Raw genomic sequence first — 288,358 nt, 5'->3', positions numbered from 1 at the left:
TGCTGGAACAATTGTTTCAAGAAAATGAAGTGTTGCAGTTTGCTCTAGATTACTACTCAGGACAAATTTCGATAGCGTGGCCCGCTCACAAATTGTTCGAACAAGATGTTCAATTTACCTTAAAATTGAGAAGTGCTCTAAGTAGGAGACCTTTAAAAAAGGCTCTGACTGTCTTTACAGATGCGTCCGGGAGGTCCCACAAGTCCGTTATGACTTGGAAGGATCCTCAAACCCAGCAGTGGGAGACGGACATTGCTGAGGTGGAAGGTTCACCTCAGGTTGCTGAATTGGCTGCGGTTGTTAGGGCTTTTGAAAGGTTCTCAGAACCATTCAATCTGATTACAGACTCTGCATACGTGGCAGGAGTAGTATCCAGATCAGATCAAGCAATACTGCAAGAAGTGTCTAACATCGCACTTTTCGAATTGCTCTCAAAACTGGTAAGGTTAGCCACTCACCGAGAGCAACCATTTTATGTGATGCATGTCAGGTCACACACTGACTTGCCAGGGCTTATCGTTGAAGGCAACAGAAGGGCAGATGCTCTTGCTGCACCTGCAGTGATGGCCACTCTCCCAAATGTTTTTGAGCAGGCAAAAATCAGCCACCAGCTTTTCCACCAAAATGCACCTGGCCTGGTTCGTCAGTTTAACATCACTCGAGAACAGGCCAAAGCGATTGTGGCCAGGTGCCCAAATTGCCAACAACATGCACTCCCTGCAGTGAGTACGGGAGCAAACCCAAGGGGACTAAACAGTTGTGAACTGTGGCAAACAGATGTAACACACATACAGTCTTTTGGTCGGCAGAAATATGTTCACCTTAGTGTAGATACCTTTTCTGGAGCGGTCTATGCTTCTGCCCACACAGGAGATTCATCTATTGATGCTATTAAGCACCTCTTACAGGCTTTTTCTTTCATGGGCATCCCCAAGGAGCTGAAAACTGATAATGGGCCTGCTTATAAATCCAAGGAATTCGGGAGCTTCCTGCAGCAATGGGGAGTAGAGCACAAAACTGGCATCCCCTACTCCCCTACAGGTCAAGCCATTGTAGAAAGAACTCACCATGATATTAAAGGGGTCCTGGACCAGCAACAACGGGTTCTTAAGGTGGAACCTCCCCACATCCGGTTATCCAGGGCGCTATTCACAATGAATTTTCTGAATTGTCCTTTTGACCGCCTGAACCCACCCATCCTACGCCACTTTGGGGGGAGCAGTCATAGGTTGATGAAAGAAAAACCTCCAGTTTTAGTAAAGGACCCTGAGACTTGGAAAATGGTGGGACCTTACAAATTGGTTACTTGGGGACGTGGATATGCCTGTGTGTCCACTCCCTCTGGTTTAAGGTGGGTTCCTTCCAAATGGGTAAAGCCCTATGTTCCCAAGGTCTCAGAGAAATCCACAGAAGCATCCCAGGTTGCTCATGCTGCCTGGAGAAGGAAACGCCACACGCGTTCTCTGGAGGAAATTCCATTTAAGCCTCCTATCTGGAATTGTTTGTAATATATGTTTGTTTCAAGTTCTTGTACCAGTTTAGATCCCACTGTTCGTGTGTAGCCTCGAGACGCCATGAGACCGAGCCTGCTTCTCGTCCTACTCGTGATCATCCCACCTGCGATCTCCTGCATAGTCCCGCAGCCCAAACCACATATGGACTACCTTGACAAAGGTTCTCGGACATCAACAGAGAAACTGACAACTGGCTGAATGGACTTTTCAAAGGCTGGGGACTCTCGGGCTGGTTGGGATCTATTCTGAAAACTGTTTTTTTTAGTGCTGTTTATTTTAGTTTTAGTTATTGTAGTTTTTAGCATTGTTTTTGGACTAATCAAATGCATGGTTCTCAAGTTAATTTCAAGCTCATCTCCCCCTCCTGAGGTCTACCATTTGGAAGCCCTCAGTGCTCCAATGGATGACCTGGAAGCCTCAGTGGAAAACACTGACCCTCCTGTAGAGGAAGAACTGATTTACCAACTACCAACTATGGTTTGGCAAGCATTCTGCACCACAAACACAGTCCTCTTCTTTTTAAACAAAACTAGGGGGAGATGTTGCAGTGTGTTGTAGACTGTTTTAAACTTCCGGGTCCTTCCCCAGGTGTGCCTATACCTCTCTCCCTTCCCCCTCGCCCCTTGCTGAGTGAGTCCTGTCAATCAGGTTTAACATTCCAGCAAGGCTTCGTGTGGTTGGTCAAGTTCAAAAGATGCCCCTATGCCCAGAGGTCATTGGCCTGTCTAGGTGTCATCCTCCCCTGAGACCCTGCCCCTCTCACCTGGTTGGTGGCTCACCTGTCCCCTCCCCCTGCCCGGGGAGCTTAAAAGGTAACGAGACCATGCGGTCGCTATTCTGTTGGAGCAGTTGCCTACATTCAGATCTCTGTAACCATGGAATAAACCTCTGGATATAAACCCTCCAGCAGAATCCATCTCCTTTTCCTCTTCACCATCGCCTGAAGCTTTCCTCCTGAGGTAAACGGAGTTCCTAACAACCCTGGACTTGTTCAGTGCCCAGCTGCAATCTCCAGCAAGCTAAAGGTATCTCTGGGGTGATACACCGCGGTTGCTGCCTTTGGCCCAGCAGCGAGGGTCAGACTGGCCCAGGCACAATCTAACTGGTAATATTGGGATTCATATTCCAATAGCTGAAGAAAGGGGACTGTGTGGAAAATTCAATGAATCGGAATGTTGTATTGAAATTGATGATTATGGGGAAACCATAAGAGGATTGGCAGCCTAAATTAAGAAAGTGGCCCATGTCTCAGTTCAAAAATGGAATTCGATCTTACAATCATCATGGTGGGAAAGATTATTTGATGGGGCCTGGTAGAACAAAATAATAATCTTTGTGCTGTGTTCAGTAGCAGGAATCCTACTTCTCCCATGTCTAATTCCTTGTTTTATTAGACTGATACACTCTGTGGTACAGGGTATGCAGATAGCTGTAGTGCCCGCGGACCTGGAGTTGGCTTCCAGAAACAGCGTGTCCAAGAACATGAGCCTGGGAGAAGGAAAGTGTGCAAGCAATGCTGCCGAAGTCTTGGCAAAATTTGAAAAACTGGTCAAAATGAATGAGAACAATTATGATGGTTATCAGGGAATCCCACAAGGAGAATATGGAATAAGGATTTAAAAATGCTTTCTCTTTGTAGGAGACCCTTAAAGGTGGAGGGTAGAAGTAGGAAATAAATAGATATTAATGATTTGGGGATATAGAGGGAGCATGAATTAATGTGGTGATATTAAAGGGGAGGGATTGTAATATATGTTAGAAATAATTCAGACTATTAAAGAATGTATTTAATAAAGATTGTGAAATCCAAATGAGTCTCTGACCACAAGCAGCCTGAGAGGCGGATGTCTATTCAAACTCCAAAATTCTTGAAGTCAGTCGACACTTTAGCCCAAGAATAGACGCTCCCAACTCAATGATCACCATTATCCCGAGTCATCAGAAACCGCCTAAGAGCGATCATCGTCCTGCGGATAATATCAATCAAGATAGCCAAAGTCCCCAGAAAGATCCATGTGAATACGCAACTTCCCGGGATTCAATCAACGCTGGCTATCAACCAGGAGACGGCTTTTGTCCAGCTCTGCACAGTGAAAGAACGAACTATGAATGTGAAGAGTTACAAAAGAAATTGGGACTCCTTTGCCTCGGGCACAATAATCTGTATAAAACCTCGTCGCTAGAAGCGACTGTTGTGAACGGGGGGCGGGGGGGGGGGGAGGAATCCGATGTGATAGAGGTCGGATCCAGGTTCATCCAGCGCCGATCCTGGGCTTGACGCTGTCTCTTTGGCTGTGGTGGTTTTGAGGACCGTATTTTGGTTGCGGAAAAAAAAAATAAATCTTTTCGCATTTTTGATAATTTGGCTTTCAATTGATCATTTATAACACAACCTCCAATGAGAAGCCCCCGACCAAACGCGAATCAGCCCATGAAAAACGCTGTGTCCCAGAAAAACACCGAGTTTCAAAGTGTTCACTCGTGCAGCACTGGCCACGATCAAGCGAGCTGGGACACTTCTGCTGCGGGACGAGCTGATTGCAGAGTCTGACGCAGATGCAGACGTGGAGGATGGGGTCCTTGAAGGCAGCAGAACCACTGAGGAGCCAGTGGGGGCAACGGGGGTGGCAGGATCAGCTTTGGGGGCGGTTCTGCGGGCTCGCTGCCGTCCTCAGTGTCACCCTGACCAGGAATCGGGTCGGCCGGAGGTAGTGGGGCCGCCGGGGCGGGCACCGCCGCAGCTGGAGTGGCGAGTGTCTGTTTCAGCCTCAGGAGGGGTGAAGGAGGTGGCGGAATTGGCACAGGGTTGGCCTCCGCCGGCGCTGCCTGCACCGTTGTCGTGTATTCAATTGCTGGCTGCGGTGCAGAGGGACCGGGCGTGCTGTCCAGCGCGGGGCTGCTGACCGCTTCTCGTGGTGGGGACGGGAGATGGTCCGTGCCCTCCCAGAGAGGGGAGACCGGAGAATTCCATGACAAAGCCGGCTGGGAATCTCCTTCCGCAGACGCTGGGCATCCTCAGGCGGACAGAGAGCGGCGGGGGCACGGCCTGTCTCTGACACAAGCTGCCGTCACTCACCGCAGCTGCCGTCGATCGCACTGCCTTGCAACCCAGGCAAAGCAGCAAGAGATGATGCTGCCGTGATCGGAACGCTGACAAACTCTGCTGGAGGTGGTGGGGTTGTGGGCGGGGCTGGCCCGGGAAACGCCTGCGGGGCTGGCCGGGGCGTCGGAATTGACGGGCCCACCCCAGGAGGCTGCAGGGCTGGTCACACTCCCCCCGAGGGGAAGGAGCGGGGGGAGAAAAGCGGCTGCTCTTGTGCATGCTCCAAAGAGGCAGGAAAAAACTTCTCCTCAGCCAAAGGCAAAAACTTCTCCTCAGCCTCTTCCCCCTGCACCTGATGATGAAAATTGAAGATATATATCCCAAACTCAGTAAGGAGTATCCTGAGCCAAAAGGCTGAGAAATGGCTCACTGATTCCAAAGTGCTAAAGTATGAAGCCATCTTAATAGATAATGGTTTAGAGCTAATCATAAGTAACCAACTCAACCCTGCCCAGATTTTGTATGGAGAACCAGAGGAGGAACTAATACATAATTGCCTAGAGGTTATAGACTATCAAACTAAAGTAAGAGAGGACCGAACAGATCAACCACTCCAAGGTGGAAAGCAATTGTACATTGATGGATCTTCACAGGTAATAAAGGGGCACAGGCTATCGGGGTACGCCATAGTGCATGAAGGGTTGGTAGCCATAGAAAAGGGAAAGTTACCTTCCAACTGGTCAACCCAAGCATGTGAGTTAAATGCCCTAAAGTGAGCTCTGGAAATATTAGCACAGAAAAGGGGAACAATAGATACAGACTGAAATTACGCTTTTGGAGTAGTGCATAGATTTGGAAAAAATTGGGAAGAGAGAGGGCTATTCAATTCAAAGGGAAAGGGACTGATTCACATAAAACTTTTTTAGGGGTGTTAGAAACCTTACAATTGCCAGAAGTAGCAGTGGTATATGTTGAAGGACATCAAAAATGGGTGGCTCAAGAAGCATGAGGGAACAATGTAGCAGATATAGATGCTAAGAATGCAGTCAAATCAGAGACAGAAAAACTAAAATTAGTATTAAGCCCCATGAGAGAAATGCAAGAAGTCCCTTTATTCAGTGGGACAGAAGAGGAAGAACTCCTTAAAATAGGAGCCAAAAAAGATAACGAAGTGGAGATTAGCAGATGGGAGGCAAATGTTGAATAAACCCCTTGCCAAGAAAATGCTAGAAGGCATACATGGAACAACACATTGGGGTACACAAGAACTAAGTGGTCAATTTCTAAGGGATTGGGGATGCATAGGAACTTTTGGGATAGCTAAGCAGGTGACTGTATGGTGTGTGATATGTCAACAAGTGAATAAGAAAATCATGAGGAAAACACCCAGAGGAGGGTGAGAACTAGCTTTACGGCCCTTCCAAAACATCCAAGTAGACTTTACTGAGCTTCCCCAGGTACAACGGTGGAAGGTTTTGCCAGTGATAGTAGATCACGTGACTCATTGCGTAGAGGTGGTAACCGCTGTGAAAGCCAATGCCAGTGTTGTGAGTAAAACACTTCTAGAATCAATCATTCCTCGATATGGGATGGCAAACAGGATTGATTCAGACCAGGGAACTCATTTCACATCGAAGATTTTGCAGAAAGTTGTTCAGATCCTGGGACCAAAATGGGAATTACACACTCCATGGCATCCACAGAGTTCCAGTCGGGTTGAGAGGATGAATCAAACTCCTAAAAGAGCTCTAGTTATGCTAATGATTGAAACCCAAATGTCATGGATAAAATTTCTCCCTTTGGCCTTATTAAGAATTAGAACCCAACCCCGGTCAGATCTGGGGGTCTCACCCTATGAAATGATGTTTGGGTGACTGTCATGGTTTGATGCTGGCGCAATGCCAGTGCCCCCATGAAAGTACATTCTCCCTGGTTTCTGCTGTGAGATGTGACCAGGAATAAGCAAAGCAGGCCTCCACTTAAAAATAAAGAAAAGAAATCTTTATTAACTAACCTACAACAATATGTAAAAAGAAACACACAGGGAAAATCAAAACTTTCCAAAAACATTTCCTTCTCCCCCCACCAAATTTCCAGTACATCCATCCCCCAAATCACCAACTCTCAGTCCATCACCACCCTTTGGATAATCAGTTCTCAGTTCATCAAGAGGAGAGGAGTCCTTCTTGTGCCATCGGCTTCCCCTGGAAACACCGTTGAAACCTCGTGTGTTTCCATGTCACTCGTGGCCCCGCCTGGAGAACATCTGCCATCGTGACCTCTTCCTTCCATTTCCAGTGCTCTCACCACTGCACATGGACCAGAGCTGCTTCTAGGGTCGTCCTTTTAAGGATGCTTTGTCCTGTTCCAAAAAGAGCACAGTCTCACCTTTGGGACACCTGTGCCCCCCAAATTTCACCCCCGGGGGCTGAGGGGTCTCAACGCTGAACCCCCTTGGCTCTGGGCCATTGCCTCCCCCTGGATGCAGTCTCTGTGTCACAAGGAACATGGTTCTGTCCATGGCTATAACAAGAAGAGTCCAGCTAAGGCCACTCCATCATCTCTTCCCACCTAAGATTCTTCTCTGGTCTCCCGACATCTTTCACTTGCCCAGACCTTCACACTTGCACATTTCCTACTTCCATTTCACCTCTATCTCTCTTCTAGGAAAGGTTAATGTTCTGCAAAGTTTTCATTGTCCAAAAAAGGGTTAAAAGCTCGGGCTCTGCCTTCCCAAAAAACTCCCACAAGCGGCCGGACACCTTCTCGCTGCACTCCCCTCCCCCCCCCCCCCTTCTCTGCCGGCTGGGCTGTGCTGCCAGCACATGATATCAAATTTCAAGGTGGCACAGGCTCTCTCTCTCTCTGTCTCCTGGGGGAGGGGGGGCGGTGGAGAGGGGGGGGGCTGCCCGATGCCTCTGATGCCTCTCGGTGCTCTTCCACTGTTCCACCCTTCCATCCTTGGGGCCAGGCCTACCTCACCTGGCCGCATGGCTTCCCCTCCCCCGCCCAGCCGGCAGCAGCTGGACAGGGGAGAGATCCGAACTCTTTCCTCACCGGAACCCAAGAGAAGGTTTCCTGGGAATGCTGTGCTTTTAACCCCTGTGTTCTTAGAGGCATATCCATGTCTCCCAGTGGCCACACCAGGTGCCAATATTCAAATCTGAGCACCCATCGGTGTGACCACAGCATATCCCAAAAAACTTACTTCGTCTCAAACCATGACAGTTACCCTTCCTGATCTCACCCCAGAAGGTTACCACCTATGAGGAAAGGGAAACCAATGCCAAGAAATAAGTTATGTCTATAGCATAAACCTTAGAAGGGCTAAGACATAAAGAGGCAATTCCTCAAACTACCACCCTGGATTTCAGAATCCATAATATTAATCCCGGGAATTGGGTGATGATTAAGTCATGGAGAGATCAGCCTCTAACTCCTCAGTAGGAAGGTCCCTTTCAGGTACTGCTCACCACCGAATCAGCCATGCCAACTGCAGAGCGGGGATGTGTAATGAGAGTCCTATGTATTGGATAAGTGGGTCCTAGTTGCTCTAAATGAGCTACAGCTGTGAGGTCCTTAGTTGGGCAGCAGCTGTAGCTCATAAAGGCAACTGGGATAAAAGGGGTGGGTCGAGAGCCCTGGTTGAGCCCCTGTGGAAACCATGAGGAACTGTGCTACAGAGTACAGAGAAAAGTGGCATGGTAGAAAACCAGCTAGAAGGTATGGACTCTTTAAGAATATAATAACAACAGTATGGGACTCTAGAAATATGAAATACAACAAGATAACAACAGGGATGGACTCATGGCAACGGAGCCAAAGGCCTAGTAGAAGAACCCAAAGTATGGACTATAACACTCAGCCCAGGTGAAATGAGATTGACTTTCTAGCAGAGACTGAGAGAAAACTGGAAAAACACCAAGACGCCCAAAAAGTAGAGTCAAGCTTCCACCAACCAGCTTAAGAACTGTCGTCCTGTTTTAATGGCTGAGAATTACCAGCATCTGTTGAGGAGAAGTACTCAAGGGACAGTAGAAGGCAATGGGACAGCTTCTTCAAGAAAATAAGACAAAGGAAGGAAGGCAAGACCGGGTTGGCCCCTTTGTTTGCTACCAGGAAGGCTCCATAGCCCTGCTGTGGGTAGCAACCTTGTAGGCATGGTAAGGTAGGGACAAAAGGCCATACCAGACTTCTATAATTCCTCAGTTGTCTTTTAATTCAACAGGGACTGGAGGGCAAGACCGAGTTGGCCTCTGAACTCATCCCTAAGATACACTGACTATGGTTAGCACCCACATAGGCATGGTAGATGGGAGTCAAAGCCACACTGAACCTCTGTGATGCCCTTTTGTCCATTCCAAATAAGTATGTCTAAGGAAAACCTGAGATTTTTTTCTGCTGCTCCCACTGTCCTTACCCACATCAACAGATGCTGGTATGACTCATTCAAGAGAGAGGGAAAATTTTTTACTTAATTGTTTGAGCAAAATGACTTCTAGAAAAAGAAAAGGGGCGTTTGTTAGACATGAGTAATCCTACTGTTGACTCTAACAGTAAAGGGGTGAATATTAAATATATGTTAAGAGAAGTTTTGTAGGTGTATAGTTATCCTTCCCCTCCTATAGGAGTGATGGGGGGTCAGCACGGTTGGGACGGACGGAGATGAGAGATCTCTGAAGCCAGGTCGTGGAACTTGCGGTTTATTACAAAGGGCGTGAGTGCAGGGCCCTGCTGGGAGCTGCCAGCTGCAGCTCGGAGCAGGCCTGAGAGAAGAGAGGGGTAGAGAGGATGAGGGGATAAGAGCGTAAAAGCATAACAGAGTAAAAGGGGCAAGAGGCTAGAGTAATGTTATAAACAAAAATTCAGTTGATTTTTTTCTGTGAGAAAAAGGTTACCACTACTGCTGGGCTGCTGCCTGTGTTATGGTAATTATGGGTCGTGGTTGTTAATGGTTGTTTTTTGTATTAGTAAAAGCCCTGGCTGGGGCGAGGTAATGGCCCTTCTCCGAGACAGTAACGGGTGGAGACCTTCCCGAACAGTGAGGAGAAGAGACCTGGAGGGGGGGGTAATGCAAAGTGACTCCAGGACCAGCATGCTGTGGGGGACTACGGCTCCAAACGCACGGAGAAAACCCCAAAAACAACGAGCCAAATAAGAGTTGAGAGACTGGAGTGATGTCTGGACGTGAGGAGCCGAGTGCTGAGCCTGCAGAGATGCTGAACACCTTCGGAGCCCCTCTCGCCCTGAGCATGGGAGTCATCCCGAAACCGGGAGCGGGCAGGAAGGAACAGAGGAAACTAACATCGGATGGGATCACCACGCCCTAAAGGCTCCCACGAGGACGTGATTCCCCAGCTCTGCCCCTAGTGGACAGAGCTGTGCTTATCCTCCTCCTCTGAGTCGCCCTGGGAGAGACGACGGGAGACTGCAGCCCCGCCGAGCTGCCCAATCCTGAGCTGATCACTTTTAATAAAGGCATTAAAAAGGAGAAGAAGTCTCCTGGCCCTGTTTATTTCAAGTAAGAGCATGGAAAGTAAGGAACGAGAAGAAGAAGTGAGTGAAGTTCCCATTAAAATACAATAAATCATCTTCTGTGTTGAATATTCTGATTCTCACTAACCAGTCTAGTACAACATACAAATCCTATAGCATTTCCATACAACCTACTGTGCTACAATTTAAACCCTAAAAACTACGATTTGGACCCCTTCTGCCAAGCTGGCAGGGTCTGCTGGACCCTTGGACCTGCCTGCTTGCAGAGGGTCTTGTTTCATCAAAAGGGGATTACCTTCAGCCAGCCACACCATTGTTTTCCCGTTGTTCAGTAACTAAGGGATCTCAAAGCTTGCTTTCATTTCAATCTCGCATATAGTTTCCATATTCTTAAAATCTTTTGCCAGGCAATCATATTTATAAGGCTTTCCTGTTTCATCTTCCCCAACACCCTCCCCCTTGCGTTGTTATCACAGGATGGCCTCAGTAGTCGGGGCATTTGGGAGGGTTGGCTTGTTACTATGGCAGCACCTGACCTCCAATCAAGATGTAAGAAAGTGATCTCCACCACTGGAGAGCGAAGAAGGAGTCGATTGGCAAGACTTTGGGAGGGGCTAGAGGTATAAAAGACAGAGCAACCATTTTGCAGGTGAACACACGGTTACTGAATCCTTTGCTCCCGGCGCTGTATCCTTTTCTTTATTCAGTCATCTGTTGTATTTTGATAAGGCCTTAATAAACCATTTAAATGTTTGAAAGTAAAAATAATTTCTCACATGGGGTGGGGACTGTGAGGCAAGGTTGTCCACACTGGGTCAGCTCCAAGGTACAACTTCTCTGACCTGGCCAGACCTCCTTAGGAGTGGCCCTACATCAACATAAATCACAGAATGCTGCAATTTCCTCTTCTCTAAAGAGAAAAGTAATAAAATACATTCTTTAAAATAGGATTACATATTTCTTAGAAGCTCATTGAAATATTTCTCCATAACAGTAAAAGGAAATTTTCCTGATGACCTGAACTAGAGCAGAGGGAAAACAAGGCAGAGCCATGGTTTGTCAGGACTTGCTTGATCCTAATGAGCCCTATGATGCATTTGGAGCTGAGCCCCTGAACCTCAGGACCTGAAAGGAGATTGCACAAACCTTTCCAGGAGTCAAAGGCCAGGATGGCACAAAAACCTCTCTGAGACTCAGTGTGGGAAGGAAAATCCAAAGTACCTTAAAAACCTTGAGTATCTCAAAGCATTATGAGCCCCATTGAGTGTCAGTACAAAGCTCTCAAGGGACTCGTTGAAGCAGATAATTGGGGCCATCCTTGCACAAGCCTCTCATAGACTCCAAGGCAAAAGCCAAACCCAAAGTCCTTTGAAAAAGCTGGCAGTCCCTGGGAGCATTAAGGAGCCCCCAGGGCCATTGCTGAGCAAGGCTCCCCAGGGACTCCTTCCAGCAGATCCTTGAGGCCACTGGGATGTGGGCTAGGGGGGGATGCTGAGGGCAGGACAAGGGGGTGACAGTGCCCAGCCTGGCTGGGGCTGTGCCAGGAGGCCCCAGTGCTTCAGGACAAGGTGTCTCCTCACAGCCCTTGGTGGCACAGATGTTGCTGTGCCCCAGGGCACCAAGACTTGGCTTCTCTTTGTCCCTAGCTGTCATCAGTGCCTCCAGTTCTCTGCTCTGGCTGGAGCCTGGGGACACTTTCTCAGAGACATTCCTCACTGGGACCCATTAAAAGTGAAAGAAACTTTGGAGTTGGATTCTGACTTGGAGTTCTTGAGAGGTTTCTTCAGCTCCCTCTAAGGGATTGATGTTCAGGGCCTGAGCACAAAGCCCCAGAGGGTTATTAAAGTCCTTGTGCTGTGTCTGTGCTGCTGAGCTGGGCCGGGCTCATGGCACAGAGGCTGCTCCTGGTAACCAAGAAGAGCTTCAAAAGCACATTTCTCTTGATGAGCAGCTCTTCTAGCCCAGCAGGACTGTGGCACTGCCTGTAGCCACCCTGGGCACAGCACAGAGGCAGAGAGAGCTTCAATCAGTCAGGGCTGGGAAGGTGCTGAGAAGTGCCTGGGGCAGAATCCCTGCCAGTCCTTAGCACAGGAACTTCTGGCTGCAGGACCATGCAGCTACCGCTCCTGGAGTGATCTCCTAAAGCTGGAACATCCCAATGCCTACACACTCTGTGAGTACAACTCTGGCTATTTGTGGTGCAGGGGAGGTGAAATGCTCTTGAAGCTCTGAAATGCTGAGGGGTTCCGATCAGTCATAGAATATTTCCAAGAAAGGTTTTTTGAAAAAAATGTGGAAATGTCCTAAGACTATTCAGTTTCCTACTATTGTAGAATGGCAGAAAGGGAGGGTTAAATATTAAAGATAGTATGAATTATTAGTTATGAATTTTGTCAAGTTCTGGAGATATTTAAACTGTTAGTTTTAGTAGTCAATAGGTTCACAGATGTTCCCTAATGTGCTTTCAGCCACTCTGCCCATGGACAGCACAAGCATCACCTTTGCTGGCGCCATCAAGCTCAGTCTGACCTGTCCTGTCTCCAAGCTGCAAACAGAACCTGCCCCCAGCCAGTGCTCTGCAAACAGGCAGGGTTCTGTCAGGCCAAGGCGAGTGCCCAGAGATTTGGGGTCTGTGAGTGCTGGCAGGGAGAGATCAGGCACAGGGAAACACCTGCAGGAGGTAAATCTCCAGGAAGTAGAGAGAAGATCAGGCAATTAGAGAAAACAAAACCCAGAAATGCTGTGGCAGGGAGAGTTTAGAGATGTCCACAGCTTCCCCTCCAGTGCAGCCCCTCCCTCTGAACAAGCCTCTTCCCTCCTGTCCCCCAGCCAAGCCTCTGCCCTCAGGGCTGGGGCTCCAAGGTGTGCAGCCCCTCCTGTGCAGGCAGAGCTGCAGCAGTGCCATGGGGCAGCTCTGCAGCCCCGGGCCCAGTTCCCTCTGCAGAGCACAGGGCTGGGAGCAGCTGCTCGGCACTGGGGGCTCTGGCAGGGGGCACAGCTGGCTCAGGGTGATGCTGTCCCCAGTGCCCGGCTCTGGGCAATTCTGTCAGTGCAGCAAGGAAAGGAGCTGCATCCCCCTTCATCCAAAGCCAGCATAAGGACACTTGGAAGTCTCCCTGAAATTTCAGTCCAAGCTGGGAGCTTCAGTCCAGGATGCAAACCTGTCCGAGAGCATCTCTGAGTTGTAAGATTGATGGGGAAAGGCAGAGGTGTTGTGAAACTGAAAACACTGTTGGGTTGGTGAAATGAGCAACGTGAGTCCTTGGCTACAAATGTGGAGCTGGGCTGTGGTGGATCCATCTGCTCTCAGCAGCACCTGGGGGTTTTTAAGGGAAACATGGGAGTGCGAACATCCTCTGTCAGAGAAAACTGAAAGCCCATAGAACCTCCAAACACAATGAAGTGACATACCATCTCCCCTCAGTCGCCACTCATCATCTTGCCTCGGAGAACTCACTCTGTTCTACCTGAGGGCAGCAAAAATTTGAGGGTTTATGATATCAAACAGCAACAGTAGAGATATGGGGGAGAATTTAAAGAAAAACCTCAAAACTCAAAAAAGCTGAAGACCACGTCTGTGTGTGATACAGAGGAGAGTGTATGGGAAATGGCTTTGATTTTGGTTACAGGTCTAACTCTTTACTGTCTTTTCTCCATGAACAGATCCCCACATTCAGAGGCAGCAAATGTCCAACAGCAGCTCCATCAGCAACTTCCTCCTGCTGGCATTGGCAGACACGCGGCAGCTGCAGCTCCTGCATTTCTGCCTCTTGCTGGGCATCTCCCTGGCTGCCCTCCTGGGCAACGGCCTCATCATCAGCGCCGTAGCCTGCGGCCACCACCTGCACACGCCCATGTTCTTCTTCTAGCTCAACCTGGCCCTCAGTGACCTGGGCTCTAACTGCACCACTGCCCCCAAAGCCATGCACAATTCCCTCTGGGACACCAGGACCATCTCCTACACAGGATGTGCTGCACAGGTATTTTTCTTTCTGGTCTTCATCTCAGCAGAGCTTGCCCTCCTGACCATCATGTGCTATGACCGCTACGTGTCCATCTGCAAACCCCTGCACTACGGGACCCTCCTGGGCAGCAGAGCTTGTGCCCACATGGCAGCAGCTGCCTGGGCCAGTGCCTTTCTCTATTCACTGCTGAACACGGCCAATACATTTTCCCTGCCTGTGACTGCATTCACAGGGGTCTGAGGATGAGAGAAGAGACAAGGATCTGACTCCATGTTTCAGAAGGCTTGATTTATTATTTTATGATATATATTATATTAAAACTGTACTAAAAGAATAGAAGAAAAGATTTCATCAGAAGGCTAGCTAAGAATAGAAAAAGAAAGAATGATAACAAAGGCTTGTGGCTCAGACAGAGAGTCCAAGCCAACTGATTGTGATATGCCATTAATTAGAAACAACTCTATGAGACCAATCACAGATCCACCTGTTGCATTCCACAGCAGCAGATAACCATTGTTTACATTTTGTTCCTGAGGCCTCTCAGCTTCTCATGAGGAAAAATCCTAAGGAAAGGATTTTTCATAAAATATGTCTGTGATACCTGCCCCTGTGCCAGGGCAATGTCCTGGGCCAGTTCTTCTGTGAAATCCCTCAGATCCTCAAGCTCTCCTGTTCAAATTCCTACCCCAGGGAACTTGGACTCATAGTGTTTTCCATCTGTTTAGCACTTGGTTGTTTTGTGTTCATTGTTTTCTCCTATGTGCAGATCTTCAGGGCTGTGCTGAGGATCCCCTCTGAGCAGGGACGGCACAAAGCCTTTTCCACCTGCCTCCCTCATCTGGCCGTGGTCTCTCTGTTCCTCAGCACTGCAGTGTTTGCTCACCTGAAGCCCCCCTCCATGTCCTCCCCATCCCTGGATCTGGCCCTGTCAGTTCTGTACTCAGTGGTGCCTCCAGCCCCGAACCCCCTCATCTACAGCCTGAGGAACCAGGATCTCAAGGCTGCAGTGTGGGGACTGATGACTGGATGGTTTCAGGAACATTAAACTGCTGGCCAATTTCAGCAAATCACTTGTAATAAAAGTCACTTTGATATTTCTTGTTGGTTTCATTTTGGAGGTCCCTTGTCTTTGTTTTACTTTTTAAATCTTGTCCTCAAAGAAATGGCATTGTTTGTGCAATTTCCCATTTTGCTTCTCTCCACCTTCCCTGTGGCCACAGACTGTGACAATGAGGGGCTGCACTCTCAGGGGCTTGAAAGAAGCTTAAGGATCTCCCATCAAAGTTTTATGCAGAGATGCCCTTTTGTTGCTTTCCGTGGAGCTGCAGCAGCAATGTCTGTGTGCAGAGCTGGGGGCAGATCAGTGCTGGCACAGCAGCTGTGCCCAGCAGCAGCAGCACTTGGTGCTGGCAGGGCTACTCCCATGGCTCTGCCCCGCTGCCCTGGTGGCCCTGGTGTTGCTGTAGGGCCTGAGTGCTCTTGGGGCCAAGCACAGTCCTGGGGGTGGCAGTGCCAGGGTTGCAGCAGGGACAGGCCATGGGCACTGCTGGGGCAGCGCTGATAACTCAGGCCAGGGCCTGGAAGCTCCAGGCTCCTTGCCCAGGCTCTCTCAAGAACACAGCCAGGCCAATGCTCAGCACAGAAAACCCCTGTGAGCAGCCCCAGGGTGGCCGTGGGCAGGCCGGGAGCAAACAGTATGGCTGGTGCTCTGCAAGGGTCCTGGGGGAGACGGGAAGGAGCAGCAGAGCAGGGGCTGATCCATCCCCAGTGCACTGGACAACCCAGGGCAGCATCCCAGAGTGTCCTCATGGAGCTGCCAACAACATCCCCCCTCTGCAGCCCTGGCCTCTCCCCCAGATCACACAGGTGCCCCATCCTTGCAGGCACAGACACGGCAGCACTGGCTCAGGAGCCCCTGTTTGCATTGCACACAGCAGGCAGGAGCACCCTGTTGGAGAGTTTTGTTCAGACATTGCTTATAGAAAAAGGCCATGATCATATACAGCTGGTTAAGAAGTAAAAGGCAGCTGTAAGAAGCAAGTTCTCAGGCTTTTTCCTTAAAAACAATAAACACTGTGTCCTTGGCCAAGTCATGAGAAAAACATGGTGGAAAACATGGAGTCCTTGAATGTAGTCAGCAGCAGGATAAAAAACAAGTATTAGTCTCAACAAGAAAGCCACAGGTATTAGCAACAAAGGAGGGGTTGACATGTAATCTGTAACCAATGATGAGCTCAGCTTTTGCAATATGTATGAGCTTAATTAACACTACTATAAACGTATGTAAGCTGGATCAATAAATTGGAGATCGATGATCATCGCTAGGATGTGCAAGTCTCCCTTCACTTTCCTCAAATGGTGAACCTCGATCATGATACGGCAACGCACCACGGAGGAGTGAAGAATTGGGTCAGGTCCTGAAGCAGCCGGGACGGCAGAAAAGCGTGGAGAAAAAAAAAAAGGAGAAAAAAGAAGCTGAGACGCGCCGTGCCCTGGGTTTCGTATAGACGAGCCCGGCCGAAAAGTGCTGCCAGACCTTGAAGATCTGCAACAGCACTGACGATTTAGGTATGGAAAGGCAAGCAGCATATGATTTATTTACTGCCTTTTTACAAAAATGGCAGGTTAAGGGAATAGATTTGCAAAAGGATTTACCAGAGCTTTTGACTTATGGCTATGCTAGGGGAGTTTTTATTAACCCCCATACGGTTCACGAGTTAACGAAGTGGCGTAAATTTGGTGATTTATTGTGGGAGGCTACTTTAGAGGATGATAAAACTGCCAAGAAGTTAGGTAAATTATGGAGGGTGGTTCACAATGAATTATTGCAGCACCAGGCCGAGAGAAAGGCTGCCGAGCAGGCAACAGCTGCACATGGGCGTAATAAAGATTACGATCAGGAGATAGGTACACCACTTGCTCCTGCAGTGAGGACGGTTTTCTTGCCTGCTTCACCGTCCTCCTCTGCTTCAGCAAGCCAGGGTATAGAGCGCGCTTCTGAGGCTTCCGCACCCCCTGAACAACAGGAGCCGTGGCCAAGACCACCCAATAAGCTCCCGCAAATCAATGAGCCGATCCCTGGGGCAGAAAACGACCTAGCGGAGGCTATTGCAAGGGAGCAGAGAGTCGCGTGGGCTGCGCTTGCAAGAGAAGCTATGGAAAAGGGGGATGAGGAAGTTATTAGCGCTGCTACCCAGCTGGCTTGTCCTGTTGTATTCAATCCGCAGGAGGGAGTGGGCATGCAGGCTACCATTACAGCCCTTGATTGGAAATTGCTGTCTCAGCTGAGGTCTACTGTTAGTCAATTTGGAGTGAAAAGTGAGCCAGCCAAACAGATGTTAGACTATATTTTTGATACCAGTCTTGTCTTGGCAAATGATTGTCGTGGAATAGCTAAATTGATATTTACCCCACATCAGCAATTGTTGTTCAATGCTCATTGGCAAGAGCTTGTAAATGAATGTGTAGCGGTACAGAGGCAGCAGGGAGATCCTCTCCATGGTATAACTGTTAACGAGCTTATGGGCTTGGGACCTTTTCTTCGCACAGAAGCACAAGCTTTGCTGGGGCAAGATAAGTGCCGGGAAGCTATGAGGTTGGTCCGGCTTGCTATAGAGAGGGTAAAAGAGCCAGGAGGGATACCCGTGTATATGGGAATTAAGCAAGGGCCAGAAGAGTCATTCGGGTCATTTATTGATAAGGCTGCCGCCACAATCGAAAGGGCTGGAGTACCAGAATATCTTAGGGGGGCATTACTCAAGGAGTGTACTCTCCAAAATTGTAATTCCACTACCAGGAGCGTGCTTAATACTCTGGGTGCCAATTGGACTATAGAGGAGGCATTATAGAGGATGGCATTGATGCCAACAGGAGCACAAGCCTTTGTAGTAGATGCAATCAAACAATTAGGGCTAGGCTTACAAGAACAGGCAAAGTCCTCTCAAAATCAGGTGTTAGCTGCTCTTGCACCTCTTCAAACGTCAGCAGCACTGCCTCCAACGCCTAGTTGGTGCCAGAACCGCAGTGACCACGCACTGACACAAGTCGTTGCTGCCGCAACAGCACCCTCTCCTGTCTCCAACCCGCCAGCACAGGGAGCCTCGGCTTGGATCTGGCAGCCGCCGTACAAGGTATGCTGATGACCCCGCACCCATGAAAAATCCCGACAGGGATTCATGGACCTATTGTTATACAGGATCAAGCTGGGTGCTTTGCTGTCGGATTTTCGGCTGTTTAGATGGTCTGGGAAGGCCCGAGGTGGCCTTGGGCAGCCCGCGCTCCAAAGGACGAGAAGGGACTTCAGATCTTTTCTCGGTCTCGGTGTTTATTAAATGCTTATCTAAAAGATTTTCTCTTGGCCTGACAGAGTTCTGCTCAGCAGTCAGCCATGGGCACACACTGAGAGCCCCTGGGGCGGCCACCTATCTTTATACTCGGAGTTACGTATACAATATTTATCATTTTTCTCCAATACCCTCTACCCTTATTAACCAGTGCACTTTTAGTAAGGTCCAATCTCAAAGTGCCAACATCACCACAGAAGACGGAGGCCAAGAGGAAGAAGAAGAAGGAGAAGGGCACGCCCCAATTCCTCCATCTTACTTCTCTAGACCCCCCTGTACAGAAATCTTAAACCCTGTATCTCACACTCCAATTAACTTATCCCTGCACCATTCACCCCAGTGAAATCCTCCTATCCTCATACTGATGTCGTCTCTCGTGTGGGATCAAAGTCTAGCCACCAGACATTTCTGGCAGCATTCCAGGACTCCCGAGCCCCCCAGGGGTGGTCTTGGTCACCCTGCACCCCAGTCCTGAGAGGCTGAGACCCCACATCTCCCCCTTCTGTTTGCACCAAGAAGATCTCTTTCGCTTTTATGTGAAAACCCCCAAAGTCCTTAGTTTCTTTTTATTTCTCTTCCGGGTCGTTTTTCGCAGTCTGAGTCTCGACTTCTGTCTGAGTACTCGTCTCTTTGTTTCTTGGATCAGCGTTCTTGTGTTCTCGCATTCGGAATGGCTTCACGTGCCGCGCCGACACCCACTTCAGACCTCGATCTGTGGAAATACAAGCGAAACCCTTGCCCCAAGTGATTAGTTTGAAAGGACCCTCTATTTGTCCTGTCTCTGTGTTTCTGATCAAAACTAAAGGATTTTCCTTTAGCTTTGCCTGTGTGTTGTTTAGAAAATGTCTTACGATCGGTGGATTAGGTTCTGAGGATGAGCTATTTAGGAAATTCAGCACGTACAGTGCCTTATTTAATTTCATGTGAGGTGTTGCCTCTGGCTCACCCCTTCTCTATCTGTCCAGAAGGGATTTCAGGGTATGATGTGTTCTCTCAATGATCACCTGACCTGTGGGAGAATGTGGAATACCAAACGTTTGTCTGACACCCCATCTTTTCAGGAATCTGTCAAGCACCCTGCCTGTGTATGTTGGACCATTGTCTGTTTTTATCTCCTGAGGCACACCTAATGCTGCAAATGCCTGCAGAAAATGTCGGCAAGCATGGTCTGCTGTTTCCCCAGCATGTGCTGAAGCAAAGACTGCACCTGAGAATGTATCTACAGAAACATGAACATTTTTGAGCCTCCCAAAAGATGGATATTTCGTGACATCAGCTTGCCACAACTGAAGACTTTGCAGCCCCCGCGGATTGATGGCCCCGGTAGAAGAAGGTGGCTGCACAAGCTGACAGTCTGGACAAGCACTAATGATCTCCCTCGCCTGACTCTTTGTGAGACGAAAGGACTCCATTAGCGCTTGCGTATTCTGATGAAAGAACGCATGACTTAATCTTGCCTGCTCAAAAATGTCCGGCAGTGTTTGCAAAATGGGCATTGTCAACCTGTCCGCCCGAGCATTCCCTTCCGCTAAAAATCCCGGAAGTGTCGTGTGCGCTCTAAGGTGTGTGATAAAATACTCTCTTTCCCTGCTCTCTAGCAGTGTTTTCAAGCTTGTCAAATATGAGTATAAAACCTCATTACTGACTTCTTTCAAGAGCGAACCCTCCAATCTCTTGACCACACCCGCAACATATGCGGAATCTGTCACCAGATTGAGAGGCTGTTTGAACAACTGAAATGCCCGGACAACGGCTGCCAACTCCACAATTTGTGGAGAGCCCTGAACCATCCTCACGTCTGATTCCCAATCCCCTGTCGTTGAGTCTCTCCACGTGATCACTGACTTGTGTGTCTTCCCTGAGCCATCCGTGAACACTGTGATCCCGTCCAAAGGTTCTTCACTTATTCGTGGTTTTGCTCTATAGCATATTTGCGATTGCAGTATTCTATGCTGTGGAAAGTGGACTGTGCAAGTTCCTGGGAACGCTAACAACGTGATTAACAGGTCTTTCGATTGTTGCATTGCCCAATCGAAATAGTCTCGTTTCAGAGGTAATCTGATGACTGAGAATTCTCTTCCTGCCATTGTCAGCAGCCTTGTTCTCGCCTTTATGATGATTTGTGCTGCCATCTCCAAATCTGTGAGAATCGTTTTCGCGGGCCTGTGTGGTAGGAAAATCCACCCTATGATTATCAAAGTGTCCTTTTGTGATTCATCCCATTGGAAGATCAAACCATGGAACTGTGTTTTCTTCCCCAGCACTGCCAACTGAAAAGGCTACGTTGGAACAAATCGATGTGCCTGCCTTTTCTGTATTGCGTTCGTGATTTTCTCCAACTCTTTTCTTGCTTCTGGCGTGAGTGTCCTGGGAGAACGAATGTCTGTGTCTCCTCTCAAGAGATCAAGCAGCGCTGGAATGTCGCTGTTTGTGATTCCCAAAACTGGTCTCATCCAGTTGATTTCTCCCAAAAGCTGTTGCAAATCATGCAAATTGTTGACCTTAGTGCTGATCTCCACTTTTTGAGGCTTTATTGTTTTCTCTGAGATTTTCCACCCTAGATATTTCCAAGGTGCAACCTCTTGAATCTTTGAAATGCTGATTTCCAGACCTGCCTTTAGCACCTCTGCGATCACACAGTCGCGAGCTTCTTGCAGCTCCTGTCGTGTTGATGCTGCAATGAGCAAATCATCCATGTAATGAATGATCTTCGCCTTCGGAAATTTCTTCCGTGCTGGTGCCAAAGCTCGTGCCACGTACCATTGACAGATCGTCGGAGAATTTTTTAGGCCTTGTGGAAGACAGACCCAATGGTACCGCTGCAGAGGCGTTTCCCTGTTGATACTCGGAACTGAAAAGGCAAATCTCGGAGCATCATCTGGATGGAGTGGGATACTGAAAAAACAATCCTTGAGGTCAATGACCACAAGCTGCCAATCTCTGGGAATCATCGAGACAGATGGAAGTCCCAACTGAAGTGGCCCCATGTCTTCTATGACTTCGTTGATCTTCCTGAGATCGTGTAACAACCTCCATTTGCCCGATAGCTTTTTCTTGATGACAAACACCGGAGAATTCCAAGGGCTGTCTGTTGGCTTGATGTGTCCCTTCTGCAATTGTTCTTGGACCAGGTCTTTCAAAGCACTCAATTTTTTCCGCTCAAGGGGCCACTGATCCACCCAAACTGGATCATCTGTTTTCCATGTCAGCTTCAGTGTGGCGAGTGCTGCAGTGACCCCTATTAAAAATCCACTTCGATCTTCGCGCCCCATTGTGCCAAAAGGTCCCGACCCCAGACTGTGATCGGCTTTTGGACGACAAAAGGACGAATGATCGCCGTCTTGTCTCCTGGTCCCGTGACAACGACGGAATTCTCACTTTGCAGACACAGAGATGCTCCCCCGATGCCTGAGAGAGAGCCCAATGGCGCGACCAAGCTCCAATTGTGTGGCCAAAAGATGTACGATATTACCGTTACATCCGCCCCTGTGTCGAGCATACCTCTGATCGATGTCGTCCTGTCCCCACATGTCAATTGGCACGTGAGCGTGGGTCGGTCTCGACCTATGTGCTTCACCCATGTTGTATGTACTTCAACATGCTCTTTCATAGGGAGACCTTCTTCGTCGAAGATTGACATGACCTCTCCAACTGCGTGTGGCGGCAATGCGAAGGCTCTCGCAACCACAGTATTTTCCGGTACAGTCAATGGTGGACGAAGCGCTCTTGCCAAAACTGTTAACTCTGTATTTTTGTCTGCTGAGACAACTGTTGGATAAACAATGAGTCCAAGAATACTGCACTTGTCTTGTCCAATTATCAAGAAATCTTGTTTCTTGTATGAGTCCCCGCGGATACCTGTTGGTATCTCCGCATGACTTTCATCTAGAAAGCATACTAGTTTTGAAGCTGCCAATGCACACTGTGCCCCTGGTGGGAGGAGGTCTGGGTCGCTGTGGAATCGACTGAGGGTTTTGCTGAGGGTATCTGCTTGTCGCTCACTGATGACTGCCCTGTCTGTTCTTGTGACACCGCCAGTACTTGTGTCTGAGCGCGCTGGCGATTTCCCGCGCTGATTCTTCCATTTCCCGGATGCGGTAACGGATTTCCTTCCACATCTGTCCGGGAATAACATTCTTTCACAGAGTGTCTTCCTCTTCCGCACCGTGCGCAAATTGGCCTTTCTGCTTTCTGGGCTGGCGTTGGTATATGTGTTCGTGGGCAATTCCTTTTCATGTGCCCAGACTCCCCGCATCTGTAGCACTGTCCTCCTTGGGGTTTGTTCTTTTCCTGCATTGTCGCAAGAACTTTGTTGATGTTTTCGTCCTGTTGATGGAGTAATTTCTCGAACATCTTCTCCAATGTCTTGTCCTCTGATTGCCCTTCTGAGCGTCCCTTTAGCTGTTCTTCCCATTCCTCTCCTAATTCATTCTTCACGATCGATGCGGCATGCTGAGGTGTCCCCACCTTGCTGCATGCCTCCACCATCTCTGCCAAGGATGGCCGTCGTGGCATGGCACTAATCACCCGTTGACAATCCGGGTTGGCATTGCCGAAAGCTAAACTCTCCAAGAGAGGCCTCTTCACTTCTTCTGTCATCACCTGTCGATCCACGGCTTGCGTGAGTCGGTCGATGAATGACATGAATGGCTCTGTGGGACCTTGCCTGATGCAAGAGAACGGAACATCCGGAGCTCCTGTCGGTGTAATTTGTATGATTGCCAATCGCGCTGCTTCTTTGATGTCGTTTAACACTCTTCGTGGAAGCCGCGCTGCTTGTTCCCCTGGATTGTCATCTGGAGGATCCCCTGCTAATTGCCCTTCTGTGAGGTTCGCATTTGGCCCACCTTGATATCTGTTCCGCAACTCAGCAAGATATTTTCTCCACCTTTTTTCCCAGATAAGATTCTGTGTGTCAGTGAGGATCATTGCCACAATACTTCGAATATCATATGGTGTGAGATCATACATAGTGAATGTCCCTCTTAGTAGCTGTTTGAAGTATTGTGAGTTCAGCCCAAAAGTTTGAGCCGCCTTCCCTAAGTCTTTGAGTGTCTCATTACCCATCCTTTCCCACCTTGGATTCTGTCCCTGGGCATCATATGTCACTGGCATTGTCAAATCTCCTGATCCCGGGAATAAATGCTTTTCCTTTGCCAACGCTTTTCTGATTCGCTTCCAATCCATCGTCTTCACCGGCTCTTGAAATTCCTCTTCTTCAGACTCCATTGGGATTTGCATGAATAATGGTGTTGTGGACGCCATCGGTGATTCATCGTGTCTCATTTTTCGCCTTGAGGTTTTTGGCCTTGCTCCTAAATCTGAAAAGGAAACTCGAGGATCCTGTTGATATTTCTTTTTTACTGTATCGAATGAATGCAAGAAGCTTTTTGCTGCTTCTGCTGCTGATAGCATCCATGTTGGGACACCTTCCGATGCTGTGATCCTTATGACATCTTCCCCTTGTAGCTGTTCTTCATCTGAGCTTTCATCATCTTCATGAAATTCCGAAGTGGATGGATAATCCCTTTGTTGTGTTAACATTGTCTTCTTTGAAGTGCTTTTCTTTTTATATATTGTTGGAAAAAATTGCTGTATTGTTGCAGTCTCGCCACGAGATGGCGCTGTGGCTCCGCCGAACCGATCCGGCATGTCGTGCACTTCTGTCCTCCTGCCACTAGGTGGCGTTGTCACCGGCCTCCCTGGCTCGGATGACGAGTGAGCTCGACTGCCCCATTTCCTCTTCCGGTCCGGCGTGCCGGCGATCTCATTTGAGACCGTGTTTGCTTGGCTTTTAATTCAGGTAAAAATGGGGCTTGAACACCAAAGCGTCTCCCGTGAAGGGAAGGGACTGGGACTCCGAGGGTTTCAACCAGAGGCACCGAGTCTGGAGAGGGTGCGGGGCCCCTAACACGGCCCCTCCTCGCCTGACACGTCACAGGGGATCGGGCCCGCCTCCGCCCGCGCTCAACTTTCTGCGCATGTGTGCTCTCCGAGCCGCTCCCTGTGTCTCCTGAGCTGACGTCATCCTCTCCCGCTCGTTCCACCCCCGAGGTTTCTTCCCCTCGGTCTGTCCCTGACTCTGTCTCCTCCTCCTCTGACACTGTGTTCACTCCTCCCTCCGGTGTCTCCAGCCCGCCTCCCGCCGGCATTCCGGCCCGCCCCGCGATTCTGGCCGACCTCCGCACCGGGTCTGACGTCACAACCGCGCGCCTCCTGCGTCTCGCCACGGTGGCCCTCTGGGGCTGCACAGTTTCCCCCAGTTCGCCGCCCGCGTTCGCCGCCCCCGCGCTGGTATGTGACTCCCCACCCCGGTTTTTGCGAGTCCTGCCCTCCGCGTGCATCTCTTCTACCCTGCCGGCCGGGGCGGCCGCCGCCCCCGGCGTTGCGCTAACCAAAGCCGCACCGGAACCCGTGTCTCCCATTATCTCTTCACCCGCGCTCCCCGCCTGCACCGCCGCAGCCTGGCCGCCTTGCCCGCCGCGAGTAAGCGCCCCCCCTGATCCCTTGTCTTCCTCCTGCTCCCCCCCTTCCGCTCCTGACTCCTCTACACTCTCTGGGGTTTCAGGACGCTTTTGGGGTTTCTTGCATTTTTTGACCGGGAGGTTTAATATTATTTTCTGCTCTCTTTCCTCGAGAGCCCTTTCCCCCTGGCTACTTAAAGCCAGAGTTGATTTTTTTCCGGAGCTTTGCTCCCCCCCTTCTAAGGGTGCTGCAGTTTTTCCCTGCTTTTCCAGTCTTTTAGACTGCACTGAGATACCTTGTAACATAATTCTTGCTGGTGAGAGTAGCTTTAACGCTGTCTCATCTTTTTTCATTGCTAAGAAATATAAATGCCTATTGATTTCTTGCCAAAACCCCACTTCGAATAACAGGCATGTCTCTGCCAGTGGGTAGTTGAGCCTTGCCCACAATAATAACTGTTTTAATTCTTTCTTTGGGATCCCTTCTGTATATAATTCAGCCACTCCTTGTAAGGCGGACAAGATTTCCCGTTGTTCCTGGGAGAGTGTGGCCCCCATATTCTTATTTTTGGCCTTCTTACCGAATCTGTCGTCAGAGTGGTCTGAAGGCTCCCGATCTCCGTCCAGCAGGTCACGAGAGATGGATCCAGAGGCGCCTTTCTGGTCCCAGTCCAGGCCGCTCTGCTACGAACTGTCTTCGGCAGAAGCTGAGAGATGGAATTCTCAGTGACTGCTGATTTTTGCAGATTCTCCTGGCCGTATTTTTTTTTCTTCTTTCTTTCTTCAGGCTTCTCTCCTCAGGAGTTATCAGTGCTGTCCTCTTGGCTCTTCAGCTCTTCAGCTCTTCAGGGCTTTTTCCCCCCCCGAAAGGTTTGGTGGGAGATAGCCCACGCAGCGGACGCCACTTGTCGGATTTTCGGCTGTTTAGATGGTCTGGGAAGGCCCGAGGTGGCCTTGGGCAGCCCGCGCTCCAAAGGATGAGAAGGGACTTCAGATCTTTTCTCGGTCTCGGTGTTTATTAAATGCTTATCTAAAAGATTTTCTCTTGGCCTGACAGAGTTCTGCTCAGCAGTCAGCCATGGGCACACACTGAGAGCCCCTGGGGCGGCCACCTATCTTTATACTCGGAGTTACGTATACAATATTTATCATTTTTCTCCAATACCCTCTACCCTTATTAACCAGTGCACTTTTAGTAAGGTCCAATCTCAAAGTGCCAACATCACCACAGAAGACGGAGGCCAAGAGGAAGAAGAAGAAGGAGAAGGGCACGCCCCAATTCCTCCATCTTACTTCTCTAGACCCCCCTGTACAGAAATCTTAAACCCTTTATCTCACACTCCAGTTAACTTATCCCTTCACCATTCACCCCAGTGAAATCCTCCTATCCTCATACTGATGTCGTCTCTCGTGTGGGATCAAAGTCTAGCCACCAGACATTTCTGGCAGCATTCCAGGACTCCCGAGCCCCCCAGGGGTGGTCTTGGTCACCCTGCACCCCAGTCCTGAGAGGCTGAGATCCCACACTTTGCTGTTCGGAAGATCATCTGCATCTATGTTGAGATTATTTGTTTTGCCTGGCGTCATTGATGTGGAGTATATGGTTGTGGTGTATACCCCTTTCCCACCACTCCAAATTTACAAAGAACTGAGAATTGCTCAGCTGGTGCCACTTGAGCCAAATGACTAAGGGATTACAGGCTATAAAAGGACAAGAGAGGGGATGAAATGGTTTTGAATCCACCGGAGGACTTACCTTACTGACTTTGAACCTTTCTGAGAGACCCAAGAAAAGGGTGGAAGTGGAATTTCAAGGACAGAAAGGATCATTTTCAGGCTTGCTCGATACTGGAGCAGATTCCAGCATTAGTAGCCCTAGCCGTTTGCCTCCTCTCCGGGTTCGCATGAATGAAAAACAGCTAACAGCTTTCTTTTTCAGTAGTCCAATTACCACCTACCATGCAATGCCTTATAGGGCAGGACATTATGGCTCAGTTGGGGGTGGTTTTAACCCTTTGGGGTAAAAGCTATTGCTTGGACCGTGGCTGAGGAACCTTGTGACATATGCTATAGGGATACTAGGTGTGCTTTTAATGCTTTTGCTTATTTTACCTTGTATTTTTTATTGTATTCAAAATATGGTCAGTAGAATGATAGAAAAAACCTGGCAGACTAACCTCCTTGAGCAAAAATAGAAAAACGGGGAATATATTGGAGAGTTTTGTTCAGACATGGTTTATAGAAAAAGGCCATGATCATATACAGCTGGTTAAGAAGTAAAAGGCAGCTGTAAGAAGCAAGTTCTCAGGCTTTTTCCTTAAAAACAATAAACACTGTGTCCTTGGCTAAGTCATGAGAAAAACATGGTGGAAAACATGGAGTCCTTGAATGTAGTCAGCAGCAGGATAAAAAACAAGTATTAGTCTCAACAAGAAAGCCACAGGTATCAGCAACAAAGGAGGGGTTGACATGTAATCTGTAACCAATGATGAGCTCAGCTTTTGCAATATGTATGAGCTTAATTAACACTACTATAAGCGTATGTAAGCTGGATCAATAAATTGGAGATCGATGATCATCGCTAGGATGTGCAAGTCTCCCTTCACTTTCCTCAGCACCCACATGCTGTTGCTGTGGGGACATGAACCTGAGGGAGCACAAATGCCATCAGCCCCTGGGGCCAGGAAGAACTGGGGGACACCAGGGAAACCACTCAACTTTATTCTGGCCTCTGCAGTCAGCCAGAAAGTTTGTTCCCATGGGCTGGGAGTTTCCTGTCCTACTGCAGAAGCTATTGCTCAGAGACAGGGCTGCCTGGCAGCCACCCCCAAACTGCCCTGAGCATTTTCTTGGCTTCACCTTTGCTTTCTTTACTCTTCCCTGGTACAAATTTCTTCCTATTGCCCACCCCTGTTCCCTCCCCTGCAAACAGCCCATCCCTGTTTGCCCTTTCCTGTCTGGCCTCACTCCGCATTGCAGTTCCTGGCTTGGCACCATGGGAACGTCCCTTGGGGAGCAGGATCATCCTACAAGTGCTGCAGGAATTGTCTGCAGGCTCCTGCAGTGCCTCATGCTGCTCCCTTGCCAGAGGCACCCCAGGCCAGGGGGGCACATCTGGGCTGCTGTGTCTGGCTCTGGGGCTCCCTGTTCTGGGCAGTCAGGAGGAGCTGCAGGGGCTCTGCAGGACTGACAGGATGGGCTTTGGGGCTGTGAGGAAAAGCTGAGGGACCTGGGCTGCTGGAGCTTCTGAAGAGGAGGCCCGGGGCTCATCATGCAACTGCTCCAAGGGTGGTTTCAGAGAATCCCAAAATCAGCACGTTGGAAAAGACCTTGAAGATCATCAAGTCCAACCTGTGCCCTGACACCACCTTGTCTTCCCTGAGCCTCCTCCAGGATAAACAACCCCAGTTCCCTCAGCCACTCCTCACAGGACCTTTGCTCCAGACCCCTCACCAGCATTGTTGCCCTTCTCTGGACACGCTCCAGCCCCTCCATGTCATTCCTAGATTGGCGGGCCCAGAACTGGACACAGCACTCGAGGTGCTGCCCAACCTGGGCCGAGCATAAGGGAAGAATCACTGTCCTGGTCCTGCTGGCCACACCATTCCTGATCCAGGCCAGGAGCCATTTGCCTTCTTGGCCACCTGGGCACACTGCTGGCTCATGTCCAGCCTGCCGTCCACCAGTCCCTGCAGGTCCCTTTCTGCCTGGCTGCTGTCCAGCCACTCTGTCCCCAGCCTGTAGTGCTGCAGGGGTTGTTGTGGTCCAAGTGCAGGACCCAGCACTTGGACTTCTTAAACCTCACCTTGTTAGATTTGGGCCCTGGATCCAGCTTGTCCAGGGCCCTGTGAAGAGCCCTCCTACCCTCCAGCAGATCAACACTCACACCCAGCTTGGTGTCATCTGGAAATTTGCTGATGCTGGACTCAGTCCCCTCATCCAGACCATCAATGCAGACATTGAAATCCACGTTGGCTGGCTCTGATCCCTTGGCCATCCTGTGGGTGCCTTGTGATGGCACTCAAGGTGATCTGTTCCATAACTTTGCTGAGCACTGAGGTCAGGCTGACAGGCCTGGAATTCCCCAGATCCTCCTTCCAGGCCTTCTTGGGGATGGGGTCACACTGGCACTTCCAGTCCTCTGGGAGCTCCCCACTGAGCCAGGACTGATGGTAAATGATGGAGAGCAGCTTGGGGAGCTCATCCACCAGCTCCCTCATTCTCCTGGGATGGATCCCATCCAATCCCATACACCTGTGAGCATCTGGGTGGCTCAGCAGGTCACCAACTGCTTCCTCCTGGATTCCAGGGGGCTGTTCTGCTCCCTGTGCCCATCTACCAGCTCAGGAGAACACTTTTCCTGATGACAGCCTGTGCTAATATTGAAAATTGAGACAAACAAAATGTTAAGCAGTTCAGCCTTTTCTTTATCTTTAGTTACTGTATTCTCCACTACATCCAATAAAGAGTAGGGGTTGTCTTTATCCGGTGTTTTGCTATTATTAATTTCTTTATAAAAACATTTCTTAATATTTTTCACAGAAGTGGCTAGGTAAAGCTCTAATTGAGCTTTCACCTCTTTCCTTTTCTTTCTGCATAACCTAACAACATCCTGAAACACGTTCTGAGTTGCCTGTTTCTCTTTCCAAAAGTGATGGATTCTCTTTTTCCCCCTGAGCTCCCCCAAAAGCTCCATGGGCATCCATGACAGTAATTTTCCTCACCAGCCCATCTTTTGCCACACTGGTACAGGCTGCTTCTTCCCCCTTAAGATTACATTCTTGAAGCGTGTCCATCCTTCCTGGACCCCCTTTTTTTCAAGTACTGTTTCCGTTAAAAAAATCAGTACCTGATTTAATACTCCCCAAATCAGCATCCTAAATAGGCCAAAGTCTGCCCTTCCTAATTCCAGTGCAGAAGTTTTGTTGCTGCCCCTCCTTCTTTCAGAGGACATGGAAAACTTGAGTATTTCATGGTCACTGTGCCCCAGGCAGCCTCTGACCCCCACATCTGCCACCAGCCCTTCTCTGTTTGTGAACAGCAGGAGACAGAGTTTTCCTTGGGAGTGGGAGTGTTAACAAAAATTTGGTAAAACAGAAAACTCCTTAACACCAGTGTAGCATTAAGAAGCAGCATTCTTTATTCAGCTGGATGCACAGGGGATAGCTCCTCCCAAAACCCTGCATGCTGAGTTCTGTTTATTTTCTGTATTTTGCACACATATTCATTGATTGTCCCTGACTAAACACACATATGATAATAATTTCCCCAAAGTCATTTACATATTTCCCCTCCCCTTTTGCATGTGTTCTTCTGTCCTGGGGGACTCTCTGGTGGTCCCTGGTGGTCGTGGACCCCAATGTTCCAGTGGGCCTTGCTGAGCTGGCAGGACACTGAGGCTGGTGAACTTCCAGTTCCCCTTCTCACACAATGGACATTGTGTGGTTTCCATAGGCCTCGGGTTTTGGAGAGCAAGCTCCAGGTGTCAGCTCACCTGGTGTAGACAATTTATCATCTGGTAGCATGAGGTCACAGAGTGAGCTATGACATCACAGATTGGGTATGTGAGGTCATTGAGAGCTATGACATCATAGAACTGCCTCTGTGACATCACAGACAGAGCTGTGACATCACAGGTGTTTTGCGGAGATATAGCCAAAAACTCCACAACTTTGTGAAAGTTGTAAAGCCGGTATGTTTATTATTACAGCGCCGGACGCATGCGGAGATTCCTCTCCTTAAAAGGCATGCGTACCTCTGGGAACTTCAGATCCCTTTTTATCTCCCTCTCAGATACATATGCATACAATTTCAAAATAGGTTCATACATATTCATTTTTACAAATTTCACGTGACATTTGCCGCTAGTTCTTCTTTATCAGAAAGAATTCCTAGGTCAGGCTGACTTGCTCTCACAGCAGTCTCTGTCTCTCTCTATCACCTTCTGTCTCCCCCTCCTTTTCTCTGTCCTTCACTGAATCTCTGAGCTTAGGCCTTGCAGTCAGGCTACATAGCTATGTTTCAAACTACAAAGATGTACATTTCACCTAAATCAAAATGGATTTCTACCCTGGACAATTTTCCATTTTGCTTCACAGGAAAGAGGTCTGACATCACAGAGTAGACTATGACATCACAGAGTCGGCTGTGACATAAGAGACCATCTGTGTAAAATTAGAGAATGGGCTGTGACCTCACAGAGCAGGCTGTGACATCACAGAGGGGCTGTGTGACATCCCAGGAGGGCTGTGTGAGGTCACTGGGTTGGTCACTCCACCCCAGCTCCCCCTCACAGTTTCTCCCAACAAGTCCAATGCTGTTCATGCCCAGTGGGGTCCCTGTCCCCCTGGGATCCCCCCAGCCCACCCGGAGCCACAGCCTCCAGCAAAGGATGTTCCACAGGATACACCCCAGAGACTGACATGGGGACAAGGGGCCAGCGCTGTGTGACCAGGACATCAAGGACATGGATTATCCAGGTCACTGTGGCCTGGGTTGGGTTCCCCAGGGCAGGAAAGATGTCTGGCAGCTGGAGCAGGGTTAAGGAAGAGCCTCCAAGGTGGGGCTGGAGCCCTTGGGATGTGAGCAGAGGCTGAGGGAGCTGGGCTTGTTCAGCCCAGAGCAGGGAAGGCTGAGGGGCTCCTCATCCTACCCTGGCAGTGCCAGAGAGGAGGTGATGGAGAACACAGAGACAGGCTCTTCACTGGGGGGCCTGGTGGGAGACAAAAGCCAATGGGTGGAAGGGGAAAGAGGGGAGATAAGCCAGGGCATGAGGAGATGAAATGAGTCAGGCTGGTTTCAGCATTTCCTCAACACCAAAAGCAGCCTGACCTCCCTTCTCCATCCACCAGTGACAGATTTGCAAATCAGGAATTGTTTCAGTTGTTCTGCCCCCACTCGAGGATGCGCATCCTGATACAATAACTTAATTGTGTTTATATCTATCACAGATTCACATTTGTCTGTAATTAATTCTAGTATGGAAATCACTTGTGGATGTTGGACTCATCAGACACTGCTGGGACATTGCACATAGCTCAGGGAAGAGCATGATTGTTATTAAATTGTGTCCTGTTCAACTGTGGTCTGTTGGTCATGAAGAGAAACTTTCTGTGCCTCTGAGTCTCACCAGTTCCTGGCCCCCAAAGGAGACAAACCCGATGAGTTGTGGTTCCCACTCCAGTTGTGGCACTTGCACCTCCCTCCATAGCCAGAGCAGAGCTCCCTTGTCCCAGAAAGTCCCTGGCAATGCAGGGATGAAGGAAACAGGACAGGCTGTGGGGATCAGGGGCAGGGCACAGCCAGGGATTTGGGGTGGTTGTGAGCCCAGGGCAGGACCCGGCCCTTGGCCTTGGTGAACCTCATCCAATTGTCCTGGGCCCATGGCTCCAGCCTGTCCAGATCCCTCTGCAGAGCTTCCTGCCCTCCAGCACAGCCACACTCTCACCCAGCTTGGGCTCACCTGGGAACTGACTGAGGGTGCCCTCACTGCCCTTGTCCAGATCAGCAATAAAGAGATTGAACTGACCTGGCCCAAATCCTGAGCCCTGGGGACACCCCTGGATGTGACTCCATTCCTCAGCTGCTCTGAGCGCCAGGAGTTGGATGAGGGAAATGGTGGGGAAGGGGTAGGGACAAAGTCTGATTGATTTTCAGCCATGTAGGGTCTTGATTTTTAATATCTAACCAGACTGAATTAGAAAGTGCGAGGGGTCAATATCAACTGGACATTGCTGATGTCCATCTATAAACAGGAAAAGAAAACAGGAAGAAACAGTTGTGTCTGCATTGCTTTCAATACAGAATATTCACTTTGAGTACACTTCTGAAATTTGACTAATTACCCACAGAACAATTTAAAACTTCAATTAATCCCATTATCTTTTCTGATCTGGGTGTTTTAAACTCATGTTTAATAGCCTTTTAGACTGAATTCCTGAAGTGAAGAGCTCAAGAAAAAAGAGGCCTCTGGAGTAGAAAAACTCATCAGCAACCTCCAAGTGGCTGAGGATCCATCCCCATCAGAGTAGCAATGAACAGAAATGGGCACAGCTTTGAGGCTGCCCCAGCTTTGGGATGGGCCCTGGGCCTGGAGCAGGTGTCAGGATACGTCCTAGTGAACAGGTAACCTGATGGTTCATAGGAGTGATTTCAGAGTGCAAAAACCAACACGGTACAAGGGGGTTTGCAGTGATAATCAAAACAAATGCAGTTTTATTGAAATAACCACAGCAAAAATGCGATAGAGGGGTTAAGGGAGAGGAAAAATATAGAGAAAGAGAGAGGGGAGAGAGAGAGGGAGGGAGAGGGGATATAGCTACCAACGCAGATACGAAGTCCTTTGGTCCAGTCCAGTCGAGGGTCTGCCTGTTACGCTGGGGAGATCTCAAAGGCACAGTTCATTTGCACCCCAATTATACTCTTTTTGTTGGGGGAAGGGAAAATAAATTTCGCAACTGAAACAAAGGCCTTCGGGGGGGAGGAATAGAAAGGGGTGTACACAGAGTCCAAGCTAGGCAGCAGGCAAGAACTATTGTGTTCATGGTCCAGTGGTCACAACCTGCAGGCAAACATCTCGCTTTGGTCAGCTTGCCTCCCCCAACACATCTCCCCCGGGCTGGGAGTTTCAGTCCCAGTCCTTGGAAGGAGCAGAGGGGCCTTTAGGAGTTTCATGTCTCAGTCCTTAATGGAAAAGCTTCTTACATCTCAGTCTGTCTGTCACAGAGGTTGTAAAACAGGTGAAGGTCTTCTGTGGGAGACCACCTGAAACTCAGGAGAAGTCCAGCCAGGCCGAGAGGTGGGACAGCTCCCAGAGCTGCTATTGTTGCAAACGGGGCCCGGTGCCCCCTTCCTAGCATACAGCAAACACACCTGTAAAAACAATAACTCAACACTGAGCTTTCAGGTCTCAGGGCCTTGTTGGCATGTGACTTTCTGCTTCAGAGCCAGAGATTCTAGACAGGGGGGGTCTTCTCTTCAGTGGTCCCCCAATGACAATTGTGAGGCAGATGAGGGAAAATTCAGAGAGACTCTCACAGCAGGAGCAGCTCTTGAGGGCCCCAAGGCTGGGGCTCTTGTGCTGCCCTGGGCAGATGGGATGGCAGGAAGGGCAGCAGAGCTCCCAGCACCTGGGGCAGGGGGGAGCAGGGCAGCCAGGGAGCCTCCTTTGGCCTTGGCCAAGCACCTTCCCCCATGGCTGGGGCTGAGTCCTGTGGGAGCTGTAGCTGCTGCTGTGCCCTTGCCAGGGGCTGAGGCCATGGGGCCAGTGCTCAGAGCAGCCTGTCCTGAGCAGAGCTGTGGGGCCAGAGCCAGCTGGGCTAGGCTGGGGAGAGGCCCTTGGTGCTGCCTAGATCTCAGGGCAGCTGGAAGAGCTTGCAGGGAGCTGGGCTGGGCTCATAGTGTCCATCTCAGCCTGGCTGAGCGTGCAGGCCTTGTGGGGCAGAGCCGGCGCCTGTGCAAGGCATTGAAAACAGCAAGTGCCCCAGAGAGGAGGCTGCTCTGTGCCCTTGGTGGCATGGACAGAGCAGGAAGGGGGCCCAGGACACTTGTCAGCGCCAGCCTCTGTCCCTGCAGCATGATGTGTTCCTGACACACTGTGACAGGCAGATCCTGTCCCTCCCTCATTGCTCAGGGCTCTTCACTGGGATGTGGGGATGTTCCTTTCTCCTCATGTCCAGTCTGGGCCTCCCCAGCTGCCTTTGGCATTAATTCTTCCTTTTTCTGGCTGTTCTCTACTATGTCAAAAGGATCCCCCATCTCTGAAACTACCCTTCAATCCCTCCCAGGCCTCTCCTCTGCTGTCCTCAGTCTCCACCCCACTGAGCAGAGAGCTGTTCTTTCCCTATTCAGTGGTCAAGTGCTTGAGGCCAAGAGCGCCTGGACAAGAGGGACAGTTCTTTTCTAGAGGAAGGAAACCACAGAATCCCAGGGTTTTGAAAGCAGATGAGAAGCAGTCACCAGAGGCCAAGGCAAGACAGACTTGTCTGTCCTTGCAGCTTTTGTCTGAAAGCAGCCTTTGGATAGATGGGGAATTTTGGGGGTGGAATTCCATTTCAGTCATGGGTTCTTGGACTGGAATGACAGTTCTCCATAGGAAGGAAAGAGTGGAGTCCCACCCAATGTTTCAAAGGCTGATTAGAGGCAGCCCCAAGGAAGTCAAGGCCAGCCAGACCTGTTGTCAGGGGAGAATCCTTGGAGAGACACGATTTGGGAGGCAAAACCTCACTTTTGTCTATGGGCATCTGGACAAGAGGAACGGTTCTTTTCCATAGGAAAGAAAGTACAGAGCCCCAGTGTTTCAAAGGCAGATGACAGCTGGTCCTAAGGAAACCAAAGGAACCTGGGCAGTCCCAGCAGCTTTTGTCTGGGAGCTATCCTTGTATATAAGGAATTCTGGAGGTGGATTCTCAGTTTTGGCCATGGATGCCTGGACTTGAAAGGTGTTTTTTTGCATGGGAAGAAAAGCACAGGCCCCCAGTGTTTTAAAGGCAGATGAGAGGTGGCTAGCAAGAGGTCAAGGCCAGCACAGAGTGGGTTGTGTGAGGTCACAGATTGGGCTATGACATCACAGAGTTTGTTGTGTGAGGTCATTGAGCAACTACACCATCATAGAGGGGACTGTGTGACATAACAGAGTAGGCTGTGACATCATGACATGGCTGTATAACATCATAGAGTGGGATGTGAGGTCAAAGTGTGTGCTGTGACATTACAGAGTGGCAGGTGTGAGGCCATATAGAAGACTGCCATTATAGAGGGTGGCTCTGTGACATCAGTGAGTGGATTGTGACATAATTCGGTGTGTAACATCATAGAGCAGGCTGTGACATCAATGAACAGACAGTGACATCACTGTGTGACTTTGTGACATCACAGAGTAATCTGTGACATCACAGCACAGTTTTATGACATCACAAAGTGACACCCCAGATGTGGTACTGTGACATCACAAGGGTGCTATGTGACATCATAGGAGGCTGTGTGACATCAGTGGGGCAGTGTGACATCACAGAAGCTGTGTGAGGTCACTGGGGAGGTCACTCTGCCCCGGCCCCCCTCGCAGCTCCCCCCAGAGCAGTCCAACCCTGCTCGTGCACAGTGGGGTCCCCTGTCCCTCCAGGTCCCCCTGCCCCCGGTGCCGCAGCCTCCCCCAGAGGATGTTCCACAAGATTGACCCCAGAGCCTGACATGGGGATGGGGGGCCGGGGCTCTGGGGCGTGGGACAGGGACCCCCCGGCAGTGTCCCTGTGTTTCCCAGGGCCAGAGCCTGGGCCAGGGCTCCTTCACCCTGTTACGAATGAGGGCTTGAGAGCGTCGAAAAAATCCCCAGCAAGGGATCACCAAAACCAGATTTAATATTAAGCCACAGCACCACAAAGTTCCTTGTCAAGGGTCACTCTGCTCCTGACTGGACACTTGAGGCACACCAAGGAAACAAAGCAACAACAAAACCAAACCAAATACAGGCAGTCAAACCAGAAATGAACTGAGAACTCTCCCTCTGTGTGTGTGCGCGTGTGTGACAAAAGGGCAGTGAGGGCAAGGATAAAAGGAATACGGCCTAAAAGCTTAACAGAGCTCAAACTTAACGGGACCTAAATTATACCTTAACCCTAACTGATACCTTAAAAGAACAGCACTTAACAGTATTTGACCTAACTTATAACCCATGACTTACTAATTTGGCAGAGGAATAACACCTAACAGTATTTAATTTCCCTAATAACTTCTATTAAAAGTAACAACTTCTCAAAAGAACAACTCTTAGAAACATTTAACTTAGCTTAGACCTTGTGACTTGACCTTACTTTCAGGCCTGACTGACTCAGCTATCCAAGGCACTCAAATCCCTCAGAGAGCAGCATTTCTGCCACATTTCCCCAGCACAGGCACTCCTGTGTGCAAACAGACACAAAGAGTCAATGCAAGGCATCTGTGAGAAATTCCCCTGAGGGCAGGAAATGATCACTGTGAAGGCTTTGGCATCTCCCCAGCAGGCGAAGGGTTGAGCCTGGAGGAGTGGGGGGATTGGCCCAGGCTCTGTCGTTGTTCAGGTTCCCCGAGTGCAGCAAATGGGAGAGTTCCCGGCTTGGAGAGGCCCCACTCAGAGGGAGTCGCTGGCCCAGGAGAGCTCCAAGAGGCTCCTTTTGGAGCGCTGTTTGTAGGGCCCCAAGAGAGGGGCTTCAGTCACAGCAATGGTTCATCCTGGCCGCACTTGGCATCAACAGCTTTCTTTGACAGTGTGAGAACAGGGATGTTGTGCCACTGAGGGAACAAAAACAGTTCCCAGGGCTGCTCCTAAAGGAACCAGGAGCTGGTTGGGCAGCAGCAGTGCCTGGAGAAGACAGTGTTTGTGATGAGCTGCAGAGGAGCTGAGCCCAGGGGCTGTTGGCAAAGGCTGAGGCCTAAGGAGCATTTCTCAGCTGGCAGGGCGGCCTGAGAAGGGTAGGGGGGAACGCACCAGCACAGGGCCCATGGAACCAAGGGACCACTGTGACTCTGAGGGTACTCATGCATTCATGGTGACCACTGTGACATTGCTGGCCCTCATGGAACCAAGGGGACAGTACTGATACTGTGTGACTCCATGGAATGTAGGGATCATTGTGTCACTGTGAGGCCCCATCAAACCAAGGGTCCATTTGTGACACCATGGGGCCTCATGGAACTGTGGAGACCATTATGACACTTTGGGGTGTCATGGAAACAAGGGACAATTGTGACACTGTGAGACCCCATGGAGCCAAAGGTCCATTGTGACATTGCAAGGCCTCATGGAACCCTGCAAAAACAATTAAGACACTTTACAGCCTCATGGAACCAAGGGGCCACTGTGACACTGTAGGGCACCATGGAACCAAGGAGACCATTGTGACCCTGAGGGGACTCATGGAATCATGGAGACCATTGTGACACTATGAGGCCCCATGGAATAAGCAAAGCATTGTGACACTGTGAGACCTCATGGAACCAGTGAGACCTTTGTGACCGTAGGGGTCCCCACAGAACCAAGAAAACCATTGTGATACTGTGGGGTCTCGTGAAAGCAAGAGGCCTTTGTGACATTGCAGGACTGCATGGAACCAAAGGTCCATTGTGACTAAGCAGGGCCTGATGTCATCAGTGGCCCATTGTGACACTGGGGAACAAAAGGAGACCATTGTGACACTGCAGGGCTGCATGGAACCAAAGCTCCAGGGTGACACAGAGGGGCCTCCTGTCTTCAATGGTCCATTGTGACACTGTGGAGCCAAAGGAGACCATTGTGGCACTGCAAACCCCCAAGGTCCAAAGGTCCATTCTGACATTACAGGGCTCATGAAACAGGCGTCACGTGATATTGTGGCACCTGGAGAACCATGGAGACCATTGTGACACTGCAGGGTCTCATGGAATTGTTGGGACCATTGTGACATTTGGGGCCTTCTGGAACCTAGAGGCCATTGTGACAGTGTGGGACCCCATCAAACCAAGGGTCCATTGTGACACTGCAGGTGTTCTTGTAATCAACGAGCCATTGTGACACTGTGGGGCAGCATAAAACCAAGGGAACACAGAACAGCTCTGGCTGGTTTGGCCTCCCATGGACTGCGTGACTGGTCCAACTGACCTTGGCATGTTGAGGGTCTCTTCTCATCTGTTACTGAAACACTGGGGCTCCCTGCTTTCCTTCCCAATGGAAAAGAACTGTCCTTCTCCTCAGGGCACCCATGGACAGAATTGAGATTTCACCTCCAAATCTCCTTATATCCAGGGATTGTTCCCATAGGAATATTGTCAGGACAAGTCTGGCTGGCAATGGTTTCAAGAGGGTCACCTCCCATCTATCCCCAAAACACTGGGGAAGGCTCCATGTTTTCCTTCCTATGGGAAAGAGCTGTCTTGCTTCTCCAGGTGCCCATGGCCAGAATTGGAATTTCACCTCCAACATTCCCTCCTGTGAGAGACTGGAGGAGATTGTAGGCTCAAAACATTTTGTGTGGGGGGGAGGAAGGGGCAGGTCAAGCCTTGCATTGCCCTGGAACCCAAGCCCTGCATTGCCCTGGAACCCCAATCCACCCAGAGCCTCTATCCCAGCCCAGCAGTGTCTGCCAGTCCCTGGCACACCACAGGCAATGCTCCACAGCCACCTCTGAAGCCCCCAGCCCAGCTCCTGAGGGACCAAATGACCCCAAGTCCTACCTGGGAGATGGGCCCAGGAAGACCAAGGGGTATTTAAGGCTGACCACAAGGCAAGCACACATCTTGACCCTATGTCCTGGTTTAGGACAAATTAGGGGAAATCTCCAAAAGGGAGTCCCCCCAAAAAAACAAACCTCCAATCACCCCTCCCCCCAATACCGGGTTCGGGAAGGAATTTCTCGGAGGAGCAAAGTGGAAAACAAAACCTATTTATTGACAAATAACAAAAGAACACTCCCCAACACAAGAAAAGAAAAGAAACCAGTCAGTGTTTTGGAGGGCGCCGAGCTTCTCTCGCACACTCCGGGGATCCCGGACGTCCCAGGTCAGGTCCGGAGCCGGTCCAGTATCTTCAGGGGAGGGTAAGAAAGAGAGGACGAAAGAAAAGGAAAAAAACAGCGCAGAAAGCAGAAAGCAGCAAAGGGGAAAAAGGCAGCTATCAGCTAGGGCTAAGGCAGTAGCAAGCAAGCAAAGCGGCAAGCAAAGCAAGCAGGCCAGCCAGCCAGCAAGCAAGCGGCCAAGCAAAGCCAAACAGCCGAAAACGAAAGTGCCCCAGTCCCCCTCACTCCTCCCTCCCCGCCCCACCGCGGCAAGATGGCCGGGGGGGGGGGGGGGGGGGAAGAGAGAGAGAGAGAGAAAAAGAGAGAAAAAACACAGCTGCCAGACACAACACACGATACTGGGATAAAGGCTGTCACCCCACGACACCCTACCTCCTCTTCGAATTTCCATCTGAACATAACTGGAATCCAGGAGTTGGTACCTGTGTGTGTGCTTCTCTGTATCTTTTTGGTCTTTCTCTCTTTCTGTGTCTTCTTCTAATTCCCTCCTCTTGCAAATTTTGATTCACATTAAATTAAACAGGCTTAGAGTTTGTGAAGTTGAATGGGCCAAGTTAATGCAAAATGTGGTTTTGACTGATTGAATACTGTATTAAACCATTTGCCAAGTTTCTCTAATTTTCTAAAATTGCCAGTAAAGGCTGTTTTTGGTGTTTTCAGCTCCTGAGAATCTCTGGTTGGTATTTCTCCAGTACATCTAACTCAGGGTACACAAACAAATATAATTCCTTTTAAATGTCTCATTGAGAGAGTTGTTTGGGAGATGGGGGTTAGGGCTTGTCTGTCCTGCTTGGCCCAGCCCAGGCAGGGTTTTCCCAGCCACATTCTACACTCCATTTCCCAGCTGGAACTGCTGGTGCCTCTGAGTTGTGCTGCTCCAGCCCCAGGGACGGTCTCCTTGTCTGCCCATTCCCCCACGGTCTGTGGACAGGGATGGCCTCAGTGAGGGCTGCTGACATCCTCAGGAACTTGGAAGCTGCTGCCGAATTTTACTGCTCCAGAGGCTTGTTCAGCCTTTAGCTCTTCAGTGCAGGAATTCAGTGTCCCAGGGCTCATAAACATTCAGAACACCTTAACAAGCCAAGTCTCTGGGAATAATCTGATTTAAGTTTCCAAATCTTGTGTGGTTGATTAGACAGATTTCGGAAGCCTATTCAATGTGAATATACTATATTTTAAAAGGCAGCAAGAAAAGAATATTTTAGGCCCTGTATTTTTTTTTTTTTTACTGGTAATTTTTTGATATGTGCAATCTCCAATTGACACTGAATCCAAGTACCTCCTCATGCATTTTGAATAGATATGAAAATCAAGACCCTTTATGGCTGACAATCAATCAGACTCTGTCCCTACCCCCACCCCACAATTTTCCCCATCCAAGGCCTGGCACTCAGAGCAGCCTTGTGCACATCTGAGCTCCCTCCAGCCCAGGCTGTACCTGTAGGTTTCAGCTCCTTGGCTCCAACTCCCACTTGCTTTCCTTGGAGAAGGAACTGCCCGAGACACAGAGGGATGTTCATTTATTGTCAGCCAACAAAGCCAAGGGAACTCCATCAAATGCAGAAGTCATTCCTCTGCTGGATATTAAATCCACTTTCCACAGTAGACAGTCTCAGAGCAATGGAAAACATCATCTGTGCCCAGCACAGATCCCAAGGTCCCCCCAAACCCTCCCTGCTCCAATTCTGCCCAGATTTGCTCTTTGCACACATGAGTCACAGGCTGAAGTCAAGAGCTCCTTCCATGCACAGAAGGAGGAAAAGAGGGAAAGGGGATGAAGAGCTCTCGTGTGTAGAGCCAAGGTCCAAGTGCCCCTGCAGTGGGAATCACAACTCATCAGGTTTGTGTCCTTTGGGCTCAGGGCCTGGTGACACTCAGAGGCACAGCAAGGTTTCTTGCCAACAAACACAAGTTTAACCTTTGAACAGTCTAAGAACCCTCACAGCTCTTCCCTCAGCTGTCTGGGATTTCCCAGCAGCATTTGACATGTCCCCCATCCCCCAGGGATTTCCGTACAGGACCAGTTTTAGATAAGGACATAAGAAAAAGTAATTCTGTGATAGATATAAACAAAATTAGGATGTTGACTAAGATGATATTTATTTGAACTTCTGAAAGATTAGTCTGAATCCTTGAAGCTCAAGTGTGAAACCAGTCAGCTGAGAGGCACTTGAATGACTACAGAGCATCTGGAGGAAAAAAACTGGGAGCAGCAGAAAGGACATAGATCCATCTGGTCAAGTGAAGAGATGTGCTTAGACAAAGCCATTTAAACAGGAGAGCTGGAAACACCTGAAGGAAGAGGGAGAGGAAAGAATAAACAGAATATTGGAGACTCAAGCAAAGGGGAAGATCAGTATTTCTTCTCCTGCCATCAATACACTTCCAGGAAATTCCTGTTCCAGGTGGGAAAACTTTTCCATTTCTTAAAAGTACTCGAGTGACTCAGATAATGAAAATGTGCTTGCATATTATGAAATTTACAAGTATTAAAACCTTTGCCCCTTTCCAGGCCAACATCTGTTGTGTGCCCATGAACAGGCAATGCCACTTGTGCCCTGAAGGGCCGAGCTGGGATTGGATCTCTCAGAGAGCACCTGAAGGAGAGCAGAGCACCTTGCAAGCTGCAGGTTCCTGACAGCCCCGCAGGGCTCCTGTCCCATCAACATCTGCTCTGCTCCAGTCTGAAACAGGGCCCAGCATGGTGCCGGGATCATCAGAGAACTGAGATGTGTGCTGGAATTCAATGCCCTCCCCATCCCACAGCAGCCCTGCATTTCCCTCCTGCATCCTTGGTCTCCAGCACAGCCATGGAGGCTCCTTGGGCTCTTGACTGTTCCTGCAGGCCCCAAGGGCAGCTGAACTCTGCCTTTGGCACAGTCAGCCCTGGCCAGCACAGGCCATGCTCAGCAATTGCTTGTATGTGCCTGGCCTTGCTGTCAGCCCCGGCAGAAGCTGCATGGCCCGTTTGTGCCCCAGCCCCTGTGCAGGCCCAGCCCAGGCCAGGAGCATTGCGGCTGGGAATGGCCCCTGTGTCCTGGTGGTCACAGCAGCGTTGGGGCTCTGTGCCTCTTGGCCTCCCTGCTGGGCAGCCTCTGCCAGCTCCTGCAGAGCCCATGGCACCTGTGGGCCTGCACAGACAGCCCTACCCCGGGCTCTGCTGGCCTATGGGCCAGCAGAGAGGCCGGGCAGGGCTGGCCATGGCCGGTAACAGACTCTGAGCCCCACAGGAGGATGGAGCTGGGCCACAGCAAAACTCAGCCCAGGGCAAAGCTGGGCTCAGCAGCCAGGGCTGCCAAGGGCTGGGGACAGAGGCTGGCGCTGACAAATGTCCTGGGCCCCCTTCCTGCTCTGTTCATGCCACCAAGGGCACAGAGCAGCCTCCTCTCTGGGGCAATTGCTGTTTTCAATGCCTTGCACAGTCGCTGGCCCTGCCCCACAAGGCCTGGCCTGAGTCCCGCCCCTGCACGCTCAGCCAGGCTGAGACGGACACTGATGGTTTCTGTGCCAGGCTCCCTGAGCCCGGCTCACCTCCCTGCAAGCTCTTCCAGCTGCCCTGAGATCTAGGCAGCACCAAGGGCCTCTCCCCAGCCTAGCCCAGCTGGCTCTGGCCCCACAGCTCTGCTCAGGACAGGCTGCTCTGAGCACTGGCCCCACGGCCTCAGCCCCTGGCAAGGGCACAGCAGCAGCTACAGCTCCCACAGGACTCAGCCCCAGCCATGGGGGAAGGTGCTTGGCCAAGGCCAAAGGAGGCTCCCTGGCTGCCCTGCTCCCCCCTGCCCCAGGTGCTGAGAGCTCTGCAGTCCCTGCTGCCATCCCATCTGCCCAGGGCAGCACAAGAGCCCCAGCCTTGGGGCCCTCAAGAGCTGCTGCTGCTCCAGGACCAGGGCCCATCCCAAAGCTGGGGCAGCCTCAAAGCTGTGCCCATTTCTGTTCATTGCTACTCTGATGGGGATGGATCCTCAGCCATTTGGAGGTTGCTGATGAATTTTCCTACTCCAGAGGCCTCTTTTTTCTTGAGCTCTTCAGTTAAAAATTCACTGAAAGAGACTCACAAATACCTTATGCAAAACTCCCGCACAAGACAAGCCCCTGGGAAACATCTAAATGTTCAATTCTTATGTGATTAATTAGACAAATTTCAGAAGTGTATTCAAAGTGATTCTGCTATATTGAAAAAAAAAGCAGAGAACTGTTTTGTCCTGTTTTCTTTTCCTGATTGAAGATTGGTATCAGCAATGTCCAATTGATATTGACCCGCAGCACCTTCTGATGCCATCTGAATAAATATGAAGATCAAGACCCTTCATGGCTGACAATCAATAACACTTTGTCCCCTCCCCCTCCCCACCATTTCCCTCATCCAAGCCCTGGCACTCCTATGGATCAGGAATGGTGTGGCCAGCAGGAGCAGGACAGTGATTCTTCCCCTGTGCTCAGCACTGGTTGGGCAGCACCTCAAGTGCTGTGTCCAGTTCTGGGTCCTCCCTAATTTAGGAAGGACATGGAGGGGCTGGAGCGTGTCCTGAGAAGGGCAACAAGGCTGCTGAGGGGTCTGGAGTGCAAGTCCTGTGAGGAGCAGCCAAGGGAGCTGGGGTTGTTTATCCTGGAGAAGAGGAGGCTCAGAGGAGACAAGGCGATGCCAAGGCACAGGTTGGACTTGGTGATCTTCAAGGTCTTTTCCAAGGGAAAAGAAGGAGAGGGAACTGAAGAAACCTCTCAAGAACTCCAAGTCAGAATCCAACTCCAAAGGCTCTTTCACTTTTAATGGGTCCCAGTGAGGAATGCGACTGAGAAAGTGTCCCCAGGGCCCAGCCAGAGCAGAGAACTGGAGGCACTGATGACAGGTGGGGACAAAGAGAAGCCAAGTCTCAGCAGCATCTGTGCCACCAAGGGCTGTGAGGAGACACCTTGTCCTGAGGCACTGGGGCCTCCTGGCACAGCCCCAGCCAGGCTGGGCACTGTCACCCCCTTGTCCTGCCCTCAGCATCCCCCCCTAGCCCACATCCCAGTGGCCTCAAGGATCTGCTGGAAGGAGTCCCTGGGGAGCCTTGCTCAGCAATGGCCCTGGGGGCTCCTTAATGCTCCCAGGGACTGCAGGCTTTTTCAAAGGACTTTGGGTTTGGCTTTTGCCTTGGAGTCTATGAGAGGTTTGTGCAATGATGGCCCCAATTATCTGCTTCAACGAGTCCCTTGAGAGCTTTGTACTGACACTCAATGGGGCTCATTAATGCTTTGAGATACTCAAGGTTTTTAAGGTACTTTGGATTTTCCTTCCCACACTGAGTCTCGGAGAGGTTTTTGTGCCATCCTGGCCTCCAATTCTGTCCTCCAAGGACTCCATGAGAGGTCTGTGTTGGGGATGGACCTCAGTGGGACCCATTCATTCCTTGAGACACTTTGGGTGTTTCCTCTGACTTTGACTCCTGGAAAGGTTTGAGCAGTCTCTTCTCAGGTCCCGGGTTCAAGGTCTCAGCTCCAAATTCACCACGAGGCCCATTAGAATCCAGCAAGTCCTGACAAACCATGGCTCTGACCTAATTTCCCTCTGCTCTAGTGTAGCTCATCAGAAATGTTTCTGTAGTGGTTTTGGTTCACCAATTTGAGATTTCTTGGCCAATGCATCAATTAGTCTGGTGGTTTCAGTGTTGGCTAATTACCAGTGCACTCACTAGAATATACATACTCATTTCCTGCTGTGAGATACAATTAGGAGAAAGGCAAAGTAGGCTCAGAACTTTAAAAGGGTATAAAGAAAAGTTTATTAATATTAAATACGGAAAGAGTAATAAGAATCAGAAAAAAAGTTTCAGAACATTTCCCCTTTTCCTACAACCTCTTCTTTCTTACTGTCAATGAAAAGAGACAAAACCTAAAAATTTCCATCAGTTTACCACCTCTACTATAGTCTTTCTTTAGTTCACTTAGGGACAGGAGTCACTCTTTCATGCTATGGAGACTTCTCCATAAGAAAACAGTTCTCTCGTGGCTCTCAATTCCCACAAATAGCAGCTGCCTAGAAAATCTGCAATCATGAAGTCCCTCCCATTTTTTCACAGCTTTTCCCATAGCTGTGTTTATGGGCCATATCAACTTCTGGGGTATTAGTTTAAAGATGAACTGTTCAAGAGCAAAGATTCTCTTCATCTGTTTCTGAAATCATTTTCATCTCTGAAAAGAGAGGTCTTCTTCTTCTCTCCCTGAGGGCACAGGGTCTCATCACTCTGCTCTCTTTCTCTGTTCAAACTTTTCATGGGATCACAGCTACTTCAACATTTGCTTACTTTAGCATAGAGGCCTTTGCTGAACAAGTCATCTCCCCATACTTTTCAATGTGTTATAGGGAAAAAGAGAGTCTGAAGTATCAATTAAGAGAGTCTGAAGTATCAATTACATCCTTCTCCATAGCCTTACAAGAGGATATCAGCCCTCAGATCAAGGCATCTCCTCATCCCTCCCATCTGGGACTCAACTTGCTCTTCACTGACCTCAGTGTCTTCATGTTGCTCCTCTATGTGCCTGCATTTTGTCCTTTTCTCTCACTCGAGGGAGGATGGAAGCACTGAAAGAGTTAATATCTCGCCCGGGGCCTGCAGATGGTTCCCTGACCCTGGCCAGGCTCAGTACTTGCGGCCGGAGCTGTTTTACGATGGAGGTTTCTGCAGCGGCTGCGCTGGGGCTGTGTCAGGATGGGCCGCGCTGGGGGGAGGGCCAGGATCTCAGCAGCCAGGCCAGAACACAGCAGCAGCACGGCCGGGGGCCGATGGCTTCTCCTCCCCCTGCCTGGGGCTTGCGGGTGAACCCCAACGGTGGCAGAGTCTTGGCCGAGCCGGCCCGGACCGGGGCGACTCCTGGGGCCCGGCGGATCCTGACTCGGCCCGGGCTGGCGGCGGGGCAGGGCTCAGTAGTGCCCAGATGTTCACAACTGCAGCCATGGCCTGGCCAAGCCTCGGCCCTGCGGCCTCCCCTCCCCTGCCCAGCAGCCGATGGGGCCTGGCGGGGTCCCTGGGAAGGGGCCCGGCCCCACGGCAGGAGCCGCCCGGCCCGCCCTGGCTGAGATGGGGGCTGGGTCAGCCTTGTTACCTCTTTGCCAGCCAGAAGGGAAAGAGACCCTCCCAGGCTTTCTCGTCTTTAACATGGGTCTTCACAGAGGTGTGTACAGTTTCCTTAGTGGTTGTACAGATTGTCAATTCTCACAGGTAATTACTGATTGCTTTTTTGTCAGACACAGAGGAAACTACTAGCAGCTTCTCTTAGAATATCACTTCCGTGATGCAAAATTACCACAACAGCACAGAGCTCCTTTGTCCAAATGTAGTGGTCAGGTGCCCAAGGCCTCAAAACCCCTCCTTGGGAGATCTCTGGACCCTCTCCAAGGTGTTTTCAAATGAAAACATTCAGCTCAGAGTCTAAGAAAATCACCAGAGGACAGGGCCAGCCTGATCTGTCTGTCCTGTCCACTTTTGTCTGGGAGCTATCCTTGGATATACAGAATTTGGGAGGCCAAATTCTAATTTTGGCCATGGGCCCTGGACATGAAAGCCAGTTCTGTTCTATAGGAATGAAGGAACAGAGCCCCAGTGTTTCAGGGGCAGAGGAGCAGTGACCACCAGAGGCCAAGGCCAGCCAGAGCTGGCAGGTTTTTTTCTGGGAGATACCCTTGCATAGAGGAAATTTTTTTAGGGAGAGTACCAATTTTGGCAATGGGCATCTGAAAAGACAGACGGTTCTTTTCCATAGCAAGGAAAGCATGGAGCCGCAGTGCTCCAGGAGCTGATGGTAGAAGCCCTCAACTTCCCAAGATCAGCCAGATCTGTCAGGTGGCCCTTGGGAGGCCAAGCCAGCCAGACCTGTTCCATGTTCCCTGGATTCCATGGGGCTCAACAGTGTCCCAATGTTCCCTTGCTTCCATGAGGCCCTGAGGTGTCATAATGCCCCCTTGGTGACACGAGGCCCTGAAGGGTCACAATGGTCTCCATGGTTCCATCAGGCCCCAAAGAGTCATAATGGTCTCTGGGGTCCATGAAGCCCTGCTGTGTCACCATGGCCCCTTGGTTCCATGGGCTCCAGTGGTGCCACAATGATCTCCTTGGTTCCATGAGGTCCCCACAGTGTCCCAGTGATCTCCATGGGAAGGAAAGAACTGAGCCCCAGTGATGCAGGGACAGTCAGCAGAGGCCAAGGCCAGGCAGACTTGATGGTACTGGCAGATTTTACCTGGGAGCAACCCTTGGATATACAGAATTTTAGAGGTGGAATCCCAGTTTCAGACATGGACACATGGAGGAGAAGGATGATTCTTTTCCGTAGGAAGGAAAGCATGGAACACCGGTGCTTGAGGGGCAGATAAAAGGGGCCATCAAAGGTCTAGGCCAGCCAGACCTCTCTTTGTCACAGACATCTTTTCATTAAAATCCTTTCTTAGGATTTTTTCCTGCTGAAGCTGAGAAGTTTCAGCAACAAATGTAAACAATGGTTATCTGCTGCTGTGGAATGCAACAGGTGGATCCGTGATTGGTCTCCTGTGGATGTTTGGATTTACTGACCACTCATGGCAGAGCTGCTCTCGCTCTCTGCCGGGACACAGATCTTTGTTATTCATTCTTTTCTATTCTTAGCTTAGCTAGCCTTCTGAGAACTTTTCCTTCTATTTCTTTTAGTATAGTTATAATGCAATATATATATATAATAAAATAATAAATCAAGCCTTCTGATTATGGAATCAACATTCTCGTCTCTCTCTTTTCACCTCAAAACCCTTGTGACCACTGTCACATCTCTGTCCTGGTAGCTTTTGTCTGAAAGCAACCCTATACAGAATTTGGGAGGTGGAGCCCCATTTTTGGCCATTTCTGCATAGATAAGAAGAATGTTTCTTTTCCATAGGAAGGAAAGCACAGAGCCCCAGTGTTTGGAAGGCAGAAGAGTAGAGAGGTGGCTCCTGGGAGTCCAGACCTGTTTGTCCTGGCAGCTTTTGTCATGAAGGAATCCTGTTCCATATTCCCTTGGTTTCATGGGACCCTACAGTGTCACAATGGTTTCCTAGGGTGACGTTATGATGCTTGTATCCCCAGTCGTCTATTCTGTTTATGCTGGATATTATGTTCTGTACCTTCAAGCCTGGCTCTGAAGAGCGAATGTTTTGTTTTCTTTTGTTATCAGTTATCAGTCTGCTCACTCCCTCAATAGTCAGCAGGACACAGACAGGACAATACATAGTGCAGCTTTCGCTTTTTGTTCATATTTTGCTTTGCTCTTCCTCTTGCTCCTGCTTTGCTCCTACTTTGCTCTTGCTTTTGCTCCTACTTGTTAGTTTAGCTAAGCAGTCCAAATTTTCCCTGGACTGTTTTCCTTTCCCTTTCTTGGAACCACTCGAACCTGCTCTGGACTGGGATCTGGGAAACACCAAGAGTTTGCACCTTGTAGCCTGCAGCAGCCATCCTCAGTGCCGAAGGGACTGATAACAGAGCAACCACTCCCAGGAGAGACTTTCTGAATTTGTCATCTTTTTCAGAGCGGTGAAAGAGTGGTGTCATCCGGTATTGTTCATTTTGTGTGCTGGGGGGTGTTTTGCCTGTTAAATAAGCAGGTTCTTTGACTTCTCTCTGAGGAATCCTTCCCGAACCCGTTGGGGGAAGAGGCCGTGTGGCTTTGCTTTCTGGAAGGACCTCCTTTGGAGGTTTTCTCCCAAATTTTCCCTAAACCAGGACATCTACTCAGCACACTTAGCACACGCAGAGTTTGGGGGTTTTCTCCATTTGGCAGTGTGTGGCCATTCTGATTGAAAGCTTCCGTTTGCTGCAAGGGCAGCACACTCCGATTGATCCTGTGTGATTCAGAGGGGCTCATTTCTGCATCAGATGGCTGATACAGACATCATACAGAGAAAGCTGAACCTTTTAATCTTGGAATGGGTGACTGTGAAAAGCATCTATGCAATTATTCAAATTGCTTGAGTTACTGATGTTAGAGAAGGTTAATTCAACTTAAGCCCTTTTTGGAGGATAATCTGAGCCTAAATAATAATAATTAAAAACACATTCAGCAACTGTTTTTCGAGACTTATTCACAGCCTAGAATAGAAAAAAAATCTATTCTTTAGAACAGGTAAACAAACAAACATCTGTGGGTCTTTACAACAGAAAGTTCTGTCAGGGTTGATATTTCAGCCAAGGGTACGACTTTAGACACTGTTACATGAATACAGCAAAGATAATAGTTCAATGACCTTGTTGCACTGTAACAGCTTAAGGACTGAATGCATCAGCAATACTAATGACCATTTCTGAGCCAAGATCCCACAGTCCATTCCTGAGGAAAGACACTGGATATTTGGTTGCACAAAGAGCATTGGACTATCTGATATCAGAATTGTGTGAACAGAAGGAAAAGCCTTTGGAACATTCCCACTGGCACTATGCAGTGGCCAAACTCTGTGGAAAACTGACTGAAAACATCCAGGTAGAATTCACTGGGAACAATTCAGAGATGTCGTGGTTTGACCGGAAATGGGACATCTGGGATATGTTGTTTTGCTGTGGTTACCAATGGGTGGTCGCATTTTAAGATGAGCACCTAGTTTGACCAGTGCGGCATTTGGATCCGCCTCTTGAGACTACGAACCCAAGGGGTTAAAAGCAGGGTTCTTGTCCTTCAGAGCCCTCTTGGGATTTCCGGCGTGAAGGAGTCTCTCTCCCGGCCCAGTTGCTGGCTGGGCTGGGGGAGGGGAAAGCCACGTGGCCCATCTACAGTAGGCCCGGGTTCGGAGGAAGGGTGGCGGACCCTTGAGCGACCTGTTTATCCCCCCCCGCCCTTTGGAGATGGAGAGAATGCAGCCCGTGCTCGAACTGTATATCTTGAAACTTGATATCATGTGCCGGCAGGCAGCACGGCTGGGAGGAGAAAGGGGGGGGCAGCGGGCAGTCCGGCCGCCTGGGAGAGCTTTTAACCCTTGTGGAGAATGAAGGCTTCGCAGAACATTGCCTTTCCTGGGAAAGGGATAGGAGTGGAAGATGAAGGAAGAAACCAGGCCAGTAAGGGGGGTCTGGCAAAGGGAGAAGAGAGATGTTGAAGGAATGGAGGAAGATGGAGTGGCAGTTTTTGCTGGACTCTTTTTTGTTGTATATCCATGGACTCTTTCCTGGTGATGCAGAGGCTGTATTGCAGGGGGAAGCGGAGGCTCGGAGTCAAGAGAGTTTGGTTTTGAGACCCCTCGGCCCCAGGGGGTATAGAAGAGATGGGGGGGGACAAAGGTCCCAGGGATGTGACTGTGCTCTGCTTGGAACGAGACGAGGCATTCTTAAAAGGCCCTGAAGGCAGGCCCCTGCCCCATCCCATGCCTGGTGGTGAGAGCACCTTGGCATGGAAAGGAGATGTCACGAGATAGCAAGACTCCGGGCGGATTGCTGATTGTGACAAGAAGTCCGTGGCACAAGGAAGGACTCCGTCTATCCCTTATGAGCTGAAGATTTGATTTTTTCTAAAGGGTGGTGCCAGACCGAGTGTGGATAATTTTTGGAAATGTAAATGTGCTTGGGAATTTGGTGGGAGGAGGATAAGGAAGTGTTTCTGTGTAGTTTAGTAATTGTGTGTGTAGTTTAGTAATTGTGTGTGTAGTTTAGTTAATAAACTTCTCTTTATGTTTAAGTTGGAGCCTGCTTTGCTTATTTCCTGGCCACATCTCACAGCAGATATCAGGTAAAAGGTATATTTATGGGGGCTCTGGCTTTGCCAGGCCTAAACCATAACAAGAGATAATAATAAACAACAGTAACATATAAGCAGACCTCAGAATGCTTTACAAGACAGGTATGAAGTGAGAGAAACAGAGACAGACACTACAGTCTATTAGAAATATATTCCCAGTAATATTCTCTAGTGATTGAATTGTAACAACAACATGCAAAAAGGAACTGGAGAAAATAATTCTAATTTCTTTGCTTGCTACCTTGTCTTGCAGTGCTTCTCTCCACATGCAGTCAAATAACCTACATATTTAACTAAATCACAATCAGAGCACTGATTTGGAAACTGCTGGCATCAGTGATTTTAGATGAGGCACAGTTCATGGCTTTTTTCCCTTAAACAGTCTCATTCAACAGAATGAAATTACAAACAAAGGGACACAGAAGTTTCCTTTCTGCTTGTTTTCTACTAGAAAACAAACAGCTTAATAGATAAAATATCAATACTACATTATCTGCTTGACAAGAATGCCAGGAAGAACAGATGTGGTGCCATGTCTGAAAATGCCTTGATTGCAGAACACGAGCTTCATTCCCTTTTGGACCAGCCATCTATCTATGCCCTATAATTCCACTGCTGATGACTTCCTGTGGAAGTCATTTGAATATGCCATCTCCCTTCTTCCTCTTCTCTTACTACTGCTACTAATTTTCTCATCCCTTGTTCATATCCTTCCTTTTGATTGCTAAAAGCCCTCCATGTCTCTCTAATAAGGCTTCTAAATTTCACCCCATTGGCCCCCAAATGTTCTGAAGCTTACACCTAATGTCTCCTGTGTCCCAAAACCAAGTTTACTAACTGTTGTATCCCATCCTGAGAATCAGGATCTAAAGATGTATGATGATGCATTGCCTCCAGCAGGTTATCTAAAAATTCAGGACTTTCAGAAGGGCCTTGTTTTTCTGTATGTAGGGCCTCCTGTAAGAGCTGAAATAAGGGATGCGGGACTTCAGGTGGCTCTTCAAAATGCAGTGTATTACACCCAAGATGTTACAGCAGTCCAGGGTCATGGACGACAGAGCCTGTGCCTACAGCTGTCAGCTCCAGCTGCAGGCAGGCCTGGAGACCCTTTGGTTTTGGTTACAATGCATTATATACTTTTCTTTGCTTAGCATCTTCATACAGTAGAACCAATCTATACCTTAACTATTATCTATAGCCTATCATAACTACTATAATTACCATATTCACATTACTATTCTCCAATCACTAAAAGTTAGTACATTACAGTTTAAGCTAGAAGTTGTTTTTCAGTTTTCTTGCAGTGGAAAATTCTGAGACCTTTTTCTACTTGCAACATTTGCTGACTTGTTTGCCTGTGCTATCTTTCTGCTTGGTAAAAACATCTTGTTTGAGGTGGGTTTATTCTTTGCTCTAAGTCATAAAATCCCCTTCTAACTAACATACCCTTTGCCTTCTTGGTTATCCAGTAAGACTGGCTCAGCAATTCTTTTCTTCTATATCAAAACTTGCTTCCATCTCTATTCCTTCATCAGACCCCGCATGCAAAAGTCTTTCTGCTAAGCATACATATCTGTGAGACTTTCTTGTCAAACTTTCATCCTTCCCAACATCTCCCCCATTCTGATGAACAAAAAAGATGCTGGAAACTGTCTTATTCATCATTCTCTGCATATACTCACCACCTGAAGCCAGCTGAGATGTACTGGATCCCCACTGGCTACAGGCAACCACATTAACTGAACAACCACTATAGGAATGTCCAGCTTTGATGTAATTCTAGCATTTTTGGCCCTGTATTTGTTTTTCTGCATTGCACCAAGAACTACATGTGAGAAATTGCAGGACATTTGCCTTTTTATCTGCACCTGACAGGGCTCCTGTCCCAATATATATAGCACCCGTGCAGTAACAATATTTGCATATTTGATGAAGAAACAATGATAGCAGGCCAGGCTCAGCTTGTCTTGTGTACACAACTAAAAATTAAATAATATTTTCTACAATTTGTTAATGTTCTGCTTCCAGACTGGATTTCACAATAGAATTAATGATTAGCATCATTGCAGTGAGATGGTACTTTTAATATAACTCCTAAATAACTACAGTTGCAAAGACTTGAACCAAAATAACAAAACAAAGATGAAAGAAACAGCAGAGCTGGCCAGCACAAGCTTTACTCACATGATCCATTGCTGGAAGGCTGAAGCTGGTAAGTCAAAGTAGAGATGGAGAAATACTATAACTGGGAGTCATTCCCTTGAAGCTGTTCTCTTATACTGGTACATCTACTTATCCATATTCATAACCAAAGCACTTTTTGACCATTTTTGGCTATGTCTCACTTAATTTTAGCATTATTTTTGACAAGTTAATCATCTATCTTCCTGTAGGATTATTCATGTCTGCATATTGTCATACTGTAGACATGGAATTCTGCTTATAATGTGGTTTGGCCCTTCTCCAGTAATAGTTCCACATTTCTGATTATTCTTCTGGCTCTTCCCTCTCTCTCTATATACATATATATTCCTTTTCAGAGTCATGACTGGAACACAAATCTCATGAGCTTTCAGCATGGAGTTATTTGTTCATCCCATGATGCTGTGATCACCATGTGCATAAAGATGTGCCATACAGACATCTATATGAGATACACTCAATACTATATGCTTAAAATACCTTTTACATTAAGAATTTTATTTTTAAAAAAGGAAAAAAGAAAAGGAGGGTTCTCTCTGACTGGATTGATACTTTGGGATCCTAGTTAATTACCTCACTTTGCTCATGCATGGGAATCATGCCATTTCTCTCACACACTGATGGTTCAGAATCTTCACTGTCATTTACATCTTCCCTTACCATTGTTGCAAACCTAAAGAAAGAGAGAAAGGTGGAAAAGTTAAAGAGAAGCAAATAAACACTGTTTTCCAAATGCATGACTTCTCAGTGATGTCTTTTCCTCTCAGTCCAATTTCAAGTTTAATGGTTTTTGTGTCCCTCTGTATGCTGTACCTAAGAACAAGAGACAGAAACTAACGAAAGAACTGTATTAAGCTTAGAAATTCAAGCACAAAAGCCCCCAGTAAAAACCCACAAAACCAAAAGAGTTTTAGAATCACAATTAACGGTGCTAACCTCTTCATTCCTTCTTAAAACCACAGCTGTAATCTTTATCTATTTGTGCCTCCTTTCAGCACATATTAAAGGTTATTTGCTGTCCACTTAGCAGAACCATTAGGACCATTCTGAAAGTGTCACAGGTCCTGTGTACATGTCAGTGCAAGTGACCATTTAATGAAGTTAGAACAACTATAGTTTCTAAAACTCTAAGAGGTTTCTAAAGCTTCAGGAGGGGACACTTTTCCCCTAACTTAAGCCTGACTGATCCAGGTTGATTTTCAAAACAATTTTAACGTGTTTTCTGTAGCTGCTACTAGTTACAAGCACATTGACTGAGTATCTAAGAAAGTGAAGATGCCTGGTGGAATAAAGATCAGGACTTTTCACAGCTTGCTGCCTGATTAAACATGGGTATTTTTTCACTGATTATATCCCATGGAGGTACTTCTCAGAGTGGGAAATAAGATCCAAGTCATTTGTGGATAGTTACCATTGTATTTGCTCAACTCTAACTGGTCCACTACTTGTCCCATAGATTCTAACAAGTGATATGGCAGTGCACTGTTTTGTATGTCTGATATTTTTTGGTGCACGTATTTACTGTAGTTTCACAAGGGTGAGTCATCAAGGGGGGCAGGCATATATCTGGGGACAAGACTTGATAGTGTTCTCTCTTACAGCAAAGGCTGGCATATATTCTCCATCAGCTAAATCTCTTTCAAGTCTTTTACATTCCTCTGGCCACATAAAACACCAGTGAAGTTAAGCCAGAACTTCTGAGCCAAGAAATTCCTTCCTTGCTAGATGGTTGGAAGGAAGTCAGAGCTGATTCGCAAAATTATCAAGCCTCAAGTTTAAAATGAAATATTTGATATTTGGGAAGGGCTGATACCATAAAAACAAGGGCCATTCTAACACCTATGAGGTTTGTTTGAGCTGTTCTGATATGAAACTGGCCTGAGGCATGACCAAGGCACAGCAGAATACAGAGCTATAGGCAAACACTTTCAGTGTGTGAAAAATGCATGTATTTCATGATTGGCTTTTCGCAAATATTAAAATGAATATTATTTGTGTTGTGTTAGAAAGTAATGCTGTATTAATTCTCTTAAGTACTATGTTAAATATAGTTTTAGGTTATAAAAAATGTTAAAATAGAAACTATGCTATGTAAGATGCTTTGTTTAAAAGAAAGGACTTGCAGCGAGATAGCAGCCACAGGACACCTAAATCATTCAGAGGAAAATAATTTATTGCCCTCTTATCAGAAGAAACTAACTTCTTCCCACCTCGAAGGCACTGTTAGGATTCGGAGGAAGAAGTTGACGGTGACCAGACAGAATCCTGTATTTGAATGGAATTTATGCATCATGTATGAAGTGTATGAATATGCAACAGGCTATTGCTTTTAAGGGTTAATCCTTTGTTAACGGGTGTCGTTTTTCGGGCTTGTGATACCCAGAAAAAGGTACCCGGACGTCCGTAACTCTTTGTTTTTATTGTCTCATATTGTCCTAATTCAATTTGTCCAAATTGTTATTACTCTAATTGTGTTACTATTTTTTTAACCATTTTATTACTATTAAACTTTTAGAAATTTTAAAAACAAGTGATTGGCGTTTTTCCCAAGTGTGTTATAAGTTAATAGTTTTGCTTTTTCCCCCTTTCCTATTTAAAGGTAAAGTGCTTATTTACTCAATTTTCAGTACTTTTCTGTATTTTTAATTAATACTTGCAGAACCAGATAGTTGTGGTTTTAGGATTTGAGGCTTTTTAATGACATTGGTGATACTTTTGATTTGGTATTTTTTATCCTTTCATTGGGACTGGGAATCCACAAATGCCAATCCTCCTAACTGGAACAGAAAGTACCAGCAGCCCACCAGTGCCTCCCTCCTTCCCTTCACTGACCGCTTTCCCAGGGTGGATTTATGTACTTAATTTTGCGCTTGGTTTGTGTGCAAGCAAAGGACAGAAGGATATTGTTCACCATCCAGCTCTGCACAGGCAACATCCCAGATCAGTCACGTAGCTGTTGACATAAAATTAATTAATACTTCTAAGAGTTAATTGATTAATTAATACTTCTGAGAAGGGCAAGTACACCTCACCACAGCTTCAGCTCCTGAAAATGCTGTTCAGAGCAGTGTGTAGGACAGGCAAGATGGACTAAGCAGGGATATTGAATGTTCTGTTTAACAGGAATGGTTTCAGGGAGTGAATGACAAATCTGACAGTGCTGTCCTTATCTGGTTTGTGGCAGGTCTTCACCCTGTTGGCAGGATCAAGAACCTACTTCCAAGAACTGTCCTTTGGATCAGTGGGACCAAAGTGAGTAGTTACTGTACTTATGTCAGCACGGGTCTTTGGGAAGCTCACAGGTTTTGGGTTTTTTGGGGGTAGGGGGGTTGTTTTAGTTTTTCAATTCCACCTTCTATGCCAACAAAAATCAGTGATTGAGAAATCATTGAGAGGAATTTATATCTCAGGGTTAAGGCCAATCCCATGGAAACCAGCCAGTAACAGACCTATTTTAGTACCTCCCTGTAAAATACACTTTTCTAGTTTTGAAAGCAGAAAGGTTTGCTCCAGTTGTTTTTGAATGGGTAGTGAGGGAGAGCTGACTGACAGGGACAGCACATGCACGCCTACAGCATGAGCTCTGCTGCCTGGATGACTGTCAGCGCTCTGCTTTGTACACAGCAGGTACAGAAAGCCACGCACACGAAATACCACAAACCTCACCGCAGCAACCGGCACTCAGAATAAACAATGATTAAAACACCCAAACCATCATTATCCACAAAAAGGCACCAAGTAGACCCGGGAGCAGCCTCCTGCCGGCCAAGCCCGCTCTCCGCTCCCACCCCCGGTCACCCCTCCTGCTGCAGGGGATGGGCTGCAGCGAGACCAGAGGGGCACAGAATTCACAGCACTCACCTGCGGCATGGCGAGGCCTCAGCCAGGGACCCGCTCCCCCTCAGCCTCTGCCGGGGCGGCCCGAGCGGGAACAGCCCCGCTGCTCGGCTCCGGCTCCTCCTCCTCCCTCACTGCTGCTGCTGCTGGCACAACAGGCCCTCCTCCACAGCCACAGCTCCGCCAGGCCAGCCGCTGCAGCTGGGGATGCCCCCAAGGGCTTCCCGCAGGCCTTGCAGAATGGGTCACCGCGGGAAAGGCGGCAGGAGACGGGCCGTGGTCCGAGCTGTCAGGTTGGTGAGAGCGACGGGACCGGTCCTGAGCCCATCCAAGGCTCTGGATACCCGTCAGGGCACCCAGGAAGAAGATTTTTGTCTCTTTCATAGCCAGTCCCCCACGAGATTCATTGCATCTGCTGCCCACAAAAAAGGTTTTCTGTGCTGCCTTTCCCATGGCTGTGGGAGGATGCATAGGGAAGCTACACACCATCCTTTAACCCAGACTACAGCACTGGAGAAGTTGGAGATTAGGTGCAAGGAAAGGGTAAGGAGCTGTTGCTGATTCTGCTCTGGGTGCACACAGACAAAATGCACTGGGGCAGGCAGGAGAATTAAAAAAAAACAACCCAACCAACCAATCCCCAAAACCACCCCAAACAAACACAAGTTGCTCCCAGCCCGGAATTTCGACTTCTTAAAGCAAGTTCATCCACGTCATTTGTAAGTGCACATGAGGTAACGAGATGTTCTCTCAGACCTTCTCTTTTTCTCAACTCTAAATTTGCAAGCTGCCCTGAGTCCATGTGAAAGCAGAGTCAAATGCCACATGTTGGTATCATCACACAGAATTAAGCTGACTACAAATCCAAGAGAAAATGAAAGCATTTTTTGATCAGATTAAATTTTCCAGAAAGACTCAGAATCAGGGAAGTCTATTCCTCCCTCCCCCACAAGAGAAAATTTTGACCTAGAATCTGAAAAGTCAAAAAGCTTCTTTATATTATCACTGGGGTGGAAGGAAAACAAAGAGAATTACCCAGTTCCATTAAAAATAGACCAGGGAATTAGGTCACGAGAGCATTAAGAAGCATTTTCCTTTAATAATTCCTGCAATTCTGCTGAAAAACCTCATGACATTGGAACATATTTCAGAGCTGCAACTGTTAATATCTCCATGAAAAGCACTGCTAATAAGGCAAGAGGCAGCAAGCTCTGCTGATTTTTACTTTTCTGGTCCACCAGATTTTTGGCCTACCACTAAAAAAACCCTTTTGTGCCTTTTAGTGCAATTTAAAGGCAAGTGGTACTTATTTTCTTGCACAAGTGCTTTGACAACAGCAGCAGCAGCAGCCATTTTTGAGCAGCAACCCTATACTACAATTCTAAGCAAGTTTAGAAACGTTAAGTAAGGATGGTCAATGTGCAATAAGTATAATGAATTTTCTCTCATATTCTTAATTATATTTTCAGAATACACAGTACATGTTCCCTGTGTTACTGCAATGGGGAAATTCTCTTTTCAAGGTAAGCCTTATGCACCTACTACAAAAGGGCTTAGGCCTTCATATTAAACTCTAAAACTATTGAAATTGTGTCCTGCCAGCCTCAATTTTTAATATTTTGCATTTATGTCTGTGAGCATTTTTGGAGTCATTTTGGATTTGTGCCCCAACTTGATCCTGCTTGGCTGCCAAAGTCACTTGATTGAAATATTAGATTCTCTAAAACCCCATAAACAAACTACACAAGGTCAGAATGCTCCAACCATGATTAAAGGTAAACGTTAAGCCCATAATGAGCCCAATGAAGCCAACATTCACAATATTTTTCTCATTAGTAAAATCTAGATTTACATACAATCATTTTAAAATAAGAGGCCAGATTTTAACTAGATGTGTTTCATTATCTTTGAAATCAAGTAATTTATATTAATGTTTCAGCTGATATTGAAAAGCTTAAGCAATAATTTTATAAACATGGCAGTTATTGTTACAGAAACACACAGACAACATTGTACATCTTTCCTGCGCTTTGATTACTGATGAATCATATTAAGTAGCATTTAGTCCTTAATTGCTCCCTCACATATATATGTATATAATATATATGAAGATATGTATTAAATTACATAGAGTTTCATTTATGAACTAGATAAATGTTAAAGGTAACCATGACAGTCAGACCATGTAATTCATGTTGATTTTAAGCAGTATGTTAGCAAAACAAATGCTTTGTGAATTCCGGTTATTCATTGCCTTAGATCTCTGGGTCAGGACCTATGTTTTTTCCCAGAGTATGAAACTTGACAATAATAGGTTTCTATTTCATGAATCAAAGCTACCATGTGCTATCACAATAAAAACATCAGCACATACTCTTGTAGAAACAGTCCTTTTCAGAGAAATTTTGCCTTGTGCTTTAGTGTGAGCTGTATTGGTACTTGAGAATAAGGCATAGAGCACCAAAGTGTAGCATCTAGCAACAGATTTTACAGAATTTGTCCAATATTAGCACATTATTTTGGAGACAAATATATTGGCTCTATCTAGAGTGGTAAAATCCACTCCTTTTGCTTTTGTGTTTCAAGTCAAGCATATTCATGAAAATCCACCCATATATTTAAGAATACTCCTCTCACATATACCCCCATCCATACCTACTAGAGTATTGCCCTTGCATAGTTGTTCCTGTGAGTATTTAATTGTGATTATTTAATTTCCAAATACCTGTGAGTATTTAATTTCCAAATACCTAGTAAGATGAGACTAAATATAATAGTTAATTCCTTTCACTCAGATTTTGCTTAAAACACAACTCAGATTTTGTAACTTGAATAATATTTTTGGCCTCCTGAAATCTTAAACATTAAACTGCTGTTCTTTCATGTTTTTGGAGCTGCCAGAAATTGAAGCCACATGAAGTATGTTTTACTCCACTATTTCTCTATTTAAGGAAAAGTTAATCAGTAAGATCAATCTAGAAATAGCAAATTTGTTTGGAAAGACATCACATGCATGATCTCAATCTTTTCAAGAAACACCATCCTCATTTTTTGCCCATCATAGCATGAATTTCCATTTGCAGGTAGAGTCAATCACAAGCTCCATCCTCCATTGATGATTAGTTCATTACCAGTCACAAAGCAGACTGAAATTACATAAAATATACAATGATTTCAAGTAATTTTTCATGGCTATTGATTACAGGGAAACACTTTCTTTAAATTAAAAAATATGCTTTCTTTTTATACACTTTTTTTTGTTTTACAAAAATACCTGAGTAAGTAATATAATACCTAAATAGAAACAAACAGAAATTGAAGCCTTTCACTTAATTCAAGGAAGAGTGGCAAAAGTATTACTAGAGGCATTAAGATAAGAATGCATCCTGAGAGTACAAGTTTTAAAAAGCTAGACTTTAGATATCTTACCTGCAGGAGTAAATACCTCACACTGTGATGTTATTAGGTCTGTTCAGCTGAGCATAATCTGACCAGGTCAGTCAATAATTATAATGGGACCTAACTAAAAACTTAGATTATATGTATAGTGGGGTAAGCAACTGAGCTGTTGACATTCTTCCTTATGTCAACTGCTGAAACATGCTGAATACATTGAAAAAATGGAATTCTGTTTACACACCATTGAAAACCCTGTGAGCAGACTGGAAAAATTATTAGCATTATGGAAATACTAAACCCAAGATGAAATTGAGAAACAGACTGCTGATAGATAGCAACATTAATACTGAACTAAATCCACTGAAGTATTTTGACATGGACATTAGGACTGCTGGACATGTCCAGACAAATCCAGTCCAGTTTTTAGTCTCGGTAAATTTATAGCTGCTCAAATAACATTGGTGTGTGCTCATTAGTGTTGGTGCTGTTTGCAGTGGTCATCAAAAGTCTGGTGTATAACATCCACAGTGGGTCTGTTGTTTTCCTTATGCTGGGATGGCAGATTCACCTTGAGCATTAGCTAAAATCTCCAGCAGCTCTACTAATTCTACCTCCTTAAAACATGACCTAGCCATGGTGCAAGCTTGGTAAAGCTGACAAGCTCATTTTGTTCACCATTTAGGATGACCTGGGGTCAGTCAATTTGCTCAGGTGACATGAAACCACCAGGCTATGGCACCAAATACATAATGCCTTGCAATCACTGTCAACATTCAGAACACCTTTTGTATTGCAGGATGAACTCAGTAAAAGAACATAGTTTGGTGTCACTGTGATATTTTCTGAAAAATCCCTTTGTCAGGATTTTTCTCTTAAGAAGCTGAGAAGCCTCAGAAAAGAAATATAAACAATAATTATCTGATTGCTTTAGAATGTAGTCTAGAAGTTGTTTACTAACAGATGCATCTTTGATTGGTTCCATGTGAATTGTGTTGACTTAATGACCAATCCCAGTCCAACTGTGTTGGGACTCTGGTCAGTCACCGTCTAATGTATCCTTTTTCTTTCTTTAGTATATTTTAGTATATAATTTCTTTTAATATAATATAATATCATAAAATAATAAATCAACCTTCTGAAAACATAGAGTCAAATTCTCATCTCTCACCTCGTCCTAGGGACCTTGCAACACCACAGTTTGGTTTTTATTTTTGTAATAATCCAGTTCAAAGAGAATGGAGATTGTCCTGAAACAAATACCCTCTGTACTTTGAAGCAGCAAAGCAGCATGGGATTCTGTGACAGGACATTTCATTGTCTATACTTACTTCATCAGAGGCCAGGTACACAAAGAGATGGGCCACTTCTTCTGCAGTATCCATCCTGCCAGTCTTCTGTCTGGCCAGAAAGTCCTTCAATGCCTGGATATACAAGAGCATTTGGTATATCAAAAATAAAAACCAGCAATTATTTTAACCTATTGACATGTATGAAACAATATTTGAAACAGGTCTCTAGTCATAACTTCCTTTAGTGCACTAAGTAGGGAATTAAAGCTGGAAAAACATAAAATCAACAGGGATGTGAATTTCAGGTTGAAAAAATTAGGGTGACTTTTAGAAAGCAGCTAAACCTCTCATTCTAGAATAAAGACAACAAAATCCTTCCTTTGGTGGTAGATATTCCCATGTCCTTCAAATATGAACTTGCCATTATCTAATATGGATGGTTAAGCATCCCAAATAATGTGGAAATGCATAGGCCAGAATGCTCTGTCTGTACTGTTTTTGCGTTTTCTGTATTTACTGTTTTGTGTCAGCCTTCCTTGTGGCTGACACATGCCACAATAGAAAATGTCCTCTGCTTTTGCACTGGATACTATAACCAACACCTGGAGTTGCTTCCATGGATGAGAACCCCTGTGCATTCACTAACCAATATTATCCTTCTGAGGCTTCAGTTCTGGTCTGGCTGTAAGGTTTCTGTCTCGAGTTCAAGCTGACCACACTTTCAAAGGAGACAGCAATGTTAAGTTATCCACAGTACTCTGAAATTGAGGATATTGTTGAATATGGGCAGAAGTGCAGCTATATATTCTTTTTTAAAAGAGAGTTAAACATATATACATGTGACCAAGCTAATAAATTGCTTTCTCACTTGTTCTGGGTTAGGCCGGGCTTGGATTCTTTCCTGTAAAGATAGTGTGTCAACAGTTCCTAAACAAAATTTTAAATTCAGTGTTAAAAATCAACTGCATCAGCAATCACAACAAAAGTTTATTTGTTCTATTTGTATGTCTTAACACCTATGTGTAACTTTGCAATATAATTCAGGAGAAAGACTGCAAAGCCACCAATAGAGCACAGAATTTTAAATTTCCGTAGAAGGCAAGAGTTGTGAGAATTAGATTCAATACTTTTTGCGTGGTTAAACAATGGTCAGACTGTTAGCTACCTCTTGCCTGCTTCTAACTGTCACAGACATCTTTTCATAAAAATCCTTTCTTTAGGATTTTTCCCCCTTCTGAGAAGCTGTGGCCTCAGCAACAAAATGTTAACAATGGTTATCTGCTGCTGTGGAATGCAACAGGTGGATTCGTGATTGGTCTCGGGTGGATGTTTGGATTTACTGACCACTCACGGCAGAGCTGTTCTTGCTTTCTGCCTGGACACAGAACTTTGTTATTCATTCCTTTTCTATTCTTAGCTTAGCTAGCTTCTGAGAACTTTCCTTCTATTTCTTTTTAGTGTAGTTATAATGTAATACATATCATAACCTAATAAATCAAGCCTTCTGAACATGAGGTCAACATTCTCGTCTCTCTCTTCACCCTGAAGACCCTAGCAAGCCCTGTAACATCTAACTTCTGAGACTGCATCTTTGAAAAAAACCATTCAATTACTGTGTAATGTATGGGTAAAGTGCAGATACTAGGTTAATCAGACTAAACATCCAGTTTAACCACAGAATAACAACTTTTATATATTAAGCCTTTCAAGCATGCTGTGTTCTGGTAAACTGCTGGTAACTTCAGTTACCACTTCCAAGTCTATTTTTTGTTAAAAAAGCCGGACTCAATCTGGCCTTCTAGCACCTGCTCCTAGATCACAGGATAATGTAAGAACACTTACCAGGACACATTCAGTTGCATCTGATGCCTTGCTCAATGAAATCAGCAGCCACAGCCTTTGTTAGCCCAGTAACTGCTGCCTTTGAGGTACTGTAGACACACCTGTTCACAACTCCTAACAGAAGGTCCATGTCAAGGCAGCACAGAAATAGAGTTAAAAAGAAAAGAAGGAAAAGCCAAGACTGTTCAATATGCGCCTGCTTCTGGACTTCAGCATTTCCTGTAACCCTTCATAAGGGCAGGGTAGCTGGAATGTCAACTGCTAGAATTCTACTCAGGTACACACCAGAGGAAAGCACACCATCTTTCAATAGTGTAAGCCTGGGGACTAGTCTAGAAAATGTAACAAGCAGCAAAGATTTAGGAATAGCAGAAATCCATCTGTTAGTCATGATCAGGCTTCTTTTGAAAGCATAATTATAGCACTTATGTAATTGTAATCTCTTCATTATATCTCTGAAGAACATATGTACCAAGATATCACTGGAAGTAATATACCTTTTTAGGTACGAAACATTACAAACATTAACAAAACATTTAAAAAGCTCAGAGGTAAGGATCTTGGAGTTTCTACAATTTTCCATCTGTGTCCTTGCATTTATGTTTGAGTTGAATGCGTTCACTTTTTTTTCCCCTAACTGGTCCCTCCCCAGGATTTAGAAATAGCTTTGAATTTAGAATGTCCTCTAAGTTCAAGGTTGCACAATATTTATATTGTATATCCATCACCCTAAAGATTTATATAAGGAACTCTAGCAAGCTACTGACCTTTGATGCTGGATGCCACAGAAGACATATTTATAATATTTCCAGATTTCTGTTTAGGCATCTGCAAAAAGAGCACTTATGTCACTCAAATGCAAACTATTTTGTCATCTGCAGGTTCAGCAAAATAGCCCACAGCAACTCACAGAACAGCCCTACATGCATTTGATACACAGGGCAACAAAGCTCAGTTGGCGTGGGTTGGTGCCATTGACTGAAGCAGTAAAGCAGAGCCTGAAATTCTCCCTCAGTTCCCCTGAGCCATGTCAGGATTGAAAACTATGCCAGGAAAGGATTTTTTCCTAGGTTGCCACCTCTCAGTCATTGCCCTCTGTCACAACAGTAAGTTACACCACACAGACATCTGTCCATACCATCTACCAATGCAGCAACTCACTGATCCCACTCAAACTCTTCTTGTTTTGGAGAAGACTAAAGCACAACACTCTAGCATCTATGAATTGTAGCTAATTTTCTTTAAGTTATGACCTTTTTAGGCATCCTAAAATCTGATATGCCTGAAGTTCTCAAAAAATCCCAAACTTTGAAAATTAAGTTCAGCTAAGAAAAAACCCACCCCCAAACAAACTAAAAACCAAATCAACCAAGCAAAAAGTACTGGAACAATACTGAAAAGAATAGTTGCCATCCAGTCATGGTCACAGCTTTCAAATCTGGCCTTTGCATTTATGGGAATGCAAACACCTTATTCAGTCCACAAGGTTTTGTAGACCCAAACCTAGTGATTATGTAAAACCAAGAAGCATCTTCAAGCTGCTACATTCATTGAACTGTTCTTCTCTAATCAGCATGTTAGTATCAGCATCCCTGAATTTTTTCACAAGATAGTCTCCAGAGCTGTATAAAATTCATATTAATATAGATGATTTATTAATACTTTGTAGCAGTGGTATTGTGCAGCTGTGTGCTGTCGTATAATACATTAGCATTGTATTGCAATGACTCCATCACTGCTCTGCATAAACTCTGAAGTATTTTAGCTAGTTTACATAGGCCAGCTCCCCAAATAAATCCTCTCTACCATATCCTTTAGATTAATTGTCTACTTGAAATATTATGCAATGAAGAGAATGTTTAATAGTAGGATCACTGTGATCTAAGGGATCCCCTATCCAAAGTGGCACGCTTGTATTTTGTACATTGTCACAGTGGCAGCAACTCTGATCTGTCACACTTTAAACAATGCAGGAGAGACTAAAATTCATGGGCAGCCAAGCCTTGCCTTGGGAAGGAATGTCTTGATCATCAGGTACATGCTGCGAACATTGAGGTTCATCATGAAGTCCCAGTCTTGCTCCTCACACTCCAGAATGGTTCCATGATGAACAAACCTAGAATGAGTGCATGAAGTGGATTACTGTCTGTGGCTTACATTTCTGTGGCTCTTTTTCCACTGCTGTTTTGTAGCAATTAACTTTTCCAACTTTTAAAAGAGGGGGATAAGAGCTCCTTTGAAGAATGCAAGCAACAGTGTATTTCTTCTGGTAAATATCAAGGATACAAAGGAGACTCAATATGTACAACAAAATGATTGGCAATAGAAGAACCAAGAAAAAAAAACCAAACACTAGCAGACTGTCAGGCTTTTTTCACTGTTGTGCTAGAAGGGCCAAAGTCATCAGTACAGGTCACTCGTAGTGTGAGGAAACCATAAGTTCCAGAGCTGTTCTATCTTGGCCTGGGTTATGTGGCTGTGCAAAAAAAGTTCAGTTTTGATGGAAACATATGGAAGTTTCTATTAAGAGTATAAAATCCATTAAAACATAACAAATAAAATGCATTGATGTAATAGAAAGTAGTTTTGGAGGACAGGGAAAACTGGAAAAACAGTAGTAGCAAAGAGATTCTGGTTACGCTGCAATGTTACAGAGGACGTCAATCTTTTCAATCTCCTTGGCCAGATTTTCAATCTGCTCCTTTTTGGTGACATCCAGAACCCGTATTTGAATGCCTAGAAAAAACACAGCATTTGTTTCAATATATTTGATTGAGAATTAGCTGAGTATTTTTCTGATGTGCTGAGGATAGCACTTACAATTCAATTCATTCAATGATTAAGTTAGTGCAGCAGTTAATCTGGGACAGCATATCATGCTATTTAAAATTTCAGGAGAGAATTAAAATGATCAACTGTTTTAATTGTTATGCAGCATGGCAAGCAGATGAACTAGCCTAATTTACTATAAAAACATTAGAAATTAATTTGAATTCCACTATACTCTCACACAGAAGTATTATAGAACCTGTATAATCATAATGAACTTTCACACTCATTATCATAGAAGATCATGGAATTAGTTACATGTGTCTTATAGTCCCACTACATGCCACATTCTCATGTGTAGCTGATGATATTATGAATGAGCTTTATATAATTTAATTAATAAAGAAAAATGATTTTGCATAAACTATTAAAATCATGAGGGCAGTCACACTGGAGCAGGGTCCTGCAGAGGAAATTCCATCCTTAGAGATGTTCAGAACTTAAACATAGCCCTGAGCAACCTACTCTAACCAGTGCCACTTTGAGCACTAGATGGAACTACATGGCCTCCCAAAGTCTAACCCAGCAGATATGATTCCATGAAACACTGTAAAGCTGTCTGTAAAGCATCTGAGTATTGTCAAAGGAGAATTTGATTTGAAATGGATAAAACCCTGGTTTTTTTTTAAACCAAAGCAGCAAGACCATGAAAAGGCTTTCTGTGCCTTAGTTAAATGTAGAGACACTTTTGAAGAGATTTGTGTATTCAATCAGACTACAGGCTGGTGATTAACATCACATTGGAATTACCTTTCCTGGATAAAATTCAAAAACCTCAAAGCGCCAAGTCTGGATGAATTACAGATTGACTAATCATATGTCTAAAGGATGGAAATGGCTCTGAGTATATGGAAAGTTATTTCTTTCCCTTTGAGCATACTAGCAGAGGAAAAAAATGTAACATTTCCCCAAATACCCTCAGAAGGAACCTGAAAAGCCCTCAAGTTCCCAAACAATTACAAAGGGATTTCTTGTTGTGAGCTCCAGTTGGCAGAGTCTGATATTCATGCTAAAAGTTGTGCCAGCTGAGGCTTTGTGTATTTTACTGACAGACTTTAGTAAGAATTCTTTAAATCCACTTTATTCTCTCAAATCAAGTTAGAAGCATTGTCAGCTGTAAACTGTATCCAAGACTTATTTTTATTTCAATATTGAAAAGTCACTTTTTAACGTAACATCCCACTTGTGATTAGAAACACACCTGTGCAGAACCTGCTTCTTGAAGCATGTTCCTGTGGTGGCAGTACAAAAACAACCTTCAGGCTTGAACATTTGTACCAACAGAATAGGCGTATCTAGTGTCACTAGAATTAAATTTCTAAAGACATATGGATTCTACAGCACAGTAAGGAATGCATTAAAAGGACAAGCCAAGTATGGACCATAGAAATGCAAGACACTAGGTCTACCTTTTTGTATAGTGGGATGTTCTCTTGATCAGAGAAAAAAGCATTCCATGCCTTCCAGAGTGATACACTTGATAATTAGCCTAGTGAAGCCAAAAGGTAACTGAAATGGATGCTGTTCTAGCAAACATCAACTTCTTCTGTGACACAAGAAAATCAGTTATTCCACATGTCTGGAATAATACTCTGATACGCTGATGTTGCAATATTTTACATGGAAAATCTCTGTTCTTTCACACCACAGCATAAAGCAATGCAAACATCAAAAGAACTGGTCTAGAATTTTCTTTTTTTCTGTCTTCTTCAAGCCTTCCTATCCTCAAAATGTATCTCAGACAGCCTACACAAAACTTGTAAGAGCTGAACTAATGCCTGTTGTAGGGCCATTTGCCTGGATATTTCCCCAGTTCTTGCAGTTTAGACTCATTGATGTCTGTAGCAATGACTTTGGCTCCTTCTTTAGCAAAAGCCTGGAGAACACAGAAGCAGTTTATATTTAGATATTCCAGCTCATACCAGAAATAAAATCTGTTTTCTTTTCAGGTGCTTTTTGGCTTGAAATAGAAGCCAAGCCAAGCTGAAGGCAGCTGATCTCTCAGTTTTCATTCTGAGCATATCAGGGAGTTGCAGACAACTATTTAACTTTGTGTGATAAGACAAATTTAAGGTGTTTTCCCTAAAGGAAGGAATCCATAAATAAAGTATAAGAACAGTAACCAGACTAAGATAATGGATATTATTGTTGCCCCTATTAGCTGCACTAGTAAGCAATAGGGCTAGAATTGCCTGTATTGTTAAGATTTAAATTTAACTAATTTAAATCTACTGTTAGATTTAAATTTAAAGTTACAAAATTTAAGAGGTAAAGGCAGAAGTCATAAACCAGAATTTTTTTAAAAAAAATCCTTTGTATCCAAGTAATTGGAATAGAACAATATTAAAAGCAGCATGACTTAGGATATTTAACCAGAGACATTGCTTCATTCTTGATGGACTCCTCAAAAGCCTCTTTCTTTTTATTGTGATTACTGATAAATCAACAGCTCATGAAGTAAAGTCTGTCAAAAGTATTCCGACATCTTGGACTGCAGCCCCTTATCTTCAAAATAGGTGTCCCAAGTGCAGCTTAAGAGGATAGTGACATTAACCATACCAGCCTTCCATGGTTGGTTGGGTATTTACAAAGTGAAACCATCAGGAGGATTACCTGCTCCTTGGGCTGAGTGATTCATGTAAGAGCCAAGATCAGCAGTCTTCTGTGTTCTCAGCAACACACATGAGAAACTAACCAGTCTGGCAAAAATGCTACAGAAGCTTCTCCCGAGCTGTTAATTACATTACAGAGATAACAAGATAATTCTACTGGGTTTTTTATTTGCCATGGAAAAGGGAAGTAGCAGGAGAAGAACTGGTCAAAAGGAGTTATAAGCTAACTGGAAAGTTAACACGTACCTTAAATTCTGTTTAACAGTAATCAAACAAAATTTGTAAAGGGTTTCTTACAGTTGCTCATTGTGAACAATGTGTTAGCATCATGTGAACTTGGTTTTGTCAGTCATGAATACAGGTAAAATACCTTGGCTTTACTGTAGGGGATCCTCACAGTATACAGCCTTATACCAGGAAATATTCCCTCTATCACCTCTATTTTCTTCCAGAACAAAGCAACAGAGATATTGAATAAAAGGTACGGGCAGTACCAACCATATATTGTTAGAAAAGCAGATGCAGCTTGTCACAGACAGCTTTTGTGGAAAATCCTTTCTTTAGGATTTTCCGTCTTCTGGTAAGCTGAGGCCCCAGAGAAAGAATGTAAACAATGGTTGTCTGCTGCTGTGGAATGCAACAGGTGCACCTGTGATTGGTCTTCTGTGAGTGTTTGGATTTACTGACCACTCACAGGAGAGTTGTTCTTGCTTTCTGCCTGGACACAGAACTTTGTTGATTCATTCCTTTTCTATTCTTAGCTTAGCAGCTTCTGAACTTTTCTCTTTATTCCTTTTAGTATAGTCTTAATGTAACTTATAAATTAATAAATCCAGCCTTCTCATCATGAGATCAAGATTCTCGTCTATCTCTCTCACCCTGAAAGACCCTTGCAAGCCTTGCAACAGCAGCTGTCCTCAAATCTGGTTCTTATCCTTGTCTAACATCTCCACTCAGAGTTGAAGATTTTCATAAATTGAAACAGCACAAAGCCTGCGTGATACAGCATAGTGGCTACATATTCCCTGACTTTTTCACTGGGTAGTTCTGGCTTCATCTATGGTTATTAATTCAAGAACTAGTTTGGTGCAGGTGTCACTGGACAAGCTAGAATGAGAGACCTTGCACAGGCCCAGCAGAACAAACATTTTCCAACTTACAACAGCAGCTGCTCAGCCAATGCCCTGTGCTGCTGCTGCTGACAACAGGATGATCTTCCCATCCAACTGCCCCATGGTGCTGACCTGGATGGGATGGCACAGAAATGTAATAAACATAAGCCAACACCACCCCCAGGAAGCAGATGCAAATACATTCTCAAAACTAGACACGATCCAGGGTGTACCTCTGCCATCACAATTGTCCTGTGACCCTCAGTTTTCCAGAGTTCTGAGAGGCAGGGCTGTCCCATCTTTTTCTTTTTTTTAGTTGTACATAAGAGGGCTCAAGAAGTCAAAAGGCATTTGAGCTCAGAAGTTAAGCTTCATTATAACAGAAATTGGATTTTATTTTTTCTTAAACAGGCAAAAAGAAAAAAAGCCAGGATGAAACAGCAGTACAATAATTCGTAATCTAGTGTTTTCACTATCTGTGGTATTCTCAGAAAGCAGGTCTGTGTTCTGTTTCTCTACAAACTTTTCCATGTCCTAGACTGCCATACATTCTACACAATGCCCTGGCCTTGGTATCTGCCCTCAGTTGTCTTAGTAATCTTCCAGCACAGGAGGCTCCCAGCCCCAGTGAAGCAGGAAAGTGTGGCGGAATGAAGCTCCCAGTCTTGCCTCTCGTTCCCTGTTCTCAGGGAACACTGAGTGTCCCTGGGGGCAGTAGGGAACCTCTAGGTGCTGCTACCTTAGTCTGGATGGAGCAGCCAAAAGGCAAAATATAGCCCTGTTCAAGTGCTGTGTTAGGTTTAATAAAATACAGCATACAAAAATGCAGGCAAACAAGTGAAAACAAATACTAAATCTCAAAGAACTTCCTAAATAATGAGGTTCATGTGTTCTAGTCACAGTGAAGTATCTGGAGTTTGCTAATTGGGTTCCCCATAAGCAAAATTCCTGCACTCTCATACTCCTCCAAGCAACTTTGTCTATGTAGATATGGGTGTAGAAAGGTGCCATAAGAACAAAGTCCTTAAATATACATATAAATCCAACACACCAAGTACTTCACTGGGAAATAAAAATAAAGGTGCCATAACCTTCCCTATGTTAGCAGCCAATGCTGTCCTCTAGAGATGCTCAAATCCATGCTGTGACTCAGATTACTGAGTCAAATTTAGTATCCTACTTTTTGAATAAATTATTATTTTCTCTTATTTTGATCAGAAATTCTGTTTTGTTAGATGTTTCTCCTGACAAAAGTTGCAGCAAAACTGTTTTCCTGAAGGCTACAGATTCGACAAATTAGACTTCTGAAGCAACGTAATGGAAATTTTTTTCTTTCCAAAAGCCACCTGGATCAGTTCAAGTACTTCCCCAAATCGCCTTAACACGTGGGAAGCAAAATGCATTATAAATACTTTTTTCAATCCAACAATCATTTTTTATGAACATTTGCCATACTGATTCTATGAAGCCTTTATAATAAATATTAATACAGTCCCTCACCAAGAGATCTCAAACAGCTTTGTTATATTTACTGACCCTTGTACGAAAGGAAGTCCTACAGTTGTTTTTTTCCTGTGCTTGTTGGGATTTGTAGTCCAACTGATAGTTTCTCTAGATGAACATAATTTCCTGTTGAAACATTGAGATGCTGCCATCTAGTGAAATTCAGGATTTTAAAAAAAGGGTGATTTTTCTCCTGCACAGGAAAGGACACAAAAGTATCACCAGCATTGGCTGACTCTCTTACAATGGGAATTCAAGAGATCAGTAGGATTCCCACCAAAAGGCCACAAAGCTGTTTTTCCAAGCAATGTCTTTTTGCAATGTAAATTATCAAATTCCACACCCGGACAAAACTTATGTGATTATTTTTTTATTGTTGTTAAACTGGAGATTTACCAACATATCTTTTGTATCTAGTGGTTTAACTTGCTTATGTTAAAGCAGAATTAATATCATTAGACTGAAAAATTCTAGGACAAACAAATTTAGCTAAAAGCTCACACTAGACTTAAAGCTACCTGACAGTACTATTAAGGAATTTGGTGTCCTGCCTAAATATCAGTTAGTTCTCAGAAAAGCCACTTCTGTGGATAAGCTGGGACACACATACACAAAAGTTCAGTTTATTCTGTCTTTCTGCTAAACTATGATAGCTTTTAAGGCCTTCTAAATCAGCTCCCCAGTAAACAAAACCTGTAATGCTGTAAAACATGTAATAAATGCTTAATTTGCTAAAAGCATTTATCCTTCTGCCCCTAAGCTTTGCCACCTGAATTCAGCCACCTGTTGCACTAAGTTTCTCCTTTTTTTAGATCAATCATCAGAAAACCAAACCTAGTTGTTCCAAGCAAGTAATAATTAACAAAAAACCAATGGAAATTGTATATAGAAGAGGTAGATCTATATATAGACCTTTCCCGATTCAGGAAGAAAAAAATCAGTCTAATTTATTTGTTAGAACACCAAAATGCTGGTAGCCAAAGGAAATCTTGTTCATCATAGTGGGAAATAAAAAAAGTAACAAACCAAACCATACAAAAAAAACCCCAAAACAAACCCATTCTCAAAAAAAAAAAAAAAAAAAAAAAAAAAGAATCCACCACAGACACACCAGCACTTTGCATTTTTCCCTGTCAGAAAATAAATACCTGTGGCTGTGATCAGAAAGAAGACATTGCAGTGCCCAATTCTATAATGGTATTTAGAACTTGTGTATTTTTGTCTCATCATGCCTTTAAAAGCTTCCCAAAATACATTCCAGGCCAGAGATTGAGATAATCCTTGTAACTTCTTAGTAGGTACAGTAGTTGACAGTTTTCAGACATTCAAAGTAAATAGAAGGTTGATTCTTTACTAAAGAAGTACCACCATCAGTTTATAATCCTTGTGTGTCTCCCCCAGTTCCAGCAACTGCTGAATGCTCAGGAACATGTCAGTGTAGCCATCTGCTTGTCAGTTTGGGTGACCCAAACAGGACCTAGCATCACAGAGATTTATTCCTATAAAATAAAGATGGTGCTTTGGATGCAGGTATCTTTCTTAGGTATGACTTTCTCATCTCATGGTGATGATTTCATCCTTAATAGAGTTGATCACAGGTTCTGAGCACCCAATTCCTGTCTAGTTGGTAATGGAGGGCAGGAAAGAGAGAAGGATCTATATTTTAGACTTCAATCATTTTCTGATAGACCCAAAGAATTAAATAAAACTCTGACAATAGTAAATTTCTGCACAATTGCTGCAGAAGGTTATAGAGGATGGAGACAAGAAGAATAATAATGATGGAAGTGATGAAATCAGCAGAAAAGACAGCAATTTGTTAACATTTAGACACTGATGGTTGCAGTCAGCATCCCTGGATCATAGCACAAGTGAACAGCAAAACCATTTTTACATATTTAACACAATAAATTTCATTATCGAGTTAAAGTTTCTTATATAAAACATACAAAATGTAGGTCTCACAATACAGATAAGTAGGTTAATAAGAGTCCATCTTGCCCCAATGATCTGGTTTGTTTTCCCTTCACTAGAGAAGCAGAAGAGTGTGAAGTCCATTGCTTACTGTTTAAAAAAAGTCCAATACACAACTTCAGACAGGTATATTGAAAAATTATGCAAAATTCAAAGTTACTCACAGTACCATAATTGGCTGAGCTGCAGAAACTTTTAAGGAGTTTAAGAGGAACCCTTGATTGTGTGCTCTACAAACACAATATCAGTAACTTCGGTTGCAGTGACCAAAGAAGTCAAGATTGTGGTGAAAATGCAGTTTTTGTTGGCCTAAAGAAAGTATGGTATAAAAACCACAGGCTAAGAAACAAAAAGAATATTTCTTGCCAAGTCAACAGCACTCTCAAGATAGAAATACCAACACCTCAGAAAAGGGCTGTTTTAGGAATGACAGAACGAAAAGTTTGAGACTGAGAAGTTTCACAGTAGATTAGTTTGTGATCCATTCCTTTTTCCATTTATTTTTTCTTCAATACATTAGCTTCTCTTTGCCATCAAAAAAATCCACACCAAAACACCAAAGTAGAACATCAGCAGATTAGCAGGTTGTGGGGCAACATCTGGTTTTCCATCTTTGTCCTCATATTCTAGCTTTCCCAGTTGTGGGAAGTAGAAACTCCAAGACAGCAAAGATGGAAGAGGCTGATGGTTTTTAACCAGAAGCAATTTTCTTTTGTATATGCAGATCCTGGCTGTAGGCACTGTTAGGGCAGCTTACAACAGAGCATCTCTACTGGGTGCTGCAGTCAGGGGCTTTATCTCTGTCTAAAGTCCCAAACAAGTGCCTAAGATGTTCTTCGGTGGACTCTGTGCCCTCAGGTCGTGTATCTGTACAGAAGACAAGAACATTACAGCCTTTCTCAGTTAGACAAGCAGCAGGAATACAGTGATTTAATCTTGATTAGTGTTTTGTCTGTCAGCTATGAAAGCTTCCCTCTGAGGAGCTTTATGTTGTGAGGAGAGCTGTGCTGTTACCAAGTCGGCCATCACAAAGCCAGCAATGAGTCATGTTCTTTCTGGAAGCCTGCTACTGATACCTCAAAAACTGGCTACTCTTCAACATGTCTGCTGGGGCCTTCTGAAAGCTGTGAGAAGCATGAGGGCAGAAGGTCACTAAAAGTCAGCAGGCCACATATAAGAAATCTGAAGTGAGGCTGAGGAACAGAAGTTCTCATCAAAACAGCTATTATTGCAGGTGGGGCCAGGCAGAGTAGCAAATGCAACATCAGAGGCTAAAGTCTACCATCTTAAAAAAATTCAGAAAAAAGCTAACCAGTTAACTTTATATAGTTTTACCAGAAATCTGTGCTTAACCAATGTAAAGTTAAAAAGCAAAACATTTTAGAGCACCAGCTATCTAATAACAATATTTTGCTGATTCACTTCTAAAAGTCACTCATCAACACTGTCATTGCAGAAAAGGAAAAAAAAAAGGTTTGTATATTCTTCAGCAGATGAAGGATTCATTTTGGTACTTTGATTCTGTAGAGCATACAGAAGCTTCACAGCTCAGATGGTCAGCTTTTCAACAGTCATATGACAAACCATTCAGGAAAACTGTTAGCATGCAAGTTTCAGATCTCAGGCCATCCCTTACATTTTGCATCTTCAAATCTTATAGGACACTACCACTGTGTTACGTACCTGTTAGCACACTCAAGTTGGAATTATCAAAGGAATTTGTTGGACAAGTCAGAGGCAGAGGTTTTGGTAGGTCCTGAGTCACTGTTTCCTTGCAGGGTGAAGGCATTTGCTCTTTAAAGAAATATAACACTGCCTTCTTAGGAGACTTCGGTATTGTCTCTGGAGTAGTTTCTCTTGAGGATCGTTCTCTCCATTGTAGTGCTCTTTCTTTCAATTTCCTGAGTTCCTCTTTCAGTTGAAGGTCATCACTGCAAAGAAAAGAACCCCAGCATTCAATTAAGAAAAATTTAAAGCAATTTCTTTAAGAAAAAAATCCTGAAGAACAGAGAGTTCCTGTATTTTCAGATGATGTGTGACAGACATGGCAGTACAATAGTTGTGTAGTTTCAGAGGATTTTTTTAAACTGAAATTCCTTCCAATGTACAATTCAAGTGTAGCTTCCCTCATTTAAAAGATTCTTAAGAAAGTAAGCAATTTAAAGTTCAAAAGGCCTTTATGGCTTTATAAGCCATAAAACACTAGCTTTAAATAAAAGTTTATGATGTGAAATCTAAAATTAATGGTTACTCACTTCCATAGGTCTCCCAGAAACAAACACTAACATAAATACATAAATGTACATAAATTATTTGACATGCTGCTAGTCAGCTGTCCACTTACCTCAGTAGAAGGTCATTTTGTTTCTTCAGCTGCAAGTTCTCTTTCTGTAGCTTGGCTTGTTCAGATTTTAGAACAAGTATTTGTGTGTTCTGCACAATACCACTGCCACCATCACAAGTAAGGGGTATTTGGGATTGCTGAGGATCTGCTTCTTTCAGCACTAGAAAACAGATTTATACATGTGTGTGCATAATTTGGAGAGTGCTTAAAATCAAACCAATACATTTTTTAGCCTATTCCTTCTTGTGGTTTTATGTGTGAAACTGCACTGTGTTACAAGTGCCATTACAACAGTTACTCTTTTTTCTACACAAAATACACCTCCCACTATTCACACTGCCAGGGAGATGTTAAGAAACATGACAGATTCCTCACTGGGCCATTTAGAGGAAAAATAGTTACTGTTCTAGGTATGTCATAGCTTTGATTAGAACTAGGTATTCATATGTCAAAGAGAAAGTGGCAACATGAGCTACCACCACTGCAGCTTATCCCTCCACAAGGGCAAACGTGTCTGGAGAAAAACACAAGAGCTGCTGTGATTCTAATGCAGTTCATATGCAGCTGCTGTAATCTACTTTCCATCTCATCTTCCAATGCACCCAGTTCTCCTCATACCCTTTGAGTACAAGGCCTGCATCTCAATCTGGTCTTCAAACATTTAGCCTCAAAACTCAGAGTTTAATATGAAGGAGTCCCTTCTATTTATCTTGAATTTACCAGTAACATCTTGCTCTTGGTGTGCTCTCCTCAGTTCTTCATTTAGCTTTCTTAACTGTTGCTCTCGGTGTTCTGCAAGGGCTTTATAATTAGCAAGTCTATATGAAGCAGGAAGGGAGGGGAGAAAAAAATCAGAAAACCTCAGTTTTATAGTTATTACAGTTTCAGTTGAATTCCAATGAGCTATCAAATACAAGACACACCCATGTTATACAAGAAAAACTACATAAACCTGGTTGTCAGTTAGATTTTGGATAAAGTGCACCCAAAAGTTGGACTAATTATTTCTGGTGCATCCCTTCTCTCTAGTGAAGTAGAGAGTGCTTTCAGTTATTGCTTTCCCCTTGCCTTCTTTTGTGAGAACAGTTATTCCATTTATGGCTGAACACAGTTGATTGTGAAATTTTGGTGGGTGTATAGGGAAGAAGTTTTGTAAGCAACCCAAGGTGCATATAGATTTTACTTTCTCTAACCCCCATAAAAACTTACAACACCTCAAGTTGAATGCTTACTTCTTCTTATGTGGGAAAAGAGCAAAGTAGAAGCTAAGAATTAAGTAGTTGAGAATTGTAAGATAAAATTTGAACTTACTTTGTCACGGCAAGGGAAGATTGGGACGCTCGATATGAGAATCAGCAAGCTTCGTTTATTAATTAGAGCATCAGACATTTATGCACAACAAGTAATAAGCTCATATATATTCTGTAAGCTAAGCAGTCTATTGGTTATACTATAGATATCAGCTCTTCCTCATTCCTTAGGAGTTACACTTCTTTTTTTCTCATGTCTCTTTCTCAATTACAGCATTTTGCTATCATAATACCACTATGCTTCAAGGACACAGTGTTTTTGTAGCTGCAAGGACTCAGATTAGCCATGGCCCTGTACTTTTCCAATTCTTGGTCAGCTATCCAGAGTTCCCCCACATTACTTCACTTCAAAGGAGAGGGATTGTTTCGTTCTTTCCAGATCACATTTTACCAATTGTGTTTTGAGATTATCAATTTCTTCTTTGTACAGCTCAGCACCTTTATCTAATTTTGTCTGAAAATAAAATATTTAGTACAAATTAGGGCTTTTAACTTAGCAATGAAATTAAGGGATGTTTACATTGTATCTTTACTATGATCTGCTAGATTTTGCAGGACAAGACCAGGAGCAGAAAGTTATTTTCCACTAAGGTGGCTCACATTACCAACTAGCACTATAGTAGCAGTTGGTATCCTACACTGGTGTATTACATACAAGCATATTTTAGGAAGTTTTGCTGACTTCCGTGCAGATATAAATCTGGGAATTCTAAATTAGCATGCAAATGTTGAGTAAATAGCTCATGCTTCAGCTTAAAAGTTTTAAGATGTTTCAAGTGTTTCAGAAATGCATCACATACAAGTGACGTATTTAGTTTCTAGTATTGTAATATGGATTCTAAATGTTGCCACTGATGGTTGCACTGGTAGAATGTGAAACTGGCTGCTAAACAAGCAAGTGGAATTTACTCTAGGAATGCCATGCAGAACAAACACATTTACTGGAGATATGGAGAGCTGTGTTTCACCTACAACTGTTGTCAAGCATGCTTTGTGTCTTTAATCAGAGGAGAAAGAGAAGAGTGAAGTATTTTGCTCATACCTGAAGACTCTGTTTCTCTGTTAAGGCAGTCCTGAGGCAATTATCAATCTCCTTCAGTTTGGCTTGCAGTTGGGTGAGCTCACTTGTCTCCGTTCTTATTCTTATTTGTGCTTGTAACGTGCTTATCCTGTCATCTCTCTCTGACACTTTCTCCCACTTCATTTATTACATTTTCTAACTTCTGAATTTTTACTTCCATAGCCTATTGAGATACATCAACCAATCAGTTATGAGCAGTTATGTCAAAAGACAGTAACAGAATATGGTCATATTCTTAGCAAGAACTAGCAAAAACCCAAACCACATAAAAAAATCCCAACACTACAGGCTCTATGGCAGCTCTTCATGTCCAAGTCACTGTTTTGTGCCACCTTTTAATAGTCTAGAACACTCAAGTCTAAGAAAAGAAAAAGTGCTTTGGAGAAGGGCAACCATGGCATATAAAGGAGAGAAAATGAATTCTCAATTCTTGTGATTAAATAGAGAATTCTTCTCCAGCTTCATGTATAGTGAATACCATATACTTACAGGAAGCATCAAGAGTATCACCCTAATAAAGTCAATACTTCAAAAGCAAATAAAAGCTTCATATGAATTTCTAAACTTTACATCTATTTGTGTACAGAAATCAGGCCATTAAAATAATCATGTTACAGGCAAGAGCTCAAAATTCCACTTTGGAAGTAAAAGAGCTACTGAAATAAAGTGCACTCTATTTGTATTGTGGTGGCATAGATTTACAGTTGCCATCAATCCTTATTTTCAGTTTGGAGTACTCTCCCTTAGAAAGCAAGCATCAAAGAAGCTTTCCTTAGAAGCAAGTATTGGTACCTTTTTATCTTGTTCTGCAGCCTTTAATTTATTATGAAGCCTATAATTTTCTTCTTCTAATGCCAGACTGGCAGAGCCACCAGGGGCCAGTTTTTCTTTTAGTGTTTAGATCCTGAAGCAACTCTTCATTTTTCTCTTTTCTCTGTTTTAATTCAACATCAGCATTTTTACTATAATCAGCAGTTCTGGCATCCAGCTCTGAAGAAAGTTCAAGGAGTATCTGAAAATCAGTAGCATCACAGAGAATAATTTTTTTAATTGCTAGAAATATGGCAAGTGAAGAAACAGGAAGTACCTTAGCCTGCATTATTATCACATTCTTGTTTCAGTGCCCCATTTGACAAAGCTTGCTGTCAGAAATAGTATCATTATCACTCAAAGAACAGTTTCATTTACAGAAGAAAGGGAGGCAGGAAGGGGCACAAGAGAAGATGATAGTGTATTGCAGGTTTACCCGTATTTCTGCATTATCTCAAACTCTAATATTAGAGAAACAAATGGAACTATATTGGGAAGACTTCTTGAAAGTCAGCCACAAAAAACTATAATTATGCAAAGATTTTTCTTACTAGAATGTATTCATTGACTAAAGGAAATTAAACCTACACATTGGACTGTTGTAGAAACCCACGTGTTTAACATGTCATATAAATAAAAACTTCACATTTGTCAGGAAATGACAATGTTTACTAGATTTTTGTTTCTTTGTTAAAAGCTTTGATCCACATAATATTAGGGTAGGGAATTCTTCTGAAAACCTTGCCAACACTGCAAAATCCTGGAAATGTCAAGACTGACTATTGACTCTACAGAAGAAACTTTTAAAAATAGGCTAAACTTAAGATTTAATCAGAAAGATGAAATCTTGTGAAATCCTGTTCATGATGCACTAAACCCTGAAAAATGCTGTTCAGATTTCCAAAAAGAGGCAAGCAGTAACCATGAGAAAGAAAGGAGTATAAATATAAGTCTAACTGAGTTTCAAAAATGGCTATAGTAGTTTTGATAAAGTTTGGCAAGAAAAGCAACATTTTCCAGAATTCAGACTAATAAAACCCCAAATAAACAACCCACCTCCCATTTATTACCTGGAAAGTCTTTTAGAAAGCAACTCTTCAAGTTTAAAAAATCTTTAAAAATCTTCTAAGTATTCCTACATTTTACAGTTGAAGTATGAGTAAGTGCTGATAATAAATGAATGAGCATTCAAGAGCCTTTTTTGTGTTTTGTTTTCAGTCATAGGCATTTGCAGAGTACTTACACAAAATACATTTAATTTTACCTTTACTTTAGGAGTCCAGAATTTAAAGACTTGCAGGAGTCTCTCATTATCTTTCTTTAGTTCTTCTTTCAGTTCCTCTGCATCCCAGTGAGTTCCTGAACAAGCTTCCCAGAACTGTATTGTTTCTTTTCTAGGACTTTCTTCCTGCTCTAACTCTGCTTCAATGCAGAGAAGTTCATTTTCCATTTCTGATACATCTTTGAGAATGCTCTAAGAAAAAAAAAAAAAAAGATAATTTAAGCACTGGTTTGATTGTCACATGTCTAAATATATCTTCTGTCCTCTCAGCTATCAGTATAGCAGGAAGTCTGTTTTAGCACCTAATTATCATATAAAAGACGTTTTGCTAGACTTAAAATTACACCCTATTGGGAAAGCAAGAAGACAATCCATGTTCCTGGGGCAGGTGGAAAGGGGGGAAAAAAAAAGTGCTTATTAGCAAAAGTTTATTCCATTGTTTTAGAACAAGTTATCTTGGTATTGAATAGTATGTATTGTAGAGGGCAAATAAGTAAATAACAGTCTCAACTATTTTCTAACCTAGTAAATTTATTTTCAGCTGCTTTACGAAGCAAAGCCCTCTTATTATAGAACTAGTAGCATAAAAAATATCTCTATTCTTTCACCCCCCCTTAAGAGAAGTTTTAACAGATAAACCCAAGGCCATTAGATTTCCACCACCACATGACCCCATGCCTTGGAATGAGTTTTTATTGTCTATTTTTTTCCCCAAATATTACCTCTGCATCCAAGTAGAAACTTTGTAGCCCTTCACAGCTCCTTAACTCTTCAGATGATACTTCATTCTGCTTCAAATTAATCTTCCTGAGACATTGAATCTGGGACTGTAGGTGATCTTGTTTTCTCTTTTGCTCAAGCAATTCCATTTCATACTAGTGAACAGTAGTGTGATACTCTCTTCTCTTTGTGCAAACAGAGCTGAACAGAAGCTGTTGCAGAAGCATGGGATGTATCAGCGAGCCTGTTTTAAAATGGTATCCTACATCCAGCTGAAATACAGTATTTTATTAATCAATCTATTTACTCTCTGAGCCTCTAAATGTCCAGGATAACTAACACATGACTAAGAAAATCAGGTTCACATGTGCATTATAGTAATGGCATGTAAAACTTTTAGCTGAGACAGCACTTTTCCAGTATGCTATTTTCTGTAGACTCCAAAAAAGCCAAGAAGTCTAAAAGTCTGTAGACAGTCTAACACAAATCTAAACTTTGAAAAACAAAGTAAAGTGTTCTTTGTTATATTTATTTTCTCCTGGAGTTGTGAAAGGTGCAGATGATCTACGAGAATAATATCACTATGCTGATTTAAAGCTTTATTCTACCAGAGCTCACTAGTTGAATCTTAAATATATTTTACCATGAAAGTTAAAAGCCAACTATGGAAAAAATTAAACCTAAAATGGCTGTGTTAAGTTATACAATGAGGCTCTTTGGAATATTAGTTCAGTTTCCAAGTTAATGGATATTTGTAGACATCACTGACTCTCAAGAACCTCACCCCCTCTCTCCAGGCCTGTGCATGTTCCCATGCTCCAAACAAAAAATATTTCATGGTAAATAAAGAAACAGAAAAAACTCTGTCATTTACTGTACTTCTGCATATGCTAACAGGAATTCTTTCCCAACTACCCATAACCTTTTTGCTAATAATTTTAGCCCAATGGAGAAACTGATTCCAAACTGGGGAAGGCTGTAAAATCAAACTACTGCAGCAGTTTTGTAGAGTAAGCATGCATCTCTAAGCCATCTTGCATGTCTCTTTCCCCCACAGAGAAATAGTCATCTATTATTTGATCTATAGAGTACAGAAAGGAAATTTCATTTTCCAATTAAAATGCAATAGTATTAATGAAATAATTCTGTGCAAAGCAGCTGAGCTTCAATTAAAAACTAAGTTTGATTTACATTTTCTAAGATCGTAAAGCAATTACTATCAACTTATTTTCTCCAATGTATGGACTCTCAAAACCCAAAGCTAGAGTACGTAAAATCCTAACTGTTACCATTGAGAGCTTATTAAAAAAAACCCCAAACCCAAATCCAAGCAATACGAAGCATCCACATATTCAGCATTATAAGTTGGTACCTTCAATTTGGTCAATAACTTCTGGAGATGGGTGTTCATTTCCTCATTTTTAGTTTGAAGTGTTTTGACTTGTTTAGTCTGCTCCAGTGTAAGCTGAGGCAGTATCACAGCTATCAGTGCTTTCTGACTGTTCAGTTCACTCTTTAGCTTAAGAGACACCGTAGAGAGAGACATTCATATCTCTTCCCCATACTTGGGAATTTCTCAAGAAGCTCCTAAATGCAAGAGAAACATACTAATTCATTCACAATAAGGAAAAGTGTGATTAGCTATAAACAGAAACAAAATAAATTACCTGGCTCTGGGACTAACCCCTACAGTATGTACTGGTTTTACAACAGAAGAAGACTTTGCCTCTCTACAACTGCCTGACAGGAGGGTGTAGCCAGGTGGGGGTCGGCCTCTTCTCTCCAGTAATATGTGATAAGTTGCACTAAGGGAGGTTTAGACTGGTTATTAGGAAAAATTTCTGAATTGAAAAGGCTGCCAAGTACCGGAACAGGCTGCCCAGGGAAGTGGTGGAATCACCATCCCTGGAGCTACTTCAAAGATGTGTACATCTGGCACTTAGGGACACGGTTTAGCAGTGATCATGGCAGTGCTGGTTTAAGGGTTGAAATCTATAATCTAAGAGGTCTCTTCCAACCTAAATGATTCTATGACCCTGCATGACTAGCTATTTTCATGGGGGTGGCTGGACAGTAATGAAAGCAAGTGAGATATTCTGTGAGCATTACGTTGATGTGCAATCACTGAACAAGAACAGCAAATCAACTGATCCCATGGTATGCAGCATCTTAGCAAGATATGCAAACCATTTTATAGATAATGCACAAAAGGCTTATGCTCCATGACAAATGTCATTAAGTTTCTATGTGCATCCTTAAAACAAACAGAAAAATAAGCTTACCTTAATTTTCAAGGTTTTTTCTGTCAAGCTGTCATTGGTCACCTGCTCTGCAATATCCACTGGGTTTACCTGAATGGACATATTGTTCAGGTTTCTCTGCTTCAGTTGTTCTAAAGCATCTTCCAGTTTTGCCTTTGTTTCAACACACTAAAATAAAAACACATATTTAAGTACCAGTTGAGATTAAAAGTTATTCATAACTTAGGTATGCAAATTTCAACACTCACCATCTCAGAATTTCTTTGCAATTCTGTCTTCAGCTGGTCCCGCTCAGACCTGACATCCTGAAGAAGTTTTTGTAGCTCATCTTTTTCACAGTTAACTGATGAGATTTGTTCTTTAAGTTGTAAAGAGTGACTAGTTCTTTCAGTTAATAACTGGTCCTTCTCACATGAGACAATATTTAATGTCTCAGTTAACTGTTGAATCTACAATGAACAGTGGAGAAAAATGCAAATCACAATTTGGTGGTTGTGGTCTTTATACAGCCTATGAAGTAGTAAAACCAGTTGTGTCAAATACAAAAGTCACAATTCTTAATTACTAAAATTCACACTAGCAGAACGAAAAGTTGAAAAATAATTCTGGTGTTCTAATAGCATAGAAAAAGAATTTACAAGGAAGAAGAACAGCATGACACCCAAAAACTTTATATCAGTCAACTTTGGTTTTCTGTAAAGCAAGCAGAATCAAAGGAAAAGGCAATCAACCTATGTCTATATCACAAGAAAATTAAAATAAATAGAAGATGAGCACAAAAGATGGACAATATCTTTATATTTCCACTACTGGAGAGTAATATTTGCTAAACTGAAGCAATCCTCAATTATACTCTTTGATCTACAAAGGAAAGATTTGACAGGTGAAAAGATGCAAAGTAAACACTATGAAAAGGATGAGTAGGCCAGAATGAAGTGCAAGACTTTCAAACATTGTCTGGTATTCAGAAAGTGTGCAAAGCACCAAGAATTCAAAAAAGAGTTAAGTCCATACTGTCTACACAGGGCCTTTTAAAAAGGTGGAAGACATGTTTAGTTACTGATTATTATATTAAAAATGCACATATATGATAAACTCACATTCATTCTAAAACTGGACCAATCCAACGGGTTACAAGGCTGAGATCAGTAGACAATGTTATTACTAAACATCAATAAAGAAATGTAGACAAAATCCTTTTCCCATGGTTCACGTACGTTTGCCAACCATATGGCTGATGGGCTGAGAATAAAAATCAAAAAGTTTGTGTAAATTTTTAGCATATGAGTAATAAACCATCAGAACACAAAATAGTGACTAAACACCAAAACTCCTCACCTTGCTTGTTAGGCTGTCCTTCAAAGTCTCTGCCCACCTTTGAACCTTTAACAAATGTTCTTCCCTTTCTCTAGAAGTCTCTACCATGTGCTGAAGCTCATCCTTCTCCTTGTTAAGTGAAGTGATTCTCTCAAGCTGCTCACTCCTTGCCCTTTCCATTTGTTGCTTTTTTGCCAGGAGGTCACCATACTCAGCTGAGACACGAGTCAGGTTTTCAGTGACTTCAGTGAGCTGAAAAGAACAAATCCAAAGCAGGATTGGTATTTGTAATCACCTCTTGCATGGGCAAAAATAACTTGATGCTTTGGAGAAAAAACAACCAGTAACATTATAGGTTCCTAAGGTTTCTTGTCCCAGCAATGAAGTTTAGATTGAAGAGTGTTGTTGGATCATCATTCAGAAGCACTGTCTGTACATATGGGTGGTTGTAAAAGGATTCTTTTAAGGAAAATAACACCCCCAGTGGTTTCCTGCTGTAGTAAGCCAAAATTTTGCTTAAGAGCCAGTCAAATGTCAGCGCTACTGTCTCAGTGGAAGGCAAAATTAAAATGTGGGAATACACGCAAGACATTGTGAATCCATAAAAATGCCTTGGGTGCTGTATGCATAGGAGACATCACAATATGCTGAAATGAAGCCTATCATCCACACTGGCTTCAGACATGAAAAAAAAAAGTAGAGAACCAATTTATAATAGTGTAATAAATTAAAGCAGGAGCTAAGCTCTCCTAAAGTTGCTCAAGGATCTTCAGAATTAGATAGCTAAATGACATACTCGGAATGTATAAAATTTAAGACTGGGAAAAGAGAGAGAAGTTAAAGTGCATTATTGATTTTAAATAATACTCATTCATCCAGCACCAAGACATATTTAGTTATTAATAATGGGTTTCTTTAGTACATCTACTGGAGCCCTACAAACTGGAGTTTGCAGTAGACATGGACCACCAAACCCAGCAGAGCTTGTAATTGTCTCGACAAAACTGCTTCTGACCTTCTGCTGCAGCTCATCAGTTTTTTCCTTCAATGTCTCTTGCACCTTCAAGAGCTGATTTTCTTTCTCTGAAATACTTCCTTTCAGCTCCACAATCATCTCCTGATGTTGTCCAAGAGACTCACGAGTACATCTCAACTCCTCCTGCATCTCTGACTTCTTTGGACACAATTAAAGTACATTAACACCCAAACCACTCTTCCAAAAATCTAAGAAATCTTCTAGAGCTGCTCTCCTATGGGAAGAGAACTAGTTTTATTGCCTTGCTAATTGTCTCCTGTAGCGTTTCTCTTAGCTGGTCTCTCTCATTCTGGAGATTTTCCAGTTGCATTTTAAATTCATCATCATCTCTTTCTGTCTGGATGCTGACTTCCTGGGAGTCATGTGGTTTTGGAATAACATCTGTTCTCTCCATTTTTTCAGATTCCCCTTGATATTCACTGGCCTTTGCTTCCTCCATTTCACGCAATTTATGTTGTGCCTGGTTCAGCTCTTCTCTCAGAAGCAATAACTCTTGCTCCATAGATTGTCCTTGAACCTGTGGTATCTATTTTGTAAGAGATTCAAATAAACATATTCAGAATGCAGCTTTAGAAAGAACTTATCTGACAGTTTGACAGTTTGATTATGTACAACAGACAGCAACACTGCTTTAGACAGATTTGCATTTTTTTTTAGAGTATTAAAATTTGACCAAAGCCCATATTCAATTTAAGTTTATTGAAATAAGAGACATGTGAAAATAAAACTTGAAGCAAAAACTTCTAAAAGAAGTTATCAGAAGTAGTATTTCACGGTCATAGTTTAAGCATAGAGGGAATATCAGCAACAAAAAAGCCCAAGCACAAACCTCTCCCATCTTAAAACTAGAGACCTTTTCACTATTTCTATTCTCAACAGTATAAAATGCTAGGTGGGCCCAGAAAATTATTGACTTGAAATTTGTCCATGGCCTCTTCAATATTAAAATAAATGCACATACAATACTTTTCTTTTGAAGTTTACATTATATATATATATATATATATACACACACACCCCCACACACAAAGGTACAATCAGCAAATGCAGTTATAGTGTTAAAGTGTTGGTTGCTATGTCCCTTCCATTGAAAAAGAACAGAGTCAGTTCTAGCTATGCTTTAAAAAAGCAGAATTACTCTCTACAGATGAGCAAATTTTAGCTTCAGTTTACTTGATTATAAGAACTATATCCATGTGCAGATCAATGCAGAATATCACCATCCTATATCAAATCAATATTTCACTAACAGAACATTTGTCACATCCTGGTACCAGATGTCCATTCATAAATATATGAGGTGTTATATCTCAAGTAAACAATAAATTTGATCTTTAATGGTCTGCAGTTTTTACAAATTTTTTCACTCAAGCAAAAGTTTAAATAAGCAAGCTTCCCATTACAGCTTTAGCATAATTACCCAAGTTCCTTCCCCAAACTCCTCTGTTTTCAAAAGTAAACTGCCCAGCTTCTCCTGCAAAGAACGGTTCTCTTGTGCAAGGAAAATGATTTGTTCCTTTTGCACCTGAAGGTGATCACTTTCTCTACATCTATTACTTTCTGATTTTTCCTCAGCAAGCAGATCTCTATCAGATGTGATGATTTTCATTTCTTCTGTCATTTCAGAGATCTATGAAAAAAATACACAAAGACGGCACTTTATCAATTCAATATAAAATTAAATACCAAAGTTTTGTTTGATTCATTCTCCTACAGTGTTCTTAACCTTAAACCAGGACAACCAAAGTAGAACATCTTCCAAACCAAACGTGTTATTTAGAGAGCGTGCAAAGCACAAGGATCCAAAAAACAGTTAAGTTCATACTGTCGAGACAGTGCCATTAAAAAAGTTGGAATATATGTTCAAATACTGATTATTGTATTGAATAGGCACTCATCAGATAAATTCACATTCATTCCAAAGAAGAACCAATCCAATGGGTTACGAGGCTGAGACAAGTTGAGGATGTTGTTGCTAAATATCAGTAAACAAGGATTCCAAAGTCCTGAAAGCTCTCTTCTAACTCTTAGATGTTCTTCAGTACTTCCTATTTCCTATGTTTGAGCTAAGACTGGATTCCTAAATGGAATTTTTACATTTATCAATACTTTCTTGATGATACTGATGCCTTGGACTGGCTACCTAGAACAGAGGCTAGACAGAGTTTAATAAATACCTACTTTATTCTCTAAGGCCTCTGAAGGAAACACCTTGGGCAGTGCATAAGACATGCAGAAGCTACACCCAAGATGGACAACAGTCACAAGTTTTCTCAGACAGATAGAAATTTGGTCTCTTTGCATATCAGAGGTTAATTGTCCAACTATAGCTTCAAGTGAAAGCCACATTCCTCCCGGTTTGCTTTTCCCCCCTCCCTGATTAACTTTTGTTTATATTTTCTAGAGCCTGAGGTAAATGGTGTGACCTTGGTTCCCAAGCCCAGAAGGATTGTTCAGTCTGACCAAAATGTGAAGAAAGCTAACTGGTGTTTCATATAGAGTTCAGAGTTACACACTAATGCAGTACAGAATCTGAACAATATAAATGCTAAAACCTGAAGGCATCAATAGAGAGAAAGTTGTTAACATTTAATTACATTTTGTTGATTAGTGGAAGTAGACAAAGCATTAATGAGTTTGTAGATTACTTGCCCTGAATAATTTTCACTGTGCAAGTGGTTCTTAGAACAAAGAAAGCTAGAAAGTGTTTGCCCACAAACCCTTCAAAATCTTTACAGCATACTTAGTCTACTAACCCCTTACCTGTTAGGAACTAAAAAAGTTTCCTGACAAGTTTCCCAGAATTTGCAAGGTAAATCTCTAACTTCTCAAGCAGAATTTCTGCTAAGAGATCTTGATATTTTCTCTTTGCTCAGTTACACAAAAAAATCATTTCTAAAATAGTGCCCAGGATCAAACACCATTATATTTACACATTCAGTTTTCAGCGGTGACCACAGCAAATAGACATGCAAAGGTTGGACTAGAAAATAATGCATAATTATAGTAGTCAGTGACTAAACAAATTAAACTAAACAAACTTATTCCTTGGTACAAATATTAAATACCTGAGAAGCAACAATTTAACAAACTTAACTGTAAAATCTTAGGTTGACTCATGACAACTTTTGGCTTTAAAGCTTCATATCCAATAGGCCTCCATTAGTACATTACCAATGAAGAACAATACAGAACCGAGAAAAAAGGTTAGATTTTTTTTTTTACCTCTTTCTTTTGCATCTCAACTGTATTTGGTAGAGATTGAAATTCTGATAGCTCATTTACTTGCTTCTGTAGAAGTGCATTCTCTTTCAAAGCATTTTCTAGTTCTCCTTTTAAGTCATCTGCCTTTTTTCCAGCTCCACATGAGAAAGCAAATCTAGAAAACGAATTTTAAACAAATAAACAATTGCAAGAGGAAAAAGCACATTTTAAATTAAGCAGAATACTTATATTTCATTCTGGATGTCATATTGTTTTAATTCCAGTAAAGTACATTTTACTGTTGCTAACAATTAAAAGACTAAGCTCCTGGTCAGAAATCTGTGAGCACTTCTTAGGTCGATATCCAATTTATTTTAGATTCTCTCTAACAATCTTCATTAACTTGACTGTACAAAATATTTTGCAAGCTGCAATTTTCCAGAATGTTCAAGGAAGTGCTCAAGTAGTTACTCCATGCCAGCAATACCAGATACTCTGGTTACTTTATACTGACCCGAGTCTCCATATATTGAGGAAGACAAGAGCCAAAGCCTTGCCTATCCTCCCACCATTACAGGGCAAAGGGAGAAGAGAGGGAGCAAGGAAAAGGCACCACCTGGAACAGTACCTTTTGGAACTTTACCCTCCATCAGTGAAGTTAGTCTTGTGTTTTCTTGAAATAAAGATTGCAGCTCTCTCTGCAAGTCAGCTTGCATTTTTCGGTAACTGGCTTTTTCCGCTTCTGTCGTGGGGTGACAACCTTTATCCCAATACTTTATCCCAATATCGTGTATTATGTCTGGCAGCTGTGTTTTTTCTCTCTCTCTCTCTTCCCCCCCCCCCCCCTCCCCCGGCCGTCTTGCCGCGGCGGGGCGGGGAGGGAGGAGGGAGGGGGACTGGTTGCACTTTGGCTTTCGGCTTTTGGCTGCTTGGCTGGCTGGCCTGCTCGCTTTTGCTTGCCGCTTTGCTTGCTTGCTACTGCCTTAGCCCTAGCTGATAGCTGCCTTTTTCCCTTTGCTGCTTTCTGCGCTGTTTTTTTTTCCCCTTTTCTTTCGTCCTCTCTTTCTTACCCTCCCCTGAAGATACTGGACCGGCTCCGGACCTGACCTGGGACGTCCGGCGGGATCTCCGGAGCCTGCGAGAGACGCTCGGCACCCTCCACAACACTGACTGGTCTTCTTTTCTTTTCTTGTGTTGGGGAGTGTTCTTTTGTTATTTGTCAATAAATAGGTTTTGTTTTCCACTTTGCTCCTCCAAGGAATTCCTTCCCGAACCCGGTATTGGGGGGGGGAGGGGTGGTTGGAGGTTTGTTTTTTTTGGGGGCACTCCCTTTTGGAGATTTCCCCTAATTTGTCCTAAACCAGGACAGCTTCTATTTGGCTTTGATATAACTGGACATCCTTTTGCATTTGGTTGTGGTTACTTAAGAGCTCATTCTTCAGGAAAACAATACAACATGCAAGTCACACACAGAGTAAAAGTCTATGCACTTGACATTTAAATAATGCATCTGGTACATTTTCTGTTGTCACTCTGACCAGCTTTGACCTTGATAAATATGGCAGACTAAGGCACAACTTAACTGCATTCCTGTCAGAGTCCTCTAACAAAACATGCCCTAGAGTTCAGGGCCATAACTGCTGCTACTATTTTGTCTTTAGTCTTGGAAAGCTCAAAGTAAGCTCCATCCCACTTCTGAGTCCACATCTCCTATTCTCCATTGTTCTCTGGTAAAATTAGGTCTGAAGTCTTATGCCCTAATAACGCACTAAAGACTGCTTCTTTGATGTCTCTCTCTCCCTCCTGGTAAACCTAAAACTAACCACCAACTCCTGTGGAAAAAGCCTTTACTTTCTTTTTATCTCTTTCCTGAAGACCCATTTTGCACAAATTGCATAATAAAAGTATTACTTAGAGTATTTGGAGAAAGCTAATGATGAGTGTTCCACCACACTGATGGCCTCCTTCACAATCCTGGAAGCTGACAGGCCCTTAACAACATCTGGTACAGCTATAAATGCAGTTCAACAAGTACTTGGCATCTTCTCCTTCAACTCCAAATTTTGACTTCTGAGAAAAGCACATTCCTTTTTGGCATCCAAGGCTATGGCTTCACTGTCTAAGAGGGATTTATTCAGCTGCTGAATTTCTTCAGTTAGTTTATCACAAACTCCCTGAAGAAGACAACACTCAAAGAAGCAAAACCAATAGAGCCATAATAAAGTAAATGCGTTCATTTTAATGTGGTTAAAATGTAAGTTCAGGCTTAGAAAACTCAGTAAGTTTACTTTAAGAGGAAGAGTAGCAGGTTGTTTGAGAGACGGGATGAACAGCAGCATTTCTCATAGCTTGACTCCCCTGTATGTTACATAGTAATTAACATTTTAAACTTTGTAAAACAAAATTTCCCAAGACCTGTAGGGAAGCAGATGTTCATCATACCAAGGCTATACCTAAATTTAATCCAACCCAGAAGAACAAAGTCATCTCTCAACCCTGTAGAAAATTCAAGTTTACCAGTGCAAAAGATGTCTCCTTTTTTTTCCACTTCTGCTTTTTGTAGTTCTTCCACATGATTCTGTAATATTTTTATTTTGTCCTCTTTCAGCTGTTCCAGTTTGGAATTTATTTCTGCCTAAAAGTTGGAGGGAAAAAAGGGGGAAAGAAGATTGGAGCATTCAGTTTAGATTTTCAGATCAGAATTTATCAAAACCTACACAGAAAGCATTCATGGTTCTTAGCCATATCCCCCTCATAGCTGGTAAGATTAACCTGAGCACAATTATGTCTAGCTTGGCCTCAGCAGATATGGTATTTCAAGCTAAACAAACCAAGCACATTTCTCACAAGTCTTACTATCTGTAAATTCATGGAGAGGCTCACCTCAGGTTCCTCATTGTACACTTCAGCATTTGAAACTAGATTCTTTAAGTTGGTAATTTCATGCATTAGTTGAATCTGTGGAGCAAATTAAAGCAAAATTGCAGAGGATGTTAGAAAGCACCCAACACCAGTAACTTTAGTTGCCAACACCATGAAAACAAGCCAGGTCTATCTTGTGTTTTCTTTTTTATTAGTATATACTCACATATCTACTAAAACAGCTACAAAGCAAGATGCTACATATTCTTTCAAAATGGATATGTGAGGTGCAAAGCTCTGTGTTTTAGCTCCCCAGTAATTAGAAAGGATTCAAGTACCATTTAATCTGCAATAGTTTGACAAGCAAGAGCAATGTGATCAAAGAAATCAATGCAGAAATTGCACAGATAAAACACATCAAATTCTAGTCATGTTAAGCAGTGTTTTATGACACAGAGCAGATATTTATGATTTAATCTAGTCACTGACAGGAATAGGAAGGTGCTAAAATGAAACTAAAACAAGCCATGAACACATTTAGTGGCATTCTCTGAAAGAAGTCACAAGTAGAAGACCAGATAGGAGCTTTTTCCATTACTTTCTATTGGTCTTTGTTAGACAAGTTTTACAATAAGCACTCATCTACAAGTACTTATGTATAGTCACAAGCAAAGGTAAGAAAATGCAATCTGCAAATTTAATAATAGTGAAAAGCTTTAAAACAAGCACCCTCCTGTGAGTATTCCTATGTAGTTTACCTGTATGAACTGATATATTTAATCTAATGTATTTGGTGAAGTATGTGACCTTTCAGTATTGCTATAAGTAATCTACTACATGGGTATCAATAAATGCTTACATTTTATGGACTGTCTTCAGATATCTGCAAACAAATAATTTAAAAAGCAATTCTTGCAATGGAAACTATTTTAGACATTACATCTGTTATTAGATACCCAAAAACTTTGCAGGGAAAACTAATTTAGGATTTGTTAAACATTAGCTAAAGAAGATAGCACATTCAGTCTAGCATACAAAGGGTCTTCTAAATAGAATCTTAAATACAGGCTAAATGGTAATATTTTATACAGCAAATTTCTTTAAGATCTATAAATCATTGTAGGGAACACAATGCAAATAAGCAGTGACATTGTTAAATTGTAACCTGAAATAAAAATGCAAAAGGATGTAACAAACTTCAACATTAGTGTCATGATCAGAAGATATTACACAGACTAATGTGCACAAGTAATGTCCAGCAAAGGGATCAGGAAAGAAATGGAACAATACATCCAAGTCTCAAGATCTCAAGTTACTGATTTTGTTTGGGGTTCTTTTTGCCATAACTTATTTCACACTCCAGCCTTTAGGCAGGTAGAACCTAATACAAGTAGTAAGTATTTTAGACTATAGAATCAGAGCATAAACATTTGGATAAACAAGGAACATGTCCAGTAACCACACAAAGAGTGAAGAGAACTGAAAGTCAGCATTTCCTATATTCTAAGTTATCCAGTGGATAACTTCACAGTTTTTGTGACTTCCTGGCACAAAACACAATGTTTTGATTTTACTATTACTATTCTTACTATTATTTTAAAATAATTTCATGATTAAGCTAAATAATATGTTAAAAGTTAATGCTCCTGTAGTTCATGGATTACCAAAATGAGCCATCTTGGAATTTAAGACAAGATGTTTCACACAAGAAACATGGTTTAGCAACTAGAACTTCAAAACAGTTCTAAAATGTATTTAAGCAGCAAAATAACTGCCACACAGAAGTCTAGAGTGAAATTCAGATCACACATTTATAGAAATAACATATACATATATATACATATAAATACATGTTTAATCAGGCTGCAGTATGCAACTCTCCAAAAATTTGTCTGAATTCTATGCTCTAAGTAAATCCAGTTTAAATCCTGCATTCCTTCATTCATTCTGTTGCTGAATGCAGCTTATAACACCATCTGTTTGTGAATCAGCATTCAAGGCTATGTACATTGAATAAACTCCAGAAAGCATTTGGGCAGAGAGGAATAATCTCTCACTACTTCAATGCATCTTACACCTCGTGATCTTTTTGTGTTTGCTTTTCCAGTGCTTCAAATTCACCTATTTCTGTTTTTTTTCCTTCAGTCTCTCTTTCAGTTAATTTATTTCTGACTTCAACTGCTCATTTTACAGCACTAGATTATCAAAGTTAGCTTGCAGGATGTTGACCTCGTTTACAGCAATATCCTGAAGAAGTGGCACAAGAAACTTTAGAAACTGTTGCTGCACTATCAGCCTTATTTCTAGAAAATTCAGAACAGACCTACCTTTTCTAGTGCTAATGCTTCACAGAGTTGCACAGATTCTTCAAAGTCTTTCTGGGTCTAGAAAAAGAAACACTCTCAGCAGATCTACAAGATCAAGCAAGTGGAGTATTATATTTCTTGTTGCTTATCTTTTCACACAGCTAATCCTGTTTAAAGATCAAAGTTGACTGGATCATTTGCCACAAACCCACAGAAGCACAGAACCATACCACAGCTTCACAGAGATTCCAAGAGACTTTCTAGCCAGCTTCAATAATTCTGCAGACACAGAACACTGGTGTTCTACAGAAGAGTAAGGCTGATCTTACTGAGAAGCATGTTATGCATATGTGAAGTACCAAAAAGACAAAACAGATTATGATGTTACCCAATTCATGTTAGGACCAGCAATCCATTCTGCTTCTGAAATTTGATCAGGAACCATCAGGCAATGGCTGTCATATCCAGAATTCTCTAAGGTAGCTGAAAAGAAAGATGCATTAACAAAAGTATCAGTAGATTTTAAACTGAGCATCAAGAATTTACTCATAAAATAACTTTACCACATTTGAAAAAATCATTCAATGGCAAAAACACAGCACACTGAGTAAGACTTCTGACTCTCAGGATGTTCTGTTATGAAAGGGAACACCACTGAAATCCAATCCCTATACTTATGTTGACTGTCTTACCATGAAGTCTACATCAAATCCAGAATATATGCTTAAGTACAGAGTAGAAGTTTGAGTGTCAAGGAAAGAACCACTCAACAATAACCTGCAAGATGTAAGGAAAAAAAGCATCTCACCCCCATACAGAAAAAAAAAAAAGCCCAGAACAATCCACTTTCAAGCAAATACATGTTTGACAGGAGAGGTAATAAGGATGTAAGATGTAGTTCAGCAACAAGACTGCTAAATTGTCCTCTTGTCTTCAGTTAAATTTTCTTAGAAAATTTCTTTTCCAATTTTCAGTTCACTCCTTATGAATCCTTGAATTTCTCCATCTCAATCTGATCTTTGAGTAATGACTTCCTATTCTTGTTTAGGATTTGGGGATTTTACACCCACACACCTCTCCATTTTTGGGAGGAGAACATGGGTTGAAATGGATAGTCTGTGTTAAAGAACACTTTCCCAAAATACTAGGGGGTGTGGGAAGGCTGCATGGCAAGTGTTCATAGACCCTGCCATTTACCTCACAGCTCTCCCCTTTGGTCTAAAGAATTAAAAGCTCAATATCAAGTGAAGTTGGGGTAGTAGAAGCACTTTTCATTGAAAAATGTACATCAACCCTTGGAGTCCAGTTAATTTGTTTTTTAATTTGTGCTACCAAAGGATCAACTTATTCCCTTTGGGAAACGTAATGCAATGCTTGCAAAGTTATTTATCAGGAATGTCACAGAAAATAAAATAGAATGGTCTGGGTTGGAAAGGACCTCAAAGACCATGTAGTTACTTACAACTCTCCACATCTGGTACTGCGGGCAGAAACAACTTCATTTTTTTTTGTTTCAGTCAGCATTGCATTTTCAAAGTCTTCAAAAAAGCTCACATTTGCCTGGTTTATTTCACCAGGAGCCCAAGTAACTGTTCTTCTCTTGGTCTTTAAAAATATTTACAGAAAAAGTGATAAAACCAAACCACTAGGCAGAGAGTAAATGTTGCCTCAGGCTAGTTCTGTATCAGTACCTGTATCACCAGTTAACTAGACAGTATTTTGCCATTTCCTCAAGATTAGTTGGAAAGTAAAAAATTCCCTGCAGTCTGTTCACCACAAGGCAACATTGAATTGACAGAATTTAAAAGTTAGCCCTTTAAAAATATGAAAAAAAGAGTGAAAGTTGCCCATCATACTTACTCTCCATTATCAGTATAAACCTATGTATGTAATATCACCTTTTGCAAAGTATTTCAGAGTTATCAGGTAAGATCTGAACAGGTGCTTACTTTAACATTCTCTTTGGAGGCAAAGGAAGCAGAAGTCACCGGCACCTCAGTTAAGTTTCGTATTCTGTCCTCCTGTACTTTTTGAAGGGAATTTTTTTCTTCCAACAGCTGGGCCAGTTGGTCCTTTTCCATTGCATGAATCTGAGATTTTGAAGACAGCTTCCAAAAAGAGAATAGTAATCACACTGACATCTTAAGAGCAGAAACCACTCCTACAGAAGATACACAATTACTGATACTTAAAAACAACTACACACATATACCCCTTTAAGTCTGGAAGAGAAGTCTATAGGAATAAAATCCCAATATTACTGGGTGGAACGTGCCTGGGCTCGTCGGGCCCTTGCTGCTGGACCAAAGGTGGCAGCTGTGGTATTTCACCTCAGAGACACCTTTGGCTGGCTGGAAGTTGCAGGTAGGCATTCAGAACAAGTCCAGGCATGGTAGAAACTCAGTTTACCTCTGGTAGAAAGGGTTCAGGCGATGGTGAAGAGGAAAAAGAGGATTCTGCCAGAGGGTTGTAATCCAGTTTTATTCCAGGGTTACAGAGCTCTGAATCTTGGTAACAGCTCCCAACAGAATACCGACCGCATGGTCTCCATGTCTTTTAAGCCCGGGGGCAGGGAGAGGGAAGGGATAGGTGAGCCACCAATCCAGGTGGGAGGGGGAGGGTCTCAAGGGACAATGACACATAGACAGGCCAATGACCCCAGGTCTGAGAAGCATCTTTTGAACTTCTGCCAATCACATGACGCCCTTGCTGGAATGTTAAGCTTGAGGGACAGCACTTAGGAAGGGGGCAAGGGGGAGGGGAAAGGACAGGTTGGCACACCTGGGGGACTGGAGTAGCCAAAACAGGAAATTGCAACACACTGCGACAGAAGTCTTTAATCTTTAAGAATGAAAATGACCGTTTAGTCTACATTTTGACTGTAGATTTAGTATTTAAAAGTGGTCAAAACTCCCAGAAACAATACAGCCTCAGATTTTTCTAGGTATAAAAAGAGCATTCTCCCAAATAGAACTCACTACCTGCTATCACAGAAGATACACAACATACTCCCAAATTCTTGTTGCAAATTCATTATTGTTAAAAATAAGAAATAATTTTTCTAAAAATTTTCTCTAATGATATCTATAATTTGCAATAAAAAAATGTGCATTCTTTGATTTAATGCACTAGAACAGTATGGTCAGCACTGTTATTTTCCTGTGCTTTATTATCTGTGGTCTAACAAGACTTGCAAGATTCTTCCACAGCTCCATAGATTTTTAGAGAAGGAAAAACATCAACGCCTACATTGTTTGGTGAGTGTGACCGTGGTCACAAGGGTTTGCAGGTGAAGAGAGAGGCGAGAATGTTGACTCCATGATCAGAAGGCTTGACTTATTATTTTATGATATATATATATATAAGATTATGACTATACTAAAAAGAATAGAAAGAAAAGTTCTCAGAAGGCTAGCTAAGCTAAGAATAGAATAAAAAAGAATGATAACAAAGGAGCTCTCTCAGACTCTGTCCGAGATAGCTCAGTCCTTGATTGGCCATTAATTGTAAACATCTAAGAGGGGCCAATCACAGGTAGACCTGTTGCATTCCACAGCAGCAGATAACAATTGTTTACATTTGTTACTGAAACTTCTCAGCTCCAGCAGGAAAAATCCTAAGAAAAGATTTTAATGAAAAGATGTCTGCAACAGGTGAGAAGTTACTATTGTTCATTTACTAAATGCAACTTCCACCTATACATGACCTAAATTTTGCCAGTGATATTCATGCAGTTGCAACTTCCTGCAACTCAAACTGAAGTTAGACATCAGTAAGGGAGGAAATAATATGAAGTTGGGATCTTTAAGAGACATTCAATCACTTCTTAGATTAATTAGTTATATAATTTGTTTTGATCATTAATTATATGATTTGTTATGATTGTTTTGATCAGTTAAAGTGTGCTATAAGGCATCACAAATTTCTATTTCTTAATTATGTTAACCTACTAATTAGGTGTAACCAATTAACAATTCTGTCAGTTGATCTCATTCAGCCTTAGCCTGCACACAGATGTTGACTACCATTAGTTGTTCTAGAGTATTCATCACCTATTCACTTTTTATTCTCTCAATAAAAATGGCAAATACCACTATAAAGAGTTCACCTACCCCTCTAAATTTAACTGCTTTTGGTTTAAAACAGCTGGTCTCCAAATAGCTATCAGTACTAAGGATTGATTTATTTGAGTTTATTACATACTTCCTCCAGCTGCTTTTTCAAATCCAGAATTTCTTTGCGGTATCTCTTCAGGAGGGCATCATCATCAAGAACTTCATTGACTTTTGGTGTATTCTTCATTCCTTTGGCTATGTTGGCAAACTGGAAGAAAAGTCTTTCATGGGTAATAGTTGAAGAACAAATACCTAAAAAGACTTATTTTGTCCCATATTTCCCAAGAGAAATAAAGGGAGAGTTTATTAGATAAAGAGCAACATATAATAGGACAAAAATATTTGAATTAGCTTGTTTTTAATGTATTTTAAGCTTTGAAAAGGTGAAGTTTTCCTTTCTTGATAATAAACCTAAAACATGAAGCATAATATATAAGTAAGGGTATCTCAAGTTTTTTATTTAATAAAAAGCTCAAAAGATCATCAAAAAAGGGAGACAATCCTACCTAAAGAATATATACTGTATATTAACAGTTCAATTCTTGTAGTGCTTAACATCTTGTGCTAGCAAAGACTTCTCTAACTAGGTTTGGAAAAGGCAAATGAGATAAGAGTGGTTATCTCCTGCCTGCAAAGTGAGAGAAGGAGCTTTGTTCCAACTTCCAAAAAGCTCTAGGTAGACAACCTAGCACAAGATGATTAGGAAAAGATGCTGTGTACAAAGAAGTATTTCAAATTCTGATTTTACAGAAGCCCTTCAGAAGATCCAAGTCATTAAAGATCCAGCAGAATACATTTCCACTCCTCAAACCTGTCAACAATAACTAGTGCTGGAGAAGAGCTGAGAAACTTTACCTGAAGAGTGCTGAGTGTCTCATCAAAAGAAACAGGAGTAATTGTACAAATAATAACTGTTTTAGCATTTCCTCCAAGGGAGTTCTGCAGAATTCGAGTCAGCTTGCTGTCTCTGTAATTTATGAAGCTAATAAAAAAGAGGCAGCAACAACAACAAAAAAAAGTCAGATTTCCGCATAAACATGGTAAATATATTTTCTAGAGGTAATAGGTTATGTGAAACAGTTACCTACTGTTTCACATAACCTGTGAAACTGTTACCTACTATAAGAGTATAAAGAAAGGATTTTAATTTCTTAGTTTAGCACTGCCTTATCTTATAACAGGTGTACAAACAGTTGCTTACCCAGAGGGGTCATCACAAAGTTTTTTGATAACTTGACCCAGAATGAACAAGCTCCAGTTTATATTGCAGCCTTCTTTCAGTCTAACACCTAGGTACCACACATTTTATTAGTACTATTTTAAATTTATAACAATACTAAGATACATTTTCAACCTGCCAAGCTTTTGTGATATGTTATGCTCAGAGGGATTGATTGTCCAAGAGTTAAACCTTAAGTGCCACAATGCACTATTGACCCAGTAGCAGGCAGTACCCAATCCTTTATGATAGCCAAAATGCATTGAAATAAAACAGTAATCAAAAATAAACATTTAGAACCTTTACATAGTAAGCATCTGAGGCCATAAGAACTACATTTTTGCTTCCTGTTTAAATTTTGCAAATGCCCACATTGACACATATAACAAACCTGTCTTAGATACAAGTTTTAGGTTAGTCACTCATTGTAAGAGAGACTATTCCTTGTGTCCCTCTCAGATCACTTTTTTCTGATGAAGGCACTTCTGTGCAGCTTCATGCTGTCACTGTTAACAGATGAGCTTCCTCTGAACTAAAGAGTGAGCCATCTATTCCCTCTTGACCTTGACACACTAGTCCCTAAAAAGCTTATTGTGATTTTGTTATTATAGGTGCATCTTCACGGAGTCATCCCTATTGTATTAGCTCAGTGCAGGACTGTTGCTGGGCCTGCAATTCTAGAAAAGGCATATTACTATTTAACTGTTTGCACTTTACAGAATTTACAGTAGTTTCCTGAGTAGATCCTGTCCTACCAAGGGGAAAAGGCCTTATTTATAAACAGTAAATAACACAATAGCACATGAATCAAATAATGTCCTTTCTATCATAGTTTCTCATAGGGGTTAATTAACAATTGTTGTTGTCAGTGGAGTCTCATTTAACACTCACCTTCAGTTCCTGTTTGACTAGCTCTTTCACTGCCTGCCAGATCTACCAAGTTCTGCAAATGCATTAAATTTTTCACAGGTTAGTTCTGAGGCAATTCAGTAAGTCCTCGTAGTTCTAAATCTCTGCTAAGAATTTAATAAACTAAAGTTAAGCTTCAAAAAAAAAAAAAAAAAAAAAAGTAAAGGGTCTGTCATTATTAGAATTAATGCACAGCTACTACACACAACCAATAATCTCAAAGGTACATAAGGGTGTGGAGTAAGTTTCTATGAACTCTAATATTCCACCCCAAATAGTGCTTCAAACTGGCAGTGCAACAACCTCTACCCTTGGTCACAAAAAGATAAACAGTTTCTCAATACAGAAGTGTTAACTACAAGTGTTAACTACTAATCCACCTGTAGGAATCTTTAATGGGAAAGAGCCTAGGTGAGATGATCTAATGTCCTGTCCTGAGCTGGCTGTACGTCCCTCCTTGCCTATCATTGTGAAGATAAGGAAAATAAATGAACTACCAGAGGAAAAGCCTCACTCTGAACCTGGTTAAAAGCCAACTAGAACATTATGGCATCCCATTATGAGCAATTAGCCCTCACTTTAATTAATTTTTGCTTCAGAGGAGTAAAATCCTATACTAACCCCACCAAACAGCAACAGACCAAGAGGGCCAAAATCCCTCTCCTCTCACCCCTGTTACTCATGGTTACTCCAAAGTCAGTTGGAACTGAGATGGGGCAGAAGGGGGTGGAGCAGGAAGAGTGGATACCCTAAGTTATGGTAAGCACAGAAAGTAGGTATTAGTTTGTTGAGATACTGCATGAGCAGTGTTTACACTCAGACCCCAGAGCTTTTTCACATGAAGCCAGAACAGAAAGCTCTTTCCACAATGCATGTGACTAACTTAATGCTATTTCCAATTCTGAGTAAGAGTGCTCACGAGATTTATCAGGCTCAAATAGTTTCACATTGGTTCCCTTCCTGCAGTTGTTTCAGATAATTTTCTGAGAATCAAGAAAAGGTTGTAGAAAAGGCTTCTGAAACCTTAATATTTCCCTAGAGATGTCCAGTGGTACTCCCCCCAGTTTGTGGTATTTCATATACCAGTAATCCACCAGAGATGCTAAGAAGGGTTACTTCTGAACAAAAATTAATCTTTTGGCCATTGCAGGTGTAGGCCATGCGTTCTTTTAACAAGAACTAAATTTGAGGATAAGGGAAGTCTTAAAGTTACCCATTTTACAGGTTATTTCACTGGACTTGTTAGTGGTCAGAAACAATTGTAGGGAAGATTTATTTAACAAAATGCAAGAGCACTCTGACATAGTCCCTTATGCTCCTAGGAGGTCATAACACATAACACTACCCAATCCAGCATGAGTAATTCTCATGTGGAACTCCCTCTGGTGGAAACATCTGCTCTAGATAATGCCACAGGAGTCTCCCTCTATACTAAAGCAAAATCTGTCAGAGTTAACAACAAAGAGCTCTTGTAAGTCATTATGAAGTACCATTAGTCTCTCAAACAAGCAGTAACAGCAAATTCTCTAGTTAACCTGTACTCCAAGAAGGCATTAAATAGACATTTACCAAGTGGGAAACCATGACTGCTCCATCACAGTTTGCATTTTCAGGGTCACTTCGTTCTCTGCTTTCAATGATCTGGAAAGGCAATGAAGTGCAATGAAGTTTTTGTTACTTTGAAAACAATAAAAGCACTCCCAGTAGTGAAACAGTTTTTACAATTCTGAAGATAGTGTGAGAACGGCTGCTGTGTTCATTCATTTTTGTTTCTCCATAATGGCGGTTTCCTGTCAAAAAGCAACATTAGAATACTTCTGCTTATAATCTGATAAAGAGGCAAAAGGCACAATTTTAAAACTCTCTGAAAAACTTTGGTTTATGAATATAAAGCCAAAGGGATACTCCATGGTTCTAAATATACCTGATTAACCAAAACTTTTTTAAGCTATCAGCTGACATTGTCTAAATACTTACTTTCTCCTTTTCTGATCCATTCCATAACTTGTTCTGGGGCAACCACCACTTCTTCAATCAGATCTTCTACATATATATTCCTCTACAGAACAAACACAGTAATAAGTTTTACTGAAATCCAAAACACACTTCAATACATAAGTAAATATTTCCAGCAATTATTATGGTATTCATTCAACAGCTGAATCTCTTTTTACTCTAAACACAAGGGATGGGAAAAGTTTAGACTTTGACCAAAACTGTCAAAGGCAGTTGTTGCCTAAGGGCACAAGAATCAAACAATAGATTTAGAAAGTTTCCTAAAAACAGAAGGGCTGTGTGAAATATACTTCTTGACATTTTCTGAGGGAATTAAGGAGTATATTTCTCAGTGTTGTGGTTTGAGAAGAAGTAGGTATTCTGAGATATGCTGTAGTCACCAATAAGTGTTCAGATTTTAATATTGGCACCTAGTGTGGCCACTGAAGACATTAGATACACCTCTGAGAACACAAGGGTTAAAAAGCAGAGCACTCCCGTGAGAAGTTCTCTTAGTTTTCAGCAGGGAAAGAGTTCGGATCTCTCCCCCACCCAGCTGCTGCTGCTGCTGGGCAGGGGAGGGGCAGCCATGTGAGACAGAGTAGAGATACATTCTGAATTTGGTGAAGTGTCTAGGAGAGGTGAAAAATCTGTGAGGCCAAAGCTGAAGGAAAAACTCGCATGCCTTTTGAGGAGGATTTCCTCTGCATGTGTCCGACGCGCGCGTCGTAATAAAAGCATACCGGGCTTTACAACTTTTATAAATTTGTGAGGTTTCTTCTTTTCTCCACAAAATATTTTGGTGAGCCAAGCCGGGAGTTCTCTGTCCCTGCAGGGGCAGGGGGGATAGACGGACCTCCAAGGCGCGCCCTAGGATTTTTTTCCTGGTGGGGCTCTGCTCGTCTCGACTTGCCCCCTGCGAGGACAGACAACGACCTGCTGGCCTGTGGAGGAGAATACGGTGTGTACTGAATGTTGGAGAATTTTGTTCAGACATGGCTTATAGAAAGGCTATGATCACATACAGCTGGTTAAAAAGTAAAAGGCAGCTGTAAGCAGCAAGTTCTCAGGCTTTTTCCTTTAAACAGTAAACACCATGTCCTTGAGTAAAGTGATGAGAAAAACATGGTGGAAAACATGGAGGCCTTGAGAATGGTAAATAACAAGTCAACAACAGGATGAGAAAAACAAGTATTAGCCTCAACAAGAAAACCACAGGTATTGGCAACAAAGGAGGGGTTGGTGTGTAATCTGTAACCAATTATGAGCTCGGGTTTTGTAATATGTATAAGCTTAATTAACACTACTATAAAAGTGTGTAAGCTGGATCAATAAATCGGAGTTCGATGCTGATCAATCAGGATGTGGTCGTCTCCCTTCGCTTCCTCAACTGAGGGGCCCCCGGGGGGGGGGAAAGGAGAGCAAGGGAGTAAATCACTCAGAGACGTCTGGGTTCAGCTGATGGAGCAGCTGTATTAGAGACGGGGTTCATCGTTCTGATAGGGTGGAACCGCTAGAAGCTCTGGGGGTGAGCTGGGTGAACCCCTGTACGTGTGTATTGGGGGTTCATTGTTCTGATAGAGCAGAACTGCTGAACCCATGTGTGTTCTGTTTGTGTGTGTGTGTGATGTCCGGACACTGTGTCACTGTATGGTTAATGCATTGTGTGGTCAGTGCACTGTGTTTGTAATCGTGCAAGAGTATAAGTGTATGGTGTATAAAAGAGAGTAGATCTACAGTGCCTTACAGTGCGGGGGGCGGGGGGTGAGTACTACCCGTGTTTGAAGCAGCCGAGTGAGGCCTGAGGCACCGGCTGCAGCAGGCTGTGGGGGCAGGGAGAGAAGTGCCCCGCGGAGAAGCGAGTGGAGGAATGTCAGTGATGGCATTTATTGTGTTTAAATATAGTGATTTGTGTAAATTTGGTACATTTTAACTGTGAGTACGAGCTCAGAGAGTTCCTTTGCCTTGGATGTTTGTACTTGATCTCTAGACTGTGTGCTGTTATTTTGATTGTGTCCAGGAAAAATTGATGTGGGTAAATGCCGAATTATGGTATGCTGTGTTGTGTTGAGAAAAGTGAGCACTTTGAGAGATATGCCCTTTCCCAGTGATTTTGTGTGGTGATTTTCTTCCACTGCATTGTGGTAATTTGATTCTCAGATTGTATAGTAGTGTTTGTGGAGATTTTAAGATTTTGTTTGCAACAAGAGTAGCATTTTACACAGGAGAACTATAGTATGGTGATTTATGCTTAACTACGATAAAGCGAGTTAAAGGAATTCCAAGAATTCTCCCCGTCACAGCAATTCAAGCCTTGGCTCTAGTGAATTTGAGATAAAGGGGGGGGGGGGGGGGTGTGCGTGTGTCTGTGTGCATATCAGAGTTTCGGCTTTGACTAGCACAGCCTTTTTGCAAAGCAGTAAAACAAGTGTAAGTAGACACAGTGCTTAATTAGATTGTGCAAGAAGAGAACTAGAAAAGACTGATATTTTATATAACAGAGTTTATACAGAAGAGATGAATGTGATGAATTAGTTAATGAGACTTATGAGATTTATGAGACTTCATCTGGTACTGCAGTAAGTCTGGACTGGAAACAATCTGCTGTAGGGATTTAAAGTTCTCTGTAATAAACAGAATAGCCTGCCTTTGCGGGCAATTTCGGGGAGCCTTTGGTGCATCAAGAGGCTAGCACGCTGTGTGAGGTGACAGTGGCTGTCCCCTGGGCACAGGGACAGCTCTGGCTGCCCTGTCTCCCCAGGGAACACGGGAATGGCCTGTGGGCAAAAGCTGGATGTGCAGGTATTATTGCAGTGCGGTGTTTATGAGAAACGCTGGTATTGCTGTTTTGCTGTTCTAATAAGTGTCAGGGCACATGCCCCGAGTGTAAATTAGAGGTTTCTGATCAAGCGGATTCAGAACCTAAGGTCTTAGAGCTTGTGTGTGGGAATCACATCTGATACCTGCCACCTGGAGCTGTGTGCGTATAGGAAGAAAACCGAGAAACTACTGTGAAGGTCTGTAAAAAAGGTTTGAGTGGAAGCAAGATAGGGCAAGGAGAAATAAATAATGAGAACTGACCAGAGCAAAGAGGTTCCTAAATTAGCCCCTTTTAGGAGGGGCTCACTGGGAGGAAGTTGCCAGTAAGAGCAGCTCAGAAGATAAAAAGATTTATAATACTTCATTGCTGTTAGTACTGTTTTAAAATAAGAAGATAAATGGGATAGAGTTTTTGTATGCTGAAATGTCTTTTTGTTTTTAGAAATCACCCAGAATAGCAAAGAGACTGTGAGATCAGACCGCCCTCTGGTCTTGGCCCTTGAAAAGGAAAACAAGGCAAAGAGAAAGCAAATCAAACATGTTGTTCAGCATACAGCATAAGATAGCAATGTCTGAAGTCAAACAAAGATTATCATGCTGAAATGCAAAGCAATCACAGTTTGCAAAATGAGTACATATGACTTCTTAAAGGCTCCTCCCAAGGTAAGGGAGGAAGGGTAAAGATGACCTCCCCAAAAGGGAAGAATTTTAGTCGACACAAGGGCCATATATTCAGTTTTAAATAAAGCCTTAGTACCTGTGGAGAATGTTTATGTTGTGGTGTGGGGAACAACTGAACAACTGGCCAGTCTGAGAAGGCATACTTGTGCAAACCTTTAAAGTTTGTACAATTCGCTCAATTTGCTAAACATTCTCAAATGAGAAAGGTTACTCTGGAGGCAAATGATATAAAAAGGTTAGGCTCAACATTAACAGACACTGACATTAAGAAAGACATTAGTAAGGAGATATTAGAATAAGTAAATAAGTATTTTCAGAAGTATGGGCCTCTGCTGTACCAGGGAGGGTGAAAAATGCCCCCCCATGGTAATCAAGCTTAAGGAAAGAACACAACTAGTGAGAACTGAGTAGTACCCTCAAAAGGAAGATAAGGAAGGAATCAGCCCAATAACTGATAGTACTGGATTAAGGGCTGTCAATAAGATAACACAGAATTTATACCCTGTGGTAGCAAATCCATATACTTTACTAACTTGTTTAACACCTGAGCTAACCTGGTTCACTGTTTTAGGCCTAAGAGATGCCTTCTTTTGCCTCCCCATCCACAAAGCCAGCCAGAAAAATTTGCATTCAAACACAAGCTCACATAGTCCATGTGCCTGAAGGCTTCAAAATTCCCCACTCTGATTGGAGAACAGTTTACAAAGACCCAGAGTCCCGGGAAGTTCCACAAGAGGAAAGGAGGCTGTTGCAGTACGTGGATGATCTTCCAGTAGCCACTCAGACGAGGGAAGTGAGAGAAGCCTGCACGGTAAGCCTTTTGAATTTCCTAGGACTCCAAGGATGCAGAGTCTCAAAGAAAAAGGCACAGGTAGTGAAACAGAAAGTAATCTAAGAAGGTAATCTACCTGGGGTAAGAAGTGAGTGCTGAGCAGCAGACTTTAAAGCAGAGAAGCCATATGCCAAACCCCGAAACCCCAGACAACGAAAGAACTCCGAACCTTCTTAGGCATGGCAGGGTAGTGCCAGCTGTGGGTTTATAATTATGGACTGTTCGCCAGACCCCTCTATGCTCTTATTGCCAATGGAAACTGAGATCTCCAGTGGACAAAAGACGCCACACGGGCCTTTCACCAGCTAGAGAGTGCCCTCATGTCGGCTCCAGCTTTGAAACTTCCAGATGTAAGTAAACCATTCTTTCTATTTTTCCATGCAAGGAATTGCCCAGGGAATACTGGCTCAGGACTTGGGTCCATACCGGAGGGCAGTTGCTTACTTCTCTAAGCAACTAGATGCAACAGCCAAAGGATGGCCAGGTTGCCTCAGAGGTGTAGCAGCAGTTGTGCTGAATATTCAAGAGGCACGCAAGTTTACCCTGGGACAGAAAATGACTGTGCTAGTGTCCCACACAGTGTCCGCAGTACTGGAAGTAAAGGGTGGCCACTGGCTCTCACCGCAGAGGTTTCTGAAATACCAAGCCATCATGGTAGAGCAAGATGATGTAGAGATTGTGGTGACTAATATTGTCAACCCAGCTTCCTTTCTCAGCAGAAATCAAGGAGAAGCAGTACACCATGATTGCCTGGAGACCATTGAAGCTACCTACTCCAGCCGCCCAACTTAAAGGACACCCCTCTGGACGATGCAGAGACCTAGTTCACTGACGGGAGCAGCTACGTTGCCAATGGGAAGCGACATTGCAAAATACACAGTGACTACCTGCAGAGAGGTAATAGAGTCTGGAACCCTACCAACAGGGACCTCTGCGCAGAAGGCTGAGATAATTGCCCTGACCCGTGCCCTGGAAAGGGCAAAAGGGAAGAGAATAACCATCTACACAGACTCGAGGTATGCATTTGGAGTCATACATGCACATGGAGCCATCTGGAAGGAGAGGGGACTGCTGACCTCACAGGGAAAGAAGAGAAAATCCAGCTGCTGGAAGCAGTTCAGCTACCTGAAAAAGCCTATTAAGGCACACCACAGAGTGAGCTTAAAATTGGAGGAAAGGAATGAGCTGGCAGATGGAGAGGCAAAGAAAGCAGCAAAGGGTGAGGTAAAGATTTCCCTCGAAGGTAAGCCATAATACAATAATACTAATCAAAAGAGACATACAACTGCAAGGGGTGGGCTACCATTGAAAGAGAGCTAGTAATCCCTTCCCATTTTCGTGGTTACTAGTGAAGGAAGGGCACTAGAAAACACACTAGGGCCTAACTACTTAAAAGCCTTTTATAGAGTATGGCTCCTTTCTCAAAATGACCAAGGCTGCGAGTGATACAGAGTGCATTGAAATGAAGTGTTGACTTTGAAGTAGTAATTTCCACAGGCTTTCTAGAACACACATCTGATTGAAAGAATCGTTGTATCGTTGTCAGGAATTTATATGCCACTATCACTCAGGTGAGCCGACAGTGTGATCCTTGCCTCCAGACTAACCCCAAAATACCCCTGGCCAAAACTCGGTCAGACTGGGAGAGGCCATGGGCCTGTACAGCAGTGGCAAATTAACTTTTCAGCAATCCCAAGGAAAGGGGGGTATCAGTATTTGCTGGTATTGATAGATACATTTTCAGGGTGGCCAGAAACATTCCCCACCAGAACTGTCGAAGCTCAAGAGGTGACCAGATTATTTTTACAAGAAATAATACCACGCTTCAGAGTTCCAGCCACGATGTCCTCAGATAAAGAATCATATTTCATTTCCAAAGCAGTGCAACAGATTAGTGGCCACCTGGGCATAGATTAAGAACTTCACACTCCATACTGCCCCAATCAAGCAGCCAGGCAGAGAAAATGAATAATTTGATTAAGCAGCAGATTGTAAGACTGGGGCAGGAAGCTAATCTACCCTAGCCCAAGCTCTTCCACTAGCACTATTGCAAGTTCGAACTAAACCTTGAGCTAAAGGAATGCTGAATCCTTTTGGAATGCCTTATATAAGACCATATAGAATACAAAGGGAATGTCCAGAATGTCCACCTACATGGTGGCTTCAAGCAAACAGCTCAGAGAAATTGAGAAACATGTGGCTGGAACTCGGAGCAGGGAGTTAGATAGCCTGGGGATGATGTATATGTTAAGTCTCTTACAGAGAAGACTTCAGAACCACAGTGGGAGAGACCACTGCAAGTACTTCTCACCACCTTCACTGCAATCAAAATCAAGGAGCAGAATGCCTGGATTCATCACTCTCGGGTGAAGAAGGCCCAGAAGCCCCTTCAGGAGTGACACCAGGAGACAATGAACTGAGACTAAAACTTACTCGGGCAAAATGAGTATATTGCGGTCGGGAGTAGTTCATACTTTAGTTTACAGAATTGTTTTGTATGTAATTATAACTGAAGTTTTAGAACTAGAGAGTACCTCTATCCAAAGCAATGCTCAATGGCCTTGGTCCCAGGCATTTAATCAGTATACTGGATCCATGGGAAAACCTTCTGAGATAAAAGATTTAAACATATCTACTGTAGTAATCCACGAGAATCAGGTATATGAGGAGCAAGAATGGCAGGAACAGGAACTGTGGACACTTCAAGGAATCAGAGGAGAAGAAATCAAAGTAGAGTGCCAGGTCATCAATAGGACGGCTTATGAGAGACCAGATGTAATTAGTGTCTGAACCTTCCCTGGTGTATATGAACACCAGGAAGTCTGTGATAACCTAAGTGAATCAGACTGTTGTTGTAATTTCACCTTGATACAGCCTGTAGAAGTGACCTGCCTTTGAGCTCGAGTTGCTATCAGACTTTCATTTGAATTCAAAGTGGACACTGCACTTTTACCACAGCAGGACCTCATACAACCCATACTAGTTCAGACTCTACCCAAACTTGAACCTAAAGTGTATGAAATAGGCCTCTACGTAGTAAAGAATGTGAGTGAACAACAGCTATTATTCAATCCAGAATGGTCTCTCAAACATGTGGAGTTGATAATGAAGTTTTGTAGACCAGGAGAGACATTCCTGCTTGCCACACATCTGGGAAATCAGGTGCTTTGGAGGGGGAAGGAGAGGTTAGATTCCTTGAGGTCTCTGCATTTCAGAACAAACATCTGCTTCAAGTATGACCTAAACCTCTGTCAGATACACTTGTGAAGTGTGTCTGAATTTGCAGTGTGAGCCCAGCACATCCCTCTGGCAGGGAGGGATGGTCATGGACAGAAAGCAGTTCCTGTTCCCCATAACAAACATCTAAGTGGCATATTAGGGACAGGATTAGGAGTTTTAAATGGAATTGATTCAGAAATACTGATGAATAAACTGGCCACCGCAGCAGGCAGCCTAACAAAATTGAAACAGCCCTTACACTCATCTCTATTGGCATTAAGAACTAGCCACTGGCAGATTTCAGAAGTACTGCCAAAGTGGGAAAAGGCTGGGGACCAAGACCACAAGTTAGTAGTAGAAGCACTTAGTACAGTTTAAGATAACGTGTCTTTAACTTTCAGTTGTATACAAGCACAGTTATAGATGCAAGCAACAGCAGCTCTGATCATACGGGAAGGGAGTGAAGGTAATTTTCCAACTGAAATTCGGAAAACTGTCTGAGATAATGCGATTGAATTTGAAAGGAAGTTTCAATCCTAGTAGACTATGGTAAATTTCACCCATGATCCTGCTTCTAATGTGGCCACTGCCTATGTGCTTACCATATGTAATGCCACTGTTTACGTTATCCACCCCATCATTGCACTAAGATTAAACCATGAAAAAACAGTGCTCTACCCTTCAGAACATAGAGCGTAGGGACGAAAGGTGAATGAAAAGTGGCAAACGGCAAACTTCAAATCCTGCATTACTAGAGAACAGCTGGGATTCATTTGGGAAAGCAATACTATTAATGCCCAAGATGTGTGTCTAGACACTGAACAGAGTATTTGCCACTTTGAAATTCATCCAGTCACTGACCAGAAAACTCTGCTCGTATATACTGAAAAAATATGTGTGTGCCTGAGAACTGCCTGTGCTGCTTTAAAGATTGATAACAACAATGTTCTTTTGTCTAGCAGAAATCATTCTAATTTTTGTATTTGTAATTTGTTAAGATTATCGGGTGTGGTTTTTCGTACTTGGCCGGAGTGACATCCCACCAGTTGATTAAAACCAATTACACAATGTATCACAGACTATCATCTACTCCTATTGGAATGGACCTTACATTGGTAAAGCATTTAATTAAGCACCAAGACCTACTAGAGATCTTGTAGAAAAACCCAAGAAAGCAGAGAGAACTGTCCAACATGATACAAAAGGAAATTACTAGATTTCTGCAAAGAATAAAACAAAATGCAGATCATCACTGGTGGGATGTGGTCTTTGGGTGGTCACCAACTGCAAATGGAATCTTTAATAAGTTGTGTCATCCCATTGTAGTTTTGTTAACATTAGTTAGAATAAGTTTAAGATTGTCCATTATCAAACGTACATTGTAAAGCACTAAAGTACACTTGTCATAAGAATTTGTATGAAGCAAAAGAATTTACTTCCTCCTTTTAGGAAAAGGGGGAATGAGGCAAAGTAGAAATTTTCCAAGGTAGAAATCCATTTTGATTTAGGTGAAATGTACCTTCTTGAGTTGAGTCTGTGGTTAGAAACCACAGCTATTTAGCCTGACTGCAGAACCTAGGCTCAGTGAAGTTGCTTCAGTGAAGGACAGAGATAAAGGGGGGGAGACAGAGGGTGATAGAGACAGACAGAGACTGCTGTGAGAGCAAGTCAACCTGACCTAGGAATTCTTTCTGATAAAGAAGAAATAGCGGCAAATGTCATGCGGAATTCAAAAAAATGAATATGTACGAACCTATTGTGAAATTGTATGCACATGTATCTGAGAGGGGGATAAAAAGGGACCTGAAGTTCCCAGAGGTACGCATGTCTTTTAAGGAGAGGAATCTCCGCATGCGTCCGGCGCTGTAATAATAAACATACCGGCTTTACAACTTTCACAAAGTTGTGGAGTTTATGGCTATCTCCGCAAAACACTTTGCCACTTTAATCTTATCTGCTCATCTCAAAACACTCTTGATCCTTCACTTTAGAATTAAAATAGGTCAAGAAAGTTGGAAAGGAAAAAGATAGCAAGACAGTATTAAGAATACCACAGATATCACAAGAGAGATTTTCATCTACCAAAGAGATGCAGTTTTATGGATTGCAATAGAGCTGTTCTGATTCAAAACTGTTGAAAATAGCCTTCTAAGTACAATTGTATCCATTCAGAACTTATTAGGACTATTTCTCTTCCTCTCCCTATCTTTGTCCAAAATAAAATGTATAAATTAATTTCAGTTACAAATGGGACTTATTTAAATACAGTATCTTCAAATAATGACACATTTAGTGGGTTTTTTTGCTAAGAAGTGCTCTTCTCTTTTCCCCATAATTCAGGCAGTAACTTCTCTATAATTAAACTAGAATGAAAATAGGCAAGCTTTCTGAATGATTTTTCTGTTAACACTGGACCAAAAATCTCACATCGGGGCAAAAGGTAATTTGTGACCTTACTGCAGGAAGAGATGAGAGAGGACAAGCTCCACAACAGAGTAACTGAGTTCCCTCTAACAGGAAATTAATAATCAAACTTCCATTCCTCTCCCCACACACCCCAGGTGAATAGAGCTCACAGATCCTGAGTTATGAGCGCTCAGACTCACTCAAAGGCAAGTCCCACAGTCAGGCAGAGGAGATGGAATGGAAGATAGTTGTTGGTAAATGAATTTATAGCACATGCTTAGAGGAAATGAACAGCCCATCAGCTGCAGATGGAAGATACACCTGGGTCAAGAGAGGCAGCTTTCAAGAAATGCCTTAGGCCCACAGTGGAAAAGGGGAGCAGGTAAGGCTTGGGGAAGAAATACAACTTCTGGAAGAGGTCCAGGATTTCAGAAACTACAGTTTCCCAAAAATAAGATACATGGCAATTTTGCCATTACTGTGTCTTGATTCCTATTATATTTGGATTTCTGTGTTTCTCATAAGGCAGCCAGAAACCTGTAAAGATGTTAGGATTGAGAGAGGTAAAATTCAAAGTACTAATACTTGTATTTAGAAGCCTTTTTCTCCCCATTTTTGTTGTACTTCAGTATTAAGAAAATGAAGAGAAAGGCAACATGAACTATACCATTTAAAACTGGACCTGATTTTTTCTTTTTAGCACAATGTCAAAATAATCCAGTTTTAATATTAATAATAATCCAGTTTGCTTCGTTATCAAAGGTTAACTTTCTGATCACAAAATTATTTAACACAAAGAGTGAAAGGCTGATTAGGAATAAATGGCAAGAGTTGCCCAATTAATAATCACACAAATCAATACAAAATCTATACCTCATTCAAATAAACTCCAAACTCTGGATTACATATTAAAAGAAGCTTTGAGTCTCTAAGACCTCAGGCTGAAGAAGCGCCTTTTAGAAACAGCTTGAGCATTCACAAACCTGGTAATGAAACCACCTAGACACTATTTTCATCCCCACAGAAAGAAGAACACTAATACAATGTGTCTTCAAGTGCTGGATAAGCTAATTCAGTGTCATATGGTGCATAATTAAACCTGTTAACTCAGAATTCCAGAGCCATTATATTCTTTTGAATACAAATAACAAAGTGTGTAAACCTATTCACAAAGGTTTTGATGCTTGTCTCAAAGCAGCAGGTAAAGCATCACCTCACAACACTCAGTAGTATTTTACTAATAATTATCTCAACCCAAAGCACCAATTACCATGAGCTGTCAACAAGAATGGAAATGCAAGGTAGCAGGCACGTTAAGACTGCCTAAAGGTTTCCTGTTATGATTTATTTTCATCTGTAAATACACCACATTGTAAGTAAGAGGCTTGGTTTTCTTTTTTTTAAACTCAAAGCATCATTCTTATTGCTTCACACTTATTTATATCTGTACAAAAAGTTAGGGTTTTTCTTTTAATGCATGAGCTTAATATGTCCTTCTGTGAAATATCATAAATGAAAAAATGTAATGCAGATTCCTTTCAGACAAGATTTTTGAGCCATAACTGTCTCTCTGAGATAACTAAGGAACTCTACAAGGTAGTTTGGCCCTCTGAATGAAATCATGGTCACTTCAGGAAGAAAACCACTGCAGGACTAACAGACAGTGCTTGGATCTAGATTCCTTACAGAGAAGTATAAGCTCTATTGTGAATCATTTTACTGCCTGGACTTTTTGCTCCCCATGTTTTTGCCTCACATGGAAAAACTACTGTTGGCTGTCAAGTATAGCACTCATTGTTTTCATTTTTTCACTGATGGTACTGGAATCTCCTAAGAAATCGCTCACACCTGTAGTCCAAGGTCATGGTTTCACTTCATCAAAGATGAAAAGAACAACTTGGAATATTAAGCCAGGAAAAGGATAGCAGACTTTAGGAGTGTACCCAAGTCCCCTCCAACAGATCCAGTTCCCTTATTTAGATGAGAGGAATATGGTTTGAATCTTAGCCTGAAGGGAGCTGAATTCAGGTCTCTCCCCTAGTGAGCTCTACCCAGGCAAACATAAAGGGTTTGTGCCCCAGCACCTGCTCTTCAGAAAACAAGCCCTACTCATTTCTTTGGACAAGAAAGGAAAAAGGCAGAAAGTTGCCTTCTCCTTCAGTAGAACATCAATAAATTTGGAGTCTGAAACAGATAATAGTGACCCCTTTCTGTTATAAGAAAGGTGACTAAAGCCCGAAGAGATGCATAATTTATAGCATACAATGACAATTTCCCAGTCATTCACTTAAGCAATCCTTGCTCAATGCATGGATTGTAATGTCTTTTTAAATTCAAAACATTTTACCCCATGCATGTTAACTCCAAGGATCAAAGAGTTCTCAGTCTCACTCCAGACAGCTATAAGTGAAATGTCAGAGCCCCAAGTTTTACATACTTAATGGCACATTTTCCGATGCTCCTACATTTTCTTACCTGGAAAGATGTTTTTTCATATTTTGACAAAGGAATGCAAAAAGAATAAATTATGGTTTAACATGAATGCTTTGAACACTTATCACTGGCAGCTAAAGAAGCTGTTTTCATCAACAAAGCATAGACTGAAACAAGTTTCAAATGCAGGCGAGCAAGATATTGTTTAGAATGGTTCTATAAATATCTTGCATGAAAAACAGACTAATAGACTCTGCAGTACTATCTAAATTCACACTGTACTTTATATGCAAAATGTATTTGTATGTAAAACATTATGGAAAGACAAGACATTGCAAAGTTGTTAATATAAAGTAATATAAAGTAAGGAGAAACATCTCTGAGACACTTCATAGGTACTCCTGTTTACTTCCCCTAAATATAGTACTTTGAATGGTGATGCAAATTTTTGTTTTATCTTGTGCTTTTCATTGAGGAGAAAAAAGACATGGTGACTAAACAACTAACTGAAAATAAAAGCTGTATCCAACATAATAAAAAGGAAGACAAAGAAGAAAACAAAAGCAGTTTTCAAGTGAGCATGTTTGTTACTAGGAGAAGATTGTTTACAGGAAGTTCTACAAGTCTGGAAAAAAAAATGGGACAAAATTGTCTGCAACAACGGATACAGATCACAGACATCAAATTTACAAAGAATGAGTGTTTGAATTTGTAGAAATTATTTCCAGATAAAATGACTGATCTAATGTCATTTCGTGAAAGCTCAAGGATAAAGATGCATTTCTCTTTAGTGGAAATCAAAGTCAACTTTATAGGCTTACTTCCCCATTACACTTTGGGTATTATTTCCAATTAAGAATGCAATTGCATTATTAACTCAGTGAATACAATTTAAACACACTATTTTGAGTATAGTGCTATCTTCAACCATGTCCATTATTACACATCACACAGTTGAAACACCATAATATAGGACAACTTGATTGGGTGTTGTTGAAAAGTAACATGGCCTGAAAAGTTGAATTGTTTTAAAGTCATATTCAGTAACATGAATTTCGTGACAGGACTGCAATATGAAAATGGATTTTTTAGTAGAATTTCATTCTTTGAGTCTAACATGGCAAGCTCCTACTGCAAAGAATTAGGGTGAGCTTGCATAAATGACTAATGCTAAAGAAATACTTAAACCTCTTCTATATATCCCTAACTTCCACAAAACCCTGTAGCCATTTATTTCTAATGGAAACAATTCCATCTACACTTCTGTGGGATTTTAGTTTTAGAATATTTATTTTATAATTATTTGATAAATAGCAAAGAATATGCTTCTCACCTCCTCCTAACTATTTGAAAGGGGAATGTGTCAGTACTGGTTCTCTATTTCTGCATGATTTAGATAGTTTTGGGAAAATACTGCTGAATCATTATACCCTGTTCTACACCACTGCTGCAGACTAGAGGGCTTACCATGGTAGGGGGGGAAATGAAAGAATCCATTCTCTCTACAATGAAAGTGCTGTGACACACAGCTAGGAAAAACCAAAATAAGGAATTAAGTTTTTAATCATCTTGAAGTACTTGTACTTGCTCAGCTTCATGTAAGAATAAAACCTTTATACATAATCATTGTAAATTGAACACAGTATCTAATAAATATAAAAGATGACTCTCAGAAATACAGCAGAAGTTCCAGATCTGCAAAGCAAAAAGTGAACCTCCCTTCCAGTAACTACAATTAATTGACTCTTCACTGAAACAAAATTGCCAAGAATTTCTGCAATGAACAAAAGCTCCCCTCCCCTATGCTCCCAAGAAGGAGAAATTCACATGCACAGCAAGGAGAAAACAAGCCTTCAAGCAGAGGAGGTTATTCGAAGCCAATTCCACCACACTACTGCTGCAGCAAAGGTCCTAAACTCCCATAGTCCGGTTTTGCACTGTTGCAACACAGTGATCTTTAGGATCTATACTGCTTTAGGATCTATACTGAGGAGCAAACTGGGTGTTCTCAATGTGAACCACAGGTTCAGTTGAGGAGAACAGTGCTGCAACACACAATTACGCACAGTCAGAACTTTCTGAGGGAAGACCCCACCCCACCAAGACATTCAGAATTCTCTGCACACCAGTTGACAAAAACATGTAGCAGAAGCTGAGCTGGCCCTATGTGGATCCAAAACAGGCCCATTTGAACCCTGTATCACATCTGTAACATGCTAGCAAGAATCACTCTGCCTTTCTGCCCACCCCAGAAAGTGTCACACGACTCCAAAATGTGCAGTTGTGATCTAAGAGACTTATAGGAAATGGACAGCTCTGAGCACCAGTACAAAGCACCTCGGCTAGCAGCAGTTAAATTCAGCATTTACTTAAAAGTTTGACGCACAACTGCCAGACCCTCTTTGCCAGAAAGTTCAACTTTCTCTCTTAAGTATCAAGACTCACCATGCTGATAGTACCAGCAGGTAAGAAATGATACATCAACATCAGTGAAAATTATTATAAATTAGAGATACAGCACCCATGAAGCACAAATCATGCTGTCCCATGCAATTTTTAGCCAGTTACACAGTGACCAAAGCCAGAGAAATACCATCACCTTCAGTAATAGACATCACATACCCAAAGACATGACATTCCAGAGTCTAAAAAACTATCAGCTTCAACTTCCTGCACTTCTCCTAACAAAAATCCTCACCATGTCACTGTAATAACATAGTTTGAACAAAAGCTTACTTCACAACAAAGCTTTAGAACTCAGATTACCAAGTGGAAAAAATAAAAATTCCCCCTTGAAACTTTACTGGTCCATGCCAATGCTGCCACCACTGCACCACCACCTGTAACTTGTGGTGATTTTCTGAACTCAGGGAATGTAAAATACAGAATTCACACATCAGGATGCAAAGTCACACTCCACATTAACCACAGGAACTCTCCACCCTAAGTCAGAATTAAACCCAGTTTGTCGCCCAGCATATATCCTCACCTATGTTGAAACATGAAAATGAAATGACAAAGGACCTAATCTCACTTTCACAGAAGTCAGCAGCAAAGCTCCTGCTGACTTCAATAAGAGCAAAAGCCAGCACTAGATATCAAAAAATCATTATTATTTCCTTCAGAGCACCAAATGCATTTCCTATCAGTCCCGTGCAGAAGGATGATGGTCTCTCAGCTTTCCAATAATATTGGAAAGCATCTCAAACTGCCAGTGCTAATCTAATGTCTATGACCACCTGAGGAATACAGCTTGGCTTTAGCATACAGCCCAAAGAAAACAAAAGAATCAATCTCCCTATGAGAGAAGAAAGATGCATACCTGCAGTAATGACTCTGTGAAAACTTTTGAACCAACAGAAAAAAGTCTGCCATATTTTAAGGAGAACTTGTATGAGTATCTCTTCCTCTCTGCACCATAAACATTTAAGATTCAGGGAATAATATTTACTTTTATATATACAAGAACTTCCTTAGATATTTAGCAGGAAATTACTATTAGAAGTGACATACAAAGGAGAACTTTGACTTGATGGAAAACTATGAAAACGAGATTAAAATGTAGTTATGTAGTTAGTAGACTTTTAACAAGAACTAACAAAGGTAGCAAGACAAAATCTGTACTTTTCAAGTACCTTTCCTCTTGAAGTAATTTGGAAGCAGTCAGAAAAAGCATAAGAATTTAATCCATAAACACAGTGAAAAGGAAAAACCAAAGAGAATCTTCAGACCCTCAGGAACTGGAGTCTTGACCACAACACGCAGTTTGAAACCTATGCCACAGGAAATCCAACAAGACCCTACTAATTATGCCCTCCTCTTAAGAGAGCTGCCAGCACACCTGCAACTACTTGATGGAACAAGCTCTGAGCAGAAAGCAACAGCAGCTGCTTCCTATTATATAGGCTGGAATTAAGTTAAATTTGCCTTGCCAGCTACACAGGAAAGACCAGCTTCACCTCATTAGTTATAGATGCTACTTACTGGTCTGGAGATGAAGGCATTCTTCTAAGAAGGCATACATGGGACCTGAATCTGGGCTTTTCAATTCAATACTTGTTTGCAAAGAAATCAATCGAGCAGAGAAGGATTATCAGATGAAAAGGGAAGCTTTCTTCACTATGCCTGTTATTCCCTTCCCAGTGCAAAATTCGCATGTTCAAAATTCACAAATGAACCTGTATAGAAATGCAACAGCTGTCCAGTTCTATGTGCAACATTTTTTTGATCGCCATTTCAAAGCCAGTAACAGGTAGGAGTTGAGTTCAAAAAAAAAAAGAAAAAAAAGCTACTGAAAAGCAGAATTGATTCCACTGGACAAGAAACAATGGCTACCTGGCCACAGCAGAGACAATACAAACCTCCTTTGGAAAGGGAAAACATTAATACTTTAGTTGCTGTTCTGCTAATTAACCCATGCTACTGACAATGATCAGAGTATGATTATGCTGCAGTATTGCACATATCCATTTCCTACTTTTGTATTCCAACAAAAGACCATCATAGCACTTTGGTGAAACACCCTTCTGCACTGATGAGTTACTTGTCCTGAGCCCTTGCACATTTCACATGTGTCTTAACTTAAACAATTGCAATATAGGTGGCCCCAGTTTTCTTTCTTTGCTGAATAAAATTGAAATGACCAAGCACTTGCCCTTTCTTGAGCAGTTACTTCACTCAACACACAAGCAGAAAGGTAACTTAGTTCATACAGCTTTAACAGAATTGAAATACTAAACAAATTTTCCCTCCAAATGTGAGATACGGAACTCAAATAAAAGGAGTTCACAAGTAATTTGCAAGTACTGTATCGCCCTCTGCAGTCGATGGGCAAGTTCTGCAAAGTGAGCCTGGGCACATTCCTTGCAAAGATCAATTAAAAAGCCTCTACGAGTAGAAACCCAGCAGAACTAACTTTTTTTATCATGTCTTACCTGTTGGAATCATAGGAACACAATGCAGAAACTTTTTAGTTCTTGATATAAATGCTCCACCCGTTAAGGATGTGGAAAAGTGTGTTCTGCTACTCCTTCACAATGGGTCAGATTCCTCAATGATACTTCTAGCATTTACTCTCTTGGAACGTGACAGAAGTTTGCCATAGCTATTTCATTTTTTTTTTCTGGTTGCTTGTAATAAATCATATTAGAAATAATATTATTTAAATCCAAAATAAACTAGACTCTTTAAAAGTTACATTAGCTGATCCATCAATGACAGAGAAGTGTATTTTACAGTTCAGGTATTGCACTACTTTATTTGACACAACTTATTCATAGGGCATTCAGCTGAGATTTTTACAGCACTGTATTGGCTTCACCCTTGCTGGATGCCAGGGGCCCCCCAAAGTTGATTTTCTATCACTCCCTCTTTTGAACTGGAGAGGGGAGAAGAAACACGACAGGTCAAGATAAGAGCAGGAAGATCATTCACCTATTACTGTCACTGGAAAAACAGACTTGCCTTGGAGAAACAGACAATCCTTTGCCAACGAAATCAGAGTAGGATAATGGGAAATAACACCAATTCTTTAAACAACGTAGTATTTGAATACTGTTGCAAACGAAAGTTAACTCACTTTATGGCCATCTATTGCCTTAATTCTTCATTTTCTTGACCTGTGACAGGACAAGAGGAAACAGCATGAAGCTGAGTCAGGGGAGGTTTAGGCCAAATACCAAGAAAAGGTTTTCCACCCAGAGGGTGGTTGGACACTGGAACAAGCTCCCTGGGGAAGTGGTAACAGCACTGAATTTGTCTGAGATCACAAAACATTTGGACAATGCTCTGGGACACATGGTGTGACTCTCAGGGTGTCCTGTGCATGGCCAGGAGTTGGACTAAGTGATCCTCATGGGCCATTTCCAACTCAGCAGATTCTATAATTCTCTTATTAACACTGATTATGCTTTCTATCCAAGCACCTTCATTCCAACTTAACTTATAACTGCTTGGGTTTTTTCCCCTTGGATCCAATAATAGATTTTTTTTTTCACTTAAAAACCTTTGTACTTTATGAACAGCATATCACCACTAAAGCACACATAAAAACAATGAAGGGAAATTAACAACCTTTCAAAACAAGATTAAACTTTTGAAGAACCACTCTTTTGCTCTCAGCAGACAGCTGAAAGACTCATATCACAAACATTCAAGGGAAAGTATTAACTGCATTTCATGGTTTAACAGAACAGGACTGGTTTGAGTTGGAAGGGACATTAGCCATCACCTACTTCTCACGTGATGCCATAAGCAGGGATGCCATTCACTAGACCAGGTTGGTCAGAACCGCGTACAGACCAGGCTCAAGCACCTTCCTTTCGCCATCACCTCGTAGGTCTCTCTGAAAGTAATGAAGGGCTCAAAAGCCCTCTGGCAAGGGGCGCGGCAGCTGGGGCGGGTCACTGGGCTGCCCTCCCTGCCCGCGGCCGCGTTCCCCCGGTGACGCCCCGCCCGCCGCCGCCGCCGTTGCCGCTGCTGAGGGGCCGCGCGGAGTCCCCGGGCCGGACCGGGCCGGGCCGCACCCCGGGCTCCCAGCGAGCCCCCGCCCAGGCCGGCCCGCGGGAAGGGCCGCAGCGAGCCCGCCTGTGCTCTGGACACAGCTCCCACACTGCTCACCCGGCTCAGCGCGGCCCCGGGCTGCCGCCCTCCTGAGCCCCTGACGTGGGAACCGGGACCGGCTCCCTGGGAATAGCGGGAGGTAAGGCGAGGGCTGAGGAGAAGCATCTCTCAGTCGCACCAGGACCCGCACCGAGCACAGGAGTGCAGGGGACGTGCCGGCCGGCCCGGGCAGCAGGACAAGCACGGTGTCGGCCCCCGAGCCCCCCCAGAGAACCTCGGCCCCCCAGGGCCAGCAGTGCAAAGCGCTGAGCAGCTGCAGGTGCCACCGCCAGCCATCAGCCAGACTCCAGGGCAGCGGGGGCACGGCACAGCATGGATCTGTCGCCAGGATAAGACACTTCACAGGAACCACATAGTGCCTACCCAGAAGATGCCTATGAAGGTGGGCATGGCCCTTACCAGCCACACGAACTGGGTTATGGTCTTGACCAGCCTGGTTACAGCCTGTATGAGGATGAGATTCCCGATGCCCAAGGCCGGATGCTGACAATCAAGAATGCAAAAGCCTATTTACTGAAGACCAGCACAAAATCTGGCCTGAACTTGTAAGTCTGAAAAAGGATCACAATCAAATAGGGTAGGAAGTATGAGTGGAGAGAAAGGTAAAAGGACAAAGGAAGGTACATACAGAATGGGATAATGTTATATATGCAATATTTCATCACTAGTGATACTTGCATACTAGTGTCCAACATCTTTCAGAAACAAAATCCCTATTGGAATTTTATAGAGAGTTCAAAAACAAGTTTATATGATTGAGAATAAGTTTAAATTCAGATTCAGCTCATAGACAAGAGGGGTATATACTAGAAATGGAGGATGGGAATGCTCTTAAGTATAATCAGACTAGTTTTAACCCTAATTTGCCTCAAGGCTCCATGATCCCCTTTCTTCTAACTGTTCCAATGATTTCTCCAAAGATCCAGATGATTAGCCTTTACTTTTTTTACTAAAAGTATAATATTCTAAGACTTTTGTATAGTAAGCCAACAATATTAACATTTATAGGACAGATATGATCATTTTGCTACTATACTAACAAAGATCCTGGATGAACAGCCCGCAAATACAGTAGACATAATTGAGACTATCAGCCAGGATGTGAAGTGGGCGCAGTTTCGGAAAAAATGGACACTCCTCGAGATGAACATCTGATCCCTCCAACATTTGAAGCTGCAGAAAAGTGTAAAGCTTTGTTCGTCAAGGAAGCTGGAGAAGAAGAACATGAAGAACTAGATGAAGAGATGGTGAGTTAGTTATTATCGGAGTGAAACGGGTACCACGGAAGGAGTGGGCAGATGGTGAGAAGGGGAAGGAGAAAGGGAGGAAGTTGTGGTCTCTTCTGTAGTGCTGCCTCTCCTGACCGTACAAATAATTGCAGTCACAGCACCATGTAACCTCTTCACAGCTGAGCTTGCCCCATGTCTAGCTCTGAAGAAGAAAACCCATCTGGTTACTTAGTTGAGATTTTTTCCTGATGTAAATCTAATATTCTGAACCATTATAATCAGGGACGTTCTAGACGTGATAAACAGAAAGTAAGGTTTGTAACATCTTCCATATGCCAGTTCAGCACGGAATATTGCATCCAAGTTCATTTTCTTTTAATAAAAGGGATGTTTCTTTACCTAAAGTGACCATAGTTCTTGATATATTCTTTGACATACATTCTTCTTTGAGATGTATTCTTACTGACATCGTCTTTGACAATATTTTGCACAGTTGCTACTGTAAAATAGCAGAATGCAGAATGTTATGATGCTTCCAGCTCCTTGTGCGGTTCCAGTCTGTCCTTCTCCAACTGAAACAAAATATGGTTTTAATGGAGAACTAATACAATTGAAAAGCCACTTCTTAAAACAGGATTTTTGATTATTCAGTTGCTTATATGCAGAAGCATCTGTACCCAAGGAAAAATGAGAAATCTTATAATGAGAAATAAAAGAATATAAATAAGAATTATAATAGCCAAGGGAAATCATTCAACAAGATGTTGATTTTCATATGAAGTTAACCAGTATATATTCAAATGAATTACCATTGCAGAGTACAAATACCAACCACAGAAGAGATAGTCCTTCATCTTTTCCATAGCCTGGTATGTATCTTACATTAACAGTATAAGATGCTGAAAATGGGAAAAAAGGTAGGGTATTTCAGAAAGGAATTCTGAATTTTCCATAATCCTATCAATCTTGCATGGTTATAAGAAAACTGTCATATCCAAAGAAATTCCATATGAAACTAGCACTAATTCTTCCAAATTCCCTACCCTGTCATGTCCAACTTCTAATAACTCTGTGTTATATGATCACCTGCCCCCATAAAATGAGAGATGGGTGGTAGAGCAACTGGAAATACTTAATTATTTGCCTAGTTCTGCTTCCACTGAAGCCAGATGGAGTCTTACAATAGACTTTGATAAGAGAGGGGGCAATAGTTTAAAAACTGCAGGGAGCTGTATGTCGCGATCATTAGCTTGTCAGAGTGACCCTGAGAAAAGTTCGAAAGTGTCTTTTCCCAGCCCGGCGCTTCAAGAAGGAGTCAGGGCTCTTCATTTCTCGGTCTCAAGGTTGTTTATTTTATCTTACCTATAAAAAATTGTCTCCTGCCCTGACGAGGTCAGCTCAGCAAGACAGTCCGAGGCACGCTGCCTGCCCCCAGGGCGGTGTTATGTCTTTATACTAAAAACTACGTATACAATGTTTACAATTACTTTCCAATACCTATCACCTATGTTAGACAGTGAGCTTCTACTCTAAACCAATCTGTAAGTGCCAACATCACAGCAGAAGATGGAGGCCAAGAAGAAGAAGGAGAAAGGCTGGATACACCCAGTTCCCTCCATCTTGCCTCCTGAACCCCCATACCAAAAACCCTAAAATCTACTTTTCCACCCTGTGATAACTTCACTTATATTCTACTTAAACTGTTGTGTCTTGCTGATCTTCATACAAGGTTGGTAACTTGCTCCACAGGTCATAATCAAAACCACAGGCATTTTGGGCTCTGTGCCAGGGTCTCTGAGACTCCTGGCAGGGGTCTTGGCTGCTCAGGACAGCCAGAGGGATGTCCTGGGTTCTGACAGCTGTATGCCAAGCAACATTCACCCCAGAGAAATGTTGTTGCTCTGGTGCCTAAATACATAAAATCTTGCGTTGTATTATCTACAACACAAGGAAACACAGTGTGGTGGTTTGACCAGGAAGAAGTGGGAATTCTGGGATGCTGTGGTCAAACCAATGGGTGCTTGGATTTTGATATTGGCACCTGGTGTAGCCAGTGGGGTTTGGACACACCTCTGAGAACACACAGGGGTTAAAAGCAGAGCTTCGGCTCTGGGAGGCTCTCTTGGGACTTAGAGGCAAAGAGGACGGATCGCCCTCCCTCGTCCAGTGCCTCAGAACCAGGAGGGTTCATTGTGGGGACCCCTCGGCCCCAGGGGGTTGGAAAAAAAATGGGGGGGACAGATGTCCCAAAGCAGAGACTGTGCCTTTTTGGAGTGAGACAAGGCATCCTTAAAAGACAATCCTAAAAGCAGCTCTGGTCCATGCACAGTGGTGAGAGCACTGGGCATGGAAGGAAGATGTCACAAGAGGCAAAAGGACTTTCCGGGCGGTGCTGAGTGACATGGAAGCACACAAAGTTTCAGCGTGCTTCCAGGGGAAGCCTATGGTGCAAGAAGGACTCCTCTCCTCTTCATGGACTGAAGTTTGAATATCCTAAAGGGTGGTGCCAGACTGGGCAGTTGGTGATTTGGGGGAATGTATTGGATTGGGAAATTTTTGGGTGGTAGGGAGGAGGAAAGTGCTTTTTTGTAAGGTTTTCAATTTTTTTCCCTTATAGGTTTTTTCTTCTTTTATTGTAGTTTAGGTAATAAAGTTTTCTTTATGTTTAAGCTAGAGCCTGCTTTGCTTATTCCTGGTCACATCTCACAGCAGACACCAGGGAGAAGGTATTCTCATGGGGGCACTGGCTCTGTGCCAGGCCCAAACCATGACACACAGTTTCACTGTTTGCAGGCATCAAAGATGTCTTAGCTGACATGCCCTAGCACTGAATCCCTTGTAAATCTCGTGTAAGAATGCTGACTTTCCTTATTTTGCAGCAATTAGGAGTTTAAATTTTGAAATCCTGTGTTCTAAGAGCTGCCGTTCATCTTCTCATCTTTACCACTAAAAGACTTTTAATTTTTCTAAATGATAGTAAAAAAAGTAGTGAATGAATGTCTACAAAGGACTTTGAGATAATGAGTGGCACTATAGGAAAGTGAAGTATAATTTTCTATCTCTGAATCTTCTTTCCTAGGGAGAGCCTGCTCTACCAAATGTGATGGAAACAGCCTTTTATTTTGAACAGGCTGGAATTGGCCTGAGCAATGATGAATGCTATTACATATTCCTTGCCTTTAAAAATCTAATTACTGTTCAGCCAATCCAGACCTGTCGCTTCTGGGGCAAAATTTTGGGCCTGGAAATGAACTATATTATAGCTGAAGTACAGTTCAGGAGGAGGAAAGAGGAGAGGAAGAAGAGGAAACTGTTGCAGAAGAAGAGAAAGAGATGGGTGAGGAAGAAGAGGAGCAGAAATAAAAAGAACCTGAACCACCAAAGTCCACCTATAAACCCCCACCTGAGATCCCAAAAGAAGCAAATGGAACTGGGACAAATAAATATGTCTATTTTGTCTGTAACGAGCCAGGCAAACCCTGGGTGAAGTTGCCTCCAGTGACACCAGCCCAGATTGTCTGTGCCAGGCAAATCAAGAAGTTCTTCACTGGTCACGTGGATGCTCCTATTGTGAGCTTCCCTCCTTTTCCTGGAAACGAGGCCAATTACCTGCGCGCACAGATAGCATGAATCTCAGCAGGAACCCACGTCTCTCCCACTGGATTTTACCAGTTTCCAGAGGATGAAGAAGAAGAAGAAGGAGGAGGAGATACACATGAAGAAAACCCTGAGTTTGAGCCTCCTCCTGTGGCTGAAATGGTGGAGTCCCTGGCCATGTGGGCACACCATGTCAAGGGCATTCTAAAGCAGGTGTGTGCCAGCATTGCTCACATGGGCCTCGGATGCCACTCACACTGCAGTGCTTGTGGGGTAACAGAGCGTGAGTGACACTCCTCACCTGCACATGCAAACTATTCACCAGAAATGGTATTGGATTGAAAGATTTTTATATAGAAAATACATTTTGGATCATATATAATACCAAAATATCTTACACATAAAACACGTACTTTTATATGTTATATAATACATCAATATCTTGTGTGTATTTACATATACCATCTTTGTTTATATATATATATGAACCCTCTAGGTTTAGTACTTTTTCTAGTGATGTATTATTGAGATTGAAACCTGTCTTTAAATAACAGTATGGAGCTAGGCCCTGATAGATAACAATCATTTCTTACAATTTTCTGTATTAAGTTTTCTGCTTTGAGATCCTTATTTGATTAAAATGTTTAAAATTCTTTTTTCTTGGGTAGGATGCTAAAACCCAGACAGCTTATGGTTGTACGCTAAATGAAACTTACATGGTGTTTTCCTCTGGTTAATTTTTTGTTTTATACTTTCTGCTGTGAAACATTTGAATGAAAAAAAACTTTAAAACATGTTCTATCAGACTAGTGCTAGAAAGAGGAATTACTAATTTGGTTTTTATTGCTGGATGATTTGATGGCCAGTCTACCAATTCAAGAATGCTAGTGTAAAATAACAGCAAATTATAGGAAATAGGATTTAAACTTACTACCAGCAAAACAGTAGTTGTAAAAAATAAAATTAGTATGCAGTAGAATCTTAAGAACATTCTGTTACATTCCTCTGACTGGTAGCCAAATAACAAGGCATATTTTAAAAAGAAGGAATAAGTCCATAGTTTGCAGTAACTCGTAATATAGCAAGGATATAAACCAAACTGGCCAGGAACTGAAGAATACAAAATGACAAAAAGCTGATGACAGAGGTATAAGGTTATTCTCAAACAGTAAGCAGGAATGAATGAGGGGAACATTCTGCCAAGAGGATACAATATTTTGTTAACAATATTCCAGTTATGGAATACGTATTTTTCTTCTCCCTATCCCTTAACTGTGTGTGAGTCTGAGCCAATTGTTTTAACTAGTTTTAACTGGCATTCTTTCAATGATTGTTACATGTATTTATTACTTTTCCACATCAATTATAGGGTCGCTGTGTTTGGATTAATCCTGCTCAAAAATAAGAGGAAGATGAAGAAGAAGGTGAAGAGGAGGAAGAGGAGGAGGAAGAAGAGCACCAGGAAGAAACAGGACAACTCCTTCTTACTCTGATCTCTGAAGATGAAGGTATTCTTCATGGAATATGAAGTTTATGATAGAGAGTCACTAGGAATGTTGTCATTTAGCAGTAAATATTTGAAGTTAAACTCTGACACTTCTTGGAGCAATATACTTTGCCTCTGTAGGGTAAACACGTTCTTTTACAAAATCAATCAAAAGCAAAATGGTTAATAGTATTGACATTAAAGCTGAAATAATCAGGTTTACTAGGTAACCATCTGGTTGAGATAAAAAGGAAAAAATAATTTAGACTTGTCATGTTATTGCAAGTTCAAAACAGCTTACTACATGAAATACACTCAGCTATTTTTATCTCATCTTTTTAGGAAAAAAGAAAAATGTATGTTTATGTCTAAGTAAATAGAATAATTAATATGTACACACGTACACTGATATACATTACTTGTATAAGAATTTAGATCTTTTAGCATATCACTGCAGCAAATCACAGGAATAAGGGAGCCTCAATATTAGATTACATCAATATTTGATTATTTTTCTACTCTCCATTCTTTAATCAAGGTGAAATATAGCTATACAATTTATCTGTAAGTGATAAAAAGTCCTTGACAAAAGACCCAGGGGTGAGTGCTACTGAATTTTTTCTGTATGTGGGGGGGGTCTATCAGCATTTTTGTGCTACCTACCCACTCATGCAAACCACCTGTTGGAAAAGAGTGCCTACACTTAGTGTTTCTGACTTCTGGCTCTTTCTGTCATGCAACTTAACATAAACCTTACTTGAATTCTGTGGAAGTCTTGTAGCTCAGTCTTAAGTATTTTGTAGAGGCTCGTCAAGTTCATTTATTCATAGACAGTATGTGTTTGGCTGTCTCCAGGCATGAAAAACATCCCTGCTTGGACAGCTCAGGATTCTACAAACCTGATCCCGGAATATTCTATTGCAATCCTGCAGTCTAACCGATGGCCTGGATCTTATGCCTTTGCATCTGGCAGGTGAGAGTCCACCTGACATGGTTACAACACTGACTGTATGTGCTACACACAGGTTCCTCTCTAATGCAGGCAGAGTTACTTTATTATTAATTCATTGACTGAGTTCCAGCTATTCCAGAGACTGATGGAGAAGGCCACTTAAATATGCACAGCAACAGTAAATAGGTATTTAAGACTGAAAACAATTAATTATTGGAAAGGCTGGCATAAAGTTAATGGATGTAAACGCTGAATTAGTATTTGAGCACAGTACTTGATTTAAAACACATACACTTGTGTTTGTGGGACTTTTTACAAAACCAGCTACATTCTGTGGTTCTAATGTTTGTTTGTTTCCACTACACGTGGTTATTACCTCCATGTAGATTTCCACTACACAGTCATTCCACTATGCAGTACTGCAGTGCAGTGCAGTGACACTTCATCATTTTAAATAGAAGATGTATTAATAACCATTAGGGCAGTTAAAAAGAGGTGCTGTGTTTAAAATTCTTCTGCTATAGGATATCTGCACCACAGTGACTTCTTGCACAGCAGAGTAAGGATGCCTGATGGTCTCTCTGCTAATATTTTGCCAGGGGGTGAACATGTGATCTTTCACTTCTCTTTCTCAGGAAAATTGAGAACATCTACTTTGGCTGGAGTCACAAATACAATCCAGAAAGCCACACTCCTGCAGTGCCCCCGCCGGCAGAGGCAGAATTCCCCAGTGAGCCAGGAATCACTGAGGCAGCAGACCCCACTGTGGAAGAGGAACTAGTTTTCAAGGCTGCGCAGGAAGAAGCCTTAGCCGAAGCTGGGGGGGGGTGGAAGTGGGGGGGGGGGGGAAGTGGGGGTGGGGTAGTGGGGGTGGGAAGGTGGGGAAGGTGTTGCAGGTGTTGCGGGAGAGCTCGGGGGCTGCTCACCCGTCTGGTCCTGACCGCGCTTCCCTCGGCCACCCCCACCTCCCCGCCAGCTCGTGCGAGTGGTGCGCTCCACGCACGGCGTGCGTCCCTCGCAGCCAATAGGGAGCGGCTGCGGGCGCAGTTCAAGCTTCGGCGGCGGTTGGGGTGGGCGCTCCTGGCTCTGTCCCTTGTCCCGGTCCCACTGCTCCTATCCCGGGCGGGCCTGGCGGACGAGGGCGCCGTCATGGTGTGCCTGCGAGTGCGGCCGCTAATCGCCAGGTGAGCCGACAGGGGAGGTTCCCTGGGTGCCCCGCAGTTGGGCAGGGAGGCGGACGGAGGGATCCGGGGAGAGGGGGTCGCGGTAAGGGGCCCGCGTTTTGGGAGCAGAATCCTCGCCCAATAAAGGTAACACAGTGTCTATTCTTTTAGAGAAAATGCCTCAGATAAAGTGTCCCTGCACTGGAGAAGTGAGACCAATACTGTTTCCGACGTGAGTGGTACCAAAACATTTAGTTACGGTAAGAATGTGAAAGCAATTGCTTTACTTAGATGCTTACGTGGAACTTTGCTACTCTTGAACGTGTCGACTGTGGTGAATGCCCTGAGCTTCTTGAAATGTCCCCCAACCTTCCCAGCTTCGTAATTCCCAAGGAGTGTCATTGGGGCACGCAGGATTTCTGGTGCAGACAGCCCTGGGATGTGCTTTTGAGGTCAGCTTCCTGATGGACCTTACTTTTGCTGTTCTGGTTCATGCCGTAGTGGCTTTGGAACACCTTTTATTGATGTGAAATCCAGTTACAAATAGACTAAACAAGGGCTAGTCCGGAGCATTTAGGGAGAAGGGTATGGGAGAATACAGTCCCAAAAGTGACTAGTGTGAATGTGGGATCCTCATAACTAGCTGGCTCCCTTTGAGCCTTTCCTTACTGATTCACTCTACTTGTTAATGTGAGCCACTACAAATAGTTTTCCCAAAATACAGATTCAGTAAAAGCATGCACCAGGCCAGGAGTTTAGCAATTAACCTTTCTTGTCAGGCTTACCATCCTTGTAGATAAATTAGCCAAAACCTTTTAGAATTAAATGGGATTAACTGTGTTCATCATTCTTAGTTGTTTTTTTTACTTGTCTATCATCTGTGCATTGTGTCTTTCCTGATTTTGTATTCAATATTTAGTTTAAAACAAAATTTTAAAAGCTTGCATTAGTGCTGCTACAATGATATTTATATTGGAGTTAACCTGCAGATGATTATGCAAATTTACTGGATTTGAAGTCTGCAATACTGAATGACAGCTTGTTTTGACTTGCAATAGAGCGGATTCACAGGCACTTTTTTTTTTGTTTTAAGATCGTGTCTTTCACTCAAGTGACAACACTCAGCAGTTGTATGATGGTGTAGCTGTTCCAATTATACAGTCAGCTGTGCGAGGCTATAATGGTAAGTTTTAAAACTGTGTTTAAAAAACTTTTTAAATGTATTTCAGAGATAGTTGCTAAAACTTAACTATCTTTCTAGGCACAATTTTTGCTTATGGACAGACTGCTTCAGGGAAGACTTACACAATGATGGGGAATGAAGATTCCGTGGGCATTATCCCTAAGGCAATTCAACATGTGTTCAAAATTATTTGTGAGGTGAGCAATTCTATTAAATTGAAGCGACTGAAAGGACTAGGAATATTTTTGATGGTTACATAAAAATTAATTTTAGTATCGAGAGGCTTATGAAGGAAATTAACTTATATTGGACTAAATGTTGCAGTTACTTTGCCAGCCTGGCAAAGATGAGCCAGGCTCACCTTCTGTTTTCAAACAAAAAGGTAATGGGATTCTATTAGTTAAAATCAAATCAGAACAAAACTGAGGAGGGTTCTGAGACATGGGGAGTCAAAAAATTAACTTTAAGTAGAACCTTAGCCTTCCAAATACATTAAACTGATTACAAATAAAAATAGGTACTTGCTTATTAATGTGGTAGATAAGATAATGTGAAGCTTTATGTTTATTCTACTGTTTTACAAGTCTAAAAAATTAATAATTAAATGTTGCTATAGAGCATGACACAGTACACTAATACACAACTCCATCAGAAGGGTGCAAGAGAGATTTATTAAACCAACGTAGCTTTTATAGTTCTTCCAGATATTGACACCCATCTAACACATATACAGTGCCCATTAGCCATAAAAGAGAAACAAAGTTCCCAGCAGGCGGATGAAATAAACAGGGCAGGAGACTTTTTCTCCTTTTAATGCCTTTATTAAAAGTGATCAGCTCAAGATTGGGCAGCTTGACGGGTCTGTAGTCTCCGTCGTCTTCGCAGGAGGAGGATATGCGCAGCTTTGTCCACTAGGGGCATAGCTGGGGTCCAGTCCTTGTGGGAGTTGGTTTGGGCGTGACCCAGATGTTGATGACCGCCTCTTTCCTCTCCATCTCCCGGTTTCGGGATGACTCTCCCACTCAGGGTGAGGGGCAACAAAGGTTTTCAGCATCTCTGCAGGCCCAGCACTCTGCTCCTCTTGTCTAGATATCACTCTAATTTCCTAACTCTATCTTGGCTCGTTGTTTTGGGGGTCTTTTCAGTAAGTTTGGAGTAGTAGCTTCTCATGGCATGCTGGTCCTGGAGTTAACCTGCATGTTCCCCCTCCCACGTTTCCTCACTGTCTGGGGGGGTCCACGCCCTTCACTGTCTCGAGAGAAGAGCCATCAACCCAGCCCCGGCTAGGGCCCTCACTGTTACAAAAAAGAATCATTTAATGAAAACGACTTGTAATTTTCATAACAAACAGGTAGCACTTCAGCACCAACAGTGGTCTGCCTAGTCTTTGTAACCTTTTTCTTCAAAAAAAATTGGCAGTTTTTTTTGTTCATAACAGCAGACAGGGAGCCGCGGACAGGGAGCCACGTCACTTTGCGAGCCAGCGAGAGTCCATATCTCCCAACTTTCTCTCCTTCCTCTGGTCTCCATGGTAAAAACCTTGGTGTTCCTTCAGGAGAGATATAGGGCTTCTCCTTATCTTCAGGAGGCCCTGCTAGCTTACAAGGACAGCACAGAATGTCTTTCCCACAATTAAATATTTTTTTTTAAGTTGGAAGAATATGACACTATATTTACTTATTTCAGGCTTACAAAAGAATTGCTAATTGCTCAATATTAATAAAAGTAAGGAGAAAGTGTACATTAAAACAGTGATTTCCAAAACATGATTTGCAGAGTGCTTGCTTCTGCCTAGAGGGTTTCAGGTAGTTGTTACCAGTGAAGTGAAATGGTCACTGCTCCTTTAAGGAGGTGCAGAGTACCCTTAGAGGGTTTATAGAAGTAACTAAAGGCAAGAAAATTTTTCTGGAGTCCACTGTGCAGCCTTTCCTCACCCCAACATTCTCTACCAAGGAGGCAGGATAAAAAGCAGCAGCAAAGTAAAACCAAGCAAGCAAAGAGAGAAGACAAGGTGTACAGAGAGGAAAGAGCCTAAGCAGGAGGAAAATGGTTATGGAAATGGCTTTTAAGTAGGAGAACTATTGTCATGCTTCTGTTGGGCAGTTATCTTAATGTAATAACCTTAGAAGTGGTATACCACTAATGCAGCTGGAAAGAGGTGGGATAGAAGAAAAATTATTCTGTCTTGTTTTATGATAATGTATAGCAAGGATGCAGGGAAAAAAAATCTGTGGAACAATATCCAAACCTTTATCTCCAATTTAAGAATATTTGTATTAAAAGGTGTCCATCAGTTAGTCTGTTAATTTGTTTGGTTTATTTTTTCCCTCCCCCTTTCAACATTTGATTCCAGACCGAGAATTCCTGCTAAGGGTTTCATACATGGAAATCTACAATGAGACAATTACCGATTTGCTTTGCGATAATAGGAAAAAGAAGCCTCTGGGAATTTGTGAGGATGTTAATGTAAGTGGATGTTATGTATAAGTACTGTATCTGCTTAGAGTAAAAGAAGTTGAAAAAAAGCCTTCAGAAGCACCCAGTGGAAAACTTTTCTGGGACAAACTGTGTAATTGTATCTTCAGCATTGGCAGAAGGACACTTGATGTAGTAGAATAACAACAGTGACTTTGGGTTTGCTATTGCTAATTCATCTTTTTAAATCTTCATAAAAGTTGACTTAATCCTCTGTGGGAGCTCAGCACATCCCTCTGGATGTTCAGAGTTGCCAAGAACCCTCTCAGGGGGCTCGGAGACCCTGGCATGTTGCCCGGAACACCTGGTGACTTGATTTTAATCCTTTTAACGAAGTGCCACCTGTGTATGAGGACATGGGAGCCACACCAGTTTGAATGGTACAAAAATAATGTGTTCACAGGGTGAAAATAAAGATTTTAGGATTTTTGGTATAAGGGTTATGGGGACAAGATGGAGGAATCAGAGCATGTCCAGTCCTTCTTCTTTCTTCTTTTGAATGGTTGCGAGAACTTTGTCCATCTTCTCATTCTGTTGTTGAAGCATTTTCTCCAGCATTTTGTCTTCTGACTGTCTTTCCGACTGTCCTCTCCTTTGTTCTTCCCATTCTCCTCGCAGTTCCTCCCTCACGATCAATGCAACATGCTGAGGTGTTCCCACTCTGCTGCAGGCCTCCACCAACTCTGCCAAGGATGGCCGTCCAGGGATTGCATTGATGACCTGTTGACAATCTGGGTTGGCATTTGCGTAGGCTAGACTTTCCATGAGAGGTCTCTTCACTGCATCATCGGTTATCTGTCGATCCACAGCTTGTGCGAGTCAATCTATGAACGATGAGTATGGTTCAGTGGGACCTTGTCTGATGCTTGAGAATGGAATGTCTGGTGCTCCTGCAGGAGCAATCTGCAGAATCGCTTTTTTCGCCGCTTCCTTGATGTCATTCAAAACTCTTCTTGGGAGTCGCACTACTTGCTCTGCTGGATTGTCATCTGGAGGATCTCCTGCTAACTGTGCCACCGTGAGGTTTGCGTTTGGTCCACCTTGGTATCTATCCCTCAACTCTGTGAGATACCTTCTCCACCTTCTGTCCCAGATGAGATTTTGTGTGTCAGTGAGAATCATTGACACAAGTCATGGGATGTCATAAGGTGTAAAATCGTATATGTTGAAAGTTCCTTTCAGAAGCTGCTTGAAATATGTTGAATTCAGCCCATTGTCTCTGATGGCCCTCACTAGTTCTTTGATCACATCGTGATCCGTCCTCTCCCACCTTGGATTCTGACCCTGTGCACCGTATGTCACTGGCATTGTGAGATCTCCCAAACCTTGCAATAAATCCTTTTCTTTTGATAATTCTTTTCTGATGCTTTTCCAATCCATTGTTTTCACTGGCTGTTCTTCTTCCTCTTCTGGAAGCTCCATTGGTATTTGCATGCACAGTGGAGTTGTTGAGGTCATTGGTGTCTCTGAGGTCCACATTTTTCACCTTGATGAAGTCTTTGATCTCGCTCTTAAATTCGAAAAATCCCGAAATTCCTGTGATTGTGCTCTCTTGGCTGTATCAAAAGAATGCAGGAAACTTTTTGCTGCTTCTGCTGCTGAAAACATCCATGCCGGAATTCCCCCTGATGCAGTAATTCGTATCATGTCTTCTTGTGGTTGTACTTCATCTGAAGTATCCTGAGCTTCATGAAATTCCGAAGCTGAAGGATAATCCATTTGTTGTGTTGTCGCTGTTCTCTTCGATGTAGCTTTCTTCTTATATGTTTTTGGGAAAAATCGCTGCATTGTTGCAGTCCCGCCACCAGGTGACGTTGTGGCTTGGCTGAACAGGTCTAGCATGTCCTGCACCATGGTCGTCCCACCATAAGGTGGCACTGTCGCTTGCCCAGTTGACCATGGTGACGTCACAAACTCGATCGGTTCCTGCTCGGCTGACTGCAGCGCCCACGATTTTGATTGAGACTGAGATTGTGCAACTTTTGACTGAGCTAACAGCTGCTGTTATGAACAAAAATTCAGTTGATTTTTTTCTGTGAGAAAAAAAAGTTACCACTACTGCTGGGCTGCTGCCTGTGTTATGGTAATTACGGGTCGTTGTCGTTAATGGTTGTTTTTGTATTAGTAAAAGCCCTGGCTGGGGCGAGGTAATGGCCCTTCTCTGACACAGTGAAGGGTGGGAACCTTCCCGAACAGTAGAAGAGACCTGAGAGGGTGGGGGGGGGGGGTTATGCAAAGTGACTCCCAAGACCAGAATGCTTTGTGGGACCCCCGACTCCAAACCCACGGAGAAACCCCAAAAACAACGAGCCACCTAAGAGTTGAGAGACTGGAGTGATGCCTGGACGTGAGGAGCCGAATGCTGAGCCTGCAGAGACGCGGAACACCTTCGGACCCTCTAGCCCTGACCATGAGAGACGACCCCGGCGGTGAGACCAGGCCGACTGAGTGGGAGGGGCACCATCTGACGGGGATCAGCAGGCCCTAAAGGCTCCCACGAGGATCTGATCCCCAGCTCTGCCCCTGGTGGACAAAGCTGTGCATATCCTCCTCCTCTGAGTCGCCTTGGGAGAGACGACGGATGCTGCAGACCCGTCGAGCCGCCCAATCCTGAGCTGATCACTTTTAATAAAGGCATTAAAAAGGAGAAGTCTCCTGGCCCTGTTTATTTCATCTGGGGGCTCTCGTCCGGAATAGCCACGCCGCAAGAAGACTCAGGACTGGCCATCTTGGACCTTCAGAGGACAGCTGGCTACCAGGACCAAGAGGGATCGGCTCAGGACAGCAACGCAGAGGAGCACCGGAGCACCGGACTGGTGAGAAACCCGGTGGCGGGAGTGGGAGACGTGCGCATGCGTGTGTGAGTTAGACGAGGGCCGGCAGCCGGACCTTCGAAGTGAGAGGGACCCCTCAGTACCGCGTTTCCTGACTCCCTGCGAAGAGGCAGGCCGGAAACAGGGGAAAGCGAGTGGAATTAGCGTGAGTGAAGTCGTCTCCCAAGGGGGAATAAAGGGCCCCCCCACTCCAGGCGTGCAGAGTGAATTACTGTGTATGAGTGGCACGCACCCAAAGTAAGTCCTGACAAAGGAAGGTCAGGCATTTTTGTAAGTCTCGAGAAGGATTCGAGTAAGATTTGTCAGTCCCGAGAAGGATTCGGGTAAGATTTGTCAGTCCCGAGAAGGATTCGGGTGTTTCACAAGCCCTGCAGGCAAAGTAAGTCCTGACAATGGGAGTCAGGGACAAACCCCAGCGAAGGAGGCTGTGGTTTGCTTTTAAGTCCTGATACGGTGAAGCCTAAAAATTGGCGAGTTAGGCAAACTAAAAATCAGGCAGTTGTTTTTCCTGACTGAGGGAGTCAGGCACGACCCGGACTCTTCGGCCGAGGCTTCGAGTGTTCAAGTCCCGATAGATGTAAGACCTGACGTTGCGAAGTTGGGCAATCAAGAGATTGGGCAGTTGTTTCAGTATAAAGTCCTGAGCATCAGGCAGAAATTTGAAGTTCAGTGGAGGAGGCTGAAGCTCCTCAAACAAGGTTTTTTTGAAATTACCGGTCAGTAGAGGCACCTTTGGGACTTTTTTTTTGAGACCTGTAAAATGGGAGATTGTATTAGTAAAAGACCGGCACGAGACTGAGATATATACCTCCCAGTAGTCCCTTAGGAGAACTGTTAGTAAAATGGGATTCTATAGAGGCCACGGAGGGATTAGATAAAGTGAAAATGATCCATTATTGTATGGAAGTGTGGCCAGAATTAGAGGTGCAAGGAGGATGGCCTTGGTGTGGGACAAAGGATAAGTGGATGTGCCAACAATTAAATAATTATCTGACAGCTCGAGGAGATACTGATCCTGAGCAATTACTGTATGTATCTTCTGGTTAAAGAGCGCTGTTGAGGATGAAGGGGTGTGAATTTGTCAGGTACAGAGGAAGAAAGAGGGGAATGAAGGAGGGGATGATAGGACTAGCAAAAGATGGGACCCCCTGGATTATTTTCCCCCTTCTGCCCCTCCACTTTATAATCCTCTTCTTCAAGCACCTCAAACGGCAGGTCCGGTTCTTCCCCCGGCTGCCATCTCATTACCACCTGCTCAAATTCCTCCTTCTACCTCTTCAGCTTCTGCTATGATAAACCCAGTATCTCCTCCAGTTCCTTCTGCATCACCACAAGTGCCTATTCCACCTGCTGCATTCTCCACCCCTTCTCCAGCTCCGCTTAATATTCTCTCAGGCTCTTCTCCCCCTCCTATTGCTGCCCCTTTACCTCCCCCTAGTTGGGGCACAAATGTTTCCTCGCCCGATAAACAGCTATCAGCAAATACACCTGCTGATGGGCAGAAAGTTCAGGGTAACCCAGATGCCCCTCAAAGTAGTTTGGCATCTGAAGATGGGCCATACTGTAGCACCAGATCCAAGACCTCCAAGGCGGAGAGACTCTTTCCCCTCAGAGAGATTCCTATGGGAGGAATAGCGGGAGGTGTTGGCTTTGTGAATGCTCCCCTAACTGCTTCTGAGGTGAGAGGATTCAAGAAGGAGTTGGGACATTTAGTGGAGGACCCAGTGGGCATAGCCAACCAAGTGGATCAATTTCTAGGTCCAAATATCTACACTTGGGGGGAGATGAATTCCATCCTGAGTATATTATTTTCCCCAGAAGAAGTCCAGATGATTAGGGTGGCTGGCATAAGAATATGGGAGAAAGATAACAGTCCAGGACCCCAGGTGCCAACAGGTGAACAGAAATTGCCACTAACGGATCCCAGCTGGAACCCTAACCAGGAGGAGGGGAGGAAGGCCATGAGGGAGTATAGGTCTTTGATAATACGGGGGATCAAAGAGTCAGTTCCCAAAGGAACTAACACCCAATTGGCATTTGAGGGTACACAAGAGAAGGATGAAGCTCCTGCTGCCTGGCTTAATCGCCTAAGGCGGAACTTCCAGTTGTACTCTAGAATAGACCCAGACACCCCAGAAGGTCAAATGCTGCTAAAAGTCCAATTTGTTACCAAATCTTGGCCTGATATAAGGAGAAAACTGGAAAAGATGGAAGATTGGCAAGAGAAGGACATAAATGAGTTATTAAGAGAGGCATTGAAGGTGTATTTAAGGAGGGAGGAAGAAAAAGCAAAGGCCAAGGCTAAGATCATGGTTGCTGTAGCTAGAGAAAGTGCAGGGTGGGCGGGTCCACCACCAGGAAGAGGCAAGGATAGGCCAGTACTTTCAGGTACAAGAGGGATGGAGAGACCTCAAGGCCCTTTGAGAGAGCGACATTGCTATTACTGTGGAGAGCCAGGACACGTCAGGAGGTTTTTTAGAAAGCTTAGTCTCGATGCGGCATTAGCCAGGGAACAAGATAATTTAGGGAAGATCCTTAGAGGTGACGATTAGAAGGTCAGAGGCTTTACACTATAGGGGACCCGATGCGACATCTAGAAGAGCCCTTGATAAACTTTGAGGTGGGCCCCCTAAATGAAGAATTTTAATTTTTGAGTAGATACAGGAGCAGGTAAGTCCTGTCTCAACAAAGTACTAAGAAGTGTAGTATAGAATAGTGAAAAACATCTGAAGTTAGACAAAAAACAGCTAGGTAGAAAGGATATCCAGTAGCACCAAAACTGGCCAGTAATACTTAACTTGTAATAAGTGATGTGAAAGTAAAAGCTACCTTATTGTTGTCTTGTTGTGTGTGTGTGAGAGTGAGTCACAAGCAAAGTCAGCCTCAACTTCCCGGGCAGGTGGGAAGGGGGCAGTGGAAGTTTGTGCGTGTATGTGTGACCTGCAAACCAGGCTTCTGTCCCCCGGGCGGGTGGGGGCTGTGGCTGAAGTGTGTGTGCGACCTGCAAACGAGACTAGTGCTTCTCAGGTGTGTGAGGGAGCCGTAGCTGTAAGAGCGTGAGTGACACACAGACAGCCTCACAGGTGAATGTGCACCAGAGGCAACCAGAGTCAGGGCCCTTCCAAGAGGCCCAGGGATACTGAGACCTGTGGGCCAACCCCAAGGTGAGGGGGAGGCTATAGGGACCAGTGATTTTCTAGCAATAATGATCCAGTTTGTGTCTTGAGGGTGTGAAGGAATGTGTGAGAGTGAATATAGACAAATTAGAATAGAGGTAATGTAGATTGTGCATTATAAGTTTTACCACATCTCCTTAGAGGGAAGTGTATTGTGTAAAAGAATGGTGTAAGAAAAAAACCCCAAAAATTTAAGTGTAAGGGGTTGAAAGAAGTATTTAAGCTCTAAGTGAAAGTAAGAAACAGAAACAGGAGATAAATAGATAAGATCGTAAAATAGAACAGAAAACCAGTGAATTAAATACACAGAGATATAAGAGAATAAAAGTACTTTGGGAGTTAAGTTAGCTAACAGAAATACAACTCCTTGCAAAATACAGAGTATGCAGAAGTTGATGAGAGAAACATGCAAGCTATGGAAAAGAAATTAACCAACAACATTAAACAGAGAAACTGAGTTTTGATCAAATCATTAAATAGCAGACCATTAATACCTGTGTTCGAAAGCCCGTTTCGGGTACTCTTCCTTACTAATTCGACTGTGCAGACCAAAAGAAAAAGGTTGGACTCACATCACTCTCACCCCCTGGCATTGGACCAGGATTCAACATCAGGTTTTTTTCCCTCTGGCATTCTGGCATTGGACCGGACTCCACCCCTTTCTCCTTCTGGCATTGGGCCAGACTCCCGGTTTTTCCCTCTGGCATTGGGCCAGAGTCCACACCACTCACCTCCAGGCACTGGATAAGGATTCATCTGCTTCACAAGTTATTTCACCTGAGTATACTGTGATTTAAAGTTGACTCTCAGAAGGAAGAGTCAAAAAGACTGAACTGTGCGGGAAAAATTGGTATCAAGAGTTCTAATATTGCTTAAAATGTTTCAAAACTGTTTTGTGTAAACTATGTTGGAAAAAAGTATAAGACTTTAACTAAGAAATTCTGGTTAAGTTCCTTAATTTAATTCTAAAGACTCCAGGTTAATCCTCTACAGAACACTCCCCTGGGAGGGGAAACCAAAATTGGTAGGGAACAGACCAAGAGAGGTTTAACCAGAGAAGCGGGTAGAAGGGACTCTAAAGAGCTTGGAAGCTTTTCCTCAGTAAAATTCCCCAAGAGGCAAGGCCGGGTGGGCAGGCTGCGCAAGATGACCCATACCGGACTCTTGGGAAGGGTAGTACTGATGGCTCTGATTGCTGGTGGTGCTCTGGGAAGCCCAGCTGAGCGGTGCAGTGAATGCTACCAACCCCTCTATGAGGAGGAAGTGAGCTCCTTGTCGAGAGTCCACATCAGTTCTGACCCTGATTGTGTTAACCCCTCCCAATTGGTCCTTTATCAGAAAAATAATAGAGTGTATTGGAGAGCATACAATACTGCCCCTTTTAGGCAGCCACTCCTAGGAGAGTGCCCTATAGGGGAAGCCTGGTTGTGCTTTGAATGTGATGCTGCTGAAACGAGCTCAGCAGAACTAGTAAAAAACAAAGAAATGGTGAAAATGGTGAGAAAAATTGTTTGTTACAAGTATTTATATGAGTGTACTGGAAAAGAGATAAACCCCTTTTGGACCACATTTCAGGGGAGCCCTAAAACCCTAGGTTTGATCTTGCCTGGCAGCTGCATTGCTAAAGTGATAAAACCAATTTTCTTCTTATTACCCAAAGAAACTGGATCAAGTTTGGGAGTTCCTATATATAATGATTTGAGAGAAAATAAACAGACCTGGGAAAGTGAAATAGAAATTGAGAAAATCCAAAATTGTAAAAGCCAAGTTCGGATCCCAATATCTATGTTAAACAAAGTTATCTGGCTCCAAGCAGTATTAAAAATAAAGAATTCAATTATTAGGAACATTTCAAACGAAATAAAAAGATTAGCATGTGTAAATAATGAAGAACAAACTCCTACACTTGATCCCAGTGGGTGGGAGAACCTAGAGATTTTCAAAAAGGATGTATGGGAAAAGGTAGTTTTTCTCAGTGTGTGTATACTTGGAGGATTGCTTTTTTTACTATGCTTATTTATCTGTTTTAGTAGAATAGTACTTGCCGTGCAGACAACCCTGAAGAAACCAAGGAAAGTAACAAAGTTAAGTAACCATGATTACCAAAGTGCACAAGAGATTTATAGTAGATTCAAAACAAAAATTGTGAATTGATGCGAGCTTAGAATTTAAGCTTGATCAAAGAAAAAGAGGGGGGACTGTTATGAACGAAAATTCAGTTGATTTTTTTCTGTGAGAAAAAAAAGTTACCACTACTGCTGGGCTGCTGCCTGTGTTATGGTAATTACGGGTCGTTGTCGTTAATGGTTGTTTTTGTATTAGTAAAAGCCCTGGCTGGGGCGAGGTAATGGCCCTTCTCTGACACAGTGAAGGGTGGGAACCTTCCCGAACAGTAGAAGAGACCTGAGAGGGTGGGGGGGGGGGGTTATGCAAAGTGACTCCCAAGACCAGAATGCTTTGTGGGACCCCCGACTCCAAACCCACGGAGAAACCCCAAAAACAACGAGCCACCTAAGAGTTGAGAGACTGGAGTGATGCCTGGACGTGAGGAGCCGAATGCTGAGCCTGCAGAGACGCGGAACACCTTCGGACCCTCTAGCCCTGACCATGAGAGACGACCCCGGCGGTGAGACCAGGCCGACTGAGTGGGAGGGGCACCATCTGACGGGGATCAGCAGGCCCTAAAGGCTCCCACGAGGATCTGATCCCCAGCTCTGCCCCTGGTGGACAAAGCTGTGCATATCCTCCTCCTCTGAGTCGCCTTGGGAGAGACGACGGATGCTGCAGACCCGTCGAGCCGCCCAATCCTGAGCTGATCACTTTTAATAAAGGCATTAAAAAGGAGAAGAAGTCTCCTGGCCCTGTTTATTTCAGCTGCCATTGGATACGTGAACGTCTCCCCGGGATACGAGAGGTTTGGATCACAGGGACTGGGGTTGAAGGGACCGGAATCGGAGAAGGAGTGGAGCCCCGGGATGTCGAACCTCGAGCACGCCCCCTCCTCACTCGTCACAGGGGAACGGACCCGGCTCTGCCCACACTCCGCCCGTGCCTTCCGTGTACACACGCCCTCGGGAACGCCTCCTGTCTTCCCTAGACTGACGTCTCTGTTGTTTTGCAGAGAAAGAGAAAAAGAACTCTACAACTTTGTAAAAGTTGGAAAGCTGGTATGTTTATTATTACAGCGCTGGATGCATGCGGAGACTGCTCTCTTTAAAAGGCATGCGTACTTTTGGGAACCTCTGGTCTTTTTTTATCTTTTTTCAAATACATATGTGGTAGACAGGGAAAGGCACTGCGGAAGATCTCGCGATGTCACGGAAAGGCAGGACCCTCTGTTCCCCTTAGATAAGACCATCTGCTTCCCGTAGATAAGAAACTAACATAGGAATGTAACCCCCGTAACCGAATTCCAGTAACTTTCCATCCCCTACCCAGTAACAGTCCATCCCTTACTAACCATAGATGGTAAAGACAGACCCATGCTGACGTAGAGACCCCTTAGACTATAAAAACCCAAGAGACGAGATAATAAACGCCTTTTGACCGTCCATCACATTGATGTCTGCGTGTGTCATTGGCCCGAGTGGCCCTGATGAGTGGGCCGCCGTGCTGTTCCTCTGAACCAGGTCGCCTGCCTTGCTCCAGAAGGCAACATACTGGTGCCGAACCTGGGACTGCTGCAGTTCCCGGGGAATGGGAATTCTCCTGGTCAGAGGGCGGCGGCTGTAGCGGCGGGTCCGACTACAGCGGGAGGGACGCCTCCGGACCAGCGTGGACCATGGAATCCACAGCGAAGGTCATAAGTCAGGCTCATGAGCAATGGGGAATTAAAGGTGAGCTCAGGAACTCTAATCTTGCTATTGCAAGGCTCCTAGAGCTGGGGACGATCGAACGTCCGGTAAATATATTATATTCGGAAGCACGGGAGAAGTGCACTGCCGCCTCAGCAAAGGACTCTAAGTCCGCAGGCAGTGGTAAAAACCTCAGAATGCGGGGGAAAGTAGAAGAGGCCCCACGCGAGACGTTAGAAGAACAGGAGACGCGGGAAGCCGCGTGTACAGGTTTATTAGCTACACCAAAGCTGGGGGTGGGGGCCGCGACACAAACCGCCTCTGAGAGCGATCGGATTGACGGCGGGAACATGCGGGGGCCGGGCGCGTTCCACCCCTTCCCGAGCCCGAGCCCAGACCCCCCGGAGCCCCCAGGAGACCCCCTGGAGCCCCCAGGGGACCCCCCGACCTTCCCATGGAGCCCGCCGGGTCCTAGCCCCCCCGCGGAACCATCCGGAAAAACCGCGGTTTCTCTATCCGTCCCTTCCCCGCCGGTCGCCGATCCAGCACAAGAGGCAGAGCAGCGCGCGCGATGCTTCTGGCAGGGACCCGCGGAGAAGGCGCGGAACGCGGCCGGATAGTCGGACCCCATAGGGATTGGTAAAAACTCGCCCCCGCCATGTGCGTTTAAAAATGGCGCCGGACCACATGGTGAGGGCGGAAGGGAGGAGGCGGGGGGCGGAAATGCGGTCAGCCTGCTTAACAATGCATGCGCAGGTGAGCGGGGAGGGGGGGCGGTCCCCGCAGTAGAGTGCCAGACCAACCAGAGCGCTCTATTCAAATTAGGTCCTTATAGGGCAAGGACCTCCCCTGGCAGGAGGCGGGGGGACCCCAGGGGGAGGGAACGGCACCACCCCCAAAGGGAGGAGCGGGGTCGGAGCCGCACAAAACGGCACGGAGCGCCGGAAGTGTACCGGCAGTCAGCTTCCGGCTCAGGGTCAAGTAACAGCTGCTCAGACAGCCCGGAAGAGCCGACCGAGTCCGGCTGGGACTCGGAAACCGAGAGAGCAGAATTAATGCGGTTTCGAGCGAAACCGAATAAAGCTTTAAACAATATCGGGAAACAATCGCAACACAAACTCACCGGTAGGGGAAAAATAAAAGCAGCCTGTGGGGACCGGGCACCGGCAGCCTCCATGCATGCTTTCCCGGGGGGGGTTGCCGGAGCGCGGGGGAACCAACAAAGGGCATATACCCCAGTTAACCCAAAAGAAGCCAAAGGGGTTTCAGAAATAGGGATCAACTCAGCTGTAGTACCCACTCCTGAGGACGACCTTTCTAGCAATAACGATCTGCTCACTTTTGATATTACGCAAATAAGCCGCATGCTTTTTGACGAGGCGGGGCGGATAGTATTTAAGCAGGAATGGCAGGACGACCGCGTTAGCCCAGGCTTCCAGGGAAGGACAGCTACTCAGCGAGCAGAGCTTTCCCTGGCAGCACCCTCACTCCAAGCATCCCGGCCCCGGGGAAACGGGAGAGGGAGGGGGCGCGCGGGCCACACTCAGCCTCCTCCCGCTGCAAATGCGAGACGGCCCAGCTACAGCAACCTCCAGTGGGGCAGGGGATCCTCATACCCCATGTCCCCACAGGGAGCAGTCAATTATGCAGAATTCTCCACCCCTGTTAGGATAGGACGTCCTTTCCATGCTCAGATTTCGGATCACAAATTTACCACGAGGGCCACTGCTGTACACCCCCCGCTGCCAATCAAATTGACTTGGAAATCATCAGACCCTGTATGGGTTGAGCAGAGGCCCCTGACAGAGCCTCGAATGGCAGCCTTGCTGGAACTGGTTGATCGAGAACTGCAAAAGGGTCACATAGAACCCTCCACCAGCCCATGGAACACCCCTGTATTTGTGGTCCCCAAAAGGTCCGGACAAGGCTATCGTCTCGTCCACGACCTGAGAGAAGTGAACAAGACGATCAGACCCATGGGTCCAGTCCAGACACTGCTACCCATGAACTCAGCCATCCCCGCAGGGCAGCCGTGTGCAGTACTGGACATCAAGGACTGCTTCTTTTCAATACCCCTGCACCCTGAGGACAGAGAGCGATTCGCCTTTTCCGGGGCATTTCGGAACGGCGAGCGGCCCAACATTCGCTTCCAATGGAGAGTGCTTCCACAAGGCCTGGTCGACAGCCCGACCATATGCCAAATCACCGTGGACAAAGCACTGACGCCAGTCCGACACTCCTACCCCACCGCAACCATCATCCAGTACAAGGACGACATCCTGGTCACAGCACCATCGACAAGCCAAGTAGATCACCTGGTGACCACAATCACGGAGACCCTTCAGGCCAATGGCTTCGAGATCGCGAGCGCAAAGATCAAGAGAGGACCCTGCGTGACCTTCCTGGGAGTGGGGACCACAAGCTCCTACATGACACCCCCCGAGACGAAGGTCCGTCAAGACATCAAGACGCTCCACGACGTGCAACGCCTGGTAGGATCGCTGCAGTGGCTTCGCAACATCGTCCAGATTCCTCCCGAGGTCATGGACCCTCTGTACGACCTCCTGAAAGGAAAGAACCCCTGGGATCCCAAGGAGCTGACACCGCAGGCAACGAGCTCCCTCGACTTCATCGAAAACCAAATGGCCACTGGCACGCTTGCCAGGTGGAACCCAGCCATGCCACTGGACCTGTATGTCCACTTACACCGAAGGGGAGAGTGGGAGCACTGGCCCAAGGACTTGCAGAAAAGGCCCGACCGATCCAATGGGTGGTCCTCGGAAGACCCGCTCGTGCATTTTCCCCAGGAATCGAGTGCATCGCCAGCCTCATCATGAAAGGCAGGAGACTCGCCTTGAAACACCTAGGGACAGAGCCGACAAGCATCCACCTTCCGTTTCGCAAGCAACTGACCACGGAGCCAGCCGCAATATCGGAGCACCTGGCCCTTGCTCTCTCGGGCTTCGGAGGAGAAATCTCCTACTCCTCCAGACCACCCTGGACTCAGCTGCTGACCGTAGTCGACATGGACATGCCACCGAAGGTCAAGGACAGACCGCAGCCGGGACCAACGGTCTTCACAGACGCTTCCTCCATGACTTCAACCGCAGCAGCAGTGTGGCAGGCAGGAGAGCAATGGCACTGCGTCAAAGCGAGGGACCCCACACTGTCAGTGCAACAGCTGGAGGCAGCAGCAGTGGTTCTGGCGTGCGGACTCTTCCAAGACGAACACCTCAACATCGTAACGGACTCCATATTCGTGGCAAGGCTCAGCCTAGCCATGGCAGGACCAGGAGTGTCAACATCAGCAGCAGCCCTAATGCTGGAAGAAGCACTCTCCTCGCGACAGGGCACCGTGTCAGTCATCCACATCAACAGCCATGACCCAGTCAAAGGTTACTTCCAGATCGGCAACAACAAAGCGGACGCCGCAGCGAAAGGCGTTTGGACCTTGCAAAGAGCTCGTCAACTGCACGAGTCGCTCCACATCGGAGTCAAAGCACTGGCGAAGAGATGCGGAATCTCGACAGCGGACGCAAAACATGTGGTAGCCACCTGCCCTCATTGCCAGAAGTCACCCCTTTGGTCCTACGGAGTCAACCCGAGAGGTCTCAAGCCCTCAGAAATCTGGCAGTCGGACTTCACTTGGTGCGAAATACTGAAGCCCCGAGCATGGCTTGCGGTGACAGTGGACGCTTATAGCGGAATGATCATAGCTACACAGCACCCCAAAACCAACTCCAAAGCCACAATTCAGCACTGGCTGACATCCATGGCTTGGCTTGGTATCCCCAAGCAGATCAAAACGGACAACGGCTCCAACTTCAAATCCAAACAAGTACAGGAATTCGCCTCGAAATGGGGCATCACGTTAGTGCAAGGCATCCCACATAACAGTACCGGACAGGCCATAGTTGAGCAAGCAAACCAGACCCTGAAAACCAAGCTAGAAGTGTTGGCAAAAGCAGAGGGCTTTGCCAATGCCATTCCCCCAGGAGATCAGGCACGTATGCTGGCAACCGCCTTGCTGGCACTGAATCAATTCCCTAGGGGAGATGAAACAAACAGTCCCGTCCAAAAACACTGGGCCACTCGAACGCTAGAAGAGGGCCCACAGGTGGTAATCAGAAATGAGCTAGGCGAGTGGGAACAGGGTTGGAGGCTGATGCTCACGGGGCGAGGGTACGCAGCAGTCAAAAAGGACGGCAAAATCAGGTGGTGTCCACTTAAGTCGATTAAACCAGACCTTCATAGCGAGCAGAATGAGACTGACGAGAATTGCGAGTTTTTGTTCACAGGACACGAGACGTCCTCGTGACGCGTACTTCCCAGTTCCAGACAAAAGAGACAGACCACCAAGCCGCCAGGCTGCACCCGAGAGACCCGCACGGGTGAGACCCAAGCACCAAGGGTGTTTCTGTGTGATTTTGCTGTTGGGGCTTGTTGCCAGGGGGCAAGCCAGCCCAGACCACTACCCCCATCGGCCCTTCAGGTGGGTCATGCGACACCTTAGTAGTGGCAAAGCACTCAGAGAAATCACCACACCGAACACCCCATCCTTCGTGCTCCGCATCACCGACCGGTTTCCAGGACAGCCAAAGGTACACCCCTATTCCCCACACGTCACACACTCGTACCTATCCTACTGGTGCCCAGCTTCAAACCCTGGGAAAAGCTACTGCAATCACCCAGGGTGGGGATACTGTGGGCACTGGGGCTGCGAAACCATAGTTACAGATGCCAGACCATCGGGGCCTGGGTGGGATCCACAAGAGCCAGACAAATTCTTACAGTTCACCTGGGCACCCATCGGTTGCAAAATACCCTTCTTCTCTCACGGGAACTTCCATCGAAACCAACATAAAATCCCTAGATTTCGGGCATGCACTGATTACAACAGGAAGGTCTTGCAGCCAGATCACCCTAGCTGGGCCACAGGCAAAACGTGGACAGTAGTCCTTCAAGGGTCCAAAGAGAGGGAGAACGTGCAAATTATCAGGCTCCAACCGTCAGCACCCCGAGCGGTCGGACCCAACAAAGCGATTAAAAGCGTGCCGAAAGGGAGAAACGTAACCTACCCCAAAACCTTACCCACAGGGGTCAGCAAAGTCCCGACCGGTCAAGCGGAAACCTTTCAGATGAGCCGCTTAACCGAGTCAGACTCAGACCCAATCCTTCGCATGTTAGAAGCTACCTTTGTATCCCCGAACGAATCCAACCCTAACCTAACCGAGTCCTGCTGGCTTTGTTACGATGTCAAACCCCCCTTTTACGAAGGAGTCGCTTTAAACACTCCCTTCAGTTATTCCACAGTCGACGCCCCTCACCAGTGCAGATGGGATACCCCTCGCAAAGGAATCACCCGGAGTCAAGTCACAGGCAGAGGCAGATGCTTTGGCAATGCAACCCTAGCTAAGCGGGGAGGTAACATCTGCACCAAAGTTGTCAAGCCTAACAGGAAAAACAATAAGTGGGCAGTCCCATCCGCATCTGGGAGGTGGGTTTGCTAGCGATCCGGAGTGAGTCCTTGTGTGTTCCTTCCCAAATTCAATGACTCTAACGACTTCTGTGTCCAAGTTCTGAGTGTTCCTAGGATCCTGTACCACTCAGACGAAGAAATGTGCCATCTTCTTGAGGGACCCAGCCGGATCCACAAAAGAGAAATATTGACAGGTTTCTAACAGTCACCTTTGGACCATGCCTGCTGAACAAGCTGGTCTCATCCGTTCAGAGCCGCCTGGAACGGACCAACATCCGGTTCTTAGGCCGACGACAATTGCTGTGAATTCAACCGGAGAATTCAACCAGAGAATTCAACCAGGGAACACTGTCAGTCACAAGATCCTCCGAACTTGTCTGGCAAAAGCTTACTCAGGACTCCCAAGACCCTTTTCCCTTGTCAAGTTACAACCTTATACCTCACTTCAGTACCTATGTATATGACTACCTCATTCATTTGTGAAAAAGGGGGGGGAGATGTGGTAGACAGGGAAAGGCGCTGCGGAAGATCTCGCGATGTCACGGAAAGGCAGGACCCTCTGTTCCCCTTAGATAAGACCATCTGCTTCCCGTAGATAAGAAACTAACATAGGAATGTAACCCCCGTAACCGAATTCCAGTAACTTTCCATCCCCTACCCAGTAACAGTCCATCCCTTACTAACCATAGATGGTAAAGACAGACCCATGCTGACGTAGAGACCCCTTAGACTATAAAAACCCAAGAGACGAGATAATAAACGCCTTTTGACCGTCCATCACATTGATGTCTGCGTGTGTCATTGGCCCGAGTGGCCCTGGTGAGTGGGCCGCCGTGCTGTTCCTCTGAACCAAGTCGCCTGCCTTGCTCCAGAAGGCAACATACATATGCATACAGTTTTACAGTAGGTTAATACATATTCATTTTTATGAATTTCGCGTGACATTTGCTGCTAGTTCTTTATCAGAAAGAATTCTTAGGTCAAGCTGACTTGCTCTCACAGCAGTTTGTGTCTCTCTTTATCTCTCCCTGTCTCCCCTGTCTCTCCCCCCCCTTATCTCTGTCTTTCATTGACGCAGTTTTCCCTTTAGCCTCGGCCTTGCGGGCAGGCTACACAGGCTTAAAGATGTACCTTTCTCTTAAATCAAAATGGATTTGTACTCTGTGGGATTTTTACTCTGTCTCATTCTATTTTTTCCTAGGAAATAAGTAAATTCTTTTACCTAATGCAAACTTCTATGACAATAAGTGTCTCTTAATGCTTTACCATGTATGTTTGAAAAGGAAGTTAACACAGCTACTTGTTGTAGAATTCTCTAATTCTAAATAAGCAATATAATGGATAATCTTAAACTTATTCTAACTAATATTAACAAAACTACAATGGGATGACACAACTTATTAAAGATTTTATTTGCAGTTGGTGACTACTCAAAGATCACATCTTACTAGTGGTGATCTACGTTTTATTTTATTCTCTGTAGAATTCTGGGTATTTCTTTTTGTATCATGTTGCACAGTAATTAAGGTTTTCTTTCTGCTTTCTTGGATTTCTTTCAAGATCTTCAGTAGGTTTTGGTGCTTAATTAATTGTTTTACCAATGTAAGGTCCTCCTTAATAGGGGCAGGTGACAGTCTGTTATACATTGTATAATTGATTTTAATCAATGGTGGGATGTCACTGGGGCTAAGTACGAAAAATTACACTTGATAATCTTAACAAAATTACAAATACAGAAATTAGAATGATTTTTACTAGACAAAATAACATTGTTGCTATCAATTTTTACAGCAGCACAGGCAGTTCTCAGGCACACACATGTTTTTTCAGTATATACGAGCAGAGTTTTCTGGTCAGTGACTGGATAAACTTCGAAGTGGCAAAAAATGAAGCAAAGTGAATATTTTGCAGGATAGAAATCCATTTTAATTTAGGTGAAATGTACATTTTTGAGTTGAGCCTGTGGTTAGAAATTGTAGTTATTTAGCCAGACTGCAAGGCCTAAGCTCAGTGAAGTTACTTCAGCGAAGGACAGAGATAAAGGGCAGGAGACAGAAGATGATAGAGAGAGACGGGGACTGCTGTAAGGGCAAGTCAGCCTGACCTTGGAATTCTTTCTGATAAAAAGGAACTAGTGGTAAAAGTCACATGAAACCCATAAAAATGAATATGTATGAATCTATTGTGAAACTGTATGCATATGTATTTGAGAGAGGGATAAAAAGAGACCTGAAGTTCTCAGAGGTACGCATGCCTTTTGAGGAGAGTTTTTTCCGCATGTGTGCGGCGCCGTAAATAAACATACCAAGCTTTACAACTTTTATGAAGTTGTGATGTTTCTTCTTTTCTCCGAAAAACATTATGGTGAGCCAGGTAGGAGTTCTCTGTCCCCGCAGGGGCAGAGAAGATAGACAGACCTCCAAGGCGCGCCCTAAATTTTTTTTCCTGGTGGAGCTCCGCTCGTCTCAGCTTGCCACCTGCAAAGACAGACAAGGACCTGCTGGCCTGCGGAAGAGAATACGGTATGTACTGAGGGGCCCCCGGGGAGAAAAAAGAGAGCCAAGGAGTAAATCACCCAGAGACATCTGAGTTCAGCTGATGGAGCAGCTACAGTAGAGACAGAGTTAATTGTACTGATAGAGCAGACCGCTAGTGACCCTGGGAGTGGGTCGGGTGAACCCATGTATGTGTATATAGGGGGTTAATTGTTCTGATAGAGCAGAACTGCTGAACCCATGTGTGTTCTGTTTGTGTGTGTGTGTGTGTGTGTAGTGTCCGGACACTGTGTTGCTGTATGGTTAATGCATTGTGTGGTCCGTGCACTGTGTTTGTAATCGTGCAAGAGTATAAGTGTATGGTGTATAAAAGAGAGTAGATCTACAGTGCCCTACAGTGCGGGGGAGGGTGAATACTACCCGTGTTTGAAGCAGCCGAGTGAGGCCTGAAATGCCGGCTGCAGCAGGCTGTGGGGGCAGAGAGAGAAGTGCCCCGCGGAGAAGCGAGTGGAGGAACGTCAGTGATGGTATTTATTGTGTTTAAATGTAGTGATTTGTGTAGATTTGGTACATTTTAACTGTGAGTACGAGCTCAGAGAGTTCCTTTGCCTTGGATGTTTGGACTTGATCTCTAGACTGTGTGCTGTTATTTTGACTGTGTCCAAGAAAAACTGATGTGAGTAAATGCTGAATTATAGTATGCTGTGTTGTGTTGAGAAAAGTGAGCACTTTGAGAGATATGCCCTTTCCCAGTGATTTTGTGTGGTGCTTTTCTTCCGCTGCCTTGTGGTAATTTGATTCTCAGATTGTATAGTAGTGTTTGTGGAGATTTTAAGATTTTGTTGCAACAAGAGTAGCATTTTACACAGAAGGACTATGGTATAGTGATTTATGCTTAACTACGATAAAGCGAGTTAAAGGAATTCCAAGAATTCTCCCCGTCACAGCAATTCAAGCCTTGGCTCTAGTGAATTTGAGATAAAGGGGGGGGGGGGGGGGTGTGCGTGTGTCTGTGTGCATATCAGAGTTTCGGATGTAACAAGTACAGCCTTTTTGCAAGGCAGTTAAACAAGTGTAAGTAGACACAGTGCTTAATTAGATTGTGCAAGAAGAGAACTAGAAAAGACTGATATTTTGTAAAACAGAGTTTGAATAGAAGAGATGAATGAGATGAATTGGTTAATGAGACTTCAGTTGGTACTGTAGTAAGTCTGGGCTGAGAACAGCCTGCTATAGAGATTTAAAGTTATCAGTAACAAACAGAATAGCCTGCCTTTGCGAGCAATTTTGGAGAGCCTTTAGTGCATCAAGAAGCTAGCACGCTGCGTGAAGTTACAGTGGCTGTCCCCTGAGCACAAAGACAGCTCTGGCTGCCCTGTTTCCCCAGAGAACACGAGAATGACTTGTAAGCGAAAGCTAGATGTGCAAGTATTATTGCAGTGCAGTATTTTTGAGAAACGCTAGTATTGCTCTTCTAATAAGCGTCAGGGCACATGCCCCAAGTGTAAATTAAAAGTTTCTAATCAAGCAGATTCAGAACCTAAGATCCTAAAGCTCGTCTGTTAGAAATCACATCTGATACCTGCCACCTAGAGCTGTGTGTGTGTAAGAGAGAAACTGAGAAACTTCTGGGAAGGTCTGTGAAAAGAAGTTTGAGTAGAAGCTAGATAAGACAAAGAGAAAGAGATAATGAGAACTGACCAGAGCAAAGATGTTCCTAAATTAGCCCCTTTTAAGAGGGGCTCACTAAGAGAAAGTTGCCAGCAAGGGCAGAAAATAAAAAGATTTATAATACTTCATTGCAGTTAGTACTGTTTTAAAATAAGAAGATAAGTGAGATAAGGTTTTTGTATGCTGAAATGTCTTTTTGTTTTAAGAAATCACCCAGAATAGCAAAGAGACTGTGAGATCAGACCGCCCTCTAGTCTTAGCCCTTGAAAAAGAAAACAAGGCAAAGAAAAAGCAAATCAAACGTGTTTTTCAGCATGCAGCATAAGATAGCAACGTATGAAATCAAGCAAAGATTATCATGCTGAAATGCAAAGCGATTACAGTTCGCAAAATGGGTACATATGGTTTGTTACAGGCTCCTCCCAAGGTAAGGGAGGAAGGATAAAGATGACCTCCCCAATAGGGAAGAATTTTAGTCGACACAAGGGACGTATATTCAGATTTAAATAAAGCTTTAGTACCTGTGGAGAATGTTTATGTTGTAGTGTGGAGAACAACTGAACAACTGGCCAGTCTGAGAAAGCATACTTTTGCAAACCTTTAAAGTAACATGTATATTATGTGTACTTAGAAGCTTTTGTACAATTCACTCAATTTGCTAAACATTCTCAAATGAGAAAGGTTACTCTAGAGGCAAATGATATAAAAAGGTTAGGCTTAACATTACCAGACCCTGAAATTAAGAAAGACATTAATAAGGAGATATTAGAATAAGAGAATAAGTAAATAAATGTTTGCAAAAGTTTGGGCCTCTGCTGTACCAGGGAAAGTGAAAAATGCCCCCCATAGTAATCAAGCTTAAAGAAAGAACACGACCAGTGAGAGTTTAGTAGCACGCTCAAAAAGAAGATAAAGAAGAAATCAGCCCAATAATTGATAGTACTGGATTAAGGGCTGTCAATAAGATAACACAGAATTTATACCTTGTGGTAGCAAATCCATATACTTTACTAACTTGTTTAACACCTGAGCTAACCTAGTTCACTGTTTTAAGCCTATGAGATGCCTTCTTTTGTCTCCCTATCCATGAAGCCAGCCAGAAAATTTTTGCATTAAAACACAAGCTCACATAGTCCATGTGCCTGAAGGCTTCAAAATTCCCCACTCTGATTGGAGAACAGCTTGCAAAGACCCAGAGTCCCAGGAAGCTCCACAAGAAAGAAGGAGGCTGTTGCAGTACGTAAATGATCTTCTAGTAGCCACTCAGACGAGGGAAGCAAGAGAAGCCTAGACGGTAAGCCTTCTGAATTTCCTAAGACTCCAAAGATGCAGAGTCTCAAAGAAAAAGGCACAGGTAGTTCTTGTGGTGTGTCTTAAGCTTCTGGGTCCCTTTCCCAGGTGTGCCTATATGCCTCTCCCTTCCCCCTCGCCCCCTTGCTTAGTGTGTTGTGTCAATCAGGCTTAACATTCCAGCAAGGCATCCTGTGATTGGTCAAGTTCAAAAGATGCCCCTATGCCCAGGGGTCATTGGCCTATGTCTAGGTGTCCCTCGTCCCTTGAGACCCCGCCCCTTTCACCTGGTTGGTGGTCACCTGTCCCCCCCACTCCCCCCGCCCAAGGAGCTTAAAAAAGTGATCAGGCCATGTGCTCGCTATTCTGCTGGAGCAGCTGCTCCCGTCCAGACCTCTGTAACCATGGAATAAACTTCTGGACATTAAACCTTCCAGCGGAATCCTCTCCTTTTTCTCTTCACCATCGCCAGAAGCTCTCTCTCCTGAGGTAAACGGAGTTCCTGACAAGCCTGGACTTGCTCAGTGCCCAGCTGCAATCTCCAGCAGCCAAGGTATCTCTGGGGTGATTTACACCACAGTTGCTGCCTTTGGCCCAGCAGCGAGGGTCAGACTGGCCCAGGCACCATCTAACTGATAATATTGGGATTCATATTCCAATAACTGGCGTCCCTTGGGTGGGCAAGCGACTCTGCAGCCCGAGAACGGACTCCCAACACCTCGGAGAAGCTTCTGGCAGCCGTGCATCCAGCTGGAAGGGCTTTGGTTGCATAGCCCTCAGCTAGAGACTTTGGGAATATTCCCAGAAGAAGTTTCGTGGACTGTTCGGTGCCTCTCGAAAGCCCAGCTCTTTTGTGGTGAGCAGATTTTCCAGAGGGAGGACAGGGGAGCCTCTCTCGTGCCCAGAGAGAAGTCCTGTCCGGTGAGGAGACCTTCCTGTACCCAGCCAGCTTCAGCTTCCATTTCAGGTGAGTATTTCTGCTTTCAGTGGAGCAGAAGCTCAAAAACAGACTCTGCCGTGAGTTCTGTTCCTTTTTTTTGCCTTTGCATTTTTGGCTGCGCAGCCCCACAGAGGAATTCGTTGCGTCTTAGCTTTTGCTTTCTGCCGTGTGTTTCACTGTCTTTTGGAATTCGCGCCGGAGCGGCGGGAGTGCTCTGCCCTTCCCCCCCGCTCGGCAGCGCAGCGTGCTCGGCTCTTCACGTGGCCGGGGGATCCCTTTCTCGGTGCGGGGGGGGGCATTCTCGGTACACGCGGCCGGGGGGGGGCCCCGGTTTCGGCTTGCCACGTGGCGTGGGGGAAGCTGTTCTCTCAGCTCCACGGGGGGGCTGCATTCCACGGCGGGGGAGGCTTTGTTTCCACCTCGGTTCGGCAGGGCGTGCCCTGCTGCTGCTGCCCGGGAATTTTAAAAGCAGTACATACAGCTGCATTGTGAAGCTTTTGTCTGTTCGTTATCGCTTCCTATCTGTGGTTTTTTTTCGAAATTGGTAGCTGATTTTAGCTTTGTTTTTGGTCAGGCAGGATTAAGTACTTTGCTTTTTACATCTAACATGGGTTCCAAACTCAGCATTGTACAAAAAGGAGTGTATTATAATATTGTTAGCATTTTAGACAGTGGTAATGTGAAGTTCTCTAAAGGAAAATTAAAACAGTTTATAAGATGGCTTTTCCTGCACTTCCCAAAAATTTCCCCTGAAGAAATCCACAATATTCAATTCTGGGATAAAGTTGGGAATGCATTGATAACCTTAGGACAATCTGGCAATGTACCCTCAGCTAAATTTGTGTTCTGGAGTTTACAAATTCGAACTGCATTGCTTAAACAAAGGGAAATGGAGAAAAAGCCAAATGCCAAGCCACGTACCTCTGCTCTCCCTGTTTCTCCCTCTCCTAGCTCTAAAACCCCTAAACCTCTTCACCCAAAACTTGGCATTTTAAAGAGAGCAAACTCATTGAGAAGTCGACTCTCAAAGTCTGCTGAATTGCCTGAGTTGCCCTGTCCACAAGGCCCTGGCCAGGCTGCGTGGAACCTTTCCCAATCCCCTGTGTCCCCTCCTCTGAAACCCAGAGTCAGCTTTCCGGACAGCAGTGATGCCCAAAATGGCCCCCAATCCCTAGGGGGTCCGCAAAATTGTGGATGTCACGTGGCATCTTCCCAAACCTGGTCTTCTTCTTCCCAAAATCCTCTTAAGCATCCCAAAACTCCAGCCCCATCCCCCTCTCCTCCTGTTCCTCGTGACCCTTTCCCCCCTTCCCCCCCCTTTCCTGCAGTACCCTCAGCTCCGCCCCTCTACTCCTCCCAGGGGGCGTCTGCTGACGTGATGTCACCAGGTGTCCCCGCCCCCTGCTTGCCCCCTGACCCCGCCCCCTGTTCCCACGGTTTCCCCGCCCCTTGCCTGCCCCCTGTCCCCGCCCCCTCCCAGAGTTCCCACAGTGGGGACACACCCACTGCCGGTCCCCAAACCTGTAGCTGTGATCCCAATGCTTCTGTTTCAAGGGATACAGAGCAGGGAACAGCAGATTCAATGCATAATCCCATGTTGTCACTGGCTCCTGTTACCTTTCAGCCTGCAGCACAAGGGGGGGCAGCCTCGATTGCTATTTGGAATTCTTTTGGACGACAATTGATTGAAGAGATCTGTAAATCTCATAAAGAATATGGTCCACACAGTCCATATTTCCGTGGCCTTTTAAATTCTGAATTGGGTAGGACTGTAGTGATTCCACATGATTTAAAACAGCTTTTTTCTTGTCTCATGACTTCCACGGAATTCAAATTATGGGAAACTGCATGGAAACAGCTGCTAAAAGATGCTCTCCCAAGCTTGCATGCTGATCCAAATACAGCCAAAGACAACAGTGGTAACCCTATCACCATTGAGAACCTCTGTGGTGAGGGCCAATGGTCTTCCCCCTCAATCCAAGCTACTTCAATTCCTGCAGAAACACTCGAGAAAGTAAAAGAAGCAGCTGAAAAAGCATTCTTTTCCCTCCAACTTGAGGGGCCTTTTGAGCCTTATAGTAAAATTAAACAGCTACCATCAGAGCCTTTTGTGAAATTTGTAGAAAGGTTAACTAGAGCCATTGAAATACAAGTTAAAAAAGAAAATGCTAGAGAAGCAATTTTAGAGGAAATGGCATTTACAAATGCAAATGCACAGTGTCAAGTGGCAATCCTGAGCCTTCCTATCGAACCTTCTCCCACCCTAAAAGATATGCTTCTAGTCTGTAACAGGAAAGTGCCTCTGATGAGTGTGGCTGAAGACTCCAGACCAAGGCTGCTGCCAAGACCACCTCAGCGTGTCGCCGTTGCCAGCCCTGCACCTTTCCCCTCAGCACAGCAGTACCCTGGGCAGCAGCAGGGACCAGCAATGGTTGAGCCCACAAAACCATGCCTGCTTTGTAATAACCTAGGGCACTGTAGTAACCAGTCCCCCCTGAAAAGGCAATTTGATGAATTTAGAAATGGCAGGGGAGGAGAATTACAAGCCCTCCCTGCGGGTCAACAACAAAAAAACTGAAAAGGGAGCGCCCGCCTGCCAGGCGCGCAGACATAAAAAAAGCAGGCCAAGGGAATAAGGGTAGCAAAACAAATCAAGCGCGCGATAATATTAATGTTTGTGTAAGTGAAGCAGGTGCTTCAAAGACCAAGTCTGCTAGTACTTTGTTGAAAGTGAAACGAAATAACCTTTGTTATGATTTAAGTAATCCTGTGTTAACCACATCTTCTGTCAATGAGCCTTACAGGTTGCAGCTGACAGAGTCACTTCTCCTGAAGGACAGCAACTGGCATTTTGTCTCTGTAAATCCTGAACAGAAGGGTACTTGGAACCGAATTCGTTGTAAGTACATCGTCATTGGGGACACCAAACACACACCACAAGAGATCAGAATTGCTCCAGGAATGACAACATCAGATCCTGAGCAATTTGTTCTCGGCCTGCACTGTTTCCACCCACCCCTGTTTCTTCCCAAGGGACAAATTGTTGCACAAGCTATCCCTGTGCCATCTTTACCTGAAAATATCGAAAAACAAGGGCCCACAGTCGCCCGGGTCCAAGTTATTGGGAAAGATAAGCCCAAATTATGGTGCAATGTCAGTGGGGGTGGGGAGTCTAAACGCATTGAGATGCTTGTAGACACAGGTGCAGACTGCACAGTGATTCCAGTACAAGACTGGCCAGCACATTGGCCTTTGCAAAATGTTGCCGGTCACCTTCAAGGTGTGGGAGGTCTGCAATTAGCAAGACAATCCAAAAGTATTATTCAATTTGAGGGACCAAACGGGCAATTGGCAAATATCCGTCCATTTGTGTTAGATTATTCGGAACCTTTGTTAGGGAGAGATTTAATGGCCCAGTGGGGTGTCACAATTGATATTCCAGACTCTCCACAGCATTTTTGTGCAGCAGTCATTGAACAACAGCGCCCCACCCAAAAACTGAAGTGGAAAACAGACGAACCAGTTCAGGTGAAACAGTGGCCACTCAGTAAACAAAAAATAAAGGCGCTTGAGGAACTAGTGCAAGAGCAACTAAAAAAGGGCCACATTGTGGAGACCATGTCCCCATGGAACTCTCCAGTGTTTGTCATCCAAAAAGCTGACAAAAAGAGATGGCGGCTCCTCTGTGACCTCCGACAAATTAATAATGTAATTGAAGATATGGGTTCTCCCCAACCTGGTATGCCATCCCCAACAATGCTTCCCCAAGATTGGAAATTAGCTGTTATTGATATTAAAGATTGTTTTTTCCAAATCCCCTTGCACCCTGACGATGCACCGCGTTTTGCATTCTCGGTCCCTTCCATCAACATGGAAGCCCCTATGAAAAGGTACCATTGGACTGTTCTTCCTCAGGGATTAAAGGTATCTCCAGCTATCTGCCAGTGGTATGTCTCTTCCCTGCTTTCCCCAGTACGTGCAGCCGCAGAGAAGGCCATTATTTATCATTACATGGATGATATCCTTGTGTGTGCCCCCAATGATGATTTACTCACACATGCGCTTGACCTAACGATCGATGCATTGATTGTTGCAGGGTTCGAGCTCCAGGAAAAGAAAATTCAAAAGATGCCACCTTGGAAGTATTTGGGCTTAGAAATTGGAAATAGGACCATTGTTCCTCAAAAACTAGAAATCAATCCAAGGATCAAGACCCTTGCGGATGTCCACAAGTTGTGTGGGTCTTTGAATTGGGTAAGACCATGGCTCGGTCTGACTAATGAAGACCTTGCCCCTCTTTTCAATTTACTGAAAGGGGGAGAGGACCCAGGTGCTCCTAGGTCTGTTACCCCAGAGGCACGGAAAGCTCTAGAAAAGGTTCAGATTGCAATGTCCACAAGACAGGCCAACCGATGCCGGCCTGACCTGCCATTCAAATTTATCATCCTAGGTAAGTTGCCACACCTCCATGGAATTATTTTCCAGTGGGAGGAAAAACAAACACCTAAGGCAAAGAACACACAAAAAAAGGACCGGGACCAGAGGGACCCTCTTTTGATCATAGAGTGGGTTTTCCTCAGTCACAAAAGGTCCAAGAGACTGACAAAGCCTCAGGAGCTGGTAGCAGAACTGATCCGGAAAGCAAGGACCCGGATCATGGAGTTAGCAGGATGTGATTTTAAGTGCATTCACATTCCAGTTGAGTTAAAATCAGGTCAAAATACTATGAAAATACTAGAACAATTGTTTCAAGAAAATGAAGTGTTGCAGTTTGCTCTGGATTCCTACTCAGGACAAATTTCGGTAGCGCGGCCCGCTCACAAATTGTTTGAACAAGACGTTCAATTTACTTTAAAATTGAGAAGTGCTCTAAGTAGGAGACCTTTAAAAAGGGCTCTGACTGTCTTTACAGATGCGTCTGGGAGGTCCCACAAGTCTGTTGTGACTTGGAAGGATCCTCAAACCCAGCAGTGGGAGACGGACATTGCTGAGGTGGAAGGTTCACCTCAGGTTGCTGAATTGGCTGCTGTTGTTAGGGCTTTTGAAAGGTTCTCAGAACCATTTAATCTGATTACAGACTCTGCATATGTGGCAGGAGTAGTATCCAGGGCAGATCAAGCAATACTGCATGATGTATCTAACATCGCACTTTTCGAATTGCTCTCAAAACTGGTAAAGTTAGTCACTCACCGAGAGCAACCATTTTATGTGATGCATGTCAGGTCACACACTGACTTGCCAGGGTTTATCGCTGAAGGCAACAGAAGGGCAGATGCTCTTGCTGCACCTGCAGTGATGGCCACTCTCCCAAATGTTTTTGAACAGGCAAAAATCAGCCACCAGCTTTTCCACCAAAATGCACCTGGCCTGGTTCGTCAGTTTAACATCACTCGAGAACAGGCCAAAGCGATTGTGGCCACGTGCCCAAATTGCCAACAACATGCACTCCCTACAGTGAGTACGGGAGCAAACCCAAGGGGACTGAACAGTTGTGAACTGTGGCAAACAGATGTAACACACATACAGTCTTTTGGACGGCAAAGATATGTTCATGTTGGTGTAGATACCTTTTCTGGAGCGGTCTATGCTTCTGCCCACACAGGAGAATCATCTATTGATGCTATTAAGCACCTCTTACAGGCTTTTTCTTTCATGGGCATCCCCAAGGAGCTGAAAACTGATAATGGGCCTGCTTATAAATCCAAGGAATTCGGGAGCTTCCTGCAGCAATGGGGAGTAGAGCACAAAACTGGCATCCCCTACTCCCCTACAGGTCAAGCCATTGTAGAAAGAACTCACCGTGATATTAAAAGGGTCCTGGACCAGCAACAACAGGTTCTGAAGGTGGAACCTCCCCATATCCGGTTATCCAGGGCGCTATTCACAATCAATTTTCTGAATTGTTCTTTTGACAGCCTGAACCCACCCATCCTACGCCACTTTGGGGGGAGCAGTCACAGGTTGATGAAAGAAAAACCTCCGGTTTTAGTAAAGGACCCTGAGACTTGGAAAATGGTGGGACCTTACAAATTGGTTACTTGGGGACGTGGATACGCCTGTATGTCCACCCCCTCTGGTTTAAGGTGGGTTCCTTCCAAATGGGTAAAGCCCTATGTTCCCAAGGTCTCAGAGAAATCTGCAGAAGCACCCCAGGTTGCTCATGCTGCCTGGAGAAGAAAACGCCGCACGCGTTCTCTGGAGGAAATTCCATTTAAGCCTCCTATCTGGAATAGTTTGTAATATATGTTTGTTTCAGGTTTTTGTACCAGTTTAGATCCCACTGTTCGTGTGTAGCCTCGAGATGCCATGAGCCTGAGCCTGCTTCTCGTTCTGCTCGTGATCATCCCACCTGCGATCTCCTGCATAGTGCCGCAGCCCAAACCACCTATGGACTACCTTGACAAAGGCTCTCGGACATCAAGAGAGAAACTGACAACGGACTGAATGGACTGTTCAAAGGCTGGGGACTCTCGGGCTGGTTGGGATCTATTCTGAAAACTGTGTTTTTAGTGCTGTTTATTTTAGTTATAGTTATTGTAGTTTTTAGCATTGTTTTTAGACTAATCAAACACATGGTCCTCAAGTTAATTTCAAGCTCATCTCCCCCTCCTGAGGTCTACCATTTGGAAGCCCTCAGTGCTCCAATGGATGACCTGGAAGCCTCAGTGGAAAACACTGACCCTCCTGTAGAGGAAGAACTGATTTACCAACCATGGTTTGGCAATCACGCTGGACCACAAACACAGTCCTCTTCTTTTTAAACAAAACTAGGGGGAGATGTTGTGGTGTGTCTTAAGCTTCTGGGTCCCTTTCCCAGGTGTGCCTATATGCCTCTCCCTTCCCCCTCGCCCCCTTGCTTAGTGTGTTGTGTCAATCAGGCTTAACATTCCAGCAAGGCATCCTGTGATTGGTCAAGTTCAAAAGATGCCCCTATGCCCAGGGGTCATTGGCCTATGTCTAGGTGTCCCTCGTCCCTTGAGACCCCGCCCCTTTCACCTGGTTGGTGGTCACCTGTCCCCCCCACTCCCCCCGCCCCAGGAGCTTAAAAAAGTGATCAGGCCATGTGCTCGCTATTCTGCTGGAGCAGCTGCTCCCGTCCAGACCTCTGTAACCATGGAATAAACTTCTGGACATTAAACCTTCCAGCGGAATCCTCTCCTTTTTCTCTTCACCATCGCCAGAAGCTCTCTCTCCTGAGGTAAACGGAGTTCCTGACAAGCCTGGACTTGCTCAGTGCCCAGCTGCAATCTCCAGCAGCCAAGGTATCTCTGGGGTGATTTACACCACAGTTGCTGCCTTTGGCCCAGCAGCGAGGGTCAGACTGGCCCAGGCACCATCTAACTGATAATATTGGGATTCATATTCCAATAGGTAGTGAAACAGAAGGTAATCTACCTGGAGTAAGAAGTGAGTGCTGAGCAGCAGACTTTAAAGCAGAGAAGCCATATGCCAAACCCCGAAACCCCAAACAATGAAAGAACTCCGAACCTTCTTAGGCATGGCAAGGTAGTGCCAGCTGTGAGTTTATAATTATGGACTGCTCGTCAGACCCCTCTATGCTCTTATTGCCGATGGAAACGGAGATCTCCAGTAGACAAAAGATGCCACGTAGGCCTTTCACCAGCTAGAGAGTGCCCGCATGTCAGCTCCAGCTTTGACACTTCCAGATGTATGTAAACCATTCTTCCTATTTTTCCATGCAAGGAATTGCCCTGGGAATATTGGCTCAAGACTTGGGTCCATACTGAAAGGCAGTTGCTTACTTCTCTAAGCAACTAGATGGAACAGCCAAAAGATAGCCAAGTTGCCTCAGAAGTGTAGCAGGAGTTGTGCTGAATATTCAAAAGTCACCCAAGTCTACCCTAAGACAAAAATGACTGTGCTGGTGTCCCACACAGTGTCCGCAGTACTGGAAGTAAAGGGTGGCCACTAGCTTTCACCACAGAGGTTTCTGAAATACCAGGCCATCATGGTAGAGCAAAATGATGTAGAGATAGTGGTGACTAATATTGTCAACCCAGCCTCTTTTCTCAGTAGAATCAAAGAGAAGCAGTACACCATGGTTACCTAGAGACAAAGAAATCCAACTACAAATAGAATCCTCAATAAGTTGTGTCATCCTTCAGTAGTTTTGTTAATATTAGTTAGAATAAGTTCATGATTATCCATTATCAAACGTACATAGTAAAGCACTAAAGTACACTTTTTGTAATAAGAATTTTTATGAAGTAAAAGAATTTACTTCCTCCTTTTAGGAAAGGGGTGACTGAAGCAAAGTGAAAATTTTGCAAGATAGAAATCCATTTTAATTTAAGTGAAATGTACATTTTTGAGTTGAGCCTGCAGTTTAAAATTGTAGTTATTTATCCAGGCTGCAAAGCCTAAGCTCAGTGAAGTTCGTTCAGCGAAAGACAGAGATAAAGAGGAAGAGACAGAAGATGATAGAGAGAGACAGAGACTGCTGTAAGGGCAAGTCAGCCTGACCTCGGAATTCTTTCTGATAAAAAAGAATTAGTATTAAAAGTCACACGAAACCCGTGAAAAAGAATATGTATGAATCTATTGTGAAACTATATGCGTATGTATTTGAGAGAAAGATAAAATAGACCTGAAGTTCTCAGAGATAGGCATGCCTTTTGAGGAGAGTTTTTTCCGCATGTGTGCGGCACCGTAAATGAACATACCGAGCTTTAAAACTTTTATAAAGTTGTGAAGTTTCTTCTTTTCTCCACAAAACAATACTCTGTTCAGTGTTTAGACACACATCTTGGGCATTAATAGTATTGCTTTCCCAAATGAATCCCAGCTGTTCTCTAGTAATGCAGGATTCTGAGTTTGCTGTTTGCCACTTGTAATTCATCTTTCATGCCCACACCCTATGTTCTGAAGGGTAGAGTAGTGTTTTTTCATGGTTTAATCTTAGCGCAATGATGGGGTGGATAACGTAAACAGTGGCATTACATATGGTAAGCACATAGGCAGTGGCCACATTAGAAGCAGGATCATGGGTGAAATTTACCATAGTCTACTAGGATTGAAACTTCCTTTCAAATTCAATCGCATTATCTCAGACAATTTTCCGAATTTCAGTTGGAAAATTACCTTCACTCCCTTCCCGTATGATCAGAGCTGCTGTTGCTTGCATCCATAACTGTGCTTGTATACAACTGAAAGTTAAAGACACGTTATCTTAAACTGTACTGAGTGCTTCTACTACTAACTTGTGGTCTTGGTCCCCGGCCTTTTCCCACTTTGGCAGTACTTCTGAAATCTGCCAGTGGCTAGTTCTTAATGCCAATAGAGATGATTGGAAAGGCTGCTTCAATTTTGTTAGGGCACCTGCTGCAGTGGCCAGTTTATTCATCAGTATTTTTGAATCAATTCCATTTAAATCTCCTAATCTTGTCCCTAATATCTCAGTCAGATCCTTTCTTATTCTGCGTCTGAGGTATACTTATCTTTGTAATTACATTGTCTAGCTCTCAAAGGATGTTCTTAGGAAAGAGGAGCAGGCTGGTTGGATTTTGGAGATGTTAATTTGCATTAGCAACTCAACACGTTTGAGACACCATTCCGGATTGAACAGCAGTTGTTGTTCACCCATATTCTTCACTTGTAGGGGCCTATTTCGTACACTTCAGGTTAAAGTTTGGGTTGCGTCTGAACTATTTGAGTCTCAGTGTGGGTTGTATAAGGTCTTGCTGTTGTAAAAAGTGCAGTGTCTATTTTAAATTTAAATGAGAGCCAGATAGCATCCTTGGAGTTAACATGCATGGGGTAAAATGTTTGGAATTTAAAAAGACATTACAATCCATGCATTGAGCAAGGATTGCTTAAGTGAATGATTGGGAAATTGTCATTGTATGCTATAAATTATGCATCTCTTCAGGCTTTAGTCACCTTTCTTATAACAGAAAGGGGTCACTATTATCTGTTTCAGACTCCAAATTTATTGATGTTCTACTGAAGGAGAAGGCAACTTTCTGCCTTTTTCCTTTCTTGTCCAAAGAAATGAGTAGGGCTTGTTTTCTGAAGAGCAGGTGCTGGGGCACAAACCCTTTATGTTTGCCTGGGTAGAGCTCACTAGGGGAGAGACCTGAATTCAGCTCCCTTCAGGCTAAGATTCAAACCATATTCCTCTCATCTAAATAAGGGAACTGGATCTGTTGGAGGGGACTTGGGTACACTCCTAAAGTCTGCTATCCTTTTCCTGGCTTAATATTCCAAGTTGTTCTTTTCATCTTTGATGAAGTGAAACCATGACCTTGGACTACAGGTGTGCGCGATTTCTTAGGAGATTCCAGTACCATCAGTGAAAAAATGAAAACAATGAGTGCTATACTTGACAGCCAACAGTAGTTTTTCCATGTGAGGCAAAAACATGGGGAGCAAAAAGTCCAGGCAGTAAAATGATTCACAATAGAGCTTATACTTCTCTGTAAGGAATCTAGATCCAAGCACTGTCTGTTAGTCCTGCAGTGGTTTTCTTCCTGAAGTGACCATGATTTCATTCAGAGGGCCAAACTACCTTGTAGAGTTCCTTAGTTATCTCAGAGAGACAGTTATGGCTCAAAAATCTTGTCTGAAAGGAATCTGCATTACATTTTTTCATTTATGATATTTCACAGAAGGACATATTAAGCTCATGCATTAAAAGAAAAACCCTAACTTTTTGTACAGATATAAATAAGTGTGAAGCAATAAGAATGATGCTTTGAGTTTAAAAAAAAGAAAACCAAGCCTCTTACTTACAATGTGGTGTATTTACAGATGAAAATAAATCATAACAGGAAACCTTTAGGCAGTCTTAACGTGCCTGCTACCTTGCATTTCCATTCTTGTTGACAGCTCATGGTAATTGGTGCTTTGGGTTGAGATAATTATTAGTAAAATACTACTGAGTGTTGTGAGGTGATGCTTTACCTGCTGCTTTGAGACAAGCATCAAAACCTTTGTGAATAGGTTTACACACTTTGTTATTTGTATTCAAAAGAATATAATGGCTCTGGAATTCTGAGTTAACAGGTTTAATTATGCACCATATGACACTGAATTAGCTTATCCAGCACTTGAAGACACATTGTATTAGTGTTCTTCTTTCTGTGGGGATGAAAATAGTGTCTAGGTGGTTTCATTACCAGGTTTGTGAATGCTCAAGCTGTTTCTAAAAGGCGCTTCTTCAGCCTGAGGTCTTAGAGACTCAAAGCTTCTTTTAATATGTAATCCAGAGTTTGGAGTTTATTTGAATGAGGTATAGATTTTGTATTGATTTGTGTGATTATTAATTGGGCAACTCTTGCCATTTATTCCTAATCAGCCTTTCACTCTTTGTGTTAAATAATTTTGTGATCAGAAAGTTAACCTTTGATAACGAAGCAAACTGGATTATTATTAATATTAAAACTGGATTATTTTGACATTGTGCTAAAAAGAAAAAATCAGGTCCAGTTTTAAATGGTATAGTTCATGTTGCCTTTCTCTTCATTTTCTTAATACTGAAGTACAACAAAAATGGGGAGAAAAAGGCTTCTAAATACAAGTATTAGTACTTTGAATTTTACCTCTCTCAATCCTAACATCTTTACAGGTTTCTGGCTGCCTTATGAGAAACACAGAAATCCAAATATAATAGGAATCAAGACACAGTAATGGCAAAATTGCCATGTATCTTATTTTTGGGAAACTGTAGTTTCTGAAATCCTGGACCTCTTCCAGAAGTTGTATTTCTTCCCCAAGCCTTACCTGCTCCCCTTTTTCACTGTGGGCCTAAGGCATTTCTTGAAAGCTGCCTCTCTTGACCCAGGTGTATCTTCCATCTGCAGCTGATGGGCTGTTCATTTCCTCTAAGCATGTGCTATAAATTCATTTACCAACAACTATCTTCCATTCCATCTCCTCTGCCTGACTGTGGGACTTGCCTTTGAGTGAGTCTGAGCGCTCATAACTCAGGATCTGTGAGCTCTATTCACCTGGGGTGTGTGGGGAGAGGAATGGAAGTTTGATTATTAATTTCCTGTTAGAGGGAACTCAGTTACTCTGTTGTGGAGCTTGTCCTCTCTCATCTCTTCCTGCAGTAAGGTCACAAATTACCTTTTGCCCCGATGTGAGATTTTTGGTCCAGTGTTAACAGAAAAATCATTCAGAAAGCTTGCCTATTTTCATTCTAGTTTAATTATAGAGAAGTTACTGCCTGAATTATGGGGAAAAGAGAAGAGCACTTCTTAGCAAAAAAACCCACTAAATGTGTCATTATTTGAAGATACTGTATTTAAATAAGTCCCATTTGTAACTGAAATTAATTTATACATTTTATTTTGGACAAAGATAGGGAGAGGAAGAGAAATAGTCCTAATAAGTTCTGAATGGATACAATTGTACTTAGAAGGCTATTTTCAACAGTTTTGAATCAGAACAGCTCTATTGCAATCCATAAAACTGCATCTCTTTGGTAGATGAAAATCTCTCTTGTGATATCTGTGGTATTCTTAATACTGTCTTGCTATCTTTTTCCTTTCCAACTTTCTTGACCTATTTTAATTCTAAAGTGAAGGATCAAGAGTGTTTTGAGATGAGCAGATAAGATTAAAGTGGCAAAGTGTTTTGCGGAGATAGCCATAAACTCCACAACTTTGTGAAAGTTGTAAAGCCGGTATGTTTATTATTACAGCGCCGGACGCATGCGGAGATTCCTCTCCTTAAAAGACATGCGTACCTCTGGGAACTTCAGGTCCCTTTTTATCCCCCTCTCAGATACATATGCATACAATTTCACAATAGGTTCGTACATATTCATTTTTTTGAATTCCGCGTGACATTTGCCGCTATTTCTTCTTTATCAGAAAGAATTCCTAGGTCAGGTTGACTTGCTCTCACAGCAGTCTCTGTCTGTCTCTATCACCCTCTGTCTCCCCCCCTTTATCTCTGTCCTTCACTGAAGCAACTTCACTGAGCCTAGGTTCTGCAGTCAGGCTAAATAGCTGTGGTTTCTAACCACAGACTCAACTCAAGAAGGTACATTTCACCTAAATCAAAATGGATTTCTACCTTGGAAAATTTCTACTTTGCCTCATTCCCCCTTTTCCTAAAAGGAGGAAGTAAATTCTTTTGCTTCATACAAATTCTTATGACAAGTGTACTTTAGTGCTTTACAATGTACGTTTGATAATGGACAATCTTAAACTTATTCTAACTAATGTTAACAAAACTACAATGGGATGACACAACTTATTAAAGATTCCATTTGCAGTTGGTGACCACCCAAAGACCACATCCCACCAGTGATGATCTGCATTTTGTTTTATTCTTTGCAGAAATCTAGTAATTTCCTTTTGTATCATGTTGGACAGTTCTCTCTGCTTTCTTGGGTTTTTCTACAAGATCTCTAGTAGGTCTTGGTGCTTAATTAAATGCTTTACCAATGTAAGGTCCATTCCAATAGGAGTAGATGATAGTCTGTGATACATTGTGTAATTGGTTTTAATCAACTGGTGGGATGTCACTCCGGCCAAGTACGAAAAACCACACCCGATAATCTTAACAAATTACAAATACAAAAATTAGAATGATTTCTGCTAGACAAAAGAACATTGTTGTTATCAATCTTTAAAGCAGCACAGGCAGTTCTCAGGCACACACATATTTTTTCAGTATATACGAGCAGAGTTTTCTGGTCAGTGACTGGATGAATTTCAAAGTGGCAAATACTCTGTTCAGTGTCTAGACACACATCTTGGGCATTAATAGTATTGCTTTCCCAAATGAATCCCAGCTGTTCTCTAGTAATGCAGGATTTGAAGTTTGCCGTTTGCCACTTTTCATTCACCTTTCGTCCCTACGCTCTATGTTCTGAAGGGTAGAGCACTGTTTTTTCATGGTTTAATCTTAGTGCAATGATGGGGTGGATAACGTAAACAGTGGCATTACATATGGTAAGCACATAGGCAGTGGCCACATTAGAAGCAGGATCATGGGTGAAATTTACCATAGTCTACTAGGATTGAAACTTCCTTTCAAATTCAATCGCATTATCTCAGACAGTTTTCCGAATTTCAGTTGGAAAATTACCTTCACTCCCTTCCCGTATGATCAGAGCTGCTGTTGCTTGCATCTATAACTGTGCTTGTATACAACTGAAAGTTAAAGACACGTTATCTTAAACTGTACTAAGTGCTTCTACTACTAACTTGTGGTCTTGGTCCCCAGCCTTTTCCCACTTTGGCAGTACTTCTGAAATCTGCCAGTGGCTAGTTCTTAATGCCAATAGAGATGAGTGTAAGGGCTGTTTCAATTTTGTTAGGCTGCCTGCTGCGGTGGCCAGTTTATTCATCAGTATTTCTGAATCAATTCCATTTAAAACTCCTAATCCTGTCCCTAATATGCCACTTAGATGTTTGTTATGGGGAACAGGAACTGCTTTCTGTCCATGACCATCCCTCCCTGCCAGAGGGATGTGCTGGGCTCACACTGCAAATTCAGACACACTTCACAAGTGTATCTGACAGAGGTTTAGGTCATACTTGAAGCAGATGTTTGTTCTGAAATGCAGAGACCTCAAGGAATCTAACCTCTCCTTCCCCCTCCAAAGCACCTGATTTCCCAGATGTGTGGCAAGCAGGAATGTCTCTCCTGGTCTACAAAACTTCATTATCAACTCCACATGTTTGAGAGACCATTCTGGATTGAATAATAGCTGTTGTTCACTCACATTCTTTACTACGTAGAGGCCTATTTCATACACTTTAGGTTCAAGTTTGGGTAGAGTCTGAACTAGTATGGGTTGTATGAGGTCCTGCTGTGGTAAAAGTGCAGTGTCCACTTTGAATTCAAATGAAAGTCTGATAGCAACTCGAGCTCAAAGGCAGGTCACTTCTACAGGCTGTATCAAGGTGAAATTACAACAACAGTCTGATTCACTTAGGTTATCACAGACTTCCTGGTGTTCATATACACCAGGGAAGGTTCAGACACTAATTACATCTGGTCTCTCATAAGCCGTCCTATTGATGACCTGGCACTCTATTGATGACCTGGCACTCTACTTTGATTTCTTCTCCTCTGATTCCTTGAAGTGTCCACAGTTCCTGTTCCTGCCATTCTTGCTCCTCATATACCTGATTCTCGTGGATTACTACAGTAGATATGTTTAAATCTTTTATCTCAGAAGGTTTTCCCATGGATCCAGTATACTGATTAAATGCCTGGGACCAAGGCCATTGAGCATTGCTTTGGATAGAGGTACTCTCTAGTTCTAAAACTTCAGTTATAATTACATACAAAACAATTCTGTAAACTAAAGTATGAACTACTCCCGACCGCAATATACTCATTTTGCCCGAGTAAGTTTTAGTCTCAGTTCATTGTCTCCTGGTGTCACTCCTGAAGGGGCTTCTGGGCCTTCTTCACCCGAGAGTGATGAATCCAGGCATTCTGCTCCTTGATTTTGATTGCAGTGAAGGTGGTGAGAAGTACTTGCAGTGGTCTCTCCCACTGTGGTTCTGAAGTCTTCTCTGTAAGAGACTTAACATATACATCATCCCCAGGCTATCTAACTCCCTGCTCCGAGTTCCAGCCACATGTTTCTCAATTTCTCTGAGCTGTTTGCTTGAAGCCACCATGTAGGTGGACATTCTGGACATTCCCTTTGTATTCTATATGGTCTTATATAAGGCATTCCAAAAGGATTCAGCATTCCTTTAGCTCAAGGTTTAGTTCGAACTTGCAATAGTGCTAGTGGAAGAGCTTGGGCTAGGGTAGATTAGCTTCCTGCCCCAGTCTTACAATCTGCTGCTTAATCAAATTATTCATTTTCTCTGCCTGGCTGCTTGATTGGGGCAGTATGGAGTGTGAAGTTCTTAATCTATGCCCAGGTGGCCACTAATCTGTTGCACTGCTTTGGAAATGAAATATGATTCTTTATCTGAGGACATCGTGGCTGGAACTCTGAAGCGTGGTATTATTTCTTGTAAAAATAATCTGGTCACCTCTTGAGCTTCGACAGTTCTGGTGGGGAATGTTTCTGGCCACCCTGAAAATGTATCTATCAATACCAGCAAATACTGATACCCCCCTTTCCTTGGGATTGCTGAAAAGTTAATTTGCCACTGCTGTACAGGCCCATGGCCTCTCCCAGTCTGACCGAGTTTTGGCCAGGGGTATTTTGGGGTTAGTCTGGAGGCAAGGATCACACTGTCGGCTCACCTGAGTGATAGTGGCATATAAATTCCTGACAACGATACAACGATTCTTTCAATCAGATGTGTGTTCTAGAAAGCCTGTGGAAATTACTACTTCAAAGTCAACACTTCATTTCAATGCACTCTGTATCACTCGCAGCCTTGGTCATTTTGAGAAAGGAGCCATACTCTATAAAAGGCTTTTAAGTAGTTAGGCCCTAGTGTGTTTTCTAGTGCCCTTCCTTCACTAGTAACCACGAAAATGGGAAGGGATTACTAGCTCTCTTTCAATGGTAGCCCACCCCTTGCAGTTGTATGTCTCTTTTGATTAGTATTATTGTATTATGGCTTACCTTCGAGGGAAATCTGTACCTCACCCTTTGCTGCTTTCTTTGCCTCTCCATCTGCCAGCTCATTCCTTTCCTCCAATTTTAAGCTCACTCTGTGGTGTGCCTTAATAGGCTTTTTCAGGTAGCTGAACTGCTTCCAGCAGCTGGATTTTCTCTTCTTTCCCTGTGAGGTCAGCAGTCCCCTCTCCTTCCAGATGGCTCCATGTGCATGTATGACTCCAAATGCATACCTCGAGTCTGTGTAGATGGTTATTCTCTTCCCTTTTGCCCTTTCCAGGGCACGGGTCAGGGCAATTATCTCAGCCTTCTGCGCAGAGGTCCCTGTTGGTAGGGTTCCAGACTCTATTACCTCTCTGCAGGTAGTCACTGTGTATTTTGCAATGTCGCTTCCCATTGGCAACGTAGCTGCTCCCGTCAGTGAACTAGGTCTCTGCATCGTCCAGAGGGGTGTCCTTTAAGTTGGGCGGCTGGAGTAGGTAGCTTCAATGGTCTCCAGGCAATCATGGTGTACTGCTTCTCCTTGATTTCTGCTGAGAAAGGAAGCTGGGTTGACAATATTAGTCACCACAATCTCTACATCATCTTGCTCTACCATGATGGCTTGGTATTTCAGAAACCTCTGCGGTGAGAGCCAGTGGCCACCCTTTACTTCCAGTACTGCGGACACTGTGTGGGACACTAGCACAGTCATTTTCTGTCCCAGGGTAAACTTGCGTGCCTCTTGAATATTCAGCACAACTGCTGCTACACCTCTGAGGCAACCTGGCCATCCTTTGGCTGTTGCATCTAGTTGCTTAGAGAAGTAAGCAACTGCCCTCCGGTATGGACCCAAGTCCTGAGCCAGTATTCCCTGGGCAATTCCTTGCATGGAAAAATAGAAAGAATGGTTTACTTACATCTGGAAGTTTCAAAGCTGGAGCCGACATGAGGGCACTCTCTAGCTGGTGAAAGGCCCGTGTGGCGTCTTTTGTCCACTGGAGATCTCAGTTTCCATTGGCAATAAGAGCATAGAGGGGTCTGGCGAACAGTCCATAATTATAAACCCACAGCTGGCACTACCCTGCCATGCCTAAGAAGGTTCGGAGTTCTTTCGTTGTCTGGGGTTTCGGGGTTTGGCATATGGCTTCTCTGCTTTAAAGTCTGCTGCTCAGCACTCACTTCTTACCCCAGGTAGATTACCTTCTTAGATTACTTTCTGTTTCACTACCTGTGCCTTTTTCTTTGAGACTCTGCATCCTTGGAGTCCTAGGAAATTCAAAAGGCTTACCGTGCAGGCTTCTCTCACTTCCCTCGTCTGAGTGGCTACTGGAAGATCATCCACGTACTGCAACAGCCTCCTTTCCTCTTGTGGAACTTCCCGGGACTCTGGGTCTTTGTAAACTGTTCTCCAATCAGAGTGGGGAATTTTGAAGCCTTCAGGCACATGGACTATGTGAGCTTGTGTTTGAATGCAAATTTTTCTGGCTGGCTTTGTGGATGGGGAGGCAAAAGAAGGCATCTCTTAGGCCTAAAACAGTGAACCAGGTTAGCTCAGGTGTTAAACAAGTTAGTAAAGTATATGGATTTGCTACCACAGGGTATAAATTCTGTGTTATCTTATTGACAGCCCTTAATCCAGTACTATCAGTTATTGGGCTGATTCCTTCCTTATCTTCCTTTTGAGGGTACTACTCAGTTCTCACTAGTTGTGTTCTTTCCTTAAGCTTGATTACCATGGGGGGGCATTTTTCACCCTCCCTGGTACAGCAGAGGCCCATACTTCTGAAAATACTTATTTACTTATTCTAATATCTCCTTACTAATGTCTTTCTTAATGTCAGTGTCTGTTAATGTTGAGCCTAACCTTTTTATATCATTTGCCTCCAGAGTAACCTTTCTCATTTGAGAATGTTTAGCAAATTGAGCGAATTGTACAAACTTTAAAGGTTTGCACAAGTATGCCTTCTCAGACTGGCCAGTTGTTCAGTTGTTCCCCACACCACAACATAAACATTCTCCACAGGTACTAAGGCTTTATTTAAAACTGAATATATGGCCCTTGTGTCGACTAAAATTCTTCCCTTTTGGGGAGGTCATCTTTACCCTTCCTCCCTTACCTTGGGAGGAGCCTTTAAGAAGTCATATGTACTCATTTTGCAAACTGTGATTGCTTTGCATTTCAGCATGATAATCTTTGTTTGACTTCAGACATTGCTATCTTATGCTGTATGCTGAACAACATGTTTGATTTGCTTTCTCTTTGCCTTGTTTTCCTTTTCAAGGGCCAAGACCAGAGGGCGGTCTGATCTCACAGTCTCTTTGCTATTCTGGGTGATTTCTAAAAACAAAAAGACATTTCAGCATACAAAAACTCTATCCCATTTATCTTCTTATTTTAAAACAGTACTAACAGCAATGAAGTATTATAAATCTTTTTATCTTCTGAGCTGCTCTTACTGGCAACTTCCTCCCAGTGAGCCCCTCCTAAAAGGGGCTAATTTAGGAACCTCTTTGCTCTGGTCAGTTCTCATTATTTATTTCTCCTTGCCCTATCTTGCTTCCACTCAAACCTTTTTTACAGACCTTCACAGTAGTTTCTCGGTTTTCTTCCTATACGCACACAGCTCCAGGTGGCAGGTATCAGATGTGATTCCCACACACAAGCTCTAAGACCTTAGGTTCTGAATCCGCTTGATCAGAAACCTCTAATTTACACTCGGGGCATGTGCCCTGACACTTATTAGAACAGCAAAACAGCAATACCAGCGTTTCTCATAAACACCGCACTGCAATAATACCTGCACATCCAGCTTTTGCCCACAGGCCATTCCCGTGTTCCCTGGGGAGACAGGGCAGCCAGAGCTGTCCCTGTGCCCAGGGGACAGCCACTGTCACCTCACACAGCGTGCTAGCCTCTTGATGCACCAAAGGCTCCCCGAAATTGCCCGCAAAGGCAGGCTATTCTGTTTATTACAGAGAACTTTAAATCCCTACAGCAGATTGTTTCCAGTCCAGACTTACTGCAGTACCAGATGAAGTCTCATAAATCTCATAAGTCTCATTAACTAATTCATCACATTCATCTCTTCTGTATAAACTCTGTTATATAAAATATCAGTCTTTTCTAGTTCTCTTCTTGCACAATCTAATTAAGCACTGTGTCTACTTACACTTGTTTTACTGCTTTGCAAAAAGGCTGTGCTAGTCAAAGCCGAAACTCTGATATGCACACAGACACACGCACACCCCCCCCCCCCCCCCTTTATCTCAAATTCACTAGAGCCAAGGCTTGAATTGCTGTGACGGGGAGAATTCTTGGAATTCCTTTAACTCGCTTTATCGTAGTTAAGCATAAATCACCATACTATAGTTCTCCTGTGTAAAATGCTACTCTTGTTGCAAACAAAATCTTAAAATCTCCACAAACACTACTATACAATCTGAGAATCAAATTACCACAATGCAGTGGAAGAAAATCACCACACAAAATCACTGGGAAAGGGCATATCTCTCAAAGTGCTCACTTTTCTCAACACAACACAGCATACCATAATTCGGCATTTACCCACATCAATTTTTCCTGGACACAATCAAAATAACAGCACACAGTCTAGAGATCAAGTACAAACATCCAAGGCAAAGGAACTCTCTGAGCTCGTACTCACAGTTAAAATGTACCAAATTTACACAAATCACTATATTTAAACACAATAAATGCCATCACTGACATTCCTCCACTCGCTTCTCCGCGGGGCACTTCTCTCCCTGCCCCCACAGCCTGCTGCAGCCGGTGCCTCAGGCCTCACTCGGCTGCTTCAAACACGGGTAGTACTCACCCCCCGCCCCCCGCACTGTAAGGCACTGTAGATCTACTCTCTTTTATACACCATACACTTATACTCTTGCACGATTACAAACACAGTGCACTGACCACACAATGCATTAACCATACAGTGACACAGTGTCCGGACATCACACACACACACAAACAGAACACACATGGGTTCAGCAGTTCTGCTCTATCAGAACAATGAACCCCCAATACACACGTACAGGGGTTCACCCAGCTCACCCCCAGAGCTTCTAGCGGTTCCACCCTATCAGAACGATGAACCCCGTCTCTAATACAGCTGCTCCATCAGCTGAACCCAGACGTCTCTGAGTGATTTACTCCCTTGCTCTCCTTTCCCCCCCCCGGGGGCCCCTCAGTTGAGGAAGCGAAGGGAGACGACCACATCCTGATTGATCAGCATCGAACTCCGATTTATTGATCCAGCTTACACACTTTTATAGTAGTGTTAATTAAGCTTATACATATTACAAAACCCGAGCTCATAATTGGTTACAGATTACACACCAACCCCTCCTTTGTTGCCAATACCTGTGGTTTTCTTGTTGAGGCTAATACTTGTTTTTCTCATCCTGTTGTTGACTTGTTATTTACCATTCTCAAGGCCTCCATGTTTTCCACCATGTTTTTCTCATCACTTTACTCAAGGACATGGTGTTTACTGTTTAAAGGAAAAAGCCTGAGAACTTGCTGCTTACAGCTGCCTTTTACTTTTTAACCAGCTGTATGTGATCATAGCCTTTCTATAAGCCATGTCTGAACAAAATTCTCCAACATTCAGTACACACCGTATTCTCCTCCACAGGCCAGCAGGTCGTTGTCTGTCCTCGCAGGGGGCAAGTCGAGACGAGCAGAGCCCCACCAGGAAAAAAATCCTAGGGCGCGCCTTGGAGGTCCGTCTATCCCCCCTGCCCCTGCAGGGACAGAGAACTCCCGGCTTGGCTCACCAAAATATTTTGTGGAGAAAAGAAGAAACCTCACAAATTTATAAAAGTTGTAAAGCCCGGTATGCTTTTATTACGACGCGCGCGTCGGACACATGCAGAGGAAATCCTCCTCAAAAGGCATGCGAGTTTTTCCTTCAGCTTTGGCCTCACAGATTTTTCACCTCTCCTAGACACTTCACCAAATTCAGAATGTATCTCTACTCTGTCTCACATGGCTGCCCCTCCCCTGCCCAGCAGCAGCAGCAGCTGGGTGGGGGAGAGATCCGAACTCTTTCCCTGCTGAAAACTAAGAGAACTTCTCACGGGAGTGCTCTGCTTTTTAACCCTTGTGTTCTCAGAGGTGTATCTAATGTCTTCAGTGGCCACACTAGGTGCCAATATTAAAATCTGAACACTTATTGGTGACTACAGCATATCTCAGAATACCTACTTCTTCTCAAACCACAACACTGAGAAATATACTCCTTAATTCCCTCAGAAAATGTCAAGAAGTATATTTCACACAGCCCTTCTGTTTTTAGGAAACTTTCTAAATCTATTGTTTGATTCTTGTGCCCTTAGGCAACAACTGCCTTTGACAGTTTTGGTCAAAGTCTAAACTTTTCCCATCCCTTGTGTTTAGAGTAAAAAGAGATTCAGCTGTTGAATGAATACCATAATAATTGCTGGAAATATTTACTTATGTATTGAAGTGTGTTTTGGATTTCAGTAAAACTTATTACTGTGTTTGTTCTGTAGAGGAATATATATGTAGAAGATCTGATTGAAGAAGTGGTGGTTGCCCCAGAACAAGTTATGGAATGGATCAGAAAAGGAGAAAGTAAGTATTTAGACAATGTCAGCTGATAGCTTAAAAAAGTTTTGGTTAATCAGGTATATTTAGAACCATGGAGTATCCCTTTGGCTTTATATTCATAAACCAAAGTTTTTCAGAGAGTTTTAAAATTGTGCCTTTTGCCTCTTTATCAGATTATAAGCAGAAGTATTCTAATGTTGCTTTTTGACAGGAAACCGCCATTATGGAGAAACAAAAATGAATGAACACAGCAGCCGTTCTCACACTATCTTCAGAATTGTAAAAACTGTTTCACTACTGGGAGTGCTTTTATTGTTTTCAAAGTAACAAAAACTTCATTGCACTTCATTGCCTTTCCAGATCATTGAAAGCAGAGAACGAAGTGACCCTGAAAATGCAAACTGTGATGGAGCAGTCATGGTTTCCCACTTGGTAAATGTCTATTTAATGCCTTCTTGGAGTACAGGTTAACTAGAGAATTTGCTGTTACTGCTTGTTTGAGAGACTAATGGTACTTCATAATGACTTACAAGAGCTCTTTGTTGTTAACTCTGACAGATTTTGCTTTAGTATAGAGGGAGACTCCTGTGGCATTATCTAGAGCAGATGTTTCCACCAGAGGGAGTTCCACATGAGAATTACTCATGCTGGATTGGGTAGTGTTATGTGTTATGACCTCCTAGGAGCATAAGGGACTATGTCAGAGTGCTCTTGCATTTTGTTAAATAAATCTTCCCTACAATTGTTTCTGACCACTAACAAGTCCAGTGAAATAACCTGTAAAATGGGTAACTTTAAGACTTCCCTTATCCTCAAATTTAGTTCTTGTTAAAAGAACGCATGGCCTACACCTGCAATGGCCAAAAGATTAATTTTTGTTCAGAAGTAACCCTTCTTAGCATCTCTGGTGGATTACTGGTATATGAAATACCACAAACTGGGGGGAGTACCACTGGACATCTCTAGGGAAATATTAAGGTTTCAGAAGCCTTTTCTACAACCTTTTCTTGATTCTCAGAAAATTATCTGAAACAACTGCAGGAAGGGAACCAATGTGAAACTATTTGAGCCTGATAAATCTCGTGAGCACTCTTACTCAGAATTGGAAATAGCATTAAGTTAGTCACATGCATTGTGGAAAGAGCTTTCTGTTCTGGCTTCATGTGAAAAAGCTCTGGGGTCTGAGTGTAAACACTGCTCATGCAGTATCTCAACAAACTAATACCTACTTTCTGTGCTTACCATAACTTAGGGTATCCACTCTTCCTGCTCCACCCCCTTCTGCCCCATCTCAGTTCCAACTGACTTTGGAGTAACCATGAGTAACAGGGGTGAGAGGAGAGGGATTTTGGCCCTCTTGGTCTGTTGCTGTTTGGTGGGGTTAGTATAGGATTTTACTCCTCTGAAGCAAAAATTAATTAAAGTGAGGGCTAATTGCTCATAATGGGATGCCATAATGTTCTAGTTGGCTTTTAACCAGGTTCAGAGTGAGGCTTTTCCTCTGGTAGTTCATTTATTTTCCTTATCTTCACAATGATAGGCAAGGAGGGACGTACAGCCAGCTCAGGACAGGACATTAGATCATCTCACCTAGGCTCTTTCCCATTAAAGATTCCTACAGGTGGATTAGTAGTTAACACTTGTAGTTAACACTTCTGTATTGAGAAACTGTTTATCTTTTTGTGACCAAGGGTAGAGGTTGTTGCACTGCCAGTTTGAAGCACTATTTGGGGTGGAATATTAGAGTTCATAGAAACTTACTCCACACCCTTATGTACCTTTGAGATTATTGGTTGTGTGTAGTAGCTGTGCATTAATTCTAATAATGACAGACCCTTTACTTTTTTTTTTTTTTTTTTTTTTTTGAAGCTTAACTTTAGTTTATTAAATTCTTAGCAGAGATTTAGAACTACGAGGACTTACTGAATTGCCTCAGAACTAACCTGTGAAAAATTTAATGCATTTGCAGAACTTGGTAGATCTGGCAGGCAGTGAAAGAGCTAGTCAAACAGGAACTGAAGGTGAGTGTTAAATGAGACTCCACTGACAACAACAATTGTTAATTAACCCCTATGAGAAACTATGATAGAAAGGACATTATTTGATTCATGTGCTATTGTGTTATTTACTGTTTATAAATAAGGCCTTTTCCCCTTGGTAGGACAGGATCTACTCAGGAAACTACTGTAAATGCTGTAAAGTGCAAACAGTTAAATAGTAATATGCCTTTTCTAGAATTGCAGGCCCAGCAACAGTCCTGCACTGAGCTAATACAATAGGGATGACTCCGTGAAGATGCACCTATAATAACAAAATCACAATAAGCTTTTTAGGGACTAGTGTGTCAAGGTCAAGAGGGAATAGATGGCTCACTCTTTAGTTCAGAGGAAGCTCATCTGTTAACAGTGACAGCATGAAGCTGCACAGAAGTGCCTTCATCAGAAAAAAGTGATCTGAGAGGGACACAAGGAATAGTCTCTCTTACAATGAGTGACTAACCTAAAACTTGTATCTAAGACAGGTTTGTTATATGTGTCAATGTGGGCATTTGCAAAATTTAAACAGGAAGCAAAAATGTAGTTCTTATGGCCTCAGATGCTTACTATGTAAAGGTTCTAAATGTTTATTTTTGATTACTGTTTTATTTCAATGCATTTTGGCTATCATAAAGGATTGGGTACTGCCTGCTACTGGGTCAATAGTGCATTGTGGCACTTAAGGTTTAACTCTTGGACAATCAATCCCTCTGAGCATAACATATCACAAAAGCTTGGCAGGTTGAAAATGTATCTTAGTATTGTTATAAATTTAAAATAGTACTAATAAAATGTGTGGTACCTAGGTGTTAGACTGAAAGAAGGCTGCAATATAAACTGGAGCTTGTTCATTCTGGGTCAAGTTATCAAAAAACTTTGTGATGACCCCTCTGGGTAAGCAACTGTTTGTACACCTGTTATAAGATAAGGCAGTGCTAAACTAAGAAATTAAAATCCTTTCTTTATACTCTTATAGTAGGTAACAGTTTCACAGGTTATGTGAAACAGTAGGTAACTGTTTCACATAACCTATTACCTCTAGAAAATATATTTACCATGTTTATGCGGAAATCTGACTTTTTTTTGTTGTTGTTGCTGCCTCTTTTTTATTAGCTTCATAAATTACAGAGACAGCAAGCTGACTCGAATTCTGCAGAACTCCCTTGGAGGAAATGCTAAAACAGTTATTATTTGTACAATTACTCCTGTTTCTTTTGATGAGACACTCAGCACTCTTCAGGTAAAGTTTCTCAGCTCTTCTCCAGCACTAGTTATTGTTGACAGGTTTGAGGAGTGGAAATGTATTCTGCTGGATCTTTAATGACTTGGATCTTCTGAAGGGCTTCTGTAAAATCAGAATTTGAAATACTTCTTTGTACACAGCATCTTTTCCTAATCATCTTGTGCTAGGTTGTCTACCTAGAGCTTTTTGGAAGTTGGAACAAAGCTCCTTCTCTCACTTTGCAGGCAGGAGATAACCACTCTTATCTCATTTGCCTTTTCCAAACCTAGTTAGAGAAGTCTTTGCTAGCACAAGATGTTAAGCACTACAAGAATTGAACTGTTAATATACAGTATATATTCTTTAGGTAGGATTGTCTCCCTTTTTTGATGATCTTTTGAGCTTTTTATTAAATAAAAAACTTGAGATACCCTTACTTATATATTATGCTTCATGTTTTAGGTTTATTATCAAGAAAGGAAAACTTCACCTTTTCAAAGCTTAAAATACATTAAAAACAAGCTAATTCAAATATTTTTGTCCTATTATATGTTGCTCTTTATCTAATAAACTCTCCCTTTATTTCTCTTGGGAAATATGGGACAAAATAAGTCTTTTTAGGTATTTGTTCTTCAACTATTACCCATGAAAGACTTTTCTTCCAGTTTGCCAACATAGCCAAAGGAATGAAGAATACACCAAAAGTCAATGAAGTTCTTGATGATGATGCCCTCCTGAAGAGATACCGCAAAGAAATTCTGGATTTGAAAAAGCAGCTGGAGGAAGTATGTAATAAACTCAAATAAATCAATCCTTAGTACTGATAGCTATTTGGAGACCAGCTGTTTTAAACCAAAAGCAGTTAAATTTAGAGGGGTAGGTGAACTCTTTATAGTGGTATTTGCCATTTTTATTGAGAGAATAAAAAGTGAATAGGTGATGAATACTCTAGAACAACTAATGGTAGTCAACATCTGTGTGCAGGCTAAGGCTGAATGAGATCAACTGACAGAATTGTTAATTGGTTACACCTAATTAGTAGGTTAACATAATTAAGAAATAGAAATTTGTGATGCCTTATAGCACACTTTAACTGATCAAAACAATCATAACAAATCATATAATTAATGATCAAAACAAATTATATAACTAATTAATCTAAGAAGTGATTGAATGTCTCTTAAAGATCCCAACTTCATATTATTTCCTCCCTTACTGATGTCTAACTTCAGTTTGAGTTGCAGGAAGTTGCAACTGCATGAATATCACTGGCAAAATTTAGGTCATGTATAGGTGGAAGTTGCATTTAGTAAATGAACAATAGTAACTTCTCACCTGTTGCAGACATCTTTTCATTAAAATCTTTTCTTAGGATTTTTCCTGCTGGAGCTGAGAAGTTTCAGTAACAAATGTAAACAATTGTTATCTGCTGCTGTGGAATGCAACAGGTCTACCTGTGATTGGCCCCTCTTAGATGTTTACAATTAATGGCCAATCAAGGACTGAGCTATCTCGGACAGAGTCTGAGAGAGCTCCTTTGTTATCATTCTTTTTTATTCTATTCTTAGCTTAGCTAGCCTTCTGAGAACTTTTCTTTCTATTCTTTTTAGTATAGTCATAATCTTATATATATATATATCATAAAATAATAAGTCAAGCCTTCTGATCATGGAGTCAACATTCTCGCCTCTCTCTTCACCTGCAAACCCTTGTGACCACGGTCACACTCACCAAACAATGTAGGCGTTGATGTTTTTCCTTCTCTAAAAATCTATGGAGCTGTGGAAGAATCTTGCAAGTCTTGTTAGACCACAGATAATAAAGCACAGGAAAATAACAGTGCTGACCATACTGTTCTAGTGCATTAAATCAAAGAATGCACATTTTTTTATTGCAAATTATAGATATCATTAGAGAAAATTTTTAGAAAAATTATTTCTTATTTTTAACAATAATGAATTTGCAACAAGAATTTGGGAGTATGTTGTGTATCTTCTGTGATAGCAGGTAGTGAGTTCTATTTGGGAGAATGCTCTTTTTATACCTAGAAAAATCTGAGGCTGTATTGTTTCTGGGAGTTTTGACCACTTTTAAATACTAAATCTACAGTCAAAATGTAGACTAAACGGTCATTTTCATTCTTAAAGATTAAAGACTTCTGTCGCAGTGTGTTGCAATTTCCTGTTTTGGCTACTCCAGTCCCCCAGGTGTGCCAACCTGTCCTTTCCCCTCCCCCTTGCCCCCTTCCTAAGTGCTGTCCCTCAAGCTTAACATTCCAGCAAGGGCGTCATGTGATTGGCAGAAGTTCAAAAGATGCTTCTCAGACCTGGGGTCATTGGCCTGTCTATGTGTCATTGTCCCTTGAGACCCTCCCCCTCCCACCTGGATTGGTGGCTCACCTATCCCTTCCCTCTCCCTGCCCCCGGGCTTAAAAGACATGGAGACCATGCGGTCGGTATTCTGTTGGGAGCTGTTACCAAGATTCAGAGCTCTGTAACCCTGGAATAAAACTGGATTACAACCCTCTGGCAGAATCCTCTTTTTCCTCTTCACCATCGCCTGAACCCTTTCTACCAGAGGTAAACTGAGTTTCTACCATGCCTGGACTTGTTCTGAATGCCTACCTGCAACTTCCAGCCAGCCAAAGGTGTCTCTGAGGTGAAATACCACAGCTGCCACCTTTGGTCCAGCAGCAAGGGCCCGACGAGCCCAGGCACGTTCCACCCAGTAATATTGGGATTTTATTCCTATAGACTTCTCTTCCAGACTTAAAGGGGTATATGTGTGTAGTTGTTTTTAAGTATCAGTAATTGTGTATCTTCTGTAGGAGTGGTTTCTGCTCTTAAGATGTCAGTGTGATTACTATTCTCTTTTTGGAAGCTGTCTTCAAAATCTCAGATTCATGCAATGGAAAAGGACCAACTGGCCCAGCTGTTGGAAGAAAAAAATTCCCTTCAAAAAGTACAGGAGGACAGAATACGAAACTTAACTGAGGTGCCGGTGACTTCTGCTTCCTTTGCCTCCAAAGAGAATGTTAAAGTAAGCACCTGTTCAGATCTTACCTGATAACTCTGAAATACTTTGCAAAAGGTGATATTACATACATAGGTTTATACTGATAATGGAGAGTAAGTATGATGGGCAACTTTCACTCTTTTTTTCATATTTTTAAAGGGCTAACTTTTAAATTCTGTCAATTCAATGTTGCCTTGTGGTGAACAGACTGCAGGGAATTTTTTACTTTCCAACTAATCTTGAGGAAATGGCAAAATACTGTCTAGTTAACTGGTGATACAGGTACTGATACAGAACTAGCCTGAGGCAACATTTACTCTCTGCCTAGTGGTTTGGTTTTATCACTTTTTCTGTAAATATTTTTAAAGACCAAGAGAAGAACAGTTACTTGGGCTCCTGGTGAAATAAACCAGGCAAATGTGAGCTTTTTTGAAGACTTTGAAAATGCAATGCTGACTGAAACAAAAAAAAATGAAGTTGTTTCTGCCCGCAGTACCAGATGTGGAGAGTTGTAAGTAACTACATGGTCTTTGAGGTCCTTTCCAACCCAGACCATTCTATTTTATTTTCTGTGACATTCCTGATAAATAACTTTGCAAGCATTGCATTACGTTTCCCAAAGGGAATAAGTTGATCCTTTGGTAGCACAAATTAAAAAACAAATTAACTGGACTCCAAGGGTTGATGTACATTTTTCAATGAAAAGTGCTTCTACTACCCCAACTTCACTTGATATTGAGCTTTTAATTCTTTAGACCAAAGGGGAGAGCTGTGAGGTAAATGGCAGGGTCTATGAACACTTGCCATGCAGCCTTCCCACACCCCCTAGTATTTTGGGAAAGTGTTCTTTAACACAGACTATCCATTTCAACCCATGTTCTCCTCCCAAAAATGGAGAGGTGTGTGGGTGTAAAATCCCCAAATCCTAAACAAGAATAGGAAGTCATTACTCAAAGATCAGATTGAGATGGAGAAATTCAAGGATTCATAAGGAGTGAACTGAAAATTGGAAAAGAAATTTTCTAAGAAAATTTAACTGAAGACAAGAGGACAATTTAGCAGTCTTGTTGCTGAACTACATCTTACATCCTTATTACCTCTCCTGTCAAACATGTATTTGCTTGAAAGTGGATTGTTCTGGGCTTTTTTTTTTTTCTGTATGGGGGTGAGATGCTTTTTTTCCTTACATCTTGCAGGTTATTGTTGAGTGGTTCTTTCCTTGACACTCAAACTTCTACTCTGTACTTAAGCATATATTCTGGATTTGATGTAGACTTCATGGTAAGACAGTCAACATAAGTATAGGGATTGGATTTCAGTGGTGTTCCCTTTCATAACAGAACATCCTGAGAGTCAGAAGTCTTACTCAGTGTGCTGTGTTTTTGCCATTGAATGATTTTTTCAAATGTGGTAAAGTTATTTTATGAGTAAATTCTTGATGCTCAGTTTAAAATCTACTGATACTTTTGTTAATGCATCTTTCTTTTCAGCTACCTTAGAGAATTCTGGATATGACAGCCATTGCCTGATGGTTCCTGATCAAATTTCAGAAGCAGAATGGATTGCTGGTCCTAACATGAATTGGGTAACATCATAATCTGTTTTGTCTTTTTGGTACTTCACATATGCATAACATGCTTCTCAGTAAGATCAGCCTTACTCTTCTGTAGAACACCAGTGTTCTGTGTCTGCAGAATTATTGAAGCTGGCTAGAAAGTCTCTTGGAATCTCTGTGAAGCTGTGGTATGGTTCTGTGCTTCTGTGGGTTTGTGGCAAATGATCCAGTCAACTTTGATCTTTAAACAGGATTAGCTGTGTGAAAAGATAAGCAACAAGAAATATAATACTCCACTTGCTTGATCTTGTAGATCTGCTGAGAGTGTTTCTTTTTCTAGACCCAGAAAGACTTTGAAGAATCTGTGCAACTCTGTGAAGCATTAGCACTAGAAAAGGTAGGTCTGTTCTGAATTTTCTAGAAATAAGGCTGATAGTGCAGCAACAGTTTCTAAAGTTTCTTGTGCCACTTCTTCAGGATATTGCTGTAAACGAGGTCAACATCCTGCAAGCTAACTTTGATAATCTAGTGCTGTAAAATGAGCAGTTGAAGTCAGAAATAAATTAACTGAAAGAGAGACTGAAGGAAAAAAAACAGAAATAGGTGAATTTGAAGCACTGGAAAAGCAAACACAAAAAGATCACGAGGTGTAAGATGCATTGAAGTAGTGAGAGATTATTCCTCTCTGCCCAAATGCTTTCTGGAGTTTATTCAATGTACATAGCCTTGAATGCTGATTCACAAACAGATGGTGTTATAAGCTGCATTCAGCAACAGAATGAATGAAGGAATGCAGGATTTAAACTGGATTTACTTAGAGCATAGAATTCAGACAAATTTTTGGAGAGTTGCATACTGCAGCCTGATTAAACATGTATTTATATGTATATATATGTATATGTTATTTCTATAAATGTGTGATCTGAATTTCACTCTAGACTTCTGTGTGGCAGTTATTTTGCTGCTTAAATACATTTTAGAACTGTTTTGAAGTTCTAGTTGCTAAACCATGTTTCTTGTGTGAAACATCTTGTCTTAAATTCCAAGATGGCTCATTTTGGTAATCCATGAACTACAGGAGCATTAACTTTTAACATATTATTTAGCTTAATCATGAAATTATTTTAAAATAATAGTAAGAATAGTAATAGTAAAATCAAAACATTGTGTTTTGTGCCAGGAAGTCACAAAAACTGTGAAGTTATCCACTGGATAACTTAGAATATAGGAAATGCTGACTTTCAGTTCTCTTCACTCTTTGTGTGGTTACTGGACATGTTCCTTGTTTATCCAAATGTTTATGCTCTGATTCTATAGTCTAAAATACTTACTACTTGTATTAGGTTCTACCTGCCTAAAGGCTGGAGTGTGAAATAAGTTATGGCAAAAAGAACCCCAAACAAAATCAGTAACTTGAGATCTTGAGACTTGGATGTATTGTTCCATTTCTTTCCTGATCCCTTTGCTGGACATTACTTGTGCACATTAGTCTGTGTAATATCTTCTGATCATGACACTAATGTTGAAGTTTGTTACATCCTTTTGCATTTTTATTTCAGGTTACAATTTAACAATGTCACTGCTTATTTGCATTGTGTTCCCTACAATGATTTATAGATCTTAAAGAAATTTGCTGTATAAAATATTACCATTTAGCCTGTATTTAAGATTCTATTTAGAAGACCCTTTGTATGCTAGACTGAATGTGCTATCTTCTTTAGCTAATGTTTAACAAATCCTAAATTAGTTTTCCCTGCAAAGTTTTTGGGTATCTAATAACAGATGTAATGTCTAAAATAGTTTCCATTGCAAGAATTGCTTTTTAAATTATTTGTTTGCAGATATCTGAAGACAGTCCATAAAATGTAAGCATTTATTGATACCCATGTAGTAGATTACTTATAGCAATACTGAAAGGTCACATACTTCACCAAATACATTAGATTAAATATATCAGTTCATACAGGTAAACTACATAGGAATACTCACAGGAGGGTGCTTGTTTTAAAGCTTTTCACTATTATTAAATTTGCAGATTGCATTTTCTTACCTTTGCTTGTGACTATACATAAGTACTTGTAGATGAGTGCTTATTGTAAAACTTGTCTAACAAAGACCAATAGAAAGTAATGGAAAAAGCTCCTATCTGGTCTTCTACTTGTGACTTCTTTCAGAGAATGCCACTAAATGTGTTCATGGCTTGTTTTAGTTTCATTTTAGCACCTTCCTATTCCTGTCAGTGACTAGATTAAATCATAAATATCTGCTCTGTGTCATAAAACACTGCTTAACATGACTAGAATTTGATGTGTTTTATCTGTGCAATTTCTGCATTGATTTCTTTGATCACATTGCTCTTGCTTGTCAAACTATTGCAGATTAAATGGTACTTGAATCCTTTCTAATTACTGGGGAGCTAAAACACAGAGCTTTGCACCTCACATATCCATTTTGAAAGAATATGTAGCATCTTGCTTTGTAGCTGTTTTAGTAGATATGTGAGTATATACTAATAAAAAAGAAAACACAAGATAGACCTGGCTTGTTTTCATGGTGTTGGCAACTAAAGTTACTGGTGTTGGGTGCTTTCTAACATCCTCTGCAATTTTGCTTTAATTTGCTCCACAGATTCAACTAATGCATGAAATTACCAACTTAAAGAATCTAGTTTCAAATGCTGAAGTGTACAATGAGGAACCTGAGGTGAGCCTCTCCATGAATTTACAGATAGTAAGACTTGTGAGAAATGTGCTTGGTTTGTTTAGCTTGAAATACCATATCTGCTGAGGCCAAGCTAGACATAATTGTGCTCAGGTTAATCTTACCAGCTATGAGGGGGATATGGCTAAGAACCATGAATGCTTTCTGTGTAGGTTTTGATAAATTCTGATCTGAAAATCTAAACTGAATGCTCCAATCTTCTTTCCCCCTTTTTTCCCTCCAACTTTTAGGCAGAAATAAATTCCAAACTGGAACAGCTGAAAGAGGACAAAATAAAAATATTACAGAATCATGTGGAAGAACTACAAAAAGCAGAAGTGGAAAAAAAAGGAGACATCTTTTGCACTGGTAAACTTGAATTTTCTACAGGGTTGAGAGATGACTTTGTTCTTCTGGGTTGGATTAAATTTAGGTATAGCCTTGGTATGATGAACATCTGCTTCCCTACAGGTCTTGGGAAATTTTGTTTTACAAAGTTTAAAATGTTAATTACTATGTAACATACAGGGGAATCAAGCTATGAGAAATGCTGCTGTTCATCCCGTCTCTCAAACAACCTGCTACTCTTCCTCTTAAAGTAAACTTACTGAGTTTTCTAAGCCTGAACTTACATTTTAACCACATTAAAATGAACGCATTTACTTTATTATGGCTCTATTGGTTTTGCTTCTTTGAGTGTTGTCTTCTTCAGGGAGTTTGTGATAAACTAACTGAAGAAATTCAGCAGCTGAATAAATCCCTCTTAGACAGTGAAGCCATAGCCTTGGATGCCAAAAAGGAATGTGCTTTTCTCAGAAGTCAAAATTTGGAGTTGAAGGAGAAGATGCCAAGTACTTGTTGAACTGCATTTATAGCTGTACCAGATGTTGTTAAGGGCCTGTCAGCTTCCAGGCTTGTGAAGGAGGCCATCAGTGTGGTGGAACACTCATCATTAGCTTTCTCCAAATACTCTAAGTAATACTTTTATTATGCAATTTGTGCAAAATGGGTCTTCAGGAAAGAGATAAAAAGAAAGTAAAGGCTTTTTCCACAGGAGTTGGTGGTTAGTTTTAGGTTTACCAGGAGGGAGAGAGAGACATCAAAGAAGCAGTCTTTAGTGCGTTATTAGGGCATAAGACTTCAGACCTAATTTTACCAGAGAACAATGGAGAATAGGAGATGTGGACTCAGAAGTGGGATGGAGCTTACTTTGAGCTTTCCAAGACTAAAGACAAAATAGTAGCAGCAGTTATGGCCCTGAACTCTAGGGCATGTTTTGTTAGAGGACTCTGACAGGAATGCAGTTAAGTTGTGCCTTAGTCTGCCATATTTATCAAGGTCAAAGCTGGTCAGAGTGACAACAGAAAATGTACCAGATGCATTATTTAAATGTCAAGTGCATAGACTTTTACTCTGTGTGTGACTTGCATGTTGTATTGTTTTCCTGAAGAATGAGCTCTTAAGTAACCACAACCAAATGCAAAAGGATGTCCAGTTATATCAAAGCCAAATAGAAGCTGTCCTGGTTTAGGACAAATTAGGGGAAATCTCCAAAAGGGAGTGCCCCCAAAAAAAACAAACCTCCAACCACCCCTCCCCCCCCCAATACCGGGTTCGGGAAGGAATTCCTTGGAGGAGCAAAGTGGAAAACAAAACCTATTTATTGACAAATAACAAAAGAACACTCCCCAACACAAGAAAAGAAAAGAAGACCAGTCAGTGTTGTGGAGGGTGCCGAGCGTCTCTCGCAGGCTCCGGAGATCCCGCCGGACGTCCCAGGTCAGGTCCGGAGCCGGTCCAGTATCTTCAGGGGAGGGTAAGAAAGAGAGGACGAAAGAAAAGGGGAAAAAAAAACAGCGCAGAAAGCAGCAAAGGGAAAAAGGCAGCTATCAGCTAGGGCTAAGGCAGTAGCAAGCAAGCAAAGCGGCAAGCAAAAGCGAGCAGGCCAGCCAGCCAAGCAGCCAAAAGCCGAAAGCCAAAGTGCAACCAGTCCTCCTCCCTCCCCGCCCCGCCGCGGCAAGACGGCCGGGGGAGGGGGGGGGGGGGGGGAAGAGAGAGAGAGAGAAAAAACACAGCTGCCAGACATAATACACGATATTGGGATAAAGTATTGGGATAAAGGTTGTCACCCCACGACAGAAGCGGAAAAAGCCAGTTACCGAAAAATGCAAGCTGACTTGCAGAGAGAGCTGCAATCTTTATTTCAAGAAAACACAAGACTAACTTCACTGATGGAGGGTAAAGTTCCAAAAGGTACTGTTCCAGGTGGTGCCTTTTCCTTGCTCCCTCTCTTCTCCCTTTGCCCTGTAATGGTGGGAGGATAGGCAAGGCTTTGGCTCTTGTCTTCCTCAATATATGGAGACTCGGGTCAGTATAAAGTAACCAGAGTATCTGGTATTGCTGGCATGGAGTAACTACTTGAGCACTTCCTTGAACATTCTGGAAAATTGCAGCTTGCAAAATATTTTGTACAGTCAAGTTAATGAAGATTGTTAGAGAGAATCTAAAATAAATTGGATATCGACCTAAGAAATGCTCACAGATTTCTGACCAGGAGCTTAGTCTTTTAATTGTTAGCAACAGTAAAATGTACTTTACTGGAATTAAAACAATATGACATCCAGAATGAAATATAAGTATTCTGCTTAATTTAAAATGTGCTTTTTCCTCTTGCAATTGTTTATTTGTTTAAAATTCGTTTTCTAGATTTGCTTTCTCATGTGGAGCTGGAAAAAAGGCAGATGACTTAAAAGGAGAACTAGAAAATGCTTTGAAAGAGAATGCACTTCTACAGAAGCAAGTAAATGAGCTATCAGAATTTCAATCTCTACCAAATACAGTTGAGATGCAAAAGAAAGAGGTAAAAAAAAAAATCTAACCTTTTTTCTCGGTTCTGTATTGTTCTTCATTGGTAATGTACTAATGGAGGCCTATTGGATATGAAGCTTTAAAGCCAAAAGTTGTCATGAGTCAACCTAAGATTTTACAGTTAAGTTTGTTAAATTGTTGCTTCTCAGGTATTTAATATTTGTACCAAGGAATAAGTTTGTTTAGTTTAATTTGTTTAGTCACTGACTACTATAATTATGCATTATTTTCTAGTCCAACCTTTGCATGTCTATTTGCTGTGGTCACCGCTGAAAACTGAATGTGTAAATATAATGGTGTTTGATCCTGGGCACTATTTTAGAAATGATTTTTTTGTGTAACTGAGCAAAGAGAAAATATCAAGATCTCTTAGCAGAAATTCTGCTTGAGAAGTTAGAGATTTACCTTGCAAATTCTGGGAAACTTGTCAGGAAACTTTTTTAGTTCCTAACAGGTAAGGGGTTAGTAGACTAAGTATGCTGTAAAGATTTTGAAGGGTTTGTGGGCAAACACTTTCTAGCTTTCTTTGTTCTAAGAACCACTTGCACAGTGAAAATTATTCAGGGCAAGTAATCTACAAACTCATTAATGCTTTGTCTACTTCCACTAATCAACAAAATGTAATTAAATGTTAACAACTTTCTCTCTATTGATGCCTTCAGGTTTTAGCATTTATATTGTTCAGATTCTGTACTGCATTAGTGTGTAACTCTGAACTCTATATGAAACACCAGTTAGCTTTCTTCACATTTTGGTCAGACTGAACAATCCTTCTGGGCTTGGGAACCAAGGTCACACCATTTACCTCAGGCTCTAGAAAATATAAACAAAAGTTAATCAGGGAGGGGGGAAAAGCAAACCGGGAGGAATGTGGCTTTCACTTGAAGCTATAGTTGGACAATTAACCTCTGATATGCAAAGAGACCAAATTTCTATCTGTCTGAGAAAACTTGTGACTGTTGTCCATCTTGGGTGTAGCTTCTGCATGTCTTATGCACTGCCCAAGGTGTTTCCTTCAGAGGCCTTAGAGAATAAAGTAGGTATTTATTAAACTCTGTCTAGCCTCTGTTCTAGGTAGCCAGTCCAAGGCATCAGTATCATCAAGAAAGTATTGATAAATGTAAAAATTCCATTTAGGAATCCAGTCTTAGCTCAAACATAGGAAATAGGAAGTACTGAAGAACATCTAAGAGTTAGAAGAGAGCTTTCAGGACTTTGGAATCCTTGTTTACTGATATTTAGCAACAACATCCTCAACTTGTCTCAGCCTCGTAACCCATTGGATTGGTTCTTCTTTGGAATGAATGTGAATTTATCTGATGAGTGCCTATTCAATACAATAATCAGTATTTGAACATATATTCCAACTTTTTTAATGGCACTGTCTCGACAGTATGAACTTAACTGTTTTTTGGATCCTTGTGCTTTGCACGCTCTCTAAATAACACGTTTGGTTTGGAAGATGTTCTACTTTGGTTGTCCTGGTTTAAGGTTAAGAACACTGTAGGAGAATGAATCAAACAAAACTTTGGTATTTAATTTTATATTGAATTGATAAAGTGCCGTCTTTGTGTATTTTTTTCATAGATCTCTGAAATGACAGAAGAAATGAAAATCATCACATCTGATAGAGATCTGCTTGCTGAGGAAAAATCAGAAAGTAATAGATGTAGAGAAAGTGATCACCTTCAGGTGCAAAAGGAACAAATCATTTTCCTTGCACAAGAGAACCGTTCTTTGCAGGAGAAGCTGGGCAGTTTACTTTTGAAAACAGAGGAGTTTGGGGAAGGAACTTGGGTAATTATGCTAAAGCTGTAATGGGAAGCTTGCTTATTTAAACTTTTGCTTGAGTGAAAAAATTTGTAAAAACTGCAGACCATTAAAGATCAAATTTATTGTTTACTTGAGATATAACACCTCATATATTTATGAATGGACATCTGGTACCAGGATGTGACAAATGTTCTGTTAGTGAAATATTGATTTGATATAGGATGGTGATATTCTGCATTGATCTGCACATGGATATAGTTCTTATAATCAAGTAAACTGAAGCTAAAATTTGCTCATCTGTAGAGAGTAATTCTGCTTTTTTAAAGCATAGCTAGAACTGACTCTGTTCTTTTTCAATGGAAGGGACATAGCAACCAACACTTTAACACTATAACTGCATTTGCTGATTGTACCTTTGTGTGTGGGGGTGTGTGTGTATATATATATATATATATATAATGTAAACTTCAAAAGAAAAGTATTGTATGTGCATTTATTTTAATATTGAAGAGGCCATGGACAAATTTCAAGTCAATAATTTTCTGGGCCCACCTAGCATTTTATACTGTTGAGAATAGAAATAGTGAAAAGGTCTCTAGTTTTAAGATGGGAGAGGTTTGTGCTTGGGCTTTTTTGTTGCTGATATTCCCTCTATGCTTAAACTATGACCGTGAAATACTACTTCTGATAACTTCTTTTAGAAGTTTTTGCTTCAAGTTTTATTTTCACATGTCTCTTATTTCAATAAACTTAAATTGAATATGGGCTTTGGTCAAATTTTAATACTCTAAAAAAAAATGCAAATCTGTCTAAAGCAGTGTTGCTGTCTGTTGTACATAATCAAACTGTCAAACTGTCAGATAAGTTCTTTCTAAAGCTGCATTCTGAATATGTTTATTTGAATCTCTTACAAAATAGATACCACAGGTTCAAGGACAATCTATGGAGCAAGAGTTATTGCTTCTGAGAGAAGAGCTGAACCAGGCACAACATAAATTGCGTGAAATGGAGGAAGCAAAGGCCAGTGAATATCAAGGGGAATCTGAAAAAATGGAGAGAACAGATGTTATTCCAAAACCACATGACTCCCAGGAAGTCAGCATCCAGACAGAAAGAGATGATGATGAATTTAAAATGCAACTGGAAAATCTCCAGAATGAGAGAGACCAGCTAAGAGAAACGCTACAGGAGACAATTAGCAAGGCAATAAAACTAGTTCTCTTCCCATAGGAGAGCAGCTCTAGAAGATTTCTTAGATTTTTGGAAGAGTGGTTTGGGTGTTAATGTACTTTAATTGTGTCCAAAGAAGTCAGAGATGCAGGAGGAGTTGAGATGTACTCGTGAGTCTCTTGGACAACATCAGGAGATGATTGTGGAGCTGAAAGGAAGTATTTCAGAGAAAGAAAATCAGCTCTTGAAGGTGCAAGAGACATTGAAGGAAAAAACTGATGAGCTGCAGCAGAAGGTCAGAAGCAGTTTTGTCGAGACAATTACAAGCTCTGCTGGGTTTGGTGGTCCATGTCTACTGCAAACTCCAGTTTGTAGGGCTCCAGTAGATGTACTAAAGAAACCCATTATTAATAACTAAATATGTCTTGGTGCTGGATGAATGAGTATTATTTAAAATCAATAATGCACTTTAACTTCTCTCTCTTTTCCCAGTCTTAAATTTTATACATTCCGAGTATGTCATTTAGCTATCTAATTCTGAAGATCCTTGAGCAACTTTAGGAGAGCTTAGCTCCTGCTTTAATTTATTACACTATTATAAATTGGTTCTCTACTTTTTTTTTTCATGTCTGAAGCCAGTGTGGATGATAGGCTTCATTTCAGCATATTGTGATGTCTCCTATGCATACAGCACCCAAGGCATTTTTATGGATTCACAATGTCTTGCGTGTATTCCCACATTTTAATTTTGCCTTCCACTGAGACAGTAGCGCTGACATTTGACTGGCTCTTAAGCAAAATTTTGGCTTACTACAGCAGGAAACCACTGGGGGTGTTATTTTCCTTAAAAGAATCCTTTTACAACCACCCATATGTACAGACAGTGCTTCTGAATGATGATCCAACAACACTCTTCAATCTAAACTTCATTGCTGGGACAAGAAACCTTAGGAACCTATAATGTTACTGGTTGTTTTTTCTCCAAAGCATCAAGTTATTTTTGCCCATGCAAGAGGTGATTACAAATACCAATCCTGCTTTGGATTTGTTCTTTTCAGCTCACTGAAGTCACTGAAAACCTGACTCGTGTCTCAGCTGAGTATGGTGACCTCCTGGCAAAAAAGCAACAAATGGAAAGGGCAAGGAGTGAGCAGCTTGAGAGAATCACTTCACTTAACAAGGAGAAGGATGAGCTTCAGCACATGGTAGAGACTTCTAGAGAAAGGGAAGAACATTTGTTAAAGGTTCAAAGGTGGGCAGAGACTTTGAAGGACAGCCTAACAAGCAAGGTGAGGAGTTTTGGTGTTTAGTCACTATTTTGTGTTCTGATGGTTTATTACTCATATGCTAAAAATTTACACAAACTTTTTGATTTTTATTCTCAGCCCATCAGCCATATGGTTGGCAAACGTACGTGAACCATGGGAAAAGGATTTTGTCTACATTTCTTTATTGATGTTTAGTAATAACATTGTCTACTGATCTCAGCCTTGTAACCCGTTGGATTGGTCCAGTTTTAGAATGAATGTGAGTTTATCATATATGTGCATTTTTAATATAATAATCAGTAACTAAACATGTCTTCCACCTTTTTAAAAGGCCCTGTGTAGACAGTATGGACTTAACTCTTTTTTGAATTCTTGGTGCTTTGCACACTTTCTGAATACCAGACAATGTTTGAAAGTCTTGCACTTCATTCTGGCCTACTCATCCTTTTCATAGTGTTTACTTTGCATCTTTTCACCTGTCAAATCTTTCCTTTGTAGATCAAAGAGTATAATTGAGGATTGCTTCAGTTTAGCAAATATTACTCTCCAGTAGTGGAAATATAAAGATATTGTCCATCTTTTGTGCTCATCTTCTATTTATTTTAATTTTCTTGTGATATAGACATAGGTTGATTGCCTTTTCCTTTGATTCTGCTTGCTTTACAGAAAACCAAAGTTGACTGATATAAAGTTTTTGGGTGTCATGCTGTTCTTCTTCCTTGTAAATTCTTTTTCTATGCTATTAGAACACCAGAATTATTTTTCAACTTTTCGTTCTGCTAGTGTGAATTTTAGTAATTAAGAATTGTGACTTTTGTATTTGACACAACTGGTTTTACTACTTCATAGGCTGTATAAAGACCACAACCACCAAATTGTGATTTGCATTTTTCTCCACTGTTCATTGTAGATTCAACAGTTAACTGAGACATTAAATATTGTCTCATGTGAGAAGGACCAGTTATTAACTGAAAGAACTAGTCACTCTTTACAACTTAAAGAACAAATCTCATCAGTTAACTGTGAAAAAGATGAGCTACAAAAACTTCTTCAGGATGTCAGGTCTGAGCGGGACCAGCTGAAGACAGAATTGCAAAGAAATTCTGAGATGGTGAGTGTTGAAATTTGCATACCTAAGTTATGAATAACTTTTAATCTCAACTGGTACTTAAATATGTGTTTTTATTTTAGTGTGTTGAAACAAAGGCAAAACTGGAAGATGCTTTAGAACAACTGAAGCAGAGAAACCTGAACAATATGTCCATTCAGGTAAACCCAGTGGATATTGCAGAGCAGGTGACCAATGACAGCTTGACAGAAAAAACCTTGAAAATTAAGGTAAGCTTATTTTTCTGTTTGTTTTAAGGATGCACATAGAAACTTAATGACATTTGTCATGGAGCATAAGCCTTTTGTGCATTATCTATAAAATGGTTTGCATATCTTGCTAAGATGCTGCATACCATGGGATCAGTTGATTTGCTGTTCTTGTTCAGTGATTGCACATCAACGTAATGCTCACAGAATATCTCACTTGCTTTCATTACTGTCCAGCCACCCCCATGAAAATAGCTAGTCATGCAGGGTCATAGAATCATTTAGGTTGGAAGAGACCTCTTAGATTATAGATTTCAACCCTTAAACCAGCACTGCCATGATCACTGCTAAACCGTGTCCCTAAGTGCCAGATGTACACATCTTTGAAGTAGCTCCAGGGATGGTGATTCCACCACTTCCCTGGGCAGCCTGTTCCGGTACTTGGCAGCCTTTTCAATTCAGAAATTTTTCCTAATAACCAGTCTAAACCTCCCTTAGTGCAACTTATCACATATTACTGGAGAGAAGAGGCCGACCCCCACCTGGCTACACCCTCCTGTCAGGCAGTTGTAGAGAGGCAAAGTCTTCTTCTGTTGTAAAACCAGTACATACTGTAGGGGTTAGTCCCAGAGCCAGGTAATTTATTTTGTTTCTGTTTATAGCTAATCACACTTTTCCTTATTGTGAATGAATTAGTATGTTTCTCTTGCATTTAGGAGCTTCTTGAGAAATTCCCAAGTATGGGGAAGAGATATGAATGTCTCTCTCTACGGTGTCTCTTAAGCTAAAGAGTGAACTGAACAGTCAGAAAGCACTGATAGCTGTGATACTGCCTCAGCTTACACTGGAGCAGACTAAACAAGTCAAAACACTTCAAACTAAAAATGAGGAAATGAACACCCATCTCCAGAAGTTATTGACCAAATTGAAGGTACCAACTTATAATGCTGAATATGTGGATGCTTCGTATTGCTTGGATTTGGGTTTGGGGTTTTTTTTAATAAGCTCTCAATGGTAACAGTTAGGATTTTACGTACTCTAGCTTTGGGTTTTGAGAGTCCATACATTGGAGAAAATAAGTTGATAGTAATTGCTTTACGATCTTAGAAAATGTAAATCAAACTTAGTTTTTAATTGAAGCTCAGCTGCTTTGCACAGAATTATTTCATTAATACTATTGCATTTTAATTGGAAAATGAAATTTCCTTTCTGTACTCTATAGATCAAATAATAGATGACTATTTCTCTGTGGGGGAAAGAGACATGCAAGATGGCTTAGAGATGCATGCTTACTCTACAAAACTGCTGCAGTAGTTTGATTTTACAGCCTTCCCCAGTTTGGAATCAGTTTCTCCATTGGGCTAAAATTATTAGCAAAAAGGTTATGGGTAGTTGGGAAAGAATTCCTGTTAGCATATGCAGAAGTACAGTAAATGACAGAGTTTTTTCTGTTTCTTTATTTACCATGAAATATTTTTTGTTTGGAGCATGGGAACATGCACAGGCCTGGAGAGAGGGGGTGAGGTTCTTGAGAGTCAGTGATGTCTACAAATATCCATTAACTTGGAAACTGAACTAATATTCCAAAGAGCCTCATTGTATAACTTAACACAGCCATTTTAGGTTTAATTTTTTCCATAGTTGGCTTTTAACTTTCATGGTAAAATATATTTAAGATTCAACTAGTGAGCTCTGGTAGAATAAAGCTTTAAATCAGCATAGTGATATTATTCTCGTAGATCATCTGCACCTTTCACAACTCCAGGAGAAAATAAATATAACAAAGAACACTTTACTTTGTTTTTCAAAGTTTAGATTTGTGTTAGACTGTCTACAGACTTTTAGACTTCTTGGCTTTTTTGGAGTCTACAGAAAATAGCATACTGGAAAAGTGCTGTCTCAGCTAAAAGTTTTACATGCCATTACTATAATGCACATGTGAACCTGATTTTCTTAGTCATGTGTTAGTTATCCTGGACATTTAGAGGCTCAGAGAGTAAATAGATTGATTAATAAAATACTGTATTTCAGCTGGATGTAGGATACCATTTTAAAACAGGCTCGCTGATACATCCCATGCTTCTGCAACAGCTTCTGTTCAGCTCTGTTTGCACAAAGAGAAGAGAGTATCACACTACTGTTCACTAGTATGAAATGGAATTGCTTGAGCAAAAGAGAAAACAAGATCACCTACAGTCCCAGATTCAATGTCTCAGGAAGATTAATTTGAAGCAGAATGAAGTATCATCTGAAGAGTTAAGGAGCTGTGAAGGGCTACAAAGTTTCTACTTGGATGCAGAGGTAATATTTGGGGAAAAAAATAGACAATAAAAACTCATTCCAAGGCATGGGGTCATGTGGTGGTGGAAATCTAATGGCCTTGGGTTTATCTGTTAAAACTTCTCTTAAGGGGGGGTGAAAGAATAGAGATATTTTTTATGCTACTAGTTCTATAATAAGAGGGCTTTGCTTCGTAAAGCAGCTGAAAATAAATTTACTAGGTTAGAAAATAGTTGAGACTGTTATTTACTTATTTGCCCTCTACAATACATACTATTCAATACCAAGATAACTTGTTCTAAAACAATGGAATAAACTTTTGCTAATAAGCACTTTTTTTTTCCCCCCTTTCCACCTGCCCCAGGAACATGGATTGTCTTCTTGCTTTCCCAATAGGGTGTAATTTTAAGTCTAGCAAAACGTCTTTTATATGATAATTAGGTGCTAAAACAGACTTCCTGCTATACTGATAGCTGAGAGGACAGAAGATATATTTAGACATGTGACAATCAAACCAGTGCTTAAATTATCTTTTTTTTTTTTTTTCTTAGAGCATTCTCAAAGATGTATCAGAAATGGAAAATGAACTTCTCTGCATTGAAGCAGAGTTAGAGCAGGAAGAAAGTCCTAGAAAAGAAACAATACAGTTCTGGGAAGCTTGTTCAGGAACTCACTGGGATGCAGAGGAACTGAAAGAAGAACTAAAGAAAGATAATGAGAGACTCCTGCAAGTCTTTAAATTCTGGACTCCTAAAGTAAAGGTAAAATTAAATGTATTTTGTGTAAGTACTCTGCAAATGCCTATGACTGAAAACAAAACACAAAAAAGGCTCTTGAATGCTCATTCATTTATTATCAGCACTTACTCATACTTCAACTGTAAAATGTAGGAATACTTAGAAGATTTTTAAAGATTTTTTAAACTTGAAGAGTTGCTTTCTAAAAGACTTTCCAGGTAATAAATGGGAGGTGGGTTGTTTATTTGGGGTTTTATTAGTCTGAATTCTGGAAAATGTTGCTTTTCTTGCCAAACTTTATCAAAACTACTATAGCCATTTTTGAAACTCAGTTAGACTTATATTTATACTCCTTTCTTTCTCATGGTTACTGCTTGCCTCTTTTTGGAAATCTGAACAGCATTTTTCAGGGTTTAGTGCATCATGAACAGGATTTCACAAGATTTCATCTTTCTGATTAAATCTTAAGTTTAGCCTATTTTTAAAAGTTTCTTCTGTAGAGTCAATAGTCAGTCTTGACATTTCCAGGATTTTGCAGTGTTGGCAAGGTTTTCAGAAGAATTCCCTACCCTAATATTATGTGGATCAAAGCTTTTAACAAAGAAACAAAAATCTAGTAAACATTGTCATTTCCTGACAAATGTGAAGTTTTTATTTATATGACATGTTAAACACGTGGGTTTCTACAACAGTCCAATGTGTAGGTTTAATTTCCTTTAGTCAATGAATACATTCTAGTAAGAAAAATCTTTGCATAATTATAGTTTTTTGTGGCTGACTTTCAAGAAGTCTTCCCAATATAGTTCCATTTGTTTCTCTAATATTAGAGTTTGAGATAATGCAGAAATACGGGTAAACCTGCAATACACTATCATCTTCTCTTGTGCCCCTTCCTGCCTCCCTTTCTTCTGTAAATGAAACTGTTCTTTGAGTGATAATGATACTATTTCTGACAGCAAGCTTTGTCAAATGGGGCACTGAAACAAGAATGTGATAATAATGCAGGCTAAGGTACTTCCTGTTTCTTCACTTGCCATATTTCTAGCAATTAAAAAAATTATTCTCTGTGATGCTACTGATTTTCAGATACTCCTTGAACTTTCTTCAGAGCTGGATGCCAGAACTGCTGATTATAGTAAAAATGCTGATGTTGAATTAAAACAGAGAAAAGAGAAAAATGAAGAGTTGCTTCAGGATCTAAACACTAAAAGAAAAACTGGCCCCTGGTGGCTCTGCCAGTCTGGCATTAGAAGAAGAAAATTATAGGCTTCATAATAAATTAAAGGCTGCAGAACAAGATAAAAAGGTACCAATACTTGCTTCTAAGGAAAGCTTCTTTGATGCTTGCTTTCTAAGGGAGAGTACTCCAAACTGAAAATAAGGATTGATGGCAACTGTAAATCTATGCCACCACAATACAAATAGAGTGCACTTTATTTCAGTAGCTCTTTTACTTCCAAAGTGGAATTTTGAGCTCTTGCCTGTAACATGATTATTTTAATGGCCTGATTTCTGTACACAAATAGATGTAAAGTTTAGAAATTCATATGAAGCTTTTATTTGCTTTTGAAGTATTGACTTTATTAGGGTGATACTCTTGATGCTTCCTGTAAGTATATGGTATTCACTATACATGAAGCTGGAGAAGAATTCTCTATTTAATCACAAGAATTGAGAATTCATTTTCTCTCCTTTATATGCCATGGTTGCCCTTCTCCAAAGCACTTTTTCTTTTCTTAGACTTGAGTGTTCTAGACTATTAAAAGGTGGCACAAAACAGTGACTTGGACATGAAGAGCTGCCATAGAGCCTGTAGTGTTGGGATTTTTTTATGTGGTTTGGGTTTTTGCTAGTTCTTGCTAAGAATATGACCATATTCTGTTACTGTCTTTTGACATAACTGCTCATAACTGATTGGTTGATGTATCTCAATAGGCTATGGAAGTAAAAATTCAGAAGTTAGAAAATGTAATAAATGAAGTGGGAGAAAGTGTCAGAGAGAGATGACAGGATAAGCACGTTACAAGCACAAATAAGAATAAGAACGGAGACAAGTGAGCTCACCCAACTGCAAGCCAAACTGAAGGAGATTGATAATTGCCTCAGGACTGCCTTAACAGAGAAACAGAGTCTTCAGGTATGAGCAAAATACTTCACTCTTCTCTTTCTCCTCTGATTAAAGACACAAAGCATGCTTGACAACAGTTGTAGGTGAAACACAGCTCTCCATATCTCCAGTAAATGTGTTTGTTCTGCATGGCATTCCTAGAGTAAATTCCACTTGCTTGTTTAGCAGCCAGTTTCACATTCTACCAGTGCAACCATCAGTGGCAACATTTAGAATCCATATTACAATACTAGAAACTAAATACGTCACTTGTATGTGATGCATTTCTGAAACACTTGAAACATCTTAAAACTTTTAAGCTGAAGCATGAGCTATTTACTCAACATTTGCATGCTAATTTAGAATTCCCAGATTTATATCTGCACGGAAGTCAGCAAAACTTCCTAAAATATGCTTGTATGTAATACACCAGTGTAGGATACCAACTGCTACTATAGTGCTAGTTGGTAATGTGAGCCACCTTAGTGGAAAATAACTTTCTGCTCCTGGTCTTGTCCTGCAAAATCTAGCAGATCATAGTAAAGATACAATGTAAACATCCCTTAATTTCATTGCTAAGTTAAAAGCCCTAATTTGTACTAAATATTTTATTTTCAGACAAAATTAGATAAAGGTGCTGAGCTGTACAAAGAAGAAATTGATAATCTCAAAACACAATTGGTAAAATGTGATCTGGAAAGAACGAAACAATCCCTCTCCTTTGAAGTGAAGTAATGTGGGGGAACTCTGGATAGCTGACCAAGAATTGGAAAAGTACAGGGCCATGGCTAATCTGAGTCCTTGCAGCTACAAAAACACTGTGTCCTTGAAGCATAGTGGTATTATGATAGCAAAATGCTGTAATTGAGAAAGAGACATGAGAAAAAAAGAAGTGTAACTCCTAAGGAATGAGGAAGAGCTGATATCTATAGTATAACCAATAGACTGCTTAGCTTACAGAATATATATGAGCTTATTACTTGTTGTGCATAAATGTCTGATGCTCTAATTAATAAACGAAGCTTGCTGATTCTCATATCGAGCGTCCCAATCTTCCCTTGCCGTGACAAAGTAAGTTCAAATTTTATCTTACAATTCTCAACTACTTAATTCTTAGCTTCTACTTTGCTCTTTTCCCACATAAGAAGAAGTAAGCATTCAACTTGAGGTGTTGTAAGTTTTTATGGGGGTTAGAGAAAGTAAAATCTATATGCACCTTGGGTTGCTTACAAAACTTCTTCCCTATACACCCACCAAAATTTCACAATCAACTGTGTTCAGCCATAAATGGAATAACTGTTCTCACAAAAGAAGGCAAGGGGAAAGCAATAACTGAAAGCACTCTCTACTTCACTAGAGAGAAGGGATGCACCAGAAATAATTAGTCCAACTTTTGGGTGCACTTTATCCAAAATCTAACTGACAACCAGGTTTATGTAGTTTTTCTTGTATAACATGGGTGTGTCTTGTATTTGATAGCTCATTGGAATTCAACTGAAACTGTAATAACTATAAAACTGAGGTTTTCTGATTTTTTTCTCCCCTCCCTTCCTGCTTCATATAGACTTGCTAATTATAAAGCCCTTGCAGAACACCGAGAGCAACAGTTAAGAAAGCTAAATGAAGAACTGAGGAGAGCACACCAAGAGCAAGATGTTACTGGTAAATTCAAGATAAATAGAAGGGACTCCTTCATATTAAACTCTGAGTTTTGAGGCTAAATGTTTGAAGACCAGATTGAGATGCAGGCCTTGTACTCAAAGGGTATGAGGAGAACTGGGTGCATTGGAAGATGAGATGGAAAGTAGATTACAGCAGCTGCATATGAACTGCATTAGAATCACAGCAGCTCTTGTGTTTTTCTCCAGACACGTTTGCCCTTGTGGAGGGATAAGCTGCAGTGGTGGTAGCTCATGTTGCCACTTTCTCTTTGACATATGAATACCTAGTTCTAATCAAAGCTATGACATACCTAGAACAGTAACTATTTTTCCTCTAAATGGCCCAGTGAGGAATCTGTCATGTTTCTTAACATCTCCCTGGCAGTGTGAATAGTGGGAGGTGTATTTTGTGTAGAAAAAAGAGTAACTGTTGTAATGGCACTTGTAACACAGTGCAGTTTCACACATAAAACCACAAGAAGGAATAGGCTAAAAAATGTATTGGTTTGATTTTAAGCACTCTCCAAATTATGCACACACATGTATAAATCTGTTTTCTAGTGCTGAAAGAAGCAGATCCTCAGCAATCCCAAATACCCCTTACTTGTGATGGTGGCAGTGGTATTGTGCAGAACACACAAATACTTGTTCTAAAATCTGAACAAGCCAAGCTACAGAAAGAGAACTTGCAGCTGAAGAAACAAAATGACCTTCTACTGAGGTAAGTGGACAGCTGACTAGCAGCATGTCAAATAATTTATGTACATTTATGTATTTATGTTAGTGTTTGTTTCTGGGAGACCTATGGAAGTGAGTAACCATTAATTTTAGATTTCACATCATAAACTTTTATTTAAAGCTAGTGTTTTATGGCTTATAAAGCCATAAAGGCCTTTTGAACTTTAAATTGCTTACTTTCTTAAGAATCTTTTAAATGAGGGAAGCTACACTTGAATTGTACATTGGAAGGAATTTCAGTTTAAAAAAATCCTCTGAAACTACACAACTATTGTACTGCCATGTCTGTCACACATCATCTGAAAATACAGGAACTCTCTGTTCTTCAGGAATTTTTTCTTAAAGAAATTGCTTTAAATTTTTCTTAATTGAATGCTGGGGTTCTTTTCTTTGCAGTGATGACCTTCAACTGAAAGAGGAACTCAGGAAATTGAAAGAAAGAGCACTACAATGGAGAGAACGATCCTCAAGAGAAACTACTCCAGAGACAATACCGAAGTCTCCTAAGAAGGCAGTGTTATATTTCTTTAAAGAGCAAATGCCTTCACCCTGCAAGGAAACAGTGACTCAGGACCTACCAAAACCTCTGCCTCTGACTTGTCCAACAAATTCCTTTGATAATTCCAACTTGAGTGTGCTAACAGGTACGTAACACAGTGGTAGTGTCCTATAAGATTTGAAGATGCAAAATGTAAGGGATGGCCTGAGATCTGAAACTTGCATGCTAACAGTTTTCCTGAATGGTTTGTCATATGACTGTTGAAAAGCTGACCATCTGAGCTGTGAAGCTTCTGTATGCTCTACAGAATCAAAGTACCAAAATGAATCCTTCATCTGCTGAAGAATATACAAACCTTTTTTTTTTCCTTTTCTGCAATGACAGTGTTGATGAGTGACTTTTAGAAGTGAATCAGCAAAATATTGTTATTAGATAGCTGGTGCTCTAAAATGTTTTGCTTTTTAACTTTACATTGGTTAAGCACAGATTTCTGGTAAAACTATATAAAGTTAACTGGTTAGCTTTTTTCTGAATTTTTTTAAGATGGTAGACTTTAGCCTCTGATGTTGCATTTGCTACTCTGCCTGGCCCCACCTGCAATAATAGCTGTTTTGATGAGAACTTCTGTTCCTCAGCCTCACTTCAGATTTCTTATATGTGGCCTGCTGACTTTTAGTGACCTTCTGCCCTCATGCTTCTCACAGCTTTCAGAAGGCCCCAGCAGACATGTTGAAGAGTAGCCAGTTTTTGAGGTATCAGTAGCAGGCTTCCAGAAAGAACATGACTCATTGCTGGCTTTGTGATGGCCGACTTGGTAACAGCACAGCTCTCCTCACAACATAAAGCTCCTCAGAGGGAAGCTTTCATAGCTGACAGACAAAACACTAATCAAGATTAAATCACTGTATTCCTGCTGCTTGTCTAACTGAGAAAGGCTGTAATGTTCTTGTCTTCTGTACAGATACACGACCTGAGGGCACAGAGTCCACCGAAGAACATCTTAGGCACTTGTTTGGGACTTTAGACAGAGATAAAGCCCCTGACTGCAGCACCCAGTAGAGATGCTCTGTTGTAAGCTGCCCTAACAGTGCCTACAGCCAGGATCTGCATATACAAAAGAAAATTGCTTCTGGTTAAAAACCATCAGCCTCTTCCATCTTTGCTGTCTTGGAGTTTCTACTTCCCACAACTGGGAAAGCTAGAATATGAGGACAAAGATGGAAAACCAGATGTTGCCCCACAACCTGCTAATCTGCTGATGTTCTACTTTGGTGTTTTGGTGTGGATTTTTTTGATGGCAAAGAGAAGCTAATGTATTGAAGAAAAAATAAATGGAAAAAGGAATGGATCACAAACTAATCTACTGTGAAACTTCTCAGTCTCAAACTTTTCGTTCTGTCATTCCTAAAACAGCCCTTTTCTGAGGTGTTGGTATTTCTATCTTGAGAGTGCTGTTGACTTGGCAAGAAATATTCTTTTTGTTTCTTAGCCTGTGGTTTTTATACCATACTTTCTTTAGGCCAACAAAAACTGCATTTTCACCACAATCTTGACTTCTTTGGTCACTGCAACCGAAGTTACTGATATTGTGTTTGTAGAGCACACAATCAAGGGTTCCTCTTAAACTCCTTAAAAGTTTCTGCAGCTCAGCCAATTATGGTACTGTGAGTAACTTTGAATTTTGCATAATTTTTCAATATACCTGTCTGAAGTTGTGTATTGGACTTTTTTTAAACAGTAAGCAATGGACTTCACACTCTTCTGCTTCTCTAGTGAAGGGAAAACAAACCAGATCATTGGGGCAAGATGGACTCTTATTAACCTACTTATCTGTATTGTGAGACCTACATTTTGTATGTTTTATATAAGAAACTTTAACTCGATAATGAAATTTATTGTGTTAAATATGTAAAAATGGTTTTGCTGTTCACTTGTGCTATGATCCAGGGATGCTGACTGCAACCATCAGTGTCTAAATGTTAACAAATTGCTGTCTTTTCTGCTGATTTCATCACTTCCATCATTATTATTCTTCTTGTCTCCATCCTCTATAACCTTCTGCAGCAATTGTGCAGAAATTTACTATTGTCAGAGTTTTATTTAATTCTTTGGGTCTATCAGAAAATGATTGAAGTCTAAAATATAGATCCTTCTCTCTTTCCTGCCCTCCATTACCAACTAGACAGGAATTGGGTGCTCAGAACCTGTGATCAACTCTATTAAGGATGAAATCATCACCATGAGATGAGAAAGTCATACCTAAGAAAGATACCTGCATCCAAAGCACCATCTTTATTTTATAGGAATAAATCTCTGTGATGCTAGGTCCTGTTTGGGTCACCCAAACTGACAAGCAGATGGCTACACTGACATGTTCCTGAGCATTCAGCAGTTGCTGGAACTGGGGGAGACACACAAGGATTATAAACTGATGGTGGTACTTCTTTAGTAAAGAATCAACCTTCTATTTACTTTGAATGTCTGAAAACTGTCAACTACTGTACCTACTAAGAAGTTACAAGGATTATCTCAATCTCTGGCCTGGAATGTATTTTGGGAAGCTTTTAAAGGCATGATGAGACAAAAATACACAAGTTCTAAATACCATTATAGAATTGGGCACTGCAATGTCTTCTTTCTGATCACAGCCACAGGTATTTATTTTCTGACAGGGAAAAATGCAAAGTGCTGGTGTGTCTGTGGTGGATTCTTTTTTTTTTTTTTTTTTTTTTTTTTTGAGAATGGGTTTGTTTTGGGGTTTTTTTTGTATGGTTTGGTTTGTTACTTTTTTTATTTCCCACTATGATGAACAAGATTTCCTTTGGCTACCAGCATTTTGGTGTTCTAACAAATAAATTAGACTGATTTTTTTCTTCCTGAATCGGGAAAGGTCTATATATAGATCTACCTCTTCTATATACAATTTCCATTGGTTTTTTGTTAATTATTACTTGCTTGGAACAACTAGGTTTGGTTTTCTGATGATTGATCTAAAAAAAGGAGAAACTTAGTGCAACAGGTGGCTGAATTCAGGTGGCAAAGCTTAGGGGCAGAAGGATAAATGCTTTTAGCAAATTAAGCATTTATTACATGTTTTACAGCATTACAGGTTTTGTTTACTGGGGAGCTGATTTAGAAGGCCTTAAAAGCTATCATAGTTTAGCAGAAAGACAGAATAAACTGAACTTTTGTGTATGTGTGTCCCAGCTTATCCACAGAAGTGGCTTTTCTGAGAACTAACTGATATTTAGGCAGGACACCAAATTCCTTAATAGTACTGTCAGGTAGCTTTAAGTCTAGTGTGAGCTTTTAGCTAAATTTGTTTGTCCTAGAATTTTTCAGTCTAATGATATTAATTCTGCTTTAACATAAGCAAGTTAAACCACTAGATACAAAAGATATGTTGGTAAATCTCCAGTTTAACAACAATAAAAAAATAATCACATAAGTTTTGTCCGGGTGTGGAATTTGATAATTTACATTGCAAAAAGACATTGCTTGGAAAAACAGCTTTGTGGCCTTTTGGTGGGAATCCTACTGATCTCTTGAATTCCCATTGTAAGAGAGTCAGCCAATGCTGGTGATACTTTTGTGTCCTTTCCTGTGCAGGAGAAAAATCACCCTTTTTTTAAAATCCTGAATTTCACTAGATGGCAGCATCTCAATGTTTCAACAGGAAATTATGTTCATCTAGAGAAACTATCAGTTGGACTACAAATCCCAACAAGCACAGGAAAAAAACAACTGTAGGACTTCCTTTCGTACAAGGGTCAGTAAATATAACAAAGCTGTTTGAGATCTCTTGGTGAGGGACTGTATTAATATTTATTATAAAGGCTTCATAGAATCAGTATGGCAAATGTTCATAAAAAATGATTGTTGGATTGAAAAAAGTATTTATAATGCATTTTGCTTCCCACGTGTTAAGGCGATTTGGGGAAGTACTTGAACTGATCCAGGTGGCTTTTGGAAAGAAAAAAATTTCCATTACGTTGCTTCAGAAGTCTAATTTGTCGAATCTGTAGCCTTCAGGAAAACAGTTTTGCTGCAACTTTTGTCAGGAGAAACATCTAACAAAACAGAATTTCTGATCAAAATAAGAGAAAATAATAATTTATTCAAAAAGTAGGATACTAAATTTGACTCAGTAATCTGAGTCACAGCATGGATTTGAGCATCTCTAGAGGACAGCATTGGCTGCTAACATAGGGAAGGTTATGGCACCTTTATTTTTATTTCCCAGTGAAGTACTTGGTGTGTTGGATTTATATGTATATTTAAGGACTTTGTTCTTATGGCACCTTTCTACACCCATATCTACATAGACAAAGTTGCTTGGAGGAGTATGAGAGTGCAGGAATTTTGCTTATGGGGAACCCAATTAGCAAACTCCAGATACTTCACTGTGACTAGAACACATGAACCTCATTATTTAGGAAGTTCTTTGAGATTTAGTATTTGTTTTCACTTGTTTGCCTGCATTTTTGTATGCTGTATTTTATTAAACCTAACACAGCACTTGAACAGGGCTATATTTTGCCTTTTGGCTGCTCCATCCAGACTAAGGTAGCAGCACCTAGAGGTTCCCTACTGCCCCCAGGGACACTCAGTGTTCCCTGAGAACAGGGAACGAGAGGCAAGACTGGGAGCTTCATTCCGCCACACTTTCCTGCTTCACTGGGGCTGGGAGCCTCCTGTGCTGGAAGATTACTAAGACAACTGAGGGCAGATACCAAGGCCAGGGCATTGTGTAGAATGTATGGCAGTCTAGGACATGGAAAAGTTTGTAGAGAAACAGAACACAGACCTGCTTTCTGAGAATACCACAGATAGTGAAAACACTAGATTACGAATTATTGTACTGCTGTTTCATCCTGGCTTTTTTTCTTTTTGCCTGTTTAAGAAAAAATAAAATCCAATTTCTGTTATAATGAAGCTTAACTTCTGAGCTCAAATGCCTTTTGACTTCTTGAGCCCTCTTATGTACAACTAAAAAAAAGAAAAAGATGGGACAGCCCTGCCTCTCAGAACTCTGGAAAACTGAGGGTCACAGGACAATTGTGATGGCAGAGGTACACCCTGGATCGTGTCTAGTTTTGAGAATGTATTTGCATCTGCTTCCTGGGGGTGGTGTTGGCTTATGTTTATTACATTTCTGTGCCATCCCATCCAGGTCAGCACCATGGGGCAGTTGGATGGGAAGATCATCCTGTTGTCAGCAGCAGCAGCACAGGGCATTGGCTGAGCAGCTGCTGTTGTAAGTTGGAAAATGTTTGTTCTGCTGGGCCTGTGCAAGGTCTCTCATTCTAGCTTGTCCAGTGACACCTGCACCAAACTAGTTCTTGAATTAATAACCATAGATGAAGCCAGAACTACCCAGTGAAAAAGTCAGGGAATATGTAGCCACTATGCTGTATCACGCAGGCTTTGTGCTGTTTCAATTTATGAAAATCTTCAACTCTGAGTGGAGATGTTAGACAAGGATAAGAACCAGATTTGAGGACAGCTGCTGTTGCAAGGCTTGCAAGGGTCTTTCAGGGTGAGAGAGATAGACGAGAATCTTGATCTCATGATGAGAAGGCTGGATTTATTAATTTATAAGTTACATTAAGACTATACTAAAAGGAATAAAGAGAAAAGTTCAGAAGCTGCTAAGCTAAGAATAGAAAAGGAATGAATCAACAAAGTTCTGTGTCCAGGCAGAAAGCAAGAACAACTCTCCTGTGAGTGGTCAGTAAATCCAAACACTCACAGAAGACCAATCACAGGTGCACCTGTTGCATTCCACAGCAGCAGACAACCATTGTTTACATTCTTTCTCTGGGGCCTCAGCTTACCAGAAGACGGAAAATCCTAAAGAAAGGATTTTCCACAAAAGCTGTCTGTGACAAGCTGCATCTGCTTTTCTAACAATATATGGTTGGTACTGCCCGTACCTTTTATTCAATATCTCTGTTGCTTTGTTCTGGAAGAAAATAGAGGTGATAGAGGGAATATTTCCTGGTATAAGGCTGTATACTGTGAGGATCCCCTACAGTAAAGCCAAGGTATTTTACCTGTATTCATGACTGACAAAACCAAGTTCACATGATGCTAACACATTGTTCACAATGAGCAACTGTAAGAAACCCTTTACAAATTTTGTTTGATTACTGTTAAACAGAATTTAAGGTACGTGTTAACTTTCCAGTTAGCTTATAACTCCTTTTGACCAGTTCTTCTCCTGCTACTTCCCTTTTCCATGGCAAATAAAAAACCCAGTAGAATTATCTTGTTATCTCTGTAATGTAATTAACAGCTCGGGAGAAGCTTCTGTAGCATTTTTGCCAGACTGGTTAGTTTCTCATGTGTGTTGCTGAGAACACAGAAGACTGCTGATCTTGGCTCTTACATGAATCACTCAGCCCAAGGAGCAGGTAATCCTCCTGATGGTTTCACTTTGTAAATACCCAACCAACCATGGAAGGCTGGTATGGTTAATGTCACTATCCTCTTAAGCTGCACTTGGGACACCTATTTTGAAGATAAGGGGCTGCAGTCCAAGATGTCGGAATACTTTTGACAGACTTTACTTCATGAGCTGTTGATTTATCAGTAATCACAATAAAAAGAAAGAGGCTTTTGAGGAGTCCATCAAGAATGAAGCAATGTCTCTGGTTAAATATCCTAAGTCATGCTGCTTTTAATATTGTTCTATTCCAATTACTTGGATACAAAGGATTTTTTTTAAAAAAATTCTGGTTTATGACTTCTGCCTTTACCTCTTAAATTTTGTAACTTTAAATTTAAATCTAACAGTAGATTTAAATTAGTTAAATTTAAATCTTAACAATACAGGCAATTCTAGCCCTATTGCTTACTAGTGCAGCTAATAGGGGCAACAATAATATCCATTATCTTAGTCTGGTTACTGTTCTTATACTTTATTTATGGATTCCTTCCTTTAGGGAAAACACCTTAAATTTGTCTTATCACACAAAGTTAAATAGTTGTCTGCAACTCCCTGATATGCTCAGAATGAAAACTGAGAGATCAGCTGCCTTCAGCTTGGCTTGGCTTCTATTTCAAGCCAAAAAACACCTGAAAAGAAAACAGATTTTATTTCTGGTATGAGCTGGAATATCTAAATATAAACTGCTTCTGTGTTCTCCAGGCTTTTGCTAAAGAAGGAGCCAAAGTCATTGCTACAGACATCAATGAGTCTAAACTGCAAGAACTGGGGAAATATCCAGGCAAATGGCCCTACAACAGGCATTAGTTCAGCTCTTACAAGTTTTGTGTAGGCTGTCTGAGATACATTTTGAGGATAGGAAGGCTTGAAGAAGACAGAAAAAAAGAAAATTCTAGACCAGTTCTTTTGATGTTTGCATTGCTTTATGCTGTGGTGTGAAAGAACAGAGATTTTCCATGTAAAATATTGCAACATCAGCGTATCAGAGTATTATTCCAGACATGTGGAATAACTGATTTTCTTGTGTCACAGAAGAAGTTGATGTTTGCTAGAACAGCATCCATTTCAGTTACCTTTTGGCTTCACTAGGCTAATTATCAAGTGTATCACTCTGGAAGGCATGGAATGCTTTTTTCTCTGATCAAGAGAACATCCCACTATACAAAAAGGTAGACCTAGTGTCTTGCATTTCTATGGTCCATACTTGGCTTGTCCTTTTAATGCATTCCTTACTGTGCTGTAGAATCCATATGTCTTTAGAAATTTAATTCTAGTGACACTAGATACGCCTATTCTGTTGGTACAAATGTTCAAGCCTGAAGGTTGTTTTTGTACTGCCACCACAGGAACATGCTTCAAGAAGCAGGTTCTGCACAGGTGTGTTTCTAATCACAAGTGGGATGTTACGTTAAAAAGTGACTTTTCAATATTGAAATAAAAATAAGTCTTGGATACAGTTTACAGCTGACAATGCTTCTAACTTGATTTGAGAGAATAAAGTGGATTTAAAGAATTCTTACTAAAGTCTGTCAGTAAAATACACAAAGCCTCAGCTGGCACAACTTTTAGCATGAATATCAGACTCTGCCAACTGGAGCTCACAACAAGAAATCCCTTTGTAATTGTTTGGGAACTTGAGGGCTTTTCAGGTTCCTTCTGAGGGTATTTGGGGAAATGTTACATTTTTTTCCTCTGCTAGTATGCTCAAAGGGAAAGAAATAACTTTCCATATACTCAGAGCCATTTCCATCCTTTAGACATATGATTAGTCAATCTGTAATTCATCCAGACTTGGCGCTTTGAGGTTTTTGAATTTTATCCAGGAAAGGTAATTCCAATGTGATGTTAATCACCAGCCTGTAGTCTGATTGAATACACAAATCTCTTCAAAAGTGTCTCTACATTTAACTAAGGCACAGAAAGCCTTTTCATGGTCTTGCTGCTTTGGTTTAAAAAAAAACCAGGGTTTTATCCATTTCAAATCAAATTCTCCTTTGACAATACTCAGATGCTTTACAGACAGCTTTACAGTGTTTCATGGAATCATATCTGCTGGGTTAGACTTTGGGAGGCCATGTAGTTCCATCTAGTGCTCAAAGTGGCACTGGTTAGAGTAGGTTGCTCAGGGCTATGTTTAAGTTCTGAACATCTCTAAGGATGGAATTTCCTCTGCAGGACCCTGCTCCAGTGTGACTGCCCTCATGATTTTAATAGTTTATGCAAAATCATTTTTCTTTATTAATTAAATTATATAAAGCTCATTCATAATATCATCAGCTACACATGAGAATGTGGCATGTAGTGGGACTATAAGACACATGTAACTAATTCCATGATCTTCTATGATAATGAGTGTGAAAGTTCATTATGATTATACAGGTTCTATAATACTTCTGTGTGAGAGTATAGTGGAATTCAAATTAATTTCTAATGTTTTTATAGTAAATTAGGCTAGTTCATCTGCTTGCCATGCTGCATAACAATTAAAACAGTTGATCATTTTAATTCTCTCCTGAAATTTTAAATAGCATGATATGCTGTCCCAGATTAACTGCTGCACTAACTTAATCATTGAATGAATTGAATTGTAAGTGCTATCCTCAGCACATCAGAAAAATACTCAGCTAATTCTCAATCAAATATATTGAAACAAATGCTGTGTTTTTTCTAGGCATTCAAATACGGGTTCTGGATGTCACCAAAAAGGAGCAGATTGAAAATCTGGCCAAGGAGATTGAAAAGATTGACGTCCTCTGTAACATTGCAGCGTAACCAGAATCTCTTTGCTACTACTGTTTTTCCAGTTTTCCCTGTCCTCCAAAACTACTTTCTATTACATCAATGCATTTTATTTGTTATGTTTTAATGGATTTTATACTCTTAATAGAAACTTCCATATGTTTCCATCAAAACTGAACTTTTTTTGCACAGCCACATAACCCAGGCCAAGATAGAACAGCTCTGGAACTTATGGTTTCCTCACACTACGAGTGACCTGTACTGATGACTTTGGCCCTTCTAGCACAACAGTGAAAAAAGCCTGACAGTCTGCTAGTGTTTGGTTTTTTTTTCTTGGTTCTTCTATTGCCAATCATTTTGTTGTACATATTGAGTCTCCTTTGTATCCTTGATATTTACCAGAAGAAATACACTGTTGCTTGCATTCTTCAAAGGAGCTCTTATCCCCCTCTTTTAAAAGTTGGAAAAGTTAATTGCTACAAAACAGCAGTGGAAAAAGAGCCACAGAAATGTAAGCCACAGACAGTAATCCACTTCATGCACTCATTCTAGGTTTGTTCATCATGGAACCATTCTGGAGTGTGAGGAGCAAGACTGGGACTTCATGATGAACCTCAATGTTCGCAGCATGTACCTGATGATCAAGACATTCCTTCCCAAGGCAAGGCTTGGCTGCCCATGAATTTTAGTCTCTCCTGCATTGTTTAAAGTGTGACAGATCAGAGTTGCTGCCACTGTGACAATGTACAAAATACAAGCGTGCCACTTTGGATAGGGGATCCCTTAGATCACAGTGATCCTACTATTAAACATTCTCTTCATTGCATAATATTTCAAGTAGACAATTAATCTAAAGGATATGGTAGAGAGGATTTATTTGGGGAGCTGGCCTATGTAAACTAGCTAAAATACTTCAGAGTTTATGCAGAGCAGTGATGGAGTCATTGCAATACAATGCTAATGTATTATACGACAGCACACAGCTGCACAATACCACTGCTACAAAGTATTAATAAATCATCTATATTAATATGAATTTTATACAGCTCTGGAGACTATCTTGTGAAAAAATTCAGGGATGCTGATACTAACATGCTGATTAGAGAAGAACAGTTCAATGAATGTAGCAGCTTGAAGATGCTTCTTGGTTTTACATAATCACTAGGTTTGGGTCTACAAAACCTTGTGGACTGAATAAGGTGTTTGCATTCCCATAAATGCAAAGGCCAGATTTGAAAGCTGTGACCATGACTGGATGGCAACTATTCTTTTCAGTATTGTTCCAGTACTTTTTGCTTGGTTGATTTGGTTTTTAGTTTGTTTGGGGGTGGGTTTTTTCTTAGCTGAACTTAATTTTCAAAGTTTGGGATTTTTTGAGAACTTCAGGCATATCAGATTTTAGGATGCCTAAAAAGGTCATAACTTAAAGAAAATTAGCTACAATTCATAGATGCTAGAGTGTTGTGCTTTAGTCTTCTCCAAAACAAGAAGAGTTTGAGTGGGATCAGTGAGTTGCTGCATTGGTAGATGGTATGGACAGATGTCTGTGTGGTGTAACTTACTGTTGTGACAGAGGGCAATGACTGAGAGGTGGCAACCTAGGAAAAAATCCTTTCCTGGCATAGTTTTCAATCCTGACATGGCTCAGGGGAACTGAGGGAGAATTTCAGGCTCTGCTTTACTGCTTCAGTCAATGGCACCAACCCACGCCAACTGAGCTTTGTTGCCCTGTGTATCAAATGCATGTAGGGCTGTTCTGTGAGTTGCTGTGGGCTATTTTGCTGAACCTGCAGATGACAAAATAGTTTGCATTTGAGTGACATAAGTGCTCTTTTTGCAGATGCCTAAACAGAAATCTGGAAATATTATAAATATGTCTTCTGTGGCATCCAGCATCAAAGGTCAGTAGCTTGCTAGAGTTCCTTATATAAATCTTTAGGGTGATGGATATACAATATAAATATTGTGCAACCTTGAACTTAGAGGACATTCTAAATTCAAAGCTATTTCTAAATCCTGGGGAGGGACCAGTTAGGGGAAAAAAAAGTGAACGCATTCAACTCAAACATAAATGCAAGGACACAGATGGAAAATTGTAGAAACTCCAAGATCCTTACCTCTGAGCTTTTTAAATGTTTTGTTAATGTTTGTAATGTTTCGTACCTAAAAAGGTATATTACTTCCAGTGATATCTTGGTACATATGTTCTTCAGAGATATAATGAAGAGATTACAATTACATAAGTGCTATAATTATGCTTTCAAAAGAAGCCTGATCATGACTAACAGATGGATTTCTGCTATTCCTAAATCTTTGCTGCTTGTTACATTTTCTAGACTAGTCCCCAGGCTTACACTATTGAAAGATGGTGTGCTTTCCTCTGGTGTGTACCTGAGTAGAATTCTAGCAGTTGACATTCCAGCTACCCTGCCCTTATGAAGGGTTACAGGAAATGCTGAAGTCCAGAAGCAGGCGCATATTGAACAGTCTTGGCTTTTCCTTCTTTTCTTTTTAACTCTATTTCTGTGCTGCCTTGACATGGACCTTCTGTTAGGAGTTGTGAACAGGTGTGTCTACAGTACCTCAAAGGCAGCAGTTACTGGGCTAACAAAGGCTGTGGCTGCTGATTTCATTGAGCAAGGCATCAGATGCAACTGAATGTGTCCTGGTAAGTGTTCTTACATTATCCTGTGATCTAGGAGCAGGTGCTAGAAGGCCAGATTGAGTCCGGCTTTTTTAACAAAAAATAGACTTGGAAGTGGTAACTGAAGTTACCAGCAGTTTACCAGAACACAGCATGCTTGAAAGGCTTAATATATAAAAGTTGTTATTCTGTGGTTAAACTGGATGTTTAGTCTGATTAACCTAGTATCTGCACTTTACCCATACATTACACAGTAATTGAATGGTTTTTTTCAAAGATGCAGTCTCAGAAGTTAGATGTTACAGGGCTTGCTAGGGTCTTCAGGGTGAAGAGAGAGACGAGAATGTTGACCTCATGTTCAGAAGGCTTGATTTATTAGGTTATGATATGTATTACATTATAACTACACTAAAAAGAAATAGAAGGAAAGTTCTCAGAAGCTAGCTAAGCTAAGAATAGAAAAGGAATGAATAACAAAGTTCTGTGTCCAGGCAGAAAGCAAGAACAGCTCTGCCGTGAGTGGTCAGTAAATCCAAACATCCACCCGAGACCAATCACGAATCCACCTGTTGCATTCCACAGCAGCAGATAACCATTGTTAACATTTTGTTGCTGAGGCCACAGCTTCTCAGAAGGGGGAAAAATCCTAAAGAAAGGATTTTTATGAAAAGATGTCTGTGACAGTTAGAAGCAGGCAAGAGGTAGCTAACAGTCTGACCATTGTTTAACCACGCAAAAAGTATTGAATCTAATTCTCACAACTCTTGCCTTCTACGGAAATTTAAAATTCTGTGCTCTATTGGTGGCTTTGCAGTCTTTCTCCTGAATTATATTGCAAAGTTACACATAGGTGTTAAGACATACAAATAGAACAAATAAACTTTTGTTGTGATTGCTGATGCAGTTGATTTTTAACACTGAATTTAAAATTTTGTTTAGGAACTGTTGACACACTATCTTTACAGGAAAGAATCCAAGCCCGGCCTAACCCAGAACAAGTGAGAAAGCAATTTATTAGCTTGGTCACATGTATATATGTTTAACTCTCTTTTAAAAAAGAATATATAGCTGCACTTCTGCCCATATTCAACAATATCCTCAATTTCAGAGTACTGTGGATAACTTAACATTGCTGTCTCCTTTGAAAGTGTGGTCAGCTTGAACTCGAGACAGAAACCTTACAGCCAGACCAGAACTGAAGCCTCAGAAGGATAATATTGGTTAGTGAATGCACAGGGGTTCTCATCCATGGAAGCAACTCCAGGTGTTGGTTATAGTATCCAGTGCAAAAGCAGAGGACATTTTCTATTGTGGCATGTGTCAGCCACAAGGAAGGCTGACACAAAACAGTAAATACAGAAAACGCAAAAACAGTACAGACAGAGCATTCTGGCCTATGCATTTCCACATTATTTGGGATGCTTAACCATCCATATTAGATAATGGCAAGTTCATATTTGAAGGACATGGGAATATCTACCACCAAAGGAAGGATTTTGTTGTCTTTATTCTAGAATGAGAGGTTTAGCTGCTTTCTAAAAGTCACCCTAATTTTTTCAACCTGAAATTCACATCCCTGTTGATTTTATGTTTTTCCAGCTTTAATTCCCTACTTAGTGCACTAAAGGAAGTTATGACTAGAGACCTGTTTCAAATATTGTTTCATACATGTCAATAGGTTAAAATAATTGCTGGTTTTTATTTTTGATATACCAAATGCTCTTGTATATCCAGGCATTGAAGGACTTTCTGGCCAGACAGAAGACTGGCAGGATGGATACTGCAGAAGAAGTGGCCCATCTCTTTGTGTACCTGGCCTCTGATGAAGTAAGTATAGACAATGAAATGTCCTGTCACAGAATCCCATGCTGCTTTGCTGCTTCAAAGTACAGAGGGTATTTGTTTCAGGACAATCTCCATTCTCTTTGAACTGGATTATTACAAAAATAAAAACCAAACTGTGGTGTTGCAAGGTCCCTAGGACGAGGTGAGAGATGAGAATTTGACTCTATGTTTTCAGAAGGTTGATTTATTATTTTATGATATTATATTATATTAAAAGAAATTATATACTAAAATATACTAAAGAAAGAAAAAGGATACATTAGACGGTGACTGACCAGAGTCCCAACACAGTTGGACTGGGATTGGTCATTAAGTCAACACAATTCACATGGAACCAATCAAAGATGCATCTGTTAGTAAACAACTTCTAGACTACATTCTAAAGCAATCAGATAATTATTGTTTATATTTCTTTTCTGAGGCTTCTCAGCTTCTTAAGAGAAAAATCCTGACAAAGGGATTTTTCAGAAAATATCACAGTGACACCAAACTATGTTCTTTTACTGAGTTCATCCTGCAATACAAAAGGTGTTCTGAATGTTGACAGTGATTGCAAGGCATTATGTATTTGGTGCCATAGCCTGGTGGTTTCATGTCACCTGAGCAAATTGACTGACCCCAGGTCATCCTAAATGGTGAACAAAATGAGCTTGTCAGCTTTACCAAGCTTGCACCATGGCTAGGTCATGTTTTAAGGAGGTAGAATTAGTAGAGCTGCTGGAGATTTTAGCTAATGCTCAAGGTGAATCTGCCATCCCAGCATAAGGAAAACAACAGACCCACTGTGGATGTTATACACCAGACTTTTGATGACCACTGCAAACAGCACCAACACTAATGAGCACACACCAATGTTATTTGAGCAGCTATAAATTTACCGAGACTAAAAACTGGACTGGATTTGTCTGGACATGTCCAGCAGTCCTAATGTCCATGTCAAAATACTTCAGTGGATTTAGTTCAGTATTAATGTTGCTATCTATCAGCAGTCTGTTTCTCAATTTCATCTTGGGTTTAGTATTTCCATAATGCTAATAATTTTTCCAGTCTGCTCACAGGGTTTTCAATGGTGTGTAAACAGAATTCCATTTTTTCAATGTATTCAGCATGTTTCAGCAGTTGACATAAGGAAGAATGTCAACAGCTCAGTTGCTTACCCCACTATACATATAATCTAAGTTTTTAGTTAGGTCCCATTATAATTATTGACTGACCTGGTCAGATTATGCTCAGCTGAACAGACCTAATAACATCACAGTGTGAGGTATTTACTCCTGCAGGTAAGATATCTAAAGTCTAGCTTTTTAAAACTTGTACTCTCAGGATGCATTCTTATCTTAATGCCTCTAGTAATACTTTTGCCACTCTTCCTTGAATTAAGTGAAAGGCTTCAATTTCTGTTTGTTTCTATTTAGGTATTATATTACTTACTCAGGTATTTTTGTAAAACAAAAAAAAGTGTATAAAAAGAAAGCATATTTTTTAATTTAAAGAAAGTGTTTCCCTGTAATCAATAGCCATGAAAAATTACTTGAAATCATTGTATATTTTATGTAATTTCAGTCTGCTTTGTGACTGGTAATGAACTAATCATCAATGGAGGATGGAGCTTGTGATTGACTCTACCTGCAAATGGAAATTCATGCTATGATGGGCAAAAAATGAGGATGGTGTTTCTTGAAAAGATTGAGATCATGCATGTGATGTCTTTCCAAACAAATTTGCTATTTCTAGATTGATCTTACTGATTAACTTTTCCTTAAATAGAGAAATAGTGGAGTAAAACATACTTCATGTGGCTTCAATTTCTGGCAGCTCCAAAAACATGAAAGAACAGCAGTTTAATGTTTAAGATTTCAGGAGGCCAAAAATATTATTCAAGTTACAAAATCTGAGTTGTGTTTTAAGCAAAATCTGAGTGAAAGGAATTAACTATTATATTTAGTCTCATCTTACTAGGTATTTGGAAATTAAATACTCACAGGTATTTGGAAATTAAATAATCACAATTAAATACTCACAGGAACAACTATGCAAGGGCAATACTCTAGTAGGTATGGATGGGGGTATATGTGAGAGGAGTATTCTTAAATATATGGGTGGATTTTCATGAATATGCTTGACTTGAAACACAAAAGCAAAAGGAGTGGATTTTACCACTCTAGATAGAGCCAATATATTTGTCTCCAAAATAATGTGCTAATATTGGACAAATTCTGTAAAATCTGTTGCTAGATGCTACACTTTGGTGCTCTATGCCTTATTCTCAAGTACCAATACAGCTCACACTAAAGCACAAGGCAAAATTTCTCTGAAAAGGACTGTTTCTACAAGAGTATGTGCTGATGTTTTTATTGTGATAGCACATGGTAGCTTTGATTCATGAAATAGAAACCTATTATTGTCAAGTTTCATACTCTGGGAAAAAACATAGGTCCTGACCCAGAGATCTAAGGCAATGAATAACCGGAATTCACAAAGCATTTGTTTTGCTAACATACTGCTTAAAATCAACATGAATTACATGGTCTGACTGTCATGGTTACCTTTAACATTTATCTAGTTCATAAATGAAACTCTATGTAATTTAATACATATCTTCATATATATTATATACATATATATGTGAGGGAGCAATTAAGGACTAAATGCTACTTAATATGATTCATCAGTAATCAAAGCGCAGGAAAGATGTACAATGTTGTCTGTGTGTTTCTGTAACAATAACTGCCATGTTTATAAAATTATTGCTTAAGCTTTTCAATATCAGCTGAAACATTAATATAAATTACTTGATTTCAAAGATAATGAAACACATCTAGTTAAAATCTGGCCTCTTATTTTAAAATGATTGTATGTAAATCTAGATTTTACTAATGAGAAAAATATTGTGAATGTTGGCTTCATTGGGCTCATTATGGGCTTAACGTTTACCTTTAATCATGGTTGGAGCATTCTGACCTTGTGTAGTTTGTTTATGGGGTTTTAGAGAATCTAATATTTCAATCAAGTGACTTTGGCAGCCAAGCAGGATCAAGTTGGGGCACAAATCCAAAATGACTCCAAAAATGCTCACAGACATAAATGCAAAATATTAAAAATTGAGGCTGGCAGGACACAATTTCAATAGTTTTAGAGTTTAATATGAAGGCCTAAGCCCTTTTGTAGTAGGTGCATAAGGCTTACCTTGAAAAGAGAATTTCCCCATTGCAGTAACACAGGGAACATGTACTGTGTATTCTGAAAATATAATTAAGAATATGAGAGAAAATTCATTATACTTATTGCACATTGACCATCCTTACTTAACGTTTCTAAACTTGCTTAGAATTGTAGTATAGGGTTGCTGCTCAAAAATGGCTGCTGCTGCTGCTGTTGTCAAAGCACTTGTGCAAGAAAATAAGTACCACTTGCCTTTAAATTGCACTAAAAGGCACAAAAGGGTTTTTTTAGTGGTAGGCCAAAAATCTGGTGGACCAGAAAAGTAAAAATCAGCAGAGCTTGCTGCCTCTTGCCTTATTAGCAGTGCTTTTCATGGAGATATTAACAGTTGCAGCTCTGAAATATGTTCCAATGTCATGAGGTTTTTCAGCAGAATTGCAGGAATTATTAAAGGAAAATGCTTCTTAATGCTCTCGTGACCTAATTCCCTGGTCTATTTTTAATGGAACTGGGTAATTCTCTTTGTTTTCCTTCCACCCCAGTGATAATATAAAGAAGCTTTTTGACTTTTCAGATTCTAGGTCAAAATTTTCTCTTGTGGGGGAGGGAGGAATAGACTTCCCTGATTCTGAGTCTTTCTGGAAAATTTAATCTGATCAAAAAATGCTTTCATTTTCTCTTGGATTTGTAGTCAGCTTAATTCTGTGTGATGATACCAACATGTGGCATTTGACTCTGCTTTCACATGGACTCAGGGCAGCTTGCAAATTTAGAGTTGAGAAAAAGAGAAGGTCTGAGAGAACATCTCGTTACCTCATGTGCACTTACAAATGACGTGGATGAACTTGCTTTAAGAAGTCGAAATTCCGGGCTGGGAGCAACTTGTGTTTGTTTGGGGTGGTTTTGGGGATTGGTTGGTTGGGTTGTTTTTTTTTAATTCTCCTGCCTGCCCCAGTGCATTTTGTCTGTGTGCACCCAGAGCAGAATCAGCAACAGCTCCTTACCCTTTCCTTGCACCTAATCTCCAACTTCTCCAGTGCTGTAGTCTGGGTTAAAGGATGGTGTGTAGCTTCCCTATGCATCCTCCCACAGCCATGGGAAAGGCAGCACAGAAAACCTTTTTTGTGGGCAGCAGATGCAATGAATCTCGTGGGGGACTGGCTATGAAAGAGACAAAAATCTTCTTCCTGGGTGCCCTGACGGGTATCCAGAGCCTTGGATGGGCTCAGGACCGGTCCCGTCGCTCTCACCAACCTGACAGCTCGGACCACGGCCCGTCTCCTGCCGCCTTTCCCGCGGTGACCCATTCTGCAAGGCCTGCGGGAAGCCCTTGGGGGCATCCCCAGCTGCAGCGGCTGGCCTGGCGGAGCTGTGGCTGTGGAGGAGGGCCTGTTGTGCCAGCAGCAGCAGCAGTGAGGGAGGAGGAGGAGCCGGAGCCGAGCAGCGGGGCTGTTCCCGCTCGGGCCGCCCCGGCAGAGGCTGAGGGGGAGCGGGTCCCTGGCTGAGGCCTCGCCATGCCGCAGGTGAGTGCTGTGAATTCTGTGCCCCTCTGGTCTCGCTGCAGCCCATCCCCTGCAGCAGGAGGGGTGACCGGGGGTGGGAGCGGAGAGCGGGCTTGGCCGGCAGGAGGCTGCTCCCGGGTCTACTTGGTGCCTTTTTGTGGATAATGATGGTTTGGGTGTTTTAATCATTGTTTATTCTGAGTGCCGGTTGCTGCGGTGAGGTTTGTGGTATTTCGTGTGCGTGGCTTTCTGTACCTGCTGTGTACAAAGCAGAGCGCTGACAGTCATCCAGGCAGCAGAGCTCATGCTGTAGGCGTGCATGTGCTGTCCCTGTCAGTCAGCTCTCCCTCACTACCCATTCAAAAACAACTGGAGCAAACCTTTCTGCTTTCAAAACTAGAAAAGTGTATTTTACAGGGAGGTACTAAAATAGGTCTGTTACTGGCTGGTTTCCATGGGATTGGCCTTAACCCTGAGATATAAATTCCTCTCAATGATTTCTCAATCACTGATTTTTGTTGGCATAGAAGGTGGAATTGAAAAACTAAAACAACCCCCCTACCCCCAAAAAACCCAAAACCTGTGAGCTTCCCAAAGACCCGTGCTGACATAAGTACAGTAACTACTCACTTTGGTCCCACTGATCCAAAGGACAGTTCTTGGAAGTAGGTTCTTGATCCTGCCAACAGGGTGAAGACCTGCCACAAACCAGATAAGGACAGCACTGTCAGATTTGTCATTCACTCCCTGAAACCATTCCTGTTAAACAGAACATTCAATATCCCTGCTTAGTCCATCTTGCCTGTCCTACACACTGCTCTGAACAGCATTTTCAGGAGCTGAAGCTGTGGTGAGGTGTACTTGCCCTTCTCAGAAGTATTAATTAATCAATTAACTCTTAGAAGTATTAATTAATTTTATGTCAACAGCTACGTGACTGATCTGGGATGTTGCCTGTGCAGAGCTGGATGGTGAACAATATCCTTCTGTCCTTTGCTTGCACACAAACCAAGCGCAAAATTAAGTACATAAATCCACCCTGGGAAAGCGGTCAGTGAAGGGAAGGAGGGAGGCACTGGTGGGCTGCTGGTACTTTCTGTTCCAGTTAGGAGGATTGGCATTTGTGGATTCCCAGTCCCAATGAAAGGATAAAAAATACCAAATCAAAAGTATCACCAATGTCATTAAAAAGCCTCAAATCCTAAAACCACAACTATCTGGTTCTGCAAGTATTAATTAAAAATACAGAAAAGTACTGAAAATTGAGTAAATAAGCACTTTACCTTTAAATAGGAAAGGGGGAAAAAGCAAAACTATTAACTTATAACACACTTGGGAAAAACGCCAATCACTTGTTTTTAAAATTTCTAAAAGTTTAATAGTAATAAAATGGTTAAAAAAATAGTAACACAATTAGAGTAATAACAATTTGGACAAATTGAATTAGGACAATATGAGACAATAAAAACAAAGAGTTACGGACGTCCGGGTACCTTTTTCTGGGTATCACAAGCCCGAAAAACGACACCCGTTAACAAAGGATTAACCCTTAAAAGCAATAGCCTGTTGCATATTCATACACTTCATACATGATGCATAAATTCCATTCAAATACAGGATTCTGTCTGGTCACCGTCAACTTCTTCCTCCGAATCCTAACAGTGCCTTCGAGGTGGGAAGAAGTTAGTTTCTTCTGATAAGAGGGCAATAAATTATTTTCCTCTGAATGATTTAGGTGTCCTGTGGCTGCTATCTCGCTGCAAGTCCTTTCTTTTAAACAAAGCATCTTACATAGCATAGTTTCTATTTTAACATTTTTTATAACCTAAAACTATATTTAACATAGTACTTAAGAGAATTAATACAGCATTACTTTCTAACACAACACAAATAATATTCATTTTAATATTTGCGAAAAGCCAATCATGAAATACATGCATTTTTCACACACTGAAAGTGTTTGCCTATAGCTCTGTATTCTGCTGTGCCTTGGTCATGCCTCAGGCCAGTTTCATATCAGAACAGCTCAAACAAACCTCATAGGTGTTAGAATGGCCCTTGTTTTTATGGTATCAGCCCTTCCCAAATATCAAATATTTCATTTTAAACTTGAGGCTTGATAATTTTGCGAATCAGCTCTGACTTCCTTCCAACCATCTAGCAAGGAAGGAATTTCTTGGCTCAGAAGTTCTGGCTTAACTTCACTGGTGTTTTATGTGGCCAGAGGAATGTAAAAGACTTGAAAGAGATTTAGCTGATGGAGAATATATGCCAGCCTTTGCTGTAAGAGAGAACACTATCAAGTCTTGTCCCCAGATATATGCCTGCCCCCCTTGATGACTCACCCTTGTGAAACTACAGTAAATACGTGCACCAAAAAATATCAGACATACAAAACAGTGCACTGCCATATCACTTGTTAGAATCTATGGGACAAGTAGTGGACCAGTTAGAGTTGAGCAAATACAATGGTAACTATCCACAAATGACTTGGATCTTATTTCCCACTCTGAGAAGTACCTCCATGGGATATAATCAGTGAAAAAATACCCATGTTTAATCAGGCAGCAAGCTGTGAAAAGTCCTGATCTTTATTCCACCAGGCATCTTCACTTTCTTAGATACTCAGTCAATGTGCTTGTAACTAGTAGCAGCTACAGAAAACACGTTAAAATTGTTTTGAAAATCAACCTGGATCAGTCAGGCTTAAGTTAGGGGAAAAGTGTCCCCTCCTGAAGCTTTAGAAACCTCTTAGAGTTTTAGAAACTATAGTTGTTCTAACTTCATTAAATGGTCACTTGCACTGACATGTACACAGGACCTGTGACACTTTCAGAATGGTCCTAATGGTTCTGCTAAGTGGACAGCAAATAACCTTTAATATGTGCTGAAAGGAGGCACAAATAGATAAAGATTACAGCTGTGGTTTTAAGAAGGAATGAAGAGGTTAGCACCGTTAATTGTGATTCTAAAACTCTTTTGGTTTTGTGGGTTTTTACTGGGGGCTTTTGTGCTTGAATTTCTAAGCTTAATACAGTTCTTTCGTTAGTTTCTGTCTCTTGTTCTTAGGTACAGCATACAGAGGGACACAAAAACCATTAAACTTGAAATTGGACTGAGAGGAAAAGACATCACTGAGAAGTCATGCATTTGGAAAACAGTGTTTATTTGCTTCTCTTTAACTTTTCCACCTTTCTCTCTTTCTTTAGGTTTGCAACAATGGTAAGGGAAGATGTAAATGACAGTGAAGATTCTGAACCATCAGTGTGTGAGAGAAATGGCATGATTCCCATGCATGAGCAAAGTGAGGTAATTAACTAGGATCCCAAAGTATCAATCCAGTCAGAGAGAACCCTCCTTTTCTTTTTTCCTTTTTTAAAAATAAAATTCTTAATGTAAAAGGTATTTTAAGCATATAGTATTGAGTGTATCTCATATAGATGTCTGTATGGCACATCTTTATGCACATGGTGATCACAGCATCATGGGATGAACAAATAACTCCATGCTGAAAGCTCATGAGATTTGTGTTCCAGTCATGACTCTGAAAAGGAATATATATGTATATAGAGAGAGAGGGAAGAGCCAGAAGAATAATCAGAAATGTGGAACTATTACTGGAGAAGGGCCAAACCACATTATAAGCAGAATTCCATGTCTACAGTATGACAATATGCAGACATGAATAATCCTACAGGAAGATAGATGATTAACTTGTCAAAAATAATGCTAAAATTAAGTGAGACATAGCCAAAAATGGTCAAAAAGTGCTTTGGTTATGAATATGGATAAGTAGATGTACCAGTATAAGAGAACAGCTTCAAGGGAATGACTCCCAGTTATAGTATTTCTCCATCTCTACTTTGACTTACCAGCTTCAGCCTTCCAGCAATGGATCATGTGAGTAAAGCTTGTGCTGGCCAGCTCTGCTGTTTCTTTCATCTTTGTTTTGTTATTTTGGTTCAAGTCTTTGCAACTGTAGTTATTTAGGAGTTATATTAAAAGTACCATCTCACTGCAATGATGCTAATCATTAATTCTATTGTGAAATCCAGTCTGGAAGCAGAACATTAACAAATTGTAGAAAATATTATTTAATTTTTAGTTGTGTACACAAGACAAGCTGAGCCTGGCCTGCTATCATTGTTTCTTCATCAAATATGCAAATATTGTTACTGCACGGGTGCTATATATATTGGGACAGGAGCCCTGTCAGGTGCAGATAAAAAGGCAAATGTCCTGCAATTTCTCACATGTAGTTCTTGGTGCAATGCAGAAAAACAAATACAGGGCCAAAAATGCTAGAATTACATCAAAGCTGGACATTCCTATAGTGGTTGTTCAGTTAATGTGGTTGCCTGTAGCCAGTGGGGATCCAGTACATCTCAGCTGGCTTCAGGTGGTGAGTATATGCAGAGAATGATGAATAAGACAGTTTCCAGCATCTTTTTTGTTCATCAGAATGGGGGAGATGTTGGGAAGGATGAAAGTTTGACAAGAAAGTCTCACAGATATGTATGCTTAGCAGAAAGACTTTTGCATGCGGGGTCTGATGAAGGAATAGAGATGGAAGCAAGTTTTGATATAGAAGAAAAGAATTGCTGAGCCAGTCTTACTGGATAACCAAGAAGGCAAAGGGTATGTTAGTTAGAAGGGGATTTTATGACTTAGAGCAAAGAATAAACCCACCTCAAACAAGATGTTTTTACCAAGCAGAAAGATAGCACAGGCAAACAAGTCAGCAAATGTTGCAAGTAGAAAAAGGTCTCAGAATTTTCCACTGCAAGAAAACTGAAAAACAACTTCTAGCTTAAACTGTAATGTACTAACTTTTAGTGATTGGAGAATAGTAATGTGAATATGGTAATTATAGTAGTTATGATAGGCTATAGATAATAGTTAAGGTATAGATTGGTTCTACTGTATGAAGATGCTAAGCAAAGAAAAGTATATAATGCATTGTAACCAAAACCAAAGGGTCTCCAGGCCTGCCTGCAGCTGGAGCTGACAGCTGTAGGCACAGGCTCTGTCGTCCATGACCCTGGACTGCTGTAACATCTTGGGTGTAATACACTGCATTTTGAAGAGCCACCTGAAGTCCCGCATCCCTTATTTCAGCTCTTACAGGAGGCCCTACATACAGAAAAACAAGGCCCTTCTGAAAGTCCTGAATTTTTAGATAACCTGCTGGAGGCAATGCATCATCATACATCTTTAGATCCTGATTCTCAGGATGGGATACAACAGTTAGTAAACTTGGTTTTGGGACACAGGAGACATTAGGTGTAAGCTTCAGAACATTTGGGGGCCAATGGGGTGAAATTTAGAAGCCTTATTAGAGAGACATGGAGGGCTTTTAGCAATCAAAAGGAAGGATATGAACAAGGGATGAGAAAATTAGTAGCAGTAGTAAGAGAAGAGGAAGAAGGGAGATGGCATATTCAAATGACTTCCACAGGAAGTCATCAGCAGTGGAATTATAGGGCATAGATAGATGGCTGGTCCAAAAGGGAATGAAGCTCGTGTTCTGCAATCAAGGCATTTTCAGACATGGCACCACATCTGTTCTTCCTGGCATTCTTGTCAAGCAGATAATGTAGTATTGATATTTTATCTATTAAGCTGTTTGTTTTCTAGTAGAAAACAAGCAGAAAGGAAACTTCTGTGTCCCTTTGTTTGTAATTTCATTCTGTTGAATGAGACTGTTTAAGGGAAAAAAGCCATGAACTGTGCCTCATCTAAAATCACTGATGCCAGCAGTTTCCAAATCAGTGCTCTGATTGTGATTTAGTTAAATATGTAGGTTATTTGACTGCATGTGGAGAGAAGCACTGCAAGACAAGGTAGCAAGCAAAGAAATTAGAATTATTTTCTCCAGTTCCTTTTTGCATGTTGTTGTTACAATTCAATCACTAGAGAATATTACTGGGAATATATTTCTAATAGACTGTAGTGTCTGTCTCTGTTTCTCTCACTTCATACCTGTCTTGTAAAGCATTCTGAGGTCTGCTTATATGTTACTGTTGTTTATTATTATCTCTTGTTATGGTTTAGGCCTGGCAAAGCCAGAGCCCCCATAAATATACCTTTTACCTGATATCTGCTGTGAGATGTGGCCAGGAAATAAGCAAAGCAGGCTCCAACTTAAACATAAAGAGAAGTTTATTAACTAAACTACACACACAATTACTAAACTACACACACAATTACTAAACTACACAGAAACACTTCCTTATCCTCCTCCCACCAAATTCCCAAGCACATTTACATTTCCAAAAATTATCCACACTCGGTCTGGCACCACCCTTTAGAAAAAATCAAATCTTCAGCTCATAAGGGATAGACGGAGTCCTTCCTTGTGCCACGGACTTCTTGTCACAATCAGCAATCCGCCCGGAGTCTTGCTATCTCGTGACATCTCCTTTCCATGCCAAGGTGCTCTCACCACCAGGCATGGGATGGGGCAGGGGCCTGCCTTCAGGGCCTTTTAAGAATGCCTCGTCTCGTTCCAAGCAGAGCACAGTCACATCCCTGGGACCTTTGTCCCCCCCCATCTCTTCTATACCCCCTGGGGCCGAGGGGTCTCAAAACCAAACTCTCTTGACTCCGAGCCTCCGCTTCCCCCTGCAATACAGCCTCTGCATCACCAGGAAAGAGTCCATGGATATACAACAAAAAAGAGTCCAGCAAAAACTGCCACTCCATCTTCCTCCATTCCTTCAACATCTCTCTTCTCCCTTTGCCAGACCCCCCTTACTGGCCTGGTTTCTTCCTTCATCTTCCACTCCTATCCCTTTCCCAGGAAAGGCAATGTTCTGCGAAGCCTTCATTCTCCACAAGGGTTAAAAGCTCTCCCAGGCGGCCGGACTGCCCGCTGCCCCCCCCTTTCTCCTCCCAGCCGTGCTGCCTGCCGGCACATGATATCAAGTTTCAAGATATACAGTTCGAGCACGGGCTGCATTCTCTCCATCTCCAAAGGGCGGGGGGGGATAAACAGGTCGCTCAAGGGTCCGCCACCCTTCCTCCGAACCCGGGCCTACTGTAGATGGGCCACGTGGCTTTCCCCTCCCCCAGCCCAGCCAGCAACTGGGCCGGGAGAGAGACTCCTTCACGCCGGAAATCCCAAGAGGGCTCTGAAGGACAAGAACCCTGCTTTTAACCCCTTGGGTTCGTAGTCTCAAGAGGCGGATCCAAATGCCGCACTGGTCAAACTAGGTGCTCATCTTAAAATGCGACCACCCATTGGTAACCACAGCAAAACAACATATCCCAGATGTCCCATTTCCGGTCAAACCACGACATCTCTGAATTGTTCCCAGTGAATTCTACCTGGATGTTTTCAGTCAGTTTTCCACAGAGTTTGGCCACTGCATAGTGCCAGTGGGAATGTTCCAAAGGCTTTTCCTTCTGTTCACACAATTCTGATATCAGATAGTCCAATGCTCTTTGTGCAACCAAATATCCAGTGTCTTTCCTCAGGAATGGACTGTGGGATCTTGGCTCAGAAATGGTCATTAGTATTGCTGATGCATTCAGTCCTTAAGCTGTTACAGTGCAACAAGGTCATTGAACTATTATCTTTGCTGTATTCATGTAACAGTGTCTAAAGTCGTACCCTTGGCTGAAATATCAACCCTGACAGAACTTTCTGTTGTAAAGACCCACAGATGTTTGTTTGTTTACCTGTTCTAAAGAATAGATTTTTTTTCTATTCTAGGCTGTGAATAAGTCTCGAAAAACAGTTGCTGAATGTGTTTTTAATTATTATTATTTAGGCTCAGATTATCCTCCAAAAAGGGCTTAAGTTGAATTAACCTTCTCTAACATCAGTAACTCAAGCAATTTGAATAATTGCATAGATGCTTTTCACAGTCACCCATTCCAAGATTAAAAGGTTCAGCCTTCTCTGTATGATGTCTGTATCAGCCATCTGATGCAGAAATGAGCCCCTCTGAATCACACAGGATCAATCGGAGTGTGCTGCCCTTGCAGCAAACGGAAGCTTTCAATCAGAATGGCCACACACTGCCAAATGGAGAAAACCCCCAAACTCTGCGTGTGCTAAGTGTGCTGAGTAGATGTCCTGGTTTAGGGAAAATTTGGGAGAAAACCTCCAAAGGAGGTCCTTCCAGAAAGCAAAGCCACACGGCCTCTTCCCCCAACGGGTTCGGGAAGGATTCCTCAGAGAGAAGTCAAAGAACCTGCTTATTTAACAGGCAAAACACCCCCCAGCACACAAAATGAACAATACCGGATGACACCACTCTTTCACCGCTCTGAAAAAGATGACAAATTCAGAAAGTCTCTCCTGGGAGTGGTTGCTCTGTTATCAGTCCCTTCGGCACTGAGGATGGCTGCTGCAGGCTACAAGGTGCAAACTCTTGGTGTTTCCCAGATCCCAGTCCAGAGCAGGTTCGAGTGGTTCCAAGAAAGGGAAAGGAAAACAGTCCAGGGAAAATTTGGACTGCTTAGCTAAACTAACAAGTAGGAGCAAAAGCAAGAGCAAAGTAGGAGCAAAGCAGGAGCAAGAGGAAGAGCAAAGCAAAATATGAACAAAAAGCGAAAGCTGCACTATGTATTGTCCTGTCTGTGTCCTGCTGACTATTGAGGGAGTGAGCAGACTGATAACTGATAACAAAAGAAAACAAAACATTCGCTCTTCAGAGCCAGGCTTGAAGGTACAGAACATAATATCCAGCATAAACAGAATAGACGACTGGGGATACAAGCATCATAACGTCACCCTAGGAAACCATTGTGACACTGTAGGGTCCCATGAAACCAAGGGAATATGGAACAGGATTCCTTCATGACAAAAGCTGCCAGGACAAACAGGTCTGGACTCCCAGGAGCCACCTCTCTACTCTTCTGCCTTCCAAACACTGGGGCTCTGTGCTTTCCTTCCTATGGAAAAGAAACATTCTTCTTATCTATGCAGAAATGGCCAAAAATGGGGCTCCACCTCCCAAATTCTGTATAGGGTTGCTTTCAGACAAAAGCTACCAGGACAGAGATGTGACAGTGGTCACAAGGGTTTTGAGGTGAAAAGAGAGAGACGAGAATGTTGATTCCATAATCAGAAGGCTTGATTTATTATTTTATTATATATATATATTGCATTATAACTATACTAAAAGAAATAGAAGGAAAAGTTCTCAGAAGGCTAGCTAAGCTAAGAATAGAAAAGAATGAATAACAAAGATCTGTGTCCCGGCAGAGAGCGAGAGCAGCTCTGCCATGAGTGGTCAGTAAATCCAAACATCCACAGGAGACCAATCACGGATCCACCTGTTGCATTCCACAGCAGCAGATAACCATTGTTTACATTTGTTGCTGAAACTTCTCAGCTTCAGCAGGAAAAAATCCTAAGAAAGGATTTTAATGAAAAGATGTCTGTGACAAAGAGAGGTCTGGCTGGCCTAGACCTTTGATGGCCCCTTTTATCTGCCCCTCAAGCACCGGTGTTCCATGCTTTCCTTCCTACGGAAAAGAATCATCCTTCTCCTCCATGTGTCCATGTCTGAAACTGGGATTCCACCTCTAAAATTCTGTATATCCAAGGGTTGCTCCCAGGTAAAATCTGCCAGTACCATCAAGTCTGCCTGGCCTTGGCCTCTGCTGACTGTCCCTGCATCACTGGGGCTCAGTTCTTTCCTTCCCATGGAGATCACTGGGACACTGTGGGGACCTCATGGAACCAAGGAGATCATTGTGGCACCACTGGAGCCCATGGAACCAAGGGGCCATGGTGACACAGCAGGGCTTCATGGACCCCAGAGACCATTATGACTCTTTGGGGCCTGATGGAACCATGGAGACCATTGTGACCCTTCAGGGCCTCGTGTCACCAAGGGGGCATTATGACACCTCAGGGCCTCATGGAAGCAAGGGAACATTGGGACACTGTTGAGCCCCATGGAATCTAGGGAACATGGAACAGGTCTGGCTGGCTTGGCCTCCCAAGGGCCACCTGACAGATCTGGCTGATCTTGGGAAGTTGAGGGCTTCTACCATCAGCTCCTGGAGCACTGCGGCTCCATGCTTTCCTTGCTATGGAAAAGAACCGTCTGTCTTTTCAGATGCCCATTGCCAAAATTGGTACTCTCCCTAAAAAAATTTCCTCTATGCAAGGGTATCTCCCAGAAAAAAACCTGCCAGCTCTGGCTGGCCTTGGCCTCTGGTGGTCACTGCTCCTCTGCCCCTGAAACACTGGGGCTCTGTTCCTTCATTCCTATAGAACAGAACTGGCTTTCATGTCCAGGGCCCATGGCCAAAATTAGAATTTGGCCTCCCAAATTCTGTATATCCAAGGATAGCTCCCAGACAAAAGTGGACAGGACAGACAGATCAGGCTGGCCCTGTCCTCTGGTGATTTTCTTAGACTCTGAGCTGAATGTTTTCATTTGAAAACACCTTGGAGAGGGTCCAGAGATCTCCCAAGGAGGGGTTTTGAGGCCTTGGGCACCTGACCACTACATTTGGACAAAGGAGCTCTGTGCTGTTGTGGTAATTTTGCATCACGGAAGTGATATTCTAAGAGAAGCTGCTAGTAGTTTCCTCTGTGTCTGACAAAAAAGCAATCAGTAATTACCTGTGAGAATTGACAATCTGTACAACCACTAAGGAAACTGTACACACCTCTGTGAAGACCCATGTTAAAGACGAGAAAGCCTGGGAGGGTCTCTTTCCCTTCTGGCTGGCAAAGAGGTAACAAGGCTGACCCAGCCCCCATCTCAGCCAGGGCGGGCCGGGCGGCTCCTGCCGTGGGGCCGGGCCCCTTCCCAGGGACCCCGCCAGGCCCCATCGGCTGCTGGGCAGGGGAGGGGAGGCCGCAGGGCCGAGGCTTGGCCAGGCCATGGCTGCAGTTGTGAACATCTGGGCACTACTGAGCCCTGCCCCGCCGCCAGCCCGGGCCGAGTCAGGATCCGCCGGGCCCCAGGAGTCGCCCCGGTCCGGGCCGGCTCGGCCAAGACTCTGCCACCGTTGGGGTTCACCCGCAAGCCCCAGGCAGGGGGAGGAGAAGCCATCGGCCCCCGGCCGTGCTGCTGCTGTGTTCTGGCCTGGCTGCTGAGATCCTGGCCCTCCCCCCAGCGCGGCCCATCCTGACACAGCCCCAGCGCAGCCGCTGCAGAAACCTCCATCGTAAAACAGCTCCGGCCGCAAGTACTGAGCCTGGCCAGGGTCAGGGAACCATCTGCAGGCCCCGGGCGAGATATTAACTCTTTCAGTGCTTCCATCCTCCCTCGAGTGAGAGAAAAGGACAAAATGCAGGCACATAGAGGAGCAACATGAAGACACTGAGGTCAGTGAAGAGCAAGTTGAGTCCCAGATGGGAGGGATGAGGAGATGCCTTGATCTGAGGGCTGATATCCTCTTGTAAGGCTATGGAGAAGGATGTAATTGATACTTCAGACTCTCTTAATTGATACTTCAGACTCTCTTTTTCCCTATAACACATTGAAAAGTATGGGGAGATGACTTGTTCAGCAAAGGCCTCTATGCTAAAGTAAGCAAATGTTGAAGTAGCTGTGATCCCATGAAAAGTTTGAACAGAGAAAGAGAGCAGAGTGATGAGACCCTGTGCCCTCAGGGAGAGAAGAAGAAGACCTCTCTTTTCAGAGATGAAAATGATTTCAGAAACAGATGAAGAGAATCTTTGCTCTTGAACAGTTCATCTTTAAACTAATACCCCAGAAGTTGATATGGCCCATAAACACAGCTATGGGAAAAGCTGTGAAAAAATGGGAGGGACTTCATGATTGCAGATTTTCTAGGCAGCTGCTATTTGTGGGAATTGAGAGCCACGAGAGAACTGTTTTCTTATGGAGAAGTCTCCATAGCATGAAAGAGTGACTCCTGTCCCTAAGTGAACTAAAGAAAGACTATAGTAGAGGTGGTAAACTGATGGAAATTTTTAGGTTTTGTCTCTTTTCATTGACAGTAAGAAAGAAGAGGTTGTAGGAAAAGGGGAAATGTTCTGAAACTTTTTTTCTGATTCTTATTACTCTTTCCGTATTTAATATTAATAAACTTTTCTTTATACCCTTTTAAAGTTCTGAGCCTACTTTGCCTTTCTCCTAATTGTATCTCACAGCAGGAAATGAGTATGTATATTCTAGTGAGTGCACTGGTAATTAGCCAACACTGAAACCACCAGACTAATTGATGCATTGGCCAAGAAATCTCAAATTGGTGAACCAAAACCACTACAGAAACATTTCTGATGAGCTACACTAGAGCAGAGGGAAATTAGGTCAGAGCCATGGTTTGTCAGGACTTGCTGGATTCTAATGGGCCTCGTGGTGAATTTGGAGCTGAGACCTTGAACCCGGGACCTGAGAAGAGACTGCTCAAACCTTTCCAGGAGTCAAAGTCAGAGGAAACACCCAAAGTGTCTCAAGGAATGAATGGGTCCCACTGAGGTCCATCCCCAACACAGACCTCTCATGGAGTCCTTGGAGGACAGAATTGGAGGCCAGGATGGCACAAAAACCTCTCCGAGACTCAGTGTGGGAAGGAAAATCCAAAGTACCTTAAAAACCTTGAGTATCTCAAAGCATTAATGAGCCCCATTGAGTGTCAGTACAAAGCTCTCAAGGGACTCGTTGAAGCAGATAATTGGGGCCATCATTGCACAAACCTCTCATAGACTCCAAGGCAAAAGCCAAACCCAAAGTCCTTTGAAAAAGCCTGCAGTCCCTGGGAGCATTAAGGAGCCCCCAGGGCCATTGCTGAGCAAGGCTCCCCAGGGACTCCTTCCAGCAGATCCTTGAGGCCACTGGGATGTGGGCTAGGGGGGGATGCTGAGGGCAGGACAAGGGGGTGACAGTGCCCAGCCTGGCTGGGGCTGTGCCAGGAGGCCCCAGTGCCTCAGGACAAGGTGTCTCCTCACAGCCCTTGGTGGCACAGATGCTGCTGAGACTTGGCTTCTCTTTGTCCCCACCTGTCATCAGTGCCTCCAGTTCTCTGCTCTGGCTGGGCCCTGGGGACACTTTCTCAGTCGCATTCCTCACTGGGACCCATTAAAAGTGAAAGAGCCTTTGGAGTTGGATTCTGACTTGGAGTTCTTGAGAGGTTTCTTCAGTTCCCTCTCCTTCTTTTCCCTTGGAAAAGACCTTGAAGATCACCAAGTCCAACCTGTGCCTTGGCATCGCCTTGTCTCCTCTGAGCCTCCTCTTCTCCAGGATAAACAACCCCAGCTCCCTTGGCTGCTCCTCACAGGACTTGCACTCCAGACCCCTCAGCAGCCTTGTTGCCCTTCTCAGGACACGCTCCAGCCCCTCCATGTCCTTCCTAAATTAGGGAGGACCCAGAACTGGACACAGCACTTGAGGTGCTGCCCAACCAGTGCTGAGCACAGGGGAAGAATCACTGTCCTGCTCCTGCTGGCCACACCATTCCTGATCCATAGGAGTGCCAGGGCTTGGATGAGGGAAATGGTGGGGAGGGGGAGGGGACAAAGTGTTATTGATTGTCAGCCATGAAGGGTCTTGATCTTCATATTTATTCAGATGGCATCAGAAGGTGCTGCGGGTCAATATCAATTGGACATTGCTGATACCAATCTTCAATCAGGAAAAGAAAACAGGACAAAACAGTTCTCTGCTTTTTTTTTCAATATAGCAGAATCACTTTGAATACACTTCTGAAATTTGTCTAATTAATCACATAAGAATTGAACATTTAGATGTTTCCCAGGGGCTTGTCTTGTGCGGGAGTTTTGCATAAGGTATTTGTGAGTCTCTTTCAGTGAATTTTTAACTGAAGAGCTCAAGAAAAAAGAGGCCTCTGGAGTAGGAAAATTCATCAGCAACCTCCAAATGGCTGAGGATCCATCCCCATCAGAGTAGCAATGAACAGAAATGGGCACAGCTTTGAGGCTGCCCCAGCTTTGGGATGGGCCCTGGTCCTGGAGCAGCAGCAGCTCTTGAGGGCCCCAAGGCTGGGGCTCTTGTGCTGCCCTGGGCAGATGGGATGGCAGCAGGGACTGCAGAGCTCTCAGCACCTGGGGCAGGGGGGAGCAGGGCAGCCAGGGAGCCTCCTTTGGCCTTGGCCAAGCACCTTCCCCCATGGCTGGGGCTGAGTCCTGTGGGAGCTGTAGCTGCTGCTGTGCCCTTGCCAGGGGCTGAGGCCGTGGGGCCAGTGCTCAGAGCAGCCTGTCCTGAGCAGAGCTGTGGGGCCAGAGCCAGCTGGGCTAGGCTGGGGAGAGGCCCTTGGTGCTGCCTAGATCTCAGGGCAGCTGGAAGAGCTTGCAGGGAGGTGAGCCGGGCTCAGGGAGCCTGGCACAGAAACCATCAGTGTCCGTCTCAGCCTGGCTGAGCGTGCAGGGGCGGGACTCAGGCCAGGCCTTGTGGGGCAGGGCCAGCGACTGTGCAAGGCATTGAAAACAGCAATTGCCCCAGAGAGGAGGCTGCTCTGTGCCCTTGGTGGCATGAACAGAGCAGGAAGGGGGCCCAGGACATTTGTCAGCGCCAGCCTCTGTCCCCAGCCCTTGGCAGCCCTGGCTGCTGAGCCCAGCTTTGCCCTGGGCTGAGTTTTGCTGTGGCCCAGCTCCATCCTCCTGTGGGGCTCAGAGTCTGTTACCGGCCATGGCCAGCCCTGCCCGGCCTCTCTGCTGGCCCATAGGCCAGCAGAGCCCGGGGTAGGGCTGTCTGTGCAGGCCCACAGGTGCCATGGGCTCTGCAGGAGCTGGCAGAGGCTGCCCAGCAGGGAGGCCAAGAGGCACAGAGCCCCAACGCTGCTGTGACCACCAGGACACAGGGGCCATTCCCAGCCGCAATGCTCCTGGCCTGGGCTGGGCCTGCACAGGGGCTGGGGCACAAACGGGCCATGCAGCTTCTGCCGGGGCTGACAGCAAGGCCAGGCACATACAAGCAATTGCTGAGCATGGCCTGTGCTGGCCAGGGCTGACTGTGCCAAAGGCAGAGTTCAGCTGCCCTTGGGGCCTGCAGGAACAGTCAAGAGCCCAAGGAGCCTCCATGGCTGTGCTGGAGACCAAGGATGCAGGAGGGAAATGCAGGGCTGCTGTGGGATGGGGAGGGCATTGAATTCCAGCACACATCTCAGTTCTCTGATGATCCCGGCACCATGCTGGGCCCTGTTTCAGACTGGAGCAGAGCAGATGTTGATGGGACAGGAGCCCTGCGGGGCTGTCAGGAACCTGCAGCTTGCAAGGTGCTCTGCTCTCCTTCAGGTGCTCTCTGAGAGATCCAATCCCAGCTCGGCCCTTCAGGGCACAAGTGGCATTGCCTGTTCATGGGCACACAACAGATGTTGGCCTGGAAAGGGGCAAAGGTTTTAATACTTGTAAATTTCATAATATGCAAGCACATTTTCATTATCTGAGTCACTCGAGTACTTTTAAGAAATGGAAAAGTTTTCCCACCTGGAACAGGAATTTCCTGGAAGTGTATTGATGGCAGGAGAAGAAATACTGATCTTCCCCTTTGCTTGAGTCTCCAATATTCTGTTTATTCTTTCCTCTCCCTCTTCCTTCAGGTGTTTCCAGCTCTCCTGTTTAAATGGCTTTGTCTAAGCACATCTCTTCACTTGACCAGATGGATCTATGTCCTTTCTGCTGCTCCCAGTTTTTTTCCTCCAGATGCTCTGTAGTCATTCAAGTGCCTCTCAGCTGACTGGTTTCACACTTGAGCTTCAAGGATTCAGACTAATCTTTCAGAAGTTCAAATAAATATCATCTTAGTCAACATCCTAATTTTGTTTATATCTATCACAGAATTACTTTTTCTTATGTCCTTATCTAAAACTGGTCCTGTACGGAAATCCCTGGGGGATGGGGGACATGTCAAATGCTGCTGGGAAATCCCAGACAGCTGAGGGAAGAGCTGTGAGGGTTCTTAGACTGTTCAAAGGTTAAACTTGTGTTTGTTGGCAAGAAACCTTGCTGTGCCTCTGAGTGTCACCAGGCCCTGAGCCCAAAGGACACAAACCTGATGAGTTGTGATTCCCACTGCAGGGGCACTTGGACCTTGGCTCTACACACGAGAGCTCTTCATCCCCTTTCCCTCTTTTCCTCCTTCTGTGCATGGAAGGAGCTCTTGACTTCAGCCTGTGACTCATGTGTGCAAAGAGCAAATCTGGGCAGAATTGGAGCAGGGAGGGTTTGGGGGGACCTTGGGATCTGTGCTGGGCACAGATGATGTTTTCCATTGCTCTGAGACTGTCTACTGTGGAAAGTGGATTTAATATCCAGCAGAGGAATGACTTCTGCATTTGATGGAGTTCCCTTGGCTTTGTTGGCTGACAATAAATGAACATCCCTCTGTGTCTCGGGCAGCTCCTTCTCCAAGGAAAGCAAGTGGGAGTTGGAGCCAAGGAGCTGAAACCTACAGGTACAGCCTGGGCTGGAGGGAGCTCAGATGTGCACAAGGCTGCTCTGAGTGCCAGGCCTTGGATGGGGAAAATTGTGGGGTGGGGGTAGGGACAGAGTCTGATTGATTGTCAGCCATAAAGGGTCTTGATTTTCATATCTATTCAAAATGCATGAGGAGGTACTTGGATTCAGTGTCAATTGGAGATTGCACATATCAAAAAATTACCAGTAAAAAAAAAAAAAAATACAGGGCCTAAAATATTCTTTTCTTGCTGCCTTTTAAAATATAGTATATTCACATTGAATAGGCTTCCGAAATCTGTCTAATCAACCACACAAGATTTGGAAACTTAAATCAGATTATTCCCAGAGACTTGGCTTGTTAAGGTGTTCTGAATGTTTATGAGCCCTGGGACACTGAATTCCTGCACTGAAGAGCTAAAGGCTGAACAAGCCTCTGGAGCAGTAAAATTCGGCAGCAGCTTCCAAGTTCCTGAGGATGTCAGCAGCCCTCACTGAGGCCATCCCTGTCCACAGACCGTGGGGGAATGGGCAGACAAGGAGACCGTCCCTGGGGCTGGAGCAGCACAACTCAGAGGCACCAGCAGTTCCAGCTGGGAAATGGAGTGTGGAATGTGGCTGGGAAAACCCTGCCTGGGCTGGGCCAAGCAGGACAGACACGCCCTAACCCCCATCTCCCAAACAACTCTCTCAATGAGACATTTAAAAGGAATTATATTTGTTTGTGTACCCTGAGTTAGATGTACTGGAGAAATACCAACCAGAGATTCTCAGGAGCTGAAAACACCAAAAACAGCCTTTACTGGCAATTTTAGAAAATTAGAGAAACTTGGCAAATGGTTTAATACAGTATTCAATCAGTCAAAACCACATTTTGCATTAACTTGGCCCATTCAACTTCACAAACTCTAAGCCTGTTTAATTTAATGTGAATCAAAATTTGCAAGAGGAGGGAATTAGAAGAAGACACAGAAAGAGAGAAAGACCAAAAAGATACAGAGAAGCACACACACAGGTACCAACTCCTGGATTCCAGCTATGTTCAGATGGAAATTCGAAGAAGAGGTAGGGTCAAGATGTGTGCTTGCCTTGTGGTCAGCCTTAAATACCCCTTGGTCTTCCTGGGCCCATCTCCCAGGTAGGACTTGGGGTCATTTGGTCCCTCAGGAGCTGGGCTGGGGGCTTCAGAGGTGGCTGTGGAGCATTGCCTGTGTTGTGCCAGGGACTGGCAGACACTGCTGGGCTGGGATAGAGGCTCTGGGTGGATTGGGGTTCCAGGGCAATGCAGGGCTTGGGTTCCAGGGCAATGCAAGGCTTGACCTGCCCCTTCCTCCCCCCCACACAAAATGTTTTGAGCCAACAATCTCCTCCAGTCTCTCACAGGAGGGAATGTTGGAGGTGAAATTCCAATTCTGGCCATGGGCACCTGGAGAAGCAAGACAGCTCTTTCCCATAGGAAGGAAAACATGGAGCCTTCCCCAGTGTTTTGGGGATAGATGGGAGGTGACCCTCTTGAAACCATTGCCAGCCAGACTTGTCCTGACAATATTCCTATGGGAACAATCCCTGGATATAAGGAGATTTGGAGGTGAAATCTCAATTCTGTCCATGGGTGCCCTGAGGAGAAGGACAGTTCTTTTCCATTGGGAAGGAAAGCAGGGAGCCCCAGTGTTTCAGTAACAGATGAGAAGAGACCCTCAACATGCCAAGGTCAGTTGGACCAGTCACGCAGTCCATGGGAGGCCAAACCAGCCAGAGCTGTTCTGTGTTCCCTTGGTTTTATGCTGCCCCACAGTGTCACAATGGCTCGTTGATTACAAGAACACCTGCAGTGTCACAATGGACCCTTGGTTTGATGGGGTCCCACACTGTCACAATGGCCTCTAGGTTCCAGAAGGCCCCAAATGTCACAATGGTCCCAACAATTCCATGAGACCCTGCAGTGTCACAATGGTCTCCATGGTTCCCCAGGCGCCACAATATCACGTGACGCCTGTTTCATGAGCCCTGTAATGTCAGAATGGAACTTTGGACCTTGGGGGTTTGCAGTGCCACAATGGTCTCCTTTGGCTCCACAGTGTCACAATGGACCATTGAAGACAGGAGGCCCCTCTGTGTCACCCTGGAGCTTTGGTTCCATGCAGACCTGCAGTGTCACAATGGTCTCCTTTTGTTCCCCAGTGTCACAATGGGCCACTGATGACATCAGGCCCTGCTTAGTCACAATGGACCTTTGGTTCCATGCAGTCCTGCAATGTCACAAAGGCCTCTTGCTTTCACGAGACCCCACAGTATCACAATGGTTTTCTTGGTTCTGTGGGGACCCCTACGGTCACAAAGGTCTCACTGGTTCCATGAGGTCTCACAGTGTCACAATGCTTTGCTTATTCCATGGGGCCTCATAGTGTCACAATGGTCTCCATGATTCCATGAGTCCCCTCAGGGTCACAATGGTCTCCTTGGTTCCATGGTGCCCTACAGTGTCACAGTGGCCCCTTGGTTCCATGAGGCTGTAAAGTGTCTTAATTGTTTTTGCAGGGTTCCATGAGGCCTTGCAATGTCACAATGGACCTTTGGCTCCATGGGGTCTCGCAGTGTCACAATTGTCCCTTGTTTCCATGACACCCCAAAGTGTCATAATGGTCTCCACAGTTCCATGAGGCCCCATGGTGTCACAAATGGACCCTTGGTTTGATGGGGCCTCACAGTGACACAATGATCCCTACATTCCATGGAGTCACACAGTATCAGTACTGTCCCCTTGGTTCCATGAGGGCCAGCAATGTCACAGTGGTCACCATGAATGCATGAGTACCCTCAGAGTCACAGTGGTCCCTTGGTTCCATGGGCCCTGTGCTGGTGCGTTCCCCCCTACCCTTCTCAGGCCGCCCTGCCAGCTGAGAAATGCTCCTTAGGCCTCAGCCTTTGCCAACAGCCCCTGGGCTCAGCTCCTCTGCAGCTCATCACAAACACTGTCTTCTCCAGGCACTGCTGCTGCCCAACCAGCTCCTGGTTCCTTTAGGAGCAGCCCTGGGAACTGTTTTTGTTCCCTCAGTGGCACAACATCCCTGTTCTCACACTGTCAAAGAAAGCTGTTGATGCCAAGTGCGGCCAGGATGAACCATTGCTGTGACTGAAGCCCCTCTCTTGGGGCCCTACAAACAGTGCTCCAAAAGGAGCCTCTTGGAGCTCTCCTGGGCCAGCGACTCCCTCTGAGTGGGGCCTCTCCAAGCCGGGAACTCTCCCATTTGCTGCACTCGGGGAACCTGAACAACGACAGAGCCTGGGCCAATCCCCCCACTCCTCCAGGCTCAACCCTTCGCCTGCTGGGGAGATGCCAAAGCCTTCACAGTGATCATTTCCTGCCCTCAGGGGAATTTCTCACAGATGCCTTGCATTGACTCTTTGTGTCTGTTTGCACACAGGAGTGCCTGTGCTGGGGAAATGTGGCAGAAATGCTGCTCTCTGAGGGATTTGAGTGCCTTGGATAGCTGAGTCAGTCAGGCCTGAAAGTAAGGTCAAGTCACAAGGTCTAAGCTAAGTTAAATGTTTCTAAGAGTTGTTTTTTGAGAAGTTGTTACTTTTAATAGAAGTTATTAGGGAAATTAAATACTGTTAGGTGTTATTCCTCTGCCAAATTAGTAAGTCATGGGTTATAAGTTAGGTCAAATACTGTTAAGTGCTGTTCTTTTAAGGCATCAGTTAGGGTTAAGGTATAATTTAGGTCCCGTTAAGTTTGAGCTCTGTTAAGCTTTTAGGCCGTATTCCTTTTATCCTTGCCCTCACTGCCCTTTTGTCACACACGCGCACACACACAGAGGGAGAGTTCTCAGTTCATTTCTGGTTTGACTGCCTGTATTTGGTTTGGTTTTGCTGTTGCTTTGTTTCCTTGGTGTGCCTCAAGTGTCCAGTCAGGAGCAGAGTGACCCTTGACAAGGAACTTTGTGGTGCTGTGGCTTAATATTAAATCTGGTTTTGGTGATCCCTTGCTGGGGATTTTTTCGACGCTCTCAAGCCCTCATTCGTAACAGGGTGAAGGAGCCCTGGCCCAGGCTCTGGCCCTGGGGAACACAGGGACACTGCCGGGGGGTCCCTGTCCCACGCCCCAGAGCCCCGGCCCCCCATCCCCATGTCAGGCTCTGGGGTCAATCTTGTGGAACATCCTCTGGGGGAGGCTGCGGCACCGGGGGCAGGGGGACCTGGAGGGACAGGGGACCCCACTGTGCACGAGCAGGGTTGGACTGCTCTGGGGGGAGCTGCGAGGGGGGCCGGGGCAGAGTGACCTCCCCAGTGACCTCACACAGCTTCTGTGATGTCACACTGCCCCACTGATGTCACACAGCCTCCTATGATGTCACATAGCACCCTTGTGATGTCACAGTACCACATCTGGGGTGTCACTTTGTGATGTCATAAAACTGTGCTGTGATGTCACAGATTACTCTGTGATGTCACAAAGTCACACAGTGATGTCACTGTCTGTTCATTGATGTCACAGCCTGCTCTATGATGTTACACACCGAATTATGTCACAATCCACTCACTGATGTCACAGAGCCACCCTCTATAATGGCAGTCTTCTATATGGCCTCACACCTGCCACTCTGTAATGTCACAGCACACACTTTGACCTCACATCCCACTCTATGATGTTATACAGCCATGTCATGATGTCACAGCCTACTCTGTTATGTCACACAGTCCCCTCTATGATGGTGTAGTTGCTCAATGACCTCACACAACAAACTCTGTGATGTCATAGCCCAATCTGTGACCTCACACAACCCACTCTGTGCTGGCCTTGACCTCTTGCTAGCCACCTCTCATCTGCCTTTAAAACACTGGGGGCCTGTGCTTTTCTTCCCATGCAAAAAAACACCTTTCAAGTCCAGGCATCCATGGCCAAAACTGAGAATCCACCTCCAGAATTCCTTATATACAAGGATAGCTCCCAGACAAAAGCTGCTGGGACTGCCCAGGTTCCTTTGGTTTCCTTAGGACCAGCTGTCATCTGCCTTTGAAACACTGGGGCTCTGTACTTTCTTTCCTATGGAAAAGAACCGTTCCTCTTGTCCAGATGCCCATAGACAAAAGTGAGGTTTTGCCTCCCAAATCGTGTCTCTCCAAGGATTCTCCCCTGACAACAGGTCTGGCTGGCCTTGACTTCCTTGGGGCTGCCTCTAATCAGCCTTTGAAACATTGGGTGGGACTCCACTCTTTCCTTCCTATGGAGAACTGTCATTCCAGTCCAAGAACCCATGACTGAAATGGAATTCCACCCCCAAAATTCCCCATCTATCCAAAGGCTGCTTTCAGACAAAAGCTGCAAGGACAGACAAGTCTGTCTTGCCTTGGCCTCTGGTGACTGCTTCTCATCTGCTTTCAAAACCCTGGGATTCTGTGGTTTCCTTCCTCTAGAAAAGAACTGTCCCTCTTGTCCAGGCGCTCTTGGCCTCAAGCACTTGACCACTGAATAGGGAAAGAACAGCTCTCTGCTCAGTGGGGTGGAGACTGAGGACAGCAGAGGAGAGGCCTGGGAGGGATTGAAGGGTAGTTTCAGAGATGGGGGATCCTTTTGACATAGTAGAGAACAGCCAGAAAAAGGAAGAATTAATGCCAAAGGCAGCTGGGGAGGCCCAGACTGGACATGAGGAGAAAGGAACATCCCCACATCCCAGTGAAGAGCCCTGAGCAATGAGGGAGGGACAGGATCTGCCTGTCACAGTGTGTCAGGAACACATCATGCTGCAGGGACAGAGGCTGGCGCTGACAAGTGTCCTGGGCCCCCTTCCTGCTCTGTCCATGCCACCAAGGGCACAGAGCAGCCTCCTCTCTGGGGCACTTGCTGTTTTCAATGCCTTGCACAGGCGCCGGCTCTGCCCCACAAGGCCTGCACGCTCAGCCAGGCTGAGATGGACACTATGAGCCCAGCCCAGCTCCCTGCAAGCTCTTCCAGCTGCCCTGAGATCTAGGCAGCACCAAGGGCCTCTCCCCAGCCTAGCCCAGCTGGCTCTGGCCCCACAGCTCTGCTCAGGACAGGCTGCTCTGAGCACTGGCCCCATGGCCTCAGCCCCTGGCAAGGGCACAGCAGCAGCTACAGCTCCCACAGGACTCAGCCCCAGCCATGGGGGAAGGTGCTTGGCCAAGGCCAAAGGAGGCTCCCTGGCTGCCCTGCTCCCCCCTGCCCCAGGTGCTGGGAGCTCTGCTGCCCTTCCTGCCATCCCATCTGCCCAGGGCAGCACAAGAGCCCCAGCCTTGGGGCCCTCAAGAGCTGCTCCTGCTGTGAGAGTCTCTCTGAATTTTCCCTCATCTGCCTCACAATTGTCATTGGGGGACCACTGAAGAGAAGACCCCCCCTGTCTAGAATCTCTGGCTCTGAAGCAGAAAGTCACATGCCAACAAGGCCCTGAGACCTGAAAGCTCAGTGTTGAGTTATTGTTTTTACAGGTGTGTTTGCTGTATGCTAGGAAGGGGGCACCGGGCCCCGTTTGCAACAATAGCAGCTCTGGGAGCTGTCCCACCTCTCGGCCTGGCTGGACTTCTCCTGAGTTTCAGGTGGTCTCCCACAGAAGACCTTCACCTGTTTTACAACCTCTGTGACAGACAGACTGAGATGTAAGAAGCTTTTCCATTAAGGACTGAGACATGAAACTCCTAAAGGCCCCTCTGCTCCTTCCAAGGACTGGGACTGAAACTCCCAGCCCGGGGGAGATGTGTTGGGGGAGGCAAGCTGACCAAAGCGAGATGTTTGCCTGCAGGTTGTGACCACTGGACCATGAACACAATAGTTCTTGCCTGCTGCCTAGCTTGGACTCTGTGTACACCCCTTTCTATTCCTCCCCCCCGAAGGCCTTTGTTTCAGTTGCGAAATTTATTTTCCCTTCCCCCAACAAAAAGAGTATAATTGGGGTGCAAATGAACTGTGCCTTTGAGATCTCCCCAGCGTAACAGGCAGACCCTCGACTGGACTGGACCAAAGGACTTCGTATCTGCGTTGGTAGCTATATCCCCTCTCCCTCCCTCTCTCTCTCCCCTCTCTCTTTCTCTATATTTTTCCTCTCCCTTAACCCCTCTATCGCATTTTTGCTGTGGTTATTTCAATAAAACTGCATTTGTTTTGATTATCACTGCAAACCCCCTTGTACCGTGTTGGTTTTTGCACTCTGAAATCACTCCTATGAACCATCAGGTTACCTGTTCACTAGGACGTATCCTGACACCTGCTCCAGGCCCAGGGCCCATCCCAAAGCTGGGGCAGCCTCAAAGCTGTGCCCATTTCTGTTCATTGCTACTCTGATGGGGATGGATCCTCAGCCACTTGGAGGTTGCTGATGAGTTTTTCTACTCCAGAGGCCTCTTTTTTCTTGAGCTCTTCACTTCAGGAATTCAGTCTAAAAGGCTATTAAACATGAGTTTAAAACACCCAGATCAGAAAAGATAATGGGATTAATTGAAGTTTTAAATTGTTCTGTGGGTAATTAGTCAAATTTCAGAAGTGTACTCAAAGTGAATATTCTGTATTGAAAGCAATGCAGACACAACTGTTTCTTCCTGTTTTCTTTTCCTGTTTATAGATGGACATCAGCAATGTCCAGTTGATATTGACCCCTCGCACTTTCTAATTCAGTCTGGTTAGATATTAAAAATCAAGACCCTACATGGCTGAAAATCAATCAGACTTTGTCCCTACCCCTTCCCCACCATTTCCCTCATCCAACTCCTGGCGCTCAGAGCAGCTGAGGAATGGAGTCACATCCAGGGGTGTCCCCAGGGCTCAGGATTTGGGCCAGGTCAGTTCAATCTCTTTATTGCTGATCTGGACAAGGGCAGTGAGGGCACCCTCAGTCAGTTCCCAGGTGAGCCCAAGCTGGGTGAGAGTGTGGCTGTGCTGGAGGGCAGGAAGCTCTGCAGAGGGATCTGGACAGGCTGGAGCCATGGGCCCAGGACAATTGGATGAGGTTCACCAAGGCCAAGGGCCGGGTCCTGCCCTGGGCTCACAACCACCCCAAATCCCTGGCTGTGCCCTGCCCCTGATCCCCACAGCCTGTCCTGTTTCCTTCATCCCTGCATTGCCAGGGACTTTCTGGGACAAGGGAGCTCTGCTCTGGCTATGGAGGGAGGTGCAAGTGCCACAACTGGAGTGGGAACCACAACTCATCGGGTTTGTCTCCTTTGGGGGCCAGGAACTGGTGAGACTCAGAGGCACAGAAAGTTTCTCTTCATGACCAACAGACCACAGTTGAACAGGACACAATTTAATAACAATCATGCTCTTCCCTGAGCTATGTGCAATGTCCCAGCAGTGTCTGATGAGTCCAACATCCACAAGTGATTTCCATACTAGAATTAATTACAGACAAATGTGAATCTGTGATAGATATAAACACAATTAAGTTATTGTATCAGGATGCGCATCCTCGAGTGGGGGCAGAACAACTGAAACAATTCCTGATTTGCAAATCTGTCACTGGTGGATGGAGAAGGGAGGTCAGGCTGCTTTTGGTGTTGAGGAAATGCTGAAACCAGCCTGACTCATTTCATCTCCTCATGCCCTGGCTTATCTCCCCTCTTTCCCCTTCCACCCATTGGCTTTTGTCTCCCACCAGGCCCCCCAGTGAAGAGCCTGTCTCTGTGTTCTCCATCACCTCCTCTCTGGCACTGCCAGGGTAGGATGAGGAGCCCTTCAGCCTTCCCTGCTCTGGGCTGAACAAGCCCAGCTCCCTCAGCCTCTGCTCACATCCCAAGGGCTCCAGCCCCACCTTGGAGGCTCTTCCTTAACCCTGCTCCAGCTGCCAGACATCTTTCCTGCCCTGGGGAACCCAACCCAGGCCACAGTGACCTGGATAATCCATGTCCTTGATGTCCAGGTCACACAGCGCTGGCCCCTTGTCCCCATGTCAGTCTCTGGGGTGTATCCTGTGGAACATCCTTTGCTGGAGGCTGTGGCTCCGGGTGGGCTGGGGGGATCCCAGGGGGACAGGGACCCCACTGGGCATGAACAGCATTGGACTTGTTGGGAGAAACTGTGAGGGGGAGCTGGGGTGGAGTGACCAACCCAGTGACCTCACACAGCCCTCCTGGGATGTCACACAGCCCCTCTGTGATGTCACAGCCTGCTCTGTGAGGTCACAGCCCATTCTCTAATTTTACACAGATGGTCTCTTATGTCACAGCCGACTCTGTGATGTCATAGTCTACTCTGTGATGTCAGACCTCTTTCCTGTGAAGCAAAATGGAAAATTGTCCAGGGTAGAAATCCATTTTGATTTAGGTGAAATGTACATCTTTGTAGTTTGAAACATAGCTATGTAGCCTGACTGCAAGGCCTAAGCTCAGAGATTCAGTGAAGGACAGAGAAAAGGAGGGGGAGACAGAAGGTGATAGAGAGAGACAGAGACTGCTGTGAGAGCAAGTCAGCCTGACCTAGGAATTCTTTCTGATAAAGAAGAACTAGCGGCAAATGTCACGTGAAATTTGTAAAAATGAATATGTATGAACCTATTATGAAATTGTATGCATATGTATCTGAGAGGGAGATAAAAAGGGATCTGAAGTTCCCAGAGGTACGCATGCCTTTTAAGGAGAGGGGTCTCCGCATGCGTCCGGCGCTGTAATAATAAACATACCGGCTTTACAACTTTCACAAAGTTGTGGAGTTTTTGGCTATATCTCTGCAAAACACCTGTGATGTCACAGCTCTGTCTGTGATGTCACAGAGGCAGTTCTATGATGTCATAGCTCTCAATGACCTCACATACCCAATCTGTGATGTCATAGCTCACTCTGTGACCTCATGCTACCAGATGATAAATTGTCTACACCAGGTGAGCTGACACCTGGAGCTTGCTCTCCAAAACCCGAGGCCTATGGAAACCACACAATGTCCATTGTGTGAGAAGGGGAACTGGAAGTTCACCAGCCTCAGTGTCCTGCCAGCTCAGCCAGGCCCACTGGAACATTGAGGTCCACGACCACCAGGGACCATCAGAGAGTCCCCCGGGACAGAAGAACACATGCAAAAGGGGAGAGGAAATATGTAAATGACTTTGGGGAAATTATTATCATATGTGTGTTTAGTCAGGGACAATCAATGAATATGTGTGCAAAATACAGAAAATAAACAGAACTCAGCATGCAGGGTTTTGGGAGGAGCTATCCCCTGTGCATCCAGCTGAATAAAGAATGCTGCTTCTTAATGCTACACTGGTGTTAAGGAGTTTTCTGTTTTACCAAATTTTTGTTAACACTCCCACTCCCAAGGAAAACTCTGTCTCCTGCTGTTCACAAACAGAGAAGGGCTGGTGGCAGATGTGGGGGTCAGAGGCTGCCTGGGGCACAGTGACCATGAAATACAAAAGTTTTCCATGTCCTCTGAAAGAAGGAGGGGCAGCAACAAAACTTCTGCACTGGAATTAGGAAGGGCAGACTTTGGCCTATTTAGGATGCTGATTTGGGGAGTATTAAATCAGGTACTGATTTTTTTAATGGAAACAGTACTTGAAAAAAAGGGGGTCCAGGAAGGATGGACACGCTTCAAGAATGTAATCTTAAGGGGGAAGAAGCAGCCTGTACCAGTGTGGCAAAAGATGAGCTGGTGAGGAAAATTACTGTCATGGATGCCCATGGAGCTTTTGGGGGAGCTCAGGGGGAAAAAGAGAATCCATCACTTTTGGAAAGAGAAACAGGCAACTCAGAACATGTTTCAGGATGTTGTTAGGTTATGCAGAAAGAAAAGGAAAGAGGTGAAAGCTCAATTAGAGCTTTACCTAGCCACTTCTGTGAAAAATATTAAGAAATGTTTTTATAAAGAAATTAATAGCAAAACACCGGATAAAGACAACCCCTACTCTTTATTGGATGTAGTGGAGAATACAGTAACTAAAGATAAAGAAAAGGCTGAACTGCTTAACATTTTGTTTGTCTCAATTTTCAATATTAGCACAGGCTGTCCTCAGGAAAAGTGTTCTCCTGAGCTGGTAGATGGGCACAGGGAGCAGAACAGCCCCCTGGAATCCAGGAGGAAGCAGTTGGTGACCTGCTGAGCCACCCAGATGCTCACAGGTGTAAGGGATTAGATGGGATCCATCCCAGGAGAATGAGGGAGCTGGTGGATGAGTTCCCCAAGCTGCTCTCCATCATTTACCATCAGTCCTGGCTCAGTGGGGAGCTCCCAGAGGACTGGAAGTGCCAGTGTGACGCCATCCCCAAGAAGGGCTGGAAGGAGGATCTGGGGAATTCCAGGCCTGTCAGCCTGACCTCAGTGCTCAGCAAAGTTATGGAACAGATCACCTTGAGTGCCATCACAGGGCACCCACAGGATGGCCAAGGGATCAGAGCCAGCCAGCGTGGATTTCAATGTCTGCATTGATGGTCTGGATGAGGGGACTGAGTCCAGCATCAGCAAATTTCCAGATGACACCAAGCTGGGTGTGAGTGTTGATCTGCTGGAGGGTAGGAGGGCTCTTCACAGGGCCCTGGACAAGCTGGATCCAGGGCCCAAATCCAACAAGGTGAGGTTTAAGAAGTCCAAGTGCTGGGTCCTGCACTTGGACCACAACAACCCCTGCAGCACTACAGGCTGGGGACAGAGTGGCTGGACAGCAGCCAGGCAGAAAGGGACCTGCAGGGACTGGTGGATGGCAGGCTGGACATGAGCCAGCAGTGTGCCCAGGTGGCCAAGAAGGCAAATGGCTCCTGGCCTGGATCAGGAATGGTGTGGCCAGCAGGACCAGGACAGTGATTCTTCCCTTATGCTCGGCCCAGGTTGGGCAGCACCTCGAGTGCTGTGTCCAGTTCTGGGCCTGCCAATCTAGGAATGACATGGAGGGGCTGGAGCGTGTCCAGAGAAGGGCAACAATGCTGGTGAGGGGTCTGGAGCAAAGGTCCTGTGAGGAGTGGCTGAGGGAACTGGGGTTGTTTATCCTGGAGAAGAGGAGGCTCAGGGAAGACAAGGTGGTGTCAGGGCACAGGTTGGACTTGATGATCTTCAAGGTCTTTTCCAACGTGCTGATTTTGGGATTCTCTGAAACCACCCTTGGAGCAGTTGCAGGATGAGCCCTGGGCCTCCTCTTCAGAAGCTCCAGCAGCCCAGGTCCCTCAGCTTTTCCTCACAGCCCCAAAGCCCATCCTGTCAGTCCTGCAGAGCCCCTGCAGCTCCTCCTCATTGCCCAGAACAGGGAGCCCCAGAGCCAGACACAGCAGCCCAGATGTGCCCCCCTGGCCTGGGGTGCCTCTGGCAAGGGAGCAGCATGAGGCACTGCAGGAGCCTGCAGACAATTCCTGCAGCACTTGTAGGATGATCCTGCTCCCCAAGGGACGTTCCCATGGTGCCAAGCCAGGAACTGCAATGCGGAGTGAGGCCAGACAGGAAAGGGAAAACAGGGATGGGCTGTTTGCAGGGGAGGGAACAGGGGTGGGCAATAGGAAGAAATTTGTGCCAGGGAAGAGTAAAGAAAGCAAAGGTGAAGCCAAGAAAATGCTCAGGGCAGTTTGGGGGTGGCTGCCAGGCAGCCCTGTCTCTGAGCAACAGCTTCTGCAGTAGGACAGGAAACTCCCAGCCCATGGGAACAAACTTTCTGGCTGACTGCAGAGGCCAGAATAAAGTTGAGTGGTTTCCCTGGTGTCCCCCAGTTCTTCCTGGCCCCAGGGGCTGATGGCATTTGTGCTCCCTCAGGTTCATGTCCCCACAGCAACAGCATGTGGGTGCTGAGGAAAGTGAAGGGAGACTTGCACATCCTAGCGATGATCATCGATCTCCAATTTATTGATCCAGCTTACATACGCTTATAGTAGTGTTAATTAAGCTCATACATATTGCAAAAGCTGAGCTCATCATTGGTTACAGATTACATGTCAACCCTTCCTTTGTTGCTAATACCTGTGGCTTTCTTGTTGAGACTAATACTTGTTTTTTATCCTGATGCTGACTACATTCAAGGACTCCATGTTTTCCACCATGTTTTTCTCATGACTTAGCCAAGGACACAGTGTTTATTGTTTTTAAGGAAAAAGCCTGAGAACTTGCTTCTTACAGCTGCCTTTTACTTCTTAACCAGCTGTATATGATCATGGCCTTTTTCTATAAGCAATGTCTGAACAAAACTCTCCAACAGGGTGCTCCTGCCTGCTGTGTGCAATGCAAACAGGGGCTCCTGAGCCAGTGCTGCCGTGTCTGTGCCTGCAAGGATGGGGCACCTGTGTGATCTGGGGGAGAGGCCAGGGCTGCAGAGGGGGGATGTTGTTGGCAGCTCCATGAGGACGCTCTGGGATGCTGCCCTGGGCTGTCCAGTGCACTGGGGATGGATCAGCCCCTGCTCTGCTGCTCCTTCCCGTCTCCCCCAGGACCCTTGCAGAGCACCAGCCATACTGTTTGCCCCCGGCCTGCCCACGGCCACCCTGGGGCTGCTCACAGGGGTTTTCTGTGCTGAGCGTTGGCCTGGCCGTGTTCTTGAGAGAGCCTGGGCAAGGAGCCTGGAGCCTCCAGGCCCTGGCCTGAGGTATCAGCGCTGCACCAGCAGTGCCCATGGCCTGTCCCTGCTGCAACCCTGGCACTGCCACCCCCAGGACTGTGCCTGGCCCCAAGAGCACTCAGGCCCTACAGAACACCAGGGCCACCAGGGCAGCGGGGCAGAGCCACGGGAGTAGCACTGCCAGCACCAAGTGCTGCTGCTCCTGGGCACAGCTGCTGTGCCAGCACTGATCTGCCCCCAGCTCTGCACACAGACATTGCTGCTGCAGCTCCACAGAAAGCAACAAAAGGGCATCTCTGCATAAAACTTTGCTGGGAGATCCTTAAGCTTCTTTCAAGCCCCTGAGAGTGCAGCCCCTCATTGTCACAGTCCGTGGCCACAGGGAAGGTGGAGAGAAACAAAATGGGAAATTGCACAAACAATGACATTTCTTTGAGGACAAGATTTAAAAAGTAAAACAAAGACAAGGGACCTCCAAAATGAAACCAACAAGAAATATCAAAGTGACTTTTATTACAAGTGATTTGCTGAAATTGGCCAGCAGTTTAATGTTCCTGAAACCATCCAGTCATCAGTCCCCACACTGCAGCTTTGAGATCCTGGTTCCTCAGGCTGTAGATGAGGGGGTTCGGGGCTGGAGGCACCACTGAGTACAGAACTGACAGGTCCAGATCCAGGGATGGGGAGGACATGGAGGGGGGCTTCAGGTGAGCAAACACTGCAGTGCTGAGGAACAGAGAGACCACGGCCAGATGAGGGAGGCAGGTGGAAAAGGCTTTGTGCCGTCCCTGCTCAGAGGGGATCCTCAGCACAGCCCTGAAGATCTGCACATAGGAGAAAACAATGAACACAAAACAACCAAGTGCTAAACAGATGGAAAACACTATGAGTCCAAGTTCCCTGGGGTAGGAATTTGAACAGGAGAGCTTGAGGACCTGAGGGATTTCACAGAAGAACTGGCCCAGGACATTGCCCTGGCACAGGGGCAGGTATCACAGACATATTTTATGAAAAATCCTTTCCTTAGGATTTTTCCTCGTGAGAAGCTGAGAGGCCTCAGGAACAAAATGTAAACAATGGTTATCTGCTGCTGTGGAATGCAACAGGTGGATCTGTGATTGGTCTCATAGAGTTGTTTCTAATTAATGGCATATCACAATCAGTTGGCTTGGTATTGGAATATGAATCCCAATATTATCAGTTAGATGGTGCCTGGGCCAGTCTGACCCTCGCTGCTGGGCCAAAGGCAGCAACTGTGGTGTAAATCACCCCAGAGATACCTTGGCTGCTGGAGATTGCAGCTGGGCACTGAGCAAGTCCAGGCTTGTCAGGAACTCCGTTTACCTCAGGAGAGAGAGCTTCTGGCGATGGTGAAGAGAAAAAGGAGAGGATTCCGCTAGAGGGTTTAATGTCCAGAAGTTTATTCCATGGTTACAGAGGTCTGGACGGGAGCAGCTGCTCCAGCAGAATGACGAGCACATGGCCTGATCACCTTTTTAAGCTCCCGGGGCAGGGGGAGGGGGGGGGACAGGTGAGCACCAACCAGGTGAAAGGGGCGGGGTCTCAAGGGACGAGGGACACCTAGACATAGGCCAATGACCCCTGGGCATAGGGGCATCTTTTGAACTTGACCAATCACACGATGCCTTGCTGGAATGTTAAGCCTGATTGACACAACACACTAAGCAAGGGGGCGAGGGGGAAGGGAGAGGCATATAGGCACACCTGGGAAAGGGACCCGGAAGCTTAAGACACACCGCAAAATCTCCCCCTAGTTTTGTTTAAAAAGAAGAGGGCTGTGTTTGTGGTGCAGAGTGATTGCCAAACTATGGTTGGTAAATCAGTTCTTCCTCTACAGGAGGGTCAGTGTTTTCCACTGAGGCCTCCAGGTCATCCATTGGAGCACTGAGGGCTTCCAAATGGTAGACCTCAGGAGGGGGAGATGAGCTTGAAATTAACTTGAGGACCATGCGTTTGATTAGTCTAAAAACAATGCTAAAAACTACAATAACTATAACTAAAATAAACAGCACTAAAAACACAGTTTTCAGAATAGATCCCAACCAGCCTGAGAGTCCCCAGCCTTTGAACAGTCCATTCAGTCCGTTGTCAGTTTCTCTCTTGATGTCCGAGAGCCTTTGTCAAGGTAGTCCATAGGTGGTTTGGGCTGCGGCACTATGCAGGAGATCGCAGGTGGGATGATCACGAGCAGAACGAGAAGCAGGCTCGGTCTCATGGCATCTCGAGGCTACACACGAACAGTGGGATCTAAACTGGTACAAAATCTTGAAACAAACATATATTACAAACTATTCCAGATAGGAGGCTTAAATGGAATTTCCTCCAGAGAACGCGTGCGGCGTTTTCTTCTCCAGGCAGCATGAGCAACCTGGGGTGCTTCTGCAGATTTCTCTGAGACCTTGGGAACATAGGGCTTTACCCATTTGGAAGGAACCCACCTTAAACCAGAGGGGGTGGACACACAGGCGTATCCACGTCCCCAAGTAACCAATTTGTAAGGTCCCACCATTTTCCAAGTCTCAGGGTCTTTTACTAAAACCGGAGGCTTTTCTTTCATCAACCTGTGACTGCTCCCCCCAAAGTGGCGTAGGATGGGTGGGTTCAGGCTGTCAAAAGAACAATTCAGAAAATTGATTGTGAATAGCGCCCTGGATAACCGGATATGGGGAGGTTCCACCTTCAGAACCTGTTGCTGCTGGTCCAGGACCCTTTTAATATCACAGTGAGTTCTTTCTACAATGGCTTGACCTGTAGGGGAGTAGGGGATGCCAGTTTTGTGCTCTACTCCCCATTGCTGCAGGAAGCTCCCGAATTCCTTGGATTTATAAGCAGGCCCATTATCAGTTTTCAGCTCCTTGGGGATGCCCATGAAAGAAAAAGCCTGTAAGAGGTGCTTAATAGCATCAATAGATGATTCTCCTGTGTGGGCAGAAGCATAGACCGCTCCAGAAAAGGTATCTACACTAACATGAACATATTTTTGCCGTCCAAAAGACTGTATGTGTGTTACATCTGTTTGCCACAGTTCACAACTGTTCAGTCCCCTTGGGTTTGCTCCCGTACTCACTGCAGGGAGTGCATGTTGTTGGCAATTTGGGCACGTGGCCACAATCGCTTTGGCCTGTTCTCGAGTGATGTTAAACTGACGAACCAGGCCAGGTGCATTTTGGTGGAAAAGCTGGTGGCTGATTTTTGCCTGTTCAAAAACATTTGGGAGAGTGGCCATCACTGCAGGTGCAGCAAGAGCATCTGCCCTTCTGTTGCCTTCAGCGATAAACCCTGGCAAGTCAGTGTGTGACCTGACATGCATCACATAAAATGGTTGCTCTCGGTGAGTGACTAACTTTATCAGTTTTGAGAGCAATTCGAAAAGTGCGATGTTAGACACATCTTGCAGTATTGCTTGATCTGCTCTGGATACTACTCCTGCCACATATGCAGAGTCTGTAATCAGATTAAATGGTTCTGAGAACCTTTCAAAAGCCCTAACAACCGCAGCCAATTCAGCAACCTGAGGTGAACCTTCCACCTCAGCAATGTCTGTGTCCCACTGCTGGGTTTGAGGATCCTTCCAAGTCACAACAGACTTGTGGGACCTCCCAGATGCATCTGTAAAGACAGTCAGAGCCCTTTTTAAAGGTCTCCTACTTAGAGCACTTCTCAATTTTAAAGTAAATTGAACGTCTTGTTCAAACAATTTGTGAGCGGGCCGCACTACCGAAATTTGTCCTGAGTAGGAATCCAGAGCAAACTGCAACACTTCATTTTCTTGAAACAATTGTTCTAGTATTTTCATAGTATTTTGACCTGATTTTAACTCAACTGGAATGTGAATGCACTAAAAATCACATCCTGCTAACTCCCTGATCCGGGTCCTTGCTTTCCGGATCAGTTCTGCTACCAGCTCCTGAGGCTTTGTCAGTCTCTTGGACCTTTTGTGACTGAGGAAAACCCATTCTATGATCAAGAGAGGGTCCCTCTGGTCCCGGTCCTTTTTTGGTGTGTCTTTTGCTTTAGGTGTTTGTTTTTCCTCCCACTGGAAAATAATTCCATGGAGGTGTGGCAACTTACCCAGGATGATAAATTTGAATGGCAGGTCAGGCCGGCATCGGTTGGCCTGTCTTGTGGACATTGCAATCTGAACCTTTTCTAGAGCTTTCCGTGCCTCTGGGGTAATAGACCTAGGAGCACCTGGGTCCTCTCCCCCTTTCAGTAAATTGAAAAGAGTGGCAAGGTCTTCATTAGTCAGACCGAGCCATGGTCTTACCCAATTCAAAGACCCACACAACTTGTGGACATCCGCAAGGGTCTTGATCCTTGGATTGATTTCTAGTTTTTGAGGAACAATGGTCCTATTTCCAATTTCTAAGCCCAAATACTTCCAAGGTGGCATCTTTTGAATTTTCTTTTCTTGGAGCTCGAACCCTGCAACAATCAATGCATCGATCGTTAGGTCAAGCGCATGTGTGAGTAAATCATCATTGGGGGCACACACAAGGATATCATCCATGTAATGATAAATAATGGCCTTCTCTGCGGCTGCACGTACTGGGGAAAGCAGGGAAGAGACATACTACTGGCAGATAGCTGGAGATACCTTTAATCCCCGAGGAAGAACGGTCCAATGGTACCTTTTCATAGGGGCTTCCATGTTGATGGAAGGGACCGAGAATGCAAAACGTGGTGCATCGTCAGGGTGCAAGGGGATTTGGAAAAAACAATCTTTAATATCAATAACAGCTAATTTCCAATCTTGGGGAAGCATTGTTGGGTATGGCATACCAGGTTGGGGAGAACCCATATCTTCAATTACATTATTAATTTGTCGGAGGTCGCAGAGGAGTCGCCATCTCTTTTTGTCAACTTTTTGGATGACAAACACTGGAGAGTTCCATGGGGACATGGTCTCCACAATGTGGCCCTTTTTTAGTTGCTCTTGCACTAGTTCCTCAAGCGCCTTTATTTTTTATTTACTGAGTGGCCACTGTTTCACCTGAACCGGTTCGTCTGTTTTCCACTTCAGTTTTTGGGTGGGGTGCTGTTGTTCAATGACTGCTGCACAAAAATTCTGTGGAGAGTCTGGAATATCAATTGTGACACCCCACTGGGCCATTAAATCTCTCCCTAACAAAGGTTCCGAATAATCTAACACAAATGGACGGATATTTGCCAATTGCCCGTTTGGTCCCTCAAATTGAATAATACTTTTGGATTGTCTTGCTAATTGCAGACCTCCCACACCTTGAAGGTGACCGGCAACATTTTGCAAAGGCCAATGTGCTGGCCAGTCTTGTACTGGAATCACTGTGCAGTCTGCAACTGTGTCTACAAGCATCTCAATGAGTTTAGACTCCCCACCCCCACTGACATTGCACCATAATTTGGGTTTATCTTTCCCAATAACTTGGACCCGGGCAACTGTGGGCCCTTGTTTTTCGATATTTTCAGGTAAAGATGGCACAGAGATAGCTTGTGCAACAATTTGTCCCTTGGGAAGAAACAGGGGTGGGTGGAAACAATGCAGGCCGAGAACAAATTGCTCAGGATCTGATGTTGTCATTCCTGGAGCAATTCTGATCTCTTGTGGTGTGCGTTTGGTGTCCCCAATGACGATGTACTTACAACGAATTCGGTTCCAAGTACCCTTCTGTTCAGGATTTACAGAGACAAAATGCCAGTTTCTGTCCTTCAGGAGAAGTGACTCTGTCAGCTGCAACCTGTAAGGCTCATTGACAGAAGACGTGGTTAACACAGGATTACCTAAATCATAACAAAGGTTATTTCATTTCACTTTCAACAGCGTACTAGCAGACTTGGTCTTTGAAGCACCTGCTTCACTTACACAAACATTAATATTATCGCGCGCTTGATTTGATTTGCTACCCTTATTCCCTTGGCCTGCTTTTTTTATGTCTGCGCGCCTGGCAGGCGGGCGCTCCCTTTTCAGTTTTTTTGTTGTTGACCCGCAGGGAGGGCTTGTAGTTCTCCTCCCCTGCCATTTCTAAATTCATCAAATTCCCTTTTCAGGGGGCACTGGTTACTCCAGTGCCCTAGGTTATTACAAAGCAGGCATGGTTTTGTGGGCTCAACCATTGCTGGTCTCCGCTGCTGCCCAGGGTACTGCTGTGCTGAGGGGAAAGGTGCAGGGCTGGCAACGGCGACACGCTGAGGTGGTCTTGGCAGCAGCCTTGGTCTGGTGTCTTCAGCCACACTCATCAGAGGCACTTTCCTGTTACAGACTAGAAGCATGTCTTTTAATGTAGGAATAAGTTCCGTAGGAAGGCTCAGGATTGCCGCTTGACACTGTGCATTTGCATTTGTAAATGCCATTTCCTCTAAAATTGCTTCTCTTGCATTTTCTTTTTTAACTTGTATTTCAATGGCTCTAGTTAACCTTTCTACAAATTTCACAAAAGGCTCTGATGGTAGCTGTTTAATTTTACTATAAGGCTCAAAAGGCCCCTCAAGTTGGAGGGAAAAGAATGCTTTTTCAGCTGCTTCTTTTACTTTCTCGAGTGTTTCTGCAGGAATTGCAGTAGCTTGGACTGAGGGTGAAGACCATTGGCCCTCACCACAGAGGCGCTCAATGGTGATAGGGTTACCACTGTTGTCTTTGGCTGTGTTTGGATCAGCATGCAAGCCTGGGAGAGCATCTTTTAGCAGCTGTTTCCATGCAGTTTCCCATAATTTGAATTCCGTGGAAGTCATGAGACAAGAAAAAAGCTGTTTTAAATCATGTGGAATCACTACAGTCCTACTCAATTCAGAATTTAAAAGGCCACGGAAATATGGACTGTGTGGACCATATTCTTTATGAGATTTACAGATCTCTTTAATCAATTGTCATCCAAAAGAATTCCAAATAGCAGTCGGGGCTGCCCCCCCTTGTGCTGCAGGCTGAAAGGTAACAGGAGCCAGTGACAACATGGGACTATGCATTGGTTCTGCTGTTCCCTGCTCTGTATCCCTTGAAACAGAAGCATTGGGATCACAGCTACAGGTTTGGGGACCGGCAGTGGGTGTGTCCCCACTGTGGGAACCCGAGGAGGGGGCGGGGACAGGGGGTTGGCAGGGGGCGGGGGAACCGTGGGAACAGGGGGCGGGGACAAGGGGCAGGCAGGGGGCGGGGACACCTGGTGACATCACGTCAGCAGACGCCCCTTGGGAGGAGTAAAGAGGTGGAGCTGAGGGTACTGCAGGAAAGGGGGGGGAAGGGGGGAAAGGGTCACGAGGAACAGGAGGAGAGGGGGATGGGGCTGGAATTTTGGGATATTTAAGAGGATTTTGGGAAGAAGAAGACCAGGTTTGGGAAGATGCCATGTGGCATCCACCATTTTGCGGACCCCCTAGGGACTGGGGGCCATTTTGGGCATCACTGCTCTCCGGAAAGCTGACTCTTGGTTTCAGAGGAGGGGACACAGGGGATTGGGAAAGGTTCCACGCAGCCTGGCCAGGGCCTTGTGGACAGGGCAACTCAGGAAATTCAGCAGACTCTGGGAGACGACTTCCCAATGAGTTTGCTCTCTTTAAAATACCAAGTTTTGGGGTAAGAGGTTTAGGGGTTTTAGAGCTAGGAGAGGGAGAAACAGGGAGAGCAGAGGTACATGGCTTGGCATTTGGCTTTTTCTCCATTTCCCTTTGTTTGAGCAATGCTGTTTGAATTTGTAAACTCCAGAACACAAATTTAGCTGAGGGTACATTGCCAGATTGTCCTATGGTTATCAATGCATTCCCAACTTTATCCCAGAATTGAATATTGTGGATTTCTTCAGGGGAAATTTTTGGGAAGTGCAGGAAAAGCCATCTTATAAACTGTTTTAATTTTCCTTTAGAGAACTTCACATTACCACTGTCTAAAATGCTAACAATATTATAATACACTCCTTTTTGTACAATGCTGAGTTTGGAGCCCATGTTAGATGTAAAAAGCAAAGTACTTAATCCTGCCTGACAAAAAACAAAGCTAAAATCAGCTACCGATTTCTAAAAAAAACCACAGATAGGAAGCGATAACGAACAGACAAAGCTTCACAATGCAGCTGTGTACACTGCTTTTAAAATTCCCGGGCAGCAACAGCAGGGCACGCCCTGCCGAGCCGAGACAGAAACAAAGCCTCCCCCGCCGTGGAATGCAGCCCCCCCGTGGAGCTGAGAGAGCAGCCTCCCCCACGCCACGTGGCAAGCCGAAACCTGGGCCCCCCCCCGCGCCGCGTGTACCGAGAACGCCCCCCCCCGCACCGAGAAAGGGATCCCCTGGCCACGTGAAGAGCCGAGCACGCTGCGCTGCCGAGCGGGGGGGAAGGGCAGAGCACTCCCGCCGCTCCGGCGCGAATTCCAAAAGACAGTGAAACACACAGCAGAAAGCAAAAGCTAGAACGCAACGAATACCTCTGTGGGGCTGCGCAGCCAAAAATGCAAAGGCAAAAAAAGGAACAGAACTCACGGCAGAGTCTGTTTTTGAGCTTCTGCTCTACTGAAAGCAGAAATACTCACTTGAAATGGAAGCTGAAGCTGGCTGGGTACAGGAAGGTATCCTCACCGGACAGGACTTCTCTCTGGGCACGAGAGAGGCTCCCCTGTCTTCCCTCTGGAAAATCTGCTCACCACAAAAGAGCTGGGCTTTCCAGAGGCACCGAACAGTCCACGAAACTTCTTCTGGGAATATTCCCAAAGTCTCTAGCTGAGGGCTATGCAACCAAAGCCCTTCCAGCTGGATGCACGGCTGCCAGAAGCTTCTCCGAGGTGTTGGGAGTCCGTTCTCGGGCTGCAGAGTCGCTAGCCCACCCAGGGATGCCAGGTATTGGAATATGAATCCCAATATTATCAGTTAGATGGTGCCTGGGCCAGTCTGACCCTCGCTGCTGGGCCAAAGGCAGCAACTGTGGTGTAAATCACCCCAGAGATACCTTGGCTGCTGGAGATTGCAGCTGGGCACTGAGCAAGTCCAGGCTTGTCAGGAACTCCGTTTACCTCAGGAGAGAGAGCTTCTGGCGATGGTGAAGAGAAAAAGGAGAGGATTCCGCTGGAGGGTTTAATGTCCAGAAGTTTATTCCATGGTTACAGAGGTCTGGACGGGAGCAGCTGCTCCAGCAGAATGACGAGCACATGGCCTGATCACCTTTTTAAGCTCCCGGGGCAGGGGGAGGGGGGGGAACAGGTGAGCACCAACCAGGTGAAAGGGGCGGGGTCTCAAGGGACGAGGGACACCTAGACATAGGCCAATGACCCCTGGGCATAGGGGCATCTTTTGAACTTGACCAATCACACGATGCCTTGCTGGAATGTTAAGCCTGATTGACACAACACACTAAGCAAGGGGGCGAGGGGGAAGGGAGAGGCATATAGGCACACCTGGGAAAGGGACCCGGAAGCTTAAGACACACCGCAACAGCTTGGACTCTCTGTCTGAGCCACAAGCCTTTGTTATCATTCTTTCTTTTTCTATTCTTAGCTAGCCTTCTGATGAAATCCTTTCTTCTATTCTTTTAGTATAGTTTTAATATAATATATATCATAAAATAATAAATCAAGCCTTCTGAAACATGGACTCAGATCCTTGTCTCTTCTCTCATCCTCAGACCCCTGTGAATGCGGTCACAGGCAGGGAAAATGTTTTGGCCGTGTGCAGCAGTGAATAGAGAAAGGCACTGGCCCAGGCAGCTGCTGCCATGTGGGCACAAGCTCTGCTGCCCAGGAGGGTCCCGTAGTGCAGGGGTTTGCAGATGGACATGTAGCGGTCATAGCACATGATGGTCAGGAGGGCAAGCTCTGCTGAGATGAAGACCAGAAAGAAAAATACCTGTGCAGCACATCCTGTGTAGGAGATGGTCCTGGTGTCCCAGTGGGAATTGTGCATGGCTTTGGGGGCAGTGGTGCAGTTAGAGCCCAGGTCACTGAGGGCCAGGTTGAGCTAGAAGAAGAACATGGGCGTGTGCAGGTGGTGGCCGCAGGCTACGGCGCTGATGATGAGGCCGTTTCCCAGGAGGGCAGCCAGGGAGATGCCCAGCAAGAGGCAGAAATGCAGGAGCTGCAGCTGCCGCGTGTCTGCCAATGCCAGCAGGAGGAAGTTGCTGATGGAGCTGCTGTTGGACATTTGCTGCCTCTGAATGTGGGGATCTGTTCATGGAGAAAAGACAGTAAAGAGTTAGACCTGTAACCAAAATCAAAGCCATTTCCCATACACTCTCCTCTGTATCACACACAGACGTGGTCTTCAGCTTTTTTGAGTTTTGAAGTTTTCTTTAAATTCTCCCCCCATATCTCTACTGTTGCTGTTGGATATCATAAACCCTCAAATTTTTGCTGCCCTCAGGTAGAACAGAGTGAGTTCTCCGAGGCAAGATGATGAGTGGCGACTGAGGGGAGATGGTATGTCACCTAATTGTTTTTGGAGGTTCTCTGGGCTTTCAGTTTTCTCTGACAGAGGATGTTCGCACTCCCATGTTTCCCTTAAAAACCCCCAGGTGCTGCTGAGAGCAGATGGATCCACCACAGCCCAGCTCCACATTTGTAGCCAAGGACTCACGTTGCTCATTTCACCAACCCAACAGTGTTTTCAGTGTCACAACACCTCTGCCTTTCCCCATCAATCTTACAACTCAGAGATGCTCTTGGACAGGTTTGCATCCTGGATTGAAGCTCCCAGCTTGGACTGAAATTTCAGGGAGACTTCCAAGTGTCCTTATGCTGGCTTTGGATGAAGGGGGATGCAGCTCCTTTCCTTGCTGCACTGACGGAATTGCCCAGAGCCGGGCACTGGGGACAGCATCACCCTGAGCCAGCTGTGCCCCCTGCCAGAGCCCCCAGTGCCGAGCAGCTGCTCCCAGCCCTGTGCTCTGCAGAGGGAACTGGGCCCGGGGCTGCAGAGCTGCCCCATGGCACTGCTGCAGCTCTGCCTGCACAGGAGGGGCTGCACACCTTGGAGCCCCAGCCCTGAGGGCAGAGGCTTGGCTGGGGGACAGGAGGGAAGAGGCTTGTTCAGAGGGAGGGGCTGCACTGGAGGGGAAGCTGTGGACATCTCTAAACTCTCCCTGCCACAGCATTTCTGGGTTTTGTTTTCTCTAATTGCCTGATCTTCTCTCTACTTCCTGGAGATTTACCTCCTGCAGGTGTTTCCCTGTGCCTGATCTCTCCCTGCCAGCACTCACAGACCCCAAATCTCTGGGCACTCGCCTTGGCCTGACAGAACCCTGCCTGTTTGCAGAGCACTGGCTGGGGGCAGGTTCTGTTTGCAGCTTGGAGACAGGACAGGTCAGACTGAGCTTGATGGCGCCAGCAAAGGTGATGCTTGTGCTGTCCATGGGCAGAGTGGCTGAAAGCACATTAGGGAACATCTGTGAACCTATTGACTACTAAAACTAACAGTTTAAATATCTCCGGAACTTGACAAAATTCATAACTAATAATTCATACTATCTTTAATATTTAACCCTCCCTTTCTGCCATTCTACAATAGTAGGAAACTGAATAGTCATAGGACATTTCCACATTTTTTTCAAAAAACCTTTCTTGGAAATATTCTATGACTGATCGGAACCACTCAGCATTTCAGAGCTTCAAGAGCATTTCACCTCCCCTGCACCACAAATAGCCAGAGTTGTACTCACAGAGTGTGTAGGCATTGGGATGTTCCAGCTTTAGGAGATCACTCCAGGAGCGGTAGCTGCATTGTCCTGCAGCCAGAAGTTCCTGTGCCAAGGACTGGCAGGGATTCTGCCCCAGGCACTTCTCAGCACCTTCCCAGCCCTGACTGATTGAAGCTCTCTGTGCCTCTGTGCTGTGCCCAGGGTGGCTACAGGCAGTGCCACAGTCCTGCTGGGCTAGAAGAGCTGCTCATCAAGAGAAATGTGCTTTTGAAGCTCTTCTTGGTTACCAGGAGCGGCCTCTGTGCCATGAGCCCGGCCCAGCTCAGCAGCACAGACACAGCACAAGGACTTTAATAACCCTCTGGGGCTTTGTGCTCAGGCCCTGAACATCAATCCCTTAGAGGGAGCTGAAGAAACCTCTCAAGAACTCCAAGTCAGAATCCAACTCCAAAGGCTCTTTCACTTTTCATGGGTCCCAGTGAGGAATGCAACTGAGAAAGTGTCCCCAGGCTCCAGCCAGAGCAGAGAACTGGAGGCACTGATGACAGGTAGGGACAAAGAGAAGCCAAGTCTTGGTGCCCTGGGGCACAGCAACATCTGTGCCACCAAGAGCTGTGAGGAGACACCTTGTCCTGAGGCACTGGGGCCTCCTGGCACAGCCCCAGCCAGGCTGGGCACTGTAACCCCCTTGTCCTGCCCTCAGCATTCCCCCCTAGCCCACATCCCAGTGGCCTCAAGGATCTGCTGGAAGGAGTCCCTGGGGAGCCTTGCTCAGCAATGGCCCTGGGGGCTCCTTAATGCTCCCAGGGACTGCAGGCTTTTTCAAAGGACTTTGGGTTTGGCTTTTGCCTTGGAGTCTATGAGAGGTTTGTGCAATGATGGCCCCAATTATCTGCTTCAACGAGTCCCTTGAGAGCTTTGTACTGACACTCAATGGGGCTCATTAATGCTTTGAGATACTCAAGGTTTTTAAGGTACTTTGGATTTTCCTTCCCACACTGAGTCTCAGAGAGGTTTTTGTGCCATCCTGGCCTTTGACTTCTGGAAAGGTTTGTGCAATCTCCTTTCAGGTCCTGAGGTTCAGGGGCTCAGCTCCAAATGCATCATAGGGCTCATTAGGATCAAGCAAGTCCTGACAAACCATGGCTCTGCCTTGTTTTCCCTCTGCTCTAGTTCAGGTCATCAGGAAAATTTCCTTTTACTGTTATGGAGAAATATTTCAATGAGCTTCTAAGAAATATGTAATCCTATTTTAAAGAATGTATTTTATTACTTTTCTCTTTAGAGAAGAGGAAATTTCAGCATTCTGTGATTTATGTTGATGTAGGGCCACTCCTAAGGAGGTCTGGCCAGGTCAGAGAAGTTGTACCTTGGAGCTGACCCAGTGTGGACAACCTTGCCTCACAGTCCCCACCCCATGTGAGAAATTATTTTTACTTTCAAACATTTAAATGGTTTATTAAGGCCTTATCAAAATACAACAGATGACTGAATAAAGAAAAGGATACAGCGCCGGGAGCAAAGGATTCAGTAACCGTGTGTTCACCTGCAAAATGGTTGCTCTGTCTTTTATACCTCTAGCCCCTCCCAAAGTCTTGCCAATCGACTCCTTCTTCGCTCTCCAGTGGTGGAGATCACTTTCTTACATCTTGATTGGAGGTCAGGTGCTGCCATAGTAACAAGCCAACCCTCCCAAATGCCCCGACTACTGAGGCCATCCTGTGATAACAACGCAAGGGGGAGGGTGTTGGGGAAGATGAAACAGGAAAGCCTTATAAATATGATTGCCTGGCAAAAGATTTTAAGAATATGGAAACTATATGCGAGATTGAAATGAAAGCAAGCTTTGAGATCCCTTAGTTACTGAACAACGGGAAAACAATGGTGTGGCTGGCTGAAGGTAATCCCCTTTTGATGAAACAAGACCCTCTGCAAGCAGGCAGGTCCAAGGGTCCAGCAGACCCTGCCAGCTTGGCAGAAGGGGTCCAAATCGTAGTTTTTAGGGTTTAAATTGTAGCACAGTAGGTTTTATGGAAATGCTATAGGATTTGTATGTTGTACTAGACTGGTTAGTGAGAATCAGAATATTCAACACAGAAGATGATTTATTGTATTGTAATGGGAACTTCACTCACTTCTTCTTCTCGTTCCTTACTTTCCATGCTCTTACTTGAAATAAACAGGGCCAGGAGACTTCTTCTCCTTTTTAATGCCTTTATTAAAAGTGACCAGCTCAGGATTGGGCAGCTCGGCGGGGCTGCAGTCTCCCGTCGTCTCTCCCAGGGCGACTCAGAGGAGGAGGATAAGCACAGCTCTGTCCACTAGGGGCAGAGCTGGGGAATCACGTCCTCGTGGGAGCCTTTAGGGCGTGGTGATCCCATCCGATGTTAGTTTCCTCTGTTCCTTCCTGCCCGCTCCCGGTTTCGGGACGACTCCCATGCTCAGGGCGAGAGGGGCTCCGAAGGTGTTCAGTATCTCTGCAGGCTCAGCACTCGGCTCCTCACGTCCAGACATCACTCCAGTCTCTCAACTCTTATTTGGCTCGTTGTTTTTGGGGTTTTCTCCGTGCGTTTGGAGCCGTAGTCCCCCACAGCATGCTGGTCCTGGAGTCACTTTGCATTACCCCCCCCTCCAGGTCTCTTCTCCTCACTGTTCGGGAAGGTCTCCACCCGTTACTGTCTCGGAGAAGGGCCATTACCTCGCCCCAGCCAGGGCTTTTACTAATACAAAAAACAACCATTAACAACCACGACCCATAATTACCATAACACAGGCAGCAGCCCAGCAGTAGTGGTAACCTTTTTCTCACAGAAAAAAATCAACTGAATTTTTGTTTATAACATTACTCTAGCCTCTTGCCCCTTTTACTCTGTTATGCTTTTACGCTCTTATCCCCTCATCCTCTCTACCCCTCTCTTCTCTCAGGCCTGCTCCGAGCTGCAGCTGGCAGCTCCCAGCAGGGCCCTGCACTCACGCCCTTTGTAATAAACCGCAAGTTCCACGACCTGGCTTCAGAGATCTCTCATCTCCGTCCGTCCCGACTGTGCTGACCCCCCATCACTCCTATAGGAGGGGAAGGATAACTATACACCTACAAAACTTCTCTTAACATATATTTAATATTCACCCCTTAACTGTTAGAGTCAACAGTAGGATTACTCATGTCTAACAAACGCCCCTTTTCTTTTTCTAGAAGTCATTTTGCTCAAACAATTAAGTAAAAAATTTTCCCTCTCTCTTGAATGAGTCATACCAGCATCTGTTGATGTGGGTAAGGACAGTGGGAGCAGCAGAAAAAAATCTCAGGTTTTCCTTAGACATACTTATTTGGAATGGACAAAAGGGCATCACAGAGGTTCAGTATGGCTTTGACTCCCATCTACCATGCCTATGTGGGTGCTAACCATAGTCAGTGTATCTTAGGGATGAGTTCAGAGGCCAACTTGGTCTTGCCCTCCAGTCCCTGTTGAATTAAAAGACAACTGAGGAATTATAGAAGTCTGGTATGGCCTTTTGTCCCTACCTTACCATGCCTACGGGGTTGCTACCCACAGCAGGGCTATGGAGCCTTCCTGGTAGCAAACAAAGGGGCCAACCCGGTCTTGCCTTCCTTCCTTTGTCTTATTTTCTTGAAGAAGCTGTCCCATTGCCTTCTACTGTCCCTTGAGTACTTCTCCTCAACAGATGCTGGTAATTCTCAGCCATTAAAACAGGACAACAGTTCTTAAGCTGGTTGGTGGAAGCTTGACTCTACTTTTTGGGCGTCTTGGTGTTTTTCCGGTTTTCTCTCAGTCTCTGCTAGAAAGTCAATCTCGTTTCACCTGGGCTGAGTGTTATAGTCCATACTTTGGGTTCTTCTACTAGGCCTTTGGCTCCGTTGCCATGAGTCCATCCCTGTTGTTATCTTGTTGTATTTCATATTTCTAGAGTCCCATACTGTTGTTATTATATTCTTAAAGAGTCCATACCTTCTAGCTGGTTTTCTACCATGCCACTTTTCTCTGTACTCTGTAGCACAGTTCCTCATGGTTTCCACAGGGGCTCAACCAGGGCTCTCGACCCCACCCCTTTTATCCCAGTTGCCTTTATGAGCTACAGCTGCTGCCCAACTAAGGACCTCACAGCTGTAGCTCATTTAGAGCAACTAGGACCCACTTATCCAATACATAGGACTCTCATTACACATCCCCGCTCTGCAGTTGGCATGGCTGATTCGGTGGTGAGCAGTACCTGAAAGGGACCTTCCTACTGAGGAGTTAGAGGCTGATCTCTCCATGACTTAATCATCACCCAATTCCCGGGATTAATATTATGGATTCTGAAATCCAGGGTGGTAGTTTGAGGAATTGCCTCTTTATGTCTTAGCCCTTCTAAGGTTTGTGCTATAGACATAACTTATTTCTTGGCATTGGTTTCCCCTTCCTCATAGGTGGTAACCTTCTGGGGTGAGATCAGGAAGGGTAACTGTCATGGTTTGAGACGAAGTAAGTTTTTTGGGATATGCTGTGGTCACACCGATGGGTGCTCAGATTTGAATATTGGCACCTGGTGTGGCCACTGGGAGACATGGATATGCCTCTAAGAACACAGGGGTTAAAAGCACAGCATTCCCAGGAAACCTTCTCTTGGGTTCCGGTGAGGAAAGAGTTCGGATCTCTCCCCTGTCCAGCTGCTGCCGGCTGGGCGGGGGAGGGGAAGCCATGCGGCCAGGTGAGGTAGGCCTGGCCCCAAGGATGGAAGGGTGGAACAGTGGAAGAGCACCGAGAGGCATCAGAGGCATCAGGCAGCCCCCCCCCCTCTCCACCGCCCCCCCTCCCCCAGGAGACAGAGAGAGAGAGAGAGAGCCTGTGCCACCTTGAAATTTGATATCATGTGCTGGCAGCACAGCCCAGCCGGCAGAGAAGGGGGGGGGGGGGGGGAGGGGAGTGCAGCGAGAAGGTGTCCGGCCGCTTGTGGGAGTTTTTTGGGAAGGCAGAGCCCGAGCTTTTAACCCTTTTTTGGACAATGAAAACTTTGCAGAACATTAACCTTTCCTAGAAGAGAGATAGAGGTGAAATGGAAGTAGGAAATGTGCAAGTGTGAAGGTCTGGGCAAGTGAAAGATGTCGGGAGACCAGAGAAGAATCTTAGGTGGGAAGAGATGATGGAGTGGCCTTAGCTGGACTCTTCTTGTTATAGCCATGGACAGAACCATGTTCCTTGTGACACAGAGACTGCATCCAGGGGGAGGCAATGGCTCAGAGCCAAGGGGGTTCAGCGTTGAGACCCCTCAGCCCCCGGGGGTGAAATTTGGGGGGCACAGGTGTCCCAAAGGTGAGACTGTGCTCTTTTTGGAATGGGACAAAGCATCCTTAAAAGGACGACTCTAGAAGCAGCTCTGGTCCATGTGCAGTGGTGAGAGCACTGGAAATGGAAGGAAGAGGTCACGATGGCAGATGTTCTCCAGGCGGGGCCACGAGTGACATGGAAACACACGAGGTTTCAACGGTGTTTCCAGGGGAAGCCGATGGCACAAGAAGGACTCCTCTCCTCTTGATGAACTGAGAACTGATTATCCAAAGGGTGGTGATGGACTGAGAGTTGGTGATTTGGGGGATGGATGTACTGGAAATTTGGTGGGGGGAGAAGGAAATGTTTTTGGAAAGTTTTGATTTTCCCTGTGTGTTTCTTTTTACATATTGTTGTAGGTTAGTTAATAAAGATTTCTTTTCTTTATTTTTAAGTGGAGGTCTGCTTTGCTTATTCCTGGTCACATCTCACAGCAGAAACCAGGGAGAATGTACTTTCATGGGGGCACTGGCATTGCGCCAGCATCAAACCATGACAGTCACCCAAACATCATTTCATAGGGTGAGACCCCCAGATCTGACCGGGGTTGGGTTCTAATTCTTAATAAGGCCAAAGGGAGAAATTTTATCCATGACATTTGGGTTTCAATCATTAGCATAACTAGAGCTCTTTTAGGAGTTTGATTCATTCTCTCAACCCGACTGGAACTCTGTGGATGCCATGGAGTGTGTAATTCCCATTTTGGTCCCAGGATCTGAACAACTTTCTGCAAAATCTTCGATGTTAAATGAGTTCCCTGGTCTGAATCAATCCTGTTTGCCATCCCATATCGAGGAATGATTGATTCTAGAATTTTTTTACTCACAACACTGGCATTGGCTTTCACAGTGGTTACCACCTCTACGCAATGAGTCACGTGATCTACTATCACTGGCAAAACCTTCCATCGTTGTACCTGGGAAAGCTCAGTAAAGTCTACTTGGATGTTTTGGAAGGGCCGTAAAGCTAGTTCTCACCCTCCTCTGGGTGTTTTCCTCATGATTTTCTTATTCACTTGTTGACATATCACACACCATACAGTCACCTGCTTAGCTATCCCAAAAGTTCCTATGCATCCCCAATCCCTTAGAAATTGACCACTTAGTTCTTGTGTACCCCAATGTGTTGTTCCATGTATGCCTTCTAGCATTTTCTTGGCAAGGGGTTTATTCAACATTTGCCTCCCATCTGCTAATCTCCACTTCGTTATCTTTTTTGGCTCCTATTTTAAGGAGTTCTTCCTCTTCTGTCCCACTGAATAAAGGGACTTCTTGCATTTCTCTCATGGGGCTTAATACTAATTTTAGTTTTTCTGTCTCTGATTTGACTGCATTCTTAGCATCTATATCTGCTACATTGTTCCCTCATGCTTCTTGAGCCACCCATTTTTGATGTCCTTCAACATATACCACTGCTACTTCTGGCAATTGTAAGGTTTCTAACACCCCTAAAAAAGTTTTATGTGAATCAGTCCCTTTCCCTTTGAATTGAATAGCCCTCTCTCTTCCCAATTTTTTCCAAATCTATGCACTACTCCAAAAGCGTAATTTCAGTCTGTATCTATTGTTCCCCTTTTCTGTGCTAATATTTCCAGAGCTCACTTTAGGGCATTTAACTCACATGCTTGGGTTGACCAGTTGGAAGGTAACTTTCCCTTTTCTATGGCTACCAACCCTTCATGCACTATGGCGTACCCCGATAGCCTGTGCCCCTTTATTACTTGTGAAGATCCATCAATGTACAATTGCTTTCCACCTTGGAGTGGTTGATCTGTTCGGTCCTCTCTTACTTTAGTTTGATAGTCTATAACCTCTAGGCAATTATGTATTAGTTCCTCCTCTGGTTCTCCATACAAAATCTGGGCAGGGTTGAGTTGGTTACTTATGATTAGCTCTAAACCATTATCTATTAAGATGGCTTCATACTTTAGCACTTTGGAATCAGTGAGCCATTTCTCAGCCTTTTGGCTCAGGATACTCCTTACTGAGTTTGGGATATATATCTTCAATTTTCATCATCAGGTGCAGGGGGAAGAGGCTGAGGAGAAGTTTTTGCCTGTGGCTGAGGAGAAGTTTTTTCCTGCCTCTTTGGAGCATGCACAAGAGCAGCCGCTTTTCTCCCCCCGCTCCTTCCCCTCGGGGGGAGTGTGACCAGCCCTGCAGCCTCCTGGGGTGGGCCCGTCAATTCCGACGCCCCGGCCAGCCCCGCAGGCGTTTCCCGGGCCAGCCCTGCCCACAACCCCACCACCTCCAGCAGAGTTTGTCAGCGTTCCGATCACGGCAGCATCATCTCTTGCTGCTTTGCCTGGGTTGCAAGGCAGTGCGATCGACGGCAGCTGCGGTGAGTGACGGCAGCTTGTGTCAGAGACAGGCCGTGCCCCCGCCGCTCTCTGTCCACCTGAGGATGCCCAGCGTCTGCGGAAGGAGATTCCCAGCCGGCTTTGTCATGGAATTCTCCGGTCTCCCCTCTCTGGGAGGGCACGGACCATCTCCCGTCCCCACCACGAGAAGCGGTCAGCAGCCCCACGCTGGACAGCACGCCCGGTCCCTCTGCACCGCAGCCAGCAATTGAATACACGACAACGGTGCAGGCAGCGCCGGCGGGGGCCAACCCTGTGCCGATTCCGCCGCCTCCTTCACCCCTCCTGAGGCTGAAACAGACACTCGCCACTCCAGCTGCGGCGGTGCCCGCCCCGGCGGCCCCACTACCTCCGGCCGACCCGATTCCTGGTCAGGGTGACACTGAGGACGGCAGCGAGCCCGCAGAACCGCCCCCAAAGCTGATCCTGCCACCCCCGTTGCCCCCACTGGCTCCTCGGTGGTTCTGCTGCCTTCAAGGACCCCATCCTCCACGTCTGCATCTGCGTCAGACTCTGCAATCAGCTCGTCCCGCAGCAGAAGTGTCCCAGCTCGCTTGCTCATGGCCAGTGCTGCACGAGTGAACACTTTGAAACTCGGTGTTTTTCTGGGACACAGCGTTTTTCATGGGCTGATTCGCGTTTGGTCGGGGGCTTCTCATTGGAGGTTGTGTTATAAATGATCAATTGAAAGCCAAATTATCAAAAATGCGAAAAGATTTATTTTTTTTTTCCGCAACCAAAATACGGTCCTCAAAACCACCACAGCCAAAGAGACAGCGTCGAGCCCAGGATCGGCGCTGGATGAACCTGGATCCGACCTCTATCACATCGGATTCCTCCCCCCCCCCCCCGCCCCCCGTTCACAACAGTCGCTTCTAGCGACGAGGTTTTATACAGATTATTGTGCCCGAGGCAAAGGAGTCCCAATTTCTTTTGTAACTCTTCACATTCATAGTTCGTTCTTTCACTGTGCAGAGCTGGACAAAAGCCGTCTCCTGGTTGATAGCCAGCGTTGATTGAATCCCGGGAAGTTGCGTATTCACATGGATCTTTCTGGGGACTTTGGCTATCTTGATTGATATTATCCGCAGGACGATGATCGCTCTTAGGCGGTTTCTGATGACTCGGGATAATGGTGATCATTGAGTTGGGAGCGTCTATTCTTGGGCTAAAGTGTCGACTGACTTCAAGAATTTTGGAGTTTGAATAGACATCCGCCTCTCAGGCTGCTTGTGGTCAGAGACTCATTTGGATTTCACAATCTTTATTAAATACATTCTTTAATAGTCTGAATTATTTCTAACATATATTACAATCCCTCCCCTTTAATATCACCACATTAATTCATGCTCCCTCTATATCCCCAAATCATTAATATCTATTTATTTCCTACTTCTACCCTCTACCTTTAAGGGTCTCCTACAAAGAGAAAGCATTTTTAAATCCTTATTCCATATTCTCCTTGTGGGATTCCCTGATAACCATCATAATTGTTCTCATTCATTTTGACCAGTTTTTCAAATTTTGCCAAGACTTCGGCAGCATTGCTTGCACACTTTCCTTCTCCCAGGCTCATGTTCTTGGACACGCTGTTTCTGGAAGCCAACTCCAGGTCCGCGGGCACTACAGCTATCTGCATACCCTGTACCACAGAGTGTATCAGTCTAATAAAACAAGGAATTAGACATGGGAGAAGTAGGATTCCTGCTACTGAACACAGCACAAAGATTATTGTGGAAGGGGCTAGCAGCGGGCCTGTTAGCTAAAGGAGCGAGAAGTAAGAAGAAGAAGAAGCTGATAAGGAGCTTTCTCCAAGGCCGTAACCAAGGAGATCGAGAGAAGGAAGATAAGAGCATTCTGCAGCTGGATGAAGCATTTTTAGAAAGTTAGGTGGAGTCAGAGTAACTTTTCACCAATGGCATGGTATTGAATTATTGTGGCCAATAGCTAAGGTAGAGGAAGGGTAAACAACTGGAAAGTGTATAAAAGATCAGCCATTTTCATTAATAAACTGTTGCCAAGTGTTACCAACTGAGACTGCTTGTGGTCTCTGCTTTGTGTCGCGACCGCCTCGACTGCGGCATTTTGGAGACGCCGACGTGATAAGAACATAGTCGGTGGGGGCCCATACGGGGTCCTAGCAATTGGCAACCGTGACCCACTGGGACGTAGTGGGGGAGGCGGCGTTGGTGCAGCTGAGAGTGGCAGGTGGAAGCCACAAGGAGGTCCGGACCTGATTCCCTCCAATCAAGACACCTGGAAGTAGGTGAGCCACCAACTAGTAAAATGGGACAAAATTTATCTAAAGAGGAAGAAAATGTTCTGTCTACATGGAAAGTTTTGTTAAGAAATAAGGGAATTAATACGTCAGATTATGAGCTTCGTAATATATTGCTGTGGGCTAAATCACAGAATTTTGGCACTGATCCCAACACAGCATTTAGTGTTAAGGCATGGAAGAAAGTCGGGGACAGACTTTGGCAAGTTATTCGAGCGGGAGATAAAACAGCTGTTGATTTAGCAGTAACCTGGAACTCGCTCTTTGAGGCTTTAAAGGAATGGAGAATAGAGAGAGAAACGGAGCAAGATGCGGACGAAGAGTTGGGGCTGATACCTGACGGGGGGGCTGAGGCAGAGGGGGCCTTTGAGGTAGAAGGGGGCTCTGATGGGGAACTTGGTGAAGAAAGTTCGGATGCCATGGGAGTTACCTGGCATGCTGCCAGAGCTTCTGGGAAAGCTGCCAAGGCTTCCGGGAAGGCTGCCAGAGCTTCTGGGCTGGGTGCCAAAGCTTCTGGGAAAGCTGCCAAGGCTACTGGGAAAGCTGCCAAAACTTCTGGGCAACCTGCCCTAGCCTCTTCTTATCAGACTCCTAAGCCTCCTTATCTCACACCTGCACAGCAGCTCCCCATGGTGCCTGTATATACTACACCGCTACGCCAGTTAGCTGAAATGTCTTTAGCAGAGAGAAAGGTCCAGCCATCTGCCCCCCCGCTTCCCTCCTCTCTGGTCCAGCCGTCTGCCCCCCGGCTCCCCTCTGAGTCGCTTGAACAACCTGCAAGGCCGTATCCTCCTTTACCTGACAGTGACAGCAACAGTGAGTCAAGTGATGAGTCGCCCGCAGTAACACCTGAGTTGGGGCAGGGAGCTCTGGTCTCTTCATCTCCTAAGAGCTCTAGTTTTACTGCCCCATGGACTTTGCCTCCGTGCCAAGTCACTGTGCTTCCTCGACGCCCTCAGGAGTTTTGGGAATTTGTTAGGAGGAAAGCAGTTGAAGAAAAGAACTGGGACATCATAGAAAGGTTAGGTGCTCCAAGAGTACCTCAGGAGAACAGTGCCATTGCAAATGTTGCTTGTGATAACCTGTCGGATTTTGGTGCTGTCTAGATGGTCTGGGAAAAGCCCAAAGATGGCCTTGGGCCCCCGGGGTTCGAAAGGACGAGAGGAAGCTTCAGAATTGTTCTCGGTCTCGGTGTTTATTAATTGCTTATCTAAAAGATTTTCTCTTGGCCTGACAGAGTTCTGCTCAGCAGTCAGCCATGGGCACACACTGAGAGCCCCTGGGGCGGTCGTCTATCTTTATACCCGGAGTTACGTATACAATATTTATCATTTTTCTCCAATACCCTCTACCCTTATTTACCAGTGTTCCCCTAGTAAGGTCCAATCCCAGAGTGCCAACATCACCACAGAAGATGGAGGCCTAGAGGAAGAAGAAGAAGGAGAAGGGCATGCCCCAATTCCTCCATCTTACCTCTCTAGACCCCCCTGTACAGGGATCTTAAACCCTGTATCTCACACTCCAATTAACTTGTCCCTTCACCATTCACCCCGGTGAAATCCTCCCGTCCTCATACTGATGTCATCTCCCATGTGGGATCAAAGTCCAGCCACCAGACATTTCTGGCAATGTCTCGTTCACCCTGCACCCCAGTTCTGAGAGACTGAGATCCCACAATAACCCTATGGCTTTTCCAGTTTTCAAAGCAGCTCCTGGAACAGGACAGAACGACAGTCATCATGTCTTCGCCTGGAGGGTTGTGCAAGACCTCCAATCGAAAGTAGCTCAATATGGTATTAATTCTTCAGAGGTAATGCAATTAATGCGTGTGATTAATGCAGATTTGCTTGCACCTTATGACATCGCTCATCTTGCTACAATTCTATTTCAGCCAGTACAATATGGTGTATTTCAAGAAACTTGGAGGCGAGTGGCTGAGCGCACAGCTTTAACAAATATGCAGTTGCCTCAACACGACCCTCGTCATGCTGTGGGTGTTGATGCCCTACTGGGCACTGGGCCTTTTGCTAATCCAGATTTACAGGCAAGGTGGGATCCTTTGATTTTGGCACAAGCTCAGCAAATAGGCATGAGTGCCTTAACTAAAACAATGGAAATGGCAGCTCCAAAACAGAAATATGTTACTATACAACAAGGAATGAGAGAACCATTTTTGCAGGTTGCAGAAAAACTTGCTGCCGGTATTGAGAAACAGGTAGAGGATGAAACTTTGCAAGACAAATTGTATGTACAATTGGCTAAAGAAAATGCAAACCCAGATTGCAGAAAGGTTATTGATACTTTACCTGGGGAACCCACCTTGTCTGAAATGGTTACTGCTTGCTCGAAAGTTGGTTCAGTCGAGCATAAAATGGCAGCTCTTGCTGCAGTGTTTAGACCTTCAGCGAAGTGTTATAATTGTGGACAACAAGGGCACGTAAAGTCACAATGTACTGTCCAGAAAGCAACATTTAGGCCAAGGGCAAGCAGCGATGTTGTATGTAACCGTTGTGCTAAATCTGGGCACTATGCTAAGCAATGCAGAAGTAAATATCATGCAAATGGTCAGCTATTGCCGGGAAACCCAAAGAGGAGCGCGAAGGGGCGCGTGGGGAAACAAATACCCCAACAACCACAACAGCAAATGCGGGCCTTCCCAGCCCTGCAAAGCTACCCATTTGCGAACAATTCTCAGGGGCAACAAGCGGGTCCGCAGGGATTGATATATCCACCGCTGACACAGTAACTATTTTAACAAAAGAAATATGTAAAGTGCCTCTTGATGCCTATGGTCCGATAGGACGGGGATTGAGTGCGTTTTTGATAGGGAGATCAAGTACTACACTTAGAGGTATTCATGTGCATCTAGGGCTTATTGATGCTGATTATTTAGGGCAGATTCATGCTATGGTATCTATTGATGACCCTCCTGTCACTATTCAGAAAGGAACTTGCATTGCTCAACTTGTACCTTTTGTGAGTTCTGTTCCAAATGCAGTGGACCGAAGTCGCGGCACAGGATGCTTTGGATCGACAGGAGTACCTCAAGTGTTTTGGACTGAGAAAGTAACAGAGAGCCGTCCAGAAAAGACATGCACTCTCACCGCCAGTGGATGTCATCCAGGAACTATATCAGTAACAGGTTTGATTGACACTGGAGCAGATGTCACAATACTCTCACGACTTTGCTGGCCTCAATCGTGGCCTCTCACTCATGCAAGTTTTGGACTCCTGGGGTTGGGTGGTGCTACAACAGGTGGCCTGTCAGCCATTGTAATTAATGTGAAACATCCTGATGGCCAACAAGCTAACATCAGACCCTATGTTGCCGATGCTCCTCAAAGTTTGTGGGGACGAGATTGTTTATCTCAATGGGGTGTCAAAATTACTACGGATTTTTAATGGGGGCCACTGTGTTGCAGGGCATTGAACGTCCAGTTGTACCCCTGACATGGTTGACAGATAAGCCTGTCCGGGTTTGCCAGTGGCCCCTGACTACTGAAAAGCTTACTGCCCTGCAAGAATTAGTTACAGAACAATTGCTAGCAGGACACATTGAGGAATCATTCAGTCCCTGGAACACCCCTGTTTTTGTAATAAAAAAGAAATCAGGAAAATTGAGACTTTTACATGATTTACGGCAGATAAATGCTGTAATGGCAACAATGGGAGCTTTGCAACCAGGCCTTCCTACACCCACGATGATTCCACAAGAATGGCAAATAGTTGTCATTGATCTAAAAGATTGTTTCTTCACTATTCCATTGGCTGAGCAGGACAAAGAAAAATTCGCTTTTACGGTGCCTTCTATAAATCATGCTGAACCTGATAAAAGATATCAATGGAAGGTACTCCCACAAGGCATGAAAAATTCGCCAACTATTTGTCAATGGTTTGTGGCACAGGCCTTGTCAAAAGTGCGGGAGCAATTTAAAAACTGCTACTGCTATCATTACATCGATGATATCTTGTTGGCATCTGACAACAAACAACAGTTGTCAGCTCTTAAACAATGTGCTGTGACAAATTTGAAAGACTTTGGTTTGATCATTGCTCCAGAGAAAGTGCAGAAACACATGCCTTGGAAATACCTAGGTATGTTGGTGACCAACACTCAAGTTATGCCTCAACCTGTAAAGTTAGACATTGATGTCAAAACTGCTACTGATGTACAGAAATTGGTTGGTTTGATAGGTTGGATTCGATCATATTTAGGCATAACTAATCATCAGATGCAACCATTGTTTGATCTGCTTTAGGGCATCACTTCCTCCACTGATGAGAGGCAATTGACCTCAGCGGCAAAAAAGACCCTAGAAGAAGTTGAATTAGCCCTAGCACACAAATTTGTTAACAGGATAGATCCCTCTGTTGGTGTTCAATTGTTTATTTTGAAAGACCATGAAATACCATGTGGAATACTGTGCCAATGGAATGATAATTGGGAAGATAAATTGCATATTCTGGAATGGATATTTTTATCTTTCAGATCTCGGAAAACAGCTCCGGGACTTTATGAGCTCTTTGCAGATATTATCATCAAGGGTCGCAGGCGTTGTCATGAGATTTTGGGACAGGACCCTGTGACCATTGTGATACCTGTGCAACAGTGGTATTTTGAATGGTGCTTTCAAAATAATCATGAATTGCAATCTGCCTTATCTTGTTTTACAGGCCAAATCTCGTATCGCTTGCCTTCTCATCCTATTCTAAAAATGACTAAAGAGATTCCTTTTGAAGGCAAGCAAATTTGTTCTCCCGTTCCAGTGGAAGGTATAACGGTTTTTACAGATGGGTCCGGGAAAACCGGAAAAGCAGCTGTGGCTTGGAGAAAGGATGATCACTGGGAATATCAGACAGTGATTCAGCAGGGATCTCCTCAACTGGTTGAACTTTCTGCTGTTCTTTTGGCTTTTACTTTGTTTCCTGGTTCTGTAAACATAGTTACTGATTCAGTTTATGTTGCCAATTTGGTTAAGCATTTAGATCAAGCAGTATTGTATAATATTCAAGAGAAACCATTGTTTACTATATTAGTGAAGTTGTGGACAGTTATTGGTGCTCGAAAACATTCTTACTTTATCATGCACATTCGCAGCCATACATCATTACCAGGATTTTTTGCTGAAGGCAATGCCTATGTAGACTCTTTAGTAGCTGCTGCTGCAATCCAAACTGTACCCAATGTGTTGCAGCAGGCAATTTTATCCCATCAATTTTTTCATCAGAATGCTCAAGCTTTACAGCAGCAATTCAAATTGTCTACTGCCGAAGCAAAATCTATTCTTTCCTCTTGTCCTGACTGTCATATGACTCATGTCACTCAGTATTATGGTACCAACCCTAGAGGTCTTTCTGCGTTAGAAGAATGGCAAACTGATGTTACAGAAATGCCAGAATTTGGTCGCTTTAAGTATTTTCATGTTACAGTTGATACTTTTTCTCACGCAATGGTTGCTTCAGCATTCACAGGAGAGAAAACTCGAGATGCTATTCGTCATTTTTATCATGCCTTTTCTATTCTAGGTGTTCCGTGTCATGGAAAAACAGATAACGGCCCAGCATATGCTTCGCAGAAAATGCAAGCATTCTTTCGTGCTTGGGGCATTGAGCATTCAACAGGTATTCCACATGTCCCCACGGGCCAAGCAATTATTGAAAGAGCTCACGGAGTTCTTAAACGTCAGGTTCAAAAACAAAAAGGGGGAATGCAACAGGAGTCACCTCAAGTGAGATTAGATAAAGCTGTTTATGTGTTAAACTTCTTGCGTCCCCTACCTGACTCACAGTTATCTCCAATCTTTTGCCATTTTTCTTCTTTGAATTCTAAGCAACCAAATTTCCATAGAAATGTCAAGGTATGGGTCAAGGACTTGATTACTGGTATATGGTCTGGTCCAGTGGAACTGATAACCTGGGGAAGGGGTTATGCTTGTGTTTTGACAGATAATGGTCCTCGATGGGTTCCTGCTCGCTGTGTTAAACCTTACCTAGAACGTGCCGGAAAGGACAGGATCCATGGCTCCGCAGCTGAAGCAGAATGTGCGGATGACACTGGCTAAGACCATATATCAGTACTTAAAGATGGATGAAGGAAGAATGGGAATTTTGTTGATGGCTGTGATTGTGATTTTGTGTGTCCCCTCTCTGCTTGGGTTTTTGCAAAGGGCCCTGCAAAAATCCATAGCAGCTGTATTTACAGGTCAAAAACAAAAAAGGGGGAATTGTGGAAGGGGCTAGCAGCGGGCCTGTTAGCTAAAGGAGCGAGAAGTAAGAAGAAGAAGAAGCTGATAAGGAGCTTTCTCCAAGGCCGTAACCAAGGATATCGAGAGAAGGAAGATAAGAGCATTCTGCAGCTGGATGAAGCATTTTTAGAAAGTTAGGTGGAGTCAGAGTAACTTTTCACCAATGGCATGGTATTGACTTATTGTGGCCAATAGCTAAGGTAGAGGAAGGGTAAACAACTGGAAAGTGTATAAAAGATCAGCCATTTTCATTAATAAACTGTTGCCAAGTGTTACCAACTGAGACTGCTTGTGGTCTCTGCTTTGTGTCGTGACCGCCTCGACTGCGACAGATTATTATTTTGTTCTACCAGGCCCCATCAAATAATCTTTCCCACCATGATGATTGTAAGATCGAATTCCATTTTTGAACTGAGACATGGGCCACTTTCTAAATTTAGGCTGCCAATCCTCTTATGGTTTCCCCATAATCATCAATTTCAATACAACATTCCGATTCATTGAATTTTCCACACAGTCCCCTTTCTTCAGCTATTGGAATATGAATCCCAATATTACCAGTTAGATTGTGCCTGGGCCAGTCTGACCCTCGCTGCTGGGCCAAAGGCAGCAACTGCGGTGTATCACCCCAGAGATACCTTTAGCTTGCTGGAGATTGCAGCTGGGCACTGAACAAGTCCAGGCTTGTTAGGAACTCCGTTTACCTCAGGAGGAAAGCTTCAGGCGATGGTGAAGAGGAAAAGGAGATGGATTCTGCTGGAGGGTTTATATCCAGAGGTTTATTCCATGGTTACAGAGATCTGAATGTAGGCAACTGCTCCAACAGAATAGCGACCGCATGGTCTCGTTACCTTTTAAGCTCCCGGGGCAGGGGGAGGGGGAGGGGACAGGTGAGCCACCAACCAGGTGAGAGGGGCAGGGTCTCAGGGGAGGATGACACCTAGACAGGCCAATGACCTCTGGGCATAGGGGCATCTTTTGAACTTGACCAACCACACGAAGCCTTGCTGGAATGTTAAACCTGATTGACAGGACTCACTCAGCAAGGGGCGAGGGGGAAGGGAGAGAGGTATAGGCACACCTGGGGAAGGACCCGGAAGTTTAAAACAGTCTACAACACACTGCAACATCTCCCCCTAATTTTGTTTAAAAAGAAGAGGACTGTGTTTGTGGTGCAGAATGCTTGCCAAACCATAGTTGGTAGTTGGTAAATCAGTTCTTCCTCTACAGGAGGGTCAGTGTTTTCCACTGAGGCTTCCAGGTCATCCATTGGAGCACTGAGGGCTTCCAAATGGTAGACCTCAGGAGGGGGAGATGAGCTTGAAATTAACTTGAGAACCATGCATTTGATTAGTCCAAAAACAATGCTAAAAACTACAATAACTAAAACTAAAATAAACAGCACTAAAAAAAACAGTTTTCAGAATAGATCCCAACCAGCCCGAGAGTCCCCAGCCTTTGAAAAGTCCATTCAGCCAGTTGTCAGTTTCTCTGTTGATGTCCGAGAACCTTTGTCAAGGTAGTCCATATGTGGTTTGGGCTGCGGGACTATGCAGGAGATCGCAGGTGGGATGATCACGAGTAGGACGAGAAGCAGGCTCGGTCTCATGGCGTCTCGAGGCTACACACGAACAGTGGGATCTAAACTGGTACAAGAACTTGAAAAAAACATATATTACAAACAATTCCAGATAGGAGGCTTAAATGGAATTTCCTCCAGAGAACGCGTGCGGCGTTTCCTTCTCCAGGCAGCATGAGCAACCTGGGATGCTTCTGTGGATTTCTCTGAGACCTTGGGAACATAGGGCTTTACCCATTTGGAAGGAACCTACCTTAAACCAGAGGGGGTGGACACACAGGCATATCCACGTCCCCAAGTAACCAATTTGTAAGGTCCCACCATTTTCCAAGTCTCAGGGTCCTTTACTAAAACTGGAGGTTTTTCTTTCATCAACCTATGACTGCTCCCCCCAAAGTGGCGTAGGATGGGTGGGTTCAGGCGGTCAAAAGGACAATTCAGAAAATTCATTGTGAATAGCGCCCTGGATAACCGGATGTGGGGAGGTTCCACCTTAAGAACCTGTTGTTGCTGGTCCAGGACCCCTTTAATATCATGGTGAGTTCTTTCTACAATGGCTTGACCTGTAGGGGAGTAGGGGATGCCAGTTTTGTGCTCTACTCCCCATTGCTGCAGGAAGCTCCCGAATTCATTGGATTTATAAGCAGGCCCATTATCAGTTTTCAGCTCCTTGGGGATGCCCATGAAAGAAAAAGCCTGTAAGAGGTGCTTAATAGCATCAATAGATGAATCTCCTGTGTGGGCAGAAGCATAGACCGCTCCAGAAAAGGTATCTACACTAAGGTGAACATATTTCTGCCGACCAAAAGACTGTATGTGTGTTACATCTGTTTGCCACAGTTCACAACTGTTTAGTCCCCTTGGGTTTGCTCCCGTACTCACTGCAGGGAGTGCATGTTGTTGGCAATTTGGGCACCTGGCCACAATCGCTTTGGCCTGTTCTCGAGTGATGTTAAACTGACGAACCAGGCCAGGTGCATTTTGGTGGAAAAGCTGGTGGCTGATTTTTGCCTGCTCAAAAACATTTGGGAGAGTGGCCATCACTGCAGGTGCAGCAAGAGCATCTGCCCTTCTGTTGCCTTCAACGATAAGCCCTGGCAAGTCAGTGTGTGACCTGACATGCATCACATAAAATGGTTGCTCTCGGTGAGTGGCTAACCTTACCAGTTTTGAGAGCAATTCGAAAAGTGCGATGTTAGACACTTCTTGCAGTATTGCTTGATCTGATCTGGATACTACTCCTGCCACGTATGCAGAGTCTGTAATCAGATTGAATGGTTCTGAGAACCTTTCAAAAGCCCTAACAACCGCAGCCAATTCAGCAACCTGAGGTGAACCTTCCACCTCAGCAATGTCCGTCTCCCACTGCTGGGTTTGAGGATCCTTCCAAGTCATAACGGACTTGTGGGACCTCCCGGACGCATCTGTAAAGACAGTCAGAGCCTTTTTTAAAGGTCTCCTACTTAGAGCACTTCTCAATTTTAAGGTAAATTGAACATCTTGTTCGAACAATTTGTGAGCGGGCCGCGCTATCGAAATTTGTCCTGAGTAGTAATCTAGAGCAAACTGCAACACTTCATTTTCTTGAAACAATTGTTCCAGCATTTTCATAGTATTTTGACCTGATTTTAACTCAACTGGAATGTGAATGCACTAAAAATCACATCCTGCTAACTCCCTGATCCGGGTCCTTGCTTTCCGGATCAGTTCTGCTACCAGCTCCTGAGGCTTTGTCAGTCTCTTGGACCTTTTGTGACTGAGGAAAACCCATTCTATGATCAAGAGAGGGTCCCTCTGGTCCCAGTCCTTTTTTGGTGTGTCCTTTGCCTTAGGTGTTTGTTTTTCCTCCCACTGGAAAATAATTCCATGGAGGTGTGGCAACTTACCTAGAATGATAAATTTGAATGGCAGGTCAGGCCGGCATCGGTTGGCCTGTCTTGTGGACATTGCAATCTGAATATTTTCTAGAGCTTTCCGTGCCTCTGGGGTAATAGACCTAGGAGCACCTGGGTCCTCTCCCCCTTTCAATAAATTGAAAAGAGGGGCAAGGTCTTCGTTAGTCAGACCGAGCCATGGCCTTACCCAATTCAAGGACCCACACAACTTGTGGACATCCGCAAGGGTCTTGATCCTTGGATTGATTTCTAGTTTTTAAGGAACAATGGTCCTTTTTCCAATTTCTAAGCCCAAATACTTCCAAGGTGGCATCTTTTGAATTTTCTTTTCCTGGAGCTCGAACCCTGCAACAATCAATGCATCGATCGTTAGGTCAAGCGCATGTGTGAGTAAATCATCATTGGGGGCACACACGAGGATATCATCCATGTAATGATAGATGATGGCCTTCTCTGCGGCTGTACGTACTGGGGAGAGCAGGGAAGAGACATACTACTGGCAGATAGCTGGAGATACCTTTAATCCCTGAGGAAGAATGGTCCAATGGTACCTTTTCATAGGGGCTTCTAAATTGATGGAGGGGACCGAGAATGCAAAATGCGGTGCATCGTCAGGGTGCAAGGGGATTTGGAAAAAACAATCTTTAATATCAATAACAGCTAATTTCCAATCTTGGGGAAGCATTGTTGGGGATGGCATACCAGGTTGGGGAGAACCCATATCTTCAATTACATTATTAATTTGTCGGAGGTCGCAGAGGAGTCGCCCTCTCTTTTTGTCAGCTTTTTGGATGACGAACACTGGAGAGTTCCATGGGGACATGGTGTCTACAATGTGGCCCTTTTTTAGTTGCTCTTGCACTAGTTCCTCAAGCACCTTTATTTTTTGTTTACTGAGCGGCCACTGTTTCACATCAACTGGTTTGTCTGTTTTCCACTTCAGTTTTTGGGTGGGGCGCTGTTGTTCAATGACTGCTGTACAAAAATGCTGTGGAGAGTCTGGAATATCAATTGTGACACCCCACTGGGCCATTAAATCTCTCCCTAACAAATGTTCCGAATAATCTAACACAAATGGACGTATATTTGCCAATTGTCTGTTTGGTCCCTCAAATTGAATAATGCTTTTGGATTGTCTTGCCAATTGCAGACCTCCCACACCTTGAAGGTGACCGGCAAGATTTTGCAAAGGCCAATGTGCTGGCCAGTCTTGTACTGGAATCACTGTGCAGTCTACACCTGTGTCTACAAGCATCTCAATGCGTTTAGACTCCCCACCCCCACTGAGGTTACACCATAATTTTGGCTTGTCTTTCCCAATAACTTGGACCCGGGCGACTGTGGGCCCTTCTTTTTCTATTATTTCAGGTAAAGATGGCACAGAGATAGCTTGTGCAACAATTTGTCCCTTGGGAAGAAACAGGGGTGGGTGGAAACAATGCAGGCCGAGAACAAATTGCTCAGGTTCTGATGTTGTCATTCCTGGAGCAATTTTGATCTCTTGTGGTGTGTGTTTGGTGTCCCCAATGACGATGTACTTACAACGAATTCAGTTCCAAGTACCCTTCTGTTCAGGATTGACAGAGACAAAATGCCAGTCAGTGTCCTTCAGGTGGAGTGACTCTGTCAGCTGCAACCTGCAAGGCTCATTGACAGAAGACATGGTTAATACAGGATAACCTAAATCATAACAAAGGTTATTTTGTTTCACTTTGAACAGTGGACCAGCAGACTTGGTCTTTAAAGCACCTGCTTCACTTACACAAATATTAATATTATCGCGCGCTTGATTTGTTTTGCTACCCTTATTCCCTTGGCCTGCTCTTTTTGTGTCTGCACGCCTGGCAGGCGGGCGCTCCCTTTTCAGTTTTTTTTGTTGTTGTTGACCCCCAGGGAGGGCTTGTAGTTCTCCTCCCCTGCCATGTCTAAAATCTTTAAATTCCCTTTTCAGGGGGCACTGGTTACTCCAGTGCCCTAGGTTGTTACAAAGCAGGCATGGTTTTGTGGGCTCAACCATTGCTGGTCTCCGCTGCTGCCCAGGGTACTGCTGTGCTGAGGGGAAAGGTGCAGGGCTGGCAATGGCGACACGCTGAGGTGGTCTTGGCAGCAGCCTTGGTCTGGTGTCTTCAGCCACACTCATCAGAGGCACTTTCCTGTTACAGACTAGAAGCATATCTTTTAGCGTAGGGGGGGTTCTATAGGAAGGCTCAGGATTGCCGCTCGACACTGTTCATTTGCATTTGTAAATGCCATTTCCTCTAAAATCGCTTCCCTAGCATTCACTTTTTTTACTTGTATTTCAATATCCCTAGTTAACCTTTCTACAAATTTCAAAAAAGGCTCTGATGGTAGCTGTTTAATTTTACTATTGGGCTCAAAAGGCCCCTCAGGTTGGAGGGAAAAGAATGCTTTTTCAGCTGCTTCTTTTACTTTCTCGAGTATTTCTGCAGGAATTGCAGTAGCTTGGACTGAGGGTGAAGACCATTGGCCCTCACCACAGAGGTGCTCAATGGTGATAGGGTTACCACTGTTGTCTTTGGCTGTGTTTGGATCAGCATGCAAGCCTGGGAGAGCGTCATTTAGCAGTTGTTTCCATGCTAATTCCCATAATTTGAATTCCGTGGAGGTCATGAGACAGGAAAAAAGCTGTTTTAAATCATGTGGGATCACCACAGTCCTACTCAGTTCAGAATTTAAAAGGCCACAGAAATATGGACTGTGTGAACCATATTCTTTATGAGATTTTCAGATCTCTTCAATCAATTGTCGTCCAAAAAACTCTAATTAGCAGTTGGGGTTGCTCCTCCCTGAGCTGCAGGCTGAAAGGTAACAGGAGCCAGTGACAACATGGGATTATGCATTGGGTCTGCCATTCCCTGCTCTGTATCCCTTGAATCAGAAGCATTGGGATCACAGATACAGGTTTGCGGACAGGCAGTGGGTGTGTCCCCACCGTGGGAACCAGGGGAGGGGGCGGGGATGCAATGGGCACAGGAGGCGGGGTCAGGGGGCCAGCAAGGGGCAGGGAAACTGTGGGAACAGGGGGTGGAGTCAAGGGGCAGGCAGGGGGCGGGGACACCTGGTGACCTCACGTCAGCAGACGCCCCCTGGGAGGAGTAGAGGGGCGGAGCTGAGGGTACTGCAGGAAAGGGAGGGGGAGGGGGAAAGGGGTCACGAGGAACAGGAGGAGAGGGGGATGGGGCTGGAGTTTTGGGATGCTTAAGAGGATTTTGGGAAGAAGAAGACCAGGTTTGGGAAGATGCCACGTGGCATCCACCATCTTGTGGGCCCCCTAGGGACTGGGGGGCATTTTGGGCATCACTGCTCTCTGGAAAGCTGACACGTGCTGTGGGTTTCAGAGGAGGGGACACAGGGAATTGGGAAAGGTTCCATGCAGCCTGGCCAGGGCCTTGTGGACAGGGCAACTCAGACATTTCAACAGACTCTGGGAGTTGACTTCCCAATGAGTGTGCTCTCTTTAAAATACCAAGTTTTGGGGTAAGAGGTTTAGGGGTTTTAGAGCTAGGAGAGAGAGAAACAGGGAGAGCAGAGGTACATGGCTTGGCAATTGGCTTTTTCTCCATTTCCCTTTGTTTGAGCAATGCTGTTCGAATTTGTAAACTCCAGAACACAAATTTAGCTGAGGGTGCATTACCAGATTTTCCTAAGGTTATCAATTCATTCCCAACTTTATCCCAGAATTGAATATTGTTGATTTCTTCAGGGGAAATTTTTGGGAACTGCAGAAAAAGCCATCTTATAAACTGTTTCAATTTTCCTTTTGAGAACTTCACATTACTACTGACTAAAATGCTAACAATATTATAAAACACTCCTTTTTGTACAATGCTGAGTTTCGAACCCATGTTAGATATAAAAGGCAGAGTACTAAATCCCGCCTGACCAAAAACAAAGCCAAAATCAGCTACCGATTTCTGAAAAAACCACAGATAGGAAAGCGATAAAGAACAGACAAAAGCCTTACAATGCAGCTGTATATACTGCTTTTAAAATTCCCGGGCAGCAGCAGCAGGGCACGCCCTGCCGAGCCAAGGCAGAAACAAAGCCTCCCCTGCCGTAGAATGCAGCCCCCCCGCAGAGCTGGGAGAGCAGCCATGCCACGTGGCAAGCCGAAACCGGGGCCCCCCCGCGCCGCGTGTGCAGAGAACACCCCCCACCCCGCACCGCGAAAGATCCCCCGGCCACGTGGAGAGCCCCCCCTCCCCCGCACAGAGAGAGAGCAGAGTCCCCCATGGCGAGAGAGCCGAGCACGCTGTGCTGCAGAGCCGGGGGAAGGGCAGAAAGCACTCCTGCTCCGGCGCGAATTCCAAAAGACAGCGAAACACGCGGCAGAAAGCTAAAAGCTAGAACGCAATGAATTCCCGTCTGTGGGGCTGCGCAGCCAAAAATGCAAAGGCAAAAAAGGAACAGAACTCATGGCAGAGTCTGTTTTTGAGCTTCTGCTCCACCGAGAGCAGAGATACTCACCCGAAATGGAAGCTGTAGCTGGCTGGGTCCAGGCAGGTCTCCTCACTGGAACAGGACCTCTCTATGGGCAAGAGAGGCTACCCTATTCTCCCTCTGGAAAATCTGCTCACCACAAAGGAGCTGGGCTTTCCAGAGGCGCCGAACAGTCCACGAAACTTCTTCTGGGAATATTCCCA

The 288,358-nt window shown here is 43.8% G+C and overlaps 4 pseudogenes; 2 read left to right on the top strand and 2 right to left on the bottom strand.

The window, feature by feature from the left end:
• Window positions 1-60,185: 60,185 nt before the first annotated feature.
• LOC128941410 (dehydrogenase/reductase SDR family member 6-like) lies at window positions 60,186-70,298 on the bottom strand (annotated as a pseudogene).
• A 4,123-nt stretch (window positions 70,299-74,421) lies between these two features.
• LOC128941401 (centromere-associated protein E-like) lies at window positions 74,422-121,540 on the bottom strand (annotated as a pseudogene).
• A 207-nt stretch (window positions 121,541-121,747) lies between these two features.
• Window positions 121,748-205,298, top strand: LOC128941400 (centromere-associated protein E-like; annotated as a pseudogene).
• A 4,123-nt stretch (window positions 205,299-209,421) lies between these two features.
• Window positions 209,422-219,534, top strand: LOC128941435 (dehydrogenase/reductase SDR family member 6-like; annotated as a pseudogene).
• The last annotated feature ends 68,824 nt before the right edge of the window (window positions 219,535-288,358 follow it).

This window comes from Melozone crissalis, unplaced genomic scaffold (genome assembly GCF_028551555.1).
Source record: "Melozone crissalis strain CALT ecotype California unplaced genomic scaffold, PUWL_Pcris_2 ptg000035l_1, whole genome shotgun sequence".
NCBI lineage: Eukaryota > Metazoa > Chordata > Aves > Passeriformes > Passerellidae > Melozone > Melozone crissalis.
Note: the sequence above shows the minus strand (reverse complement) of the source record. Positions and strands in the feature narration are given on the sequence as shown.